The sequence below is a fragment of the Mauremys mutica genome, chromosome 1, assembly GCF_020497125.1.
Source record: "Mauremys mutica isolate MM-2020 ecotype Southern chromosome 1, ASM2049712v1, whole genome shotgun sequence".
Taxonomy (NCBI): domain Eukaryota; kingdom Metazoa; phylum Chordata; order Testudines; family Geoemydidae; genus Mauremys; species Mauremys mutica.
In genome coordinates this window covers 99,389,047-99,611,723 of record NC_059072.1, presented here as the reverse complement: position 1 = coordinate 99,611,723, position 222,677 = coordinate 99,389,047, and the positions used below count along the sequence as shown (strand labels likewise).

Below are 222,677 nucleotides of genomic sequence, written 5' to 3'. Positions count from 1 at the left end.
AACCAAAACTCCAAATTAAAAAATGTCTTTTCTTTTCATAATTAGATGCAGTATATACAGTCATAAATACTATTCTCTGCTTTAAATTTCCATCCTATTGAACAAAAAGCTAGAGGGACATTGAACAAATCAGATATGTAAATTAGAGATAAGATATGGTGTACTGAATCTATCCACATGTAATAGCAATGACGATGGAGAATATGCCTTTCTATTATGGAATAAATATATAAAATGAGAGACACGAAGGTACCCACAAAAGATGAAAAATATCACAGTATATCCTTTCTGTTGTGGAAATATTGTCAGCTTTATGGTCAATTTTACATTTATGTCATTGTCAAAATCGAAAATAACGAAGCAACAGCAAATCACTGTTCAGCAGCAGTTGGTGGTGTGAGGATACTGCCAGAGCCAGGTCATAGGCAGCCTATGGGCATGCGGTGAGCTGCTTAGTATCTGGACTGCAGAGTCAAAGATCAGTCTGGGGCAACCCATCTCAGTGGTACCAGATGACAGAACAAGGAGTAATGGTCTCAAGTTGCAGTGGGGGTGGTTTAGGTTGGATATTAGGAAAAACTTTTTCACTCAGAGAGTGGTGAAGCAGTGGAATGGGTTACCTAGGGAGGTGGTGGAATCTCCTTCTTTAGAGGTTTTTAAGGTCAGGCTTGACAAAGCCCTGGCTGGGATGATTTAGTCAGGAATTGGTCCTGCTTTGAGCAGAGGATTGGACTAGACACCTCCTGAGGTCCCTTCCGACCCTGATAGTCTATGATTCTATGATCTCAAAACCACAGAGTCAGAGTCCATTACCAAATTGAGAGTGTGAGGCGAGAATCCAGGTCAGGCCAAACCAGGATCTTGCACCAGGGTCAGCAATGGTCCTACACCAAGGACATTATACCAAGGTCAGGGGCAGGAGCCGGGCCAAAATTGGGAATCTGGGATTCAGGTGAGTTACAACAAGTGGGATCTGAGGCATTGCTAGACAAACCCCAGAAAGGGCTTTCTGATTTATATGGCGTGTGCCAGCCAGTAAGGGAATTACACGTTGCTGTCACTCATCCCCTTGAGGACACGACTTCCTGCAGGGCTTAGCCTCTCAGTATTTCTCAGAGGTAACCCTACCTGGGCCATTGGTGGTAATGAGGAAGTGGTGTGTGCCCCAGACCCTGCTTCTAGGCCTATGGGTTGTTACAGATACTGAGAAAGGAAAGAAATAAATTGGTGTAGACAATAATCTGAAAGTAATGCCTAGTTTAGACACTTTAGATAATCCTGATTATTCAAATAATTATGATTCTGAGTCAAAAATATGATTCTGCATGATTTCGGCCCTCTGTATCTACAGAAACCAAGAGGGAGTTTTTCCACCTTTGCTATTATGTTATGTAACATCTCCTTGTTCTCAAATGGCCCAGTCCTCACCTTCACACCAATGGAGATCTCGCCATTAACTTCAAAGGGAGTAGGATCAGGGCCCAAATTTGCAAGAAAACAATAGATAACACCCATAAAAGCTTCTATACAAAACGAATATTCTTTAGTGCCTTATAAAATTAAAGAGATTAGCATTTAAGAGCTATAATGGGAAAAGAGAAAATGTAATGAGATAAATTCCTTTATACTGTCAGCCAAGTGGGACAAGGACAGTCTAGCCTAGTTGTCAGAGCAGGCATCAGTGCTAGTTGTTGGAGCAGGCATCAGGCACCAAGGACTAGATTCAGAGTCAGTAGTCAAGACGCTGGAGTCAAACTAGAAGGCTGGAACTGGATACCAGAGTCAAGACAGAGATCAGGAACTGGAGCAAGCAGAGGCAGCAAGAACAAGGTAACACAGGAGCAGTCACAGTGGTGAACATGAGCATTGAGCAGCCAGTAAGCTGCTGCTGGTTTAAGAGCTGGCGTGCTGGTCCCTCCAGCCAATCAGGTGGTGTGGCCAATCGAGCAGCCTGCTGCAAGCTAGCTGTGCTGATGAGGATGCTTGAAGACTAGCTCTACTGCAGTCATTGATTCCTGACATTCATCCAGGAGAGGATTTGGTAGTTCTGTAATGCTAATGGATCAACTTCTGCTCTTAATGGAAGACTTAAGTGGAGTTATTCCACATTTACACTGGTGTGAGAGCAGAATTTGGCCCCAGATCTATCTAAGGGTTTTAGACTGCCACCCATTATCGTAGTATCTGAGAGCCTTCTATGTAAAATCAAAAGCATAGCAAAAAAGTAGAAACACTTCTTGGGGGTGCATTTTTTCTTTTTTTAGGTGTGGGAGGTGTGTATTTGGTGTTTTAGACTGTTAATTTCCTCTGGTTTTGGTGTGTTGGGGTTTACTGGGTAGAAAGGGGTGTCAGTGTTGTTTCATTCTTATGGTGGAAAGGCCTACGGTTTTGCAGCATTTCCCAAAGATGGTCAGACTCTGGATTTGGCTGATCTCCTCTGGGAGTTTCTTCCATAGCCAGATCCCCTGGATCAAGCATGCTTTGTGCCCAAGTCTCACACATCTCATCCTGGGCTTTGTGATCGGCATTGTCCTAGAGGAGTGCAGCTACCACAATGGTTCATGCATTGAAAATCAGTCTTTGATGCAACTGGGGGTGTGGGGAGGTGTCCATCGCTTGCTTTGACCGTTATGACCGAAGCGTTACACTAGCATTGGAAGCTGACTGGGACCCAGTGAAAGGACTTGGGCATGGCCCTGATGTGCTCACGGCAGCCTAACCATAAAGAAGGCAGGCAGCCATGTTCAAGCATCAACACTGTGGGGCTGAAGTCTTCTAACAGACCCCAGGAGCTTACAGGAAGACACAGCCTAGACAAGAGCCAAACTTCTGGAGCAACATAAGGAGACGCATACTATTAAAAATAAAAGTCTTGGATTTTATTTATTTTTTTATTTATTTATTAGAAAATAGGGGATCTTACCCAATGGGCATATTATTGCTATTCTACCATTCTGCATGTTAACTTACCCTTCCAGAATGGCCAATAGACACTAATGATACAAAGGCCTATCAGTGTTCATTGGGGATGCTCAATACCTCTGAAAATCATCCCACTTATTTTAGTACCTAACTTTAGACACTCAAGTTTGAAAATGTTGGCCTAATGGCTTTCCACCTAATGTTTAAATCCTCTCACAAAAACACAGCATGTGGGTGGAATTATACATCAGATGCATAGATTTTGATATTTAATTCCTCTCATGTATTTCAGTGGGAGGAAATAAACATCAGAACTCAAAGCAATTTCCTACAAATTCTACTTTTCAACACCAAGTGTTTTCCAATTATGTACATTATGTACCTTGCAGACCTGTTAAGTAAGTAGGTGTAATTTGTACATAATCACTTGTCTGGCCACAATCACAGTTAATATCTATGAAGCTGTAGGTATTATTATTACGGGAACTCATGGATACAATACAACGTTAGACAAGGTTGTGTGTATACCAAAATTGATGGGCTGGTCTTCTACTACTTGATCCTGCAAGATGCTGAGCACTGTGGTCCTGATCCACAAAAACACTTAACCATGTGATTAAAGTTGATGAGACCATTCATATGCTTAAAGTTAAGCACATGCTCATGAATCATAGAGTTTAAGGCCAGAAGGGACCACTACATCATCTAATCTGCCTGCCTGCACATAAAAGGCCACTAAACCCCACTCAATTCTACATTTAGGCAAATAACCTGGATTAGACTAAAATATTACTAAATTATTTTTGCTGGTTCAGGCTAGAGCTCACCACCAAGCAGAATCAAACCCCTAAAGAGTTACATATATGCCAATGTGAATATTCTTAATAGGGAAACCTAGCAACACACCTTCATCCTCCATTTAAATGCATTCTAATAGATGGATTTTTGGTAGAATGAAATGAAAACAGGGAAACCTGTTTCACTAAGTAACAGAGAATATCTCTTGGAGGCAGAGGTAGTTGGCATCTGTCTCCTGCTGCAGATTACAGTAATTCTTCACTTAACGTTGTAGTTATGTTCCTGAAAAATGCAACTTTAAGTGAAACAATGTTAAACTAATCCAATTTTCCCATAAGATTTAATGCAAATACAGGGGGTTAGGTTCCAAGGAAATTTTTGGGGGGCAGACAAAAGGCATTATGTACTGTACAGTACTGTACTGTGGTTGGGAAGTACCCCTGGCTTACCCCACACAGGCACAGCCCACTGCAGGCAAAGACACTAGGAAGCACCTTCACAGCAGCAGCTTCCCCAGAGAAGAACAGGTGCTGACTTTGCTGGGAATGCTCCAGGCCTGCCTCTTCCTGTCCCCGCTCCACTCCAGGCCCATCTCTTCCCACCCCCACTCCACCTCCTCTTCGGAGCATGCCATCCCCGCTCTTTCCCCCCTGAAAGTCCTAAGGGCCGCCAAACAGCTGTTTTGCAGCGCTTAGGACTTTCCGTGAGGGATGGGGAGGAGCGGAGACGCGGCGCTTCCCCACTCCTGACCCTCCCTCCCAGAAAATCCTAAGCACCGCGAAACAGCTGTTTAGCAGCGTTTAGGATTTTCTGGGCAGAGGGGGAGGAGTGGAGACACAGCGCTTCCCCGCTCATCCCCCTCCCTCCCAGCACTTACCTGCCACCAAACCGCTGTTTGGCGGTGCTTAGGACTTTCTGGGAGGGAGGGGGAGGAGTGGAGACGCAGCACTTCCCTGCTCCTCCCCCTCCATCCCAGAAAGGCCTAAGCGCTGCCAAACAGCTATTTGGTGGTGGGGGAAGCGCTGGGAGGGAGGGGGAGGAGGCAGCAAATTGGAACTTGTGCAATGCTCTCTTGTAAAGTCACTGCAGTGGACAGAGCAGGCAGCCAAATGACATTATAAGGGAGCATTGCACAACTTTAAATGAGCATGTTTCCTAATTGAGCAATGATATAACTTTGAAACAACGTTAAGTGGGAGGACGTTAAGTGAGGAGTTAGTGTACTGTGTATTATCTGCCCTGACAGGCCATCCTATTCTGCCACTTAACTTCTTTATATAAATACTTCATAAAAATGATGAGATTCCAGCAGATTCAGGATGTAATGCTGATATTCTTTATAACAATGTGTGTGTGTATGTATGTATATATATGTGTGTGTGTATATATATACTGTAAGGATCTATGGGCTTCAAACCCAGCTCTCTAGTGCCTGGGACAGTACCTATTCCCACACTACCATCTGCAGGCTATTTTATGTTTTTAGCTAGGAGCCCTGTAGAGCTGAGACATCACAGGCCATACCACCCAAAGGAACCAGAGCACCAGCACCCTGTGGCCTTCTGATTGGCCCACTATTTAACCCTGGAGGGTGGCCCTGGAAGTTGGCTGGTAACCATGCAGATATCTGGTTTGCTGTGATGCCACACCTCACCTTGCTGTCAGATTGCCAGTCTCTGACCCCAGCCTGACTCTTGCCTCCTGATTCCAGCCTGGTAACTACCCAGAGATCTCTGACCCTGATTCTTGCCTATTGCCTATTGATCCCAGCTCTAGCAATTACTCTGATCCCTGTTGTTGAATGTAGCCTTCTGGCTGTCTATGACTTGTGGACACCAGCCCAGCTGTGACTGCTTGGCCAGACTGCCTACACCTGGGTCCCTTAGACGGTGCTTCTTTCAGCTATGTCTCAACTGGACTGTTTTGTATTTGTACTGGGTATCTTATTTCACCAATAAAGTAATATTTCAGTGAAATAATAAATGCCTGATCACAGAGATTTATGGGCAGTGAAAGACCACTGACGCTGAGGAAGAGTGGTTATGGGAAGAGGCTGCTGGGAGGCAGGAAGGTCTCTTGGCTATTTAGGCGGTGACTTCCATAGGGCTGTAATGGTGCCCACGGAAGGTGGAGCCTAACTCCATGAGACCTCTTTGAGAGGCCTAGTCTCAGCCTGCTCCATCAGGTTGAAATGAGGGATTAGAATACGAATACATTATCATTGATTGTGACGAGTAATTGTTTGTTACTATTTTTGTTATTGTGGTCAAAGGTTCTGCATGGGAGAGGCCGATCATCAGCTGGATTTGGAAGGATCCCATCCCTCAATATGTACTTATTTATAGTTATATCAGTGTAGTATCTGAGCACTTCACAACCATTCATGAAGTTAGCCTCACAACAGCCCTGTGAAGAAAGGGATTATTATCTCCATTTTATAGATGGGAAAACAAAGATATGGGGAGGTTCAGGCCCTCCAGTTTTCAAAAACATCCCCTAATTGTGGGTGCATCTGTTTTTAGGTGCTCCATGAAGACACACAGAAACCTGATTTTCAGAAGTGCTGAGCACATCCAACTCCAGCTGAAGTCAATGGGACCGCCACCTTCTCCCACTCCTCTCAGTTTAAGTGTTCTTTCAATGCCCATAAATCTCTATGATGACACAAGAGATTATTACTTTATTTAAATATTATTTTTACAGTGGAAATCAGATATACAGTACAAAGCATAAAACAATCCAAAGGAGCATTAATCCTCAGTGTTAAAGTCATATATATCAGCAGGTTGTAACAGAAAACCAACATTTCATCTTTCATCGTCATTAGCCGTGAGTTCAGGTTGCTAGACTGCAACATCCCATCAATACACAATGTACAAAGCAAGGAAATAAGCAGTTAAGTCACTCAACACCCCATTCACACTCCACTCATCACTTCCTTTTCTCATCCTCTATTACCTCCCTTCCATCACCCCCACAGTTCTACCCTTATCCGGAATAACAGGCTGCTTTACCTTCAACCACCAATATACTACACCAGCACACTCAGTTTGTCATTTTTTTACATTCTACCCAGGGCATGTGCACAGTGACTTAACTGCTTATTTCCTTGCTTTACATTCTGCCTAGATTTGCATACCAAATTTAGCGCAATCACTAACAACAAAAATCACCGGTGCACAAAATTGTTCCTAAACATTACGGAGAAATTTATCTTACAGTCACCATTTAAAATCTGATGTTGTACCTTGCCTACTGACAATACAATCCTATATACAGTGAGACTAATGGAAGCCATACCAATCCTGTAACCCATGAACATATAACCAGTAAAACCAGGCAGAGTTCAAGGATGCCTGTGGGTCGTTCCACATAAGGGTGAAGATAATGTGGCCTGTGGGTTGTGGAAAGGAGATAGCTGAGCTCAGAAAGGGAAGTGGAGTGCATCTGAGGCATCCAATAGCATAATTGCTTATTTCCTTGTTCTTTCTGCTTTGTTTTGGTGGGAATTGTAGTCTAAGAAACTTAACACAAAGTTAGCAAAGTATTTTTGTATGGGAATATAATGAGGAAGAGTGACTTTTTGTCATTTTGCCCCATGCATCCTGGTGACTCATAAATAAGATGAAGCAGACAATCTGGGATTTCCTGGTCAGCCTGATGTAATCATGATGTCACATCCACTGAGTGGATCCCTGAAGAGTCTATGGTCCAGATTTATTTGTGACTCAAATGTTGCACCTGAATCACAGTCCATTCCCTGGGATGCTCATGGGGTAGTCTAGCAAAGTGCCACCTTTTATTATGGGCTATGTTCTAGGGCAACAATCTAGCTCTATAAAATCCTCCCTCAACCTTTGCCCACCCGAAATTCTTACTAAAGATACTTTGCACTGATGCCTGTGATGAAGAAACAAAAATGTAAATTTTATTCAAACTTTGTTTTGGAAAGGTTGCTTGGCTGTGGACTTTTGTCAGGTTGTATAATTCTTCCACTGCAGAATTCCAGCAATGATATGTATAACCAATTTTCTTTTAAAATTCAGTTGTAGGTCTAGAAAAAGGAGGTACTTTGGTGTAGAAAAGGAATGTTTGTAGCCTTTTCCATCTTTTTTAATTATGTATTTCTTTAGAGGTGAGCACAGAATCTAGCCCTAAAATTCTCTTCACAGGTGGTACAGCCATTGGATGGTAATAGATTTTGGACACAATGGGCAGGGCCAGCCTTACTGGTGGATGACATGGGCAATTGTCCAGCGTGCCATGGTTGGGGGGATGCGGTAGTCAAGAGGTTGCAGAAAGGCCGTGCCCTCCTGGGAGGTGGGGGGAGAAGATAAAGGGGGCTGAGTGGTGGGAATCTGGCACTCACACATGTCCTCTCTCTGCCCTTCCAGCAGCATGACCCCTGCAGCGCCGCAGCGGCTCCACCTGTTGCTGCTCTGCCTGCTGAGTGGCTGCCCGCAGCTCAGAGAGCAGTACGTAAAGGGCGCCAAAGAAAGTTCACCTAGGTCACCAGTTTCCCAAGATTGGCCTTGACAACTGGCCTAGCTTGGACTTCCTAGTGGAACTAGTTGTCTATCCACTGAGCCATCCAGCATATTTTGGGCTATTTGAGACCATTGGCATGTTTTGCATGGATACTGAAAAAGCAGCCATGTGAAATATAGAATGTAATGTCCACTGTGACCATATATGGAGAAAATCCAGCATTCCCTATAATTATGTGGTAATATAAGCAACTTCGCCCCCGCTCTCCCCCTGACACCTCCATGTGAGCCACCTGGACACTGCACTCTTATGAGTAAGGGACATTGCACACCTGCTTACTCCCTTTATGGAGCATGCGGGTGGGGAAGAAGTGGAGCCTGGGCCCATACCCCCTCTTCCTCCCAACACACACATAGCAGGTTGGCCAACTGCAAATTAATTCCCTCCAGCGAGCAGGAAGGGACTTGTGGCATCCTGAATAGTGGCATCCAGTCTGTTAGTCTATAAGGTGCCACAGGACTCTTTGCTGCTTTTACACTATCATCACAGTCCATTCCCTGAGATGCTCATGGGGTAGTCTAGCAAAGTGCCACCTTTTATTATGGATTATGTCCTAGGGCAACAGTCCAGCCCTATGAAATCCTCTCTCAACCTTTGCCCACCCCAAATTCTTACTAAAGATACTTGGGACCTGAGATCCTTCAAATGTAACACAATGTGCATCATGGCTTCTTTGCATAGCTGTAATTTTGTCTGCATGATTTCATCTTTGAAAATTAGTTTGTCAAGGTCAAAACAAAGCTAAATTAGAAAATACTTTCATGATCAGTCAGAGCAGAGGCTGCCTGCTTTATTTAGCTTAATTCCATTTACTTTTCATCTGTCTGTAACCATTTCCTGCTTTAAAGGCTGTGGCTGCCTACAACTTGTAAATCAAATAAAGTCATAAAATCTGTTAATAGCAACATAATTATTTTATGGGATGTGATTACAGTGAGGCAAATAGGATATTATGGCTTTGGGTATGTACCAATGAGATAGGGCGAAAGAGACAGTGAAATCCCGAAGAGAGAGTGCACACATTTCTTAAAAATCTCAGGCAGTGAGCTGGAAAATAAATTAAATGGTAAATTAATCTGTTTATGTGTTGATGCACATAATCAATTCTTCCATTCAGATCTTACTCAAATGTCAGTCATCCTTTATGCATGTTGCTTAGCTGAGTTAACTCTTTAATCAATGGCAATTTGACTAAATGACAAAAAGGATCAAAGTCATTATGCATAACAATTGCATTTCATTGACTGGGTAAAAGCAGTGAGATAGATTCTCTGCCCCTCCTTGTGTGCTGCTAATGTGGTACTACAAAGGGAGTAGACACCGGATGAATCCCCATTGCTGGGGATACCCCCAGTATGGGGGTGTCCCAGCAGACATAGAGCCAATGTCACTGGCTCAAACACCACCATCTCTGGAGTGCCCATGCAAGGAGAGTATCAGGAATGAGGTGGTCAGGGACAGGAAGAAGCGACTGGTGCATGCTGTGTTCCAGCTATGCTTACCTGATGGGCAATTTCTAGAGAATTGTTGACAGTTGGTGCATATAAGCATCTCTAACCTAATCTCGGTGTCTCTAACCTGCACTGGCAGAGAATCACGGAGCCATGCATACCTGTGTAAATCTGGTCAAGCAGAGAATCTGAGCCAGGATCTAAAGCTGCCTTTAAATTTGGCTTTTCTTATCGCTCTTACAGAACTGGAATGGTCTATCCTGCCTCACGAGAATTAAACAAAAATAAAGTCTTGTCAGACCTGCAGAATGCTTAGCAGCTACTAGTTGTGTTACAGTAATTAAATAGATTTACTGTTTAGACACTGTTTGGAGGTCAGTTTAAAAAAAAGTATTCGATGCTAATAAGAGCAATGTGATCTATAGGCTGTTTTTCTTTTTGCCTGGTTTCAGGGCAGAATAAGGCTCCTTTTAATCCTGCATATCCTGACTTCAGATGGAGTTCTGTGAGACGGAAGTCTACAGGATTGGTCTCTTTGTCAATTAAAGTGACTGCATGCCTATCCACACATGACACCAGTTCGCCTTTTCAGAATAGGCTAGACTGTGCCACAAGGCCACTGCAAATTACTAAACCCCTCCCACCCCCCATGCTGCCTCGGGTCCACTGGCTGGTCTGCTCATTCCTTCCTCACCCACCTGTTCCAGGAAGAAATAAGGTATGCAGCACTCATTTCCACCTTCACACCTAGATCCAAGGCTTAAGTGTTTGCTGAATCAGGCCCGTAACTGCCTCTATGCCAAGGCCTGGATGTGAAGGAGGGGCTTTGGAACCTACCTGCACTCCCCCCACTCCCTCCCCAGCATGTCAAGTGCCATCCGATCCCAAATAAAATGTGGCTGGGATTTTGCATAGTTAGGTGCCCAACTCCCACTTTCAGTGTGAATACCTGAGTGTGCAAGCTGAGAATTCATTTTCTGCTAGCGTTAGTGCAAGAAAAAAGGTGTGGCTTGAATGTCTGTGGAAAGCAAACACAAAAGGGGGAATGAAACAAATGCATTTTTAAATGCAGATAAATGCTTGTGGGACACTTTCCTCTCCAGTATTCTCCCACATCTATTGCAAATGCATAAATCGAAGAGCAAGTCACTTTCTCTTCCTTTTTCTCAGTTTCCCCATTCGTAAAATGAAACAATGATACTGCCCTCTGCTGTAAAGCACTTGGAGATCTATGGATGAAAAACACTATATAAGAGTTAGGTATTATTTGTTATATGGGAAATGATTTAGCAGAGGTTATAACTTTAAGTACATGTGCAAGCAAAAAAGTTCAGATGGATTTCTGAGTCTTTAACCCTCCCATAGAGAAGCTGTATAAGGTTTAGAAATGAGAATGGGGTAACCTTGTTCACTGCCACAGAGTTACCCAGTTTGATATCTGCAGATTCTTCACACTGGAAACACTAATGTACCTTGCAGTAGCACCACTAACTGGCAGAGTATCTGTGTATGAAAGTATAGGATTCAAAACACACACATACAGGATCTTTTTACAGCAACATTTCTTAATCCTTCTCAGCATTCTAAAGCATCAAGCCTGATTCTTATGTTACTGACACTGGTGTAAATTATGAGTAACTCCATTGAAGCCAATTGAGTTATACCACTGTAAGTGAGAGAAGAGTCAAGCATGTTGAGTTCAAAGAAAACAGCTATTAGAGTTAAGAAAGGAGATAACAAAACCCGAATTGTTATTCTGGTGGCCCCTAGGAGCCCCACTCATGGAGCAGGATCCCATTGTGCTCAGTAGTAAAATTCTGCCTTGAATATTCAGTCACTGGAAGAAGCTGTGCTTTCAGATAGCCTTGAAGAATCAAAATCACTGTTCTGGTCATCATTGAGGGGCATTCCGAGTCACTTCCCTTGGTGCAGTACACAGAATCTGGAAAGAAATAATTTTACATGATCAACATTTTCTAGCCTGATTTAGAGCAGTCTTTGTTCTCCTTGCTCTTGTGCTAAGAGATTTTAGTCAAGCCAAAAAAAATCTGCCCCCCCCCCCCGAGAGCATCAAGTTTATTACAATGGATCAGATCATGGAATTTCACCAGTAGAAAACTAGTGTAAATGAACTTAGAATCAGGGCCAAAGTCCTCAAGCTTTTAACAACATTTAAACCTTCAAAAAATCTATTCAAGCTTATTCTGGAACACATAGGTGCTGACTTGTGTTTTTGCCAGTGGGTGCTCCTCTCTGCCCCCTCCACCCCATGCGCAGGGCCTCAGGGGGAAGAGGCCAAGCAAGGACGGGGCCTTGAGGTGGAGCAGCAGGCAGGGCCTTGTGGAGGGAAGAAGCTGAGCGAGGGTGGGGCCTTGGAGGAAGAGGCCAAGCAGGGGCAGGGCTTTGGGACAAAGCATGGGTGGGGCGGGGCCATGGTCCAGGAACCGGGGCCCACAAAAGCTTAATCCGGACCTGTGGGTGCTGAGAACCCCCTATTTTTTTAGGGTATGCTTAAGCCCCAGTGCACCCACGGAATTGGCATCTCTGATGTACCATGTCACTCAGCTTCTACACGTCGCTTGAAATCTCTACATTAACCGACTGTAAATATCATTACGGTTCAGTTGTTGGCAATTTGGCTCTTGGTCAGAAGATCACAGGGTTAAATTGGACACCAGAACTTGCATTCATCATGGCCAGTGTTGACATTATACAGTGAGTTACCCCTTGCCACTGCATTGTTAAACATGCTCTACTTCCAGCGACATGTAAAATCAAAAGACTTTCTGCCCATCACAGGTGGCTGACCAGGTTGAAGAATCCCCAGAAAGTATAAAGGACAGCTCCCTGTGTCCTGACCATCATTCCTCTGCTTAATAAAGCAGGTGCTGATTGGCTGCTCTGTTTGCCCACATACAGAAATGCATCTGAAATAAAGTGTAAGAAGCCTGAAAGGACTTGCCCCATTTAGAAATGCAGCAGGAGACCTAGGAGCCACTATGACGGCAACACGCGTTTGAAAGGACATTTTCAGCATAAAAGGCAAGGCTCAAAGAGGCCTTTTGAAGCAAAGGTGAAACTTTGGGATCAGTGTTTCCAAAACAGCAGCTGCAGATGCTGTGGTTGCTGGACTGCAATATGCTGCAATGTGTTCCTGTGGTGCGGAGTCCCGTGGACAACAAGGTGCCGCTACACTTACAAAGTGACAGCATCTGAGGTGGGATTTCTTTACAAAAAAATAATCGATCAATGTTGTTTTTTATTTAAAAATAAAATAAAATAAATGTCAGCAGCCCATCACCCCTCAGGAGCAAACATCCACCAGCCAAACATGATGGAGCTGATTTTCAGAGGGGCTCAGTACCCACAGCTCCAGCTGCCAACGACGGTCACCATTCCAGCTGAGAAGCACTGAATGGGGACTCCCTTCAATAGACCATTAAAGCCACTTGTTAATTGTCCAAAAGTGGAGGATGGGGGGTGGGGGGGGAGTTCACCGTCCACAAGGCACTGACCTCACCCTCAGGGGCTGGCTGTGCAATCTACCGTTCACTGCCAAACCAGACTGCAGTTAAAAGCACAGGCCAAGTCAATATAAGTAGGTGGAAAATAATAGTCCAGACGAAAAAGCAGCATTGTGGCTTGTCAGAGCAAGTCAAAAAGACTTAACGCTCTATGGGCCTGAGTGTACAGCAGCGTGAAGATAATCTTATGTCTATGTACAATAGAGCTGGCAAATGTAAATACACATTCATCTTTGCCTCCTTTATTATTTTTCTTCCCCTACTAGATTGTAACATGCAGCACATTCTTCCGAAAGCCATTTTTCTCTCTTTAGGGAGCTGGGTTCATGTCATGTTTGGCTTTTTATGGTGTTCTTAAAACAAAATCACAGTGGGCTAGGCTACCTGAGTGTCATGCTGGAGGCCGTGGTGTAAAAGGTTAAAATAAAAGCTACTTTTCTCAGATGACTGTCCTCTCGCCAACTGTCGTCATTTCCCCTTCATAGCCATAGTTTCAGCATTCTAATAGGTTAAAAGATGAGTCCCTGAGGAGCCTAAATTAAAGACACCGCATAGAAAAGGGCAGTGCCTGACCTTCTGCAGCTGTGCCTGGGCTAATACTGACTCATTGTGTTGCTGCGTGTTATATTCTGAGGACAGGGCAGAGGAACGATATAGAGGCAGAAACTGGTTGCTTGTTAGCTCATTCATAGACACCTGGTGCTCCGCCTCCTCTCCATGCTTCAGGGCCTCCCAGTCCTATTGTATATAAATCCACGCCTTTAGAGCTCTTAGCTGGTTTGGTTAAACAAAGAACAAAACAAACCCCACAGCTGCCCAGAAAAGGCTTTCTCCGCCAGGGGGTTATCACGGAATTCCGATGAGGGATCTAAGTAAGGAACTCTGGCTGTTGTTTGTCGCTCCCGGTTACAGGTTTAGAAGGCTGCCATTGTGCAGCATATATATTTTTGCCATTTGTAAATGCCTAATTTGGGCCAGATCTTCAGGTAGTGTGAGTCAGTGTAGACCCATTGGTCCAGTACAACTACAGAAGTCTTATTAGAGGTGTCTAGCACACAGCATATGCCTTCTGCTATCTAGCCACACTTTCCTCTCACTTACCCTGTTTACAACCTGAAGGAAATGTTAGGGTCACTCAAAAGTTGGGCCAGATGCAGTCTTACTATATCTCCTTTGGCTTCAGTGGTGTTACATCAGGGATGAATTTGAGCCAGTAATGGACGAATTCTGTTCTTAGCTACACCAGTGTAAACCTGGGATAACTTCACTTGCTTCAAAAGAGTTATTCTGCATTTACACTGGTGTAAGCGACCGCAGAGTCTGGCACTGCAGCTAAAGGAGAAGAATGATTTATATATATAAAAAAGAAACAGTGGCAAGCAGCACATGCAAGCTGCGTGGGCCTGGCTTTGAAGTAAAAAAATACATAAAACTAATATTAAATCCCCTCTGAGACTATTAAATGTGTTTTATTCCCAAACCCTCTGTAGAGGCAATCAACTCTTTACCTTATAAAATATATGCAGCAGGTGCTAGGTTTGGGTTTTGTGCTTCACGGCCTTTCCTAGTGCCAGGTTATAAACCATATTTTAAGGACATTAATAAGAACCTTTTGGTCAGTGAGACTATGAGCAGCAACCAGGATTCAAGGGGCAATATTCTGCTCTACACCAATGAAAATCAGGAAATACGCTACTGACCTAAACCAAGTTACTCCAGATGTAAACTGGCGTGGCTGAGGCAGAATTTGGCACAGGGATTCGAAATCTGTATCTCAAAAGCTTTGCATTCATCACGTTACAACTGTCTAAATCTTGTCAAGTTCGTATTCTCAAATATTCTATTGATGGCTCTCCCTTCTGCTCTCTGCCACTAGCTCAGTTTTCCCAAGGCTGCGACTAAGGACTGGCAGGAGGGGGCTTATCAGACTTCCTCCCTTTTTTTTTTTTTAATTTATTTCTCTTTCTTATCTGATGTGTTTCCTGAAAAGCTCATCTCCCTCTTCTGTCACATCTATCAACATGAAGCTATTCAGGGCAGCCAAGGGCAAGTGGCCTCCTATAAGAGTGGTGCCAACCCAGCTGCACAAAGGACATCTAGCTGAGGGCTTGACAATGTGCTTACAGCAATATATGGAGACCTACGCTGGGACTTTCAAAGCAGCCTTAGGTACCCGTTTCCCCACTGAACTGCAAAAAGGTTTGAACATCTACCTCCCCTTAGGTTCCTTTGAAAATTTCCAGCCCAAATCTGAATTCTGTCACTTGCATGAGCTAGGATGCACTGCTGCTCCCACTCCACTGAGTTACTGCTGTGTAGAAAAGATGGATTAGAGGCTATAAGAGGATCTCCATGCACAAACTGAATTACATGTAAGTCACCAATGCCTGGACAGCCTATGTGTTCCCTGCAGGTCTCTCACCCAGCTACCATATCTGCTCAGCATTAAAGCTTTGACAAGATCTTGGGACAAAGTGGTACCTTCATCCTTTTGGCAGCCCTCCGAGACTTACTTTGATGGTTGGCTGCTGTGCTCTGTCTTAACATTTATTTTTGTCTTTGCAAAAGAGCAAGCTGAGCCCAATTCCCACAACAAGTACTTCTAATGCAAGTAATAAGAGGATGCATGCTCAGGATAAGAGTAGCCAGTCTCCTGCAGTTAATTATTGATGGTTATTGCCAAGTAAGGTCAGCAGTATTTCACTGACAGCATGGAAAACATGGTATGCCTCAAGATACCACAAAACCTGGATTTGTTAATAAAATAGCTAACAATAGACCTACTGCTTGGATTTCTGATGAGTTTTGCAAGAGAACTGTTGTAACACCAGACATTTCTCTTTGACCAGCTACAGAGGAGAATCAAAAATACTGTCACTAGGATATTTTCATCATCAGAAGGGTGCATGTAATTACTAAGATCAACATTTATAATGAGAACTTCAACCATTTTCTAAATGTCACTGTTATTATTGGAAGCAGGTTAATCAGCAATCTAAAGCCCTCGACCATACCTTGGACCATTCCCAGGGGAGAATTTTCCTTAAGTGTAGAAGACTAGCTAGACATTTAATTTAGTGGAAAAAATTTGGAGGAAGGGGAGGTCTCCCTTAGTAAAAACATAAGAGGGCATATTGGTGAGGAATGCATACTACCTTAGAGATGGCAAAACACATAACTGACAGCATGGAACAGGGCAGGCTATAATAAGGAAACATTTTTTTAAAAAAGCTAATTACAAACATGTGTAAAGAGGCAGCAAAATGTAAGAAACAAAAAGTAAAGAATTGCAAGATTTTATGGGGAAATGACAAATAATGGGCTGATATGCCCAAAGCCATAGGTTGAGGCCTGCATCATTTATTGCTCAGTGGAAGTCATTTTTCAACTCAAGGAACAATATTCTTCCTCTGCAGACTAAAAATCCCAGTCAGTATAGCATTTATTGTCCCCTTTTCAATGAGAATTTTGTCTTAAGGGTACATTGGTTCCCCTCCACTGAGGCTCCTCTGTTCTTATTCAAAAGGATCAAGTTCCATCTGTTCCATTCAGCGCTGTAGAGGTGCGGACTCATCCCTGTGGCACCTCCTACTGGTGACTTCTGGGAATTAGCTCATTCCAGCTCCAGAGCGCCCTCTGCAGGCCAGTGATCCGCCTGTCCTCTGGCCCCTGTGTCCCTCCCTGGACCTGGTGCCATTTTACCTGGGGTGCTGCCCCCTGGCAGTAACCCCTCAGTCTTAGGGTCTCCCCTCCCCGAGGAACCCCCACCCACTATCCCCACCTCGCCTCAGTATAAGGCTACTGCCAGTCATCATCTAGCCCCACGCTCTGGGGCACACTGCAGTATCAGCCTACTCATCACTGGCAAGGTTGGATTTGGACCTGCTCCCTTGGTCTAACCCTGGGCTGCCCTCTGCAACCCCCAATACCTAGCTGGCCCAATGCTAGGCCGCAGCCTGGGGCTTTCCAGGCTGGAGCTCTCCAGCTCCTCAGCCTGTCCCCAGCCCTGCTCCACTCAGGTATCCTGTCTCTGGCTCCCTGCAGCCAGGCCCTTCTCTCTCTGAATGCAGAGAGAGAATTCTTCTGGGCCTTTGGCTAACAGCCTTTTATAGAATCATAGATTATTAGGGTTGGAAGGGACCTCAGGAGATCATCTAGTCCAACCTGCTGCTCAAAGCAGGACCAATCCCCACTTCTCTAAATGGCCCCCCTCAAGGATTGAACTCACAACCCTGGGTTTAGCAGGCCAATGCTCAAACCACTGAGCTATCCCTCCACCCCAGCTGCAACCACTTCCCAATCAGCCCAGCTTAGCAGCTCCCAGCCACAACCTTCCCCCAGGGCTGTTTTAAGCCCTTCAGGGCAGGAGCATGGTAACCACCCTGCTACAAGCACCTTACATTCCCGGAACCCAATAGGTACAAACGCCTTACATCAAGCCCATCCTGGTTGTATCAGCAAAGTACTTAAACACGTGCTTAACTTTCAATTTAAATGTACCCATGGCTAAAGCATGTGCTTAAGTGGTTTACAGAATTGGGGCCATAGTCTTGGGCTGGGATGGAGGGGGAGTGGCCAGTGCTTTGGCTCCGCCCACTCTCTGTGATCTGTAACTAACTCATCCCCTCCACCATCACATCAGCCTGTTCCCTATGGAGCTGCTCCAAACCCCCTACACCCCAATGGAAGAGGGCTCATTGACTTGAAAGACCTTTGGATCATGCCTCATAAAAGACAGATAGAAAGTGGGAGCGGGACAGATGCCCCTAAAAACAACATATAAACAAATGTAACTGGCATGATGTCTGCCAGCTATCACCTTAATCGGTGCATTTCTTTGCCTACTCCATCCATTTACCCCCAACCTTTGTCTGCCTTGTCTATTTAGATTGTAAGCTACTGGGCAGGGACTGTCTGTTGCTATGTGTATATATGGTACCTAGCATTATAAGGCCCTGATTCTGAGTGAGGCCTCTGGGTATTGCTCTGCTACAATAATACTAATAATAAATATGTGATGTATAGAATATATACAATTCTCTTTACGATCCTACTATGCAACCTGCAATCACTGGAGCCCCACTAGCTCTTCTGGAATGCTGTAAAGTTGTTTGATTAAAAATTAATGTAAAAATTAATATAGCATTTGAGTAAAGTACAGAGATAGTATCCCAGGATCTGAACACTGTTATTATCACCTCTATTAACTAACTATAAAGATTCAGTTCCTAGAGTCCGTGAAAACCATTAATTATCTTTTCACCAATTTCATGTTCACAAAAGCCTAACAAGGCTGGTTTTATAAATTTCTCCTCTTTGTAGGGTTGAACTGTTCTTTATCTAGCCTGGCTTGTTTTAAAACATGCAACACACTAGAAAGAATATAATTTCTTTTCCAAAAAAGTTATAAGAATGTTGATAGCCTTGATAAATAGTTTATAGACATGTTAATAAACGTAAAAGCTGAATAAGATTTGAATGTACAACCATTAGATGGGCTATATAAGGCAAAAGCCAGGATTATCAAAACTGGATGCCTAAAGTTAGGCTCATGAGTCCATATTTAAGTATATAAAAAAATGCCCTAATAGGAGCTGGTGGGTGCTCAACACTTTTGAAAATGCCGCAGGTGTCCAAACATGTATTTAGGGCCCTGACTTTATGCATCTAGTTTTGGAAATTTTGGCCTGATGCTTTCGGCACCATGCTACAGAGTCTTTGCTTAGTATTGATGAGAATTTACCTAGTGCTAAATAAACTATAAAAGGGTTCCCTTAATGTTCCCCAAATGTAATAAAAGGAAGGGTGGGCCAATGGCACAGGGAGACCCAGGTTCAGTTCCCTATTTCACCAGATATGTGGTGTATGGCTGTGGGCAAGTAACTTAGGCCCAGATCCCCGATGATATTTAGGTGCCTAACTTCTCTGTGCTTTAGTCCTCCATCTGTATAATGGGGATAATAGCACTTCTTTACCTCCTGGGGGTGTAGTGAGGATAAATACATTAAAAGACTGTAAGGTGTTCAGGTGTGGCATTGTATGTAACTTATCTAGGAGATATGACTAACGTAAACCTTGGGAAGTGTTATGAGTTTCAAAGGACTTTTTTAAACAATGGGCTAAGCCAATGGGCTAAGACAAGAATGAACTGTTAGTTGACTAGGTTTCCTAGGAAATATGTGGGCAGAGGGGAATGCAAATGTCCACTGCCAGACCTGATCCTTGAAAGCTTTGCCCTAGGGAGGGGACCTTTGTCTACAAATTACCTAATCCCAAGATCCAAAGCCCCAAAGATCATAAAGGAGTAACTCATAAATTCATAGGGGTGTGACATGACTCAGGGTACAATCTGAACTGTTGAATAGCTGTATCCCCTCAATTCTCCAGCCTTTTACACAGCTTTGCTGTGAGAACAATGACTCCTGGCCTGCTCACGCACAGCCTCCAGCATGTAAATCACTCTCAGCTATACTGTATGAGTGCTATGGCCAGCCACTCTTGAAATTACACTGCAGAGCAACACCAGCAAACTCTCAGTCCCAGGCTTTTCCCCAGAAATGTGCATCTTGTATTGCCCAGCCCTCTCCTGGACAACACAAGCTCATACAAAGTCCATCATTTTATTAATAGAAAATTATATGCACAAGTCCTGTTACCTCAAATGGAGTTTTCCAAACACTTCAATCCAAACACACTGGTTTAGGTAAATCAATAAAACAAGTTTATTAATACAGAAAGATGGATTTTAGGTGATTACATGTAATGAGGCATACAAGTCAGAATTGGTTACAAAGACATAAAAGGTAAAACACAACTAATAGCTAATTTAACAAGGTAAGTGAATTAAAAACAAAAGGTCTCTCTCACCAGCTATTCTAGCAGTTTTACTAGCTGAATTAATTTCAGCCAGGATCCCTCCCCAATCCAATGATGCTTCCTTTGTCCTTCAAGTGTTGTCAATGCCGTGAGTAGAGATGAAGGGAGAGAATATTTTGGGGCATCTGTACCCCATTCTTATACCTTTTCCTCTTCTTTGAGAATCATCTCCAGCTGGGGTTCAGGAGACAGGAAGTCTGTGGGGATGGGAGCCTCCCACTGTTCCTTTGCCAAGATGTAAATGTCTCACTTACACCCCTTTTCCTGCCAAATAATGGCCACTTAACTAGGTGATGGTCCATTTGATTTCATTGACACCTGACTGAGGTGTTAGTTTGCCTTTTGTCTCTGAGGAACTGGTTTGTGGCTGCTTCCCCAGATTTGTAATGTCTTAATAACATTATACAGTGGAATCTTAAAACTTTATATACAATGTTGCCACACATATTTTGCCGGGAAAATAATGATCAGCAAATTATGAGTCTTCAAATGATACCTCATACAAATGATACCGCATACTTTGTACAAAATTTATCATAGTCTCGTGAAAGGGGTGAACATAAGGGTACAGACTGTCACAGGGGGTTCTTCTTCTGAGGAAAAAATTATGAACTTGTAACCACAAGAAAACTCCAGTGTGGGGTTTGAAGGACTATTCACCTGCCAGAGCCCTTGTTGGATTTGGGGGTGATCTCTGGTAAGGTTATCAGCATGCTTGTAAGTTCTTTTATTGTTTCTAATATATCTCTGTAATGCTTTTATGTAAGTATAAATGTGGTTGCTTAGAAACAGCTGTATGGTAACTGTTCACAGCCTCTGAAGAGAAAGCAAAGCTGGCCTGCTGAGGCAGTCTGTGTAGCTGGGGAATTCACAGTGTAGGCAGGAAACTGCAATTTGGAAAGGAGAGGGAGAGATGCAGGTCTTCACCCAAGAAAGTTGGTGGCTGGGGAGATGGAAGCCTAAGAGTGGATGCCCTGGCTGGATCACAAGGGGGAATTACAGGTGCAGTTATCCTGAACTGTGACAGACATGTCAATGAAAATATCAATACAAAACTGAACATGAAGACTTCAGTGTTCAAACACAGCCTGGTGCTTAGTTCATATCGAGATCCGCATGTATGCAAAATTTCCTATATTTTAAAGTTATTTACAGTGTACTTTCTCTTCAATTAAAAAATTAGAAAAATAATAGCTGTAAATTTTAGCTGCGAACTTCTCCATAAATGGTGATGCCTATTGCATGTTTGTATGTAGTGTTAGAATGACTGGGTGTGTTACCCGCCCACTCTAGGGCACCCACCTTTACCCAGTTCCTAGGGCTCAGGGCGTACTCCTCTGCAGGTTTGCAGGATCTTTTTACCAGTGAAAGAGCCTTACACAGTAATACCCTTATCCCCTATTTATTAACAATTACCAAGCAAAATACACACACTAAACATACAGTGCCATGCTCACCAATCCTGATCACGCAGGTGGACTATCCCTGTTGGCCACGCAAGGTCAGTCTCATCTGGGTTCTGGTTGCTGCATGTCATGGTCGTGCAGAAGATTCTTAGTAGCTCTGATTTTAGGCTGTGTCTTGGGGGCAAGTTCTTCTTCTTCTTCCAGGTTTTTTCCTTCTTATTCTTATTCTTTTCCCTTTTCCTTTCTTTTTTCCTTGCCAACTGGTCTCCCTTCTTGGACCTCAGTTTATATAGTGAAACTTGAGTCTTGCTTAGCTATCGCTAAACCAATCATTTTACTAAAATGTTACAACATAATTCTTTGACCAATCCTAACATATTGTGTAATAATTCTTTACCCAATCATACCCCACCACCTTAGTTGATTTAAATCTTGTAAAATTAATTATACAACAGACAGAAACAATCAAAGAACCAGACAAAGACCATACAGATGAACAATAGAGAAGTGGGGGCCATAAAAGCCAAACAATAATGAAGTAGAGATTTCATACCCACAACTATTGATAAGTGGTTCCTTGTCAGACAGAATGTTATCAAACAAAGTTTTCTTTAAACATCTTAGGATCTATTTCTTTATCTAGTGATGGTGGGTTCTATTAGGATAGGATCACCTTCTTAACAGCCCGATCTTACACAGTTTTATGTAATTTAGATGGAATGTGAGGATGTGACTTTCTGCTTCTTGGCTCATGGCTGCTGCTCTCCTAACATGCCTGCAGAAAAAGGCCTCAGACCTTACAGGTGTGTGCAAGAATGTAGACAAAACATAAAGCTTCAAAGCCTGATGCTGTCAGGACAATGTTCCAGATTCAAAGTGACCATTAAATTGAGTTTGATTGTTCATCCACTTATCTACACAAGGGGTGAAATGCAGAGGACCAGGTCCTCAGATGGAATAAACCAGTTTAGCACTGTTAACTTCAGTGGAGCTCTGGAGCATAAATTTAAAATTCAAAAAACGATGACTTTATTAAAACAGCCCAGGACATTTTGACTGACCTTCAGTCTTTGTCAGCAGCAAAAGTTCCTTTCTCACAAGCATTTCATTAGTAGATCTACCTTACTATGGAGTATTATGTAGAAAATTTTAAAGGGACAGAACAAAATAGCGTGTCACAGTTCAGAGCAAATGCATCAGTATTCCCCCTCTGTGGTCCAGTAAGGGCACCCGCTCTAGACTCTGAGCTCCTTGGCCATCACTTCTCTTAGTCTGACTCCTGTTTCTCTCTCATGACCAGGATGTTTCCAGACTGCATAGCTCCCTGCCTATAACTGTGACCTCCTCAGGAAAGTCAGACTGCCTAAGCAGGCCTGCTTCGCTTGTCTCCTCAGAGATGGTAAACAGTGGGAATTGCCACAGTTATAGTTACCACACAGCTTTTTCTAAGCAAGCCCATTTATTCTTAAGGTAAAAGCATCACAGGAAAAAAACATATTAAAAACAATAAAAGATAAAAGCTTATCAGCGATCCCCCCAACTCCAGCAAGGACTCTGGCTGGAGAACAAATTGCACACAGGGTTTTCTCCTGTGGTCACAAGTTCATCACGGTGCTTGCTCAGAACTAGCACACTCATGAGTTCCTCCTTTTTCCAGTTTGAGTCTCTGAAGAGATCGCAAATAGTTAATCAGCCAGATAATGGGTTTCTGCTTGAGGGGCAACTTCAAAAGGATGGATCTGGAGGTGGCTTATTTTGCATTCCTCTCCTCCCAAGTATTTCCTAGGAATCCCCCCTCTCTGTCTAGCACATTGTTTCAAAGAGTCCTTTGAAGTGCTTGGGTTTACATTAGCCATGTCTTCTCCTTAAAGAAATTATATACAATCCCACAATAACACATCAACATTTGCATTTTTAATTAAATGCACTTCTAAAATACTTATACTTAAGTCAATAAGGTTTAACTGGGATAAAGCAGGAAATTACCTTCTGTCACAACATGATGATAGAATACATGTTTTAAGCTTTTTTTAATTTGTCATTTTAACATCCTGTCATTAACATGATTTTGATTTCTAACCATATGTATATGTTTCTTCGCTAGGGGCCAGCTGCTGCAAACACTTACACATGTGGGTAACTGTACTCCTGTAAGGAAAAAGGCAGTCAGTTAGGAGCTAGGACAGATGGGGTTTGTTCCAGATTCTGCCACTGATGTGCTGCATGATTGTGGGCCTGACAGTTCACCTCTTTGTGAATCCCAACCTTTGTCTGCCTGCCTATTTGGATTGTTAGCTTTTCAGGGCAGCTTTTCTTAGTAGATGTTTGTCCAGTGCTTAGCACTATGGGGCTGGTTGGGGCTTCTAGGAGCTACTATAAATAATAGTCCTATTAACACTAATGATAGGATTCAAATGAGTAAAGATACTTATATGCCTATTTGCAGGATTGGGATGAGTGAGCGTGCAGTTGACTACAGCTCAAAGAAACGCTATTGGATTAAAAATCATATGAAAAGACCCACACGGCACTCCCTGCCTTACTGAAAACAGATTTCATTATTAAAATTTAAATCATTTTTTAAAAATGTAATTCACTTTCCACCATTTGTTCCCCTTGTTTATTTTTTATCCTTAGAATGTGAGCTCTTTGGGGCAGGATCTGTCTTTTTGTCTTGTGTTTGTTCAGTGCCTAGCACAGTGGGGTTGGGGCCTCTGAGCATTACACCACTACACAAAACAAGCGATAGCAATAGCTTCATTCACATAGGACAACAGAAATAGACTAGTCAGTATCATTTGTGTTTCTAGCTCCTGTGGTTGTGCAGAAAACTTTAATAGCATGAGCTGAATTTAAAGTGATGCAGTATTGTCTGCCAGAGTTTCCAGACATCTTGAAACAGTAACTCTGAGAGGTGTGAACAACCATGATTAATGCCACTTGGGTGTTAACTCTGGAGTCTAATGGTGGTCATTTCAATATCTGTGGTGTTAACTATTTCACCACTGATCATTTGAACAGAAACTTCCAGCTAACATGCCTATTCCGCAGTTGCAAACTACCTCCTCCGATGCCAAGATCCCCAATTGTTACTTACACAATTGGCAAAGCTCTCAACTTCTCCCCTTGACAATGCCCAGGATGTAGTGATGCACTGTCAGTTCAAAAATCTGTGGCTTATTGAAAGTGTGGGGACAGCACAAAATCAATTGAATACTATCGTGATTGCATTGTACATTTCCATACTTATTTCAATAAAACCTTGGGTTTTAAATGAAGCTGCTCCAGAATTTTTCAGTTGACTGCACCACAATGCCACAGAATCCTGCAAAATGTAAGGCCAGTTTGCGACAGAATACATAGTGTTGATTAGCAAAAACATTGAGACTCCATGCCTGTAGTAGGGCATGCGCTCTGGGATAGATCGACTTTAAATAGATTACAACTGCTCCCTTGGGAAAATAATGTAAGTTTGGTGGAGCTAGGTGAAGGGCTGCTGAAGAGGGATGAATTACTCATTTTCCACCCCCTTTTGGCTCTGTGTTGAAAGCCACTAAAGAAAAGCCAAAAGCAGCTTTCCTGGCCAAGGCCGGTTTAGCAAGACTAGCTTCATGCCCTGTGCACTAGTTATCAGGAAAGGAGCCCTAAGATTGCATTTGAGATATGGTCAATGGTTGATCAAGGAATGTGGCTACCAAGCTCTCAATACAGGGCTGCCCTTGCTACCATACATAGCTGATTTGAGCATTAAACACCCCTAAGGCATGTACTTCATGGTCAAATTCTGGCTTCAATGGCACCAGGATTTGGCCCTTAATGACAGAGGATGCAGTTAAGACACAGTCCAGTGGGCGTTCAGCATAGCATCACCCCTTCGGAGGGTGCAGCATTCATTTTCCTCTGTCACCAGCCAGCTGTACTGGCCAATCCCTGTTGGGGAGGCATGGTCTTGCCTCTGCCTCACTTCCTGTGGAAAGGCTGTGGGACACCACATTCCACGTGGAGAAGTGCAGGGGCTGCAGTTGTAGCCAGTCTCTGCATAGGGTTTGCAAAGTGGGGAAGATGATAACAGCTTCCAGATGCTTACCAACGGCTCTAACTTTCTGTAAGGAGAGGAAGGGTAAAGATTGGGTAAAGAGGGCCACTTGGCTTCCGATCACTCTTGTACCAGTGACATCGATGGGAGTTGGCCACTGACTTCAGTGGGAACTAGATCAGGCTCATAATCTGTGTCTCAGTTCCCCATCTGTAAAATGGGGATGATAATAGAACTGGTTGGAAAAATTCTGAAAAAACAATGTTTCATTGGAATTTTCAGACTTGGTGAAATTGGAACATTTTGTGGTGATGGACTGATTTCTCCAATGTTCCAAAGGAACCCAGGCAGGTTTTGAAACCCTCTTGCTAGGCTGGTTTCCAGCCAATTCACCCACCTGGCTCCTCAGTAGCCTGACTGGTGGGCTGCTGGGAAGCCCAGCCTTCCAGGATCTGTGGCCCCAGAATACCCCTCACCTCCATGCGGATTGCTCAAAAGTCAGGGACCCCAGGACTTCCAGTTTCTGTGGCTTCAAGGCAACCCAGCAGACTGACTGCCCCTGAGTCAGAGCTCCCTTTTGCAGAGAATTTCTGGTTTTCATTCAGAACAAAACCACGTTTTGGGATAGCCAAATCTTCCATGGAATGGAATTACCTTTCTCCACACTACTCTAAATAATCTACCACCTTTTGTCTGTCTTGTCTATTTTGATTGTAAAGCCTTTTACAGGTACTGTCCCTAAGCATGTGTTTGTACAGGGCCTAGCACAATGGGGCCCTAATCTTGGTGGTGACCTCTGAGCACTATTGTAATATATGTAATAAATATAGCTTATTATTCCTCCCTCAAACCACATACATCTATGTGGATGTTTTACCAAATGGGAAAATGGACTGTTTGCAGCAAAACCTTATAAAAAAAACTTCATTCTGAACTCACAAATCTCAAAACAAAACTTCAGAGGGCCAGAAGGGATCCAAGGAAGTTCTGAGTCTCGGTCTGCCTATTATGCTTTCCCTCCTTACTTGCAACTGTAGGATTTCATCTCTACTCTGACCCAACCAGTAGTGACAAGAAAGTCTTCTCCACAGGATTCAGTCTATTTATGTCTGGATAAGGCCAAAGAGGAAAATCCTTCTGAGCAGAGTAAGGCATGGCCCATTTCGGTTAGCTTCTTCCTCTGGAGTTGTGGCTGAAAGATAGGGAAGGAAGGAGATAGCTAATGTTTTGTTTAATCATTTTTCTGAAGAGATGTGTAGTAAAATAGATTGTTTCTTTTGGGGTTCATTTATTTCATAGCAAAGCTAGAATCTTTCATGAATAAATGTTCCCATAAACAAAACCATGGAGAACACTGGCTCAGCAAGGATTTCTGGATCAAATATCTAAATGTGCATACTTGCCAAATGAATACCTGCCCCATAGTCTCCAATCAATAAAAAGAGATGAGGGGCAAGAGATTTCTTTGTCTTAGCTTAATGGACTACACTTGCTAAATTGCCATGTACATTAATTATATTATTATTTATGTATTTGTATTGTTATGGTAGGCATCACCAGGTGACATTGTTACGTATAGACCTCCACGTTCTTTTTCTTAGCCTGCGAGCAAGTTTTCACTGTTGGGAAGATATGCCACGTTGGGTTTATGCATCCATCCTTTCAGGTGCCTGGTGCAATGTTATAGAACTATATGTGTGTATGGGGTTTTGCAGTTATTTGAACTACTCTTGGATTTTGTACAGAGGCAGATTCTAGAGAGAAGTAGCTTTGTGAGTAGCAGGAGGGTTTGCTTTCTGCCTTGGGCTCTGATTCGAGTCAACTCTTCAGGCAGAGTTGCTCCCTGGGAACTGCACGTTGATATTGGGCTGAGATTCCTGGAGGAAGAGATTGCCCGGCATGCTGTTTGACCATATCATGTAAGCACAGATGTCTGGGTGTAAATGAAGGAAGTTACAATGAAAGGATACCCAGGCTCTGTGTCACTGATTTCTCCTCCGGGGGAGGCTGACCTGCAAGGCCCTGGACACCTGCTCCTGGTCAGCACAGAGTGACGCTGATGTCAGAATGAGGCACTGGTGTAGGAAAAAGGGGCACCTAGAGGTCCAGGCAGGAATCTGGGTCCCATTATGTTAGACATTGTACTGCACACATGAAATGAAAAAGGGACAGCCCCTGACTCGAAGAGCTGACAACCTGCGACTATGATGAGAGACAGCAAACGGGGCAGGGACCAGGCAATAATGAAATGACTGTATTTGGAATAATAAGTAGCAGTCATTTCTATATGTAGCTTTAGCACCAGAGCTGGGATTAATCTGGGGTTGTTTCCATGTACTACAGGTAGTTTCTACAGCTCTTACCCTGCTATGAAGTCAATGGGACTTAACACAAGCATAGGGATCCACCTGCATGGATCTGATTGCAGGAGCAGGGCCAAGACAGGCCCTTTTCCAGGCAGAGGAGAATGCTGTGGTCAGAAATAAGGGCAGTTTTTTCAAAGGGATCTCATCACGTAAGAAAGACGTGACAAAGGGCCGTAAGCTAGGCAAAAGGACTGCACAGCTATGAGGCTCAGAGTATCTAGGGAAGCTTCCTAGGCTCTGTAGATGCAGACGCTATTCTGTACTCCATGGGGAATGGAACCTCTCTGCAGACAGGAAATGCCCATTGAGGTAACTTCTAGGTCCGTTTTAATACTTATTCAATAAAGTGTGAGGGAACAGGATGGAGCTGATTAGTTTGTGTGTCCAGGGTGGCCCTAGGCCTGTGTCAATGTACAGGTAGATGGTGAGTCACACTTTTGGGGCCACTGTCAACCTCACCTCAACTTTCCATTAAAGCTTTCCCCACTTCCGGATGCACTATGCCACTCTACTTTGAAAGATGAATATAGGGAATCAGTGCTCCCCCAGTGATAAGTGTCACTCCCCTTTCCCTGCTAATAAGCCCTGCCTCTCTCCCCAAATGTCCTACCTGGATTATGGAAGTCTGTCTGAGCCCCCCTCTTCCCCACCCCCATCTTAATTTGCAGAGAGATAACTCTGTGCTTACAAACTTTTGGTGTTGGTTCAAAATCACCCTGTCCATTTCCAGCAACCAGATGTGCATTTCACATGCCTGGGGGCTGGTCACAGAACCCTAATACATTTCCAAGGTAGAAGCTGGAAGTGGCACTTGATCCCCATTATATATATGGATAAACAGAGGTGCAAAGATGTGAAGAGACTTTCTCAAAGTCCCTCAGCTGGTATGTGGCAGAGATGGAACTAGAACCCAGGTCTCCTGATCCCCAGTCCAATGCCAAAGTAAGAGATTAGGCCAAATACCTCCGCATTAGTGTCCATTGTGAGGCATCAGCCACTGATGTGCAATTACCTGGACTCACCACACAATGCAGCTTTTTTACTTTTATTTTTAAAATATGTAAAATGTAAATTAAAAAAGTGAATAACTATTAGTGTCTTGTCTTCTAAAGATAATCTTCAAGAGCATCAAAGCAGGGGCCAGATTTTTAGCAGGGCTCAGCACATTTGGGTCCCTGTTTAAGTGTGTTCATGGGAGCTGAATTCTTTTGAAAATCTGGCCCAATTTATAGCTGCTGAGCTCTTGAAAAATCTGGTCCTAATAGTCTAGAGGGAGTATCCAAATTTTGGCAGGTACTTCTGGGAATAATGCTTACCTCCCTTCCTCAAGCACTTTAAGAGCTATGGATGGATGACAAACGTTATATACGTGCTAAATTAGTACTTAGCAAAGGCCCAGTGTTTAAAAACACATTTTTAAAGTGTTGCTATTGCAAACTATTGCCACTAGATGGCAGGTTTCAACTGTTTGATCAGCAAATTACTGTCAGCTGGTCCGGCTTGTGCTACCTACATATGGAAAATACTCTGAGAGTCATGTATATTCTCATCTTAGCTCCTTCACCCTGGAATTCTTTTTAATGTTGGAAGCCAGATGGAGGTTTGATCTTAAAGGAGATGTCAGATGAGTGACAGCAAGAGGAGGACAATCAGAGCCAGTGTGGTCAGGACGGGCAGGTGGAAGAAGGAGATGTTACAGGAAACCAGAAAGAAAGGCAAGGAGACGCAAGATCAGTGGGGGAAAGGCAAGAGGGAGGCAAATGGGTGGTGAAGTAGGTTGAAAGAGCAGCTGCTGAAGACACAGCCAAGAAGGAGAGAAGTAGGAGACACAGGCTGATAAGCCAGGGAGAGCAGCTGCAAAGTAAGCAGATTGGGGCTGGGCTGGAGGCCTGGCAGATGCATACCTAGTGGGTCAGACCCCTTGAGCTAGTCCTGTGTGCTGACTGCAGGAAAGGAGTTGCATGCTGGCTGGCCAGAGGGCATGAGGAAAAGAGGCAGATTGGAAGGAGGAGAGAGCAGCAAACAGAGGAGCTGGAGACTTGGCCAGCTGTACTGGGCCAAAAGAGGCAGTGTGAGGAGGGAGTGCTAAACTCTACTCACAGAGCTGTCCCCCATGCAGTGATGCCTTTACACAAGCACTACCCTGTGCACTGCAGTGAGAATACACCCCTGCCCTGCTTTAATTACAGTAACCCTGATGAATATTGGGTTTGAGTATGATACAGTAACACTGTTACACTATTCATGCTTTACTCTCTGATAACACCTTCACAGCTGAAGATCCCATGGCTCTCTCTAAACATGAATTAAACCGCACAACACCCCTGCAAAGTAGACAGTTATTTCCATCCCCACTTCACAGTTCGGTAAACATCTACTTGAAGTGTATAATGACCGATGCCCTAGAAGATCACATATGCACAGTCAGCATTGGGGGGCGAACAATCCCAAATCTTCAGATCACTGATGACATTGATGGCCTGGCAGGAAGCAAACATGAATTTGCCAATCTTGTGAAACAATTGGATGAAACCTCCGCAAAATACAGCATGGAAATCAGTGCAGAGGAAACCAAGCTGATGACAAACAAACATGATGGGATCAGCTCACATAACACTGTCAGTGGACAAGAGCTGGAGACAGTGAAACAGTTCAAGTATTTGGGGGCAACCATCACTGATGAAGGATCCAAGGCAGAAATTTGGGCAAGAACTACGCAAACAACAGCAGCAGAGGCAAAACTAAAGCCAGAAAATTTGGAGGAATAAGAACATCTCCCTGGAATCCAAACTAAAACTGCTGCATGCATTGGTCATCTCCATTTTTCTGTATGCATGCAAGACATGGACCCTTACAGCAGAACTTGAACAGAAAATACAGGTAGTAGAGATGAGATACTTCCGTAAAATCCTGGGCATCTCCTACTTTGACCACGCCACTAATGAAGAGGTCCACAATATCATCACCAATGCACTGGGTCATATGAAGACCTCCTGATGACCGTGAAGAAGTGCAAGCTGAAGTGGTATGGCCATGTAACAAGATCATCTGGCCTATCCAAGCTCATCCTCCAAGGGACAGTACAGGGGAAGAGAAGAAGAGGTAGGCAGAAGAAGAGATGGATTGACAATATAAAAGAATGGATAGGAATGGACTTCGCGGAGACTCGAGCACTGACACATAATCATCAGGGGTGGAGACAATTGGTTGATTGCTCATCAATGATAGTGCCCCAACGACCAATGCGGTTATGGGAGTGATGATGATGATGAAACTGAGGCATGGTGGTTAAGTGACTTGTCATGGCATGTCAGTGTGGGCAGTAGGAAGAGAACCCAGGATTCACCAGTTCTCTGCTCTAACCACAAACTTTAGGAGGCAGAGAAAGCTGGGACTTGCCACTTATTCTAGTCCATGTGCAAATGATGAGGAGGCATGGGAAATTCAGTAGAATCAAAGATGACCTTAAGAACAAGAGAAGAGAACTGGAGACTGGGTTAGTGCCAGAAGATTGGAGATTCTTCCAGAGTCAAGTTAGAGTGGGAAAAAGTGAAGACGGATATCTGAGTCCAACTGATGGATGTGTCTATAGTGCAGCGAGGGGAGGGTTTGGAGTTCATGGAGTGTTTAAAGCAGGGATGGGCAAACTACGGCCCTTGGGCCAATTCCGGCCTGTCGGGGCTTTGGATCCGGCCCACAAGATTGCAACCCTGTAGCGCCGCGGGCACCACGTCCCTGTGGCCCCTGGGGGTAGGGGGTGTGTGCAGAGGGCTCCATGCGCTGCCCTCGCCTGCAGGCACCGTCCCCCACAGCTCCGGGAACAGGGAATCATGGCCAATGGGAGCTTCAGGGGAGGTACCCACAGGCGAGGACAGCACGCGGAGCCTTCTGGTCCATGTCCCCCAGGGGCTGCAGGGATGTGGTGCCGGCTGCTTCCGGGAGCGGCATGGGGCCAGGGCAGGCAGGCAGGGAGCCTGCCCTGGCCCTGGTGCGTGCTGCTGCCACCCCAGAGCCACTCCAGGTAAGCGGTGCCGGGACGGAGCCCGCATCCCTTCTGCACCCCGCACCCCTGCCCTGAGCCCCTTCCTGCACACTGCACCCCCTCCCACACCCTGCACTCCCTCCCGCACCCCAACCCTCTGCCCCAGCCCTACGTTCATAGCCCTGCATACAATTTCCCCACCCAGATGTGGCCCTCGGGCCAAAAAGTTTGCCCACCCCTGGTTTAAAGCCTTCGGTGATCAGAGACTTGTTGGTCTCCCCTTAGCAAATGGGATTCCAACTATCTGGGTTCAAAAATGTTAGTCTTTGTTAGGCAGGCTTTAACCTGGTTAGGGAGGGGAGAGGGGCAAAGATGTCAGACACCCAAATTCTCGCAGGAGCTTTGCTTACTGGAAGAGGCTAGCTTTTTGAGCCAGAGATCATAATGTTGTGCCTATTGCCACTTTTCCTACTTCGAATCTGGTAGCTCTTTGTTTTCATTCTCTGGTAGTTAATTTAGTATCATGCCTCACCCCAAAGAGGAAGTCTGCTGAGAAGCAGTGGCAGAGGTCTGTGGTGTGACTCTGATGTGATTGGGGGAGTCAGTGCAGAGACTGGGTTGCTGTCAGCAGCTGTGCGTTCCCCTTCATGCTCTGTAACTGCACAGAAATTGCTGTTGGGGCTGAGCAAACCACTGGTGTTTCGCTGCAAGCTATTTTTACGCTGACCATTGCAGTGTAGGGAAGGCTGGAGGCAAAAAGGTTTCAGAGTGGTAGCCGTGTTAGTCTGCTTCAGCAAAAACAACAAGGAGTCCTTGTGGCACCTTGGAGACTAACAAATTTATTTGGGCATAATCTTTAGTGGGCTAGAACCCACTTCATCAGATGCATGAAGTGAAAAATACAGGAGCAGGTATAAATACATGAAAGGATGGGGGTTGCTTTACCAAGTGTGAGGTCAGTCTGTCAACTGTCTGTAATGGGCCACTTTCTTACCACTTCAAAAGTTATTTTTCCTCCCTTGGTATCCTTCTGTTAATTGATTTATCTTGTTAGACTGTCAGAGAAGATTGGTGACTTAGGCTCTGTAGTGTAGACATAGCCTACGTCTGTATAGCTATGGCGACATGGACCTAGTTTGATGCAGCATACATCCACAGAGAGTTTTTCTGAGGGCTTGTATTTAGTGAATGTTACAGCAACCTCAGGGCTGCTCTAACTCGCGGTCGGCTGCCCACAGCCAGGTATGACCAGGATGTAAGGATGCCCGTTCCTTTTCCCAGGATCATGCCAAGTATATAGGAACCCTGCACTACCAAGGAGTTCTCCCACACAGGGTGAATTCTCAGGGTGTTGAGCCACCAACACTATGGCCATGATGAGTTGCACAAGCAGCCAGAATGGAAGCCAGGATCTGAAACCTGTAGCACATGGTCCCTGTATATACTTTGAAAATATATAGAGTATATCCTGTAAATCCTATTGTCTTTCTGATAGAAATCATGTATTTCTACAGCTGATGGCTCATGAGATATCAGATCTTAAAATGATCACTAATCCTTTGCCAACATAGTATTATTGGTATCAGTCTGGGACAGAACACAGCAAGTCTAAAAGCAGTGGAATTGTCATCCTCTTAACAGCAACAATTCTGCTGGTGAGCTCGTCTACCAAACCCAAAAAGTCTTGCTGTAAATAAGATGAAGACACAGATCCACACAGGTATTTAGGCCCAGATACCTTTGTGGAGCTGGGCCAAATTGAGATTGTCGGTAAAGACTTTTGGAAAGCAGCACTAGAATGTTCTAACACCAAGTAATTTCTTCTTTTGCTCTTCCCATTGGTGGGCCTAAACTGCAAAATTCTGGCCTGGATTTTGAGCCCCTGAAGATAGTGGGTGTTCGAATCTGCAGAGGTTTGGTTTTGCTCTGCTCATTCTGAGACTGGGGTCAGCTAGTTTGGGCTCGACTCCCTCAAATTCAGAGGGAGCTTGTGCTACAAGTTTATTTTGGACCCATCTTATGCTTAATTTCTTTATGAGGAAAAAATCTACATTAAATCAGCATTTCCGAAACTTTTCAAGTATAAGAGGTCCCAGAGCTTCAGCTGCAGCCACAATTAGCCCCTTGGGCTCATGGGGCTCAGAGTGTGTCAGCTGGCACTGGCCAGCCACAGATATCTAATTGCAGTGTAGACATACCCACTGTGACAAATAAGGCAATCTCCTGATAAATCTGAAAGTTTGTTTTATACCTTTGGGGTCCATCGTATTTAAAATGCAATTGTTTATGTGTTATTGTGGAAGTAGATGTAACTCCTCTAGGAGACATGACTAACGTAAACCTTGGAAAATGTTAGGAACTTCAAATGATTTTTTGAAACAATGTGAACTTGTAAAATTAAGTGGATTTCCCAGGAAAACTCTGGTGGGGTGTATGCTAATATAACCCCTCTGGTTAGGCAAAGATCTCATCCGTTTGAAGCTTTGCCTTGAGGAGGGGACACATTGTCTGGCTGATTACCTATTCCCAGTCTCTTCAAAGACCCCAAACTGGATAAAGGACTCACTCATAGATTCATAGGAGTTCTTGTTCTAAGCAAGGGGTGTTATGAATTTGAAACCCTAGGAAAAGGGCTGCTCACCTTTCAGAGCCCACATCAGAGTTGGGGTGATCTCTGGTAAGTTTATCAGCGTGCATGTAAGTTCTTTATTGTTTTTAATAGGTTCTCTCTGTGATGCTTTTACCTTAAAAATAAAATCTGCTCGCTTAGAAAGAACTGTGTGGTAACTTAAAATTGTAGCAATTATTACTGCATATCATCTGAAGGGAGAAGCGAAACTGGCCTGCTTAGGGTACTCTTTAATGAGAAAAACACAGTGGTAGCAGGGAACTGGTCAGCCTGGAAATACCCTGGTCAGAAGGAAAAGAGATTGGGTACCTACCCCAGAGAGGTGATGGCTGAGGAGCCTGGACTGGCTATCCTGGCTAGACCATAAAGGGGGAATACAGGTACAGTTGCCCTGAACTGACGAATATTGCTCTTTTACATGCTTTGGGCAGTGAAATAGTTAATTGGCATTTTAAAATATCATTGCTGGGATCTGAACTAGCATTCACTGAAATAAATGGGACAGTTCACAACCCAGAGCTATTGTTTCAGGCTCTTTGCAAACTCAGATGAACATTGTTGCATCACTTATGCTCAGGCTACATTGTCAAGGTTTTCTTCACAGTCATAACAGCTGCTAGATTGTTACTTTTGGTTTTGAAATTAAACCTGAGGCTCTGATGAACAAGTGAGAGGCTTTTTCACCCCACCACCAGCTAGCTCCTGAACCTCAGTGGGAATATTCTGTAAAATGCTAAATTAAGTACCTTTCACAATAAGCAACATGAAAAAAATCAAAATACCATTCCAAGTGTTTATTATGTATTAAAAATACTGTAAATAAGCCATACAGTTCACTTCACAGTAACCTAAACAACTGTTAAAAACTTGCAAAGGAAAGTCAACAAGAACAGTGCAGTTCAAAAAGTAACAACAAAATTATCTCAATGCAGTGCATCCACCTCACTTATTAAGACTTAGTTGACTTATTAGCAACTTCTCACTATGTACAGTGGGAACAGCATTACAGATGGCTGGGTATTTTATTCTTAAATATCGGAGAGGACTCCCTCTTTACCTCTGCTGTTCCCAGAAATTACCCCTTTGGGAGGTGCTAATTCTATTAATCATTCTCTAATGCAGCCAAAGAGTTGGCTAAGATAGGGCATGCAATAGACTCTCTGTAATGTGGGCTAGCAGATATCCCCATGTACAAAGCGGTCTGCACTTAGGCATAAATACCTTTGAAAAACAACTTTTGAAAAGTAAACCTCAGAAAGAAATCAGAAATCCTTTTCTAGGGTACAAACTCCCAGAAAGTTCCATGTTCAAGAGGTTCTTAGAGTGCTTGAAATTCTTTAATATTTGACACATATTCTGTTCTCAGCCAAGCTGAGGCTTGCTCCCACTCCACTGAAGTCAATGACACACTTCCACTGACTCCAGTGGTACAGAATACAATAATACTAATTAAAGTCACTGTCACCTCAGGGGCAATCTTGAAAGGCATTTTATTTAGAAACAATTATGTTGGTATCATTCTGAATCTTCTCTTCCTCCTCCTGTGGTATTATTAGCAGGCTTAGGCCTGGTCTACACCTAAAACATACCCTGGCATAGCTACATCAGTCTGGGGTGTGACGCCCCTCGCCCATGCAGCAACATAGGTATGCTGACAAACCCCCCCGTTTGTGTGCTAACAGAAGAGGGGTTCTGTTGGCATAGCGAAAGTCACTGGGGGAGGTGGTGTTCCTACACTGGCAGAACAACTCCTGTGTCAGTGTATGTTGCATCTACACTAGGGGACTGTGCCGGCATAGGCGGTGGTGTTTTTAGTTCCTCTCCTCAGTCTTCCTCACTCAAAGCTCCAATCATCTCCACAACAACTAACCATGATATCACAAAAAAGGAATTAGGACTTCAAGGGAAAGATTCTGACAATGTAAATCATCTCAAAATAACATAGCAAAATGTTACTGAGCTCTCTGGCAATGAATTCAATTCAGATTCCCCCTCCCAGCCATGCTGATCTGTACATGGGGGTTTGGAGGAGCTGGGGAAAGGGGCATATGGGCACAAATGTGTGTGTACTCTTTAGCAGTGCCCTGGAACACCCCTCACCAGCTCTCGGCTCAGGTTTTTTGGAGATCTAGAGTCTGTAATTGCCCTATACTTCTCCCAGCTCCACGAGTTCTCCTGTGTGCTGTTATGCATGCATGGCAGTCAGAACTTGCTTCTTTCCCTACCCTGTGGAATAAGCTGAAAAAACAGATGAGTTGCCTCAGGCCTAATCTACATGTAAAAGTTTTACCAGCATGAATATTTTGATTAAGGGTGTGTTTGATTTTAATCAAAACAGTAAATACCACTAAAAGCCCTAGTGTGGATGCAGTTACAGCAGTATAAGGTACCTTATGCCAATATAGTTACTCCCCTTCCACTATGGGAATAGCTAACCCAGTATAAAGCACCTTTATATCAATATATCTATGGGTATGTCTACACTACAGCTGCTACAGTGGCACAGCTATGCATTGTAGCTGTGCCACTGTAGCATCATAGTGTAAATGCTTTCTACAATGACAGAAGGGTTTTTTCAGTTGATGGAGAGATGGATTAACTACAAGAGGTGGTAGCAAGGTCACCAGAAGAATTCTTCTTTTGACCTAGCTGCATCCACACAGGCAGTTAGGTCAACCTAATTACGTTGCAGAGAGCACATTTTTCATAGCCCTGAGCGATGAAGGTAGGTCGATCTAATTTTAAGTATAGACCAGGCCTATGTCTACAGTAGAGATATTGTGCTGCTGTGACTATACCAGTATACTTAAAGCAGTACAGCTTTCTAGTGTAGACTAGGCCTTAGTAATTTACCCTACTCACCCACCTATCCATCCAAACACAAAACTTTAAAAAATGAAACTAAACAGGAGAGAGATCCAGGAACTAAACAGAACTGTCTCTAATTATGTGTCCTTGTTTTCTTTGGAGGTGTCAAAACACTGGGTATACAAAAGCTATTCTTTTAAATTCAATAATTGCACAATTAGCACTGTTCACTTAAACTTTTTCATGTATCTTTTCTACTTTCATAAACAATTTATCCAGATCATTCCTTAGGTCATCTACCAAACTCTTCACGGACTCCACGTTGTTCTCATTAGTTTCTATTTTCACTGAGTAAGCAACTAAACTATCTACTGCAGTTCTTATCATTTTCAAGTCAGATTCGACTTGATTGACAAAAGATCTTAATTTGTCTACAGAGTCTTCTACAGAAGACAGTTTTTCAAGATAGTCTTGAGATTGTGCTTGGCCCATCTGAGGCTTTTCTTGATCCAGCAAAGCACTAACTTGTTTCTGGATGTTATGAAGTGCATCAGCAGAGTCTGGTAGGTCACTCACACTTCTTCTCAGTTCATCAACATCATTGTATAATGAGAGCTGAGATTCACTAAGACTTCGCACAGTGTCTGCTATTGAATGTACATCAACATCTGAGGTACTACGTAGAGATGCAATGGCTTCCTCTAGAGCAGCTAGCTTGCTTTCATACTCTTCGTGCTTAGAAAGAAGTGATTCCATCTTTTCAGTCTGTTGAGCATCAGTAGAACTTAGAGACTGAAAATGGTCTTCTACACGTCTGAATCTGAATTCAAAGTCTTCCCTGTTCTTTTCAAGGGTTTCTAACACATTTTTGGAAAGTACATTTTCTTCCTGTTTGTTAAGGTTGGCTTTAATTTGCAGTAAATCTTCATCAAGTCTTTTAATCTCATCAGGGAGCTGCATAATGGATTCTTCAGCTTTAAGAACTTTCTCTTGAAAAGCTTTTAATGAAAGGTGTTCTGTGTCTGCAGTCTCTTTGAACTTCTCAAGTTCCTGTTTGAGGTTGACTAATGCTTTGATTTCAGTATAAACATCAGATTCCATGGACTCTATTGTACTTTTCAGAGACTCTATGGCCTTTTCTTTGGTTTTCATGGATGTTTGCATCTCATCAACAGCATCTTTCAGCGCCTTTAATTCATGTTTATATACATCTGTTTCTCCCAGTGAAGCCACCCTTGCTTTCATATCGTTGATTTCATTTTGGCTCCTTTTCTGGACTTCAGTGAATATGGCAATGTTATCATTGATAGACCTGGTCAACTCTGTTAATCTTTCTTCCACAGTGTTTTCAAGCGACACGAAGTCTCGTTCTCTTGCGTCCTTTACCACATGGATGCCATCAGACAGGTCTTTCAGGATTTCATTTTGTAGTTTTTGAAGAACTTCACTGATTCGATTTATTTCATTCTCCCCTTGTTTAACACTCTTCTCGGTAACTTCTTGTTTATGCTGAGCACTTTTCATCGTGGATTCAAAATCTCCAAACATAGCTTGAAGGGAATGCACCTAAAAAACAGAAATCCACATATTTACAACTTAAATTTTCATCTTATGTTAGTTGATGAGGATGTTGCTATCTACCTAATTTACTTATAACCCCCACTATTGTAGTGTCTGAGCACCTCGGAATCTTTAATGTTCCCTGCCTCAAAGCATTCTTGTGATGCTGGGAAGTACTACTCCTCTACCCCGATATAACGCTGTCCTGGGGAGCCAAAAAAAATCTTACCGCATCATATCGAACTTGCTTTGACCCGCCAGAGTGTGCAGCCCCACCCCCCCCCAGAGCGCTGCTTTACCATGGTGTATCCAAATTCGTGTTATATTGGGTCGCGTTATATTGGGGTAGAGGTGTATTAGCAAATAGGAAACTGAGGCACAAAGAAACAACAGCTTGGGCTACACTGAAAAGTTATACCAGCATAAATGTGTTGGAGAGAGGTGTGAAAAAACACATCCCTGACCGACATAGTTATGGCTGACAAAACCCTCTGTACAGATGCAGGCATCTTGACAGAAGAATACTTCCAGCCAAGTGGCTAATGTTGCTCAGGGCAGTGGTGTTCCTACACTGGCAGAACAACTCCTTCCATTGATATAGGCAGCATCTACGCTAGGGGGCTATGCCAGCACAGCTATGCCCAGCAGGGGTTGGAGATGGAGCTCTATGCCCAGGGGCCACGCTGAAGAACCAGTGTCTGGAGTGGGCTCTGTCCAATAGAAGGACCAGTGCTCACGGAGTGCAGCCTTCTGCTCCCCTGCTGACCCCGGCCCGTCAGTGCAGACAGCCTTTGCAGGGAAAGTGGACAGACTGGTATTGATAAAGGGTTGGAGTCAGGAGGAGAGCTTGTCCTGTACAGGCTCTCTCAGGAAGGGGAGCAGATGGGGCTGTGTGCCCCCTGGCTGTGCTGACGGGCCAGGGTCAGCAGGGGAGCGTCTCTGAAAAATTTCCAGGTCATGAAAAAGCCAAAATTGAAGTGAAGTCTGTAAAACCCAAATAGTTAGGGTGACCAGATGTCCCGATTTTATAGGGACAGTCCTGATTTTTGGGTCTTTTTTTTTTAAAATATAGGCTCCTATTACCCCACATCGCCGTCCCGATTTTTCACATTTGCTGTCTGGTCACCCTACAAATAGTGGCTTTTTCAAAACCCAGGAATTCTTCTGAGAATATGAAGGGCTTTGCCTGTTTGGTATTAGCTGATGATCTCAGTCCAGCTCCCTGTCCAAATCACAAAAATTACCTCCACAGTTGGCTATGACTGGCACTTTTGTTGGCAGTCTCAGCTCAGAGGCCAAGGCGTCACTGGGCATGAAGACTGAACTACCTCTCCCTAGAACAAGGATCTAGGCCTATGAGTGGGGAAGCTTGCACGGCGATTGCCTGGCTGGTCCCATTCTGTGGATAAACAGAATTTCAGTCTTTGGCTCTATGAAGGCGGCATGTTCCACAAGCACAATTTTAAAAAAAGTGATTTTAAAAACTCATGCTGACTTCAGTGGGGATCCCGCACAAAAGAACTCTTCCAGGTTTTGGCTGTGTGGCAGCGGTGAATAATGCATGCTACAGGAGTCCTGGAGACGCTGTCTTGACTCATTCCCCGCTATACATGTGGATTGTGCATTAATCGGTACTGCCACACAGTCTGTCAGGTTTATTGATTAGATAAGCTGCTTCAGAGTTGGTTTCATTTTGTAAATAACATTATTAAATGGATGCACTTAAAAGAAAATATCTTATTTTTAACTATAAAAGGCCAAGTCCTGAAGTCTTCATTCAGCTCCCCAGCCTGCAAACACGTCTCTCACAAGTTAGCTAATTAATTCAGTTACTAATGAGTACGTAAGTTATTCAGATACATGTTTGCAGATTTGGGTGCTCAGGTTGAACCTCCCTTGGTTTCAGTGGGAGTCTGAGCTGAGTAAGGACCGCAGGATTTGTCCAAAAGTCTTTGAATTTTGTTTTAAGGGCAAACATTAAATGATCTACTATTGACAGGTCCAAGTAAACTTTACAGTTGACCTGCAAAGGAAACATGGTTTTACTATCCTTTTTTCCTTCAGTATGTATAGAGGAGTAAAAGGTTTCTCCCCATCCTCCAATTTTTTTCAAAGTCTACTAAATGTATTCCTTAGGGCTTGTCTTCACCACCGCACTGTGCCGATGTAGCACGTCTGGTAAAGACGTGCTATGTCCATGGAAGAGCGCTCTCCCATAGACGTAATTACTCCACCTCAAGGAGAGGCGGAAGCTATATCGGCGGGAGAGCGTCTCCGACTGACACAGCACGATGTACACAATGCTTTAAGTTGATGTAACTTACATCACTCGGGGGGGGGGGGGTTCACACCCCTGAGTGAAGTAAGTTACATCAACTTAAGCAATAGTGTAGACAAGCCCTAAGAAACACCAGGAATAATATATCTATTTCTTGTTTTGCTGGAGCACCAAGGGGAGTTTTCTCGGCCTTCTGTTGAAGGGATAAGAGTATTTGAATCTTTAACAAAGACATTATTTCTCCCAAACATTTGTCAGGTGTCTGAGGTAAACGAGTGTTAACAAAAAGCAAAATTTTAAACAGCTTGTTCAAAAATCAAATTCCCTCTCAACTGCTCAAGTTTAAATCTAATTTGATTATGTTATAATCTCACTGCTTCTCCAGTTCAGGAAAAACAGAGTGGATAAGACCTGATATTTCTAATAGAAAAATAAGTAGGAAAAAACCCACTCTTGAATCCTACCTTGCTCATGCCTTTAACTCCTTACCCCTCTCACATCAAAAAAAAGTCCCAGGTCTCCTTTATATATCATAAAGAACCAAAAAGTGTGGGGGGGGGAGGTAGTGGTGAATAGAATCCTTTCCTTTGCAGGCCACTTTTAAAACTTAAAGGAAGGATTACATTTTAAGCAGTTTGTATTCTGAAGATCTTATGAGACTAGAAAGAAATTAAATGGGAAAATGTGGATAATGTTAACTATTGCCACATAGCAATTTGGGTATTAAATTGATAATGTGGTTCTATCAGTAGCTACCGCCCAGTGGTCTTTCAGTCTGATTTTACCATATACAGAGGTTTTCACTACAGATTTTTTTTTCTGTATCTCTTTAAAGTTGTCATGTCACACATCAGATGTTTATAAGCCTTACATAGTGCAGGGAGACTATTGCTCACCCAACTCCTCTTGGAGATACAGCTGTAAAATTAAACTAATGTGCTAAATTCATCCTATTAACTAACCTGTCTCCGAATGTTACTGTTATCGGACCAGAGAATCTGGCTCTCTAATGTCACAATGTGGCTATCCATCTCAGGCCTAAAATGCCAGATATGGCCAGTGGAGGAGTCTCTGTAACTGGAAGTCTTTAAAACATGATTTGAGGACTTTGATAACTCAGTCAGAGGTTATGGGTCTATTACAAGAGTGGGTGGGTGAGGTTCTGTGACCTGCAATGTGCAGGTCAGACTAAATGATCACGATGGTCCCGTCTGGCCTTAAAATCTGTGAGTCTAGGAGTCAGATCCCCACCCTCTTTCCTGACATAAGGAGAAGGGTGTGTGTCAGGGCATGGTAGAATGGAGCTCTACTATGCCTGATTCTCCTCTTGTAATAGCCCTGATGGACCATATGCCAAGTGATGTAGATTGAAGCTGTTCCCCTGCACCTTTAACTTACTACAGGGCCATGTGGTTGAGGATCAGACCTCGGATGTAACTAAGAATCAAGCCGCCCACAATAGTCAAGCTAGACCAATTCCTAATTTAATTCATCTTAATATGTACTCAGCCCGTTTACTCTAAACAACGGCTAGCTGGTCCCTACATGAACCCTTTGCAAGAAAGGTATAAAACCCTAACTTCAAAATAACAGGTCACATTCATTATAAAACAAGGGTTTGGAATGACTTTCATTCAAGAAGAGGCTAAAAAGATTAGGGCTGTTCAGTTTAGAAGAGAGATGACGGGGGCGGGGGCGAAGAGAGACATCATAAATGTCTAACATCATGAATGCTGTGGAAAAAATAGCTGTGAATCAAGAGGTGTGTGTCTAGCTGTGCCCCCAAAGGCAGAGATTTCAATCAGTCTTTGAAAGGCTTAATATCAGATATAAGTCAGAAAAATATTCTACTGACAACCAGTTTTCTCCTTGAACCAGTCATGTTAACATATCAAATAATCTTAGCTCCTCAGTCTTTGTAGTATAGCACAATTTACAAACTACAACTTTCCTCTCATTTCCCTTCCCTTCCTACAGCTGTGAATAGCAGATGAGCTTATATAACTCTTACTTCTGACAATGGCTCTGTATGGCAAAAGACCAAAGGTGGGGGCGGCAGAGTTTCCTCAAAGCAGCCTGAACTGGCAGTGCTGTATAGCACAGGATCCTATGGTGATATAAAACCATGAATTGATCTCCTCCCTCTGCCTTTCATCCTTACGTTAGAAATGCATGCCTAAAGTTAACCATCCCGGATATACATGTAGGTGGAGTTTTATTTCCCTTTGGAACTAGAACGCAGATATAAGAGCTGCCATACTGGGTCAGACCATGGTCCATCTTGCCCAGCATCCTGTCTCCAACAGTGGCCTGTACCAGAGCTTCAAAGGGAGCATACAGAACAGGGCAATTTTGGAGTGATCCACCCATGTCTTCCACTCCTGACTTCTGGTAGTCAGAGCTTTAGGGTCACCCTGAGCATGGTTGTGTCCCTGACCATCTTGGCTAATAGCATTTGATGGATCTATCCTCTATGAATGTACCCAAGTTCTTTTTTTAACCCAGTTATACTTTTCAACATGAGAGCATCCCAAGGCAATGAATTCCACAAGTTAGCTGTGTGAAAAAAGTTCTTCCTCTTGTATTAAACCTGCTGCTATTAATTTCATCAGGTGACCCTGGTTTTTATATTGTGGGAATGGGTAAATAACACTTCTTTATTCACTTTTTCCATGGCATTTGTGATTTTTTAGATCTTTATCATATCCCCCCTTGGTCACCTCTTTCCTAAACTGAACAGTCCTAATCTTCTCTCCTTGTATGGAAGCTGTTCCAAACCCTTGATCATCTTTGCTGCCCTTCTTTGAACCTTTTCTAGTTCCACTATATCCTTTTTGAGATTGGGCAACCAAAACTGGACACAGTATTCAAGGTGTAGGCACACCTTGGATAACTAATTACTTAAATCATTTGTGCCCCTCTGCCTCAGAGCCTGGTATTAACTTGTGATTTTGGCCACAGCAATGTAGAGATGAAGGGAGCACATTTTACATATCCCTATGCTTGGTAGGCCTCAGGACAAATTAAGGCTGGAATTGTCAAAGGGAACTAGACACCCAAATCCCATAGATTTTGAAAATCCCAATCTAAGTATTCAAACTAGTAGAGTGACGCTTATGCTTCAATAACCTCAGCCTTCCCTTTGATAAGCAAGGGAAGCAAAAAAGAGACACTGCCTGGTGTTACAGGACCTGAACTTGAATTGCCCTCTTTCAGAAAAAGCACTCCTTAAAAATGTCTTGTTGCTACAGAAAAAAATATTAGCCCTGGGAAATGATGGCTGTAACAGGCTTTTCAAGAGGGAAATGATAGCATGGTTATGTCTAGAAACTTAGGCGTAGTCTACACTACAAAGTTACACCTTGTCTACGCTGCCACTTTACAGTGCTGCAACTTTCTCACTCAGAGGTGTGAAAAAACACATCCCTGAGTGCTGAAAGTTTCAGTGCTGTAAAGTCCCAGTGTAGACAGTGCACCAGCGCTGGTAGCTACTCCCCTCATGGAGGTGGGGTTTTTATAGCACTGGAAGAGCTCTCTCCCAGCGCTCTGCCGCAACTACACAGCAGCGCATTAACGTGGCTAGTGAAGACATGCCCTGCGGTCAGCTTCACTACATTTCTCAGGCTGTGAAAAATTTATGAGTTATATAAGCTCATCTGCTATTCACAGCTGTAGGAAGGGAAGGGAAATGAGAGGAAAGTTGTAGTTTGTAAATTGTGCTATACTACAAAGACTGAGGAGCTAAGATTATTTGATATGTTAACATGACTGGTTCAAGGAGAAAACTGGTTGTCAGTAGAATATTTTTCTGTCTTATATCTGATATTAAGCCTTTCAAAGACTGATTGAAATCTCTGCCTTTGGGGGCACAGCTAGACATACACCTCTTGATTCATTTTTTCCACAGCATTCATGATGTTAGACATTTATGATGTCTCTCCCCACCCCCCCGTCATCTCTCTTCTAAACTGAACAGCCCTAATCTTTTTAGCCTCTTCTTGAATTATGCAGCGTAGTTAAGCCAACCTAAGGCCCAATGTAGACATCACTAGGTTAACGAAAGAACCCTTTCCATCCCTGAAGTGTTTATGCTACAGTGACACCACTGCAGCATTTCTAGTGTAGCCATAAAGAACTCTACTTTCAGCGAGTGCTTGGTGAGAGAGGGACAGTATGTGTAGAAGAAAAACTAAAACTTGAATGTTGCACTTTCTTGGTTCTCTCTCTTTTGTGCTCACACAGAACACACAAGAGCCAGCCCCTGTCTGTTGAGTAAGCAGAGGACAGAAATTGATCTGAATTGTGTGCCAATGAGTTTCACAGATCAGGACTCCTCTTAGTTTAAATCCCTTGTCAGCTATTAGAGGACAAATAGGCTTGTGGTGATGGCACTGGACTGGGACTCAAGAGATCTGGCTTCTGTTCTTGGCTCTACCATAGGTTGTCTGTGAGACCTTGGCCAAATCACTTAATCTAGCTGAGCCACAGCATCCAATCTGTGAAATGGAGAAAACAATACTTCCCTTCTTCACAAGGATGCTTGAATCTGATTCACTAGAGTCTGTGAGTTGCTCAGGTACTGAAGTGATGAGTGCCATAGAAAATACAATATATAATTATATAACTACCTAAGTTCTTACACTGTGGCCATGTAGTATATTCCTATGTCATACATGCCCAGCTTTTGATCCCAAAATCTCCCTCCCCCCATATAGCTTTAAACAAATATTAGGCAAATTAAAATGTTGTGCCTGTCAAGCTCGTCAGTACCATGTGAACTTGAAATCCAGTCAGCATGAAAAACTGAGTTCTACCATCACATATTCATTGTAGGTGTTTTTCTTTCCCTGGTTGCTGTGTAAAAGACCCACACAAACAAACAAGAAACTGACCAACTAAATCCCCTATCCTGCACACTGACCTATGTGGGCAGACTCTTCACCTACATGGAAATCCCTCATCTCCATGGATCAGCTTACAGTTTGAGGCCTTAATGATCACACAGGGGAAACAGTGAAACTAAATGACTATACACAGGGTGCTCTCAGATGAACAAATGCAAACTGAAGAAACCAGACCTATTTTTATTCTGGTCCATTTCAGTTATAATAATCTCAGGTGTTACTGTATGTAAAACAACTTTCTAACAGAAGTGTGATTTTTATTTTAAGTTGACAGTATTTCTAATGTTTGTTTAAAAGGTGAAATATTTTAAGCCATCCTGAAAGGTGTGGGACGTGCATTGCACTGCCGTGCCTGAAAACCTAGCCTAAAAGCTGATTCCATTTGAGCAAAAATAGCATCCTACAGTTTCAAGGAAAAGAGTACCTCTCTGACCAATTGGGCCACACCATTTGCCGACTACCATACTTCATTACACTTCTGTGGACACCAGTTGCAACAGAAGTCGCTGGTCTCATCCTCTTGGCTGGAAATAATGTACGAATTTAGCAGACACTGTAAGCAGTAAAGGGGCAGCCAATCAGCAGTACTGGTGCTACCTCTATTGCTTTTAAAAACAGGTGGGATTTTTGCTTTTCATAGTGTGCAGCAGATTCAACTGCCACTGAAAGGTTCAGGAAAATAAGAGCGATACTCTGCATAGTCAAAAACAGCGAAAGCAAATCATGCTCTGCTGCTATTTATGGTGTAGTAATATCCAAGATTACTTCGGTGTAACTGAGAGGTGTCAATAAGCCACCCCCCGAAACAACATACATTACTCTAACCTGAGTGCCAGCATGGACAGCGCTAGGTCAGCAGGAGAGCTGCTCTGCCCCCGACACAGCTACTGCCTCTCCCGGGGGGTGGATTTATAGGGCTAGTCTACACTGGCAATGCTAAAGCACTGCCGCTGCAGCCGCACTTTAATGTGGCTTGTGTGGTCACTGCGCAGCGCTGAGCTCTCCCAGCGCTCTAAGGCTATGGCTACACTTGCACTTCAAAGCGCTAAGTGTAGTCAAAGCGCCAGCGCTGGGAGAGAGCTCTCCCAGCGCTGTCCGTACTCCACCTCCCTGTGGGGAATAACGTACAGCGCTGGGAGCCGTGCTCCCAGCGCAGGGGCTTTGACCACACTGGCGCTTTGCAGCGCCGCAATTTGCAGCGCTGGAGAGGGTGTGTTTTCACACCCTGCTGCAGCGCTGCAAATTTGCAAGTGTAGCCATGGCCTAAAAAAAAAACCCCACCTCCACGCTGGTGCACAGTCTACACTGGCGCTTTACAGCCCTGAAACGTGCTGCGCTGGGAATGTGTGTGGTTTTTTTCACACCCGGGAGCAAGAAAGTTGCAGCGCTGTAAACTGACAGTGTAGTCAAGCCCTTAGCCAGCAGCGCTCTCCCCATCCGCATAGAGCCTCTTCACCAGATGTGCTCCAGCCCCTGCAGCTGTGCGGATGCAGCGTTTCTAGTATAGACTAGCCCTCTGCCTGCTTATGCCTCGCGCCAGCACCGCCTTGCCTCCAGGCTTGGCCTGTCTTAGCGCAGTACTGCCACGCGCTCCCTCGGCCTTCACAGCAATGGAGTCTTCAAAGTTTGGGGAGTCCTGGCAAACTCCGTGAGCGCCTCCTTGCCCTTACCTTCTGCGCGACTCCCTCCAGGGCGTGAGCCAGCTCCTCTCGCTGCCGCGCCCAGCCCTCGTGGCGCAGGCTGAGCTGGCTGACCTCCCCCAGGAGGTGCCGCACGCCCCAGCCCGAGAACGCGGCGGCTGCCACCAGAGCCAGGGAGAAGAGCCCGTGAAGCGCCTTGCCCAGGCTGCAGGGGGACGGGCGGCCTCCCGCCGCTGCGGCCGCCGCTCTGCTCCCCTTGGCGGGAGCCGCCGCCGTCGCCTGCTGCTGCTGCTGCTTCTTTGCCACGTCATCCGCGCCGCCGGAGTGGGACTGGGCTCCCTTCTCCGAGCCCGCCGAGCCGCTGCCCTTGCTGCTCCGCTGCCTGGCGGCGGACATGCCGGGTGGGGGGGAGCGCGGGCGGCGCCGCTGCTGCTGCCCAGCGAAAGAGGCCGGCGGCGCTTTACGCTGTTTGATCAGCGCGGGCTCCGCGGGAAGGGCTCAGCGCTGCGGGAAGGAGCCGCGCTCGCTCCCCATTCAGGTCGGGCAGAGGCTATGGGGTAGGAGGGTGGGGTGACTCCGGCCACGCGAGCGAAGGCTTCCCCGCCCTGCTGCACACCCAGCACCGCCTCCCCAGCCCGGGGAGAAGGGGGAGCTGCCACGCACACCGAGAGAAAGCAGCCAACCAACCCAGCTCCAGTCCCCCGCGGGACCTCACAGGGGAGCCATGCACTGCTGCAGCGGGGAGAGGCGAGAGTAGCAACCCCTGCTCCTTGCCTGTGTGGCATCTTCCGTTTGAAGTCTGTTAGCCAAACTATAGGGGAGGGAGCCAAGCCTACAGTTAACGCCCTGTCTACACTGGCAAGTTTCTGCACAGTAAAACAACTTTCTGTGATGTAACTCCCAAGGTGTGCACACTGCCAAGCCACGTAGTGTGCAGAAACTGCACACTTGTAGCACACAAAAAAACACATACTGACGAGGTGTACAGTTTTCTGTGCTTGGGTACAGTGCCGCTGTGACAGTGTAAACACCCTGGCAATTACAGCCCTGCGATTGGCATCTGGGAGGTGTCCCACAATGCCTGTTCTCACCTCTTCGGTTTGCACTCTACTGCCCTGCCCTCAGGTGACCAACTGTCAGTCTCACCCCATAAATTCCTTTGCAAATTTGAAAGTCCCCTCCTGTTTGCTCGGTGATGCGTGCAGTGGTCTCAGCGCATCTTTCCAGGCAGCCATGCCTGCTCCACGCACCAGGCAATCCCCCACTTGGAGCCGTGCTGAATTGCTGGACCTCATCAGCATTTGGGGAGAGGAGGCTGTTCAGTCCCAGCTGTGCTCCAGCCGTCAGAATTACGATACCTACGGACAGATTTCACGATGCATGACAGAAAGGGGCCATGACCGGGACACATTGCAGTATAGGATAAAAATGAAGGAGCTGCGGAACATAAGGCACAGGAGGCAAACTGCTGCTCCAGTGCTGTGCCCATGAGCTGCCAGTTCTACATAGAACTGGACGCGATACTTGGTGGTGACCTCACCTCCACTGTATAGGCCACTGTGGATTCTTTGGTAGCTCGTGTGCCAGTCGAGAGTGGACTGAGCCAGGGGGAGGGGGAGGCAGAGTATGACTGGGAGGTCAGAGATGCATGCAGCCAGGAGCTCTTTTCTACTCTGGAGGAGTCTAGCCAGTCACAGCTGTCAGATGTTGGGGAATTGCAAACAGGAGAGGAGGCCCCTGGTAAGTGGATTTGATTTTGGGAATTGGTGAACCGAGTTGTTGGGGGCAGGAGGGTTGTGGAAAGCAGGTTTATCTCCCACCACATGCCTAGTCTGAGCGGCAGAACAGGCTATTGATTGATTCCCTCGCTTCACGGGAATCTCCCTCAGAGATATCCAGGAAACGCCCATGGAGATATTAGGTAATCTGCTGCCTCAGGTTTTTCAGTGGAGCTGCTTTGTTTCTTGCCGCATTAAGGATAACTTTCCTGCACCACTCTGCCGCCATGGGTTGGGGGACCATTAGTGCACACAGGCGAGCCGAATAGGGGCCAGGGTGGAAGCCACAGTCTTGGAGCAGACCCTCCCTTGATTTCCTGCTCACCCTCAGCAGTGAGATATATTCCATAATGATCACATCCTGTGGAAAATGTGGGGACAGGAATGATTATCAGGCCCTGCACTGCACCCCTCTAACAGCCCTGGTCTCTGGCTGTTCAAACTCAGCCTCCAGGCTCTGAGCCTTTGCAGTCCAGCTCGACAGAAGCTTTCACAAATATTATGGAGCCTACAGCACATGGCAATAAGCATAGGAATATTGTCATCGGCCAGGTCCATCTTCCCATAGAGACAGCGCCAGTGGGCCTTTAAACAGCCAAAAGCACACTCAACAGTCATTCTGCACTTGCTCAGCTTGTTGTTGAACTGCTCCTTGCTGCTGTCAAGTTGCCCCATGTATGGCTTCATAAGCCATGGCATTAAGGGGTAGGCAGGGTCTCCCATGATCACAATGGGCATTTCGACTTCCCCTATGGTGATCTTCTGGTCCAGGAAGAAAGTCCCTGCTTGCAGCTTCCTGAGCAGGCCAGTGTTCCGAAAGATGCTTGCATCATGCACCTTTCCGGACTAGCCTGCATTAATGTCTGTGAAATGCCCACGGTGATTCACAAGCGCCTGGAGAACCATTGAGAAATACCCCTTGCAATTAATGTACTCGGTGGCTAGGTGGTCTGGTGCCAGAATTGGAATATGCGTGCCATCTATCACCCCTCCGCAGTTAGGGAAGCCCATTTGTGCAAAGCCATCCATAATGTCATGCACATTGCCCAGAGTCATGGTCTTTCAGAGCAGGATGCGATTAATGGCCCTGCACACTTCCATCAACACGAGTCTAATGGTCGACTTTCCCACTCTGAACTGGTTAGCAACCGATCGGTAGCAATCTGGAGTAGCCAGCTTCCACAGTGCAATCGCCACATGCTTCTCCAAAGACAAGGCAGCTCTCATTCTCATGTCCTTGTGCCGCAGAGCTGGGGCAAGCTCATCACACAGTCCCACGAATGTGGCTTTCCTCATCCAAAAGTTCTGCAGCCACTGCTTGTCATCCCAGATGTGCATCCCGATGTGATCCCACCACTCAGTGCTTGTTTCCAGAGCCCAAACGCAGTGTTCCACTATGGTTAGCACCTCCGTGAATGCCACAAGTAATCTTGTGTCGTAGCTACTACGTGTGGTGAGATCAATGTTGCACACCTCTTGCCTTTGTAGTTTAAGGAATAACTCCACTGCCACTTGTGATGTGTTGGTCAGAGTGAACAGCATACTGGTCAACTGTTCGGGATCCATTCCTGCAGCCCAAAGAGGCAGGGTACGCAGTACACAAACTGTTGAAAGATGGTGCCAAATGTGGATGGAAGCACAGGGATTGCTGGGGTGCGAAGCACAGGGCCACAGAGAGCGGGTTCGGGCCCCGGTGAAAAAAATTTGGGGGGCCCCCCAGCAAGGGCAGACCGGCTAAACAGGGCTGATGAAGCTGGGGAAGCTGGGCCCCGGGCCCCCTTCCAGACCGCTGGGCCCCGGTAATTTGTACCAGCTTCCCTCCCGTCTCGTCCGCCCTGGCTAAGCAATGCATCACTGAGCATTGGACATAAAGATTCATCTTTAGTGAAAGATTATGTCATGTGATGAAACTTCCAGGAATATGTCAAACCAAAACTGGCAGCCCTACCAGCCTTGCCAGCCCCAAAAGTCAGACCTGCCCCAAAGTCAAGAAAATGAAAATAATGATCAATTACATTGTTTTTTGCATGTGGCTTTTGATTTTTTGAAGTCCTCCTGCCCAGCCCCAAAGTATTTGGGACAGTAGCAGTGTTGCTAACTCTCCTAACAATGAGATGATTGTGGCCCCCCACTGCAAGCGCTCTCGGTTGGCTGCCAGATGATGCAGAGCTGCCAGCTTCTCCCAAATCATAAAAAATCGAATGAATGAATGAATGCTGGTCCCTACACTCCACAGCCCCCAGTGCAGCCCCCAGACCACATACATTCTGCCCTTTGCTCCTCTTGCTGTTCTAAGGGTTCTTCCCCCAGACTCCAGGTCTGGGAGGGCAGATCCAGCATGTCCCTTTCTCCCCCTTCCCAGGCTGGGGAGATGGGCAGCTCCAGGGGTTCTTCACCTCCGCTCCCCCTTCCCATGCCTGGTGTTGCAAGATGGAGACGGGAGGGGGAGGAGCACAGAGCAGACCAATCACTTTGTTTCACAAGAGGGGAAGAGGAACCAGACCTCTCTGAGCTGCTGGGGACTATCTGCTCCTTCCTCTCCCCATCCCTCCCCTATCCCAAAATGCCTCTGGGTTTCTGAGGGGAGAGATAGCAACTTATGTCCTGCAGCAGCCCTGATTGGCTGCCTTCCCCATTTCCTCACCTCCTGGGCAAGAGCAGCCAATCAGAGAGAGCTTTTCCATTGGCAAGGCTGGCACGGCAATACTGCAGTTTTCAGTTTCTTATAACTTTACCAATCTTTAACCATTTGGGCTGAAACTTTCTATACTGGGTGGCTGCTTCAGACTGAATTTTTTTAAAATGTCATTTCCAAGAATGAAGTTGGGGGAAATAATATGTGATCATGTATCATAATGAATACACAAAAGGGGGCATAATTAAGGTTGCACTGGCAATCTTAATTCTGGTACTTCCTAACTATTGCGTGTTTGACTTTGCAACCTTATCGTTCTTGTAAAATAGGGATTTTTTATGAAATATATACAGAGAGAGACCTTTACACTGCGCAGCTGTCCCAAATTGGATGGAAGATGTCCTCATTTGGGATTAATTTTAAAGTTGTTTAAAAAAATTCTCTCTAATGCTGGATGGTTTGGTGTGTGTGGTTACCTTTTAAATGTCTTAATCTATTTCTGAATCCTCAAATGGTCCTAGAGGGAGTTGGCATTTTTCAGAGGAGATATGGCAGGGAGAGGGAGATGATTTTTCCTTTTTTCTCCATTGATTCCATCTTCCCCTTCCCCCTCCCCCCTTTGTTGGACTGAATATAGAACAAGTTGGAAAATATCAAAAATTGGGAAATATTTCAAAACTCTTTTGAAATTTTGCTATATTTTCACCCTTTTTTGACCAGCTCTAGTTCTAGCTCAGGGCAACCCTTGTAGATAAACACCTTCTGATGTACAGTATATCTATCTGTTTTGCTGTTTAGCCATGGTGATTTTTATGACATTTGGAGCCCAATGAAATCCCTATTCCGAGGGATTTCAAGTGGAGTCAGGGCCAGCTCCAGCGTTTCTGCCGCCCCAAGCTCTACTGTGCCACTTCATTCTTTGGCAGCAATTCGGCAGCAGGTCCTTCCCTCTGAGAGGGACTGAGGGACCCGCTGCCAAATTGCCGCCGAAGAGCCGAACATGCCGCCCCTTTCCGTTGGCTGCCCCAAGCACCTGCTTGCTGCGCTGGTGCCTGGAGCTGGCCCTGAGTGGAGTTAGTGCACCTATATACAATACCTTCATCTGTACAGTGTATGTCATTAAGGCCGAGGTGTTTTATTGATTCTGCTTCTGTGGTTCTGGGCCTCAATTTTTAGGAGTAAAACTTAGTTTTGATTCAGTGTTTAAAAGGTCGTCTTTGATTGTTAGAAACTGGTATTTTCTGAATCCCACTGTTTAACAGCACAAGGAACAACTGGACAAAGTTATTCATACACTGTCGGCCAACATGCATCACTCTTGGCTTGGAGGGCCCATTTCTAGCAGCGAGCTATCAACTCAGTCTCGCTCCATCAACCCACATTAGCCCTTTGCCTCTCTGCTGGTACTGCACAGGGATGCCAACTGTAACATAGTAATAAAAATACGTACAGAGCATTCCACATTTTTCAGAAAGTGCTGCATGAACATTATAATTACTTGACCATCCCTTTGATGTAGGGGAATAAGTATTCTTTTCCTCATCTATAAAATGTGGCTACTGAGATGGAGAGGTTAAGTGGCTTGTCCAACCCCACAAGGAAATCAACTGGCAGAATCTGATTGGAAGTAATGACTTCTTAGTCAAGTGACTGCTGCTCTGAGCACTGTCAACAGGCTGCAGAGGGACCTGGATCCACCACTATTCAGTTGTGACAGAAGGCCCAAGGATAATGGTGAGAGAAAAGGGGTAATCTGGAGGATTTTACAGAAACTTCTATGAACAGTTTGGTCCCTCTGTTTAGAATGTGTGGAACCAAATTTCTGTCTGAAATATAATTTCTGACCAGCTCCTTCACCAGTTCTCATAGAAGTAGCCAATATCCGTGACATAAGGTGAACTCTACCAAGCATGTTCAAGACTGCCTCTAACTTCAATACAAAGTGATGAATAATTTGGCCTGATTCATCACTGCCCTGTATGTTGTGCAATCATTTACCCCTGTGCAGAGTGGATGTAAAATGCTTCCATTCTTATTTAGTAGCTTTTTACATCCATTTTGCATCCTGCCTGGAGTAAATAACTAAACAATGAATCAGGCATTAACAGCAAACTGGTTACTAGACCACAAATGGCAGCCATGGTGTTTTCAAAGTTGGTGGAAAATAGAAAAAAGTAATGAAAAATGTTACTGTCCCTCACTGCTATTAACCATGCCATTCAATATGTACTTTTCTATCTGTGTGAACACATCTGTTAAATTGCGTACACAGAAAAATTAATCCAATCTATGGCTTGTATTAGTCTGATTCTAAAGCAGCATTGATCCATGGCTGCATAGGGACAATATTTGCCCTTACTGAATTTCTTCATGGGATGAAAAAAAATCACCTGACTTTGTGTTTAGCATCCAGAGAACCAATGGAAAAAAGCACTTTAAAGCCCAAATCCTGCAAATATTTAAGCATATGTGTAATGTTACTCATCTGAGTGAAGATACACATTGTTTAAGTATTTGCAGGATCCTTTACAATAGGATGCTTTCTACAGCTACACTTTAAACAGTCTAAATCTATTGTGTTTCTAAAGCAAATTTGATTTGTTCCTTTCTATTTTACTGATATGTAGCTTTTCTTGCTTTGTGCTTTAACTACATTTCATTATGGAGAGGCACACCATGAACAGAGGTTCATTACATGGGTATGCATGCAAAAAAATTAATCCTGAGGAGACAATGGTTATGTATTATCCTTTACCTGTTCACTTTGAATGTCGTAAAAGAACTACATTGGATTGTACTATCTTGGCTGAATCTTAACTTTTCTTTTGCCTGTGTATTGACTCTCCTCTGCTTTCCTATAAGGATGTGATGTTTGTGCTAATCTTTCTTGGTTTGTGTGACGCTGGCAGCCAGGTCAGATCCAGGACACAGGCCAATTCACTAGTGTATTAGAATAGATCAAAATGAGTGTAAATGTTAGAGTGTATTCAGGTGTTTAAACTTCATGAAAACTAGTGGAATGTTACTTGTATTGTTTTCACTTATCTGTTCCTATTATAATGTAATAGAAAACATTTACATTGTATATACCCTAGTAACTAAATAAGCTATCAAAGAAATCTTGTGAAATGCTAATGAAGGATTTAAGGACTTTAACAGAAAATGCTAATTTCAAACCCAGTGGCCATTACAAATGATGGTCAGAGGTCAAAAGACTAAGTGCATTCCTCACTCACTGTCATCAAAGGAAAAGTCCATGTGGGTCCTGTATGGACTCTTACAGGGAAGACACAGTCACTTCCCGGCAGGGCGTAGGGGAGTGGGTCTCGGGGAGGGCCTGGGGGGGATGCTGGGCTGTGAGGGGGCAGGGAAGATCTCTGTGTATTGGGGCACTAGGGAGTTGGGATTCTGTGTGGGGTGCTGGGCACTTGTGGTGGGGCTGTGGGCAGGGGGGCGCTGGGCAGGGGGGCACTGAGTTGGATGCTGTGCATTTGTGGAAGGGTTCTGGGGGTGCGTTAGGCATAGCAGGTCAAGGGGGGGCTCTGACCATAGGGAGTTGGGGGGTGTTCCTGGTGGGCAGGGGGTGGGCTGTGTGATACAGCATGGGCACCTCCCCCCCCCCCAGGGGAAGGGGCATGCTTGCAATACAGGGCCGGGCAGCCTAGTGTGCATCTGGCAAATTCTGGTTTGTAAATAGTGCCCTTGCACTGGGCTGGGTGGAGCAGGAAGGCCCCTGCCATGCCATGCCCCATTGCCCCTGGCTGGCCCCTCAGTCTGGGGACAAACCCTCTCTTGCCATGCTCCATTGTCCCTATTGGGGCCCACAAATATGTTTGGCGCCGAGCCCACAAAAGGTTAATCCATCCCTGATGAATCTAGAGTTAATTTATTATAGAATTGGCTGCCAGTATTGTCTTTGGTGTAAGATCTGGAGTGCCAATTGATCTGGGGTAAGTGACTGGTCTCTTCTCTTGGCACTAGGAGCAACCTGGTATGGTGTGATTTTTGGTTTAAAGAACCTTTTATCACGAAGTTCAATTTGCTTGGGTGGCAGGATAGACTGGATAGTCTGAGGGCACTGCCTATGACTCCATGGTAGGACGGGTATAGTTATCCAGGAGTTCATATTTGTTACTGGCTTGGTGAAATCTAAGGATAGAATATACCACCACTTTGGGGAGTCTGCCCTGGCTTCTGACCGTTTGCTGAGGGAGACCGTCACAGTTGTGAGCCACTCCAGACAACATGACAGCTTCTCTTAGAAGTTTTGATTAATATATTAATTCTGCAGAAATTTTATATCCTACCTTAAGTGCTAGGAAAATATTTAATCACATTTTTTCAAATTAATAGGAATAGAATTAAGTTTACTTGTCATGGGTCAGTCCTCTGCACCCAGAACATAATTGCAATAGAAGACCCAGGGATAATGGTGGGAGGGAAAATGAGGGAATCTGGACTATCTTATAAATAAAATAGATGAGCAAGTGGAATGTTGACTTCAATCTTTGTCTAAATTAGCTTTCTTATGCTGTAGGCTGGCAGAGTATTTGGGAAGGCCCTAGAAAAGGCAACAAGTGAGTTTGTTGCAGCATCCTAAAGCCTAATTAGTAATGAGACCTTCTCCTTCAAAGACTTTTACAACACAACCTCAGACATATTAGCATCATGGTAGATGATGCATAAGCTTAAATAATCAAGGGAATTTTCACTGTTAAGCATCTGGGGATGTGAATGTGTTTCATGTAACAAGAGGATAACTTAAATTCTACTGTATTTCTTTCTCTAGTTGGGACATGACAGGGAAAATGTTTTTGCAGGGGTGGGAGAATTGTCTTACTCCAAGGAATGCTTCTGAAGGGCACAGCAAACTGTTATGTTTTGCAGCACAGACACACAGAAGTTAGATAAAAACATTAATACTCTTGCAGGAAGGTTGCAGCATAACACTACTTTATTTCTTAGAATTCAGAACACACAGAATACAGAGTAGGAGAGAAAACAGGCTGCTACCTAAGGCAGCGAGGCACAGCTCACCTCACCTCACCTTACTGTAGGCTGACAAGGTAGGTAAGGTAATATCTTTTATTGGACAAACTTCTGTTGGTGAGAGAGACAAGCTTTCAAGGCACACAGAACTCTTCTTCAGGTCAGGGAAAGGTACTCTGAATGTTACCATCTGTCTGCAAACCCACTCTGCTAAGCCCAGATTGCATATTGCCTTATAGAGCTCTATAACGAGCAAGCAGGACCAGGTTTAAAGTGACAGCTTGTAATTTTTAGTTTTCAATGGACCCCCACAAACCAAAGATAGTCCAACAAAGGTTTGTCTTGTGGCTGTAGCATGCTGGCTGACTTGATGTCATTTTCTGTGATCTCTCATTATTGAGGCTCTTCCTATGGTCTGATGCAGACTATTTCTTTTGAAGCTGGGAGGCCATCATTCCTACAGCTTCACCTTGCCTCGTGACATGCTGAGCCAAATTCCACTCTCATTTTGTACTCCTCTAAATGATGACAGAGAAACATGGTGACAGTTGTGACAAGGAGGGGAGGGTGCATTGGCACAAAGATGCTGCAACTTCACTTGTTTGCTATGGGGAAAAGCACCTAAGAGGCTATGCTGGCTGAAATGCATGCACAGCAAGGGTGCTCAGGAAGTTCATTGATGCATTTTTCCCCTCAGAGGCACTCACATGCAAACATCCTATGGAACCCTTGTGGGAGTTAAAGCTGCACACCATGGCAGGAAGAGGCAGAAATACTGTCTGCCTCCCACCAATCTGAATTCCTCATAGGATGCAAGAAACCTAGGTGATGCAGGAAGTGTATATTTTAAACATCCCTACACCAGCTTTTTTGAATTTGCCCCACTGTTGAGCCTATTAGCAAAAACAGGCCTGAAGGTGCCAAGAAACTCAGTGTCTTAACATCCATCTGTTCGAGTTAAGGACAGTCTGTCTGGCTCTGTCTGACCCAATGATTATTTAAGTATTTATCCACAGCAGATAGTCATTGGATCAGAGAGAGAGTGACTCAGTAATCCAGTGGTTAGGGCATCCCCATGGGAGACCAGAATCTAGTCCCCCCGCTCCAATCACTCGTTCATTATTTATCCAGAGTGGCACAGCTTTAATAGGAGAGATTGAGGGAGCCCCGCCCCACCAGAATAGATCACAGTGGAGCCTAAAACTGGGATTTAGGTGCCTAGGTCAGAGGATTAGGTGCCTAAGTACCTTTGTTGATCCCACCCTTATGTCTGACTTTCAACAGTCTCTGTTCTCCCTTGCAGCTGAACCAGTTTAGCATGAATAAAGACTATTCAACTGAAATCTAAACCAAAATTCAATATATGTATTATTTGAGTTATCTCCAGTCCTAATTCCTCTGTCTTTTCTGCAACAGAGTCCATGCTCCAGATTTAAACTATACGGTTGTGACATTGCACTCTATATGATTTTATGAAAGTATGCTGATGAGTGTGAATATAATGTAACTAAAACATGCTTCATGCAAAAGGTCTCTTGTAAAGTATCATTACAAAGCTTATAATCTACGGAGTGTGATCATCCTGTTTGTATAAAGGTATCACTCTTGTATCTGAAATTAGAAATATGAAATATAACTCTGAGGGCCTATTGTAATTATGCAAAGTGCAGGCCATTAATGGTGGTTTGGAATCTTGATGGCTCCCATCAACCAGGACAATTGACTGTGGATTACTCTGTTTGCAGGCAGGCCTTCCTGTGAGTCAGGCTGGGAGGAATGAAGGCTGGGGTCTTACAGTGACATGTGATCATGTCAACTGAACTGGAATCCATCTTTAACCTGGTGTTTTTCCATTGAGAAGGAGGGGTGGGAACCCAGAGGGACAAAGGATTCCCACCTTATGCAAAAGATCTATAAATGGGTGGAACAGAACAAAGGGGGAGCCATCATGAGAAATCCCCTAGCTACCACCCGAGCTGGAACAAGGGCTATCACCAAGGGAAAGGATTGTGCCCAGACTAGGAAGGTGTCTGTGAAATAAACTTATTGAAACATTTCTGAGGGTGAGATTTTGTCTGTATTCAGTTTTATTACTGTATTAGACATAGACTTGTGTGTTTTGTTTTTCTTGGTAATTAACTTTGTTCTGTCTGTTACTACTTGGAACCACTTAAATCCTACTTTCTGTATTTAATAAAATCACTTTTTACTTATTAATTAACCCAGAGTATGTATTAATACCTGGAGGGGAGGGGCAAACAGCTGTGCATATCTCTCCATCAGTGTTATAGAGGGCGAACAATTGATGAGTTTACCCTGCATAAGCTTTATACAGGGTAAAACAGATTTATTTGGGGTTTGGACCCCATTGGGAATTGGGCATCTGAGTGTTAAAGACAGGAATACTTCTTAAATTGCTTTCAGTTAAGTCTGCAGCTTTGGGGCACGTGGTTCAGACTCTGGGTCTGTGTTGGAGCAGACTGGTGTGTCTGGCTCAACAAGACAGGGTGCTGGAGTCCCAAGCTGGCAGGAAAAGCAGGGGCAGAAGTAGTCTTGGCATATCAGTTGGCAGTTCCCAAGGGGGTTTCTGTGATCCAACCCGTCACAACAGTCTTTAGGGAAAGCACTATCTTTCATTATATACTGTCTAGCCTAGTGGGGCCCTCATCACTGACTGGTGCCAGTTGCGCTATCACAGTACAAATAATAAATTTCAGCTGAGCCTCTCAAGTCTCTATAGGAATTGAACATTTTAATTTTCTTGTAAGAGGTGTTTAGTGTTTGTTTTTAATACTCTACAAAAATGGGTAAACAAATAATTTTAACTAACGCTAATTTAAAGGGAGTGAATGGTATCCCTGGAAGGAGAAACTGTGAGTTCTCAAATGGCTAGGCATTACAAATGGACTTCTCCCTGGCTGTTTTCATGAAAAGAGACCTTCCCTGAAGTGGTTGTATCCCAATGAGATGCAAAACTAGGACACTGTAAATAAACAAGCATGCATTAGAAATGTTTTCTTCCTTGTGGAAATCATCGGATTAGGCTATTGAATGTAATCCCATCTAATGTCTCAGAGTGAGGGACACCAAAGGCAAGATTGACTGGTGGGATGCATCTCTTGGAAAATTAAGCACTTATTCAACCAGGGGGCTAGGAATCACAGCATGCATGATTTCCTTCGCACACCTTCAGCTCTTATTAATCCGTTTTCTTTAGCAGAGCTTGTGTTAATGGGGAGGTACTGCAGGCATCAGCATTCTTATTTTTATTTATTATTTGCATTATGGTAGTGCTTGGGACAGGGCCGGCTCCAGGGTTTTGCCGCCCCAAGTGGTGGGGAAAAAAAAGTCACGATCGCGATCCGCGGCAGTTTCCACCGCGCCACTTTCTTCTTCGGTGGCAATTTGGTGGCGGGTCCCTCAGTCCCTCTTGGAGTGAAGGACCCGCCGCCGAATAGCCGCTGAAGAGCCCGATGTGCCACCCCTTCCCCTTGCCTGCCCCAAGCACCTGCTTGCTGGGCTGGTGCCTGGAGCCGGCCCTGGCTTGGGAGCACCAACATGCCTCAGGACCCCAATGTTCTGGGAGCTGTACAAACACAGAACAAAAAAACAGTCTTGCCGCCAAAGAGTTTACAATTTAATAGAAGGTAATACAACCTTCATCACATGTACTACTTGTCAGGTGTGTTAATGGTAATGGAATTATTTCACAAGGAGGGAGGAAGAGCTATGTATAACAAGGACAAACAAGGTATGATTTATTACCAAAAGCTACTTAGTGCAGTAAGATGACTGCTAACATTTTGCTTCCTGGTAGGAGATTACATTTCACATGGCTCAGGAATTTTTAGCAAGAAGCAAGATTACTATGTCATACACTATTACTAGTAAATAATGGGATCTTGCAGTACTTGGGCTTCATTGATGAAGTCAGTACAGCTGTAGGAATAGCCACAGTAATGACAGTCTGCATTTCCTTAGCACATTCCATTGGCAGGCTCAAAGGATTGAGCAAGCCCTACACCATAGCAGTGAGCTAGACGCATGAGTAAACTGAGGCAGAGAGGCTGTGAGTGACTGGGCTAGGGCCACAAGAAAATGGCAGAAGTGCAAACAAAACCTTGGCGTGCACGTGTTATCCGGCTTGTTATGCAATGTAAAATGCAAGGACAAGTTAAAAAAAATTGTCCCTTTAAATCCGAACTTCCGTCCTAACAACAGCTTGGCTATTGGAGATAAACGTCTTTTACAGCCATCACTTTCCTTGGCAGTGTACAAAGCGAAGCTGGGCCTCTGTGTATCTCATGGAGCTTCGCTCCCGGAGATCAGGCTGACCAGGTCCCTGGTGGGTGCCCTGCGGAGGAGCAGCGCCCACAGCAGCACCCAACACAGCTTGCAAACGTAAGGACTATGTTCCTATTCTTGATGCACCAGCAAAGGTTTTGCGAACCCGCCTCTCTCCCTGGGGGGAGCGGGGCAGTGGATGTTGGGGAGGATAGATGGCGGGGAGGGGTTCAGTGCCGTGGGGAGGATGAGGGTAGCAGCATTAGAACAATTTCTGTAGTGCGGGTACTCAAAACTATTCAGCAAAACTGTCAGTTCTGTACATGCTGGAAACCACGTGGTGCTGCTCCCCCCCCAGCGCCCCTTATTCCAGCCCCCCTGGATGGGTGGGGGGGTATAAGGGGTCGGAGCAGCGGATGGAGGCGGGAGGGTATCAGAGGTGCGGGGAGCGGAGCAGTGGGAGGGATGGGGGGGATGAGGGAGGCTATCGGGGGTGGGGGCAGCCGGATGAGGGATTCCGTGCGGGGGGGGGTGAGGATGGGGGAGGGTATCGAGGGGGCAGCAGAGTGATCCCCCCCCCCCTCGGGCATCTCCTGAGCCGGGGCCCGGGGGGGGGGGCGGACCGAGGACAGGGCCCTTCCGTAAACACCATCCAGCCCTTCCCCCTCCCGCCTGGACGGTTCCATTCTGTCCGGAGAGGGGGGGCACCTACCCCCCACCCCGGGAACAGAACTAAACCCGGAACCGCGGACTGGCGGGGCGGGAGGGGGATCCTGCCTCTCTCTGATTATTGCCCCCGCCCCCAGCCTGAGCCTCCCTCGAGCCTCCATCTGCGTGGCTGAGCTGAGCGAGCTACAAAGGGTTAAACCCCCCCCCGCCTCTCGGCGGAATGGAAGCGCCCAAGGAGCTACTAATAGTCGCGGATAAGTGTCTCGCGGGGGGGGGAGGACGGGGGTTTAAAGCCCCGACAGCTGAGTGGCAGCGCGAGAGGCAGCCCGGGCCGCAGGGTGAGCCCCCCGCCCCCGCCATCCCGGGGAGCTGCCCCACGGGGACCGGGTGAGCGGGGGCCCCTGCGGGGGGGACCCCGGCTCTGCCCCCCCAAACGGGCGGGGGGGGCTGGGTTTTGGGGTGTCACTGCTGGGCAGACGTTGCCCCGCTGTACTAGGGAGGCGGCTGAGCCCCTCCGGCGGGGGGGTGTGGGGGGGGTCGCTGATGCCACCCCCGTGTTTGTAAACAAACCCCGCCTGGCCCTGGGGGACTGTCCCCCCCCCCCCCGTTGGGGCGCTGGCAGAGGCCGGGGGCGGCCGTGCGCGGTGGGAGTTGGGGGGTCCCCGGAGCCCGGCCGGGGTTCCCTTGGAAGCGCTGTTTGTTTTGCTGGGCTTGTGCCAAAGCTCCTGCCTCCAGTCACGGCCAAAAGCGCCGCTGGGGGAGGAGCCCTGGCCCGGCGGGGCGGAGCCGCCGGGGCGAGGGGGCCTGCAGTGGGGGGCCCGCCCCGTGGTGCCGCTGCGGGTGGGGGGAGAAGGGGGAACTGAGCCGCTGTCCTATTGCTTGTGTGTGGAGACAAGTGGCTCCTGCACGGCGCCCGCGCGGGACTCTGCATCCAGGCTCCGATCGGCTGCAAGGGCTGGCAGCCTCCCCGTGTCGGAAAGGTCAGCGTGCCTGCGGGACTGAACATCCCCGGGCAGGTGTGACGACACATGGTGCAACCCTCCCGTTTTGCAACTAGTTGCAGTTTCTGCCGCGCAGCGTTACACCGGCCTGCTGCCGCACTCTGAGGTCGGCTTCTTTACGTGACAGCCCACTTTGCCCCATGCCTGACACAGGTTATTTCGGAAACTAGCAGCTGTTAAGCAGTAGAAAGATGTGTTACCCCTGGAGACGTCAGTGCTCACCTAGACTGGCAGAGAAGCAGCATCCGTCCCTTCAGAGGGCAAGTAGCACACATTTGAAAATAAAGTACCCTAGGACAGTGATCTTCAACCTGTGGACCCTTGGGGAGGGTGTCTGCAAACTAGGTGTAAGATTTTCAAAGGCTTTGGTATCTCCATTTTAAAATTTTTAGGGGTCCTAACATGAAAAAAGATTGAAAATCACTGCCCTAGCCCTACTGAAACTGACATAGGGAAAAACTGACTGCGAGGGGGGGGGGGAACACAAACAACTTGTCTGTATATTCTCAATAGAAAAGTAAGAGGGAGCTCTAGACAGTTTTTCCTTTATAGTAGCAAAGGGTGCTGTACTTGGTGTAAACTTTAGTGACATAAATGTGCTTGTACCTTAACCATCATCATACTTCCATAGCTAAGTGGCTGTCTATGTAAATTTAATCAACTAACAATAAACATGCCACAGACCTGAAGAAATATATATGGGAATAAAGGTTTGAAAGAAAACTGAGGAAGCCCTGAAAACCTCCATCAAGAAAATTAATTGATGTTCTAACCAAATGCTGTAGACAAAAGATACAGATGTCACATAAAAAAAAACTTGTGTAGACCTCTCAGCAAATCACTTCTTAACAATAAAAAAAGGACTGGTGGTTCAAACCAAACAAGCCTAACAACTTGCTACAAACTGCCATAGACTAAGAGGGAAAGTGAGGGAATTGTCTAACTTTTAAAACAGAGCTTCCACTAGCCCTGACATACTGTACGAGTACATATCAATGCTACAGCAGAAGTCAGGGCATCTGATTTGGGTGGTGGTGGGGGAAGTAGCACAAACTGAAGATGCAGTAGGCATTGGCTTGTTCTGGCAAAGGTAAAAAGAACATAAACCAAATGAAAAGAAACAAGACTCATCAATCCAGACTAGTAAATGTTGGGCAGAACACTTCCAAGGCCTACACAAAGGGATCCAGTGTGGAAATCTTACTTGAACAAAACAGCATTACAGATGCTCCCTGAGTTACGCAAACCTGACATACACAAATCGGGAAAAAGTTCTGTAAGCTAGAAATAGGGTTGTTTTGTTTTTTGTTTTGCGTAATGGTTGGAGATATGTATGGTCGGAACAGAATGCTTGTGTAAATCGGGGAGCTCTGTATTTTTTAAAAATCTGCTTGAAGCCTCTATTAAAGTAAACTGCCAATCCTCCCTCAAGATACCTCGTATTTTACGTGAACTAAGGAAAACCTTCAGGAAACTTAAACTGGGGGAAATCACATGGCCCAGATAATGTCAAAGAAGATACCTAATATACCCAGGCAGCCATTCTAAAACTGTTTTACCTAATCCTGCAGTCTAGACACTTCCCTGATATGTGTCATATGGACTAATTAGCCTAATATATAAAAGCAAGATTCCCTAACCCAAACAACTATAGAGGTATCTAAGTCAGCAGCAAAATATTCCATAGTATTTTCCTTTAAAAGAATACAAAATTTGACTAACAATGGAATCTGTAAAAACAACCAGGAGTCCTTGTGGCACCTTAGAGACTAACATTTATTTGGACATAAGCTTTTGTGGGCTAAAACCCACTTCATCAGATGCATGGAGTGGAAAATACAGAGGCAGGTATACATACACAACATATGAAAAGATGGGAGTTGCCTTACCAAGTTGGGGGTCAGTGCTAACAAGCCAATTCAATTAGGGTGGAAGTGGGCTATTCTCAACAGTTGACAAGAAGGGAGGAAAATCACTCTTGTAGTGCTAATGAGTTCAGTGTAATCAAGGTGGCCCATTTCGAACAGTTGACAAGAAGGTGTGAGCATCAGCAGGGGGAAAATTAGTTTTTGAAGTGACCCATCCACTCCCAGTCTTTATTCAGGCCTAATTTGATGGTGTCCAGTTTTCAAATTAATTCCAGTTCTGCAATTTCTTGTTAGAGTCTGTTTTTGAAGGGTGTTTTTTTTTGTAGAATTGCCACTTTTAAGTCTGTTATTGAGTGTTCAGAGAGATTGAAGTGTTCTCCTACTGGTTTTTGAATGTTATAATTTTTGATGTCAGATTTGTGTCCATTTATTCTTTTGTGTAGAGACTGTCCAGTTTGGCCAATGTACATGGCAGAGAGGCATTGCTGGCACATATCACATTGGTAGATGTGCAGGTGAACCAGCCCCTGATGGTGTGGCTAATATGGTTAGGTCCTATGATGGTGTCTCTTGAATAGATATGTGGACAGAATTGGCAGCGGGGTTTGGTTCGTGGGTTAGTGTTTTTGTTGTGTGGTATGTAGTTGCTGGTGAGTATTTGCTTCAGGGTGGGGAGCTGTCTGTAAGCGAGAACTGACCTGTCTCCCAAGGTCTGTGAGAATGAAGGATCGTCCTTCAGAATAGGTTGTAGATCCTTGATGATGTGCTGGAGAGGTCTTAGTTGGGGGCTGTAGGTGATGACTAGTGGCGTTCTGTTACTTTCTTTGTTGAGCCTGTCCTGTACTAGGTGACTTCTGGGTACCCTTAATCTGTGAAAGTCAAATTGGATTCCTTCCTGGAAATTGACCACATCTTTACCTTACGGGTCCTGTTCAATATAGGCTTTTTATACTGCGTTTATCACCGTAGTATCTGAGCACCTTCCAATAGTATGTTAAGTAATGTGGCTACACAGCTGTCATTTGTTGTTTGTTCTCTCATTTCTTCCCCAGAGGGAGAAACGAGTGGATTATCTTGTTAAATATACCTGGTGTGTGTGTGTGTGTGTGTTAGAGAAGGCAAGGTCAAAGAAATGTGCCTTGCACTTGGAGCAGATAGTGGTGCTGTTTGTGATAAAAAGCAGAAATTGGAAATATAAATTCAGTACTTTAAAAAAAAAAAAAAAAAAGCTCATCCAACAGCTACCAGGTGAAGGTAAACACCACTTGCATTATCCTGCAGTATATGCAGAACCAGAACCTGCAAAAGCAAAATCAGGCGAGGAGGCGATGGCAGCGCGGTGACGAGAGTGATGAGGACATATACATGGACATAGACTTCTCACAAAGTACGGGCCCCGGCAATGTGCACATCACGGTGTTAATGGGGCAGGTTCATGCCATGGAACGCCAATTCTGGGCCCGGGAAACAAGCACAGACTGATGGGACCGCATAGTATTGCAGGTCTGGGACGATTCCCAGTGGCTGTGAAACTTTTGCATGCGTAAAGGCACTTTCATGGAACTTTGACTTGCTTTCCCCTGTCCTGAAGCACCAGAATATCAAGATGAGAGAAGCCCTCACAGTTGAGACGCGAGTGGAATAACCCTGTGGGAACTTGCAATGCCAGACAGCTACTGGTCAGTCGGGCATCAGTTTGGAGTGGGAAAATCTACTACTACTACTACTAGGAGATATATCTATCTCCTAGAACTGGAAGGGACCTCGAAAGGTCATTGAGTCCAGCCCCCTGCCTTCACTAGCAGGACCAAGTACTGATTTATGCCCCAGATTCCTAAGTGGCCCCCCAAGGATTGAACTCATAATCCTGGGGTTAGCAGGCCAATGCTCAAACCAGTGGGGCTGCTGTGATCCAAGTAGACAATGCAATCAAAAAGCTGCTGATATCAAGGGTAGTGACTCTGGGAAATGTGCAGGCCATAGTGGATGGCTTTGCTGCAATGGGATTCCCTAACTGTGGTGGAGCGATAGACAGAACCCATATCCCTATCTTGGCACTGGAGTACCAAAGCAGCGAGTACATAAACCGAAAGGGGTACTTTTCAGTGGTGCTGCAAGCACTAGTGGATCACAAGGGATGTTTCACCAACATCAGTGTGGGATGGCTGGGAAAAGTGCATGACGCTTGCATCTTCAGGAACTCTGGTCTGTTTCAAAAGCTGCAGGAAGGGACTTTCTTCCCAGACCAGAAAATCACCATTGGGGATGTTGAAATGCCTGTAGGTATCCTTGGGGACCCAGCCTACCCCTTAATGCCATGGCTTATGAAGCCATACACAGGCAGCCTGGACAGGAGTCAGGAGCTGTTCAACTATAGGCTGAGCAAGTGCAGAATGGTGGTAGAATGTGCATTTGGATGTTTAAAAGCACGCTGGCGCAGTTTACTGACTCGGATAGACCTCAGCAAAACCAATATTCCCATTGTTATTACTGCTTGCTGTGCACTCCACAATATCTGTGAGAATAAGGGAGAGACGTTTATGGCAGGATGGGAGGTTGAGGCAAATCGCCTAGCTGCTGATTACGCGCAGCCAGACACCAGGGCGGTTAGAAGAGTACAGGAGGGTGCGGTGCGCATCAGAGAAGCTTTGAAAACCAGTTTCATGACTGGCCAGGCTACGGTGTGAAAGTTCTGTTTGTTTGTCCTTGATGAACCCCCCCACCCCTTGGTTCACTCTCCTTCCCTGTAAGCTAACCACCCTCCCCCCTGCCCCCTTCGATCACCGCTTGCAGAGGCAATCAAGTCATTGTTGCTTCACATTCATGCATTCTTTATTAATTCATCACACAAATAGAGGGATAACTGCCAAGGTAGCCCAGGAGGGGTGGAGGAGGAGGGAAGCACCAGGTGGGGTGGGGTAGGAGGGAAGGACAAGGCCACGCTGCCCTTTAAAACCTTAAAACTTATTGAATGCCAGCCTTCTGTTGCTTGGGCAATCCTCTGGGGTGGAATGGCTGAGTGGCCGGAGGCCCCCCCCACCACGTTATTGGGCGTCTGGGTGAGGAGGCTATGGAACTTGAGGAGGAGGGTGGTTGGTTACACAGGGGCTGTAGCAGTGGTCTGTGTTCATGCTACCTTTCCTGCAGCTCAGCCATACGCTGGAGCATATGAGTTTGATGCTCCAGCAGCCTGATCATTGACTCCTGCCTTCTGTCAGCAAGCTGACGCCACTTACTCTCTTCAGCCCGCCACCTCTTCTCGCGTTCATATTGTGCTTTCCTGCACTCTGACGTTGTCTGCCTCCACGCATTCTGCTATGCTCTGTCAGTGTGGGAGGACAGCATGAGCTCAGAGAACATTTCATCCCGAGTGCATTTTTTTCGCCTTCTAATCTTCGCTAGCCTCTGAGAAGGAGAAACATATGCAGCTGGTGGAGGGGGGGAAAAAGGGAGAGTGGTAGTTAAAAAGACACATGTTATAGAACAATGGGTAGACTCTTTCATGGTAAACCTTGCTGTTAACATTACATAGCATATGTGCTTTCATTACGAGGTCGCATTTTGATGGATTCAACCCTCCCCACACCTCATGGTAATAGTGGGGAACATTTCTGTTCAGTCACAGGCAAACAGCCCAGCAGGAACGGGCACCTCTGAATGTCCGCTTAATAAAACCCCACCCTATTTCAACCAGGTGACCATGAATGATATCACTTTCCTGAGTTTAACAGAGAGAGATAAAGAACGGATGTTGTTTGAATGCCATCAAACACAGGGACCATACGCTGCAATGCTTTGTTCTGCAATGATTCCTGACTACATGCTACTGGCCTGGTGTGGTAAAGTGTCCTATATGGAGGATGGAATAAGGCTGCCCTCCCCAGAAACCTCTTGCAAAGGCTTTGGGAGTAGATCCAGGAGAGCTTTATGGAGATGTCCCTGGAAGATTTCTGCTCCATCCCCAGGAGCATTAACAGACTTTTCTAATAACTGTACTAGCTGCGAATGCCAGGGTAAATTAATCATTAAACATGCTTGCTTTTAAACCATGTTTGATATTTACAAAGGTACACTCACCAGAGATCCCTTCTCCACCTTCAGGGTCCAGGAGCCTGCCTTGGGTGGGTTCGGGGGTTACTGGCTCCAGGTCCAGGGTGAGGAAACAGATCCTGGCTGTTTGGGAAACTGGTTTCTCTGCTTCCTTGATGTGAGCTATCTTCAACCTCCTCCTCCTCATCTTCCTCGTCCCCAAAAACCGCTTCCGTGTTGTATCCTACTCCATTGACGGAGTCAAAGCACAGGATTGGGATACTGGTGGCTGCAACCCCTGGAATGGCATGCAGCTCATCATAGAAGCGGCATGTTTGAGGCTGTGACCCGGAGCGGCCGTTTGCCCCTCTGGTTTTTTGGTAGGCTTGCCTGAGCTCCTTAAGTTTCATGCGGCACTGCTGCGAGTCCCTGTTATAGCCTCTGTCCTTCATGCCCTTGGAGACTTTTTTTTTTCCCCCCCAAATGTTTTGGCATTTCATTTACTGTAACAGAGTTCTGATAGCACGGATTCATCTCCCCATACAGTGATCAGATCCCGTACCTCCCGTTCGGTCTATGCTGGAGCTCTTTTGTGATTCTGGGACTCCATGGTCACCTCTGCTGATGAGCTCTGCATGGTCACCTGTGATGATCAGCTCACAACGCTGGCCAAAGAGGAAATGAAATTCAAAAGTTCGCGGGACTTTTCCTGTCTACCTGGTCAGTGCATCTGAGTTGAGAGCGCTGTCCAGAGTGGTCACAATGGAGCACTCTGGGATAGCTCCCAGAGGCCAATACCGTCGAATTGCATCCACACTACCCCAAATTCGACCTGGCAAGGCTGATTTCAGCGCTAATCCCCTCGTCCGAGGAGGAGTAAAGAAATAGATTTCAAGAGCCCTTTAAGTCGGAAAAAAAGGGTTAAATTGAGGTAATGCTGCTAAATTCGACTTAAAATCATAGTGTAGACCAGGCCTAAGAAAGACGACCATTGCCATCAAAGACTTGATACTCTTTCCCTGTGTCATCTTGTGTTGGGCTGCTGGAGTTTATAATTAAAAGCCTGTGAACAACTACATCAGAAAAAAGAATAAGTTTCCTCTGTTTCATGCCTACACATGCCTCTGGTACAGGAACAGGTGTTAGTCTTGAGTCACTTGGTGGTACACAGGTGTGTGCATCACTAAACAACATATTCAAGACCCTTGGCTGTTCATATCAGCAGAGTCAAAGGATTGAATGGGCATAGAAAGTGGATTCACTGCTCACCCCATGAATGTGGACCTTCCAGCTCACTGTTGAAGCATGTAGTGACATTGCAAGCTTTCCTCACAATCTGTTCAGTCTCTCTCTCTTTTTCTTTTTTTTCTGGAGACAGGCATCCTCAATCTTCAGGTTTGCAAGGCACCTATTCATGACAGCCCAATACACTCACAGTTGAGAGATAACGCTTATAGTGAATATTATACATTGTGAGGAAGAACCTTTTTTTAAAGCATGCAATATAATGCCATGTGTCAGAGGTCTAGTCAAGCCACCTCCTCATGGCCAGTCACCAGACTGCTGTGAGGGAACTGAGCTGCTAGATCCTGTGTGTTTTAAGCGTCCAGTCTGAACAGAATCCAGGTGCTGCTTTCAGTTTGGGGTGCAGATCTATCTGGCACCCACTTCTGAGAGCTCAGAGCATGTGGCCCACTGTTGAGTTCTGGAACTAATACTGGCCCCTCAGACTTCCTCTCCCACCACCCCAGTAGCTTAAATACCACCTTTTCCAGAACTCCACGTGAAGGAGTGAGCCTTCTGGTTACACTATGTGCCCCTTGATGAGGTAATGTCTACACAAGGATAAAAAAAACCTGTGGCTTGCTCAGGTCAGCTCACTCGGGCTCGGGCTCTGGGGCTGAAAGTTCTGTGTAGACATTCAGGCTGGAGCCCAAGCTCTGGGACCCTGTGAGGGTGGAAGGTCCCAGAGCTGGAGTTCCAGCCTGAGCCCAAATGTCTACACAGCAATTTTTAGACCCATGAGCCGAAGTGGTCTAACCTGGGCCAGCGCCAGCCATGTTGTGAATCTTGTGTTCCTGTGGATATGGCTACACAGTGGTAAAAGAATGGCTCATCTAGTCCAGTGTCCTGTGTTCTGACAGTGGCTGGTGCCAGATGCATCAGAGGGAATAAACAGAACAAGGCAATTACCGAGTGATCCATCCCCTGTTGGCCAATCCCAGCTTCTGGCAAGTGATAAGATGTAACAGGTACAGGTTTATAACACACGTCTTGCTATTAAAGAGCTAACTCGCATTTATACGAAAATAATAAACCCTACATTCATTTCCATGCTTCAGTTTCTTCACCACTCTGGAACGTTCATTGGGCTGGGGTCAGTCCTTTGGGGCCCTGGCCATCCAATATCCTCCTGTAGCAGTGCATGATTTGTGCTCTGATGTGGTGCTTTCTTCCCCAGCTTGCCTACTCTGATTGTGGCTCGTCTGTCGTCTTATGCTTTCCTGCTCAAACTTCCTGTGAATCCTTTTGCTTTGGTAGCTTTCCACTGCTCCTGCCCACCTACAGACCAGCTTGGCCAAATTGGTTTCCCAGCTTGGTGATTTTTCATAGCATAATTATTGTGTGGTCAAAGCACAGTCATTAAAACTATGTACTCCCTGTTGTCCTCAGTCTGGTGTGTACCTGCTTCAGGTTCTGTCTGTGATGGTGGATACACAAAGAGGTATTCGTGATACAGCAATTTCCATAGCAACAACTTCATAATACCAACCAGAATTCATTAGTTGTAAAGACCGAGCCTCTACATCATCAGTCTGTTGAGCCCTAGATATCAACAATAAATCCTGTGTTTTATTGTGTACGTCTCTATAAATGTTGTGACTTTTTTTTTTAAAAGTCCCGATTCTGGGTAGAATAACTTATAATGTCAGCTCAGGTATTCAATATTTTGGAAGCTAGCTGTGTGCATGCCTCTCCACATGTGCTTTAGGCCCTGAAACATGGTGATGTGTTGCTACTCCCAGCAATGACATACACCCCTGCTGTCATCAGATGGAAAAAATAGGTACTCTGCAGCTCCTTTAAGTATAATCGTATTTGCTCTGTTATGCTCTCTTATTCAGCCCCATCCCTCAAAACATTGATCAAGGAATCTGGAGCCCTTCATTTCTACCATAGGTTACTTGTTTCAATTCTTTCCTAGTTAGTAGTTTTAGTAGGTCACTATTGTAGATTTCAAGTCTGGAAGAGCCCACTCTGATCATCTAGTCTGGCCTCCTGCATAACACAGAACAGAAGTCATGTATCAGGCTCACAACTAAAAGGTCCACAAGAGACTTCCCAGCTTGAACCCGTGAGCTCTCTAACTGAAAGAAGAATCCTACCATAGTTCCACAAAGCTACTGCACAATGCTGACAGCTGTTTTTTTTCTGATGTTTTTTGGGCACCAGCTCATTCACACAAGTTAAGCAGTGGATAGGTACTCACATTAAAAACTCCAGCAATCTGACTCTCGTGTTGGGTATTCTCATTGGTGAGACGGTGGGTTGAATAGAAATAGAAAACATATTGCCCTCTAGCCCCTAGACATGGCCTCTTCAGACTAAGAGTTAAAATAGTAAGGAAGCTTGCACTGACACGGCTGTAACTGTGTAGTTATAAATTGAGTCCATTAGCTTTCTTAATCACTAAGTAATGAACTTCTTAAGAAGAACTGATGAAGTTGGTGTTGCTGATTCAGTAAGTCTCACTTTCTTCTGAGACAAAATGGTGTTAGGTAGCCTCTCGTATTAGAAGTGTCTAACTGTGGGCATCAAGTACTTTATGCAAGAATAACTGTGCCAGCCTTGGTATCCTGCGCAAACTCCATTTTGGGTAATTACATGGACTATCTGTTTAAATTCCATCTCCAATTTTAATTAATGTATTTACTTCCTGTCCTAAGTCTGCACAACATTGCATAGCAAAGCTATGCAACTGCCCTGCTCCATCCCAGACGTGACTTAATTTCTCTGTTGTGGGATGCAATTTCATACATACAGCTTTGTGAAGTGTGAGGGCCCTGTGAGTTGCTATATATCATAAATGTAACATTAGTTTTTTATTAATAGTAACTTCTTTATTTATTTTGTTTGTTTTTTGTTTTTGTTTTTTCCTCATCTCATCCCTGGAGAAAACCTTTCCAATTCAACACAAGTATTAGTCTGATTCTGTGGCTTGCTCCTTTTAGGGGAGTCCTTTTGCATTTCAAGATCCACGAAGAAACTGACTGTCTTTGACAAGATGTATTAGTTCTCTCTCTCCCCTTAAACATAGCTCCTGTCCCTGTAACTGCAGTAACTTTGTGGGAGAAAATGCAGAAACTAAGGTGCCTTCAGAATGCTGCTCGGCACCTAAATTCATCAGTAGGGGTAATGCTTTAAGGAGTACCTTTAAAGAGTTTGAGAGCTCTGCTTCTGATGCTCCTGACAGCACAATACTTTCTGCATAAAGAGTAGATTAGAGGTTGATGCTGCTGACATTCATCTTTAATATTCATTTAACTTCTTGCAGAACTAAAAGTTTAATTCTTAGGATTTGTACAATCCTATACATGTTACAAATTAAACAGTTAACTTCACAAACCCACTAAACTTCATAACACCCTTATAAAGTAGGCAAGCATTTATACCTATTTTGCAATGTAATATTCAGTGCTCATAACAGTAATTATTGAAATATTGCTATTTTTGTAAAGAAGTCTTTGGAAAATATGAAGTGCTAGAAAATGTTAATCATGTAAAATTATTTCTTTTCAGGTTCTGTGTACTGTACTAAGTGAAGTGATTCAAAATGCCCCTCAATGATGACCAGAACAGTGATTTTGATTCTTCAAGGCTATCTGAAAGCACAGCTTCTTCCAGTGACTCTGAATATTCAAGGCAGAGTTTTACTAGTGATTCTTCAAGCAAACCCAGCTCCCCAGCTTGTAAGCAGATTTAACCTGTACAATAGATATCTAGGCTATATTTGTGTATATGCATGTCGTGGGACTTGGAATTTATAACTGGTACTTCAGAGTGTTAGGAGAAAGGCACAGCTTCTTGTTTGGATCACCACAGCTCCAAGTGGTACAGTCTGCCACCATGAAGCACAAGCAGATCCTTGGTATACATGCAACAGTTGTTACTACTTCCTTCCAAAAGAGCAACTAAAGTTTGCCTGGCAGAGCATTCTTGTCTTGGATTATTCTGGCTTTGGCTTATAGGTTACAAAATAGTACCATTTTGTCCATCCACCAAATGTTGCTTCATATACAAAGGACAAGATACCTCTATTTAGCCTTTAAACTTCAGAATTATGAAATCAAATCAATAGTGTTGTGACTTTTTTTCACTGAACAGTAAGAAGTCAAAACACAAAATAGATGTGAAGAAGCAAGTTATTTTGAATGACTTATGAGAATAAATACTACTGTACATAAAATACACTTAATTGTAGAGCACTTCACTAATGCTAACAAATCTTTTTAGTATGTATAAATTTTTCTTAATTTAAAAGTAAACTTGTTAATGGAACTGAAAGTTTGTATTTGGTATGTTCCCTGTCCTATATCATTCTTTTCAAAAGTACAGTTTCCAAATATGAAAAGTAAACTACAGAAGTTTATTTTAGAAACTTTGTATATTTTGTGAGCAATCACTCCTTTCAAGTAAGGGTGTGTTATGTCCTTCACAACATAAACTCTTCAGTAAGAGACATGATTAGTGGGGCAAAGACACTGGCATATGCTATGGAACAGAAGCTGCATATCTCAAAGTAATGAGTTTAGACTGTGGTTACAATAATTATGGAGAGAAATGAATCTGTTTACTCAGTGATAACATGCAGCCTGTATGCATGCTTATTTATTTTCACTCTTATGTAAAACCTGCCCACCCAAAACTCAGGGTTATATGCTGGGTCCTGTGTTTAAAGTGAGAGGGGTACATTGGCCAAGATATCAGAGTAAACGGCTGCTCTTCAAAACATGCCATAAGAGTCTTCTACCTTCCAAAGATGAGCTGGGAAAGACATTCCTTTACCAGATCATTTTAAGGAGATGCTAAGAACTCCCAGTCTAGCTAGCTTCTCATAAATTAGTGTCCAGTTAACAGGAAATAAAATATCATGCCTAACTATTTCCAGGTTTGTTTTTTGCGGTACAATCCGTCTTTTAAAATTGAACTTACCTACAACTGACTTGTGGCTCTCATTTCTTTCATTACAGCAACAAGCCCTCCAAAAACTGTTACATTTGATGAATTGATGGCTGCTGCCAGAAACTTGTCAAATCTGACTCTAGCTCACGAAATTGCTGTAAATGAAAACTTTCACATGGAACACGTAGACCTCCCACAGAACAGGTAAGTTAGTCTTTATACATTTTGCAGAAACTGATATGGGGTATGTGTGTGCACGCAAGGGAAACTGGTCTGAAGGTACACAACCTGCGAAGGTGTTCCACACTTAATGAGGAACTCTCAAGGCTGCAATATTGTGGCATAAGTGCTGCAATTTGGTAGGGTTAACACGTTTTCTTCTCCTGGAGCATATGATGCTTTGCCTTATTTATAAGGGAAGATATGTAAGCAATGTGGTATGCACTTTGTGGTATGCACTTTGGAGTCCACCTTTAATGTTTCTTGCCAATCTAAAACCTCTGGGAAGGATTGTGTGTGGGGGGGGAGATAAAGTTGTAATACTGCTGTGTGTATGGTATGTGTGGCTTTTATCTATATACAGCATTTGAGCTACTGAGTATGCTGTATCAGCTATACTCATCTCAGTAATGAACACCATACTCGTGCTGCTCTGCATACTAAAACACTCCTGGGAAGTTGGAGGAAGAAAGGAGTAATTTACATACCCAGTTTAGACTACAGTAGGAATGTCGAGAGATTATAATTTAAAATGGAATCTGGCCATGCTATTGAGCCAGTTTTTACAAAAATACAATGGGATTATTGTTGATAACAAGTAAGGATTGTTCTTTTTATATATATGACAAAAAATGCTTCTCCAAAAACATACTACTCAATAGCACCAAGCTAGTGGAATTGGTTTAATACAGAGTTGGAATAAAAGTCTTTTATACCCAAATATTGAATTGCCAGCACCACTTTCTGCAGTACCAGGATTTTCTTGGGGAAACCTCTCATTTTAATTCTTAATCCTGCTTAGTTTTGGGAGGTGATAACCTGGGGTCCAAGGGTGATCTGGTTGCAGATATAGCTCTTCCAATTAGCAGATATGATGATGGTTCTCCAACAGTCATTGGACTGTCTTAAGATTGTGTGTGGTGGTTGTTTTTGTTTTTAAACTCTGTTTACTTCTTTAAATCTTTTTGTGCAAATTCATTTCCCCACAGTTTGGAGGGTAGAGTGAAACAAATCGTACATAAGGCATTCTGGGATCATTTGGAGTCAGAACTGAATGAAGATCCTCCAGAATATTATCATGCTATCAAGCTCTTCGAAGAAATTAAGGAGGCAAGTTAGTTTCACACACACCCCCTTCACACCTCCAGTATTGTGCTGACATCTTAGGCCCCAGTCCTGCAAATGATTCCATGTGGGTGGGCCCGCACTGTACTCAGTGGGATACTTCTGCATGTCGGTTGCAGGATGGGGATGTGATACAGTACTATAGTGTGCCTAGAATACAAAGTCAGAAATCAACTTTCCAAATAGGATCAAGATCTTCCCTTATTACTGGAAATCCTGGTGCCAATTCATTAACTTATTAGTAAAGACCTAAGGGTGTTTCTGAAAGCTTGCAAAGGTCTCAGCCAGTAAGCCGGTAAACTTGTCGTCACCAGCTTCTCTATCTGTATTCTGTTCCCTTTGGCTGCTTTTCCCATGCTGCTAAATAAAATAGCCTTTCCAATTTTGGGATTTGCAGTCAGGCTCTACAGTGTACCCTTGACTTCTTCAAAAAGCTGCTTTCATTTCATCACAGTTATTAAGGGCTTGCTGGTCTCGCGTTGCTGCACTTATTGAAATGTCTTGTGGTTTTTTTTGTTTTTGTTTTTTCACTTCAGACTCTTCTTTCCTTTTTGACTCCTGGAGCAAACAGGATTCGAAACCAAATCTGTGAAGTCCTGGATGCAGATCTTATAAGACAGCAGGCTGAGCATGATGCTGTTGACGTTCTTGGGCTAGCTAACTATGTCATCATCACTATGGGGAAATTATGTGCTCCAATAAGAGATGATGATATAAAACAGTTAAAAGCAACTGGCAATATTGTAGAATTGTTGAGGTTGGTGTTTGGCTACTTTTCATATCTGTTTGTTTGTTTGTTTAGAAAATACAAGTTTTTGACAGACAAGGTGTTTTGGGTGGAGAGGAGAGGAACTCAAAACTAACATTAAACTGGAATAGCGGGTTAAGCTAAGAAACTGCCTAAATACTTTCAAGTTGGGTTAGATTAGCAGTAGAGTTGGGTAACGTGGTACTTCATCTAAGAGTTCTAATTGTTTTGGATTTTTCACAAGCATATTTTTTCAATGGTGTATGTTAAAGTGTTGCAATACCCTGAAAAGTGTCCCTGTTTTTATAAACAAAAAAGAAAACAAAACAAAAATATCATGCAGTTCCATGTGTTTTTAAACCCATGCTTCCATATCCTTTTCAAGTTAAAAGGTGAGGTGTTCTTGTTTAGAATTGGCCGGGGGAAAAAGTGTACACTCCATCTGGAATATGAAAGTGAAGCTCAATTCTTTGTCTGTACCATTCCCTTTATTAAAGACTTCACTGTTAAAGTTTGATTAACAAATCTACCTGAACCTCAGATGTATTAGCTCTGTAATATAAAGCAAGAAACTATTTTAAATGTTTTTGCCATCACTTAGGCATACCTACAGAGAGCAAAGTGGTTGAGTAGGAGGGAATGAGGTGTTTTGTTTTGGCATTGTCAGAGTTGCTAGAATGTTTTAAATTTCAGTTTGCTTTGGCTGCGATGTGTTAATTGCCTCCATATTGCTTCAAAACCTTTCTGTTATTGGCCTGTGGCACTAATGTCTTGATCATGCAACATCTTTGCCCTACTTTTGTAACTTACACCAAATATCCCAATACATTATTTAACTCTCCAAAATGCTTTGGGTATATAAACTACTATGAAAGTCACTGCAGTGCCAATACTTTCTCTTCAGTACTTGGAGCCTGTTCTCTAAGGTAGAAGGACTACAAAACAAGTCAAGTATGTAGGTGTACATCAGGCTGTTCAAGAGCATATGAGTTCATCTTGAAACTCCAACTTAATTTCTTCTGTGATGTTGCACTGTAATTTTGTGTTTGCTTTCAGACAAATATTCCATGTTCTGGACCTCATGAAGATGGATATGGTTAATTATACCATTCAAAATATTAGACCACAGCTTCAGCGTAACTTGGTGGACTATGAAAGAACAAAATTCCAAGAAATTCTTGAAGAAACACCAAGTATGTATTATGATGTTTTCAGTTAATCAGATACAGTGGAAACCATTAAAGCCAACCTTTCTCTCTGTTACTATAGGTATCTGTTGAGCAAGGCACCTGGGGACAAATATGACCATATCCTACCTTTTATATGATAACTAATAATTGTGAAATGCTGACTTTATTGGTCGCTGCTGTTGTAAATGCATAAGACCACACGAAAAAGATACAGTTTGTGAAGAAATTGTTCCTGCGATCAAAGCTTTTGATAGCTGATTAAAACAGTTCTGCATACATAGGGCTCAGTTTTATCTTGCAATATATGAAATCACTATCTTTGTGTATCTGAAAATCTGCTACTGTTCACATGCATATGCACAGTAGTTGGTTTTTCCAGAATACGTGCCATTGCATGCTATGTAATTGGTAGTAGGCAGAGGCAGGATTAAGTCCATAATGAAGCATAGAACAACAAAACCTATTCTCTAGTGAAAATAAATGTTTAGTTTAGATGTTGTGAAGGCACAAGTGAGTCTTGTTGCAGTGTAAAGATAATACAGTTAAACCATTGTTAAGAAATTTTGGAAGAGGAAGGGAAACTGGTGACATTGATGGCTAATGCACTAGACTTGCTGAAGATTTAGATAACTGTATTTAAATCTTGCTTGTGCCTCCAGTGCAACTAGTCTGCTATGGGGTTTTTATAACCTGCCCAGAAGCTTCAGCTGGTCACCAGTGTTGGCTAGGTGAAAAAAGCTTGGGGAAAAACTGACTTGAGCAGACTTAACAGTCCACTGCAGTCTTATTTAGAGATCAGAAATGGAGTTGTCTTGTTCACCTACATTACTTGTCAATATACTGTACACTTGCATAGAAAGTTATACAATAAACTTGTATGGAATTTTGTTATTGTTTAGGTGCTCTGGATCTAACAACAGAGTGGATAAAGGAATCAATAAAAGATGAATTGTTGTCTGTTTCTTGTGAAACTTCTTCATCCCCTGGTGTTGATGGTAGCTCTAAACCAAATCTCAGTCCTACTCTGGTGCTAAACAATGGCTACTTGAAACTGTTACAGTGGGATTATCAGAAAAAAGCAATTCCAGAGGTAAGAAGTTAATTCTCATGACTCTTCTTAAATTATCCCAGTGCCTCAAAATTTACTCTTAATTCTCACTGCATGGAAGTACTGTTCATGACACTAGATGTTGTGGAACTCTCCTGTAGGACTTCTCTTGACAAATAATTCCACAAATTTCCTGGTTTCAAAGTAGCATGCTCCATAATCAAGGAGCACTTTCCTGGTAAGTATCAGTTGTTTGTTGTTCCCTGCATTACAATGTCATAATGCTGATGATACCGTGTGTGTGTGTGTGTATGTATGCACTTGTGTGCGTGCTCTCTCCTACATAGCAATAGCCTTACTAGTTACCTTAACTGTGATAAGAGCAAACTAGAGAATGGCTAGAGAATTTTCTCCAAGATTGAATTAATAGGACAGTAGATCATCAGTTCACATTATGAATGATCTCCTTGCCATGGGCAAAGGTAGTGCATCTGTTCTGATATTACTGGACTTCTCTGTAGCATTTAAGACATTTGACCATGGAATCCTGCTGTCCTGCCAGAAATAGCAAGTATTAGCAGGTTCCTGCTAATAAGAGTTGATCATTCCCCTTGGGCCATATATGGAATCATGATTGGCACCTGCCTTGCCATCTGGAGAGTCCTGCAGGGATCAATCCTGTTCAACTGTATGAACCCATTAGAGGAAAATGGTAAAGCAGCATGACTTAAATGCTAGCAATAAGAAAATGATGCCTACCTCAGTTAACTGTACAATTAGTGGTGTGTTTAATCTATCTGCTAGCTATCTAAGGCCTGGTCTACACTAGGACTTTAATTCGAATTTAGCAGCGTTAATTCGAATTAACCGTGCACCCGTCCACACCAGGAAGCCATTTAATTCGACCTAGAGGGCTCTTTAGTTCGAATTCGGTACTCCACCCCGACGAGGGGAGTAGCGCTAAATTCGACATGGCTATGTCGAATTAGGCTAGGTGTGGATGCAAATCGAACTTACTAGCTCCGGGAGCTATCCCACACTGCACCACTCTGTTGACGCTCTGGACAGCAGTCCGAGCTCAGATGTTCTGATCAGCCATACAGGAAAAGCACTGGGAAAATTTGAATTCCTTTTCCTGTCTGGCCAGTTTGAATCTCATTTCCTGTGTGGACGTCGTGGCGAGCTCAGCAGCACTGGCAGCGATGCAGAGCTCTCCAGCAGAGGAGTCCATGCAATCTCAGAGTAGAAAGAGGGCCCCAGCATGGACTGACCGGGAAGTCTTGGATCTGATCGCTGTGTGGGGCGATGAGTCTGTGCTTTCGGAGCTGCGCTCCAAAAAACGGAATGCAAAGACCTACGAGAAGGTCTCCAAAGCCATGGCACTCAGAGGATACAGCCGGGATGCAACGCAGTGCCGCGTGAAAATCAAGGACCTGAGACAAGGCTACCAAAAAATCAATGCGGCAAACGGACGCTCCGGAGCCGAGCCCCAGACATGCCGCTTCTACGAGGCACTGCATGCCATTCTCGGTGGGTCTGCCACCACTGCCCCACCAGTGACCGTGGACTCTGAGGATGGCATAGTGTCGAGGGGCAGTTTCTCGGCGATGTTCGCCGATGGGGAAGATGAGGAAGGGTTTGTGGAGGACGAGGCAGGCGACAGCGGTTACAATACTGCTTTCCCCGACAGCCAGGATCTCTTCATCACCCTCACAGAGATCCCCTACCAACCCTCCCCGGCTGTTAACCCAGACTCCGAATCAGGGGAAGGATCAGTCGGTAAGTGCTATAAACATGTAAACATTTATTTCTTAACAAAACAGGAATAAAAACTATATAAAAAGGTCAATGCATATAGGGATCGAACAAAAATCCTCTTGGGACAGTTCTACGAAGCTCTCTGAGAGGTACTCGAAAAGCCTCCGCAGGAGGTTCCTGGGGAGAGGTGCCTTGTTGGGTGCTCCGTGGAAGCACACTCTTCCGCGCCAGGCCATCCTGAGGTATAATGGGAGCATCGCCTCGACCAGCATGGCAGCATAGGGCCCTGGTCTGTGCAGGGATTCACGCAGCATGCGCTCTCTGTTTCTCGCTCGGCGACTGCTGCATCTAATTAGGGGAATTACTTTAATGTTACTATTGTGAATGCTTGACTTTTCCTTTGCATAACAATGACCGTCGTTTAACAGCCACGTGTTGGAGGCTGCAGAGGAAAAGCATACAGGGATCTTTCCCGGGGACAGCCGCGAGGGGCTGGAACAGGGTCAGACTTTATGCTTTCCAGATTGCCTTCAGCGGGAGGGCACTGCTATCCATTAACTGTTAAGCAGCCTAAAGTTTACGGCTTACCAGGCCTGGCTGCTACACGGATTCTGCTGTCCTGCCCCGCTTGTCCGATCTCCAGTGCAAGACCCCAGGCAATGAAAGCGAATGCCGAAAATTCGAACTTGTCCTGAGAGCACATGAGATTAGGTGCCCTGTATGGTCTTGTTCACAGAAACTGAGTAGACTGTGTTCAGTGTTCGCAAACATGTATCTTTGGAAGGAAATCACTTCCTTTTTCCCATCACACAGCTGTGGCTCTTTCCCGAACTGCCCCGGCATCCCCCTCACAGAGGCTGGCGCAGATTAGGCGGCGAAAGAAAAAGACTCGGGACGAGATGTTCGCTGAACTGATGGCCTGCTCCAGAGCCGAGGCGGCCCAGCAGAGCCAGTGGAGGGAGACCCTCTCTCAGCAGCAGCGCTCACACAGCGAACAGGAGGACAGGTGGCGGCAGGAAGACCAGCAGGCGACTCAAACGCTGCTTGGACTAATGAGGGAGCAAACGGACACGCTCCGGCGCCTTGTGGATGTTCTGCAGGACTGCAGGCAGGAGCAGAGAGCCCCCCTGAACTGTATCTGCAACCGCCCTCCCCCGCCACAAAGTCCTGTCCCCCCCTCACCCAAAATCACAAGAAGGAGGGGCGCTAGGGGCCGTGAAAACTGTCACTCCACCCCAGCAGAGCGCTCATGTACCAAACAGCTCTCATTCCCTAAAGTATGAGAATTGCTTGCCTTCCTGGCTCACCCGATCCCAAATCCCAGTTTCATCCACCAACTGTGTAGTTGAGTATTAAAAATAGTTTGCTGTTCATTACTGTTTCCGTCATGTTTCTTTGCAGAAGACTTTGTGTGAAGGGGGGGAGGGGAGGGGTTTGTTAATTGCATAGGACAGCCACCATTAACAGGGTACAGACATGGGGGCAGGATCAACAGCAGGTCACACACAGAGTGCAGTCACTAGGCACCCGGGTCACTCTGCGAGGTGTCTGCTGCCCCAGGTCAGTCTGGGAGGTGTATGTTGCCCCAGGGTCCGAGCGCCTGGCATCCACAAATGGCAAGGCAGGCTGCCCTTACCATGCCCTTCCACCCTAGCCATGAACCTCTCCGATGCCCTGAGCCCCAGCCAGAGCCATCATCCCCCCACACACCTACTCACCCTTCCCACACACCCCTCACCCCTTCCTGCAAACCCACCCCTTCCTGCACACCCTCCGGTAACCGTCCTCCCCCCAGAGACCGCTGTAGGAGCAGGAGCCTGTCAGTCCTCGAGTGTAGAAGCGGTCTGTACATCACTGCACACCGTACCCACCACAGTCTGCGTCCCTGTTGGAACCCTTGAACGAGAATTCGTTAGTAAAGAAAACTTAGTTAATTAAAAATGTTCCAATAACTTTATTTTTAAACGTCTGTTGGAAGGGGGGAAACCTGGTGAACGGGGTATGTAACCGCTGAAAAAAGTCAATAGTAACTGAAACAGGGGCAGGTTCAGCTTCTCTGTAAAGAGACTGGACAGTCATAGGTTACCCTGCTCTCTGAGGAACCTAGCTTTCAAAGCCTCCCGGATGCACAGCACTTCCCGCTGGGCTCTTCTAATCGCACGGGTGTCTGGCTGAGCGTAATCAGCAGCCATGCGATTTGCCTCAACCTCCCATCCCGCCATAAAGGTCTCCCCCTTGCTCTCACAGAGATTGTGGAGCACACAGCAAGCTGCAATAACAATGGGGATATTGGTTTCGCTGAGATCCGAGCGAGTGAGTAAGCTCCTCCATCTCCCCTTGAGACGTCCGAAAGCACACTCCACCACCATTCTGCACTTGCTCAGCCGGTAGTTGAAGAGCTCCTTGTCACTGTCCAGGGCGCCTGTTTAGGGCTTCATGAGCCAGGGCATTAGCGGGTAGGCTGGGTCCCCGAGGATCACTGTAGGCATCTCCACATCCCCAACACTTACTTTGTGGTCCGGGAAGAAACTACCTTCCTGCAGGCGTCTAAACAGACCAGAGTTCCTGAACACACGCGCGTCATGAACCTTGCCCGGCTACCCGACGTAGATGTTGGTAAAACGTCCCCTATGGTCCACCAGTGCTTGCAGCTCCATTGAAAAGTAGCCCTTTCAGTTAATATACTGGCTGGCCTGGTGGGCCGGTCCCAGGATAGGGATGTGAGTGCCATCTATAGCCCCACCGCAGTTTGGGAATCCCATCGCGGCGAAGTCATCTATGACGACCTGGACGTTTCCCAGGGTCACTACCTTTGAGAGCAGTAGGTCAACGATTGCGTGGGCTACTTGCATCACAGCAACCCCCACAGTAGATTTGCCCACGCCAAAGTGGTTCGCTACTGACCGGTAGCTGTCTGGCGTTGCAAGTTTCCAGAGGGCTATGGCCACTCGCTTCTGCACACTCAGGGCTGCTCGCATCCGGGTGTCCTGGCGCTTCAGGGCAGGGGCCAGCAAGTCACACAGTTCAAGGAAAGTGCCCTTACGCATCCTGAAGTTTCGCAGCCACTGTGATTCATCCCAGACCTGCAGCACTATGCGGTCCCACCAGTCCGTGCTTGTTTCCCGGGCCCAGAATCGCCGTCCCATAGCATGAACGTGACCCATTGCCACCATAATCTCCACGGCGCGGCGTACCGTGCTTTGTGAGAGGTCTGTGCCACTCTCACACTTCATGTCCTCACCGCGCTGCCAGAGCCTCCTCGCCCGATTTCTCAGCAGCTGACTGTGGAAGAGGTGTTCGATAAGGTGCGAGGAGTTGACAACGGCCATAAGTGCAGCGATGATCGCAGCGGGCTCCATGCTCGCAGTGCTGTGGCATCCGCGCTGTCACTGACCAGAAAAGTGCGCGAACAGAGTTCCCGCCGGCGCTTTCAAGGAGAGAGGGCGGGAGTGACGGTTGAATGACGACAGTTACCCAAAACCACCCTCGACACATTTTTCCCCCAGAAGGCATTGGGGGCTCTACCCAGCATTCCAATGGGAAGCGGGGACTGCGGGAACTGTGGGATAGCTGCCCAGAATGCACCGCTTCCAATGTCGACGCTTGCCCCGTTAGTGTGGACTCACAAAGTCGAATTAGTATCCTTAGTGTGGATACACAAATTCGAATTCATCAGGTCGAATCCACAAATTCGACCTAAGTTAAATCGAACTACTCTTGTAGTGTAGACATACCCTAAATGCTTGGCTGAGAACAACAATGAATGAAGACCAGTTGGCAGCAATTAAACCCAGGAAGACTGAGGTGATGCTGGTGGGGAGAAAGGAGCATTTACCAAATCAGTAACCTCACTTTGAAGGACATGTACTGTTTGAATACTGCTAACTCTTCACAGTCTTATTCACCTGAATTGTTTACAACTTCTGAATGCCGTTACGCTCAGATTAGTAAAATATGCCCTCGTCCATCTGAAAGACAGAGTAGATGAGGAAATATCTTTTATTGGACCAATTTCTGTTGGTGAGACAGACAAGCTTTCGCGCTGCATAAAACTCTTCCATCTAAGGTTGGCAAGAAGACTGCTCCTGTTCCTGTCAGATTTGTACTTATCCATGGAACTCGATGGATATGTGGTCTCTAGGCTTGATTATCTTAATTCTCTTCCTATGAATGAAAACTGTAGACTAAGTTTTTTTAAAACAAAACTTCAGTGTGGAACACTGCATCCAATTGTTCATCAGTGCAGGCTACAAAGAGCACATGAACCCAGTGTAGTTCTCTGTTACTGGCTCCCTGTTCCATACTGGGTCACAGTCAAGGCTTTAGTCCTCATCTTCTACCCCTGTATGGCATTAGCCCAAGTTCCCTGAATGACCACCTCAGCCTGTTTGATCACCATCTCTTGTGACAGCTACATTCCTGCAACAATGGTACTATCATCCTTAACGGTGAAATCTCTATGCAACAAATAACCGTTTGGATAGAAATGGTCTGTTAACCTGGAATTCTCCACAGGAGATCAGAATGCTGCTAAGAACCTCAGAATTTTCAGAGAAAATGGCCAACCCACTACTTTGACTTAGTCATCCCATAATAATGCACTATAACTAGGAGCGGCTCCAGGCACCAGCACGCCAAGCACGTGCCTGGGGCAGCAAGCCACAGGGGGCGCTCTGCTGGTCGCCGTGAGGGTGGCAGGCAGGTTGCCTTCGGCAGTATGCCTGCGGAGGGTCCGCTGGTTCCGCGGCTTTGGTGGACCTCCCGCAGGCGTGCCGCCGAAGGCAGCCTGCCTGCCGTGCTTGGGGCGGCAAAATACCTAGAGCCGCCCCTGACTATAACTATCTTTAAGAAAAGGGGTAGGAGTGTGGGAGGAATCCAGCCTCTCTTGACTGGAAGGAAGAGAAATATGTCTGAACACATAGGCCTCAGTCCAGCAAAATATTTAAATAATCTGAGTAGTCCCAGTGAAGTAAACAGGACTACGAACATGCCTAAGGATAAGTGTGCTTAGGTATTTTTCAGGATCAAGGCCTTAATTTTTTGGAGAGGCACTTTGATGTCACAGTGATAGGGCTCCATATAAGAAGCTAGATGAACATTCTCATTGTGATACTCTAGGAGTTATTTTTCCATTGCAAACTGCTGAAAGAGTAGATACACCTTAAAATCCACTGACGTGTCCTGTTACTAACATTAAATTATCCATCTACACAGATGTTTTATGACTAGTTACTATTACTACTTGGAGCTGGTCAAAATATTTTGAATTTTTAATGACACAACCCCCCTGAAACTATTAAGTCTTCTCTTTTGAAACCCAGTTCTGTATATATTGGATATGTTCTTCTGCTCAGTGTGGGTGAATGTATTTACTTTGAAAATGATTAGCATCATCCTGATCCTGGGCTACTCGTGGGGCTTAAGTGGCCAGCTCCTAGGACTGTCCTATGGGCAGCAAGCTGCAGCCCCACCGCCACCACACACTTGGGCTCACAAGGGAGGCATCTGAAGGCAACCTTAGGTCAATCTTCCACAGTTCACAAACTGAAAAAATCCTCCCTCGCCTGTGTTCAGGACTGCTAGGGCTCCTAATGCCACTCTGGCCCTCGTTACTTTCTATAAAGGGGCAAGAGTTGGGGTAGGACTCCTCCATAAATGTTTCTATTTCTTGATTAAGATTTTTTTTTAAAATCTATTTAAAAGTAATTGTGGTGGGGCAGTTTTTTTTTTGTTTTTTTTAAGGAACTGTATAATACTACGTATGCAAGGGGTTGGCTATAGTTACTGTGAACTTCTTGACTTTTGAGTACTGAAATTTTCTGCTGCAGTGTTGCATGAAAGTAGCGTCTCCTCTGTCCTTGAATTACTTGTTCGGGCATTAGCTTAAGTCTCAACTTGGTATCACTTACAGTAATCAATGCTATTCTAATTCTAGACGTTAATAACAGATGAAGTTCGTCTTCAGAAGTTGAAAGAGAAGCTGAATGAGTTACGGATTATAGCTTGTGTATCTCTTATAACTAGCAATATGGTGGGCACAACTATTGTGGGCTTACCTGATTTTGCTGACAAATTAAAAAGGATTTCAGCTGTTCTGCTGGAAGGGATGAACAAGGAGTAAGTTCTTTCTCACTTTTTTTTTCTCTTTAAAGAAAATGGCCAGGTGGCATTTAACAAACTTTATTGTTTTTTTTTCAGAAATAGTTAAAATGTTGTATAGCCTATGCAACTTGTTACTGATATGAATATAATCAATAGTAATAATCCATTTATTATGTATCACTCTTAGACCTACATGTGTACTAGTGAAAACAGTTGCCTAGTGCAGACTTCATTGCATTGCCCCACCCCTTCTGATAACAAAAATTACTACATGAACCCAGGAGAGGGGACCAAAGCCTGAGTCTGCCTGATTCCCACTGCTCTGGATGGAAGAGCCAAAGCCCAAGCCCCACTGGTCTGGATGGGGTAGAGGCTGAAACCGAAGCCCAAGGGCTTCAGCCCCCACCAGGGCTGAATCTCTTGGGCTTCGGTTTCAGCCCCAGGCAGTGGGGCTCGGGTTTCAGCCCTGAGCCCCAGCAAGTCTAAGCCAGCCCTGGCGACCCCATTAAAATGGGGTCGTGACCGAAGCTCCTGTAAGTTTTGCGGCAAGGCACCCCTCCCCTGGCCTGGCCCAGCCCAGGCCCGCTGGAGCTGCTGGGGAGAGGAGCCCCTCGCCTGGCCCAGGCCCACCTGAAGTGCTGCGGCTGGAGAGAGGAGCCCCTCCCCAGGCCCAGCCCAGGTCTGCCAGAGCTGCAGGGGAGAGGAGCTCCTCCCCTGGCCTGGCCCAACCCATCCCAGGCCCACTGGAAGTGCTGCAGCTGGAGAGAGGAGCCCCTCCCCCGGCCCGGCCGAGCCCAGTCCCGCTGGAGCTGCCACAGCCGGAGAGAGGTGCTTCTCACCTGGCCCTGAGCTGCTGCGGTGAGAGAGGGCTGGGGGGGAGCGTTCTCTCTCTCTCTCTCTCTCTCTTCCCCTCCCCCACCCCCGCTGCAGCCCTGTGGCAGCCTGTACCACAAACCCCTCATCCCCAGCCTCACCCAGAACCTGCCCCACAACCCTCTGCCCCAGCCCTGAGCCCCCTCCTGCACCCTAAACCCCTCTGCCCCATTGCAGAGCCCTCATCCCACACACAGCAACCCTCTGCCCCAGCCCGGAGCCCCCTCCCACACTCCGAACCCCTCGGCCCCACCCCCACCATACATCACCTCCATATTGGTGCACAGAACAAAATTCATTCCGCACATGGACCTAAAAAATTAGAGGGAACACTGGTCATGACCCACTTTGGTGTTCTGACCCACAGTTTGAGAACCGCTGGCCTAATGCATGCATATAGCTTAATTCTTTTTTACAATAAACTTTTGTACTGAAAATCTGACACCAAATTCAGTGTATAGTGTTGAAATTTCTCCACTTATGCACCATTTAGGTCAGCACAGACAGTGGCAGTGCAAGCTTCATCATGTTGCTCTGCCAATTGCTTCAGCCTTTCACGTTATTCAATCAGTTCCTGGCTCCTCTGCTGCAATTGCCACTAGTGCTACAAATTGTGGTGATGGTGATTTTTGTGTGTGTGTGTGTGTGTGTGTGTTGTGGACACTGCCCTATATGGACTGGCATTAAGAATAGAAACTTGGTTCCCATGTGCCACCAAACAGCTGTTTGGTTGTAACAACTCTGTCAGTCATTACTTGGGCAATTTGAACTGTGGACCCAGATTCAGCTAAGTATACTTAAGTATTTTCCTGGACTGGGACCATGGTATTTAAGTGCACGTTTAACTTTAAGCACATGTACTAGTCTCATTGACGCCAACAGAATTTAATCATATGAGCAGTCCTTTCTCTTCCTCCTCCCTGACATCCCTGCTAATAGGATTTACTCTTATCCTGGGGCGGAAGATTTGTGTCTTGTATCTGGAAAAGCTGACAAAGTTTGCAAAAATCCACCTGGCTCTCTTATTTTATTGGAGATGACTAATTTAAAAAGAAAATAGAAAATGAGGGAATAGCTATGCAACTGAAGTTACAAGAACTGTTAGAGTTAAATGCTCAAACTTTTTTCTTTTCAGAAAATTTGATTTGAAAGAGGCTCTGAATAATATAGGTGTTCAGATTTGCAGTGAAGTGAACAGGTCCCTGTCCGAGAGAGGATTTCCCACTCTCAATATGGAAATTCAAAACAGCCTAGTGGGTCAGATCTGTAGCATTGTTGAAGAAGATAATCCCATCAGCTCCCTGATTGGTTAGTATAATTTATGTGGTTCTCTGGTTGTATGCATGTACGCAATTTCTTCTTCTTTTTTTTTTTTTAAGTAAATGAAGGCTAATTGCCCATCCATACTGTAAAAATTAAATTAATTTACTAAAGTTAAAGATTGACTTTTTATTGTGAAAAAGTTAAAATGAAAGTAACTTTCTTACAGTAAATATTGGGTCATAAAGTGTGCAAACCTGTGCTGCTTCAATTGTTTATATTAAGACAGTCTTCTGAAAGATTGGTTCGGGGGGGAGGGGAAATAAAGTTAGAGTCCAGAAATATGAGCAGAATGCTCCCAGTGATTCTGGGATGTTCTCTGGGGCCTGGTCTACACTACGCGTTTAAACCGAGTTTAGCAGCATTAAACCGATTTAACCCTGCACCCGTCCACACAACGAAGCCCTTTATATCGATATAAAGGGCTCTTTAAACCAGTTTCTGTACTCCTCCCCGACGAGGGGAGTAGCGCTGAAATCGGTATTGCCATGTCGGATTAGGGTTAGTGTGGCAACAATTCAACGGTATTGGCCTCTGGGCGGTATCCCACAGTGCACCATTGTGACCGCTCTGGAAAGCAATCTGAACTCGGATGCACTGGCCAGGTAGACAGGAAAAGCCCCGCAAACTTTTGAATTTCATTTCCTGTTTGCCCAGCGTGGAGCTCTGATCAGCATGGGTGGCGATGCAGTCCCAAATCCAAAAAGCGCTCCAGCATGGACCGTATGGGAGATACTGGATCTGATCGCTGTATGGGGAGACAAATCTGTTCTATCAGAGCTCCGTTACAGAAGACGAAATGCCAAAGCATTTGAAGAAGTCTCCAGGCTATGATACAGAGTCCACAGCACAGTGCTGTGTGACAAGTGTAACGGAAAGCCAAAGAATCAAATGGATGCTCATGGAGGGAGGGAGGGGGTACTGAGGACTCCAGCTATCCCACAGTCCCCGCAGTCTCTGAAAAGCATTTGCATTCTTGGCTAAGCTCCCAATGCCTGAAGGGTCAAAAACATTTTCCCGGGTGTTTCAGGGTGTATGTCATCAATTTACAGCCTTCCCCCACCCCTGAAAGAAAAGGGAAAAAAATCGTTTCTCACCTTTTTTCAATGTCACCCTATGCCTACTGCATGCTGCTGGTAGACAGGGTGCTGCAGTGCTGAACACCAGCATCCCCTTCCCGGTGGCAGATGGTGCAATATGACTGATATCGGTCTTCATCATCAGCCCGTGAGTGCTCCTGGCTGGCCTCGGTGAGGTCGGCCGGGGGCGCCTGGGTAAAAATGGGAATGACTCCCGGTCATTCCAGGCAGATGGTACAAAATGGCTGGTAACCGTCCTCATCATAGCAACTGGAGGCTGAGCTCCATCAGACCCCCCCCCCCCTTTCACATCTAAAGAAAAGATTCTGTACTGCCTGGACTATCATAGCAGCTGGAGGCTTCCTCCCCCTCATTTTATCTCACTAAAAAGTCAGTGTTTCTTATTCCTGCATTCTTTATTACTTCATCATACAAATGGGGGGACACTGCCACGGTAGCCCAGGAGGGTTGGGGGAGGAGGGAAGCAACGGGTGGGGTTTTTGGAAGGGCACCCCCTAGAATGGCATGCAGCTCATCATTTCTGCGGGATCTCTGGGGCTCTGACACGGAGCAGCTGTGCTCTCTGGTTCTCTAGTACACTTGCCCCATATTCTAGGCAGGACTGACTCTATTTTTAGACAAAACATAAAGAAGGGAATGACGCAGGGAGTCATTCCCATTTTTGTCCATGCGCCTCCGGCCGACCTCAGCGAGGCCAGCCATGAGCACCCATGACAGCAGCAGACGGTACAAAATGATTGATAACCGTCATCTCATCGCCAATTTACAATGGCAGACGGTGCAATAGGGATGGTAACCGTCTCTGCTACCTTGCAAAGGCAAATGAATGCTGCTGTGTAGCACTACAGTACCACGTCTGTCAGCAGCATCCAGTACACATACGGTGACAGTGACAAGGCAAAACGGGCTCCATGGTTGCCATGCTATGGCGTCTGCCAGGGCAATCCAGGGAAAAAGGGTGCGAAATGATTGTCTGCCGTTGCTTTCACGGAGGAAGGATTGAGTGACGACATTTATCCAGAATCACCTGCGACACTATTTTTGCATTGGGATCTCAACCCAGAATTCCAATGGGCGGGGGAGACTGCGGGAACTATGGGATAGCTACCCACAGTGCAATGCTCCGGAAATCGACGCTAGCCTCGGTACATGGACGCACACTGCCGAATTAATGTGCTTAGTGTGGCCGCATGCACTCGACTTTATACAATCTGTTTTACAAAACCGGTTTATGTAAAATTGGAATAATCCCGTAGTGTAGACATATCCTGTGAACCTACAAGTGACAGGATTTCAGAGGGGAATTTAATTAATACCTAATTGTGGATTGTGTGCACCAGTGGAGGATCTACCTCCCACAACTTTGGGTTTAACTCTGTCTTCATTATAGTTGTGCATCTATTTCACAACATAAATCCTATTGCTCAGTCTGAAGGTTGTCCCTCTACAACGGGGAAAATGTGACTTTGTTCTAAGTTAAAACTGAAGGGAGGAAGATAGAGAAAGGTAGCATTCAAGCTGTGTCTCTGCTTATTTTGATTCTTTCATGTGCCAATGTGTGAAGTATTTCTAAGGCAACTGTGGCTTGACACTTTGGATTTACATTTATATGGTCTGTTCTATCATGAACTCAGTTATCTTCTCTGTTTCAGATAAACGAATCCAGCTATATATGAAAAGCCTGCTTACTCTTCCAAGCATTCAGAAATGTATGCCTACGATGCCAGGAGGCCTTGCTGTGATTCAGGCAGAGATCGAGTCTATTGGATCTCAGTACGCAAGCATTGTGAATTTTAATAAACAAGTATATGGACCATTCTATGCAAATATTCTTCGAAAACTGCTTTTTAGTGAGGCACCAATGGGGAAAACAGGAACTGATGCTTCTACTAATTGAGGGAAAAGAATGATCTGGTTATGCAACCAGCCCTGTTCCCTTCACAGTATTTATTATAAAGATATTGTGAATTCTGTTCCCTCAATGTGCATAATTTACTCCAATGATTGTTACTGAGACAGGGACAGACAGAGGTGTATCCAAAGGAGAATAGACTCTATAAAGTGTGTACAGGTAAAGCTTCCAAAATTCATTGGAATGAAACTAATTAATATATATATTTTCATGAACTTAATCTGTTTAATGGATTTTAACACTCATTGTGATCACTGTAAGTGTCTTCTTCCCAAGCAAGCATTTTTGACTCAGTGTAAATATGGAGAAGTACCTCTTGGTTTTGCTACTATTACAATTTAATCAATGGAACTCTTAGCACTCGTATTTAGTAATTAAAAAAAAAAATTACGTATACTGGTGCAATGACATAAAATGATGACATTAGTTCAAATGTACTTTACTTATAGTGCTTTATTGGTGACACTACATAACTGAATATGGGTCACTTCTTGAAAGACTTAGAGATGAAAATATAGTGTAATTGAACTTGTAACGAAGTAAAGATTCAAATTAGGTCAAATCCTGCTGATATAGTTATTGGGATCAGAATTTGGCCTATCTTTCAGTAGTGCATGCCACATTACTATAAATGGTGTTAAGTGTACCAGTTATAGAGTGAATATGTCATGCAAAATAGAAACATTTCAGAATTTGTCAAATGTAATCCAGCAATAAAAGATAAGTCTAACGATTCTTTTATTCATGGAAAACTAACTTGGGTGCTGACGTCAATTTCCTTACACAAACAAATGGTTCTAAAAGTTATCTAAAAGAGGTCATATTGTCCTTTAATTAAACATTTGGAAGCCTAATCTTTTTATACATGTAGCGTTTGCAACTTTGATCTTCGGAGGTGCTTAGGCACCTCTGAATTGGGACTTTAAGCCTTTGATCTTGAAAATATTTAAGCACGAGAGTAGCCTTATTGACTTCAGTGGAACAATTTTTGCTTAAAGTTAAGCATGTATTTAAATATCTTACTGGATTGGAGCCTAAATTTTGAACGTGAGTAGTGATTTTGTTTACTGACTGGATATTTCAGTTTTTTGGGTCAAGTTCAGCATCCAAAATCAGTCACTAATCACTTTTGAAAATTTAAGCCAAAAGCTATTAATTCCACACGCATTAGGCCAATACTGCAGCCTGGAAGCTGGCCTGATCCAAAGCCACTGAAGACCATAGAAAGACTCCCACTGTCATGAATGGGCTTTGGGGCAGGCGTATTGGGTAACTGGGGTCTTGCAGAGACTGTTTGAACCTTTTGATATGGGAATAAACTTCTAAAAGTTTACACAATATAGACAAATTATTTTGCATATCTCACATTACTGGATATGAGTGTTGAAATATTCAGTATAAAATGTTCCCATCTTGATCAGAGTTAATCAGATATACTCAAAATATATAATTATAGTATTTGACTGTTAAATAGTGAATTAATCCTATTTTTAAATGTCAAAACATGTAAACTTTGGCTGGTACAAGTTTCCAGATATCTTCCTAGTGTTTTATATACAGTATATTTTTATTTAAAAAATAAACTTTGCCCATATGGGATTAATGTGCCACACACAATATATAAATATACAGTACGACTAGCGTGTCTCTCATGAAGATCTAAAATGGCTGGGCATTAGAAGCACTTTGGATTGGTTTATAGTCCAACCTCCTTTTTATAGAATTAGGGTTGTTTTTTTGTTTGTTTTTGTTTAGCAGGGGGAAAAATACTTTTTAGACAAGAGTTTCTCAAACTGAGGCTGGCGTCCCAGGAAAAACAAAGCAGGAATTATTTTTAACTTTCTTTTTGGAAGGTTTCCATGTGGGACTAAGCAACAACAGACTCATGTATTAAGTGCACACTCTTCTGGACTCGTGTCAAAAGCTACTACCGAAGTTCTATCTATGTACATGTGGGAGTGGAGGGAGGCTAAAAAGTCTCAAATTGCAACAGTTACTCAATGACTTCTCACCCCATTTGCTCTTTATGCCTTGTTAAAAATATTGCACCAAATAGATGAGTACAGTTTTTAGTTTGAGAAACTCAAAATTGAAAGGAGCTGTTACAGTGTAACAAGTGTGCCAGAGAAGTGGTACATTCTTGTCTTCATGAATATGGTACTTCAGTACATAGTTCACATGTATCAAGAGAAGAACATATCCTAAAAACTGAAAAGGGAAGTTCTGTTAGTAATTTCCTAATCTTGGGAAATTCAACTATTCTAAAGTTGTGCTTTGGGCCCCCCCCAAAAAAAGATTTTATTTTTAGCTTGTACAAAAAATTGTATTGTAACTTTCTATCCTTGCAATTTATCTTTCTAAATTTTCTAGTGTAAAACCGAAAAATTTACTGTGGTGAGATCAGCTGGAGTATGTTTTAGACCAGAGGTTTATAAACGATCTGGGAAATTGTCACTGTAACTTCCAACTAGAAAATGAGGACATAATAGTTTTGTTTGCATTAATGTGACTTTTTTTTAAAAGGGCATTTTATAGGATGGTATAGGTCAGAGATCACTTAAACATTACAATTAGGATATATTTTAATAGTGCTTTGGATGTACATGTTTCCTCAAACTTCTGTCTCTTGCATGCTCATGGTTCAAATGTTTACCTCTGGTCTGAATTTTGCTTCTTGAAAATAGACAATTATGTAGCAGTAGCTTTATTAGATGAAGTACAAATGAATTTTTGTGGTATGCATTTGCGTTGTTTTGTTTTTGTATGCATTAAAAGTCTGTTTGTAGTAAAACTGTGGAGAGAAGTCATTCATGCAAGCTGCTTCTCAGTTTAAATATAATGCAGTCAGTTATTTTGATACATTATTGCAAAATGACTCTTCTGTAACTTCTCTTTTCAAGGAGTCCTTCAGGAATGTATCCTATTTAAATCAAATGGAAGAGCAGTTTTAAGTGCAGTTGTAGAAGTGGCTTAAAATAACACTTTCTGACTCTAATCTGTTTTCTAACTATGTATTGTGACATACCAGGGTGCAATCCGGACTAATGAGGAGCTGTATCACTCCTGCCCTGCAAGCTTGGGTGCCTTACAATGCCTTGCTGAAGTAGCTCCTATCAGGGTCACTCACAGCCAGCTTTCCAGCATGCAAGGCCCACCCTATGTGTCTGTGTGTAATGGCAGCCTGCAAGTGACACGTGGGTTACACACTGGCTCTCACCAGTCTTGGTTATACTGCAGGGTGACCCTAACACACCCCCAGTCCCAGGTTTTTCCCCAGAAATATGTCCTGTACTGCCCAGCCCGCTCCTAGATATTATGTAGTATCTTAAATCTGTTATTCTTTAAAGGGAATAATATGCCATCGTATTATCTCAGTTATTCAGACAGTTCAATTTAAACACTGGATTAGATAAAATTGTAAGAAGTTTTAACTACAAAGATTTTAAGCGAGTATGAGTAATGAGGCATAAGTCAGAAATAGTTATAAGAAAAATAAACATAAGATGTTTAGTAATACCTAACTTAACAAACTACAACAGATTCAAGCACAGATTCACCACATGCTGATAGCCATCATATTGACCAAACCCTGTAGGTCAGGACTCCCCACCGTACCCTAGAGTCCAACAAATGCTTCCTTTTTTGCTTCAGATGCACTGAATGGAATGGGCAGGGAGAGAGAGTGGGGCCTTGGGGCATTTGTCCCTCCTTTTTATAGTTTGTCCCTCTCTTGAAAAACATTTCCAGCTGCTCACTAGGAGACAAAAAGTCTATGTGGAAGGATGTTCCCTGCTGGGTTTTTCTTACCGGTTTGAGCTTTCTTTGCTTCTCTTCTTGCTGGAGGACTCTGTTTACTGCTTAAATACAAATTAGGCAAAGCCCACATTCCTTTGTTTAGGACAGATCAGTCTACCAACCTCAATTTGGGCAGGGCTGTGAGGTTTGGAAGATGTGTTAATAACATCATACAGGCAAATCTTATAACATTATATACAATGTTGCTACGCATACTTTATCAGGATTAGACTGCCTAGCAAATTATGAATTTTGAAATGATACGTTACAAGACATGCCTTGTAATACATTTTGTACAATAATGTATAGGATGTGAACATGGCTATATTGTCACTCATATAGAGTTAGTCATAGCCATCCATCACTGTAGTATCTGGGGCCCTTCCATTGAAATCAACAGACGTTAGGAGCCCAAATACCTTTTGAGGATCTGGTCTTGAGTGCCTTACAATTAATTGATTTTATTCTCTCGCACGCACCCCTTTGTCTATTAGTGATATACATTTTTTTACCGCTGCTGCCTATGTTGGCTTTGTAATGCTATAGCAGTTGAACTGAATTTTATTTCTCCTTTGCACATTGTCCAAAATATTGTTATACACATTCCAATTGCAGGACAGTATTCTTTTTCATATGTATGCAAACTCAGCACCTCAACTAATTGCCCAGGTTGGATGGTAGAAGCTAGCCAGTATAATCTTACTGGTGATGGTGCATGACTGGGAAGGAATGCTGCTTGATTTCTAATCTCAGAATGAGTTTGTAACTCCTAGCACCAAACTCTGCAAGAAAAGAGACTGAAAAGATTGCAGCTGTCTACTTGTGAGAGATGAGGTGCATGTATGTATGTACGGACAATAACAAATGGCGTAGAGCAGGTAAATTGGGTGTGCTAATTCATCCTCATGCTACATGAGCAAGGGGACTCTTAGTGAACCCAGTTGGGGAACTTGTTACCACAAGCTAGTCTTGAGAACTAAAACTCTAGTTGGATTCAAAAAAAGGATCACAAACTTCTATGGATAACAAGCCAGAGTTAGTGTAGAGAGGATTTTAAAACCAACCAACAAAAAACCCAAACAGTTGGATGGGATTAAAACCTAGAGCTGTTCAAAAAAGTTCTGAGATGTTTTGTCAGAAGTTTCAGATTTTGACAAATCAGCGAAATCCCTGAAAATTCCAGCAGACCCCAGGTATGTTTCAAAACCAAGGAGGCATTGTTTCTATTAGGATTCTTTCATGCAGTCTGCCCATCTGGCTCCTCGGCAGAGCTGCAAGTGGTTTGCCTCAGAGAGGGCTTTCAGGGTCCATGGTTTCAGGGCAGCCTGCCTTTGGTTGGGGCTCCATTCCCTTTTGTGGAGAATTGTTGGGATCCTAATCTGAATGAAACCAAATTTTGAAATAAAATCCTCCATGAAAGAGAATTACCTTTCTCCACACAGCTGTAATAAATCCCTCATGCTTCAGGGCCTAAACCAGCTCTGAGATATACTGAGGGAAAATCTTACTTTGTAGGTAGATTACTCTATAACTACTGTGTGAACAATATGGGGGGAGGGGCAGCATCTTCACCTGAAGCATCTGGTGTTGGTCATTGTCAGAGGGCACAGAAATTCCAAACTAAAAAAACCAAAATATCTTGAGTTTGTTTGTATCAGGAATTAACATCACTGGTGGTGGAGTAAATTCACAGCTAAAAGCTGCTTTTAATTTACAGGCCTGTTTCTTGCAGCTTATCTTCAGGCATTAATATTATCCTCTACATATTTCTTCAATAATGCACAGCATAGGGTTTCCTGGGAACTGCATATCTTATTTTAGAACCCTATGCTAGGCATGCAACCTCCCTTTGGAAGATGCAGTGGTGACCTCTATTTTGACAAACTTGAATATACATTATTGGTCCTTTATTTCACTTTTATGTACAAAGAATGTTATGGACAACAGCTATTGTTTTTGATCTTCTTCCTGAAGCCAGCAATCCTTGCCCTTTTGCTCACAACTGCCAGAGTGCTAAAAATAATTTTTAAAAAGACATCAAAGAGAGATACTCAGTGGAAAGAATCTGAACAGCAAATCAAGACATGGTTCATTTAAACAGATGCTAAAGTCCAGCTGTGTCACCCTGCCTGCATCTGGTTTTACTTTCCATTCAATCTTGGGTTTTTCCTGCCCCCACCTTTTGAGGTGGGAGGTGAGGGGAGGGAAGAACAGTGTTTGGTGATCAGCATGGATAAAAAAAAATTAAATTAAAAAAATTAGAATTTAAATTACATTTTTGTCTTTAAAGATAAACCAATTTAAAATTAAATTTGAAATTATGACAACCTATGTTGAGACCTAAACTTGATATAATCTATTAAAATAATTTTAAGATACATTTTAAAAAATATTAAACGGTACTTGTTTGTGGTCCAAGTTTTAAAGAAAGTCAAACCACTGAACTAGTGACTAAGTACCTGAAACCAGAGCTGTTGAAGTGTTAAACTAGCTTCTAACGGCAGTAGCCTCTTCTGCAGGTGCAGAGAGAATATTTTCTTCATTCCAGCATAGTCAAATAGTTCAGTTCAATCAAGAGTTCATTCAAAGTTGAGAAACTGATTGGGAGTTGATAAAGGAGGAAAACTCATGAATAAAAACTAGGTGTGAGAGGATGAGGTCTGTCCTAAAATCTTGAAGGATAATGGTACCAAACCAATCACTTCAAATTATCAATGACAAATAATACTTCCTTTTTTTACAAACCAATTTTAAATGCAAAACATGTTTACCAAAACATTTGGCTTTTGTTTCCAGAACCCTGAAGGTAGTTTTATTTATCCTAATGCATTTTTAAAAGCTGTTTTACGCATTTTTAATTGAATTCCAATTTTCATCCAAATAAAGCTTGACACAAATCACAAGTAAAAAATTAACGATCTAGTAAACAAGAAATGAACCATTCATCATTTTCTAATGTAAAAAATGTAAACATTAAGAATCTGAATAAATGTATATTAAGCTATATAATTGTTTAAATAAATGTGTATAGATATAGTGTATTGGCCTGGTTACCAAAAGGAATGCTTAAATTTTGTGTAAAGGGTAAATTTAGTTAAAAACTGTTGATTTTCAGGGATTATCAGCCAGTACGAACCAGCTTTTCTTGAGGAAAATAACTAAAAAGTATAAATACAAATCAAGATTTAAACTTATTTAAATCAAGATTTCCTGCTTCTGAATTAAATCAATCCACACTATTGGTGATGGGCTCTTCTTTCCCTTTTAAATGTTGTTGTTCATATTGTAGGTTGGGTGTAGGGCTTGGATGTCTTCGACTCACAGTCCTTTTAGAAATGTTTTATTATAAAACAGCATCCACCACTTGTAAAACCAATTAGCAACATATCAGGTTTTAAAAAGAAATAACCCCACCCCAAACTCACTGTTGCATTAAGTGAGCATAACACCACTGATTTACACAGCCTTCAGAATTATAATTACTAACAAAACCATTCACTGCAAACTCCACAACCTGCTTGGCCTTGTATCTTTAACTATCCCACTTGGTCATCATCTATGAGAAAAAATCAGTATGCAGTAATGATACTATTATTTAAGTTTAAACTCTATTCAAGGATGTTAAAAATTGGGATGTGTTTTAGGAGTCAGGGCTGGAGTGAGGACAACTCAGGTCTGTTCTTGGCTCTGCCTCTGATTCATTGACTGATATGGTACAAATTACTTAGCCATTTTCTTCTGCAATTTACCTATCCGTAAAAGGAATAAAATACATGCCTACCTGACAGTGGAATCCTCTCAAAAAAATCTGCTGATTTTTACACCATGTTTAATTTATGTGTGGAACTCACTGCCAACAAAATATCACTGAGGACAAGTACTTAGGATTCAAAGGATGATTGCACTTTTACATGGATAAGAACATTCATAGTTATATAAGGTAGGATAAAAGTTTTAGGACATCCACCATCATCCTTTACAGCATAAGCCAACCGCTAAGGTTAAGAAGAATCTTTTCCCCCTTGGCAGGTTATTACATAATTTTCCATTGCGGTATTCCTTGTGCTCTCTTTTGACCATCTGGTACTGCTCATTTATGTGCACCAGACATGATACCAGAATAACGGAACAATAGTTTGGAATGGTATGGCAATTCCTATATTCCTTATTTAATTGTTTGCACAGTACATAGATATCCTGGGGTGCTGTAGTCACACTTATTGAAGCGTGACTTCCTTTTTATTACAAAAAGTACATAGATTTGTTTAAAGAATGTTTCCAGTGTGACCTTTACTTTCAAATGGTGCCTAAAAATCATTATACACAACTTTTAACAAAATCAACACAGGAACTTTTACTGTGTATATTGATGCTTCTTATGAGCTGTCATTTTAGTCAACTGGAAAGTCCCCCTCCCACAGAAAGATAGGAAAGTGATTTTTTGTGTATTCTGCTGAGTTTCCCTGTTGACAATCCCAAGACTCCACATGTATGGCTGCTCAGATTCCCTTCCAATTTCAGATGTTGAATTAATAGGAGGCCTTGTAACTCCAAAGCTAATGAGTCCCATGGAGTTTCAATTCCTGACAATAAGTGCCACTTGCGGAAAGTTTTCTGCAGTGTTGTGGATGGTTTTGTGGTTAAGGCATCAGAGTAGGATTCAGGAGATATGATCTTGAGCAAATCACCTTTACTTGTTCCTCATTTGCAAAATGGAGATTATAGTAATTTGCTGCCTCACCAGAGTATTGTGAATATAAATTTGTTAATATCTGTGAGGTGCTGACAGGGAAACACTGTCATAGATATAAAATCTCACTGTTTTTGAGCATAGTGGATACAAGGCAAACAGCATTAAGACTGGAAAAAATATCATAATGACTGTTACATATTGACAGTCTGTATGGCTTTGCAGAGTGTAAACTGACAACCAAGAAGGTAATGAGACTGCAGCAGCACTTTCAAACTGTCCTCTGCAGAAAGTAAAAATCGAAGAGTTTGTTGCTGATCTGCAGCGGGTTTGCCTATTATCTGTGAGTCTATTTTAGTTCTCAACCCCATAGAATCCTAACCATTTGATAAGAGAGAGAGAGAAAAAAATGGTTAGTGCTGATTCCAGCTTCAGCTCACTTGTACTTCCCCACTATACAGAAAATGACATGACAGCGACTCTCCCATGGTGCCCTTCAAATAATAACAAAGGGACTTGTCCTATGCAATACTGTCACATACTCATGCAGGGATGTGGGCTGCTGGCTACAGAGCGTAGTTTGTACCAGGTGTGTTCACCCGCGTGCTCTGCCCAGCAGGGCTGAACGTCATTTAAATAAGGGCTTTTATGCACAGCGCCCCCTGGTGGGTGAACACTAGACGACAGTTTAACTTTCCATGGCACAAGTCACACTGAAATCCCACCCCAGGCTGGCTGGGGTGCGGGGGAGGGGAGGAGCTGTTCTGAGAGGGGAACCTGCTGCCCCCCAGCATGTCGCCTCAGGTTCAGGGCAGTTCTCCAAGCCTCTCACCAGCCCCACCCCTCATGTTTAGGGGCGGCGGGGGAGAAGCTCAGAGTCGGTCTCTGGGGAGCGAGGTTTGTGCTGAGCGTTTCAGGGGGGCATTTCCCCCTCCCCCCCAGCTTCCGAGCCCCGGGCTAGGACCAGCAGCTCGCTCCGGGCGGGCGAGCGGGCGCGCGGGCTCTTTAAAAGAAGCGGAACGGTCCCGCGGCGCCTGTGTTGTAGCGGGGGCAGATTTCATCGCCGCGCGGAGCGTCCGCCGGCTGCTGAGTCCCTCCCGGCTCGTGTCTCTGCCGCGCTCGCCATGGAGGCGTTAGCGGCCGAGCTGGGGGCTCTGACTCCGGAGCAGGCGGCGGCTCCCGTGAACACGGTGGAGGTGAGCGAGGGGACGGGGGATAAAGGCGCCGCCGGCCCGCGGAGGAGGGGCACGCTCCGCTCTGGCAACGAGCGGCGGAGCCCCCGCGAGGCGTCTCGCCAAGGCCCCTGTTGCGCTTGCGCAGAGGCTCCTGCTTCAGCCCCAGGTCTTCCAGCAGCATCCCCTGCTGCGCATGCGCGCAGCCCCTAGGTTCGTCTCTCCAGTGGGCTTTCCGGGCTCCAGGCACCTGGGTCCCGAGTCATCTGTGGCGCATGCGCGGGATCAATTCACCCTTTCCACGCTGGCCTGCGCCTTCCCGCAAGCTCCAGGCTGGCTGCGCTGCGCTGCTCTGCCCGGCAGCCCCCGGGCCTGGTGCCAGTGAGATGCGGGCAGGGCGCAGGGCCTGGTGCTGTGCAGCCTCCCTTGCCAGGGAGCCCAGCGCGGGTGGAGGGCGCCCAGCCTGTCCCCGGGGACCGTGGCCGCCCCAGGGTGTTACAAGGCCAGCGAGCGCCCCCGCTGCTCCGTGCTGGAGCCACACACTCCGTGTGGGCAAGGGCAGGCGTGTGCAGGGTCGTGTTAGCCGCCCGCGATTAGGCCGCCTAACACGACGTGAGACCCGCCAGTTTTGTCTACATGGGGCAGTTAGCAGCCTTTCTAATGCAGTGTACTTTCAGGCTCGATAACACCTATAGAGGGTTACACACAAAGAGCCTGGCTCTTACCCCCAGGGAAATCTGCCTATCCAGCCCTGTATCTACTGCCGCACATCACCATAGTACTTAAGCCCCTTCCACATAAAATCGATAGCAATGTTCCTCCTGCACTTCGTGGCGTCTCTGGCACGTCTCCTTTTTCAGGGTAAAAGTAGTGCATGGGTTAGGGGCTTGGTTTTTGACACTTTTAGATTTTAATTCCTCACCCCCCCTTTTTTTGGTAGGAGTTTAGTGGACAGAAAGTGGATGTAAGAAATGTAGCCTTTAAACCAATAACTCATTGCTGTGTTACCACCTCTGAAACATATCCCTGTGCTGATAGTGTCTGCATCAGTAGCTGCTACTCACACAATGCAAAGAGCCCAGTACTGTATTCCCGTTGCAAAGTTAACTCATTATGTGCTCGGCTCCCTTAGGGCCTCATCCTCCAAGTGGGATGGCCACCTTTTCAAAGTGCAAAAAGAGGACACATGCAAGAACCCCACCCCTTCTGTGGCCCTGCCCCTGCTCTTCCTCTTCCCCTGTGGCCCTGTCCCTTGGCCAGGTTGGAAGGGGGAGCAGACTGTGCTAAGAGCCACCCAGGGAGCCCCGGACCCTCCACCTGCCCTGGGTGGGGGGTCAGGGTGCCCAATAATAGTACCTGGCCCATGTCCCTGCCCCATGGAATGTGGCCAGGCTTTGTGGACAGCTCTTACTATTGCCCAGCTCTGGCTTCTGGCCTCAAGGGGAAGAGGAGGAGCTGGGGGAAGGGCCTCGTGGCGAGAGGGGGCTACGGCCCACCTCAGCCTCTTCGACTGCGAAGAGGCTGATGCGGTCACTAAGCCTCAGGCAGGTGCAGAGTGGCACTGCAGGGGATCGGGGACAAAAGCTGACCCAGAGTCATTCAGCCTGGGACCAGGACTCGAAATGTACATTTTGGGACTGTGCCGTCCAATTAGAGAAAGGTGGTCACCCTACCTGCAAGGTGTTGAGCCACCTTAGTTTCCACTGAGCTCAATGAATTGTGGGTGCCTGGTGCTTCATGGAATCAAACCCACATATAGTAGGCGCAAGAGGATTGAGGCTGCCACTTGCACTGTATGTAGGCCCATCCTGTATCTGTGCAGCTGCCCTGAAACTAATTTTGGGCCAATTTTACTTGTGATGCACACGAGTTTATCCTACAGGGCAAACCACGCAAAGTTATAATCCTTTATTGAACCCACCTTCCTCCATGCTCATGTTTATGCATACTATTACATACCAAAATAGTTTGTTGTGATACAGCAAGATTTATTTTTAAACACTGGTGGAAAAATTTAACTTGATTTGCATTTGATTCTTCCTCCCTAGATTTGAAATGTAAACATTAAGCTGTTCCCTTTATTTTATGTTTTTTACTTTTCTCCTGTTGAAATATGAAAAACAAAGTTAGACTAAGACTGAATAAAAATCAACTGAATTTCATGTCTTTGAAAGCAAGTGATACAAACAATAGCTGGGACTCCAATATAGGATATATCAATAACAATTTTTTTACTTAATTTTAGTTCATTTTAGAATTGCACAGACCAGTTGAATATATTATTTAATGTTCAGAATCTTAGCAGTCTTTGACTCTTTAGATACCTATAAAGTTAGACATACTGTTAACCTGCAAGTCACGTTTGTCTGAATGTTTTGAACCTACTTTTTAACTACGGTAATACTTGAGATTACTGTACAGCTGAAATAAATTAGCAGGAATAAGTATTTTCAGTTTTGACAGTGCTTTGTGTTTGGCTGTGTGCATTAGCATTTATAGGATTAGGACCATAGTTTTCTCTCTCATTGAAAACAAAACACAAACTTTTTAAAGGAGTGGCTTTTTTCTTTTTTAAAATAAATCAGGACATAGTATTTAAGTGGTGTTTTCTCAGAAACTTGTATTTTGTTAACTTGTTTTTAAATTGACTAATTTAACTGTATCCCTTTGACTGTCTGTGCCTTGACTATAGTTTGTATTGCACGCATGGATTACTGTATTATTTAAATTGTCATCTGCTTGTTCGTATTACTAATTTTGATTGACTAGTTACAGTCCCTCTTCTCTGCATTGACTTGACTTTAAATAGTCTTAATGGTAGAAGTAGGATTGCCAGCTTTGTAATATATTAAAAACTGGACACTCCAGCAGGAATGCAGAACCTCCCCTGAGGCCCCCTCTGCCCCACCCCTTTCTCCTGAGGTCCCACCCCCCATTTACTCCTCTGTCCCCCTCCATCCATCTCTTGCTGTATTTCTCCTCTCTCCCCCCTCCCCCCCCCGTGGGTGAGGAGGGACTCACCTGCAGAGTTGGGGCTGGGAGCTGCAACTGCCAGATGGCAGGTAGGAGGTGGCCCTGGCTGAGTAGGGGCTGGCATGGGTGACGACTCGGCGCCTTCCCGCCTCCCCTGCCTGCAGTAACCGGACTTTGAATGTCTGGTCAGTAGATATGACTGGATGCCATCAGGTCCCCTTTTCAACCGGACTTTCTGGTCGAAAACTGGACACCTGGCCACCCTAGGTAGAAGAATAGTGATTAGGTTTTTTAGATTTTTGTTATGTACATTCCTGCAGCTATTTCAAATTATGTTTTTGTTTTGTTTTGTTTTTAGGAAAAATGGAGACTTCTTCCAGCTTTTCTAAAGGTCAGTATTGCTCTATATGTTTCACTTGTACATGAATGTTCAAGCTCTTAAACTGAAAACAATTTAATTAGTGCAAGACTCACTTGCTACAGGCAGTGTTTTGACAAGATAAAAGATGGTCAGAACTGTGTTTTAATCTTAAAACCTAATGTATTCATTTTAAAATCACATGTCAGCATTGCATATTCTTGCAGATTCTCTAAACTTTTTATTTTCAGCCCTTGTCCTTCAGCACAACCAAAACCCTTGAGTTCTCACATTTAGTTTCCTTGCTTGTAAAAGTAGGGACTCCCCAATGGTCTTTCTCCTCTCCCAACTCCAAGGGTATGTCTACACTACCCGCCGGATCAGTGGGTAGCGATTGATCTATCGGGGATCGATTTATTGTGTGTAGTGTAGATGTGATAAATCGATCCCCAATCGCTCTCCGTCAACTGCTGAACTCCAGCAGTGCAAGAGGCGGAAGCATAGTTGACGGGGTAGCCGCGGCTGTTGATCCCACGCCGCGAGGATACGAAATAAGTAATTTTAATTCAATCTAAGATATGTTGACCTCAGCTATGATATTCTCTTAGCTGAAGTTGCGTATCTTAGATCGATTTCCCCCTCTCTCCCCCCCATCCCTCCAGTGTAGACCAGGCCTAATTCATGGCTGCCCAACCTCTCACAATCCATTAATGCCTTGTATAGCCAGACCTTCCTCCAATCCTGTATGCTCCTTTGTCCACCCTCCAGAGCATCGGAAAGCTTCCATTTTTCTGATTAACCTCAAAAGTACTCTATTTTGTTTCAGGCTTTTTTCTGTGCTTTTTTTGTTTTATTATTCCCTACAACATTTTCCCTCTTTATCTAGTCCATTTTTTTTCTTTCTGTCTTTCCTCTTTTTTTTAACCTTCTTCTATGTCTTTTCCTCTGTTATTTCCCAGACCACCTGTCCCCTTTGCATCTTGAGTTTGCATTCTCTCTACAGTCATCTAGTTCCTGCCCCCATAATATGAGAGGCAAGCCTATTACATAAATGAAAGTTTCTTGATTAATCTCAAAGGGAATAGTTTGAGGCAGTCTCTCTTTAGAAGTAGCCATTTTTTTTAGCTAGTTTGAAACAGTGGTTTATGAAATACAGGCAGTGATTTTGGTTTGTTTTTTATTTCAGTGTTACCCAAAGAACCAATCTAGCTCATTGGTCTAGGATCTGTAAAACATTTACTAGGTAGATATGGTCTCTGTCCCATAGAGCATACAATCTAAAATCCTGATCCTGCAAAGATGCATGCATGCATGCATGACTTCACTGGTGCATATGAGTAGCTCTGCTGAACTCGGGACTACTCTCATAAGTGTTTAGGACCCAAATCTGCAAAGATAACTCACAAACTGTGAGTAATAATAAGTAGGAGGGAGAATGACCGTGACAGTAACAATACCGTGCAGATGGCAATCTAAGCTGCTAATGTGCACAACTAGATGTAAACATTAAATATTAGCACTTTATAAATTCTCTATCAAACCACAGCCCCCTTTGCTCCTGTAGCATCATCACTGCAGTCCCTTCCAAAGTGACCGTGGGCACACTGCCTATTTTTATATTCTTATTGCATTGTCTTTTTCCTCCACTTTTATATAGACTCTCTGCAATCTAGTATTATTAATTCCCTTTTCAATATACCCCACAACTCCTTCTCCATGACAGTCCTGCTCCTCCCCCTATGTAGGGCTGTTAAACCAACAGGAGTCTCTCACTACCTCTACTGCTGCATGGGGGCAGAATGGGTCCCTGCACGTATCTAGTGCAGAAGATCAAAGTCCAGCAGTCATTTAAGTGCTTTAATGTCATTCTGGCCCAGGGCTGTGATGGTATGTTGGGCCTGCCCAATACCCATCTAATTAACGACCCCTTCCTTACATCTCTCTCAGCCACCCCCACAAACTACTTGCAAAGGCTTGAATTAGTGACATCATCAGAATTCCTGAGGCTGTAAGAATGTTCTTACTGGGGGAGGGCTGTTGGCACCATGTGCCCCAGTGTCCTGGTTCTGCAGGCGTGGGTGGAAGAGATGTAATTTGCTGCATGCTTTACATCAAAAGTCTACATCCTTCGCTGTGTCCTTTTATTACATAGCATTGTATTTGTGCTGACACCATACAATACAAATGCTGCATATTGTGATTTTTGTGTTGGAGTCAGATTTTTGATAAATCTCTGTTCATGTCTTCTGAAAGAAGTTTAAAAGCTAGACAAATAGTGATAGAACCACATATTTTGTATGTGCTACATTTTCATTCATGTTCATATGACGAGTTTTTGTAAAATGTTGTATATCAAAATAATTTTGTCTGGGAGTCATTTTTTGTTGTATTGCTTTCCTTAAATCCATGGGAACTTCATAGAATCATAGAAATGTAGGGCTGAAAGGGACCTCAGTAGGTTATCTGGTCCATTTCCTTGTGCTGAGGCAGGACTAAGTATTATCTAGACCATCCCTGACAATTGTTTTGTTTAAACTGTTCTTAAAATCCTACAGTGACAGATTTCACAACCTCCCTTGTTAATTTATTCCAGTGCTTAACTGCCCTTACAGTTAGGAAGTTTTTTCTAATGTCCAAGCTAAATCTCTCTTGCTGCAATTTTAAGCCCATTACTTCTTGCCTTGTCCTCTGTGGACAAAGAGAACAATTGATCACCTTTCTCTTTATAAAAAGCGTTTTACATACTTTTAAAGGCTGCTATCATGTTCCCTGTCAATCTTCTCTTCCTCTGACTAAACAAATGCAATTTTTTTCAATCTCTTTTTTTTTTATAGGTCATGTTTTCTAGACTTTTTTAATCAGTGTGGAGCCAGCTAGGTAACTCTTGAGTTAGCTATTGCTTTCAATTAATTTTAAAGGGAATCATAACACATTTTCATAAAGTGAATTATATTTGTATGTTCCCATTTGCTTATATATATAGAGATAGATAGTCCTAACCACTGGACCAACCTTCCCCTATGAAAGCTTCCTTTTCTTTGCAGCTTGCGCTAATTATTTCCGTGGAGTACAGAGATCCAGTGTCCCGTAGAGATGCTATGTTTTAAAAAAAAAATGCAGTGCATTATATTTACCTTCCATTTTTTATAATACAGAACAACCTTTCTAATGCTTGCATTGGGTAAACTTAATCCTGAACATCTGCAGCATTGATTTCTACATGTTGATGTCTGGTGGGTCCGGCTTCTGAACCATCAATAAGCACTGGGTGGTGTAAGTGCTGGTAGGATTATGCTTCCTGCTTGGCAAGCAGATGGGAGGCTCTGTCTGGAGTTGTTAAAGTATCTCCTGCGGGATAGGCCTAGAAGCTACTAGTTTCATGTCTGTGCCTCTTGGTACTTGCCTGTTATTAAGGATAAGATTCACAGAGGTCACGGATTCTGTGACTTTCCATGATTTCCGTAACTACTTCTGGGGCAGGGCTGGAACAGCTGTCAGCCCCAGGGCCACTGGAGCAGCAGTCTGAGGCCTGAAGTAGCGGCTGGGGTTGGGTGAGCACCCCTAGGGCTGGAGCAGCAACAGTCACCCTTTCCTGCAGGAGCAGCAGTGGGACTGGAGCAGCTGCCGACAGTCAGTCTGGGTGCCACCGGAGCAGAAGCCACGGGCGATAGCCAGCCCTGGGGTGGGCCGAAGCAGGAGCTGTCGAAGTTGCAGCCGCCACCAGGGGGGGCCGAAGCAGCTGCAAGCCACAGTGCTCTATTTGTTTCCCCCTCAGCCCCAGGGGATTTTTAGTAAAAGTCAAGGAAAGGTTGCAGGCTTCTGTGAATTTTTGTTTGTCCCTGACTTTTGCCAAAAATACCTGTGACAGACTCTTAACCTTACTTATTACATTCCTCCCCCAACTCTAGTGTCTCTGGGGCAGGTTGTGTGAGGCTTTTTTTTCTCATTCAGTCTCTCACATCTTGCTGGACTTCCCCCTTTTTCTCCCCCACCTTATAGCTGTAACCTGAGTCTGCTCCTTGACCTTTTCCTTTAATCCCACACAGTTCTTCTGTCTTCACATCTGACAAATGATTAATATCCCAGGCATCTGCCATAATGGCAAACTGGCAAAAAATGTTAATTCACAGTGGTTTTCCCCATTATTCATGCAAAGTTATGAGGTTCAGTTATATAAATAGTTTGTGCTATAAAACGAGTAAATTTCAGTTGATGCTTTGTTGAAATCTGTGGAGTTATTCTGGCATAAACCTGGTGACGTCGTGTAGAATCAGGCTGGTCACCCTGTGGGTTTTCAGAAACTCCTCAGCTTAAAAACCTTAAGGTTGATCCAGAAACTATTATAAGTAGAACTAATTCCTACATATTAATTTCTGCATTGCTTTTGTGACTAATTTTCTCGAGGCTAATTCTGCTGTATATGTGTTGTTTTATTTTAGGTGAAAGGACTTGTGAAGCAGCACATAGACTCATTCAACTATTTCATCAATGTAGAGGTATGCTTCCTTGGTGGGAAGGGAATAGGCCTAAATTTACAAAAGTCATGTGACTCAATTCTTTTTTTTTTTTCTTTTTCACAGATAAAGAAAATCATGAAAGCCAATGAAAAAGTCACAAGTGATGCTGACCCAATGTGGTATTTAAAGTAAGCATAAGGTTGATTTCTGTATTGGTGGTAGCAGTATAAGTATTATCTTGCATAGCAATTTGTAATTGACTATAAAAATGTACATGTGGTTACACTGTGATATACTTGAGTAGGATGAGGTAAACCACACTCCAAAAAAGAGATCGCTATAGAGCTTTGAGTGACCACATTAAACAGAATTGATAGCCATGCAGTAAAAAGACGTTGTAGTGATGATTTTTCAGTAGTTTGGTGAATTCTCATAGTTGAGGGCCCAATACAGCTCTTAATTTGCAAAGGTAACTTTGCTTTTATTTTTGTTTTTGAATTTCAAGATTTATTTCAAAATTCCAGATAGAGCATAGCTCAAGCGCTATGAGATACTCCGGGAAGACAGTTGCTATTTGTCTATTATTAGAACAGAAGATTATCAAAACCAATTGTGTTGAAAAATGGACTCTGCTTCCTTCAGTTCTACCACACAAATATCTTAGTGGTTGATAATAACAGTGTTTGAATTACAGATACCTCAATATTTATGTGGGAGTTCCAGATGTTGAAGAAAGCTTTAATGTAACAAGACCTGTGTCTCCTCATGAGGTAATAGTGACTCCAACTGTGGATTTAATTTCATGTTTACTGGTGGGAGTGGGCGGGTAGATGTTGTGTGCAGTTTTTCCTGCCCAATATCTCTTTGCTATCAGGAAAGATTCTTATAATGGCCAGGTATGTTCCTAGTTTGGGAAAAGAAGGCATCATTAGTTAAGATTCTAATTGTAAGAAAATCACCCCAGTGGTTGTGAAATGACTAAATACCTGAATAAGTAATTGTTCACTTTTTTAAAATCTCTTCTTCTGGTTTAAAGCAGTAGGCCCTCCTGATAAACCAAAGTGAATATTGTATGAGAGAATATATATTCATATTTCCTAGAAAAAACAGCCTTTAAAGAACATTAAGTTTGCAAAATCAACCACTCATAAGTTAGGAAGTGCCAGAATTAAAGTTGTCTGTGTAATAATAATTCAGTCCCTTGTGCATTATGATAGTTTTTCCCTGTATCATGTTGGATGTCTGAGACAAAGCCAGGACTAGCACCCAGAACCTAGTGTTTGGTGCCTAGTGTTTCTGGGTTCCCATCCAGTGCCTTAACCACAACAAAACATCCTTAATGTTCTTTAAATGTAATCTTTTTTGCACCTTTGTAGACTTTGAGCACCTGTCTTTGAGAGCTGGTAGGCCCTCCACACTCTTGAAAATCCGACAATTTACTTAACCGCCTACATATGGACTTTAGATTTTAAGCATCTGTCTGGCTCCTGTTCCACTTCTCTGCTCTTCATGGAGCTTGTGTTAATTTTATTTTCTAAAAGGGATAAAATATAGGTAGGTATTCTCAAGCTCTTTCGTGATCCGGACTACTTTTTTTAAGGAATTGTCTCATGGATCACCACCTCCCTCTCAGTTCATCACCACATACCATTCCTGTGACAATTATCCCACCTGCTCACACACAAAAGTAATATTAAGGAATTATTGAATGTTATGTTTTTACTGCCATTTAGCAGCGGGAAAATAGGAGGAGAGCTGGCACCACGTAATCAACAAGTTTGAGAACTGCTGGTGTCAATTAATTTTTGTTACTGGAGAAACTGTTTGCTTTTAGCAGGGGAAAAAAGAGATGTCCAATATGCAGTAACCCTTTGGATCCATCTTGTGTATAACATGTCCCCACCCATAGGGCAAACTGTCTTCCATCAGAAACCCGCATTTTACTCCGTATACTGTTAATTCTGTATTCATCGCTGTACAAAACCTTCAATGAGTATATCAGAATCCTGAGAATTATATGCCTAAATTAAGGTAACATACTCAAAGGCTGACGCCATGAATAAGATTCATTTGCATTAACATTGCAGACGTGTATGTTTATGCAAAACTAGTTTGACATTAGATTACTGGTGTGGGGACTGGGGAGAGAAGACTGGTGAGATCAAGAACGTTCAGAACGACAGAGCCTTGGACTATTTTATGCCCTAGCTCTGTGCATGCTGCTCCTATTGATATCTGAGGAACTTGCATGTGGGGATTTAGGGAATTGAGAGAGAGACATTTTAAGATTTCAACCTTTTATAACTCCTCTTTCGTAAGAGAAGCACCATGTAATTGTCCATTATTGTATTAAAAAGCTAGCTAAAGGTCCTTTTTTAATCTTACACATCATCTGCCTTATGAGGCTTTCAATTGCCTCTTGCTGTTTGATGTTAAGATATAGTACATAGAGACATGCCTGAACCAAAACACCAGATCTGAGCACCGGTGGGAGTGGGAATGGTCTTGAAATCCAGAACTCAATTTTTGCAGATTAGCATTACCTGCATTTGAGGAAGGTGCCATCGCTTTAAAAGTTAAACTGCTTCATGTCGCCACAATGTTTCCATCTGAAGAAGCAGTTACCATGGCTGCTATTGAAGTCTCGAAACTTTTTAAAGAAAAGGGCGGGGGGGGGGGAGAGACTTTGGAATTCCTTGGATTTTGTTTGACAGACACAGAAGAGACTCCATCCAGCTCTCTTTTGCTTTCATCCTTCGTGGTTGTAGGTGGGAGGTCAGGAAAAAGTGGGGTCTTCTGAGTAGGTCTTGAGAATCTCCACTCTGAAGTAAGGGTGAAAAATGTCTAACTATTTATCTCTTTCCTTTTAAGTGTCGCTTGAGAGATATGACCTACTCTGCCCCAATTACAGTGGACATTGAGTACACTAGAGGTAGCCAGAGGATTATTCGCAATGCATTACCCATTGGCAGGTAAGATACAAATATCAAGATAGCAGTATCAGTTTTTTCTGTGTGCCATCAATTCCATTGGTGTGAAAGTTAATCACTGTATAAAAAAAAACTAGGGAAAGCTCATTTTCCACCTTAAAATTTAAAATAAAAAATAAGGTCGCAAGTGGAGCTTGGTGAATAGCTGCTGAGAAGATATGCTTCTGTTGGTCTCTTTGCAAATTTCTTTTGTTTTTCCAGAGCTTTTGAAAGTTTTAATTTGAATCTCTTCCCCAATACTTGATTTATGCCTAGCTAGAGAGAGAAATACCTAACAGAGATAAATACTACAGCCTCAAGCAGGGCTATTTCAAAGCAAAAATTAGGCACATTAGCCTCACACCTCAGCCTTCTTTAACTGAATTGGGGAATTTTGAGAGGTCTGCTGCTGAAAATGGATGGGAAAAACAATAAATGCAAGCATTGCTGGATTCCAATCGTGATAAAATTCTCCTTTAAAGTTCTACCAATTTAGAGTCTAGATTGGATATTTTGGGTAGATGTGGCTGTGTAGAGGCAAGAAAACCAGTTGAGTAAACCAAGGATGTGGTTGCCTCTACAAGAAAGAGGGTGGAATGCTTGAATGGGGGGAGTGAGGGGCGGGGAAGAGAGAAGAAGTCCTGAGAATTCTAGAGGGGCCAGAGGACCCAGTCCCCATAGTTTTCACTAGGACAGGATTCCAAAACTCCTTAAACTAGATAAAATGGCTCTTCTATAGACAAGTGTCTAACTGGCTAAAAATGGCAGTGGCCTACAGAGAATATTTCATATATCACCTGAAAAATAACAGATTGAATATTGGCTGCAAGCAGCAGGAGGAAGAGATTAAGCTCTGAACAATCTCTAGTCCCTGACTTTGATTCCCAAAGCAAAATAATTTCTATTGAATTTGCCAAGAGAACATGCTCACAGCAGTGTAGGTAAAGAGCCAAACTTACTGTAAATGAAAATAACAAATTTATTCTTATTTCTGAGCCTTTAATTGATTGAAAGATAGTTTGAAAGAATTCCTGGGTACAAATAGGCCTTCATAATCATTCCATGCAGTGACTTAGATGCAATTAAAAAAAAAAAGTGATCCAGTGAAAGTGCATTTGCACAAAAACTTGTATGTAGTGATCACTTCTCAAGATACTTTTACACCGTTAAGTATCAGAGGGGTAGCCGTGTTAGTCTGGTTCTGTAGAAGCAGCAAAGAATCCTGTGCATCAGATACTGTGCATCAGATACAGTGATTTACACCGTTGCATCAGATACAGTGATATGCTGTGGCTACAGGAGGGAAATGCAGCTGGGTGAGCACTTAGATTGTCATAATTCACTTAATATTTTTCTTGATTTTTCTACATTTTTAAACAATGGAAGGAATGAGGATTTGTAAAGCACTCACGGTATAAAGTATCGGGGTAGCCCTGTTAGTCTGTATCCACAAAAACTACAAGGAGTCTGGTGGCACTTTAAAGACTAACAGATTTATTTGGGTATAAGCTTCCGTGGGTAAAAAACCTCACTTCTTCAGATGCATGGAGTGAAAGTTACAGATGCAGGCATTATATAATGACACATAATAGGCCAAAAAAGACCAAGGCATTACACAGACCTAGTGCCCTTTATCTGTATACCAAAACCAGCAGCAGTAGATACCTTCTCCTCTCCTCTCAAGTGAGAACATTACTGCAAGGAAAAAGAAAATATTCTTCTGGCACAGCACTGACTTACCAATCTGTTTCGTGATTTGAAAATGGCTCCAGTGATCCTATGCATTTATAATTTTAATTCCAAACGCAATAGACTAACACAGTGGTCCCCAACCTTTTCGTCTGGCGGGCGCCAGACGAAAGACCATGGCGGCGGTCAAGCATCCGCCGAAATGCCGCCGAATTTCTGAGGCATTTCGGCGGCGACGCCTCTCAATGACACTGTTGTCAGCAGCAAGCGGCGTCATCGAGAGGCATCACCACCGAAATGCCGCAGAAATTCGGTGGCATTTCGGCGGATGCTTGACCACCGGTCAGGACGCGGGTGCATTTAGATGCCTCGCGTGGGGGACCTCTGGACTAACAAGTTCCATATCTGGATGAAAGGAGAGTCATAAACAACAAACTTTCAGCTTGGTTTACTTAGAAATATTACTTTTAAAACAGTATCCAAAACTACTGGTTAGCAATGAACATTATATACAAGAACAGCCAACAATATAAACATTAAACACATCAGTCCTGTGATACTACTCTAGATAGCTAAATACATTTTTTAATTTATAGATTCCAAAAAATGTGTGTTTAAATTTTTAAATATGCTAAAACAGATAATATCTGGCTGGGAATATATTTCCACCTCTTTTTGGAACAGCGTGTTAATCTTTTCATAAGCCTTTTAATTAATTTGCTTGCCCCAAGTGAGCACGTCATACTCTCCTGTTTGATTTGCAGTTCAGCTGGAAACAAAGTTCACATCAATTTTTTTTTTCTTGCGCTCATTGTAGTGAGAGCATAGAGCAACTAGAAGTTTTGGTGGGGAAGGTGGCTTCTGTTGTCTTGTATGAGAGAAATCTTTGGCCAGAAAAAAACAAACTAACATTTTATTTCATTCCAAATTAGTTTGCAAGCCTTTTGTATTTTTGTATGCACTTTCAATGTGCATTGGCTCATTATTCCTCTCCCCATTTTTTTATTTCTTTTCTTTTAAAAAACAAAACAAAACATTTGAAGCTGTTTGTTTGGGAGAAAAAGATCAATCTGACTCCTTTTCCTCAAATGAGTAAATCTGTCGTCTTATACCGTGACACGGAAGCTGCAAAGTAACTTGTTTTCCATCATTGAAAAATTGAGGGTTGGTCGAACCTGTTCCCCTTGGGGTTTCATCATGATATTTGCATGTCCCATTTTGGTTCTCTCTAAAAACTGGTTATGATTCCTGAAATTAGTAACCAAGGAATTAGGCTGATCACGTTTGTGATCTAGGATAATGACTGGCATATGAAGCTACTTATCTCTAGTGAGCAAGTGAACACACTGTCCCAAGAAGACATAACTGGAGCAATTAATATATCTGCGTAGATGCATTGCTGTGAGAAGATAGCAATTCTTTTTTTAATTAAATACAGAAATTTACACACAACTAGGTCAATCACTTTTTATTTTTAGATTTAAGTATATAAAAATGGCCAAGAAGTCCACGAAATTGAAAAGCTTCAAAAGGAAGGAATAAAGTTTATTTAGCAAGAGATGACTGAATTTAAAGTTTTCAGGAGTCCCATTTGATGAAGTAGATGTTTACTTGCATAGCTGCCTCATAGAGCTCTTAAAGAGATTAGGAAGAAATTCCTCCCAGTGAAGGGGACCAGGATGAAACTTAAGCATTGCTGAAGTCTCATATAAGCACTATTTGGAGGATTTGTGTGGCTCATGGGCCTTACTTTTTCATCAGTATGTTGACTTTCACTGTAATGATGAATTAGTTACACTCCTCTGTAGGAAGAACCGTAGCACATGGCTGTTTTTTAAGCAAATACAGTGTATGAATAAGTTACTTTTTATCATGTCCTGAACGCAATTTCCTTTTCTTTTGAAATAAAGTGCTCTTACTTCTCATAGACCTTTTCAATTAAAAATGTAAGGTTTGGAAAAGTATCTTGTGAATCTGACTGAAAAAGCATTCTACAATAAGAAAATGGGTGTATCTCTGCATCACTTACAGACCTAGTTATCACAGATGCACAGTGGATAATTTTACTATGAGAACTCCAGAATTGCATATTAACCAACAGCAAAAACTCAGATGTACATTGGCAAAAGTGAAACAGTCGAATGAAAGTTTCCTGGGATCTCGGACTCTTTTTGCTTGGATCACTTATTACGTGTTTTGTCAGAATATTTGACGATGTTACACAAAATGGGATGGAGTTAAAGTTTCCTTGCTTTTGTTATTTTGCTTCTAATCTCTACTTTTTCAAGTCCCCTGGGTCTTAAATGTTCAACACATCTTCTCCAGTTTCATCATCACTGACTGTTGTAAGGTCTGTGACTTCTCATGTTGTTGTTGTTCTTCTTAATTTACAGTATAAGGATAACTGTGGTTTTCTTACAGAATGCCTATAATGCTGCGCAGCTCCAACTGTGTTCTTACTGGGAAAACTCCAGCAGAGTTTGCCAAACTTAATGAATGCCCTTTAGATCCAGGTACTGTCTTCATTCAATTTTTCCTTCTGTGGCTTTAGTGTCTTTTTTTTTTCCCTCTCTAAAATATATTTTTAGAAAAATAATGTATATTGGGAGAAAAATAATCTCATCTGCTTGTATATACACCTCTACCTCGATATAACACTGTCCTTAGGAGCCAAAAAATCTTACCGTGTTATAGGTGAAACCATGTTATATTGAACTTGCTTTGATCCACCAGAGTGCGCAGCCCCGCCCCCCCGCCCGGAGCACTGTTTTACCGCGTTGTATCCAAATTTGTGTTATATCAGGTGGCGTTATGTCGAGGTAGCAGTGTACTAGTTATTTTCCTAAGAAGCCCATTCAGGCTCTAATTATCGTAATGGGTAGCTACTGAATATACACTAGTACTTAAAGACACAAATAAGCTTTCATATGTATTTTAAAAGGGATGAGAAACCGTTACGACAATATGGAAAACTGTATGGTCAGACAGGTCCCCTGGCCTCAGAATCCCAACATTTTGAAAGGGTTGAGGTAAGAATGTTGATTTGTGAGGGGAGAGTAAAGATTCAATTTATTAATCCTGGGAATGCTAAGAGGATAAAAGGACACTTTAAAAATGTACAGTATGATGGAAAAAGAGCAAGTACTTCTGTTCCCCCTTCTTCTGTAGAGCAAGACCAAGGCGGAAAGTGGTAAAACTGAAAGTGGGTGGCTTTTTAAGATTTTGCACCTAACAAAAGGGAAGGGTCACTTACCAGTATCTATTGTTCTTCTAGTATATTGCTTCTGCATATCTGTTCTTTCTTGGTGTGGGCATACATATATCCCATGAGTGGGATATACAGAAGCAATCCTCAAAGGAGAGGAAATACTTGTTTACATTGTATAATTAACCTGTGGAATTCACAGCTCAGGAAAGATACTGTACCAAATAGTTCAATAGTTTCTTAAACTGTCTATATGCATGACTAGCATTTGTAGCTAGAGTACATAAGCTAGAGACAAATCTAATGCTTCAAGACATAAATTGATGACGACTTAGAGTAGGAAATTTTCCTTCACAGATATAATGTTGCCAGGTTTACTTTTGCTTAAAGGAGCAGCCCAGTGCTCTGATCAAGTACAGCATCTCATTTGTTTCCCTTATATAAGTAGGGATTTTAAATTAAAGTTACTAATGTCAATAACCTGGCTTTACCATGATTTTAAAAAAAATTGTTAATGGTTCATAAAGAAACCACAAAAAGAAGACATATATAATCAAGAGAGCTGGGGAAATACAAATGTTATCTCTACCTAAGTATTCATATATCTGCTTGTTAGCAATAGCTGTCAAGATCTTCATAATTTCTTAATTGTCCATACTGCTTTTATTTATTTTTTATTAAAGACCGATTAAAAAAAAATTTACTTGCTTTGGTTGTATTTTTTCATCAGTATGTTGACTTTTCTCACTCTTCCTCCCCCCACTCCTTTCCTGTCATTTATCAAACTGCTTTCAGGAAGTGCCTTTATCATTTCCCTGTTCCATTTTATCACTATGTTCATTTGTTATGATCACAAAAACACCTTGGCGTAAAATGCTATACAAGTTGAGGATTGTTCCAAGTCAGATTAATTAGAATACAATAACATGAAGAATAGATTCTTCATTGCTTCAGTTATTACAATGGAATTGAAATGAGTGGGGGGGGGGGGGAAAAAGGCTAATATAAAATTCATGTTTCACTGGAGAAAGTAATTATGGAAACGGAGCTTCTTAATTTGGGGCCCTATGTTGTAATTTGCTGAGCACCTCACATGATCAGTCCTTTTAATCATGATGTCTTAATCAGGTGCTGTTCTGGCAAACAATTTTATTTTTCGTTTAACTTGCAGTACCAACAGTTCAACAACATCCTTTTGATAAATATTTTCTGTCTCCCTTAGAGTTCTCTTTAGCACCCATCATTGTTGCAGATAAGCACTTTCCAACAAGATTTTAAGATCCCAAGTAGATCAGCATAACAAGATTCCAACAAAATCAAATAGTCTTTTCTCTCTCCATAGTTATAAGAGGTTCCCCTTGGGTTAGAAATATATATATAATGTTTTGTGGGGATGGTGTTTATTCCCCCTCTTTCCCTAATATGTAATTCTCTTTATGCATTTCTTGTAGTTTAATTTTTTAATTTACTTTGTGTGTTTATACATTATAACAATTTTGAAAATATATCCTAAGAGGTGAATAATAGCCAAGGAAGAGTAAGTGCAAACCCATTTTTTTCTCCATTTGGTAGGTGGCTACTTCATTGTCAAAGGTGTAGAGAAAGTAATTCTTATTCAAGAGCAGTTATCCAAAAACAGGATCATCGTGGAAGCTGATAGAAAAGGGACAGTTGGTGCTTCTGTTACCAGGTATGGCAAATGCACTGCCATCACTTACGAGTCTTGTTTATGTCATCCCTTGGCAGTTAACTTTCATTTATTTCAGTTTAGTGCAACGAATATTGAAAGCACATTTAGCACCACTCTCTTGCTATCGTAGTTCCAATAACTTAAAGCCCAGTCCTGAAGTCCACTTGCCCAAAGTTCCCACCAAAGTCAATGGGCGACTTCAGATTTGGCCCTAAGTTAGTGAAGCGCGTTCCAGTTTTTGTTATAGAGCAAATTTTGCTGAGACACTTTTTTTTCCCTGTAAAAATACAGAAAAAAGTGCCACCTCCTACATTATAGTATTTGACCCAATCTTGCTTCAGTTATCAGTGGCAAACTCCAAGTGACAACATTGGAAGATTTCTGTCTTTGGTTTCTAGTAAACACTGGAAACCTGCCATCCAACCTTGATGCATAAGCATGCTGACTTCTCACCCACATGTGGCTGTGTAGGAGGCTTATTCAAGCTCTAGAAATATAACTTCTTTAGTGCTCCTGAGAGTTGTCAGAGTCTGAATTATCATGGAGCCTGAATCGTATGTTCAGTCGTATATCAGGTACAGAATGCATAGTGACACTTTCAGGCCTTCCCTCACTGCCTCACCAATGTGCTTCTGCATGACCTCTTATGACCTCTAAAACTAGGAGGATAGTTGGGTTCCCATACCCACTCTGACCTCCCTGCTGATACTGCCAGCAAGCAGTTGGGGTGTAATGTTGTGGCCCCCTGCCTTTTTGGTACTGGTCAATTTACTTTGACCGCTCAATGGCCATTAGAATATGGCAGTATTCAGTCACATAAATCTGAAGTGGATTTGAACCGTCTAACTAGTGATGAAAGGGCCTGTCCTCTACAAGACCCTTGATCTAGGGCTACCCAATGGTTGCCTCGCTGCAGTGGGGTAGGGAAAATGGATGCCATGCTAATTAGGAAACTTATTTACACAAGCTCCATTCAAGGAAAAAGTTAATCTGTTGGGAGTGGTGGTGGGATGGGGGGCAACTTAATCTTTGGCTAAGTCAGTTTAGTATGGACCCAAAATCTATAGCTGTGTTTTTTGAGGGTTTGGTTTTTGTACTCCACAGATTGTTGAAGACTGGAGATAGATTCTTATGGGTTGGGCTTCTTATTCTTAGCCAACCAGCTTTATTTTCTATTTCAGCTTTTTGTGTTAATTTTTTACCCAAAACCAGTGCATCCTAAAGCACTTATTGCTGTGTTGTGAGCCACTTTATTTGCTTTATTAGTAGATGCCCCTAACACTTCTCCTCCTACTAGAGTACTATTACACAAGCAACCCATGTGAGTCCAAAAAGACTACAGCAGGATGTGTGGTTATATCTCACTGCTGAAATTGTAACAGCCCTTATGCACAGAAAGAGCTCATTGGATTCATGTGTCTGTTTATGTATTATCCACTTATGTTTTGCAATTTTCAATTAATCTCATCCTGCTAAATTTAAGTACTGATGTTCCCCATCACAAGTAACCTTCTGTTATTTCTGGTCTATGCATCTGCAGCTGTTTTTTAAAATCAATAAAAGGCATCGGAATTTATTGATGTGAGTGAAATCTTCTTTATAAAACACTTTAAAATGATTAGGCAAAGGAATTACCACTGCAAGATGTGTATCAAACTTAATACTTTTTTTTTTTTTAACTTTAGTTCCACTCATGAGAAGAAGAGCAGAACAAATATGATTGTGAAACAAGGAAGATTTTACCTGAGGCATAACACTCTGTCAGAAGATATTCCCATTGCTATTATATTTAAGGTAATATAACTGTCAGTTTACAGAACTTTAGTTCAAGAGCAAAGCTCTGTAGTAGCACTCAAGATTTAATATGTTCTGTAAAGGAATTTTGGACACTGTTTGACAATAACTGGATTTACAGCATATTAGAGAGAGTAGAGTAAAATATAGAGATACGGGGGGAAATGTTTAAACCTTTAATTCTTCCTGCAAAGGCCAAAAGCTGTCCTTGCTATATTTCTTATGAAGGTAGTGTATGTACAAGATACAAAATAGAACTATAAGACGTAGATTGCTTAATGTATTTTGAAAGACCTTTAAGGCATTTTTATTAGCTGAATCAGAGAACTGGTGAACGACTAAAGAGTGTTTGATTCAGTAATGGTGAAAGTAACCATGTATGTTTCATAGAAATGTAGGGCTGGAAGGGACCTTGAGAGGTTAACTGGTCCCTGCCCCTGCTCTGAGGCAGGACCAAGTATACCTAGACCACCACTGAGAAGTGTTTGTCTAACTTGTTCTTAAAAACCTCTAATGGTGGGGATTCCACAACCTCACTTGGAAATGTATCCCAGTACTTAACTATTCTTATAGTTAGGTTAGATATCGGGGGGGCGGGGGGGACTTTTTAAAACTTGTGTGCTGCAGATTAAGTCAATTGCTTCATGTCCTACCTTCAGTGGACATAGAGAACAATTGACCACTATCCTCTTTAATAGTAGCTTTTAACATATTTGAAGACTTATAAGGTCCCCCCCCGTCTTATTTTTTTTCAAGACTAAATATGCCTGTTTTTTTTTAACCCTTCCTCGTAGGTCTGGTTTTTTAAATCTCTTACCATTATTGTTGCTCCGCACTGGACTGTCTCCAATTTCTGTAACACTTTCCTAAATTATGGTGCCCAAAAGTGGACACAGTACTCCAGCTGAGGCCTCACCATTGCTGAGTAGAGCAGGACAGTTACTTCCTGTGTCTTACATATGACACTCCTGTTAATATACCCCAAACTACTATCCTTTTTTGCAACTGCATCACGTTGACTCATACTAAATTTGTGATCCACTATATCCCCCAGATCCTTTTCAGCAGTACTACCACCTCGTCCCGTATTCCCCATTTTGTATTTGTGTGTTTTGATTTTTCCTTCCTAAGAAATACTTTGCATTTCTCTTTCTAGAATTTCATTTTGGGTACGTCTACACTACGGGACTATTCCGAATTTGCATAAACCGGTTTTGTAAAACAGATTTTATAAAATCGAGTGCGCGCGGCCACACTAAACACATTAAATCGGTAGTGTGCGTCCATGGTCCGAGGCTAGCGTCGATTTCTGGAGCATTGCACTGTGGGTAGCTATCCCGTAGCTATCCCATAGTTCCCGCAGCCTCCCCCGCCCCTTGGCATTTCCGGGTTGAGATCCCAGTGCCTGATGGGGCAAAAATCATTGTCGCGTGTGGTTCTGGGTACAGCCTCACCCCTCCCTCCCTGAGCAGCAGACAACCGTTTCGCGCCTTTTTTTGCTTGGTGAACTGTGCAGACGCCATAACACAGCAAGCATGGACCCTGCTCAGCTCAATACTGCAATCGTGGATGTTTTAAACACCTCGCGCACTCTCGTGCAGTATATGCTGAACCAGGACCTTCAATCCGAGGCGAGGAGGAGGCGGATACGGCAGCGCGGCAATGACAGTGATGAGGACATGGACACAGAATTCTCTCAAACCACGGGCCCCTGCGCTTTGGAGATCCTGATGGTAATGGGGCAGATTCTATCCATTGAACGCCGATTTTGGGCCCGGGAAACAAGCACTGACTGGTGGGACCGCATTGTGTTGCAGGTGTGGGACGATTCCCAGTGGCTGCGAAACTTTCGCATGCGTAAGGGCACTTTCATGGAACTTTGTGACTTGCTTGCCCCTGCCCTGAAACGCCATAATACCAAGATGAGAGCAGCCCTCACAGTAGAGAAGCGAGTGGCGATAGCCCTGTGGAAGCTTGCAACGCCAGACAGCTACCGGTCAGTCGGGAATCAATTTGGAGTTGGAAAATCTACTGTGGGGGCTGCTGTGATGCAAGTAGCCAAAGCAATCACTAAGCTGCTGCTACGAAAGATTGTGACTCTGGGAAATGTGCAGGCCATAGTGGATGGCTTTGCTGCACTGGGATTCCCTAACTGTGGGGGGGCGATAGATGGAACCCATATCCCTATCTTGGCACCGCAGCGCCAGGGCACCCAGTACGTAAACCGCAAGGGGTACTTTTCAATGGTGCTGCAAGCACTGGTAGATCACAAGGGACGTTTCACAAACATCCACGTGGGATGGCCAGGGAGGGTTCATGACGCTCGCGTCTTCAGAAGCACTACTCTGTTTAAACGGCTGCAGCAAGGGGATTACTTCCCAGACCAGAAAATAACAGTTGGGGATGTTGAAATGCCTGTCGTTATCCTGGGGGACCCAGCCTACCCCTTGATGCCATGGCTCATGAAGCCATACACAGGCAGCCTGGACAGTGGTCAGGATCTGTTCAATTACAGGCTGAGCAAGTGCAGAATGGTGGTGGAATGTGCATTTGGCCGTTTAAAGGCGCGCTGGCGGACATTACTGACTCGCTCAGACCTCAGCCAAACCAATGTCCCCTATGTTATTACTGCTTGCTGTATTCTCCACAACCTCTGTGAGAGTAAGGGGGAGACCTTTATGGCGGGGTGGGAGGCTGAGGCAAATCACCTGGCCGCTGATTACGCGCAGCCAGACACCAGGGAGATTAGAAGAGCACACCAGGAAGCGGTGCGCATCAGAGAAGCTTTGAAAACGAGCTTCATCAATGGCCAGGGTACAGTGTGACTGCTGTGTTTGTTGATGAACACCCACCCCGCCTTGACTGACTCATTCCCTGTTAGCAACTCACCCTCCCCCTTCGAGTACAGCTTACTTATGCAAATAAAGTCACTCTCATTTAAAAAGCATGAATTCTTTATTGATTCATTATAAAAAGAGGGAGAGAAGTAAGGCTGTGGTTTGGGAGGAGGATAGGAGGGATGGAGAAGGCCATTAAAAAAAATTCACAGTAACGACATCCTTCTGGTTGGGCTGTCCACGGGGGTGGAGTGGGCGGGTGCACGGAGCCTCCCCCCACGCGTTCTTACACGTCTGGGTGAGGAGGATATGGAACATGGTGAGGGTTGAGGGTGGTTATACAGGGGCTGCAGCGGCACTCTGTGATCCTGCTGCTGTTCCTGAAGCTCCACAAGACGCCGGAGCATGTCAGTTTGATCACGCAGCAGCCCCAGAGTTGCATCCCGCCACCGCTGATCTTCCTGCCGCCACTGCTGATTTTCCTGCCGGTCTTCCTGCCGCCACCTCTCATCTCGGTTGTCCCTCCTGTCCTCACGTTCACTGGCCTCTTTCTTGTAATTTGAAACCACGTCCTTCCACTCATTCAGATGAGCTCTTTCATTGCGTGTAACTTCCATAATATCCGAGAACATCTCATCTCGCGTCTTCTTTTTCCTCCGCCTTATCTGTGCTAGCCTTTGGGATGGAGGAGGGATGGTTGAAAAATTTGCAGCTGCATGAGGGAGATAAATATTTAGAAAGATACATTTTACAGAACAATGGTTATACTATTTCACAGTGAACAGCAGTATTCACCACCTAGCACATGTGATTTCCCTACAAGGTCGCATTTTTTCATCTTAATAGTGAGTGCCTGCAGCTCTGGAGTTACAGATCTCACAGACGCAGGTCCAGGCATCAGAATTCAGCTTGCATGCGGCCATGGTAAGCCACTGTCTTTCGGCTTCTGTAGTGATTTAACCCTTCCCCCCCCAACAACGCATGGCTAATACCACGCTAGCTCCCTGCTAATCAACAACCTCCCCCCCCCCCCCACTGCGTGTCTGGTGCCTTGGGGAAGATCGCCGGTGACCAAACACAGAAAAGATCATCGGCATTTCACTCCTCCCCTCCCCCCGCTTCGCTACGTGCAGGAAAGTTTTTTTTTTAAGCTGATGCAGTCCACGAACCCAGTAGAAAAATGGCCACCCCCCCTTACTTAAATTCCTGATTTTTAACCAGGTTATCCTGAACGATATCACTTTACTGAGGATAACAGAACAAGATAAAGAACGGATGCTTCTTGAATGCCAGCAGTCACCGGGACCATACGCTGCTATGCTTTGCCACGCAATGATACCTGATTACTTGCTACATGCATGGCGTGGTAAAGTGTCCTACCATGGTGGGCGGAACAAGGCTGCCTTGCCCAGAAACCTTCTGCAAAGGCTTCTGGAGTACCTACAGGAGCGCTTCATCGAGATGTCCCTGGAGGATTTCCTCTCAATCCCTGGACATGTTAACAAACTTTTCTAAGTAACTATACTGTCTGCGAATGCATCCCAAGACCTCAGGGCAAATCAATCATTAAAAAAGGCTTGCTTAAAAAAAAATGTTTGATATTTGCAAAGGTACACTCACCAGAGGTCCCTTCCATGGCGTCATTGTCTGGGATAGTGGCTTGTGAGGGCTGGGAGGACGGTAATTCCGTCAGGGTGATAAAAAGCTCCTGGCTGCTGGGGCTCACGGAGTGCTGTGTGCTCTCTGCTAGGTCTTCCTCCTCTTCTTCCTCTTCCTCTTCCCCGTCTGCATAATCCTCAGCCATGGCAGAGATTACAACCCCCACCTCGGAATCCACGAACAGGGGTGGGGTACTTGTGGCGCAGCCCCCTAAAATTGCATGCAGCTCAGCATAGAAGCGGCATGTTTTTCGACCTGCCCCTGACCTTCCGTTTGCTTCTTTGGTTTTCTGGTAGCCTTGTCTGAGCTCCTTAACTTTCACTCTGCACTGCACTGAGTCCCTGCTGTGGCCTTTATCCATCATAGCCTTAGAAATTCTTTCAAATACTTTTTCATTTCGTCTTTTGGAACGCAGTTCTGTTAGTACTGAATCCTCTCCCCAGATAGCGATCAGATCCAGTACCTCCCGTGTAGTCCATGCTGGGGCTCTTTTACGATTCTCAGCAGACTGCATTGTTAACGCTGATGAGCTGTGCGTGGTCACCTGTGCTGATGAGATGAGATCTCCACGCTGGGGAAGCAGGAAATGAATTTCAAAAGTTCGCGGGGCTTTTCCTGTCTACCTGGCCAGTGCATCCGAGTTCAGAATGATGTCCAGAGCGGTCACTGGTGCACTGTGGGATAGCTCCCGGAGGCCAATGCCGTCGATCAGCGTCCACACTAACCCTAATCCGATATGTTAATACCGATACTAGCGTTACTCCTCTCGTTAGGGAGGAGTACAGAAACCGGTTTAAAGAGCCATTAAAATCGATATAAGGTGCCTCCTAGTGTGGACGGTTGTGGCGTTAAATCGGTTTTACGCTCCTAAAACCGATTTAAACGCCTAGTGTAGACCAGGCTTTTGTTAATTTCAGACGAGTTCTTCAATTTGTCAAGATAATTTTGAATTCTCATGCTGTCCTCTGAAGTGCTTACAACCCCTCCCAGCTTGGTGTGATCTCCAAATTTTATAAGCTTACTCTCCACTCCGTAATCCAAGTCATTACTGAAAATGTTGAATAGCACCGGACAGATCCTCTGTTGGACCCCACTTGTTAGGTCCTCCCTGTTAACTACTTTTTGAGTGTGTTTTTTTTTTTCCAAAGAGTTATGCACTCACCTTATAGTAATTTCATCTAGACCACATTTCCCTAGTTTGAGAGAACATCATGTGGGACTGTGTCAAAAGCCTTACTCAAATCAAGATCTATCACGTCTGCTGCTTCCCATATCACAGGGTGCTCCTTCAGCTACCCAGTGAGCAGCTCTGCCTAGCCTGTTTTCGTGGTCTCTGTCGCAAACACACAGTCTATTTCTTTTCCACCGTGAGCACCTCTAATCCTCGGTTTCCAAACGGCACAAGTGTACAGCAGGAGGAGCCATTCACACAGCTTTCTGTCCTCCACCCAGCTCACTCTCTGAACTTCCCCCTGCTTCGTGTTCCTCCCAGTTGTATATCCTCCTGATTACTGAGCCAACTCTCTCATTAGCCCCAGCAATTACCACCCAGCGTCAGTAGTCCCCACTAGAAACAGGTTGCTTGGCTCCAATTAAGCCTACAGCCTTCTCTGTGGTGCAGCTGCTTCAGTGACCAGACTGCTACAGCTAGCACCGTGTCACACCTCCCTATCTACTAGGCCAGAGACTCTGTCAAAGAAGGAAATTAGGCTGGTTTGGCATAGTTGGTTCTTGATAAATCCATGTTGACTATTATCACTGTTATCTTCTAGGTGCTTTATAAATTGTTTAATAATGTGTTCCAGTAATTGTCCAGCTATCAAAGTTAGGTTGACTAGGCTGTAATTTCCCAGGTTCTTTGTTCCCCATTTTAAAGATAGGTACTATGTTTAGTTTAGTTCTGTCCATTAATCCTTTCTATTTAGAGCAGTCTTTCTCAGTGTTAATTGCACTGCATCTAGCCCATTCTTATAACCCTGGCTGCATTTTCTGTAATGCAGGATTTTATATTAATGCATAGTTTGTATGATCATAGAATGGAGGACCCCTTATAATACATATGAACAGTGGAGCATGACAGGGTTTAGAAAAACCTTCTTGCCCAGGGTAAGTGGGGATTTTTCTTTGGGGAGTGGGCTGAATGAAGCTGCAATGCTACTTGCTCCTTTTCTGACAGCAGATGAGGGGGCAGATCATCCTCCATGCTGCTAGTCCCTTTTGAGGAAGGGAGCAGAGATCCAAGAAGTTGGAACCACTACATCTTTCACAGGAGTGAAGGGGGAAAGGCATTGTGGAGAGTGGCTCATGAGCTGGCCATCTTTTCAGTGCATGGGGTGGGGAGGTGGCAAGAGGAGCAAAGAGCCCAGATAGAGAGGATTAGCTGGGAGGCCCCAGTGCCTTCTACATGATCAGGACTTAGGAAAGCCTGAGGAGCGATGCAGGTAGCAGAAGCAAAGGAGCTAGCTTTGGAAAAAGGTCATTGGGAATACTGAGGGCACTGTGCACTGATCATTTCCTGACTTTTGTGAAGTTAAGGCCTGATTCTGAGTAAAACTCTCACAGCAACTTCACCTCTGCTCCAGGGCTTATACAAGTTTTACCAACACCTTCTTGCCCAAATTGTAAGTCTAGTTGCAAACTGAAAAAATCCTGCCACATCATTTCCCCCGAAGCCATGCATGTTCATTTTCTATTCACTCATCTTCACTCGCTCCCAATCCAGTCAGTTCTGTCCTCTTCCAATCAGTGCTGTTCTTCTAAATTACAAATCAGGTAATGCTGCCTTCCTACTTTTTTGCTGGGCTCAAACCTTTACCCTAATAATGCATTAAGGGCCTGGCTTTTCTGAAGTGCTGAGCATCCAACCTCCAATTGAAATCAGAACTGTGGGTGCTCAACACCTTTGAGATCAGGCCCTGGGTATCTTCCACTCCCAGAGCTATCACAGGGAGTTGAAAGTAATTAACATTTCTCAGGAGGTCCTCTGTACCTTGGCAGATTGAGGTCTTTAATAATGTTTAGGGTTAACATTTTTAAGATGGCTTGTTTTGTCTTGCATTTTATTCCATATGATTTTCTTTCTCTGTAAATCAGTTCTACCTTAATTTTTTACTTGCTCAGAGTTTCATTTTTCTCATATACTTCCAAAGCTCACCAACATCTTAATGTATGTGATGGCTTCAATCAACCCCTTTCATAATTTTGGAAGAGCCCTACCCAGATTAGGAAATTTGTAAAGTCCATTTTCATGCCAGTGAAATCCTTACTATAGTCAGTGAAAATGTAAATGATGCAACGACGACAAAATCACTTGCACAAATCAAAAATAAATTTCCAGAAGAGGGCAGCACCTGCTCATAACATCAGAACAGTCCTCTCAGAGGTGGCTATATGACCGTTTTAGTAGGCAGCTTTAGAATTTTGGTAATATGTGGGGGAGCAGTTTGATTGGGTTTTGTTTTTGCAGGTGGAAACTAGCTGAATAATATTTAGATTAAGTCTTGAGAAACAAGTCCAAAGTATCTCTTATCTTTGATTATGCAGATCTCTTCAAAAACTTGAGCAATATTGTCTGTTTTAGCAACCAGTGGTAAAGGGGATTAAGAAATGATTGGTGGGTAGAAATGCACTGTAAAGCTGTCAGAAGCAATGGGCTCACAATTCCTTTTATTCTAGAAAATCAGATGTGCCTATGCAAGTCTTGATCTGACTGCTCAAGTAGTAAGATGTTAGATTCTGTCTTTATTTACAAAGTTGAACTGTCAGTTTCTTGTCACCCAGTGGTATGTCCAAATATCCAGATACACAGAGGTAGTCAACTACACTCTGCTGTTAGTGGTAGAAAATCTTTTTTTACCATGTGGTAATGACACCTCAATCATATCCTGGCAACGTTCCTCATCATGTATCACTGATTTCCCTCCCCGCCTACTCTTCTTGTAAATCTTTCATGAAAATTTTTTTACACCATGTTGCAGTAAGACAGGTGATCACAGCTGTTCTCTGCAGTGCTGTTAGCAATGTATTTTATAAACTAGTTTAGAGATTTCTATTGATATGCCTAAATAAACAATTATCTGTGTATACTTAATAATCCTGACTGTAGCAACTTCATTCTCCTACTCTGTGATAGGGCTTCCATACCTTTGCAATATCCTTTCTATGAAATATTAAATTAAGGTCCTTATCACCACATCTGATACTGCTCCTGGCTAACCAGGTTGTCGTTAATTTAGTCACTTGAGCTAGCAACCTCTGATTGTATCAAAACTTTCTAATCAGTTAAGTTCATCTACCAAATATATAAAACATTTAGTTCTTTTGGAGGAGTGTAACATCAATAGTTTTCAACCTGCAAAGATTTCCTCATTTTCAAGATGCCACTTTATCAATGGTTATAATCTTAGAAAAACTCTTGAGGGACTAGAGAAAAATATATAGCATGTGGAATCATATCTCTGTTAACTTTTTTGTTTCCATATTTGGATTATTTTATTTAACATCATGAATATACGCCCAACAGTCTTGCTATTACTTAGAAGATCCTTTTCAGCAAAGAGCTGTGTGCCATGAAAATGGTAGTGTATACATGGGTGTATTTTGTTGTTGAAGATGCTATGTAATGTGCGTTTTATTTACACTATCAAAATAGAGAGTGATATTTAGAGTAGGGATCTCAAACTCAAATCACCATGAGAGCCACATGAGGACTCGTACATTGGCCTGAGGGCTGTATCACTGACATCTTTTCATATAAAGATACAAAAGCCCCGGCCCCGCCCCCGCCCCCACTCCATCCCTTCCCTGCCCCGCCTCTTCCTACCCCTTCCCTGCCCCCATTCCAACCCCTTCCTCAAATCTCTGCCCCGGCCCTGTCTCTTCTCCGCCTCCTCCCCTGAGTGCGCGGCTCCCTACTCCTCCCCCCTCCCTCCTGGAAACTGCTAAGCACTGCCAAACACCTGTTTGGTGGCGGGAAGCACCTGGAGATAGGCAGAGGAGTGGGGATGCGGCGGGTGAGGGGAGCTTGGCGGCCGCAGGAAATAACTCTGGGGGGCCGGGGAGCTTGGTGGGCCACAGCATAGGGCCATGTGTTTGAGGCCCCTGATTTAGAGGTTAGAATGTTATACTTGTAGTTAGGAGTCCTGGATTTTATGCTCTGCTGCTGACACACTGCATCCTTTGGGCAAGTCATTGAACTATTTTGCCTCAGTTTCCCCACCTGGAAGACCACTGTGCTAATGCCCCACAGTAGTTTTGAGATTTAATACTTATGCAAACAAATATTTTATTTAAAATAAGAGACATGGAACTAACATGACATATGCCTGCTGACGCTAGAACTCATGGTATCTTCCAGACTTTCAGGCCAAAAGGTTTTTTTGGCTGCATTGCATGCAGACCATACGGAGCCATTCGGGAAGTTTCATAGGAGTTGGTACAATTTGGACATTTTAGCAGCAAGCTGTAATGAGCATGTGGGAATGCTCATTTTCCTAGGGTTTATAACTTGACCAAAGCTTAGCTGGCTGGATTTTGACAGTGACAGTAAGAGACTATTCTCCTCCTCCTTTTCCCCCTCGTTCATCAACACCAAATGTCAAGTCTTTGCTCCACGAGATGGAGGCAATAGATCACTTACAAGAAACGATTGGAAGACCTTTTTTTTTTTTTTTTTAAACAGAGGGGAAAATAGGTACTTTTGACCAACTTCATTCTTGGCAATGGCTGCAGCATGTTTGCTGAAACTTTCATGAAGATAATACATCTATTTTCAACCTGAGGCCAACACTTGGCATGGAAAAATTTAGTCCAAATGGTAAATATTTGTCAGTTATAAGTAACTGAAGACTGCTGTATAATGGAAAGTGTGGGGCAACCTTAACTACAGGCATCACTAACATCTAAAAGATCTGAAAGCAATATTTATACATATGTGTGTAATAACTAAAAACAGCCTTCTAAGAAATTTCCTTAGTTCAGATTTCAAACAAAAAACCACAAATTTATTAAGCTAAAACTACACTTGTGTACTAGTTACACATCAGTGGCAAGTCGATTTTGTATGTATTTTTGTTTTTTTCCCCTAGAGACTATTACTTTCTTACTCTGTGGGCAGATACAGATCTGGGTGAGTGACTTGGAAGTTGGAAACAATGGAAGATCATACACTGTCCCAAAACTATTGGTGTAAAGGAACTTTAAAGTCGGATTTTTAGGACCCATATAATTTAGTAAAATATCTTTACGCTGAAACCTAATTGCTGCATGTATTGAAGCCTATGAATAGCACACTCTGGGATCTGCAAAGAAAGAATTGAACAGGGTTTCCCATTGTCTTATTAAGAAGTGGTGTTAAATTTGCAATAATTTGAAGCTTGTAATATGAAATCTTAAAGAAGCAGATTAATATCTCCCTCACTGTGGGTCTGCTGGATTTATGGATTCCCACATCTCTAATTTCATAGCACTCATCTCTGAACTGTGAAAGCCACAAACTTATTCTACCTGCGATGGGGTCAACCTCTAACTTTCTCTGACATCTTTTAATCCAGTCACCTGCCAGTCTCCATTCTATAATTTAACCTAAAAGATTACAGAACTGCATTCTAGGGAACTGCCATGGCAACCGCTAGACATCATCATTAAGATGTGGGCGGGGGGAGGAAGAGCTGGGCTTCCCAGGGCTGGGGCCAGCCTCCAGAAGCAGAGGTGCACTCTTACACACATGCTTCTCTAGGCAGCAGCAACTTCCACAGACCCTGGACACTGGTGGGGCTGGCAGACTGCATTCTACAGTATGAACTCTGGACATTCGTGTGTGTGTGTGTGTTTGCTTCAATCCAGCTTTCTACTAAACTCTCAAGTCAAACTATCCCTTCCTGAGATTTCCCTTTTACCCCACCTCTGTCCCATAATATAACCCCCTGTGGCACTTCCCCCAAAAGGAACTAAGAAGACCTATGTAAATCTATTCCCTGACCACTTTGCTTTTATATTTCTTTCCCCTAACCTTTCTTTTTTGACCATGGACACTATTATAATAGGTCTGTACAATACCCAGCATGTTCTGAATAATAGTAATGAGATATCTTGGGGCTTCCGGATCCCAGCTGTGTTACAAGCTAACCACTCTGATTCTGCAGTGCATTGTGCGTGGGCAGATGCAGCATTAGGGTGCAAAGTACTGAAAAAAGAGCATTAAGGTAGACATGAATAATCAAACTGCTGAACACACCAAATAAAAATATAAACAAATGTTTCATTTGCATGTCCTATTAGTATTGCATTCATATTGGCTTATATGCATAGCTAAATCCATTATACTGTGCAACACTGTGTATAGTATGAAGTAACAAGTCATGACATTTTGATACTGATTTAATGAAACTATTCCAGCAGCAGTCACCCTCAATTTTGTTAGCCCGGTTAGCAGGAAATTCACAGTTCACTTTTTTTCTTTAAGACATTCTGTCCGCATTGCTTTACAAGTGTTTGAACAATTTTAATCACATTTTAAATCTTAATTAAGCAACCAGCAACAATTTAAATTGCAAAATGCATAAATATTCATCAAGAACCTGTTCTTCCATCTTTATGTAGAAGCCTTTATCCATGATGTACAAATGTATGATTATTTTACCTACTCTTTCTATTTAATTATTAAAGATTTGGACGAAGATCTTAATTGGGAATCTATAGAGAACTGGGTAGATTTACTTGTAGATTGTTTTAATTGTATCCTGGTGGGACTGCAGAAATGTGATGCGTGCTGTACACCAAACCTACAACATATACTGAAACTGGAGCATACTTACACCATTACAGAGGTGTTGCTTTCAGACCTCATCAAGACACATGGCTGGGTTATTTTTTATTTTATTTTATTTTTTTTTACTTTAAGCATTTCCACCTTTTGTACCTTTTTAAAAACAGTGTCAAATGCCTGACAAAGGGGCCGACAAATGTGTTGCAGAAGGCAAGGCATTAGTTGGATGTTAAAAACAAAATAACACCCAGCAAAAACCATTTGAAGGAAGTCACTCATGTATTTTAAAGAAAATGTGACTCTTTTTTGGTACATTCTCAATTTTTATTGAGAATCGTGTATAGGGTATACCTCCTAGGCCATTATGTACAATGGTCTTTGTTGTGCACAGCTTAAGGAAGAATATGAATGCAAAATGTAACTTTGCTCCCAACTTCTGAGAGGCATATTATCACTCCGCCAAAAGAGGTTTAGTGAGATTATTCCCTGTTTCTTGATATGGCAGAATTCCAGACAAATGTGTGAAGGGAAAAGCTTTAGCACCATCTGGAATCCACAAAGGCCTGCACTGCTGGCTGCCACCTTGAAACACTTATTTATAGAGAGATTTTTCTAAACCTGTTAAGCGCTTTCTTAGTTTATTAAGCTTTTTCCACAGTATAAAGTATAACAAGGTGTCTAAGGATCAGTGAAATAATAGATAGAATGGCTTTCAAGTTGGATTCTGTAGTGAAGTCATCTTCTAAATGCAAATAGCTGCAAAGATGGTACATTGCAAAAGTTACTTAAATAGAATATGCTGTAACATTAATTTTGCAGAACTGTTTGGAGTAAGGGGCCTATGTGTGATCTTAGATAATTTCACCCTCCCTTACTGTAGGTCTTGAATAGGCTTTCTTTGATGGTTTATAAGGCTACTGGTAGCCAGTTTTTATTTTTATTAAGAAATTGTATTAAATTTATACTTCTGCAAATAAGGAACAGTTCACACACAAGTGAAAGGCACTCTAGATCATTTGTTTTCCTGCCGCTTATCAAGCTTACCATCTCAGGTTCTTCCAGAGCTTGAGTATGGGCTGCCAATGCCAGATGGCACGGTTTCTGAGAGAAGAAGTAGCTTTTGCTTAGAAGTAATACTGACAAACAATACCAAATTAGCATAAGCAAATGTCAGTGAGTTAACATAAAGCCAGCACTATTTCTGTCTTTTCTCCTTTCCTAGGCCATGGGTGTTGAGAGTGACCAAGAGATTGTGCAGATGATTGGTACAGAAGAGCATGTGATGGCTGCATTTGGTCCCAGTTTGGAAGAATGCCAAAAAGCTCAGATTTTTACACAGATGCAGGTGTGTCTTTTCATATTGCTATGGGCTGTGAAATCTAAAGATGATGCCTATTTATTTTGCCATTGGTACATGGGTTGTTGACACAACAGTTTCATGGCTTTTTGTTATTTTTATTTACTTTTGGTTTTGGGCCACACACACGTCAAGAAAATTTCTGCTGTAATTGTCTGAGGAGAGGAGAAGAAGCGAAGCCAAGACACATCTATTTGTGCTCAGACATGAAGTAACCCATGTTTAGTGTGTGTGACAGGTAGTGAAGTCTATAATCTGAGAGTGCTGGATTTTTGTTGAAGGCCTCACATTTTTTTAAAGTTGGTCACGCCACAGACAGGAACCTTCCACATGATTGTGCGAGTGCTTTCATTGTGCATGAACTCTACTGAAATTCTAATCCTTTGCACAAAGCCAGTAATAGCCACCAGTTAAGGATGGGCCATAATTCTCTTCAGTCTGAACACCTTAATTAGCTGGAATATGTTAACTTGGATGAAACTGACAGACTAGACAGAAGGAGTTGGGGATGAAAGGTGAATTGGAGGGAATGAATGTCTTCGACATGTGGAGCCATGCTCCTCATGTCCCCGTGATGGTTTATTCTCTCTATATTCAAGTATCCGGGGGTAGCCGTGTTAGCCTGTATCAACAAAAACAACAAGGAGTCTGGTGGCACCTTAAAGACTAACCGATTTAAATCTGTTAGTCTTTAAGGTGCCACTGGACTCCTTGTTGTTCTCCCTATATTATGGCACTTATACCCTTTCACCATTCCCTATTCATCCACAGATGTTACCTATGTATAATATTGAAACATACAGTATGTTGTTTGTCATTTATGTATATTAAGTTGATTGCCTATGAAGCTTTCTGTGATGCTCATGAATGAAAGGTATTTATTTAAAAATACGTTGTGTTTTTCACTTCAGTGACTTCACTATGTAGCTGTGCCACTGACAAATAACTAAACTGCAATGATTGTGAAAAATCTGTGTACATGTATAGATGACATTCTTAGTACTAAACACACCTGTGGTACTCGCTTGACAGGCATTAAAGTACATAGGAAACAAGGTACGAAGGCAGAGGATGTGGGGAGGCCCAAAGAAAACGAAGATGGAGGAAGCGCGAGAACTGCTAGCATCAACCATCCTGACACATGTTCCTGTACGTAGTGTCTCCCTTAACTTGAAAAAATGTTATTTTGGGGGGTGAAACAAGTTTTCCACTAGTATAAATCGACTTCTAATGCAATGCCTGAAATTTTTAAGTAACATGTTGCACTTTCCCATTCAGAAGAGAGCCTGCTGAAATTGTTTTAGAACTTGGCTGAGTTCTGAATGAATCTCATAGTAGTAGACAAGTAAAACCTTAAAAAGAACAGTGAAGTGCCCAGGAGACCTTCAGAGCCCACTAAGTAGAGCTCTTCCGTTTACCACATACTCATCTAATGACATCCCCTCTGAAGCTTGCAGACACTTTAGGGGAGAAACTGCTATGTACGACTCTAACCTGAACTGCAACAGATTAATCTCAGTCTATTTAAACAATGGTTTTTAAAAATATATTTATTTATTTTACTGTTTGCTTTCCAATACTGTTTGCAAACCAATACACAGGTGGAATGATGAAAAGTGAAGAAGGGAAATTGTGTCTCAACATTGGGAGGAATGCTCACCAAGGATGCAATTTTCAAGTTTTTTAAAAATTATGTATAATTATGTTAGAGAAGCACCCCAGGGCCCCAGTTAGGATTAGGACTCTGTGATAGCAGCTGGGTAAACGGAGATTGACACAGTCCTTGTCTCAAAGAATTTGCAATCTAAGAAGATGAGCAACATATGAAGAGTAGGGGAAGCGAGACTATCAAATGCCAATTTTTATACACAATGTTATGTTTTTAAATTAGTTTTTGTAATTATATAACTATCTACTTTTCCTAGCTGCCCATTAAATATTGGCTGATACCTTGTAGGTGTCATGGCAGAAGTGGGTATTGAAAAGGGATTCAAAGGAGGAGTACTTATATGTATTTGTGATAATGCCCTTGGCAATGTCTCTGGAGATCCACTTTCAATGGTATAGACTAGAAAATGTTAGTATTTGACTTTCCTGTTTCATGTAAGACATAATGAAGGTATTGCAAAAACAAAAGTGGAAAAATGCAAGCTAATGTGACACCGACAGATCCCGTTCATCCGTGGGCAGGATCGAACCTGGGACCTCTGAAACTAAATGCATGAGATTCTATTGCATGAGCTAAAAGCCATGTGGCTCTTAGCTAAGGCTGCAGAGCAAACTCATTAATCTCTCTCTCCCTTGTTGCCACTAGATAAGACCGAACACTACACCGAGGAGGTGTGTGGGTTACATACTTCCCCTAACTGAGGACGTACACCCCGAGTTTCAGAGACTTCTCAGTTGAAATCCCAGACGAGCCCCTACTTGTAATGCCAACAGACCCCAGTTGTCATCAGGCGGGATCGAACTGGGACCTCTAGATCTTAATGCATGGGCTAAAAGCCATATGCCTGTCTCTCTAAGTGGTCTCAGTGCCACTAGATGGGACAAAGCACCACACCCAGGAGGTGTGTGGGTTACACTAACAAACCCAGAATAATAAATCTTTAGAAGTCTGTCTGAACAGAACTGCTAGAAAAACCTAATGTTGAACTGGTTGGTTTGTGTGTTGTTTTAATTACTTTTTATATGGACTCCCTAGCACTGGGTTTTCCATCTGGAGGGTCTGCTGCCTTAAGCTGAAGCCCTAGATACCAGTTCAAATGCCACTTCCATGAGTGCGGTATAATTATTGAGATAAATGGAAGGAAAGAGGTCTCCATTTTGAGACCTTAGTCACCATGTTCCCACATTCCAGGCTTCTCAACAGAAAAGTGGATGTAAAGTCTCCTCATAGCAGCCAACCCTATAGGGGAAGACTTTCCACCACCATAATTAGTACTCATTGCAATTATGAGCGAAGTCAAGAATGTAGAGCACACTGGCCTCTTGCCCCAGAGGTAGTCTTCCTAGCAAGTATTAAAGGACAAGAGGAGAGATTTGGGCTATCTGTGTGTACTGTAGCTCCTCTGTGGGAGAAAGTGTCATCAGTGTGGCATCATATGAGTACAAACATTCACTTTTGAGATAAATAAATTCACAATTTGTTTCTAAAGGGGAGAAAGCTCGCTTGTGAAATAGGTGTTTGAAGAAATCGTATCCTTTTCTGTTAAGTAAAAGATAAAACTGTGTCTCTGTAGCTTTCTCTTTCCTCGCACTTGAGAAAAGATTGAGTAAGTATAGTGGAGGAGATAAAACAGTCCTCCAGCAAATATGTCTTGATTTTGCAGGGATTTTTTTCCAAGCATGCTCTGTGCGAGAGCCTAAACTTTATTAAAATAGTGTGATGAGGTGAACTGTATTGTGGATCAGTAGTTGCTAAATTAGAATTTGTCTATTTGAATGTGAATATTCAAATGTAACTATTTTTTTCCCAAGTGAAGTGGTATTTGCAACAAAGGTCTCCTTTGTAGAGGAAAAACAAGTGACACAGGAAGGGCTTCCATGTTCCTTGATTAGAACAGTTATGAGGAATGGGGGCAGCTAAAAACAATATTTTATTGCTAGTCTTTTAAAAAAAATGGTGCAGGAACATTCAAACATACGTTTCTTCTGGGAATCTATTGATGTCTGCTAGTATAATAGCTAACATCTGAAAAACATACAGAACAGAAAAGTCCTCCTCTCTCCAATGAAGATTTTAAAATCTATTTTCCCAGTTATGAGTATTTTTAAAGTGATGACCGGACAATGTATCGATTGCATATGGCTTCACTTCTGATTAAAACAAAACGAGGATTCTGTGGCTGTTGGATTGAGAGATGTAGTCTGGAAAACCTCAAGCCTTACAAGTGGGGGATCAAGGAACAACATTCTCAAATTGTGAATGGAGCTCCATCGAGCCTTCTACACAGGAGAGAAAGTTGTTGTGCAGGAACTTGAAAGGAGAGTGTATCCAATTCATGGGGGTGGGAAATAAGTGATTTTTGGAAGATAAATTCTCACCGCTTATTCTAAGGGTGTCAATGTAGATTTGGTCATACCTCCGACACTATAACTTTCAAGCTGAATCTAAATCGAAATGGGAAGTCTTGAAGGCTATTCCTTGTTGCAATTGAAAAATATCTGTTTGGGAAATAGATCTGAAACAGAACAGAAAATAAATGATTCCTAACTCAGGATTGAGTTTACTGGTGGGATATGGGACAGAAACTTGCTTTATGGGCATGTGTGTGGGGGTGTGTGGGGGGCAGGCAGGCAATGTGTCTTAATTTCCAGTGTAGTTGAAATAAGTGAATACGTCTCAAATAGAAGGAAACATTTTGTTTTAATTCATTAGTAATAGTTGCTTATGTTTACAAAATACAGTATTGAATTATTCCATTTCCTGCCAACTTTTTTCTTCATAGCTAGACAATATCAGATATCAATTCAGAGGATTGCCATAACAACATATTTGACATACATACTTATTCCAATCTATTTCATTTTAAATTCTCTTTCAATGTTCCTAATACATTTAAAGTTTCTCTTGGTGGCTTTCATAATGTAAAACAAGCCCCATTCTATAGTCTTCACCCAGGCTCAACTCCCCATTGGTTTAAGTCAGAACAGCACAATTGGTCCTGTGATATCAACATTTTTCTCTAACCGTTTCAATTGCAGGTAAAAGAATTTCATTTCCGTGCCAAGTGTATCTACACAGCAGTGATGGTCCGCAGGGTAATTCTGGCCCAAGGAGAAAACAAAGTAGATGACAGAGACTATTATGGAAACAAGCGATTGGAATTGGCTGGGCAGGTGGGTCCCCACTTTGGGGTGGTGTGATTTTTGTTTTTACTTTTAAAAAAGATGTAGGGTCGAGGTATGCTTTCCCTGAATTGGGTCTTAAACAATATAAAACACTTGAAGTAAGATTCTCACCCTCACTCTGCCCCTTTACACCTGGGAATAGGGTTGGAGTGGTGTAAGGGGGCCCTAATAGCCCCAGGCTGGCTGTAGGAGAACTCCCTAGGTACACATACTGCAGAAGACAGCTATAAGGGTTGTCTTCTGTGGATCCCCTTGAAAGCCCTGGTGTGGGGGTTGGGACTGGAGGCAGGTGGGCACATCAGGGATGTGCTGCAGGCCTGCAGAGATTTGGGGCAGTACTGCAGCCCATAGAACTGCCCCAGCAGACTGCCATAACTTAGACAAGCCCCTTGGGTTGTCTGAGTTATGCTGGGGGTTTCTCCAGCCCCAGGAGCAGCTCAGATTGGGAAGGTGCAAAGATGGCTTAAAGCAGCCTTAGCTCCCCTCCCTCGGGGCTATGAGCTCTGTGCTGCATGTCCTTGCTTGCTCCTAATAAAAAGGGTTAGTTGTCTACATGTCTACAGTTTAGGATATTGACCTCTTTAGCTACCAAGGCCTTAGTATAACTTACATTATTTTACATTTTATTATTTAGTTATGATGAGGAAGTAGTTTAGATTGAGGTTGGACTTCATTGCTTGACTCGGTACAAATTAAAACTGTGTATTCAGGTATATAACAGCACTTAAGGAGTACACGTGTTTTTATGTTGTGCCACCTCTGTATCTTCTTAGACCATACATGAAGAATTTAGACTGATGTATATAATGAGGCAAACTGGAAAAACTGTCTCTCTCGCGCGCACACGCACATGCACACACACCCCCATAATGTAAAAAATGCCCTTCAAACAGCTAATAAAAATTTACCAAACTTTCCTCCCTAACACAATTCTTTCTGATTTTACACAAGCATCAAACAACTTCAGCCTAAACCTAATTCCCCCCCTGGAATATTATAAATTGACCGAGTGTTTTAAGGTTATAATGAAGGCACCACTGCAGCCTTAACTTGTAACATTATTGCTGTAGTTCTGTAGTGTTTTAACCAGTAAAAGCAATCATTAATTTGCCACTAAATCCATCCTACCTAAATAGAGATTGCAAGTTGATTATTTGCCTTGGTGTAGTCGAATCACAGAAAACATAAATAGAACCTTTCTGCAGTCTGAAACAAAAGCATTCTGGTTGCAAATGTTAAAACTGCCATAGTTGGTTAAAATGGTAATGTAGCCATGTTGGTCCCAGGATATTAGAGAGACAAAGTGGGTGAGGTAGTATCTTTTACTGGACCAACAGAAGTTGGTCCAGTAAAAGATATTACCTCTCCTACCTTCTCTCTCTAAAAATTAATTAAATTAAATGGAAAAGGTTTTTTTAGTGTTTTTGTTTTTTTAATTGCAGAAGATCATCGTAACAAAGGCAGTGCATAGTAGTTATTTCATCATGGATAGCTTTGCAGTGATTGCATATATTTGTACCATTTGATTTAGTAGTTTTAGTTCCCTTGGGATTTCTTAAATGATCCTTGGAAGCTGAGCATTTGTTTCCCCTTTCTGCCCTTTCCTCTAACATTTCCCCACCACCACCCCCAAACACATGTTATCAGCATAAGCCTGATTTACCTGTACTTGGGGACTAAAACAATAAAATAAAGCACAGGATGAGATTTCACTTTTTCTTTAAGTGAGTTTTAAAATGTTTACAATTAGCTGAAGTTTGTGTAACTAAACGGGCAGAGATTTTTAAAATGCTAGTTGTGTTTCTGGAATAAAAATCCTGTTGCTTAAAGATTTGAATTAAAAAAGAGCATCCCCATGTGAAGAGGAAAACATAGCGGTCTAAACAATGTAAAGACATAAAAGGCATTGTGTTCATAAAAATGTGTGAAAACAATAGCTGCTAATTTCACACCCCATGGGACAAGGGAGTATGAAATGTGCTTTAGCTTTAGATAACAGAGTTGTATCCACTAGCCAAGCTGGTTTACAGAGCTTTCTCATAGTCTTTCTGCCACTAGAGGCTTGGTAGGCCAGGTGCCAGCAGAGGTGTTAGCAAAACCTACTGATTTCAGGCTTAATCTTTTCACCTACCTTTTCTCTTTCCTTAATGTGTTCATTATTTGCCGAGCATTACTCTGTTCTTTGTCCTCAATTTTTTTTGTTTCTAATGCAGCTAGCTTTGTATGGGTGAGATATGGAACAGCACCAAAATCCGGCACCCTGGAAAGCAAGGGATTTCTACCCTGTGACAAAAGAATACCGCCTTGACTTCAGAGATTGCCTAATCCCAGCTGTTCTGATAATATAATTAAGGCCGCCTAATGTCTTTAATTTTGCAACCAGTTTGTGTGAAAAGGAGAATTTGGCACTCTAAAGGCTTAAACACTAAATAACAATCTCAAGGCGCCTAATTAGAATTCTCTGACATTAAGCTAATTGGTGAAACTGTATTTCAGCAGCTTAACTTCTTTATTAATTTTTTTCCTTAGGATTTTCAATCAATTGATGAGCTGTCAGTATTTTGTTCTTAAATATAATTTGCTCTTTAGTGCTCCTGTCTTAAGCTAGCTGAAAGGCCTTGGACTAACTCTGAAATGTATTGAATATTATCACTGGCATTCCATCCCTTTTCTTTTAATCACTTACTCTTGACCTAAATAATGTGGTTATTGTGAGACGTTGTTTTGCAGATATTCACTGCTCTTACAGAGAGGCTGTGAAAGTACAAAAATTAGCAAAGTGTGTAAGGCTTTTAGGCTGGAAAATTTAAAGTCTGTGTACTTAAGATGTAACTTACTTATTACCTCAAAGAAAAAGAGATTTGGTTTGTGTCCATATTCACTACAGTTCCTGGCACTGGAAGATTTTAGTGAAATTGTAGTGTTTGTTTTTCAATCAGCAGGTTCAGTGCAGAAAATATTTTTCTAGTCGGCTAATTAAAACATTCTGTTCTTACTGGACATTCATTTTAAGGTATGCTCAAAAGCCAATTTACATCAACGGAAATACTCTTGACTTCAGTGGATGCTGGCTCAAGCCCCTTGATCCTTAAAATTGTCAGGGGGACAAATTGCAAAACTGTTCCCTCCCACTCACACATCGTTCTCAGTAAAGGGGTATAACTTTGAAGACTCCAGTTAAAAATTTTCCTCCCTAAGAGTATGGTCTGTATGACTTAAAATTAAGTAGAATGATTTTGAGCCAAAAAGCAACTGTTGTTATGGAGGCACCAGCTGTGGCTCTGTAATCAAGATTTGAGTTTTGCACTAAAGCCTGGTCTACACTGGGGTTTAGGTCAATGTACCTACGGCACTCAAGGGTGTGAAAAACTCCGACCCCTGAGAGCTGTAGCTATGCCAACCTAAACCCCTGGTGTAGATGCGGCTAGGTCCATGGAAGAATATTTCCATTCCCCTAGGTGTACCACAGCTCAGGGAGGCAGAGTTACTACAGTGACAGAAACTCACAATAGTAACAGAAGGAGATTATTTATGGCATGCTATGGGGTTACAAAAGCATAGCTATGGTGCCATTGTAAGCTGCTGTAGCCCCCCATAGTGTGTGGACAAGCCCTTAAAGCAGAGATTCAAACGTTTTCTTATGTACTTAAAAAAAATACAGTGTATCCTTCCCAAAATGATAGCACTTACTCTTTGGGTATAGAATGAATTTTGTGGGAAATTTTAAGTAAATCTGTTAATTAGTTAAAATAAATTAAAAATGGGCCCTTTAAAAATTTTTGCACCCAGTGTCAACATGTTATTTTTGGTCCCAGTTCTCATAACAGATTAATGCAGAGGTTTCATACAGCCTCTGTAGTGATACTATATGGGAGTGGGGAGAGGAAGAGGGGAGGGAAAACCTAATGACTTTAAAAATAAATGTACACAAACACTAAAATGTCCTTATCAAGGTTATTGCATGATTGCCCTGCAGAGTTAAGGTTGTTTAGATGCCTCCAAAGGGATTTAAGAGATGATGATATTTATCCAGCAGACCACTTTGTCAAGAGTTTAGTATGATTTTTTTTAATCCTCTGCTGTTGATAGGTTGCCTACCCCTGTGTTACCCTATGGCCAAAGATGGCACGCAAGTTGATTTTCAGTGGCACTCTCACTGCCCGGGTCCTGGCCACCGGTCCAGGGGCTCAGCATTTTAATTTAATTTTAAATGAAGCTTCTTAAACATTTTGAAAATCTTGTTTACTTTATATACAACAATAGTTTAGTTATATATTATAGACTTATGGAAAGAGACCTTCTAAAAACATTAAAATGTATTACTGGCACATGAAACCTTAAATTAGAGTGAATAAATGAAGACTCAGCACAACCCTTCTGAAAGGTTGCCCTCCCCGATGTAAGGTCTCGGAGCATGGGCTTTAGCCTGAGACTGCTCGTCTACACTGCAGTTGTATAGCCCAGCTGCCTGAACCCCACAAGCCTGAGTTAGCTGACCCAAGCCAGCTGTGGCCATGCCACAGGTCTTTGATTACAGTGTAGACCAGGGGTTCTCACACTTCACTGCATCGCGACCCCCTTCTGACAACAAAAATTGCTAGATGACCCCAGGAGGGAGGACCGAATCCTGAGCTCGCCTGAGCCTGTCTGAACCCTGCCGCCCTGGGCAGGGGGGCCAGGGCCAAAGCCAGAGCCTCACCATTCTTGGAGGAGAGGGGGAGGGGCAAATCCAAATCCCAAGGGCTTCAGCCTCAAGCGAGGGGCCTGTAACCTGAGGCCCCCCAGTACACACACACTAGGTGCTGAAGCCCTTGGGCTTCAGCCTCAGGCAGCGGGGCTCGGGCTTTGGCCCTGGGCTCCAGCAAGGCTATTACAGTCCTTGGCGACCCCATTAAAACAGCGTCACGACCTGCTTTGGGGTCCCGACCCACAGTTTGAGAACTGCTGGTGTAGACATACCCTCTGAGGCCTTTAATATATGGTGAACAAGATGAGAGGAAGATCTTTTCCCTGAAACGCAAAATCAAATAGAGACATTGGCTATTCAAAAGGAAGGTTTAAGTAAATACTTCACATGTGTAGATTGAAACTTTGCAGTCACTCTTTCCCCTTTACTGCTAAGAGCTGTAATTGTCTGATGATGTAGGAACCTTAACTTTATTTACTACTTCAGGTTATTTAAATTCTCAACCTTAGGTGCTAAGGTAAATCTAAGTGATTTTTGCATTAACTAACATAGTGCTTCATAGATATAAGAAAATATTCTCCCTGTCGTGAAGAGTTTAGTCGAGGGTACCCAACCCTGCTGTCTTCAAAGCCTGGTATTTGCCAGGTATTGCCCTGTATTTCAGTGGGAGAAGGGCTAGGGTTTAGGCATTAGGATCTCTCAGGATCCTAAAGCTTGTAACAATCTTGTCCTCAGCTGCTTGAGTTGTGCTTTTGGAGAACTCAGCTGTTTCAGGAAAATCACTTTTAATTTGGAAACATTTAAAAAAAAAAATCTTCAGATTGATTCCAAAGAGAGAGAGATTTTATTAAATGTCCTGGTGCTCCTGAAGCACCACAGTATTGAAATCACTCAGGCTGCTGTTGTTAAAGCTACTAGTCTTCAGACTCCTTGTTGAACTGATAACCTATAAGTTAGACCACATCAAGGTTGTGAATTTAAAATGACTTTCTGAAGTTTACATGCTTCTGTTTTTTTGGGTGTGATTCATCTAAGATGTCAGCAAAATGGAAGCCTGATAATGTTATGATGTTATGATTTCCAGTGACTTTTGACTGTGCATAGATCATATGCTTTGGGCAGCCTAGGTGGGGTATGTTGGTGGAAAGATGGCAGACGAGAATGGGTGGCCCTTCTTTTTGGGAGAGAAGTGAGTGGCTGGCTCTGTGCTTGCAAGGGAGGAGGCAGTGGCATTATGTGCAGTTCAGAGGTGACAGTTATAACTCAGTTTCATTCTGCACACACAGAAATTAAATTATGCAGTAGACTCCAGAATGTCTTAGCTGTGCTTGCTGATTACCCAGTTTATTCAACAGTACAATGTTTTGTATGCTGGGAACTACCATTTTTGGCATTCAGTAGCTAGTGCATTTTTAGTCTTTCTGACATTCGAGTTGCTGTAAAACAGAATCCCAGAATAGGATTGCCAAGTTTTAGAATTTATACTGCTTGTTTGAAAAACTAATCGTTGTAAACACTGACAGTGTATCATTTAATGCAAATTTAGGTATTTTGGGAAACCACTAGTGTTTACTGGAGGAGGTTGGGAAAGCTGTGAAAACAATCAAATAGCAGAGCAAAGAAAAACAAACAAAAAAAACCCCTTCAGATCATGGAGGACATCTCCATAATAGACAAAAGGCAGAAGAAATCATTGTATAAAACGTTAAAATACGTGGAGAGCATATATGAAGAAGAGGAGGGTTTGGGAACCAATAAATAGCAGCAGTGTTGAATAGTTATTTTTATACCATGGTGTTTTATCCCAATCCCCTTGGTATGTAACTCGTGTACCCACCTGTAGGCTCTTCATTTTAGTGATTATATCTTTCCGTGGGTGGACAGGGTTTGGCACATTGCAGGAGCAACTTGAATATAGACAATAAATATGGAATTAGATGAAGACTTGCATAAATTGGGGATCAGTTGTCCATGGCAGCAAGGCTAGGTAGCTTTACAGAATAACGGGAGATTAGATGTACATCAGAGAGAGTACCAAATCTAGCTCATCTCAGATCTACACCATCAGAAATGAGGGAAAGGAGTTTCAGCTGCAGCCAGAGGGGAAGCAGGCAGTTCCTGGTAGCTGGCCGGGAGTCACTGAAAGGAAAGAACCTGTCCCAACTCTTATCTGCAATAGCTGTGGTAACTGTCTGCTCCCCCTCCCTGCTTCGGTCTGACCATGCTGGCCATGCATCACCCTCAAAATCCGTATTGTTGGGGTTCTTTCTAAAAGTACTCCATGCAACGGCAATCGCACACAGCATCTTTCTTCCCTGCTCCCCAGGTGTCCTTCGGAGGGAGGGCTGGGGAGGAGAAAGGGGATGCTGTTTGTACAAGTAGAATCCCTAAGAGGGTTTTTCCGGTTCCGTCCTTCTCTGAGGATGCCTGCTCATGCATTGGAGTCCGGGGCTGGATGTTAAGGCAGTCAAATTTCTATACAGCCATCGTTTTAAATCTTGAAAAGTAGTTGTCAGGAAATCAGGAGAATCACACCTTAGTGGTGGTTGATCTCATGAGATCCAACGTAACCAGGTTGAAAAATGGATTTTAATCAATACATGGCTAGTGCAGGCTCACAATTTTGAAAAGAGAAGTATGGGGAAGGAGAAACGCAGACAAATAAAAAAAAAGAGTAGGTGTGCTGGGCTGTTCATTGATTTGAAATTACTTCTAATCTGGTCTTCTGTTCTCTTCTAATGAAGAGAAACAAAGCCTTCTCACCAAAAAGTTAGGTACTGAACATACAGTTTTTATCCTTTTTAGTAAGCTGACATTAGTAAGCACTGATGACTTAAAATGCATCATTTTTTGGTCTGTCAAAAGAGGAAAAGTCACTCACTATTCACTCTAAAACCAGTTTTTTTGTGTTTTGCAGCTTCTTTCCCTTCTCTTTGAAGATTTGTTCAAAAAATTTAACTCTGAAATGAAAAAGATTGCTGATCAGGTAATTCCAAAGCAGAGAGCAGCCCAGTTTGATGTAGTGAAGCATATGCGTCAAGATCAGATCACCAATGGCATGGTAAATGCCATCTCTACTGTAAGTGCTATGTTTTATTGCTGCTTGGTGGGGTTTCTCATCAGCCTTAGTAGGGGGTGTGGTGGCTGGGATGAAGGGGTGAGTTATTTTTGTCCTGGTGGTTCCAGTATCCTTGGTCCATGAAAACAAAGCTATTAATATTCTTTATAGATTCAAGTGATAACTCTCTCATGAATAAAGCTCTAAGAGCTCACTAAGAGGGAGATAATGATCAACATAATACATTTACATCAATGTATACTACTCTGAAGTCCTACTGAAACAAACAGTGAGAACGAAGACATTTTAAATTATCAAAAAACATCTTGTTTACATCAGTGATTCATGGTGAATACTTGGTGCCTAGATTTATCTGATGTCAAACAACAATATTTGTGATGGAGCTGGTTGAAAAAATGCAGAAAAAACGTTGACTTTTTTTTTGCAAAAAATAAAATAGTCAGTTTCAAAACCTCAAATTTTCAACCCGCTCTAGTTTGTAAATTGAGTAAAACTGAAGATCTGCTACAGCTCTGGACCTTTTAAAGGGACCATGCTTCTTTTTGTTCACAGGTGATTGCAATTAAGAGTAATGATATAGTCTACTGGTTGTACCAGGGGACTAGGACTTCTGTGTTCTCTTTCTGTCTGATGTTGACTTATCTTATAAAACTGGGCAAGCTGCTAGGTGCTTTTTTAAATACTATTGATCCAAGAACTAAAGAAGTAATTAATTTCAATATTAACATGTAGTTTACTCTGGAGCCCATGTATCTGTTTTCTGTTGGTTAAAAGGACCTGGGCTCAGAGGTGAACCTTGTTCAGATGTACAACTCAGAAGTTCTGAACAACTTAGAGTTGCTTAGGGGAACTGGGTGAAAGCTGGTAACAAGATCAATTCTATGAGCTTCTTAGGGTGTTTTGATCTCTAGTTGCTTGCTGTTTTCCATCTCAACAAAATTCAAGTAGGTACTTTTTATTTTTGCGAAAGCACAATGATGCAACTCCAGATCTGAACCTCAGTTTACCCAACTGTAAAATGAGGTTGCTATGAGGGACACTGAGTTTTAGCTAACAATAGTGAAGCATTTTGAAATCCTTGAATTAATTAATTCTGTTTTTTTTTAAATAGATTAATTCAAAGTAGACTAACAGTTAACAATTAAAAAATAACTTTCAATACATATTGCACAACCTTTGGAATTCTTGGTCTTTTTTTCTGCTTCGCATCAAATTGAGTTTTTCTTCAGTTTTTAAAAACAAAATTGGCACTACAAATCACGTGCAAAAACATCTTAGTCTGTAACTAGCAGATTCCAATTATAAAGCTAATCTTGTGTTTAGTTTTGAGTGTACCAAATATAGTTAAATCTTATAATGCCAATAACTAAAAAAGACTGACAGATCTGTCTTCTAAATCCTAATGGCTTCTTCTAGCAGATGCCAGTTTTTGCATTTGGGCTGACAGAGATAAATCTGCCAACTATTCAGTGCATATACTATAAATTCTTCCTCCTTCCACTGTCTTAAGAATTTTTTTTTCCCACTACCACATAAGCAATTAAAAGCCATCTGCTCTGAACCATTGGAAATAATTTCCCAGGAATAATGCTCATTGTATACTCTTCAGGAAACTAAACAAGTTCTGTTTCCAAGACTCATGTTATAGTAGAACAAATCTCACCAGAAAGTTTTTAAGGATAATCCCTGAGAACATGGAATAGATCAGCAGATTCATAATTATACCCACAGCATGTAGAAGAATCCATAGCATTCCTGTTTCAGCCATCTGCGTGGTGTTCAGTGATGCTTACTACAGACTTTATATTTAGTTTTCCAAAAGTAAAAGGAGGGGTGGAGGAATAAGTGGAACATGCAGTAATTTTACAAGCTTAAACATTTCTAAATCTGTATGTTTGCAAGCTCTTGGGACAATGAAAAGATATATCATAACCAGGAGTCTCTTTACTCTGAAAGACCATGCTTTTCTTATTTGTTATAGGAATGTTATTGTACTGTTTCATCTACATTTACATACTGTCACCTGCCACTCATTTTTCTGGACAGTGTTAGGTTTGCATAGTTTCTAAAGGTCCATACAACTCCTCAAACTAGGCTGCATCTCCTTCATTTAAGTGCCTGCCAAGAGAATTATTCTTCTCCAGCTCAGGTGAGGATGAAGAGCAAGAATACACAGAGTGGGCTATCAAGATCAGATCCTGGAGAAGAACAAGTAGTGACTGGATTAGTCAGAGTGACCAGAATTTGAGGTTGAGTCAATGGGATTCTTCTTTTCTGTAATAGAAAGAGTGAGGAAGAAATACATGCATTCTAAATGACCAAAGGCTTAAGGAAGCCAAAAGGTGGAACATATGCAGCCACCCTTTCCTCAGTAAGGTTTTGCTCCTCAGACAGCTCATTCGGTGAGGAGAAGGTATTGTCTGAATAAGAGTGCAAGAGTCTGCTAAAGAAACACAGGAGTATTTCTTCCTGCCTGAAATGTTCAAGTCTGTGAAACCCAGGGTAATTGTGGCTCTTGACCTCCAAACTTAGACTGAGGAGTTGAATCCTGTAGCCACAATGTGGCTTATTCTGTATTGCCCAAAGTACCATGAAATGCCATTCATGCCTCTGTGGAAAACCTCATTCAGAGACTAGGGACATCTAGAAAAGGATTGCCTAATACCAATATGGCAAGTTTTGTGCACTTCAGAAGGAAAATATTACTCGTTTATTCTACTCAAAGTAGATGTAGCAGGTGGTGGCCCACATCCAAGACTTCATTCCTGATGAAGGAGGACTTCCTCCACAAGGACCTTATGGATTGTAAGATTGTGCCTTACTTCAAGCTTCATCAGTTTCCACCTGCTTCTCCTGGGCAGCCATTGTCTAAATTAAGGAACTGAACTAAGATCCCAAAAGACAAAATAATCTAGTCTGATCACCAAGTGTCCTGGTCATGTCCTTCATCACAGACAGGAAATAGCTTTGCACTTCGGAGATATGTAGGCAAAGTAGCCACAGGGTTTGGCTCAGTCTTCTGGACAGTGAGAAAATGAATAACATAGTAACAACTCTAACTTTAAGAAGCCCAACAAACCACCCTCTGAAGTGATTTCAGGCAACTAGGTCCTAAACTAAGTCAAGAATTTCTTTTACTAGCATCTACTGAAAGAATTCCCCAGAAAGGACACAGGTTTCAACAGAGGGCAATCCTGAGGAAGATACAGCAGAGAAGGATATGTATGCCAAATTTCCAACCAGCTAGTCCTATACCAGACAGCTTGATGACAGCTAGGGTAAACAGACCTACATAATTAGTGGTGGAATCTTTCTTTTCAAAATGAAATAGAACATGCTATATCCAACAAGTGGATTCTGGAAACTCCCCACAGAGATTATGTCCCAGACCTTGTGCTGAATTTAACAGGTTCATATAGTCTCCAAAATCCAGGAATTTGCAGAAATGCTGCAATCTGTTCTGTGCCATAGAATACCTAATGTCAATAGAGAGGTTGGAGTCTGTCCAACAGGGGGAACAAAGTAGGCTCTTGGTAATATAACTTTGTTGGCCCCAAGATATCAGAGCAATATTGGGCTTGAAGTTCCTTAGCAAAATATTAAGTATTTGAAGTTCCACAAAGACATTCCATTCCATAGCTGCAGTAATCCTGAGGATATCATGATGTTGATAGACTTGACAAAGCCTATATGAAAATCACAGTTGAGATTCCTCTGCTCTATTATGACAGACCATATCAATACAAGACACACATCTGATTGGACTCTTTTCTGCCCCCAGAGTCTTTAAGAAAGTGTAGCCCTCTATAGTGTTGGTATCTATTTTGACCTATCTGGGATGACATTCTCATCAAGCCAAATGCAGGAGGGACTTGGAGCTGATTATGGAGACCAAGATAAAACTTCTGTTAATTCACCGATTTGTGGTCAGCTGCAAGGAAAATGCAGTCACAGTTAAAAGTTCACCAGCAAGTATTGTTATATATCAACAAAGGCAACAGGTTTCTGCCCTAAGAAGAATTCTTGGAGACCAAAAGATCTAGTGAGTCAAACACAGATGACAAAGGAATCAACTGTACATAATCTGCTCAGACTATGAAGTGTGGGTCTCTCGTCCCCATAGATCTTTCCAAGTCCTACTTGACACCATTGCAAAAATTCATGCTGGATCACTGGCTCCCTTCCCACTCAAACATGAAGAAGAATCTCTCCCTACTTGAGGGTATGACTACACATCAACTGGAAGATGTAGTTCCCAGCTCAGGTAGACATACATGCGCTAGCTCAGCTCGAGCTAGCGCCTAAAAATAGCAGCGTGGCAGAGGTTGGGCAGGATAGTACTCTGGCAGTGAGCCCAAGCCACTGCCCATGCTATTGTGGCCACACTATTTTTAGCATGCTAGCTCTACCCAAGCTGAGGCTTGCACCTCCCAGCTGCTGTGTAGACATACCCTAACAGACTGAAGAGAAGTAGATGGGGGAAATGCAACATGTACGTGGTGATTCAGGAAAGAGCAGTTAGTCCAATGCAGGACAGCAATTGCCACCGATGCCAACCTGACCCAAACTGTTCAATCTAGGTGTGGTAGTCACAACCAGAGGGAAGTGCATCAGCTAGCTTAAACTCTGTTTGATGTTTGCTTCCAGTGACATCCCTCTCTGAGGTATTACTAGTGATGCCACTCTTGCCAGAGATTAAGAAATTGGTCTGTTTTATTGAGAGAGATTGAATGTTTTGCAGTCCTGACCTTTCCTAATTCTGGGGTAATTTTCAGCACAGCAAGCTCAGGTTGTAAATTTAGATCATTGGTCTCCTTCAGGCAAAAGTAACTTGGGCATAGTTGAATTAGCGGTACAGTGTTTTTTCTACATGGTTATAGCAAAGGTAATCATTTTCAAAATTAAAAACCGGGACACTTCCGTGGTGTGGTGGTGGTTCTTTTCTTTTTCTTTTTCTTTTTTTCCTTTGGTTTAAAAGACTCCTATAAAGTACAAAAGTACATTTCTTTAAAAAATAAAAAAAATGTCCTGGTGTTGCTGTTGTCAGCTTCCTACTTGACAGCAACATGTGTGTATTTGCCAAGGTGGAGGATTTCTCCCCCTCATCCCTCCTCCTCCCCCCCAGTATCTTAGTGTTATGAATGAGTTTATCACATGACACGGAACAAATGTTAATATTCAGTTGAGCAAAAGAACAGCTTTGATGGTGTCTACACTCATTTGACTTTGCTCTTCAATCCAAGCACTTAATCACACTGAATGTTCATTCTCCTGGAATGTTCCTGGAAAACACAGAACAAATTCTGTTTGGTATAGTGTCGCAGATCCACAGGATCAGTGCTATGCCCCCAGTTTTTTAATAGTCTCTAGGACATTGGTGTGCAACCTGCAACCCGTCAGGGTAATCTGCCGGTGGGCCGCAAGACCATTTGTTTACATTGATGGTCCACAGGCACGGCTGCACGCAGCTCCCAGTGGCCACAATTTGCTGTTCCCAGCCAATGGGAGCTGCGGGAATAGAGTATGCAATTTAGACCCTAGCCTGGGGAATATCTGTAGATGCAAATAAGGAAGTAGAAGGTTGTTTCTAAAATGCGCAGCATCTGCGATACAGAGATCCTCAATTGGTTTGTCAGAAATATTCTAAACCAGTGATACTGGGATGGAGGCTCAAGAGCTGCAAGTGGCTCTTTAACGTGTCTCCTGCGACTCTTTGCAGCACATGATGGTAAAACACTGAGGATTTAATTATTAACCAGTCAGGAGGCTTTTACTCTATTAACCAATTATAGTTGATAAAATAATACTTGGTCAGTCATTTTGCTGTGAGAATAACATATATACATAAAAATAGTAAATAAAACAATGAATTCCAACTCCTGTGGCTTTTTTTGAATAAGGTTGATTGCTAATTTGGCTCCTGAACCACTGAGGTCTGAGTGTCACTACTCTAAAAGAAATATGAGTGGTCAGGATAAGGGGTAAATGATGGTAGTATTTTGAAAGAATACATGTTTTCTTTGCTGTATAGGGAAATTGGTCACTGAAAAGATTCAAAATGGACCGCCAAGGTGTGACACAGGTGTTGTCCCGCTTGTCTTATATATCTGCTCTGGGAATGATGACAAGAATCTCGTCTCAGTTTGAAAAGACAAGAAAAGTGAGTGGCCCCCGATCTCTTCAGCCATCTCAGTGGGGTATGCTTTGCCCATCAGACACTCCTGAAGGAGAGGTAAGGAACTTGCGTTTTATTTCCCTCACTTTTCCACTCACCCCCAACACCCAGGGAGGCAGGCACAGTGTCTTTTGAACCAGACAGCCCTATATCAGAAGATCAGCTTTGCTGACAATGTTATGGGGAAGAGAAATTGCCCTTCATTACCCCAAAGGGCTGACTCCACAACTCAGGTGAAGCTCCCAGTAGCACCACAAGTTCTCCTAACCTTCCTGTGAGATTAGCACTTAATTCATTGTTTTACCTACTTTGCCCTATTCTAGGATCTTTTGTAGTCTTTGGCTGATGCTTGAAGTTCAGTTTCTTGCTATACTGCTCTACTTCTTCCCCATCCACAAAGTCCTCTCCATTCTTTCCTTCTTCTCTATACTCTCACTTTTTCTGTTCCCCAAGGTCTATCCCCTTTCTTTCCCACAGTGGAGGAAGGCCTGGTGCTTTTGCTCCTGGAGTTGGGGACAGATAGCTGAGTTTCCCCTTTCCCAGTGCTTTCCATGCTTAGCTGAGCCCCTCTCCCAGCATCCTGCTGCATGATGCAAGGGAACACTGAGTGCCCAGCTTGCTAAGCCTCAGCTTCCTGCTTACCTAACAGCCTAGATTTGGCAGGCTACCACTGGGAGACTGGTAACTTTTTCTCTTTTAAAATTCACAAGTTGGAGCTGCAAGTAAGCACCAATCCCCCACCTCTGCCACAGACTTTCTGTGAGACCTGGAGTAAGTCATTGACTCTCTGTGCATTGGTTCCCAGTCTGTAAATGGGAATAATTATTTATTTTACCTATTTAGATGTTAAGCTCTGTGGAGCAGGGACTGTTTTTTAATATGTGCATACAGCACATTGCACAATGGAGCTCTGAATCTTGGCTGCTGCCTCTAAGTACCACTGTCCTAATTTAAAAAAAAATAAAAAAAGCTTGAAAGGGGCATATTCAGAGACACTATTGTCTATTCCTCCACTTCAAGTGAAGAGCTAAGGGACATGGGGATGTGCCGTCTGATCCCCAACACAGTCCTCTCTCATTGCACTCCCCATTTCTTGTTATGGCAGACGTCTTTTTGGCTGAGGTGAGCTGGGTGGGACTCTGTATGGAGCTCTTCATCTGGATTTGCAACAGAATGACATCAAACACCATCTTCTCTTTGGAAGCTCATCTTGCTCCCCCTACCAGCCAGGGCTGAAGGGTCCAAAGAGTCTTAAACTCTTATCCCTTTATGCTGTAAATGGATGTGTCTTACTATTGTGAGATTGCCATGTCAGCCTGAGCCTTAGACTTTCAGAGAAGAGGTTATTGTAAATAATTTGTGAATATTACAGAAACTGCTGTAGTTAGGGAAGAAAAATTTCTTCACTAATTCTTAATGCAACAAAATCATAAAACTATCTCACCAAACAATTGATACTGGGAGTAAATTGTTCTGATACAATGCCTGATGGGAGTGCTGGATGTTCCAGCACTAGGAGATAAGCAGGATGAACCATTTGCATTAAATAGGTGAAGTGATTTGCTGAAATGTCCAAGTATTATATAATTTAAGATGTTTATTTTCTTAAAGCTTACTTTATGGCATATGGGATGTCAGATACCTTCATATGGACAAAACAGCTTTTGTTATGATTTCTTTAAAAGCTGCCATTTTAGCGCTGTACTTTTTTTTGGTATTGATTACAATGAATAATATAAACATACATTTGGCATCCTAACAAGTTATTGTCACATTGGTTAATTCTAATTTTACCAGTGAAACCCTAATCTTAAAAAACATAAAAACAGACCTACATATAGATAAAAGAATGGATGAGTTTTCAGCCATACTAAAGGCCTATATTACATATTTTCAAATTCTTTAATAATGCTGAGTCATTTTTTTCTATTGTATTTTTTTAAATGATGCATTATTCTATTTCAGAGTAACTTTTACATGGAGAGATAAATAAGGTCTATTTTATACCTTATACGTTTAGCACTTATGGGGGGAGGGATAGCTCAGTGGTTTGAGCATTGGCCTGCTAAACCCAGAGTTGTGAGTTCAATCCTTGAGGGGGCCGCTTAGGGATCTGGGGCAAAAATTGGTCCTGCTAGTGAAGGCAGGGGGCTGGACTCGATGACCTTTCGAGGTCCCTTCCAGTTCTAGGAGATTGGTATATCTCCAATTATTACCTTTTTTTTAGCACCTTTCAAAAAAATAAAATTTGATCTCAATAGGAATTAAAATAGTTGCATATAATCTTGTATTTTACATAATTTAATACTACTACACTGTAATAGTTTGAAAAATAGCTGCAGCTTTGCAGTCACACTTTTAGAATTCAAAATTGAAGATTTTGCATTTAAAAACATGGAATTTCAGTGTGATGATTAGAATGTACTTTCTATTTTTTTTCTTCTCAGATCCTTTTATAAGCCATTTTTTCCCAGAGGGAATTATTTTGTATCCAACCTCATTTCTATCACTTATGTTGTAATACACGTTGTACATACTTACAGAATTATATTAAAAACAATGCAGTTTGTAACATCAGTATATGTGCTTTGGAATAACTTATTCATATTTGTTTTTTAGGCTTGTGGTTTGGTTAAAAACCTAGCTCTGATGACTCACATTACTACTGATATGGAAGATGGCCCGATTATTAAATTAGCCAGTAACCTTGGAGTAGAAGATGTAAACTTACTATGTGGAGAAGAACTTTCATATCCAAATGTGTTCCTTGTCTTCCTTAATGGTATGTAACTTACCATCAGTCTTGCTCCATCTTGACACAGCTATAGGGGGGGCAAACTTTAAAAACTGTTCAGCATCTTTTTTGATCACAATCAAGTGCAAATGGAGTTTTTCATGTACCAATTTCAAGTGCAAATGTTTTGATATCTACTTCACTGCTCCTACCGATAAGAGTTGACAGTCCAAATGATGGCATTTAGTCATCTGTAGTTGTTGTTTATGCCCCAAAAATTATGACCACAGTTCATTGTGGCTGCAGAATTTCTGGCACAAAACTGGAGACTGTGTTAAAGCCTCCTTAAATATTGGCTCTTAAATGGTACCTAACAGTACTGTATGAAACATGCACATGGACACGCTTTAAATTCCACACCGATTGTGATATTATCTGGAATGTAATGCTATGCAGGGTTTGAAGTCCTAATTTTTATTTTGTTATAAAGTTAGCATTACTATCCTCTTGAAAAATATTTTAATCTTTGTTGGGGAGAACTCCCATCCTAGAATCATAGAAATGTAGGGCTGGAAGGGACCTAAAGAGGTCATCTAGTCCACCACCCTCAGCACTCCCTACACCATCATGGATAGTTACAAAAATTCACCTAGGAGAACAGGCCAGCTTCTTTTTTGCTCATTGGATGGACATGTGTCTTTAAAAAAATATATATTATGCACATACACATTATTGACTTGAAGTCTGTTGTCTAAATCCTCATTTAATATCATATCAGTCTCACCATTTGTGATACTAACAGATTAAAAGGTATGAAATAAAATTGCTCTTTGTCATTCAATAACCACTTTTCAGACATCCAGTATTTGGTCTCTTTTGGTAACAAAAAGGCCTCATTTACATTTTGAATTCAGGGTTTAGAAGATGGAGATAAACAAAAGGTTTTTTTTGTTTTTGTTTTTTGTACCCTGTCCCTCTCTCCAGAAAAGATTCCTCAAGAAGTAAAATGACTTCCTTTGCTTTTCTGTGTGTGTTTTGTAAAGGCTAATGAACCATGCACATGTTACACTTCACCTAGATTATAAATGGGGTTTTTATAACAGAAATGCTGACTCGACCTTTACTTTTCCTAGTTCACAGGTTCTGTGGAATATGGTAGCAATGTATTTTGCAGAGATAAGTAGCATTCCTAAAAATAGAAAATACACAATTAAATGAAAGCAAAAGACTTTCACTATTAAATCTACAATTTTGCTTTTTTCAGTGCTTAAAAATTTGACTTGCAGACCACTGACACATGTTAGATTTGAACCAGTGACCTACAAAGAAAAAGGGGTCCCTATCCCATTACCAATCTCTAGCTATTGTTTGTTCATTTTAAAAAAAAACTGCTCTGAATTCCAGTACCTGCACCATTTCTTTTTATGTTCTATGATGATCTCAATTCTGCTAGGTCTTTAAAAGTACATTTTTATGCTATTGTCTGCAGAGATGATGACAAAATGCTTATGTCCATCCTTATTCAGCAAAGCAGTTAACATGCATGCTAAATGCTTTGCTAAATATGAATGATTTGTTGAATTGGGTCTTAAAAAGGAAGTTCTAGTGCTATTGTGTGCAGTTACCTTAATGTAAATATTGGGGGGGGAGGGGGTTAATTTCTTAAGTCATCATAAATATTTCTGGGTTAGTCCCTCCCACGTACACTTGCCAAAGAGACCTTGAGTTCGAGTCTTCAGAAGCGTTACCTACCTGTACATGAAAAGGCGAATTTTGTAGGCATACTGAATAGGAATTCATTAAAATGAAATGAGCACATCATTTTTTGTTCAAGATGCTGTGGAGAAATTGATAGAAATGTATTGGTAGGGTTGGTAGACAATTTTTGAATGAAACTGTTTCTATGGAAAAGTAGATATTTTGAGCAAACAAAAATTATTGTGGAAAGTGGTTGTGTTCCTTGAAAGAAATTGGTGGTGGTTTTTTGTTTGTTTGTTTGGAGGAAAAACCTAAAATTTTCAGACAAAACCAAAACATTTTGGGGGTTTTGACTTGAAAATGTTTTGGCTTCTTGATGAAAAGCTGAAATTTTTCAGGTATGGGGAGTGAGCCTCCCAGCCCGGGTAGGCAGACTCACGCTAGCTCTGCTCAAGGTAGCACGCTAAAGATAGCAGTGTGGACGTTGCAGCCCGGGTGATGGCTCAGGTTAGCTGCCTGAGTCCAAGCTCGGATGGCTTGCCAGAGCTACTGCCCTTGCTGCAATGCCCACATAGCCTTGCTTGAACTAGCGCACTAAAGATAGCAAACTCTGGTTTGTCTCTATCCGGCATGGGAGGCTCATTCCCAGCTGCAGCATAGACTCACCTTATAGGTATTTCCTGTCACGTTTAAGAAGGGAAGGAGCTCTGAACTGAAAAGAATTTTGAAGCATATAAAATATGTTCGTTTTCTTGAACAGGTAACATCCTTGGTGTCATTCGAGACCATCCGAAACTAGTTCACACGTTTCGGCTAATGCGGCGAGCAGGTTATATCAATGAATTTGTTTCAATCTCCACGAATCTTGCTGACAGATGTGTCTACATTTCCTCTGATGGAGGAAGATTGTGCAGGTAAACTTCTGTGATGACTGGGGGACCAGCCAGACTGGTAAGGGATTCTGTCACTGCCTGCCCTGCCCCTGTAACCTTGGGGGGCCTCTGTGCTGTGCAGCTATGGCTCAGGTCTCTGAACCAGTAACCTATCCACAGCATAAGGTCTCACCCCCTAGGCTCTTGCAGGATGACACCAACAGTCCTTTCAGTCCCAAGACTCCCCAAATTCATCCTCCCTGAGTTCTTAATTACCAGACACTTGAACTGTTCCTCTCGGATTTGTTACTCCCAAAGGTGTGAAACCAGCCCCCCAGATACCAGCTTGTTTTGGCATACATATTCCATGCCGTTTACACACCAGAGACCTGCTTGGGGTGAAAATCAACACAACATTTAATAGAAAAACCACAGATTCAAAGATCAACTAATAAAGGAGAGCAAACATGTACAAGTAACACAGAAAATAAACATAAAGATGCAACATTAGGCTTTACACTTCCTTATTAGACAAACTCTTTTCTAATATAAGTTGCCTAGTGCCTTAACCGTTTCTCAGCATATCCCCTAGCTATAGGAAGGATCCAGTGTTCATGGACAGCCTCCCGCATCGAGGCTGCCCCCCCAAATTCTGGATTTAAAAACTTCAGTCCCAAGCCTGTTTTAAAAAGATACCCTCCCCATCCATGATGACTCATGGTTATTCAGTGTGGGAAAATTCTCTTTTGGCTTGATAGCCAGGGTGTCTCCATGTTGTCTCATTAACTCTGGTGGTCCATCATTGTTTCTTCTCGAGTTGGACAATGAATGGTTACTTGAAGCTGGTTTCATGTAAACATCTGGCCTGGGGAGATCCCCTCCCTGCCTCACTACTTACTCCAACTACAGCAGGACAGTTTTAGTACAGATTATGAGCACAGTTTTCTATATTCATAAATACATAGATTCATAACCACATTCCGTATGTATATCTCCTAATGACTATCAAGTTCAGAACATTACAAGCTTTCACAAGACCTTACTTGTATACTTTTATACTACAATAATACAGTATGCAATCGTTTAGTTCACTTGCTCATTTTGGGGGTTTAAACCTGTTGTTCTCCCCTGGGGTTATCTGGACCCTGATTGTCACAACTTCTCACCAAAATCCTTCTAAAGAACATAACTTAATTATCCATTACATATTGTGTCTCTTTTAGGATCAGGTTTTCAAAGTTGCCTATGGGGTTTTAGGCACCCAATCCCCACTCCATTTCAGTGGGCTTTGAGGACCTCTTGGCTCCTCTGAAAGTCTCAGCCTTATTGTAGATAAATGTGCAATTGAGTAAACAAAGTTTAAAAAACAAGCTGCGGCTCGAATAGATGACTCTGAACAGAAGTGAAAACAAAGTAAAAATGTCCCTCCTACCACCCAAGGAAATAAAACGTTAGCAACTTTGGTATGAGTATATTTGAAATACTGTCACTTTTTTCTTCTTTCTTTTATTTTCTGTTTTTATAAGAAACGCATAGATTACAGTCCTGCAGGAATATGTGCATACGTATCCACAAGGCACCCTGTTGTCTTCAGCATCACATTGCAGGATCAGGGCTTTACTCTAATTGTAACTAGTTCTTTTGAAATAAGTCGATCTCCTTTGGGCTAGATAAAGGTGTCAAATGGGATGTACTTATTTGCTTTCATTCGAAGAAAACATGTCACGCTATTTTGACTTATTTCTGTAGTTCCCATTTGACAAACATAAAAGAAACGTTTCTGCCCCAAGAAGCTTACAATTTACGTTTGAAAGAGAGCGCTTGAATTCAACACATAACAGTATGCTAGGGAAGGGAAAGAGGTGAGTTGCCAAAACAAGCTGGGGCAGGAAGACACAGACAAGAACGTCTTACAAAAAGGTAACAATGTTTCGAGACTGTAAATAGCTATGTATTTGAACTAAAATTACTATATTATTCATGTAACGTTGGTGCCTAAAGACCCCGTCACATCAGAGCCCCCTTGTGCTAGGTACTTCCATACATAATAAAAGATGTTCCCAGCCCCGAAGAGCTTAGGGGCTAAAAGACAAGGCACAACAGAGGGATGAACAAACAAGAAGGGAGGGCAGAGAGAGAGGATGAGGTAATAATACAAGCATGGTTTAGCTTGGGCTAACTGTGTGCACAGTTCATAGGTAAGTCAATCAGCTGCAGTACTCATGCCTAAAAGTGGCAATCATCTTGTCTAGTAGTGGTAACTTTCTTTTAAAAACCAAACATGGTGGTTGATGCAATTTGAGGCTTTCCAAAGCCTCAAAAATCGTTCCATCATCAGTATATTTGTGAGCCAGCAATAAGTCAGACCTGGCAGGGATGGTTGAGTAGTATCCGCAGACAGGAATGAACTCAAAGGCAGAGAAATTAACTCTCCAGTTCAAACACTACGAGTACAAATCAAACTTCAGATCTGGCGGGCCGGCAAAACATCTGATCTGTGTTCCAACTAAAAAAAGGCAACATCGAGTGAAATAATGTGGATTTCCAAGAAAACTTACCCAGTTTACTTTCCTGTGAGGCTTTTTTTTTCCTTTGCAATTGTTCAGATCCTCCTCTTAACCATTTAAAAGTGCTCATTAGCCCTCAAACAGTTATTTGGACTTCAGAGCAGACTGCACAAGTATCTTGTACTTATTTGCTGCACTCTGCAAGAGCAACTTGTCCAAATAGCAACAGCCCTTGACGTTTTGATCTTGCATGCCATTCTTTGTGTCAGTGTTTCCTCGTGGTGGTGAAGCTTCCAGAGATTCATGTGCTGCTAAAAGTTATAGATTAATCTACTGCAGCACATAGTGAATGCTCTTTGTATTTTATCATTTTAGGTAACGGTTAGTAGCAAAATGTTCAAACTTAAATATATATTTGTTGAGCGCTGATTGTGCTCAGCGCTGAACAAAATACTGATCGGTAAACACCCCGACTCAAGGAGTTTACAACTATTTTTAGTCTGGTACTGTTGAGAAAATTTGAATATTTCAAAGCAACCAATTTAATAATTTTGTAGGTTTAATGTATCTACTTAAAATGTAGTTCTAAACTTTATTTTAATATGTCATATGTATCTTTTAAAAGTAACATTTGTTTATACTCTGGGGGGAAGTTGTATATGATGCATAGATTTCTTGCACTAGTACTATAAAACTCAGATTTAAAACAATCCAAGTTAATGGCCTGGCTAACTATAGCTGCATAAATACATTAACTAAATGGCAGATAAATCTACTTACACTTCTACTTCTTTTAAATGAGTACCATGTTTAAGAAGATGTGTACTTCTACGTCTGCACTTGGTTTCCAAAAGTGGATTTACAAACCAGCTGTCATATGCATTGAAGTTACCTTTAATTTATATTTATATTAATTCTGCATATATCCACTCCAACATTGCTTTTTCCAATTTAGACCCTATATAATTGTAAAGAAGCAAAAACCTGCAGTTACAGACAAGCATATGGAAGAACTTGCTCAGGGATACAGGTAAATTACTCAACAGGACTGTCTGGCCCCCACTCCTCTCCATCTGTAAATGTAATAACAATATGCCTTGACAGAATTAAGAGCTCTGTTGTGATATTGCAATGCTGGTTAGATGTTTACGGGAGAAGTCTGTTCTCACATGTAAATGAAGAATCAGAATAGCAGATATGTTCTGCTTTTTAAATCAAATACAAAAAAGTCATGACTCTTATTCTGCTATTGATTTGAGGTTGTGATATGTGGTTATTAGAATAAATGTATAACCTAAATTTTTAAAAGCAACTAGTGACTTCTGGTGCCTGATTTGAGACCCCTTAGAGAGTCTTTCGGTAAATGCTGAGCACCCGCTCTCTGAAAATCAGGCACCTTTAATCAGGAGTGTGAGCTTGGGCTCTCAGAAATTGAGGCATTAAAAATCACTAATCACTCTTGAAAGAGTACACACATGTCTGAGAGAGAAGGTGTATAATATATATATTATACATATATAATCATCTCAGTTCAGTTTCTAATCAGTTTTGCAAAATCATGGAAATTTGTTAGTCCATCCACAAAATATACTTACCTTTATGATATGATGAAAATATTAAAGCCATTTTAAAAAAGAATCCCCCTGAAGCAAACAAATAAGTAAGATTGTTTTTTCTGCTTCAGATATTTAGAGAGAATTCTCTCAGATCTGTGTAACTCAGTGCAGATAAGGACCACTTGTTTAGTTTGCTTTCCTTACAAAAGTCCATTCCTTTTAATAATTTTAACTTTATTTTTGCATATGAATAAAATGTTTCTCAGTGTGTGCCTTTTTTGGCAATTACAGGAATTTTGAAGATTTTTTGCATGAAGGCCTAGTTGAATATTTGGACGTGAATGAGGAAAATGACTGCAACATTGCACTGTATGAACATACAATTACTAAGTAAGTGTACATTCAGACTAAATACTGGTACAATAAAAATATGTATATTATAGCCTTCTTCCTTTCTGTTCTCTGAAATGTAAGTTCATTATCTATGTTTAGGGCCCTACCAAATTCATGGCCATGAAAAACACGTCATGGACCATGAAATCTGGTCTCTCCCCCATGAAATCTGGTCTTTTGTGTGCTTTTACCCTATACTATGCAGATTTCATGGGGGAGACCAGTGTTTCTCAAATTGGGGGTCCTGCCCAAAAGGGAGTTGCAAGGGGGTCAGAAGGCTATTTTAGAGGGGTTGTGATATTGCCACCCATACTTTTGTGCTGCTTTCAGAGCTCCGTGACCGGAGAGTTGGCCAGGTACCCAGCTCTGAAAGCAGCACCCCACCAGCAGCAGCGCAGAAGTAAGGGTGGCAATACCATACTATGGCACCCTTACTTCTGCGCTGCTGCCTTCAGAGCTGGACAGCCAGAGAGTGGCAGCTGCTGACTGAGGGCCCAGCTCTGCAGGCAGCACTGCATAGGTAAGGTTGGCAATACACACTATGACACACTATGCCATCCTTACTTCTGTGCTGCTGCTGCTGGCAGTGGCGCTGCCTTCAGAACTGGGCTCCCAGCCAGCAGCTGCCACTCTCCAGCTGCCCAGCTCTGAAGGCAGCGCCACCACCAGCAGCAGCGCAGAGGTAAAGGTAGAAGCACCACAAACCCCTCTACAATAATCTTGTGGACCCCCGCACCCACCAACTCCTTTTTGGGCCAGGACCCCTACAATTACAACACTATGAAATTTCAGATTTAAATAGCTGAAATCATGAAATTTACTATTTTTTAAATTCTATGACCATGAAATTGACTAAAATGGACCGTGAATTTGGTAAGGTCCTAACTAATGTTGTGGTGATGCTGTTTCCACACCAAGCTCTTGCTTATGTTTATAACAGTGTACAAGTAGGAGATAATAGAAGCTTAGGAAACAATTTGTGATTACACCAATCCTAAATCATCTATGGGATAGTCACAAATAAGTGAATTTAGTGTTTGATTTTTTTGTGAGAAATTAAGGTTATAAACTCTAACCCACAAAAACATGGAATATGTGATTTTTTTTTTTGATTTTTTTTTGATCAGTGTGAGGTTTTTCATGATCTTTTATACTCATAATTGGCCAAACCTTTAAATAGTTATGCAGGTCATCCAAACAGTTCCTGATAAAACTTTTATACCACACCATTATGTATCCTGTTATGCTAGTCTACTCTGGAATGTCTTTAGAGAGCTTTTAAGGGGGTGTGGCTTTTTTAGGTTTTTGTTTTTGTTTTTTTGTTTGTTTTTGTTTTTAAATCCATCCACATCTAAAGCCAGGCACCTTGTTTCTGTACTTCAGAGTTTCTAGACTGTGACTGCCTATTTGTGGCCAAAGAGCACTAAAATTAAAACAACCTTCTTTCCAGACTACTAATTCACACTTTCTTAGGCTTTTATTGAGCTGCGAATATCCTATTGACTCAAAAGCCAAGTCTATATATAACTACCTTGAGGGCGTCAACCAAGAACAAAACACATGTTTGAGATACAAATACATAGCAAATATTCATGAAGTCAGGTACAAAGATGATACATGCATATAAACAAGATTATCATACTTAGCAGATTATTAACAGAAAAGTTGTACCTTACGTGACCTACTTTGTATAAGACTTGTTGCAATTGTAAAACTCTGGTAGCAACAATGATATAAATGGTCATCTTCAATTATACATCATCACACACATGCATCCCCCCCAAAGTGTGGCCTCTCTAGCCCTAGGAACGTGGTGCACTGTGGGAAAACTTTACTGCTTGAGTGGTTTGCTCTTCGTTGCAAACGCAAGTAATTCTCTGATAGTGTGCTTACAGAGCAGTGATCAGAACAGACCTGAGCATCTGCCGTTTGCTGGAGGTGGGGCTTCTGTTTTCAATAGAGTGCATTGCAGATTGTTGGTTAGAGAGAACTAAGGAAGCTCTCAGATGGAATTGTGGGATTCTTCCAGATGACTCCGAGGACCTGAGTCAAGCGGGGCTGCATCTACACTGCACAGCAATAGGGCTCAGACCCTGGGTCCTGGCTTGACTCGAGCTCGGAGCCTCTGGCTCTGCGGACCCTGGGACCGTTGGTCTGAACCCTGGGTTAGTGCAATTGCAGTGTAGACACAAAGGGAGTTAGCTGTGAGCCTGGGCTTACATTGCAGTGTAGACATACCTCAAAAGTCCTATGGCCTGATCCAACCTCCACTGAAGTCAGTGGAGAGACTCACGTTGATTTCAGGGGAGCTGGATCAAACCCCTGGTATCTTCCACCTTTGCCAAATGAAACAGTCATTCCATCAATTAATTGTATTGCTGTTTCTTGTGCCCTTTCACTTTAACAAGTTGCTCTGGGGGGCTCTTGGCTGATTTCCTGAGTGCATCCGCAAAGATCAGGACAAAAGGAACATATTACCACTGATGGCAAAGTTAATTGCCTTCAGATCATACTGCAGTTGAAAAGAGTAACTACAAGGCACCTGAATAGACTGTAGCCTGGAACATTCCTGGCAATCTGCATGGAATCACAGATAACTCTTACATAATAATGGGAAGAGACCCTACTTGGTCATCTAGTTTAAATTACCTGTTATAAGTATGGAAGATTATTACATTATCCATGAACACATCTAAACTTGATCTAAATATATCTGGTAATTTTGCTATAACACCCTGGCCATACAATAGTTGTTTCTGAATATAAATAATGAAGTAGATCTGTCAGTTTTAGCATCACACTGGGAACTAGTATGCAGTTTATTTACAGTTATCCCTAAATCTCTTTACATGGCTAAGAATGTCCTTTATATTGGTGCAACCAAAACAATTTAATGTGTGATGAATAATCAAAGTACCTGATCAAGAGCCCCGCTATTCTGGATTTGCTCATCTGCAGGTGATGCTTTAATACTCGTATTTCCTAAGACAGATCTCCATTTAACATGCCTGTTTTGTCAAATGCAGAGCAGTAGCATATGTTGACATGCCAGTGAGTAATTTCCAAGCTACTCAAATTAATATAAGCAGAACTATTACTGTTAGTACAAACTGGTGAGAGAGTGTAAATGTCTAGAAAACATGACCTATGAGGAAAGTTTGAAACAACTGGGTTTGTTTAGTCTGACTGAGGGGGGGACATGACAACAGTCTTCAAGTACATAAAAGATTGTTACAAGGAGGAGGGAGAAAAATTATTGTTCTTAACCCCTTGAGGGTAGGACAAGGAAGCAATGGGCTTAAATTACAGCAAGAGAGGTTTAGGTTGGACATTAGGAAGATTTTCCTGTCAAGGTAGTTAAGCACTGAAACAAACTGCCTACGGAGGTTGTGAACTCTCCACCCTTGCAGGTTTTAAAGAACAGGTTAGACAAACACCTGTCAGACATGCTCTAGTTATTACTTAGTCCTGTGTGGAGTGCAGGGGACCGGCCCAGATGACCTGTTGAGGTCCCTTCCAGTCCTCTACTTCTATGATTCTAAGTCTGAGGGTACGTCTACACTACGGGACTATTCCGAATTTGCATAAACCGGTTTTGTAAAACAGATTTTATAAAATCGATTGCGCGCGGCCACACTAAGCACATTAATTCGGTGGTGTGCGTCCACGGTCCGAGGCTAGCGTCGGCTTCTGGAGCGTTGCACTGTGGGTAGCTATTCCCTAGCTATCCCATAGTTCCCGCAGCCTCCCCCGCCACCCCTTGGAACTTCCGGGTTGAGATCCCAGTGCCTGATGGGGCAAAAATCATTGTCGCGGGTGGTTCTGGGTAAATGTCGTTAGTCACTCCTTCCTCTGGGAAAGCAACGGCAGACAAGCATTTCGCGCCTTTTTCCCCTGGATTGCCCTGGCAGATGCCATAGCATGGCAATCATGGAGCTTGTTTTGCCTTTTGTGACTCTCACCGTATGTGTACTAGATGCCGCTCACAGAGGCGATTCAGCAGCGCTACACAGAAGCATGCTTTTGCTTTTGCATGACAGCAGAGATGGTTACCAGCCATATTGCACCATCCAAACCCTTCCATAAATTGGAACTAAGATGATCATGGCTACCAGTCCTTTTGTACCATTTGCTGCTGTCATAAGTGCCCCTGGCTGCTCTTAGCCAGGGGCGCAAAAGCCAAAATTGGGAATGACTCCCTGAGTCAATCCCTCCTTTTTGGTATCTAAAAATAGAATCAGTCCTGCCTAGAATATAGGCAAGTGTACTAGATAACCACTGTATCATAGAACCAGAGAGCACAGCTGCTCTGTGTCAGATCCTGCAGAAATTATGATCTGTATGCTATTCACAGGGGGTGCTCCTGTAACAACACCACCTGTTCATTCCGTTCTTACCCCAGCCTTCCTGGGCTACCATACCATTGTCCCCCCACTTGTGTGATGAAGTAATAAAGAATGCAGGAATAAGACATGGTGACTTGTTAGTGAGAAATGAGTGGAAGGCAGCCTCCAGCTGCTATGATAGTCCAGACAGGACATTAAGCAGTGTGTAGGAGAGAAGCCCAGCATCCCTCTGCTAGTCCAGGGGCAACTGAATCTTTTCTTTACACATGAAGGGTGGGGGCTGATGGAGCTCAGCCCCCTGTTGCTATGATGACGATGGTTACCAGCCATATTGCACCATCCACCACCAGAAAAAATTAGGGCCAGGCGCCCTTGATCGACCTGACGGATGCTAGTCAGCATGGTTACTGCCCCATGTGCCAATAGGCTGATGACGAGGACGGTTACCAATCCTTTTGTACCATCAGCCACCCATGGCAGGGGGGGAGTGATGATGTTGGTGTTGACGGCTGCAGCATCGTGTCTATCTGCAGCATTCAGTAAAGATAGGGTGACATGTAAAAGAGTCAGAGGATTGTTTTCCCTTTCGCTTCTGGGGGGGGGTGTGTGGGGGGTGAGTAGATTGCCAAGCTATGCCCTGACCCACCGCGGACACTGTGTTTGACCCTAGAAGCATTTGGAGCTCAGCCAAGAATGCAAATACTTTTCGGAGGCTGCAGGAACTGTGGGATAGCTTCAGTCCTCCAGTCCATGAGCGTCCATTTGATTCTTTGGCTTTCCGTTACGCTTGTCACGCTGCAGTGCGCTGAGTCCCTGCTATGGCGTCTGTCTGGAGATTTTTAAAAAAGGATTCTGAATTTCATCTTCTGTAACGGAGCGCTGATAGAACGGATTTGCCTGCCCTTACAGCGATCACATCCGCATGATCCGTGCTGGAGCTCTTTTTTTATTTTGATTTCGGACTGCATCACCACCCGTGGTGATCGGAGCTCCATGCTGGGCAAACAGGAAATATTCAAAAGTTCGCGGGGCTTTTCCTGTCTACCTGACCACTGCATCCGAGTTCAGATTGCGGTCCAGAGCGGTCACTGGTGCACTGTGGGATAGCTCCCGGAGGCCAATGCCGTCGATCAGCGTCCACACTAACCCTAATCCGATATGTTAATACCGATACTAGCGTTACTCCTCTTGTTAGGGAGGAGTACAGAAACCAGTTTAAAGAGCCATTAAAATCGATATAAGGTGCCTCCTAGTGTGGACGGTTGTGGCGTTAAATCGGTTTTACACTCCTAAAACCGGTTTAAACGCCTAGTGTAGACCAGGCTTGAGGCTAACAGCTAGTTTTCTTAAACTATTTATAAGGGTTTTAATTTCCCCAGCAAAGCATGCAATGCTATGATGGAATGTTCCGGCTAGTCGTCATCCTCAGGCATTCCCTGCTAGTATATATTGGGGATTCTTCATCCACCGCACAGTTGTACTGCTTTGCTATCCCTTGCAATATATTGCAACTAAAAAGATCTTGCCATTATTTCTGTTTTATGGCAGTCTTAAAACACACAATTCGGGTTACCAACTTTAGCCAACATATGAGATGTCCCACACTGCAAGAAAAGAGCGCTGAGCATGGGGGGATTTTCAAATTGGGTGCCCAGCTCCCACTGGGAAGCCACCATATGGCGTATACCTGAAATCCACACACTATGTAATGACTCTGGAGCACTGCCACAGATATGTGCTTTAAAAATAAGTGTGTTCAAAGTGTTTGGCCCTATTTCAGAATTCCCTGCTTCATAATTGCCCACTTTGATTTAAAAACCATAGACTTGCTCCAGCTTTTCTTACGACTTTGTATCTAATCTTTGTCTAGGGCTGGACACCTCTGTCCCTCCACATAAAATGGCCTATTTATCTATTGTGCATGAGCTTTCTCCTCTGCAGCTCCTTCTATGTTGAACAAATTTTCTCTGATGCACCAACGCTTATCAAATCTTTTGAAAGTGTACCTTTTATCCCTTGCCTATATTTCTTAATTTCTTCCCCCACCATTCAGCTTTCTAAGATGTTTTTGGACACAATTTATATAGTTTTATAAAATGATGCATAGTGTTTTATCAACCGTGACATATAGTCTTGTTTAGACATGGGACCCTCCTCCCAGGTGATGTTATGGTATCCTCTTGCACTGAAGATCCCCTCCAGTGGAGGGGACCCCAGCTACTAGGAAGAGACAGGTAACATTAACAGGGGATTTGATTATCAAAAATATAGATGACCGGGAAAACCGCATGGTGAATTGAGGTTGTGGACCTCTCGAGACATCTGGATAGACTTATGTGCAGTGCTGGAGAGGAGCTGGTTATGGTACATGTAGGTACCAATAACCTAGGGAAAGGTAGCAGAAAGATCCTGGAGGCCAAATTTAGCCTGCTAGATAAGAGATAAAAGTCCAGGACAGCCATTCTCTGAAGTGCTTCCAGTTCCACGTGCAGGGCCAGTTAGACAAATAGACAACTGCAAGGTCTCAATATGTGGATGAGACGATGGTGTTGAGAGGAGGAATTTAGTTTTATTAGGAACTGGAGAACCTTTTAGGTAAGGAGGAGCCTATACAGGAAGGATGGGCTCCATGTAAACTAAAACAGAACCAGATTGCAGGCATGTAAAATTAAAAAGATTGTACAGAATTGTTTAAAACAGGGGTCAGCAACCTTTCAGAAGTGGTGTGCCGAGTCTTCATTTATTCACTCTAATTTAAGGTTTCACGTGCCAGTAATACATTTTAACATTTTTAGAAGGTCTCTCTCTCTACAAGTCTGTAATATATAACTAAACTATTGTTGTATGTAAAGTAAATAAGGTTTTAAAAATGTTTAAGAAGCCTCATTTAAAATTAAATTAAAATGCAGAGTCCCCCGGACCGGTGGCCAGGACCTGGGCAGTGCGAGTGCCACTGAAAATCGGCACGCATGCCACCTTCGGCATGCGTGCCATAGGTTGCCTACCCCTGGTTTAAAATAAGGGCTGTGGGAAAGCCAACAAGTGTGGAGGAGTACATGGTTTGGACAGAGACTTCACTTAAAGGAGGATTTACTAAAGCGCATACTCTGTCCTAATAAAGAGGAGAGCATAGAAGTTGGTAAAGTATAGATGGAAACTGAAAAGGAACAGTCAAATGAAAGAGTCCCATTCAGTTATATCACATGAAGGCAGACAATTGACAAATTTTATAAGTGCTTGTATAAAAAAGCTACAAGTCTAAGTACTATGATGGGTGAACTTGAGTGCCTGGTATTAAGTGAGGCTATTGGTATAATAGACATCACAAAAACTTGGTGGAACGATGAGACCCAGTAATACTGGGGTACACAATATATAAGAATGACGGAGTAGGTCACGCTGGTGGGGGAATGGCACTGTGTGTGTGTGTGTGGGGGGGGGAATCAGTCAAATATAATAAAAATCAGAAATCAAACTAGCATAGAATCTCTATGGATAGAAATTCAGTGCTTGATTAATAAGAGTGTAGCAGAAGGAATATACTACTGACCACCTGGCCAGAATGGTGATTGTGAAATGCTCTGGGAGATGAGACAGACTACAAAAACAAAAAGCACAGTAACCATGGGGGATTTTAACTATTGCTTTATTGACTGAATACATGTCACCTCAGGACAGGGTGCCGTGATAAAATTTCTGCTTCTTGGAGCAGCTAATCCTGGAATCCACTAGGGGAGAGGCAATTCTTGATTTAATCCTAAATGTCACATAAGATCTGGTCCAAAAGGTGAATACAGCTGAACTGCTCAGTAATAGTGACCATAAAATAATTAAGTTTATCATCCTTGTAGGGAGGAAAATACCAAAGAAACCCACCACAGCAGCATTTAACTTTTTAAAATGGAAACTACACAAAAATGAGGAAGCTACTTAAATGGAAATTAAAAGGAACAGTCACAAGAGTGAAATTCCTGCAAGCTGCATGGAAACTATTTAAAAACGTCATAATAGAGGTTCAAACTAAATGTATACACCAAATAATTAAAAAAACCACAACGGTATGAGGACCAAAGAAATGCCACCATGGCTGAACAGCAGAGTAAAAGAGGTGGTTAGAGGCAAAAAAAAAGGGATCCTTTAAAAACTGGAAGTCAGAGCCTATTAAGGGGAACAGGAAAGGAGTATAAGTTCTGGGAAATCAAGTGTAAGGATATAATTAGGCAAGTCAGCAAAGAATTTGAAGAGCAACTAGCAAAAGAAACGAAAACGACGAGCAAAATTTTTAAGTACAACAGAAGCAGGAAGCCTGCCAAACAATCAATGGGGTCACTGGTCGATCAAGTTGCTAAAGAAGTGTTAAGGGAAGACAAAGCTGTTGCAGAGAGGCTAAATAAATTCTTTGCATCAGTCTTCACTGCAGATGATCTGAGGGAGATTCCCACACCTGAGCCTTTGGCTTTTTTTTTTTTTAAGTGACAAATCTGAGGCACTATCCCAGATTGAGATGTTGGAGAAGGTTTTGGAACAAACTGATAAATTAAACAGTAATAAATCACCAAGACCAGATGGTATTCACCCAAGAGTTCTGAAGGAACTCAAATATGGAATTGTAGAACTACTAACTGTGCTAGAATCATAGGGTTAGAGGGTACTGCAAGAGTCATCTAGTCTAACCCCCTGCCAAGATACAGGATTTCTTGTGTCTAAACCATCCAAGACAGATGGCTATCCAGCCTCCTTTTGAAAACCTTCAGTAAGAAGCTTCCACAACCTCCCAAGGCAGGTTGCTATGTAACCTATTACTTAAATCAGCCTCTGTACCAGAGGACTGGAAGGTAGCTAATGTAATGCTGATTTTTTTTTTTAAAAAAGGTTTCAGAGGCAATCCTGGCAATTACAGGCTGGTTCAGGGCCGCCCAGAGGGGTGGGGGCAAGTGGGGCCCGCAGGGGCCCTGTGAGCCCTGGCCCGGTGGCAGAGGGCCCTTCAGTGCTGCTGAAGGCGCAGAGCGACTGAAGGGCCCCGTGCCGCCAAAGACCCAGACCATCGCCAGGTGAGTACAAGCACCGCAGCTCCCCCGCTTTGCCCCAGGCCCCCTGAATCCTCTGGGCGGCCCTGGGCTGGTAAGCCTAATTTCAGTACCAGGAAAACTGGTTGAAACTGTAGTAAAGAACAGACACGTAGACGAACATGGTATGTTGGGGAAGAGTCAATATGACTTTGGTGAGCTTGGGGATTGATTTCCATTTACAAATCTATTCAAATTTTTTGAGGGTGTCAGCAAGCAAGTGGACAAGGTTGATTAGTGGATATAGTATACTTGGACTTTGAGAGTTTTTGACATGGTCTCACACAAAAGGCTCTTAAGCAAGGTAAGCAGTCATGGGATAAAAGGAAAAGTCCTCTCATGGATCAGTAACTGGTTTAAAAGTTAGGGTGTGGGAAAGGGTAGGAATAAATGGTCAGGGTTTCACAATGATTGAATCCGAGTTTCCATCTTTCATGATAGACTTTTAGCTTGTTGGAACATGTAATCAGAAGTGAGAAAAATATTTCTCTGGAATTTTTTAAACACTCTCTTTCTGGACATTCTTATGCGACCTCCCTTTTTATTTTGTAGTTTATATTAAGCACCACTCGTATATAAAATAACATCTATTTATATCTTGTTGGATACTATGGTCAGTGTGTTTACTCTTACTTTTTTTTTTCTTCTATTTGCCCATGTAAATTTGTACCCTTCGTCCTTTCTACCTCTCTGTGTTTGGACCCAATGAAAGCCCAAATTAAAACTTTTGAATAAAAATATATTAGAATTTGTCATTGAGGCTTTTAGGTTTTACTCACTTAAATTTCTCTGAATGGTAACAAATTAAACTGAAATAATGTATCAGACTTTACTAAAATGAATTCAGTAAAATCATGTCATTCTGCTGTCTAAAGGTGTAATATAACCAGAATGTGTGTTTTCTTTTTAAGAGATACAACACACTTGGAGATTGAACCTTTCACGCTTCTTGGCGTCTGTGCTGGGCTTATTCCATATCCTCACCATAACCAGTCCCCAAGAAACACTTACCAGTGTGCTATGGGGAAGCAAGCAATGGGTAAGATTTTTCTGCTTCAAGATTGGAATGTTGTCATTTTAAACATCACACAGCCTAAAATACTACAAATATTCTTGTCTACTAGATCATTTTAAAATGTTTCAGAGGAAATTAGAATATTTCTTATGAGCAATGGCATAGATGCCAGGAGAAATTGACTTTGTTCCAATTTTCATATGTTTTTGTTTGTTTGTTATTTAAGAAATAGCTTAGTAAAATGGAGTCCAATTTTCTGGGATTTTCATACTTCAAAAGAAAATTTGAAGAAACTATAACACTATTGTTCCTATTTTTGTAACAGTCATTACTTTCAAGTTTTCAGCATAGCTGGAAGATTGGCAGTGAGTGGTTTTTTTTTCTTTCTTTTTATACTGCAGTGTGCTGTGGGTTTCCAAACAAAAAAGAGGGAAAAAAGTGTTTGCACAAAGAGAGTGAAAGCACGGAGAAGTGATTTTTCTCTGAATAGTTAGAGTACTGCCGTTTTTTAATATATATTCATTAAGACCCAATACCATGGCACTAAGAATTTCTGTCTTTTCTGGTAAGGGAGAGTACTTCCTCAGTGACCTCTCACTTCAAAATATAAAATACTGTGGCTTTATTTTGGGAGAGACAGTTATGGTGTCATCTCAATGAAACAAGAAATGAAGTTTAATTTTTTAAGAATGGGTTTTTAATTAATTTTAAATTAATAATAGTTGGTATGGTTTCTTTTAACTGCCATCTTACGTTAGGTAGTTCTAGTTTTGCCATTTGATAAGTAGCTAAACCACCATTAACATTTTCTTATTAACTTGCGCACCTAACTAATGTATTGTTTTGTCAAGCCACAGCAAGTCCCAATGAAAACCTGAACGGCAGCACATCAGTTCAGTCTGCCCTGTTCAGACTTCCGCTGTACGTGTCAGTTTTACATTTTGTGGGTTTGTGACAAGTTGAGATTACAGTAAAAGAACCCCATGTGTCATGAAAAAAATGATCTCATATGTTAGGTTTACAAAATCATTTGTTTTGTGATGTGACTCCGAAATTGAAACAGTACGCCTTTTGTGAAAATCTTCTAGGAGAATTAATGAAAGAATAGCTGCCTTGTATCTAATGGTCAACTTTAATGTGTCAAAATACTTGTCAATTAAAATAACAAGAGATGCATTACCACCTTAAAAAAGAAAAAGTCGAGGCAATTTTTTTCCTTTACAAGATTTTTTTTTGTTTCCTTCCCCCAAAAGAGTCTCTATTTTATGACTATTAGTCTCAGAACGTTTGGTTAGTTACCACACACAGTTAAGCAGGATCAGTGTGTACAGAAAGCCAATTCAGTATCTGTGGAGTTCTTTTGTAGTTTTCTGTGTGAAGGTTTTTTTTCTCGTTTTGTTTTGAGTGTCATTTGCAATTCATTGTCTGTGTTTTCTGAGGTTGGTGTATTCAGCTGCTTTGACCCTAGGTCTTGCACATTTAGCTCCTTGGATACAATCCTCTGACGTTACTGCTGACGCTAGGAACATAAAAGCCATTGAATATCTTTAGCAATAAAAAAAGCCTTTGTTTTGGTTTGTTATTACAAAACACCTGACTCCAAAGAATAAGCAGTGAGATAAAAGCACATTTTAAAAGTTGGCACATGACCTGACTGTATGTTACTTTGTACACTGAAATATCGGCAAACACCCTGAGTCTTTATGAAAAGCTTGTGTACGCTTGTTGTTTTTTTTTAAAGTGGAGGTGATATCTAGCTGTAGAAGATTGTTACATATGCTTGTAGAATAGCTGTATTAAAATGAAACCTACAGGATATTCATGTAATTGATTTCATTTGTTTGCATATATTTTTGTATTTACACAAATGCTGACAAGTACTTCAAACTTCTGTTGCTTGTTTTGCGCTTTAAAATGTTCTCTCTCCCCTACTGGCTTTGCATAGCCATATGGAAGGACCCATGTCCACTCACTCCCTGTGGTGTCAAGAACTGGGAGTATTGAGAGAGCATGCTGCCTCCCTAGAGAGAAGGTGGGACTTGTATTGCTCAACACTGACCGCTCTGCTGATTTGAGGAAGCTATATTGACAGGCTTTGAAGGAAGTCCTCAGTCTCCTCAATCAGAAACATAGTAATGTCATGAGTGAGAAGCAGGGATAAATTGACCGGATCCCTCAATTTAGGAATTAAATTAATAATGCAGTATAACTGGCAATGTGGAGATTATTAAAATCTCAAAGTCAGCATTTCTACAGGATAATGCTATTAAATGTACTATACTGAAAAATATATTTCATGGACAGAATGAGTGTTCTTGTTAACGTGCCGGTGCACTCAATAGTAGGTAATACGGAATTCAGTCAAGTGGTGGGAACACACTTTATCCAGAGGATGTACAGTATGATGCATGTAGCATAATGCAGGGATGGGGGTGTTACCTCTACTTAGGTTGCAAGTACAGTTATGATTGCAAGGTCTTCTGATTGCATGTGCACATTGCAGTACAGAAATAATTTCAAATTTAAGACAATGGTGTGCTATTAAGATTATAATTCAATACCCTGCATTAGTAATGTTCCATATGTGGCTAGCATAATGCTATAAGGATCAAAGACTCTGAAAATAGAGATGAATAAAACCTATTATTTATTTATTTAATGCACAGTAGCACCTAGGAGTCCCATTCATGGACCTGGACCCTGTTGTGCTAGGTGCTGCACAAACACAGATTGTGGTCAGGAAATGCAACACTTATGTTTTTTCTACTACAAAGTCAACTGCATTTTATTTATATACCTCTACCCCGATATAACGCGGTCGTAGGGAGCCAAAAATCCCTACTGTGTTATAGGGGAAACTCCGTTATATTAAGGTAACGGTGGGAGGGCTGCAGCAGTGATTTAAAGGGCCCGGGGCTCCCCACAACAGCCATAAAAAAAAAAAAAGTGGACAAAGATGACTTCTACTCAGACGTCTGCAGATAATTCTTCTAGTACTAAGAACCGTTGCCATCTACATATTGTCAGTTGCTCCTAGAGAACTGTAGAGGTCCCTGATGACTGGTATATTACAGGTCAAATTTAGTACCAATTCTCACAAATGGGCTGAGGAAGGAGATTGCAACTCTGAGAATAGAGCTTTTTTTTTTTTAAGGTAACATCTGTGATATATTTCTCAATGTATTGAGAAGTAAAGTGTCTCAGCATTTTCTACAGACAGTTTATTGGCGGGGGATGGAGGGGGAAGAATACAAACAAACAAACAAACAAAAGCAAAACCAATGTGAGTTATTACTGGTCTGTACAAGCTATTCTTGGGTTCTGTTACCAGCCATCGAGGGACAGCATTTGTGCTGCACACTGTGCGTTCTCTTTTACCAGATCTTCGCTCTATGGATGGAGGCACAGTAGTGCCTAAACTGAGCCAGGCTTTCATGCTCTGTCCCAATTTACCCATAATCTCTAACAGGTTGTGGTTCTCCCCCTGCACTCCCCCAAAAGGGATCTTTCAAATACTAATTATCCCAGCCAGGGAACACCTAGCATGTAAAATTCCCAATGAGCTCCGTTCTATCAGCTCCATGCCCCTGCAGAAAGGAAGGAGTGGAAAGTTTTCTGTGAAGTAAATGGAAATACAGAAGTACCAGAAATCCCTTCTTTTGGGACCCACACAAATGCTCCCTTTGGTTCATATTTAAACATAGTTTATTTTTTGTACACTTGTTGAAGTTCATTGTGCTTTTACTTTGCTTGGCTTTTTGAGGCAAGTAAACAAAAGCCCTGTTCCTTTTAGAAAGTAGACATAAATGTTAGTGGCTCCCTTCTTTCCAACACCCACATGGAGGCCTTGTTGCAGCACAGCAGACCTCAGGGAGGAAAAAAAGCTCCTATCTCTGTAAGTTTTGGATGGGGTTTAAACAAACAGAGGAGGCTAGTGGTTTGGCAGCCAGGGGAGGGAAGGCATTCTGTGACTGTGCACTGTGAGCCAGGGGTGTGATTCCCAGCTCGCGTACACGTGATTGCACTAGCTCAGTGAGAGAGCAGAAGAATAAATGGTAGTGTAGCCACGGTAGCACAGACAGCAGCAGTGAGTACATATCCACAGGGTTCGGGTGGGCTTGTATGCAACCCAGATAAGCTATGCTGTCACTCCCCATGCTATTGCAGCTACAGTACTATATACGAAAGGTAGCTCTCATTGAACTAATATTTGTACTAGGATGCACCCTTTAAGGGTGGTTACTGCTGATATATTGCACACTTACATTTCACTTTTATGCTTGAGTGAGTTTTCCTCCAATCAATTACATTCCTACTGGGGCATCTCACCCCTACTTGCTTTTTTCCTGTTTCTTTGTTTTTATTGTGAGTACTATTGCATCCGTGGCTGGGAAAGCTAACAGTATGTATTGGTGCTCAAAAATATTGCCATTTAATTTGTCATTCATGCCCATTCAAATGTGATGTAAGCAAAAAAATAATAGTTCAAATTACCTTCTGGTGTGATGAAATACCAGTTTTAAAGATAAGGAATATCCATTGTGAAAAAAACCCATAATATTCACGCCCAGTAAATTTCCACTAGAATTTCCCAAGATTTATAATGGCGTCACTCACAACTTTAGAAAACAAGGCACTTTCTCTCTGAACATTACTAAGATTGCAGGTATGTGGTTGGGCTGTGGTTGAACACTTGGCCTCTTTCTTGGTTTCCCTGGTTTGCCACTGGAACATAGCAGATATAGCCTATAACACAGGGATTCTCAAACTGGGGGTTGAGACCCCTCAGGGATTCGTGAGGTTATTACATGGGAGGTCACGAGCTGTCAGCTCCCACCCCAAACCCTGCTTTGCCTTCAGCATTTATAATGCTGTTAAATATATAAAAAAGTGTTTTTAATTTGTAAGGGGGGGGTCGCACTCAGAGACTTGCTATGTGAAAGGGGTCAACAGTACAAAAGCTTGAGAGCCACTGCTATAACATAACAAGAGAGCATAAAACCCTTAGGAGGTAGAGGTGAGGAACGATCTGTATGTGTTTCACAGCCACGATAAAAGTGTATTTCTCATTCAGGAACAACTTCCACCGAAGAATCGGGAACTGCATTTAGGATCACCTGAAAACTTAATTTGTTTGAGCAGTAAGCGCCACAGATTCAGCCCACCCTAGGAAAAAAAAGGATTATTCAGATAGAGGTGGAAATTAACATGAAAAGTTTTGCGTTTCTTTCATTGGGGGAAATTATCCCCATGCTCTGCAGTAGGAGAAACTTCAGTTTTTCAAAGTGTAGGAAAGTAAGACGAAGTTGTCTGAAAAGTTGTCTCAGTGGGTAGGAACTTCAGGGCGTGGACCGTTCCATGGTGGTAAATGACAAGCCTGATTCTGTACCCAAGATGCAAGTGAGGCTAAAGTATCCAATTCTTCCCCCTCCCCTCCCATTGTAAAGTGAGGGAGGGAGGAACAGCCTCTGCCAAACTCCCCGAACAAATGGTGAATCACTCTTCTCCCCAAGAAGAAAGTAAATTGGTCACCAGTAAGATGCCACTGAAGCCATTTATCACCTGTGCCAAGGCCTCACTTGCACTCTGGGACGCTCTTCAGTATTGACACTCCAGAGCTCCACAGCCACTTTGCAGACTCCAGGAAAGAGCAAGAAATCAGGATAGTTTGTGGGACCCAGCAGAGAGGGCTGCCATCTTCTGCTGTAGTATTTCTCTGTCCCTCCCTCTGCCTTGGGAAGGGGACTGTGTTGGAAGTGTTTTATGACAGTCAATATAGCATCGAGGGGAGGGCAAACCTTGGGAGTTGACTATGACAGTTGCCATTTTAGATACTTGGGGGGGGGGGTTTTGGTTTTTTTTTTGGTAGTATTTTCTCAAATATAGATACTTAGTGCAAGTATTTGTATATAAAGCATATTTTTGTCATAACCCTAATAGCAGAATTGTGTTTTGGTGTGTTGTTTGGCAGCCCAAAATCTTTGTGTTGCGTTTCTCCTAACTGTAGCAACCAGTCCCTTTGAAATAACTGCAGGCAAGGCAAACGTTTTGAAAAACTAGCCCACGGGGCATAACTGCTAAATGGTTTTTAAACATACTTTGTATTTAGTTCTTGAAGATCATAAGTTATAAATGACCTGGAGACCTAGCACAGGGCCTCGCACAGCAAACAGTAGTAACATACGAGTGCTTTCACTATTGTTCTGCTACACAACAGTTTATGTTCCCCCGCTGGGTATTAATTATTTTTTCTTCACAGATTTCAGAAGACACTTTGGCAGTCTGGTGGGAAATGGCCAGAATCTCAGTATCAAGCTGGGAGGTCTATACAAAGTGTTGAGTTCTGAACCGTAAATTTAAAAGTAATTTCATGTAAAAAGACAAATAGATGGAGGGTGAACTTCTACTGTAGTCCTACCAGCAGTGACTCCTCTGATAACTTCAGAAAGTAAATCGGTCTTGGCTGCTGTTAACTGCATGCTTTATTCATGCTTTCGGACATTCTAACACACACCGTTGAACTAATTATTACCCAGAAAAGGAAGTAAATATGATGTGGAGCGCACAGATGCTGATCCAAAGCCCCTTCAAAGTCAATGGGAGTCTTTCCATGTATTTTGATGGGCTTTGGATCAAGCCCACAGCCTCTCTCAACAACTGCAATTATTAAGAATTAACAGAAAACAGTGAAAATGAACTTGGCTTTTGTTGACTTATTCAGGGCTAGAAGTTTACCAACCTGCTCTAGTTCAGAGTAACACAGGCACTTACCCTGGGGTTTAGTTTGGGGGCTTTTGTTTTGTTTTGATTTTTGTGTTTGTTTCTGTTTTTAATTGATCAGGATTTTCTTGAGGATCTTTACGTTAGAATCTTAAAGCCATTTTAAATCTTTTTTAACAAAAAATTTGAAGTTATTTCAGCACAATCTCTAATATGGATTGTAAGGTTTCTGGGTTTTTTTTCCTGTTTCTTCTGAAGACGTTGCATTACCAGATATGTTACCTACATTTGTGAAATGTTGCATTGGTTATTTTACATGTTGGTAATTTACATCTAAAATATTTCAAGTAGTAAAATAAAAGTTTTCATGGTATTGCTTTTCTTTTTAAATACAGGTACCATTGGATACAATCAACGGAACAGAATTGATACTCTTATGTATCTGTTAGCATATCCACAAAAGCCAATGGTTAAAACAAAAACCATTGAACTGATAGAGTTTGAGAAACTGCCAGCTGGACAGAATGCCACAGTTGCTGTGATGAGCTACAGTGGTTATGATATTGAAGATGCTCTTGTCTTAAACAAGGCCTCCTTGGACAGAGGTAAGAAGCAACTGGGCGTATTCTTTGTCACTTGTGTAAAGCAAGCACAATAACCTATGTTTTTATTACATTGCATGCTTATTGAATTAATATTGCCTAAATTAAGATTAAAACTTTTAAAATTAGGAAATCAACTTCGTAAAATGCTTTTTTCTATAAATATAGTGGGAGAGAATGTCTGTGTGTACATATATATGTGCCTGAACATGGTGTGTTTGTGGTGAAATTACACAAGATGCTTGTTAACTATGAGTATAGGTATGATGAAAACAAATGACTGACTTTTGACCTTGAATAACAAAGGATAAGCGATCCTTTTTCAAAAATATTTGTCTTGCATAAAGTTTAATGTGTTAGATAATCTGTTGGTGTGGGGCTTGCTTTTTAGTGGTGACCTGGACCTTTGTTTGAGCCTAGCAGAGAGAAAAAAGTCTCATTCTTTTCCCCAGTATTGAAAGCGATAGATGAAATTAGACTTTTGAATGTATTCAGCAGAAGAAAGAGAGCATGTTTAGTTTTGTGTCATTATGAACTTAATGCTAGAGGAAAATAATGCCAGCAAACAAAATAGAGAAAAACAAATATCTATGTCCTCTTTAAAATCTACATAGTGGGAAAACATAGTTACCTTTCAATTAGTGTGTAAGTAAAATTTGTACTGCTGCCTGCTGTTAAACATCACTCGTTCTGCACATATTCTTCAGCACTGTTTAGAATCAAGAATAATTCTCACTTTGATTGAGTTAGTTTTAGTATCGGGTGGCCAAACCCAGACTCTTCCATTAGTTCATTCTGTCTCCCTTTTAGCCCTTCCTTAACACGCCTCCTGCTTGTTGCTAGGCAGCAATAATAGTATTCCTAGACATGTATCTTTGGCATTAATGTCTGCCGCACTTAATTTATGCCTTTCTTTCTGAAACAACAACAGGCATGATTTAAAACTGAATGTTTTCCTTTCTGGTAGACTGGTAACATTTACAGGGAAATCTAAAGACCATGTGATGCTTGTCAGGAATTACTTGACATAATCTAATGATATAGACATACTGTAAATGGCTACAGCTATCCTTCAGATAAAATATTAGTTTACTAGAAGGCATTGCTCCTAGTTGACTATATTTCTGAATATGGGAATGACAGGTAAGATTTGTAAACCAGCTATTGCTTCCGGGAAAAGTTTTCTAAAGAGCACACAGTTTTTCATCTAAAAAACCATTTTTGTGGAGACATGTATAATTCAAACTTCCTTTTCTGTTTATTTGTTTTTACTTAAAAAGAACAGGGGTGGGGGTACATGAAACAACACTAAATAAGCACTTTCCTGTTGAGCAAACAGCTACCACTGAAAGTTTCCAGTAAAATCTTTAGCTGTCAGAACCACGAAAAGGAAAAGATGTGCCAAACTTCTCCTTTTAAATCTGCACAGCTTTAAAATTGGGCCATCATCGTCAAATGCCTTTGATATATAGCGTGTGATCCGATTTTAAATTGTCAGCTTCTTGAGGCCAAAGACTATTGTATAATGCTGTACATACTGAAAGTGTTATAAAAATAATCCTTTTGGGGGTTTTAGCTATTACGCATTTGTTTCCTGTATTTTTAGCTAAATTAACCATTTTTAATTTTCTTTTGAGAACTGCTTGATTATAAAATAATTTCTGTACATTATTAATTTGAAAGAGGTTCTGTGTTCTATTTTAGGATTTGGAAGGTGTCTTGTGTATAAGAATGCCAAGTGTACACTGAAGCGCTACACAAATCAGACATTCGACAAAGTGATGGGTCCAATGTTGGATGCAGCTACACGTAAACCAATTTGGCGTCATGAAATTTTAGATGCTGATGGTATTTGCTCTCCAGGTATATAAGACGTTCTACCAATAATGATATTTGAGTTGTCTTTTTGGTAGGAGAAATTAGCATTTAATTTCTTATAAATTTGCTTTAAAATGTTTGCACCTTTTTATTATTTCATATTTCTTAGAGTACTCTATCTTTTTAGTGGACATTAGAAAGCAGAAACAGTTACAGTTAAGAAAATAATCTGGTACCTGTGACTGTTTTTTGTTTTTTTTTAATATGCAGAGTGAAAATGAAGCTCTAAATTTAAATTAAAATGTCTGTATTTTGACACCTCAGAAAATGATGAAACTATATTGTTAAAACAATTCTCTCACTACTTGTTTTCTTCCTCTTAACTTTCCTAGTCTTCACATCTGTAATATTATTGAACTTTTACTATTTAAGTCTCTCTTCTGTCATCAGATCTACATCTTTAAAATGTGTCCCTTACGATTTTTGCATGTATCATCTCTACAGCTACCAACATTTGCAAACAAGCAATAAGGATACTTAGGGAGAGAAAAGAGACTGTTCCTTTTAACTCTCTAAAAGTATGTTTTGGCAGGACAGAGTGGGAAAAGGTTAAATATACCCTTATAATTAACAATGTAGATATGTATACCTATGTAAGAATGGTCCTGCCAATATTGGGGATCTTTTAGTTAGGAAGTGGCCTAAAAATTAGTCTGTTGGGATCCAGTGGTAGAACAATTGTAAAAGCCACTACATTTAATTTCAACACTGAAGCCCTGAAGGAAATGTTATTCTAAAAATGTACCAATTATGCTCTTTAAAGGCATTGGAATATTTTTAAGCTCTCAAAATGTTCCTGTTTTCCCTGGTAACTTAAAAGTATTGGGGTAGAGAGGATTGTACCTGGCTCCAAATGGAAAGCCTTGACTATAATGGCTAGCCAAACCCTGTTGAAACTAATTTAGCCTGAACAGTCAACAAACATAAATTGAGCTTCAGTGCAGATGAGGGCTAAAACATTGATGCCTGCCAGTGGGCATGCTGCAAACTTGGTTGACTTTTTTTAAATGAAGTGAGTGAAAGAGTGGAAGGAACAGGAAGAAGCTGGTAAAGGCAGAGGGGGAGAGGAGAAGGTAACGGTGTCGTATGTAATTTTCTTTAGAGAGTTATGCAAGTGTCCAAAGTATGAAGATCAGCTACCAAAACATATCAGTTTTACTCCTGCTTATATAAAAAAGAAATGCAGGTGTAGAGGAGTCGCAGTATTTTAATGGAGGATCCCCCCCTCCAGATCATCTTAGATATTTTCTTGGGTCCCTAATACCCTGACATATTGGTTATCAACTTAAAATCAACTTGAGTTCCCTTTTTTGGGTAAGTCCTAATTTGATTCCTCTATTATGATATGTCTCTTAAACCAATGCATTACAAATATAACAGACCTCATTTCCCGTGCGCCTTGCTCAATTCATCCTTTCCCAGTGTACTTGTCATTTTAAACGTTATAAAATGTATTTCTGAATAGATGTAGAAGGTCAAAAATACTTGCATGATGCTTGTGGGTTTTCTATTTATTTGTTTGTTTGTTTATTTTCTATTGTTAGGTGAAAAGGTAGAAAACAAACAAGTGCTTGTGAACAAGTCCATGCCGACTGTGACCCAGACTCCTCTGGAAGGAAGTAATGTTCCTCAACAGCCACAGTATAAAGATGTACCAGTAACGTATGTCACACTATAATCTCCTACTTTAAAATCTACAAGTGAGGAAAGGAAGGACAGGTAGCAGATGCTCAGCGCTGGAAAAGTAAAAGGCATAAATTTTCCTTAGAAGTTAGATTCAGTACAATGGGCCAGACTTGTCACAAATTTTTAGGTGCCTAAAGATGCAGATAGGCACCTAGTGGGATTTTTCAAAAGTCCCTAGACACTTAACCCCTGTTCGTTTTGGCCCCCTGAAGGATTGGAGTTGGGGTGGCAGCTAGAAACTCCCTGCAGGCAGAAAGTGGGTGGGTCATCGGGGCCTCTGCCAGATGACACTGTAAGAGGAGGAGCTGGGCCCCCAAGGTTTGGTGTTTGGGGGTGGGCAGAGTCACAGGTTGGGGACATGGGGGTGACAGAGGAATATGAGGACACTGGTGTGGGAGGTCAGAGGTACATTCAAGGGCAGGGCACGCATGGGTAGCCACAGAGTGAGCAGGAAGCAGCTGCTCCCCAGCCACTTCTGAGAGCAAAGGAGTGAGGGCTTCACTAGTGTTCAACCCTCTGTTCACCCAGGTTGGTGGTGTGGGACAGTGCACTGCCTGCTACACAGACTGATAGAATGAGCTGTCTGTCAGCCTGTGTAGCAGCTCTGATTCATTGTCCTCCCCCAGGAGGTGAGTGAATGGGGAAGGACAGCCAGTTTTCCCCATAGAAGGGTCTGAAAACCTGTAGTCTACAGGCAAACAGGCACCGCTGTCATGTCTGTATACCATAACAGGAGAGCCTCATACCAAAGATGGCTCAGAGGTTCCGTTGACCTTTTAGGTTAGCTTCTATGATTCAGATGATATTTGGTATTTCACCAAAGCAATTCTCCTTTTCTCTCTACTCTACCGTGTCGAACTACTTTTCTCAAATCTCTCTGCATTCTCCTTCCACGTAAACTTTAAGTTGCACCACCAAAGCAATCGATAGTTCATGTCCTGGTAAATCTTTGATTCATCTTCTTATGTCTGGAGCAGCTTCCCTGTTAGTATATGCAAAGGACTCTCACTCTTGTTTGGCTAATTTTTTTTTAAAATAAACAAACTCAAAAACAGTTTGTTCCTTGATTCATTTCCATTATAATACCCTACCTCTCATATTTTACTAATATCTACTCCTGGAGGAATTCTGCACCACTGTGCATGCACAGAATTTATATCCCCTGCAGATGTATTTGCTTCCCTGCAGAAAAATGACTTTCTGACAGGAAAGCTGCAAGACCAGTTATGCACCACTCCCTAGCTGCACAGGTACATCATTTCAGGCACGCAGAGCAGCTGGTGGAGAGGTAAATCACCACGGGGTTGGGGACACCCCAGCCAGTGGCTCCTACCCTGAGCCGGGATCAGCTGCTAGTCCCGGCTGGGCTGGAGGCAGGGGAGGATTGGGATTTCCTCTTCCCCTGCAAGGAGTGGCTGGGGCTGTGTCAGACCCACCCCAGAAACCTCCACCAGCTGCAGGAAGCTCAGCATCCTCCCCTGCTTCCTGCCCCCATCGCTCCTCAGTTGTGCGGGGAGGGGTCACTATACGGGGAGCTGCTCACCCAACTCCTGTGCATCTGGACCTCCCATACCCAGACACCCCTGCCAAGCCTCACCCTGTACACCCAGTATCCCCCTAGCCATCCATACCTAAACCCCACCCCACTGAACCTCAATCCCTGCACCCAGACTCCCTGCCTCCGGATCCTCACCCCTGCACCCAGACCACCTCTGATTGAGCTTCCTGCACTCAAACCCCCAACCTGATGACCCCCACCACCCTGCACCATCCTGAGCCCCCACATCCAGACCCCCTGCCACTGACCCCTAACTAGCTGCACCCAGATCCCCACCAAGTCCCACTCCCCCAGCACCCAGACTCCCCTGCTGAGACCCAACCACCTTCACCTGGAAGCCCCTGCAGAGTCCCGTTGCCACTGCACCTGGAGCCCCCCACCCCCCGGCCTCTGTGCATCCAGATCCCCCACTGAGCTGCCTGCACTCAGATTGTCCCACACAGAACCCTCTCACCCCACACCTGGATTCCCCCCCCCCCCACACTGAGCCCTTTCAGACTTGGATCCTGCCTGGTTGAGCATGCCTGCCGTGCGCCTGGTGCAGAGGGGCAGGGCCCCAAGGTGTTTCTGGGGCAGGCCCAGGCTTGTGCTGTGTCAGGGTCAGGTGCAGCCTCACCGCTGAGTCCATGTCCCAGGGGTGGTAGGGTTGCAGGGTGATCTCCCACCTTCATGCAGCCAGTGGCCTTTGCTCCCCACTGCCATGCTGGAGCCTCTGCTTGTATTTATTGACAAATAAAACTTGCAGAATTTTGCATTACTTTAAAATATTGTGTGCAGTATTTTAATTTTTTTTGACACAGAATTTTTAATTTTTTGGTGCAGAATGCCCTCAGGAGTATATATCATGTAGTATTTCTGCCCATATACTGGCATCCATTGCGACTGGCACCTGTTATTTGATACAACTCTCCTCATGCATAGTGCAGGGGGAAATGAAAATATTCTATTGTTTTTTCATTATTTAACAAACACAACTTGAAATAGTTGACATTTGAGTGAGGGATATTGGTGACTTAATTTTTGTTCTCTGCTCTCACTTTATTCCCTGACTTCCTTATTGCAAATATAAACCTGTAATTTGGTTTGGGCAGTTATTGATTCTTATGGAAAATCCAGCAATGTACAATATATAAAGAGACTTTATCTGGAAGAGGCCATCAGACTATACCTGCTGTCTTGTATTTGACCTTAATCCCACCTTCTTGCTCTTTTGCTATGCCTTTTTAATGCCTCTGTTCTCCAGGAATACATCCGTCTTTTGAATTCTATATTACAATTTTGCTTCAGTGGCCTTCCATATACATACCACCCACAAAATTTACATTTACAGTCAGAAACCTGCTGATCTATACATTTCTCTTCATAACTTCCACTTGGTTCTATGTGTATATACATTTAAATGGTGTTTTTAAGGTGACCATATGTCCCAATTTTATAGGGACAGTCCGGACATTTGGGGCTTTTTCTTATATAGGTGCCTATTAGGCCCCCACTCCTTGTCCTGATTTTTCACACTTTTTCTATCTGGTCACTCTAGGTGTTTTTGTCTCTCTATTAGATACAAAGGAGCAACTGATTCATATATTGAGAAAGTAATGATTTCTTCAAATGCAGAGGATGCTTTTTTGATCAAAATGTTGTTGAGACAAACTAGACGTCCAGAAATTGGAGATAAATTTAGCAGTCGTCATGGACAAAAAGGTAAGAGTCTTTTTATTGAACTGTATATTGGTAATTAGATGTAATGGAAGCTTTTATATTTTCTCCTCAAATGATATGAGTATGTAGTAAAGTGTGGTTTGAATTTTTATGGACTGAGACTGACTTAGGTCAGGTCTACACTACAAATTTACATTGGTATAACTGTGTCGCTCAGGGGTGTGAAAAATCCACACCCCTGAGCGACTTGGTTATATTGACCTAATCCTCGGTGTAGACAACACTGTGTCTCCCATCAACACAGCTACCACCTCTCATGGAGGTGAATTAACTATGGGAGAAGATCTCCGATCAGCATAGTAGCGTCTTCACTGTAGCACTACAGCAGTGCAACTGCTGCAGCATTTTAAGTGTAGGCCTGTCCTTAATCAAAAAAGAGCTTGCTTTCAGCCTATAGCCCGTTTCCCGTTTCCTGTTCTCATTAGGTCCGTTTGCGAGGCCTGCTGTACAAGTGTTACTACTAGAAAAATATATATTATCACATAGTCTGTTGAAATTGCCTAATTTAGTAACTGTATGGGAGGAAATGAGGAAGGAAGTCGATGGAAGTAAGCATACCAACGTTATGAGCCTGAAAGATGTTGGAGTCACCATTCATGACCAAGAAAGAGGATGGGGAGAATTCTCTTTTAAGGACATGTGATTTTAGTCATGTTTAATAAGTTTGTCATGGGTTATCCAGAAAGAGTGGAGAGGAAGTCAAAAATTCAATTCTGAAGACAGGGTCAGAAATGGAGAGGTATATCTGAGAATCATCAGCATGGAGGTAGGTGACTAGATGACGTCACTCCAAGCCAGGATGTAGAGGGAGAAGTTGACCAAGAATAGAGTTCTGAGGTGCACCAACAGAGACCAGAAAGGGGGAGGAGAAGTACCCCTTCCAGGATTAGGTCCTTAGTACGTCCTGTGGGAACTGAGCACCTCTGGAGAGCACTGGGTGACCTCAATTCCTTTTAAAATTAATGATTGTTAAGGATAGTCAACACTTTCAAGGGAGCTGCTCAGCCACATACAGGATTGGACATTAAAGGAGTAGTCAGGGATAGGATGAGAACCAGGGGCTTGATCCTGTGTGCATTGAAAGCAATGGCAAAAGTTCCCTTAATGGCGCTGAATCAGGCCTCAAGAGAGTACAGTTTCAGAAGCTTGAGAAGCAGAGAGTTTCAAGGGAGAGGGAACGATAAACTGCTTTTAAAATCATTTTCAACCCATTTGACCCCATAATGAGACAATGTGTGCTTGGTTTAAATTTTTACATTGGGATATAATCTATTCTGCTGCAAATATAGAATTTTATTGATTATTCAAATAGCCATGGGTATGTCTGTAGTTAGGGTTGCAAATACTACTTTATTGTGAGTGCTATACTAGTCCTGACATACTGTAACTTTGTTTAATTGTTTTTAATCTTATTTTGGCTTGAGAACATTCCTACTCAATTTCATGCCAGAGGAGGGTGTGGAGGGCAGGGGGTGTTTGTTTATAAAGTTTGAAACAAATTGGCCAGGCCAGTTTGCTTCAAATTTTAAAGATATTTGACCTTAAAATCCCACTCTGATCACTTACCATGTACGCCCCCTTTCACTTATTATGTGAATTTAGCTGCTACCATTTCAAGAACCACCAGAACTAAAATTCAGTGCTGCCTGACATCTGAGAAATTGAAACCCCAGCATTCAAATGATGTAAAGCATTAATCTCTCAACTCCAGCAGCACGAGTCAATGTCTGCTAAAGTCACATCTAGAGCAAAATGGAGTGGGGAGGAATATAGTGATCGCTACACCTGTGTGAATAATGGAGGAAACTGTTGAATCTGACACTTTCAAATAAATTTGTCCAAGTTTAGGTGAATGTTACATGACCAGTTCTAATTACTGCATGAACTAAGGATCAGTGTCTCACAATCTGAGGCCTCTCTTTGCTAGGACTCTGGACTCCTCTTATTCAGGCTTCAGGCCAGGATATGGTAGAGAGATAGCACTTTTTGCTTCAATGGATAACTTCCTGCTGTCCTTATACAAGGGAAGTATGTTCATACTCCTCTTACTCAACCTCTCTGCAGCATTTTATATTATTGATTATTATCAAATCACCCTCTGCCACCTTCAAGAGGCTTCAGGTGAATCAAAACTCACTATAATGGCTCATACCTTTGCCCTCAGACTGAACCCAAAGGGTTGTTAGGAACAGGAGTTCCTCATTAGCTCTAGTGCCCTCGTGTATGCAGTCCCATCAGTATGAGTCCTCTCTCTCTCTCCTCATATTATTCTACATCTGTATAAAGGCCTTGGGAGAGCCAGTGAGATGACATGGGCTGAATGCCAGCAATATGCGCACAACATCCAGTTGAATCGCTTTCTTGGTGTCTACCTGAATCAACAAGTGGATGAAGAGCAGCTGGCTAAAGCTAAACCCAGACAAGAGTGAGGTGATGATATAGAAAGTAAAACACTTCAAAGAACTTGTCTCTTATATATATTTCACACTACTGGTAGCTTCTTTCCTCAGAGCAGATAGGCAGTCCATAGGCTTGGCGTCCTTTTGTGCCCGTCAGTGCTACTGGATTACCTAACCAGTCATGGCAGCAAAAAAATGCACATTTCTGTCTATGGCCAAACAGAACACGTCTTCCCATCCTACCAGACATGGATCTGGCCACAGTCATCCACATACTTATGACCTCCAGGTTTGACTACTGGAACTGCAGCAGCCTGTCTGCTTAGCAGTGCAGGCTGCCATGATCACATCACCCTAGTCCTTCCACTCTCTGCACTAGTTCTCCATTGAATACAGTCCAATACAAACTCTCTTCCTATTCAAAGCCCTTTGTGGGATTAGTCATAGCTACCTGAGAGATCACCTCTTCCTCCATGTCTGTGACCCCTCTTGACAGGTGCATTCCATCGGAACCCTTACACTCAGGCTTATAAGACAGGAGATGAAGTTTTCACAGAAGCTGGATGTAGGCTTTGGCGCTCCCTCTCACAAGAGATAAATGACCATGGGCCTCACTAGGTACAGGAGTAAAGGCAGAACTCCAGTCCTTTTGAGTTGTCTCTCCCTCAATAATGTCTACACCGTACCTTCAGATACCTACCCACCCACCTGCACAGACACACAGTTAATCCAGCTTTTTCTCTGACAGGCTGGGAAGGAAGCAAGAGAGGGATTTAAAAATAGAAATAGCAGTAAATGGGAGTTTCTGGATTCTATGGTGGTAGGGGTTATATCAGTACATAAATAAATAAACCAATGCAAATTCCTTAAACACCAACTAACTGTTCTCAGTTTTAATCCTGGTCCTATGATTTACAATTAAAAATTGCTTCTCTCTCGTCAATAAATGATCAGTAATGCTCATAAGCTGAGGATTCCCTAACTCCTGTACAAGAAAATCGTAAACTGCAAATTTCTTTTCCACTTGTTTTTACGAAGTGGAGAAACTGAAACTCAGTGACATTTCTGTGTGGGTTAGCAATTTTGGCTGCACGTAAAGATGTAAGAAGCTTTGAAAGGCCATTGGTTACTGACTTGCATGTAACCTGCTGCATTCTGAGGAAATCCTGTTTTATTTATTTCTATCTCTAAGGCCTGGTCTACACTACAATTAGGTCCAGGGTAAATCCCCTTTCATCAACTTAATTGTGCATGTGTCTACACTTAAATTTGTCTCCCACTGACGTAAACTCACTATTACGCTGACATAGGCAATGTATTGAGCTTGACAAAATGCCTGTATAGACACTGTAATACTTATGTTGACCTGAACAGTCTTTTGGCAGCTATCCTACAATGCCTGACACACTGGTCACAATTGTGAACTCCACTGCTCAGGGGTTTTACAGAAGGCACACCCCCTCTGCCCCCCTTTAAAGTCCTGTACACTTTTGAAATGCCTCGCTTAGGCGAGTCTACAGGCAGAGAAGATGATGGGAGAGGCACACGAGGAGAGGGTGCACGTCTGGCAGAGCTAATCCCTGTGACAGCCAGCGGAAGGCTCTGCTATGGTGAGTGGACACCATCACACAGGTGATTAATAGCCCCACACAGTTGCATGACATCAACCCTCAACGGTGGATTTTCCAACTCCAAAATTATTTTCCACTGACTGGTAGCAATCCAGCTACCAGTTTCCACAGCGCAGTCACCACTTCCTTCCCCATTCTGATCGCAGGTCTCATCCTAGTGTCCCTGCGCTGGAGGGCAGGGATGAGCTCAGCACACAAATCCAGGAATGTGTCCTTGTGCATCCAAAAATTCTACAGCCACTGCTCATCAACACAAATTTGCATTCTGATGCAATCCCACAGTCAGTGCTTGTTTCTCAGGCTCAGAAGAGGCACTCCACCATGTACAGCTGCTCCATGAATGCCACCAACAATCTTGAGTTGGTACTTGCTATGTCCCAAGCAGTCTGAACTCCAGGAAATCCATCATGTTCTCTTAAGTTCTTCTTGTGGCTCAGCAAATACTGGAGGATCATGCATCCTGTGCTTGCAACACTTATGACAGTAGAGTAGAGCTGTGCTAATTTCATGCTTCTGTGAGCAGTGGTGAACAATGCCAAGTCCCACGTGGGCTTGTGGGATTTTCAAAATAAACATGAAAATTATGGAATAGGAATGACACTGTGGGGCGGAGAAAGTTGCGTGCTGGGAAGTTGACCCATTGCTGCCAGTCACCACTGTGCAACTCATTTCTACCCCACCATGTATTCCTGAAACTTTCCAAAAGACAGCGCACTGGATGGTAGCGAGTTGCACACTGGGATACTTACCCATGGTGCAGAGCACTGTGCATTGAAACAAGCACTTCTGGTGAATGTGTGCGGTGCCCACGCAAGGAGCCAAGTATGCACAGGCAATATACTAATTGTAGCAGCTTTATGCTAATGTAACTTTTGATGGCAAAAGTTTGTAGTATAGGCAGATGTGTCCTAAATTAAACCGAATGGAAGGATTCCTGTTGGCATGGCTCTAATGACCTTTTTCTTAGCAATGAGGAGTTTGCCCTGGTAGACGTAATTGTCAAGATGGCTTTTAATCCCAAAGTGGAAAGCATCTGAACCTTCTGGATTCCCTTGTTAGCTTTCCATGAAGATTCCATTAACACTATTGGGGAAAAAACAGTCATTCGAAGCATTAGGAAAGTAAAAAGCCAGCAAGGAAGATTTATATTGTACTGCCAAGTATAAACCTTGGTTTTCCTTTGGGCAAACTCCAGGTTAGTCTCCAATTTTATTTTTGACAGTTGCCATATTAATGCAGTTTTGGGAAGGGGAGGTCATTAGCTTCAAAAGTCAACTTCAAGGCACTCGCTGTGTCACTGTTTAGTGCAAAAGCAGCTACAATTCAGTAGTTGAGATGCCTTCTATAGAGCCTCCTTCCAAGAAGCTTCCTGTGTAGTCTTTCAGATGATGTCTAGAGGTTTCACAAAATTTAAGGATGGTTGTGCAAGACTTTTTGTTTTTTAAAAAACAACAACAACAAAAAAAAGGTATCTTTTTTCAGGGCAGAGGCCATGGCTGTGTGGGTTTTTTTTGGGTGTTGTGGTGTTTTGTTTTGTTTGTACAGCACTTAACACAATCCAAGACCTGCTCCTGACTGTGGTCTCTGAGAGCTGTACTTACATAAATATTAAATAACAATGTTGTTAGTATTTGGTGCGATGAATGTCCTAGTTAGTATAAAAAATATAGTCTGGACATTGCAGTAGTAACTTAATTAGGTGCCTAACCATCATAGATGCTCCTGGACACCTTACATAAAAGATTAGAATAGGTAAAAATATTTAACTTCTGGCAAAATCATAACACTTTTTGGCACGAGCCATTGATGTGCATCTTCTGAAATAAAATATTGCTTTAAGCTGATTTCAATGGACCTGGTTTTATTGCTCTCCAGAGATCAACAATAAAGGTATTCTACAGAAGCAGAGAGAACCTGTACCACTTCTACCTCTACATGCTGCAGCCTCCAAAACCCTATATTCTCTGACTTCAGAGAGCAAGTTGCTTTGCGGGGAAGCTAAATGCTCAGTAAGATGTGCATTAGTTTGTAGCACCTTTTTAAGTGCAGACCTCTTATTGGCTCTCATGCTCTTAGTGCATCACATATGCTGTTAGTGACTTTGCACTCATCATTGAAAATCACTAGGGAATGATGCTTAGAGTACAGGAGCCTGACTGTGTGTTCTCAAGTATTTATGCAATTTTCTAAAGTGTTTAATACTTGTAATACATTTGTCTCTCCTCTTAAAAATAATTAAAAACCCTTTGGAAACCTCATAGAAGCAGAGAAGCTATCCTACATTTTATAGGCAGCATTCAGAATTGTCCACTGGTAGGTGTGGTATCACATGCAATTGGAATCAGTGATTCACAGAATGCCTGCACTTCAGGGCCTGTAATAAAACAACAACAAAAGGTAAGTTTAAAATTTACTTATGCTAAATTCCCCTTTACCCAGATTGTTTAAATCCTATTGGAAGCTTTCAACACATATTAAAATTGTTAGAAACAATTCCTGTTAGTCTGTTGCAAATATTCAGAGTCTCTACAGAACGTGCTCATTCTATATGCCCCCTAAATCTCTTATCAGTGTTTGTCAGGATGTAGTCTTAACACAGTTTTGAAGGAATCAAGAGACCTTTTAGGATGCATATAGTTACTGTTATTCATTGCACTTTACTTGATCTACCTGTAAGAAATTATTAATAAGGAGAGAGAATTTAAAAGGATGGAAAAGAGAAGACTTGAGTGTGAAGGGGAGAGAGAACATGTGTTTTTTAGGTACACAAAAGCTAAGAAAAAATTGGAAGACATCAGAGCAAGCTGGTGTCCTAAGGCAGGCAAAGGTATAACTGGACATCAACATTAATGCTTAGCCATAAATAATGATTGAGCAGTAACTGGAGAAAGGCATGCTGAGGAGAGCATAAGTCTTTCTTTCATCAGCTGTTTTAAAATGTTGCTAGCATCATGATTCTCTGACATCAAAAATAGGGGTGGTTTAGTCAGAATGGAAGAAAATCATTACAATGGAAATTAAGGTTACCAAAAATCCAATAAATCTTCACAGTAATGCTTTTAGATAAGAGACCTCTAGTTGGACATCTCTGAATTTGTCACTAGATTGTAACAATTAACTCTGTTTCTCTCTACTTCCTTTTTGAATACAGCTAGTTACCTACCTCACAAATTAGCATACGCTCAACTTGTTACAAGACAACAGGCAGGCTTGCCAAAGTCCTCCAAAAAGCAGACCATCTTCCAAATCACATGCAGCAAGTGAATTAACTTTTTGTTTTGTTTATATTAACAGTTTTTCTTGATTCAGTGAGAAGGACATTGTTTAAAGCTCTGCATTGTCAATCTCTCCTCTGAAGTCTTCTCACCTCTTGAAGAAGTGTAGGTGGAGATAAATCAAGGCAACTCATGTTGTAATCATAGCTTTTAAACATCTAAATAAGTAGAATGAGATCAGGACAGCCACATTTTAAAATGACTTCACATATTTTCTATATTCTTGTGGAGTGAGATCTGTAGTTTAAATGCAAGAAAATAAAGGCTTAAGAAAATTTGACTGTAGCTAGGAAAAAGTGGAGTAAAATCTCTCCAATCCTCTCCCAAAAGGTATGCTCCAAGAAGAGGCTACTAGGCAAGCTTAATGGAAGGCTTTCTGGGTCTCTCATAATTTAGATATATGCTTCCAGGTTTTGCCTTGCTGCCTTTTTCATGTCCTTCTCCCACACTCATTTCAATGCCCACTTGGCCTGGGATACCACTACCTGCTCAGTCTGCTCATGTCCTTTCATCCTTCAGGTCCTTCCCTTAAGCATTCTTCTCCTAAACTGCCTGTAAATCCCAGCCCTCCCTTCAAGACACATCAACAAAATAGAAGCGAGGAGGAAAGAGAAATTAAACAAAATGGGAAATGAACATAGCACCAGTCAATCACTAGCTGTCTCCCACTTTCTAGCCTTCATCTGTATGTTGTTTGGGCCAGGGACCCTCATCTTGGTTGCTTACCAAGTACTTGGCACACTTCTAATGCTAGTAAACAAATATATACCCATCAGAGAGAGTTTACTGTCCAACTGATAGGAGACCATGTGGTTTAACTAAAGGATTGTTTCTGTATTTCCAAGAAGGGTAAGAAAACTTCCTACCTTGCTCTTTTTATCTTAAATTCTTCAAGCGAAATCATCTCTAGATGCAAAGAAGGTTGAGAGAGCACTCGACTAAACAAGCTTCATCTGCGTTCCATACAAAACTAAATTATTATATTTCCAGATTTCCCCTTGCTTCTTTACAAGTCACAATGAGGAAAAAAGTTAGACTCCTTTGATGTGGAAAAAGCAATATATCACTTCTCTGAAAGAACATTTCTCAGTCTCTCATGTGAAAAAGGATTAACACCTCCAACAAAGGTCCTCTAGATCACAGAACTAAGCAGCAATACTGAACAGTATTCCTGAGGAGTGGAAAAACTGTATTTAAGCAAGAGATTGTTTGAACTGGCAAACAGAAGCTTTTTAATAGCTGAAGATCTAAGATAAAGGATTAAACCTTTCTGAAGTATCTACACTTAAACTACTCTAAAGACAAGGAAGCGAGTTTAAATTCATGAAAGACCATCTTTGTTTTCCTAAATGAACAATGATCTTTAGTGTCAAAATAGAATCTTTTCACTGCATTGTGAACTATATAAATTTTATTGCAATACCATATATCTGTTAGTGTGGTCTTGTTTAGGGTTTACTTTATTGAATTCTGATTTGATTTGAGCAGCTGCTGTGGACACAATATTTGTCCACATGTAAACTGATCATTATTAAAATATTTTAATGTGGACAAAATAAAGAAATATGCTGCTTATCTGTTCTGTTAAAGAATACTTGTTCTGTATGTATAAGAGGAGCATGTGAAATAAAATATTATAGCTTTAAGTGGCAATTTGTAGCATTTTCCCATACATAACTCTTAATTTGATACTTCATTGTTTCATAACAGTAGGCATTTATATCTAATAAACATGTATGTTGGTCTAATACATATTAAATGTTTGCAGCGATATTAAGCAGATTTTTATTTTAAAAACAGGCTTGATATCTACTGATATGTAATTGAGATGACAGCTCCAGAGATTTGAGATGGATATCATTTGCTTGGGATTAGACTAGGAGGACTTTTTTTTTTTTGCCATTTTTATATTCAAAAGTTAAGTGTAAGAAAATGAAATCCCATAGAACTTCTGTTAGAGCTCCTGATTGTTTAACCAAACCTTTGCTTAACTTGCTGTCTAGAGAACTAAATTACAGCATTTTTTATCTCAAATAGCAAACAGGTAACCTTCTGACCTTTTCAGTAAATCCCCAACTGAACCTTTGAAATTAGGCTGGTTTCGCATTTTATGGCACAAAATAAAAATCTTATTCCGTTATAGAGTATCCTGAACACACATTTTATTAAGCTCTTGACTCATTCAGCCATGTGTATTTTGTAAAGTTCCTATGGTTATTGTTTTACAATAGCTGCTTCCAGAAGCATTGTAAGGGTTTCAATTAATCAGCTCTTTGTGTGCTTCAGACTATGCAAATTTATCGCATCAAGCCATTCAGCAGCTCATGGGAAAGCCGTGTACAAACTGTATTGTCTTCTAGCGCCTCCTCTCATTTAGAGTGATGTTTTTAATAAGCGAGCTAATCAAGTTTACTTATGCATTATTTATCTGTTAATTTTAATTCTGTTCTTCTTTCTATCCTATGTCAACTGGGATGTAGCAAGTGATATGATAGATCTGTAAATGATTCAGGTGTTGAAGAAAGCTAATATGATTTAGCACTCCCCCTCCCCCCCCCCCCGAGTTGTGTATATAGTTGTGTAATAAACATGATGGCTAATTAGAGAAATTTGAAGCAAACATGCCTGGTACCATATATCGATTTGCAGATTGGGCTATAAATCTGTTCTCCCCCAAAATACTTTAACTATAAAACAGCAACTGTATTTGAAAAGAGCCTTCTTATTGGAAGTTTAGCCCATCCCTTTAATTCCAGTGTGTACTCTGTCATTGGACACATCTAGTACTGAAAAGTCCAGAGTGCACCTATTAAGGAATTAAGGTTATTTTTCTAACCATATAAGAGTAAAGGAGCTAAACAAGTTCATCCAGTAGTGGGCTTCTTCTCACCTCTCCAGCAGAAATTAGTAGTAATTCTGCTGCCACTTCTAGTCGCTTAAGTTAGTCCTCTTTGCTCTCCAATGTGCTGCCTGTTGACAGTAATTAGGCTTTTACATATTAGGTTGTTTTGAATTAATTTTTTTATTTGAGTGTGTGTGTATTTTATTTATGGAAAGTAGCCGTATGGTGGCTTGTTAAAGAGACTTACCCCTACTGTTGGATATTTTTGATTGTTAAACAGTGTGTTTTAGAGTCAGGGCGGGGCTCCAGGCACCAGCGCAGGAAGCAGGTGCTTGGGGCGGCCAATGGAAAGGGGCGGCACATCCAGGGTCTTCGGTGGCGGGTCCCTCAGTCCCTCTTGGAGGGAAGAACTGGCCGCCGAATTGCTGTCAAAGAATGAAGCCGCGCAGTAGAGCTGCCGCCGATTGCGGCTTTTTTTTTTTCTTCGCCTCTTGGGGCGGCAAAAAAGCGGGAGCTACCCCTGTTTAGAGTGGTATTCACACCCGCTAACAAGCAAGGACAGCAACACATAAGGGTAACAAATTCCAGAGTTTTGAGTCTCTGTGTAGGTAGAAAAGTAAAATCTCTCAATAAAAAAAGTGAAGAGATCAATGTATCTTTAAGACCCTGATCTTGCAAAGAGATCCACGTTGTGAGACCCAGTCCATGAACAGAGTGGAAGTCCATACAAATGGATATTTATGCCTACATGGATCCCTTTGCAGGCTGGGGCCAATATGTAGTCATGAAATTATCACATATCTGAACACAGTATGGCACCAGTTGAAGAACAGCTCCTAGTTATCGTCTGTTCGGAAGAAAAGTTGCTTGAAAAGATTTGATTGCAAAGCAGGGGAGTACTTCTCATTAACTGGATTTTTAAAAATGCTGTTAGTTCAGTTTATAAAATCTATATTGAAATATTTGGAATAAGACTGTTTCAGTAACATCTTTTTTAAAAAAAATTAATTACGTTATGTGTGATCTTGACAACAAATTTCCTCGCAAAAGTTTGTTCCAGAATTAAAGGGTTTTTTTGGTTGGTTGGGTTTTTTTTTTAAGTTGAGTGACTAGGCAGAGACCTAGAAAGCATCTGGCAATCTGCCTGCTTACAAATATGAGCCTGACGTAAGTCCACATATTTTTTTAAATAAAAAACAAGTTTCACTCCATGTAGAGGAACACGTGCAGAATCATTTCCTGAACTCTTTATAGATGTTCAGCTCTGTCCCCAATATGAGAACTGAAACATGTAGGTGAGGGCAGAATGTGGCCCATAATAATACGGCATTTTTAAGTAGATCAGTCTCAGACTACATCTCTCACAAGAGATGGGGCATTTAAAGGGGGGAGGGAGTAACATTACATGAGACTCTGAGGTGTACATTAAAATATATATGTGATGGAGAAAAAAGTTTTGAGGTGATGAGCAAAACTATTAGCTCCCTAAGTATGATGAATAGGGAATTCAGGCAAAACTATTTTATTTCCCTTTTAATGCCACAGAGGAAGTTTATACCCTAGTTGAGAGTGTGTTCTTTTTCTGTCGATGGGCATGGTAAAAAATCAGTAGGTAAAGTGAATTTCAGTTCATACTTGGACAGGGAAAGCTCTTTAAATCCTGAGGTTGTTTTATATACTACATTTTTGGGGTAATGCTCTATTATCCAATTTCAAAGTGGTGTTGCTTTTGTGATGGATGATTTCATTTTATTTTTCATTGCCAAAAGGCTACACTGGATAGAGCTAATTTGCCTGTTTTGGTGTTTTTTTGTTTGTTTGTTTCCCCAGAGGGATTTTAACCCTACAATGTGTTTTTGCTTTTCACCAATAGACGGTTGTGCTGTAAACAATGGGTCAAGAATTCTTCATGAGTTGGGGCATGGAATCTGGGGCTTAAAATATGAACCTGTAAATAGTGTGTTTAATGTCAACATAATTTCTGCATGATGAATTTTGTGTTCTGTGCTTTTCCAAGGTTCTCAGAAAATTGTTTTTTAAATTTAAATACGTCATTAACATTATTAAATTCATGCAATATACAGACCGTCAAGATTTTTTTTAAGACTAGATAAAAAGTTTCTGGGGATTATTTGTGTGAGATGATCTTAGAATTTTGTGGTAGGAAAATATCTTCAGTTGTGTTCTGCAAATATAGATGTACACTATATATAATGTTGTAGTAACTTTAAAAAAAATTAAAATCTGGATTTAGAATTAAGATTTAGAACTTCCTTTTGAAATAGGGACTTTAAAAATGGCCTACTCAGTTTCAGATCATCAGAGTCTGTCTAAATATTTTGTTTTAACTTCTAAGCTCATTATGCTCTCTTTGTGTTAACTTGTATTAAAATCTGTCAGCTATGACTGGTCTCATAAGCACAGTCAGCGGACCAGAATAAGTTAATTATTTACTTGTGTCACTAGTGCTCTTCATCTAATGAAATGCACAGCTGTGTTAGATCTGCAGTTGGATGTGTAGATTCCATTGTTATACAAGTCAGCAGAGGGTAGAAGCCGCTATGATGGAGAGCCCTCAGTTCTTTCTGCTGTTCTGCCTTTCTGTGTCGATTTCATGGATCTTTTATCATTTACTTTCACACAAAACAAACAACACAGTGGCTGTCTGCTATGGGAACCGTCTTGGCATATTAAAGGGTTTTCAGAGCCTCAAGTAATTTTAAGTTAGCTAAAATTGAATTTTTGGTTTACAGGTGCCCATAATCCACATGCAATCTATGAAAACATTAGAAGGGTATGGGCGAAACTCGCAATTTATATATCTATAAATATTTGGGGGGGAATGTGCAGTATGCAGAAGATTTAATAAAAACTCTTGTATTCTAATCTGCTTTCACCAAATGATCACCTCTTTCTGGGGGAAAGGATTGTTAATGATTTGTTGCAAAAAGATGGTGCAAATTAGTCTGTACTAGATTACAAACTAAACATAAAAATACAAAAGCTCCAGTTGTCTTCCCCTTTTCCCCCTCCCCCATACTTACCATTCTCATTCTATTAACTACTGTCCCATGCACCTATCCCTGTCTTGTTTGGACAGTGGATGAGGAGCTCCCTCCTGAGCAGACGCCAATATCCCTCTGTGAACTGGCTGGTTGGGGGATGCCTTTTTAGGGATGTAACCAGCACCCTCAGTCTTTGCTCAGCCCCCTCCAGCGTAGGACTTTTCTGACCAAAGTGTGCTCTGGCAGTTGCACCAGACTGATCTCAAATAGATTGCAGATTCTTTCCACTCTGAGGGCTTCTGGAAAAGATTGACTGAAACACAAGACTTGGTTCAAAGGAATAGGGTTTTTAGTGCTTGCATTTTAGCACCTGATTAGAGATGCAACATCAGTCTGTATGCCCTGTATAGTGGTGGTCTTTTAATCTGTCGAATTAGGTATGGAAACAATGTTCAGGGTTGGGGAGGAAAGGTTTGTAAAGTAGCTTAAACCAATTTGAATGGGTTTCACACATCTGACTAGCTTTTGGAATTGGTAACCTACTTACCCCCACCTATGATCTTTAAACTGACTGACATTTTTTAAACTTTTTTTTTAAAGTGTAGAGGGATTCATATCTGTCTAACAAACTGTAAGGTGTCTGGGACTTGGTCATGTTTTCCTTGGTTTCAGAAAGCAACAAGTACACAGTCTTTTGCGCAATAAATAAGTATCAACAGAAAACATTATTTTGGGTCAGTTTTCTCAAAGGCTTCACTTCAGACAAAAGTTGGCCAAGATTGGCAATTTTTGGTGCCCAACAAGACATCTTAAAGGGGTCTGATTTTCAGAAAGCAGGCAGCATCCACTCTGAAAATTAGGTCCCTTTTAAGGTGTCACAAGTTAAGTGCCCAAAATCTTTAATCACTTTTGAAAAATGTAACCAATATTTTCATCTCCAATGCCTTATCTCAGTGAATGAGCAAATTATTACCACTGAAGTTATGTATGGGTGTGTTAACTTCGCTGGTTCTGCTGCCAGGGCACTGTTTTGGATGGTGTGGACTGTCGTCGTAATGGAATTTATTCTTGCTAAAAAGTGACCCATGAGAAAAAGAGAGGAGAGGGGCTGAATAGTAAGAAAGTTTGGTAGTATCAGTCCTGATGTTATCTTGCTTTTTGTGAATTGAAATATTTTTCTCTTCTCTAGGGGTATGTGGGCTGATAGTACCTCAGGAGGACATGCCATTTTGTGATACAGGAATTTGTCCAGATATCATTATGAATCCTCACGGCTTCCCATCGCGTATGACGGTTAGTAATTATGTTATGATTAAAAAGACGCTGTCCCAAAAATGGACAGTGAAGTGGATTAACCACAGTAAACAGGGTGTGAAAGTTGGACAACAAGATGCAGCATTGCATTGAAGATGTTCTTCCAGCCTTCATTCTTTCACATGGTGTCTACCCTGGGATGCTTCAGTGGGCTGCTTTGTATATGTCATAAGATATCTAAATGTGATATATAAAATAAATGGTGATTATAGTTTCTGAACATCCCACACATGAGGTGCTGTGCCTGAGACTTGTAGGAAAGCAAAACATACAAGTGATTCAGTCATTTGAGAGAGAGAGAGAGAGAGAGAGAGAGAGAGAGAGAATACTATCCTTCCCTTAACACAGTTTTAACATGTACTGTCCAAGCTACACATCAGCTTTCTTCATTCCAAGGGAAGTTTACCTATCTATTCTTCTGGCCTTCATCAGTGTGCTTCAAAAGAGATCTAGAGAGAGAGAAACACAAGGGTAACATTAATAGTTCTGACTGTGTCACTGATGGGTTGGTAAGCTTGGATTTATTCAAATCATTGTAATCCAGTCTAAACACTTCTGTACCATCACACAGTACAGTTTAACTGGGTGCTAAAATGTTTGTAGGATTGAGGCCTAATAGAGTATTTGACTAACTCTGTAAAATAAATGATTTTCATTGAACTATTTAACAAAAAAGAATGAAAATAAACTATCCATTTAAAGCTCAGATTTTGTGTCTATTAATGCATGGGGAAAAATTGGCGCACTGGTCAACTTTTGAAAGAGAAACCAAGGAAAACTTCAGATTCCAAATTTCTTTTTGGCAAGAAACTGCTAAACCACCATGAAATAGATCCTGAATTGGAAGCCAGCTTCCTATAAAATATAATCTTATTATTGCTCCCTTGTTTTATTCTTTTGCTCTTCCTATTCAGTTCACTCTCCCTTCAGTACCATGATGCATCTCTTCTAGCTCATGTGTCTTTTCTTCCCTTGTTAAACTTCAAAATATTTTTCATTGACTTTCAGTGTTTGTTACTCTAATACATACTTTTTCTTCAGGACATTCCTCCTTTTCAGCGAGACTGTGACATTACAATCTGCCCAGCATAAGGAGCAGCTGAGGGGGAGATTATTGACTTGGGAGCTCTCAGGAGTCACAATCTCACATCCGGTCTCCCTACTGCTCCAGGCAGGATGTAACCTTTGAGTCTATGCCAGGCACAGCATATTCTCCCCAACATGCCAGCATAGCTATGTCACTGAACGTACTGGGGGCAGAGCCAACATGCCATCCAGCTGGGTGAGGGAAGTATAAGCTCTACAGAAGCCTACTTCCCCATATGAGTTACTGTCCATGATGAAAGTAGCTGGTACATAGACCTATGGGAGCGCTTTGCACCCCCTTATGCCCTTGCACAGCCATGCTAGTCAGGCTACCATCTGGCCCTTTATTTATTCAGCCTTTCTCCCTTGTTGGTTTTTAACTTCTATGTTTTCTTTTTTTTTCTCACCACTATCTTTCTCTCCTCTACTCCTGCTACTGATCTCCGACACTTTAATCTCCTTGGTTCTCTGGTAGCGGGGACTAGATCAGAGGTCCTGCTCACCTTCCAAATGTGAATGATGAGGATGAGCCAGGTGACCGTGAATTTGCAAGTCTTGCCCTCCATATGCCAGTGAATTGTCAGTCCTGTATTAAGATGCTACATTTTAAAACTCAAGGAGGTGTTTCAGAGGTGTAACATGTATATCAAGGAAGTACTCCTCCTTTTATAACTTTATCATGTTTTCCATTGCGCAGGTGGGAAAGTTAATTGAGCTCTTGGCAGGGAAAGCTGGTGTCCTAGATGGCAGATTTCACTATGGAACAGCTTTTGGAGGTAGCAAAGTGAAGGATGTGTGTGAAGATCTCATTCGCCATGGATATAACTACTTAGGGAAGGACTACGTAACATCTGGCATCACTGGGTAAGAATCTGCTGCAAAAATTTAGGCATTTCAGAGTAGGAGTGAGGAAAGAGCAATTTTAAAGTAATTTTCTTTAAAAAAAAAATTGGCAGAATTTTTATGTGCTCTTAGAATATATTTGCAATGTCACGTTTACTACAATAATACTGTAAAATATGGAATTGGAGGCAGGTGTCTGTTCCTTAGGCTATATCTGCATGTGCTTTTTTTGCTGATTATACAGTGATTCACTCTTACATAGTTATCTGATCTGTAACTGTGTTGATAAGACTGTCTTCAGAGACAAGGAGCTCAAAGAACATGAGATAGTTTAGGAACAGGAAAAACCCATATGGCCCAACATGCTTGCCCTTTTAAAAAGGTCTCTTAATCCCACTTTCCTGCTTTTTCACTATTCCTCCTAGTCTCCCCCACCTCCCTCCACTCCTCCAGAAACAAATCAAATGTATTCAATGGAAAGGATAATCATAGAATATCAGGGTTAGAAGGGACCCTAGGAGATCATCTAGTCCAACCCCCGCTCAAAGCAGGACCAATCCCCAGACAGATCTTTTGCCCCAGATCCCTAAATGGCCCCCTCAAGGGTTGAACTCACAACCCTGGGTTTAGCAGGCCAATGCTCAAACCACTGAGCTATCCCTACCCCCAACCCTCTCAACATATGGAATAAGGTAATTGGCAAGGCAATTAGAATATAAATTAATTCAAGAGACACCTAGATATAAGTTCCCTATTTACTCCTTGATCCCTAAATTAGGTATACATTCTGCATGCATTTCTTTCTATTGATAACATAAGTTATATGAATGATACAAATTTAAATGATGTGAATAATATCTTAAATCACAGTTCCACTTCTCTCAAACAGTGAGTCTTAGCTTGCAACTGATAGCACCCACACAGCCAGGGGCGGCTCTAGGAATTCCGCTGCCCCAAGCAGGGCGGCGCGCCGCGGGGCGCGCTCTGGCGGTCGCCGGTCCCGCGGCTCCGGGGGACCTCCTGCAGACGTGCCTGCGGAGGGTCCGCTGGTCCCGCGGCTCTGGTGGACCTCCCGCAGGCATGCCTGCGGATGCTCCACCGGAGCTGCAGGACCAGCGGACCCTCCGCAGTCATGGCTGCAGGAGGTCCGCCAGAGCCACCTGCCGCCCTCCCGGCAAAATGCTGCCCCAAGCGCGCGCTTGGCGCGCTGGGGTCTGGAGCCGGCCCTGCACACAGCCTCACTGAAGTCAGAAGGGCTCTGCACACGTACAGCAGTCGGCCTCCATGCTATCACTTGCAGATTCCAAGCCTTATTCTCCACATGAATGTACAGTAATACACTGTACTGTTATGAGGACGCGCTACCAAACTCTTCTCTAGAAGTTTATTCATAACTCCATTGCAGATTGTCCTAAAAGTCCAGATGCATTTTTTTAAATAATTCATGACTCTTGGGTTATTTCAAATTGCTTTGCTGCTGTTCCTATCTAGTAGACTGTTTCATATCTTTGGGTAAAAATGAGCTGACCAAGATGATTGTGTTTATTGTTTTTATTCCTTTAGAGAACCCTTGGAAGCATATATCTATTTTGGTCCTGTGTATTATCAGAAACTAAAGCATATGGTGTTGGATAAGATGCATGCCAGAGCTCGAGGCCCTAGAGCTGTCCTTACCAGGTATTGTTGAAGAAAGTGTGCAGACTACTTGCTGTATAATCAGAAATGTGCTAAGTTCACTAAGCCGATAAAAGATTAAGGTGGTTTGTCGCTTAGTAGTTAACGTATTTTATGTTCCTTGTTTAATATTAATTGTGGGAAAAAAACAAAACTCTTGTGATACTGTGATAGGAGGAAGTTAGTTTGCAAATCCAAAGAGTGCTTCATAAAATTCAAGTTGAGGCTTCTACTCTGTTCTTAACTCATTTCGTTGCGTCTGGGGAAATGTAGACATGAATCACTGGGTGATGTTTTTAACATCAGATACGTAGACCTATGGGGTTGTTTAAGAGCATTGCTCTCCCTTTTTGTTTCAGTCCTCACTGGCATTTTAAAAGCTTTTTTTTTCTTCTGTTTTTGATTTAACTGTAGTGTTCTCACAACACAGTGTGTGAAAGGAAGAAAAACTTCTTTTGATATTGGAGCAGTCACTGGTATTTTTACATAGTACAATTAATGTTGTGACACCAACTTTTGCCCTTTAATATGAAATGAATGGATTGGCTACAATTTAATGTAAACACCCCTGTCTCTTTCCCCCTCCCACCCAACCCCAATCCCTGTGGTATGGCCAAGAAAGATCTATACCCCAAGATGGCATTTACCAATCGGTGACCTTTCTGTTATTATTCAACATGGTGCTTGTTGGCAATATCAGCACACCCTGCAATTCATCAGTGTCTAAACTTACAAAGAAGCCTGTGATAACTCTCCATTTTGAGCTGTTTCACTAAAGATCTGATAAAGCTTCCTCAGTTCCCGTGGTGCGGCTATCATTGCACTAAATATGAATTCTCCAGTCACGTTTGCTTTCATCTGGCTTTCCCCTTGAATAAACATGGGCAAGTCTACACTACCCAGCTACATCAGGAGCAAAAAGGGTCAACACTGGTGTCTTTAGTTTCAAGTTTAGGAGTCAGAGGATGTGCTTGAAAAAACATGTATGTATTGCAGTATACTTCCAGAGATTTACTACCTCCGTCTACATCAGGGATTTCAAATTCAAATCACCACAAGGGCCATATGAGGACTAGTACATCAGTCTGAGGGCTGCATCACTGACACCTTTTCATATAAAAGTACAAAAGCCCCGCACCCCGTGCTGCCCCTGGCCCCACCCCCACTTCACCTCTTCCATGTGGCCCTGCCCCGCCTCTTCCAACCCCTTCCCCAAATCCCTGCCTCCTCCCCTGAGCACGTGGCTCCCCGCTCCTCCCCCCTCCCTTCTGGAAAGTGCTAAGCACTGCCAAACAGCTGTTTGCAGTGGAGGTAAGCAGAGGAGCGGGGATGTGGCACGCTCCGGGGTGGGGAGCTTGGCGGCCGCAGGAAATAACTCTGCGGGCCGCATGTTTGAGACCCATGATCTACGTGTTCAAGGACTCTGAAATCTTTTACTTTAATTGGATTTATCTGGCTTTGTGCCCTTGAGGCCAAACAAAGACTCAACCCCTTCAGCTATAGTCCATATGGCTGCTTGTGCTGCTTTCAAGTTGGTAGGCCAAGAGGATCCATCAAACCTTGTATCACTGAATCACTTCGCTTGGAAGTGACCTCTGGTGGATTACCTTGTCCATCTCGCTGCATCATAGTAGGATTGCTTGCATGATCCCTAAATCCTGTGAGACAGCTTGTTGTCCAGTCTAGTCTTGAATATCACTAGTAAAGATGATTCCAAAATCTCTTCTGGAACCCTATTTACCTAACTAGCCCTGCCTTGGTACTTATGTGCACCCACCTAAATCTTAGCATCATTACCTTTTGATCCGTTCTTGTTAAGGAATGACAGCAATTGATCACTATCTCCTTTATAACCTACCCTCACATGCCTGCATAATAGTCCATGTCTGCTTTTATCCGGTTTTCCCCTTGCCTTTGAGGAAACTAGCAGATTGTTCTATTTAAGCTGCCTTATGACCACCAGCCTTAGAAACATCAGGTTTTGCTTTTTTACTATTGCTATGCATTGAGCTGATGTGTTCATTTATCTCCTTGATATCTAGTTTTTTGTTTGTTTTTTTTCCCATGAGCAGTTAGTTGAGGTAGAACCTGTATATATGTATATGGATAGTCTTATATTTATTTATTCTAATGTGTATTATCTTGCATCTGAATTTAACCTGCTATTCTGTTCTATATAGGTTTTTACACCATCATTGTAGTATTTGAGGGCCTTCCAGTAGTGCATTAAGCAATGTGACTAACATCTGTCACACGTTTGTCCTCTTATCCTTTCCCCAGGGAGAGGTGTGTGTGCAGGGGAGTGTCTTGTTTTAGTGTTTGGTTTAAAAAAAAAAAAAAGAGAGAGCGAGAGAGACAGAGCTATATGTTTCTGATAAAGGCAAGGTCACTGAAGTGCACCTTGCCAATGGAGCAGAAGATGGGAAGGTCCTTAGTTCCTGGGGGAGCTCTTTTCACCATCTGAGTGGCCCCTGAGAAAGCTCCGTCTCCTGCACAGGTCAGCTTCACCCTCATCGTAGAAAGTTCTGTTGTGCCAGAGGAGCAAAGTTGACTTGGAATCAGACCCTTTTCCCCCTGTTAGACTAAATTGGTCAGTTTCAGAAAGCTGTGTCTATGGGAGCAAAATGTCACTGCAAAGAAAGAGACCTGACAGCCAGCGGCGGCTCCAAGCGTGTGCCTGTGGCAGCAAGATGCGGGGGGCAGCCTGCCAGTCCTTGCCAGGGCGGCAGTCAGACAGCCTTCGGCAGCGCGCCTGCGGGAGGTCTGCCAGTCCCACAGATTCGGCAGGAATTCGGCGGCGGGTACACCGAATCCACGGGACCGGCGGACCTCCCGCAGGGAAGCCGCCAAAGGCAGCCTGCCTGCTGTGCTTGGGGCGGCAAAAAATGACTGGTTCATTCACCTGCACATCCACCAATGTAATATACGCCATCATATGCCAGCAATGCCCCTCTGCTATGTACATCGGCCAAACTGCACAGTCTCTACGGAAAAGGATAAATGGACACAAATCAGATATTAGGAATAGCAACATACAAAAACCTGTAGGAGAACACTTCAACCTCCCTGACCACACAATAGCAGATCTTCAGGTGGCCATCCTGCAGCAAAAAAACTTCAGGACCAGACTTCAAAGAGAAACTGCTGAACTTCAGTTCATCTGCAGATTTGACACCATCAGGCTCAGGATTAAACAAAGACTGTGAATGGCTTGCCAACTACAAAACCAGTTTCTCCTCCCTTGGTTTTCACACCTCAACTGCTAGAAGAGGGCCTCATCCTCCCTGATTGAACTAACCTCGTTATCTCTAGCCTGCTTCTTGCTTGCATATATATACACCTGCCCCTAGAAATTTCCACTACATGCATCCGACAAAGTGGATATTCACCCACGAAAGCTCATGCTCCAAAACGTCTGTTAGTCTATAAGGTGCCACAGGACTCTTCGCTGCTTTTAAAAAAGCTAGAGCCGCTCCTGCTGACAGTAGCTGGTGTATGAATATAAAGGCTTCGAGGGTTAGGGCAGTGTTCCTAATTTTAGCCTCATCCTATCCTCTCTGATCTATAGCAAAATGTTTGGGGTTCATGGGTCTCCACCCCTGAGACATAAACAGGTGCCAAAGGCCCCAGATAAAACTCGCAGGCAGCATCGAAGAGGAAGCTAGAATCCTATTGCACGGTCAGCTCCATATATTACGTAACTACATTTACTTTTCTATGCAGGAAATCGGTGTTGGCTCCTGTGTGTGTGTGTGTGTGTGTGTGTGTGTGTGTGTGTGTGTGTGTGTGTGTGTGTGTGTGTGTGTGTAAAATTATCAGGGTGAATAACTCAGTCCTAGCTTGTTGCCTGCTTGCATTTTGAAATAATCAGACATGCCAGTTTCATAGTGCATTGTAAGAAAATAATTTGGTAATACTGGTCAATGTTGCCCTCCACTCCCCAAGGCCTTGGAGCACAGTGTCCCCTCTCTTCCTGTCAAAGATATGAAGGTCCTTTTGATAACATCCCCACCCTTGAGGCCCAGCGATTCAGCCAGCTAGCACTGTTGTTTAACAGGTATGAGTGGGATCACTGTTGAGCAGAGCGAGACCTACTTTCATCCCCAGGGGTTGAGTACCTTTTCCACTGCTGGCCTAGGAAGCAAGAATCAGGGCAAAAAATTGAGCCCAGTCTTTTGAATAATGCCATTAAATTGTTGATCTGGGTTGAGGTTTTAAAGAAAATAAACATTGGCGTTAACTGCTTGATTATTCCAGTTCTAACGGCAATAGTTAAATAAACAATATCAGGATCAACTGGCCCCAGTTTTTCATTTAAGGATGTGGTTTTTACTTTCAGTGCATTTGGTGCTTTCTGGTTTTATTTGTGTTTGTCGTCTTGTTTTTTGAAATTTGAAATGTTTTCTGTTTTTCAAGCTTCCATGTTTTGGGTCTCTTGAGCCTCTGTTTAGAATGCAGAAAGGAAGTAGTTGCTAGGGACAACAGCTGAGGTGGCTGGGTGGATGAAAAAGAGAAGGAACACGCAAACCCTTCATAAATATTTTATTTTATAATATTAAAGAACACTTAAAGGGGAGGGGAGATTTCAGAAGCACCTCAGTGAGTGCAGAGAACAAGTCACATTGATGTCGTGTAGGCCTTGTGCTGCTAGCTCACTTACGAGGTTTTGAAAACCCCACTCTCTGGGTAAAATTTTCTAAAGCACCTAAGTCCCATTGACTTTCAGTGAGACTTAGGCAGCTATGCCAGTTTTGAAAATGGGGGACTTAGGTGCTTTACTCTGTATCTTTAAAGACTATAGCTTTTTAAGGACTGGAAAGGAAAGAGTGCACATAGTTTTTCCAGAATCTCATTATTCCATTAACTGGAAGGGGAGTTTGGGTTCTCAGAGGCAGATTTTCAAAGGTAGGTAGGCACATGAAAGATGCAGATAAGTGTCTAGTGAGATTTTTCAGAAGTGCTTAGGTGCCTATGTGCATCTTAAGGTGCATCTTTATTCAGATACTTTTCAAAATCTGGCCCTCACAGCCTTGCTGGATAAGCTCCAGGATCAGTCATTAAAGAGGCATCTGAGCAATGAAGATGCCACCGTCCGTGTGTGAGAACTAGGATGTTAAACTGTAAACAGATTCTTCCGATTGTCACAACAAGGAAGAAAATGAAACCAGTTACATGAATGGAAGGACAAATTTGAATTGCAAACAGATTAGCTTTATGTTCCCAAGGTGGTGAGAGAAAGAGAAGGAAAGACTTCTTCGAAAAGTAAATACAGTTTAAACCTTGACAAGATCCATTGAATGTAGTAACTCGGATAACTTTTTGTAGTTATTAAGCAGGATAATTAGATATTGAGACCATTAATTTTGGAACCATTTTTCACTTTAAAATTGCAACTTTACTATGGAAATAGTAGTTTGAATTATTATACACAAAATATGTATATTACAAAAGTTGCAGGCCCGATTTGCTAGTACACACTGTCTGCTTTATGCCACTCCAGTGATGCAAAGCATCCAGATATCCAGCTCCACCACCCAGGTAAACCTGTGCTTTAGGACCACCATAAACAATTCTTCTTATCCCTTGGTGTTTAAAGGTCTGATCCATGGTTCATTGAAGTAGAAACTTCCATTGATTTCAATGGCCGTTTTATATCCATTCCTAAACCTTTAAAATCCTTTTATCTTATTTTAAATATTTCATGTGGCATATTCTGGTTTGCAAAGTACCCAGGACAAAATAGACTATATTAAAACTGCATGCAAGAGAGTTACCTTCATGGAGTGGAAAACCAGGAGTCAAGATAAAAGATTCAGAAATGAGTATTTTTTAGGGTAAAATGCAGCCTATCTTTAATTACTTAAAGGGATCCGGTAATGATTTAGGCAATGCATGTAAATTATTTTCTTTAATACATTGTGATATTTTTAAATGTCTCCATTACGTTTTTTTAAGTTGCTTTTTTGTCATTCAACTGCTGTTTGCAACTCAAATATTGCTACAGTGTGCTAGTATGTGAGTATCAAAGACTGCAGTATTGCCAACTTAGTGTTCCAAAATTGAGATTCATTTAAAAAAAAAAAAACTTTTTTAGCCAGTTTTGCATTTTGATTTGCATTCTGGTTTCAGAGCCTTTTAGTGTGCACTTGAATCACATTTTGAAGCATTTCTCCACAACCACAAGGGGCAGAAACTTACTATTTTTATAAACAAAAGCTGAGATTTTCCCATAATCACTTGTCTTCAGGAGCTGGGTCTAAGTAAAATGCCCAATATCATGAGGTTTGTGATGAAATCATGAGATGGCAACACTGAACTGACAAATCTATATATGTTTCGCATTTCTGCTTAGACAAACTGCATACATGTTAAGAAAAGTCTTTTTAAATTATTTCCCATTAAATAATCTTTTACTACACACACGAAAGAGAGGGAGCAGCAAGCCAGGCCTTCTTCAAGGGCCCTTCAGCTTTGAAACTTGCTGTCCTGGATCCAAATAGTCCTAGTTTATTGATGTTTATTTGCAAACATTGATGGGCATGTTGCAAAGCCTCCTGTATTTTACTAGCTGAGAGAGACCAATAGGACACTGGTGAGAGATCATAATATTTCTCACTGTTGTATTATGACTTATATTAAAGATTGGGCAAAAGGAGATTCCTGGAATAGCGATTGGTATAACACAGCTTTTAAAATATGTCAAGGGGCACCTGAAGCATAGGTGCTTCCTTTTAATGTGTATTTTAAAGTGAAAGAAACTTTAAAAAAAACTGTAAAAGGACATTTACTTGTAAAAAAAAAAAAAAAAAAAAAAAAAAAAAAAGTCAAATTAAAACACACATCTCATTTTTCCAGTAGGTTTTTTTTGTTTGTTTCTACATGTATCAAATGACTCATTTAAAATTTTATCAGAGGTGTGAAGCTTTTTTTCCTAGATCCTATTAGCTAGAATATATGTCAAATTAAAAACACAATGTCTGTTTTGGCTCCTGTTTTATTTAGCTGGATAATAAAACTTCAGTACTTTGAATGCTCTGTAAACATAATGTTTACTAATTTTGCATCCACGTATGTAGTTATAACTGGATTCTTGGCTAAGGAAAACTCGTGTTATTTTGCATGTATTCCACTAAATCTGTGAAATAAAGAATTATGGTCCAGTTTCTGCAATCCTTACTCATGTAACTACTGCATGTTACTCGTGAATGAGTAAGGACTACTTGCATGTATAAAGGTTTGCAGGATTTGCCCTGTGGTTGTAGACCTCTGATTTAAGCCTATTGGTACTATTCCTTAGGGAATACATTCCTAAAATTTGAGGGCATATGTTCTAGAAATATTTATTATATTCTTTAAATTGCTTATTTCAAAGGCAACCCACTGAAGGGCGATCGCGTGATGGTGGCTTACGTCTTGGAGAAATGGAACGAGATTGTTTAATAGGTTATGGAGCCAGCATGCTTTTGCTGGAGAGACTGATGATTTCAAGTGATGCCTTTGAAGTGGATGTCTGTGGACAGTGTGGCTTGCTGGGATATTCTGGCTGGTAAGTTGACTCATTTTAATGTTTTCCTGTTAGTGGGTTTACATCCTGATCTCTTTCCCTCTTATTTTGCACATGCAGTATTATGTTCTGTATGTCCACTTTAAAGAAACCTTTAAGTTATGTGAAGCAAACTGATTAACACAGTAAATACAGCTACAGAATAATACTTAACACTTGTGTAGTGCTTTTAATCTTCAAAGTGCTTTGCAAACATTAGTTAACATTTCCATACATTTTAATTAATCTACATCAATGACCGGGTAAGCATAAGGGAGATGCACTCTGAATGGTCATGAGATTGGTAACAGGATATAGAGCTTTTCACTATTAAGGCACTGGTTCCTTCTGACTTGGTAGTGCAGTTATCACACAAAGTGGGAAATGTTAGTAATCTCTGGGCCAAATTCTGTCCTAACTGAAGTTGAGGGATCAAGGCAAAACAAAATCTGGCCTTTGTGGTCCATTTCTCAAAGTGGGAATAAATTTCCATGTCCCAAAACTCAGTCACAGTTGGTACCTTTTGGCAGCCTGAGACAGGACAAGGTTGGAATTAACATGGAAACTGTACTGCCCTCTCACTCATTCTCTAGGGCGGGACGGGCAAACTTTTTGGCCTGAGGGCTGCATCGGGTTTCATAAATTGTATGGAGGGCCGGTTAGGGGAGGGGGTCGTGGCCCAGCCCCCACCTCCTATGTGCCCCCTCCCCCCGGGACTCCTGCCCCATCCAACCACCCCATCCCTGTCCCCTGACTGCCCCCGGAACCCCTGCCTCTGACTGCCCCCCGCCGCCCCATCCAACCCACCCCTCCTTCCTGACTGTCCCCCCCGGGACCCTTGCCCCCATTCAACCCCCTGTTCCCCCCCAACCACCCCAACCCCTATCGACACCTCTGCTCTAGGGGGCTTTTCTACATAGAGTTTGTGTGCCAATTTAACTCAACCGACTTAATTCAGTTATTGCAACTCTCCTACTGGGGACAGGCTGTTTGATGGGTTTGTGTCTTAAATCACTTAGCTTAAGTCATTTACAAACCAGTTTAAGATAAATTGATTGACACTTAAATTAGTTTTAAGTGTCCACACACACAATTGCATGGATTTAACTAAATTGGTTTAAAATCACATCTTTAGTTAAAATGGTGCAATTTTGAGTATAGACCAGGGCTTAGTTAATTGTCTCTGAGAGCTTGTCTGCCCAGCATGGCAAAGTGCACTGAAGGGTGTGATCTCTAGCGCTCTAACATGTTGGGCTGTAGCCAACCTGTGTAGACCCCGCTGGAGTGCTTTAAATGGTACCCAGTTCAGATTAATGTCATCCTGCTTGAAATGGAACTACATCAGCGTGAACTAGAGCACGCCAGCTGGGTCTACATGGGGCAGTTAGAACGCAACATGTTAGTGCTCTACAGATCACACCCCTCTGGTGCACTTTGCTTCGCTGTGTAGACAAGCTCTAAGTCATTGGCAGTGTACTGTTGGGAAGCTTGCGTTGCCACTCACTGTACCTCTTCTGTAGCTAGCTGTGAAAATTAATGGCCGCCATCAGTCCTCCAAGTTATCAGGCTAGCACATTTCATACTTAATTGAATTAACTTTTATCTTTATTAAGGGAGAGTGATGAGATTTTTACCAAAAAAAATCACACAGGACCATATATTTCTAAGGCAGTCATAAATATTTTTAAAGACTGCTATTCTTTTTCAGTAAGATTTTCAGAAGCGTGTAGAGTCCTTTCATACTTAATTTTACTACAGAATAGAAAAAAAAAATCTTTACTACCATACTGTTTTTTCTGCAAGTTACAAAATACACAAAGGGCACCATTAGTAGATGGTGTTCTTAGTTGCTGAGACTGGGGGGGGGGTTGTGTGTACTGTAATTCTACCTATGTTCTCTGACCTACTCCAGTTCCCTTTAGCCCATAATACTTTCTGTATGTTCTCACGAGCAATAGACTTTCTGATTTCCTTTTACAGGAGCAAAGTCTGCAGGATTCTCTTCTCTAAAGCCATTTCTCCACCTAACACACCAACTGGGAGTAGATGGGTGCATATTTGTTTTGTTCATTTGTAGAGACTGTTTTGTTTTTTTTTTGGGTTGGAGGACCAGGAAGAGCCTGAGCTCAACTCTGAATCTCTGATCTATGCTGTACCAATTCAGTACCGCATAGATCTTTTGGAGATGTTAGTATTGCTTTAGTCTCCCATTGCCACGTGCTTGTCCTTGCTAGAGAACAAAGTTTACCACTCTCCTGGTGTGTCTGGGCCAAATTTTGTTCTGGAACCAGAGTAAACTCCAGGGGCACAGGTGTTTTAATGATTGCCCCTGTGGCCATTCCAGGGGCAGTGGAGGACAGGAAATAACAATGAAGAGCACACAAGAATGCATTAGTAGTAAAATTCAAGGGGCTCTATTCTCTTGCCCTAGGATAAAAGCGACTCTTTTATTTAAAACAGTGGGAGTTACTTGCATCCTACACCGGAAAAATCAGGCCCCATGTCTGCTGCTGTTCTAATACTACAGAGATTTATCTCAATACAATAGAGAGATCTGTATGTATGGTTTTGTTTGTTTGATTGTTTTTTTTTTAAAAGCAAATGTTCTCAGACTGTCTAATGAGTCCTGCTGGCTCAGATTTTTCCTTGAGTCTTTGTAGTGCCTGTAGAGCTGATGGATGACGTCTTTGCAGGACAGAAATCATTTAAAGGGGAATTGGACTCTCCCCTATGCTTGGCACAGGAAAATTACTTTACTTTCTTCTCTGGAAAACTTCCAGCCCCTACTAGAAAATCTTCCAAGTGTAAACTTTAGAGAAACAAAAAAAGCTCTTTAACTAGATACAGGAATAGAGACAAAGACCTGATTGCACATGTCATCTGTATTGTAAATGAATGATTTACCTTTTAGAAAAGGGAGGACCAGCTGTATCAATGTCCCTGAATCCCAGCCATAGATTACTGAATAGTTGAGATCAGGTTCACCACAGACTCAAACCTTCATAATTTCCTGCGAGTCTTGCAGCGCAGAAGAGAGGGATGGGGAGATGAGCGTGGTGATCGGCATCTTCTATTTGTTGTACTTCTCTGGCTGTGGAATCTCCCCCCGATTACTGAATTTCCCACATTGCCACCATCTGTGCTTTGCCTCCCCCCACTGGCTCCTGTACAGAGCACCCTGATAAGTACTTCCTTTCACTATGGAATACAAGACAAGGTACACCTGTTGGAGATGTTAGAAAGAAGCACTGATTTCTGGGAAAAGCAGAGCATGGCTAGCCCAGCAAGGATGGAGCTTCCTTATTGGAACATGACCATCTGTCAGTCTCCCTTTAACCAAATGCCGCCTTCTTCTTAGAAAAAAAAATTTCTCTGCAGGTAAGATTATGATGTCACTGTCGTCCCGGATTCTCTTCATTTTCCTCTACTCTTGTGCTCATATAGCTGAAGTCTAGGTGGATAGTCTGAGGATTGAGGTTGTTAAACACCCATGTTCCCTGAAAGGAGCATGAAGCCTGCTCTGAACATCCCTCAATGATCAGTGATTTTTTTTTTTTAAGAGAGCGATTGTGTGTGTGTGTGTGTGCGTGCGTGTGCGCGTGCGCACCCATGTGAGTGGGGGCGGGGGGAAAGTGTCACATATAATAGGGCTTTGATCCCTGGTTCAGGCCTCTCGGTGCTGCTGCAATACAAATAAATAACAGCAGAACTACCTAGCAGCAGGACACCACCTGTTGGTTTTCTTACCGTTAATGTTGTTTAAACTGTTTGGATTCCTAGTTGTGCTTCTGTTATATGACTCAGCCAATGGCTATTGAAGATGTCAGGCCTTAGGAGAAGACCGTATTTGGATTGTTTAGTACTTTATAATTGTTTAATTCTAGTTTGATGTGGAGTCCTATGAGGGAAGACTAAATCATTGTTTGTGACTTGAATCTCTCCTGTTAAGCAGCTGTGTAGACAGGCATTACTCTGCATGCGAGTGCCAAGTGTGCTCTTTGCACTTCTGTCATGATACCAAAAATATATATTTGGGCCAGATTAATGAACATGTGATAAGTGCTGTGACCTCTGGAGCAAGAAACTTGGGTTCATTTTCCAATGCCAGTCTCTGGCTCCACGGGCAAGGATGGGCCGAGAATGTAATCTACTTTTGAGCGGAAGGAGAACGCCTTATGTTTCTCAACAGCAACTCCTTCCACCTGTGTAAGGCTCTGCTTTGTACAGCTTCAGATGCAGACGTGGCCAGTTTTAATAAAGATGACGGCTGCAACATGGGTCCTTGAAGGAGTTGGAGGAGGTGGGAGGAATCAGGCTACATAAAGTAAATCATTGATCCTTCTATTAGTGAGGGTAAAAAAAATAAGCTTTTAACCCTTTAAATTAGGGGTTTGTTAAACAATCAAACCCTTTTTGTTCAACTTTGTTGCAAAGTTTAAAGTTTGTAAACTGTAGGTGAAGTTTCTCCCAGAGAGAGAAACAGACATTCAAAACAATTTGAATTCTGTAAAAAGCTCCCTGGTGAGGGAGAATAATCAATAATGGGTGGTTTCAGTTATTAAATAAGCTGTATCCATCCATAGTTGCAGCAAGTGACCTGTAATGAGCAACACAGTAGAAACTAGGTAATTAGAGCAGCTCAGAACCTTTCAACTGGCCTTTGTCAGAGACTCAAGCATCAGTGAGGCACTGCTCTGGGAAAGCTTGTAGCAACGCATTGTTCTGTAGATGACAGGAAGGGCACTAGTCACCAGGAAAAAAATGATTACATACAAGATGTCCTTCTAATACGTATATCCAATCTAGGGTGGTTCATCTGGGTTGTACTTTCCTGAGGGAAGTAACAACATATTGACCTCAGTGGCAGGATTGGTTCCTCTGTGGGCGAGGAGGGACCCCTGCAGCTGAGCATCTCCCAGTGAAGGTTTAAAAAAAATTCACTATGGGTTACCAATTAAGTACTAGGTCCTACACCACTTACTCTTGTACATAGTCCCAAAGAGTTCAATGACAGTGCTCTGATGAATACAGCAAAGGGGTTTGATCCTTACTCTGAAGATGTTCATGACACATAGGAGACCGTACATATTTTGGGAGATTGTGCAGGTGCAATATTTTGGGTGTTTGAAAATTTATGGACACAAAAAATGTTGGCCTCTGGTTTAAATTCAGCCTTTCTGTGAATGTAATTTACACTGCACTGCATAGCTGTCTCTTTACACAATTTGGCCCTCTAAGTATCTTGAGTTATGCACTGCACATCCCTAAACATGCATGCTTTCTATGATGGGTTCGGTCACAGAGACTCCCTTGGGACTGTCACCTGATGTGCTGAAACTACCTCTGACCCCATTTTCCCTGGTAGTGTGGGACTTCAGAACCCCGTCTTGTTGAGCCAGACACGCTAGCCTGCTACAAACACAGACCCAGGTCTGGTCCATGCCCCCAAAGCTGCTGACTTAACTGAAAACAGTTCAGCAAGTACTCCTGTCTCCAGCACCCAGACACAGCTCCCAATGGGATCCAAACCCCAAATAAATCCGTTTTACTCTGTATAACGCTTCTACAGGGTACACTCCTAAATTGTCCACCTTCTATAACACTGATACAGTGATATGCACAGCTGTTTGCTCCCCCCCAGGTATTAATCACTTACTCTGGGTTAATTAATAAACAAATGTGATTTTATTAAGTATAAAAAGTAGGATTTAAGTGGTTTCAAGTAATAACCAACAACAGGGGCGGCTCTAGACATTTCGCCGCCCCAGGCAGGGCGGCACGCCATGGGAGGCGCTCTGCCGGTCGCCGGTCCCGCGGCTCCGGTGGACCTCCCGCAGGCGTGCCTGCGGAGGGTCCGCTGGTCCCGCGGCTCCAGCGGACCCGCCGCAGGCACGCCTCCGGGAGGTCCACTGGAGCCGCCTGCCACCCTCCTGGCGACCGGCAGAGCGCCCCCCGCGGCATGCAGCCCCAAGCACGCGCTTGGCGTACTGGGGTCTGGAGCCGCCCCTGCCAACAAAACAAAGTAAGTTACCAAGCAAAATAAAACAAAACACTCAAGTCTAAGCCTGATACATTAAGAAACTGAATACAGGTAAATCTTGCCCTCAGAGTTATTTCAATAAGCTTCTTTCACAGACTAGACTCCTTCCTAGTCTGGGCCCAATCCTTTCCCCTGGTACAGTCCTTGTTTGTTCCAGCTCCTGTGGTAACTAGGGGATTTCTCATGACTGGCAGCTTCCTTTATTCTGTTCCACCCCCTTTTAAAGCTTTGGTACAAGGTGGGAATCTTGTCTCTCTGGATCCCCACCCCTTCTCCTAAATGGAAAAGCACCAGGTTTAAGATGGGTTCCAGTTCAGGTGAACTGTCTCTGGAAGTCACACTTTCTGTGATTTCCATGACCTCCATGGCATAAACGTAGCCTTATTTATTATCGCTCCTTCAGGACAGGAAAGAAGTGGCATGGTTTCATGGAATAACTACTGCAGGCTTTGGTGTTGGCTCTCAGAATAGAGAGTCCTGTAGCAAATCAGTTCATTTTATCATCCATGCTGTTTCATATATAATCCATGTATGCTGAGTAGATTTAAACTGTAGCATTATAGATTTTTCACTCTGATCCTGAAACTGTAGCACCAAGAGTGGAACCCTGGTAATTTAATACAAAATCACTACATTTAATTTGAATCAAGTCTACAGGTAGCCAATTATTTTTTGTCACAGTCCAAATTTCTTGGTTAAGGTATAGTCAAGGTCCAGACTCCAGAAAAAATAACAACAATAATAATTGTGATAATAAGTAAATAAAAAGATTTCAGGGCCCATTCAAAAGTGTCTGGCAGTCTGGATTTGGCCTGTGGTCTGCCTCTTTACTACTCCATCACCCCTTGAGGTTGTTTTTGAAACTTCAATTGACTTCACTGGGCCTGATCCTATTGACATCAGTGGGCTTTGGATCAGGCCCAAGGACAGCAGAATCAAGTGACTGAGTAAGCATTGATTCTCACCATTGTGGATATTGGCAAAACTCCCATTGACTTTGGAATAAGTCTACCAGCAAACAGCCATCAAATAGGAAGTTTAGGATCTAATGATCTGAGACAGGATTTGAACCTGCATCTAGAGATTGAAAAGATTGATAGCCCCTTCCAGATTCCTGAATCATTGAATTTCCTCAGTGGATTGCTTTCTAAACTTTATAAAGTATTATCAAGAACAAAGGAATCGAAAAATGGGAAAGTAGCAATGTGATATTTGAGGAGGAGTTTCCAATTCTTCATATGATGTGTAAGGTTAGAGGGAGTAAATACTAAATTTTATGTTGCTGGTTCTTATCTCCATGTAAAATAAAGATAAGCTGTAGAATGCCTGATAGTCTGATATTAGACTATTGAACAAATGGCATTTTCATTCTAATTTATTTGACCTGTCCAGTTGCACAAATGTACTAAAAATAATTATACAGCCAACAAAAAAAAACTCCCTAAATTATCATAAGATTCTATTAAACACCAGTGGTGGCAACATTTAAAGGCTGCTTCACTAATTTCCCATTTGAATTGCAACCTGCGCTGCTTTGGTTGCTTATTTGTTTGCGGAGGCTGGAGGAAAGAGAAATATTCAGCATAGTCCTACATTAATATGAATGGATTTGGGGCACTTTTTGGTAATGGGAGAAATCTCAGATGAGAAAACAAAGGTTGAAGGCCCCTTCTCTCTGCTCTCTGTTTTGAAAATGAGTAAAATGGAAACTGAACAACTAGCCAAATGTTTAGAAATATTTAGATTTTGAATCCTCTTGACCCTTTGTTTATGTAATGCTGTCTCTTGAGTGTCCATATTCCCAGTGTGTGAGGGGGATATAGCACGCAGTCCTGCAAGATGCTGAGCACTCAGGTCCCAATCCAGTAAAGCACAGGCTTAACTTTAAGTAATCCTGTTGGCTTCAATGAGATTATTCAGGGACTTACAGATATGCACATCCTTAAATACTGGAACAGGGCCAGAGTGCTCAGCACATTCAAAGATGGAGGCAATAGAACATGTATTGTTTAAATGCAGTGGGATACAAGAACCATTTGATAATTGTAGCAGAGCTTCATGTATTAACCAGCAATGAATTTGTTTTTGTTGTTTCCCTAGGTGCCATTACTGCAAGTCGTCTTGCCACGTGTCATCCCTGCGCATTCCATATGCCTGTAAACTATTATTCCAAGAACTTCAGTCTATGAACATTATACCCAGGCTAAAATTGGCTAAGTACAATGAATGAGCCAGCAAAACAAAGATTTAAGAAGAAATTAAAAAAAAAAAGTGCAGAACTGGAAGGAATTTCTGTTAAAAGGAGTGACTGTTAAACCTGAGGGGGTGGGGGAGGGAGGGAAGAGGGCTGATGAATCCCTTATTATTTTCCCTCTGCTATTTTCAGTTGATTGGGAGACTGCGCTGTAGAGAACATCAAGAGCAATTGGTGGGGACTCAGGCAGCCCAGATGAATGAGATGTGTAGCAATTGTGTAATAAGGCCCTATCCAGCAAAGTGCTGCACACACGGAACTTTTAAGCATGTGATAGTCATGCATTCAGGATGCAAGTGCTTCTCTGGATCAGGGCTTAAGTTTTATTAACTACAGTGGTTTATCCATATTGCTTAAGTATTCGTTTAATTTTTCCAGACAGACAGTGTATGAAAGACTAATAAAAAATTTTTTCAAGTATATTGCCTGTGATTTGCTTTTGTGACCATTGCTGATGTTGTAAAAGATGGTATGGTAAGTACTTTGAAGGGTCAAAATTGCTAAATTTATTGTGCTGAAGCATTTATTTACAATCTTTAGACAGTTTGGAGAGACTAAACTTACTTTCTGAAAAACTTCAACCTTTTTGAACAATATTTTCCTAAGCAAATAAAGACAAGATGCATGTGTGTGAGGTGTAATACAAATATAAGGTCA

At 42.6% G+C, this 222,677-nt stretch overlaps 3 protein-coding genes across 7 annotated transcripts; 2 read left to right on the top strand and 1 right to left on the bottom strand.

The window, feature by feature from the left end:
- Positions 1-35,303: 35,303 nt before the first annotated feature.
- Positions 35,304-48,277, bottom strand: CKAP4 (cytoskeleton associated protein 4). The gene is made up of 2 exons (XM_045002203.1): positions 47,759-48,277; positions 35,304-38,912 (listed from the first exon to the last, which is right to left on the bottom strand). Exons 1-2 carry the CDS (start codon positions 48,122-48,124, stop codon positions 37,578-37,580), a joined length of 1,701 nt encoding a protein of 566 aa, XP_044858138.1. The 5' UTR covers positions 48,125-48,277; the 3' UTR covers positions 35,304-37,577.
- A 13,104-nt stretch (positions 48,278-61,381) lies between these two features.
- Positions 61,382-95,350, top strand: TCP11L2 (t-complex 11 like 2). Of its 5 annotated transcripts, none has more exons than XM_044987328.1 (10): positions 61,382-61,531; positions 73,782-73,951; positions 75,233-75,368; positions 76,373-76,493; positions 77,045-77,265; positions 78,313-78,449; positions 79,346-79,536; positions 87,188-87,369; positions 89,363-89,535; positions 92,300-95,350. In XM_044987328.1, exons 2-10 carry the CDS (start codon positions 73,816-73,818, stop codon positions 92,542-92,544), a joined length of 1,542 nt encoding a protein of 513 aa, XP_044843263.1. In that variant the 5' UTR covers positions 61,382-61,531; positions 73,782-73,815; the 3' UTR covers positions 92,545-95,350. The 5 variants fall into 5 exon arrangements, with proteins under 5 accessions (XP_044843263.1, XP_044843273.1, XP_044843293.1 ...); XM_044987338.1 differs by lacking the exon at positions 61,382-61,531 and adding an exon at positions 62,355-62,421; XM_044987358.1 differs by lacking the exon at positions 61,382-61,531 and adding an exon at positions 62,384-62,470.
- A 6,748-nt stretch (positions 95,351-102,098) lies between these two features.
- On the top strand, positions 102,099-222,440 carry POLR3B (RNA polymerase III subunit B). The gene is made up of 28 exons (XM_045000041.1): positions 102,099-102,240; positions 105,548-105,580; positions 109,987-110,043; positions 110,128-110,192; positions 110,699-110,774; positions 112,876-112,976; positions 117,084-117,175; positions 119,440-119,557; positions 121,243-121,351; positions 134,835-134,957; positions 136,002-136,118; positions 139,677-139,811; positions 147,428-147,589; positions 153,621-153,821; positions 156,384-156,546; positions 158,957-159,110; positions 162,531-162,605; positions 163,423-163,521; positions 173,848-173,975; positions 181,067-181,276; positions 182,978-183,136; positions 184,696-184,813; positions 187,954-188,096; positions 202,456-202,559; positions 204,364-204,530; positions 206,073-206,186; positions 213,556-213,729; positions 221,867-222,440. The coding sequence occupies exons 1-28, from the start codon at positions 102,169-102,171 to the stop codon at positions 221,994-221,996; spliced, it is 3,399 nt and encodes a 1,132-aa protein (XP_044855976.1). The 5' UTR covers positions 102,099-102,168; the 3' UTR covers positions 221,997-222,440.
- The last annotated feature ends 237 nt before the right edge of the window (positions 222,441-222,677 follow it).

Coding starts and splice junctions, on each gene's coding strand:
- POLR3B (XM_045000041.1), top strand. CDS start 102,169: ATGGAGGCGTTAGCGGCCGAGCTGGGGGCTCTGACTCCGGAGCAGGCG. Junction 184,814..187,953: donor TATAAAGATGTACCAGTAAC/GTATGTCACACT, acceptor TCTCTCTATTAG/ATACAAAGGAGCAACTGATT. Junction 206,187..213,555: donor CCTAGAGCTGTCCTTACCAG/GTATTGTTGAAG, acceptor CTTATTTCAAAG/GCAACCCACTGAAGGGCGAT.
- CKAP4 (XM_045002203.1), bottom strand. CDS start 48,124: ATGTCCGCCGCCAGGCAGCGGAGCAGCAAGGGCAGCGGCTCGGCGGGC. Junction 38,913..47,758: donor TGGAGGGAGTCGCGCAGAAG/GTAAGGGCAAGG, acceptor TCTGTTTTTTAG/GTGCATTCCCTTCAAGCTAT.
- TCP11L2 (XM_044987328.1), top strand. CDS start 73,816: ATGCCCCTCAATGATGACCAGAACAGTGATTTTGATTCTTCAAGGCTA. Junction 75,369..76,372: donor GTAGACCTCCCACAGAACAG/GTAAGTTAGTCT, acceptor ATTTCCCCACAG/TTTGGAGGGTAGAGTGAAAC. Junction 76,494..77,044: donor TCTTCGAAGAAATTAAGGAG/GCAAGTTAGTTT, acceptor TTTTCACTTCAG/ACTCTTCTTTCCTTTTTGAC.